The 243,793-nt window shown below is 39.9% G+C and overlaps 5 protein-coding genes across 14 annotated transcripts in view; 2 read left to right on the top strand and 3 right to left on the bottom strand.

Annotated features, from left to right (window-relative positions):
- Positions 1-775: 775 nt before the first annotated feature.
- LOC309446570 (uncharacterized protein) lies at positions 776-7,408 on the bottom strand. Its single transcript, XM_082066431.1, has 2 exons — positions 6,686-7,408; positions 776-3,395 (listed from the first exon to the last, which is right to left on the bottom strand). The coding sequence occupies exon 1, from the start codon at positions 7,109-7,111 to the stop codon at positions 6,704-6,706; it is 408 nt and encodes a 135-aa protein (XP_081922557.1). The 5' UTR covers positions 7,112-7,408; the 3' UTR covers positions 776-3,395; positions 6,686-6,703.
- A 316-nt stretch (positions 7,409-7,724) lies between these two features.
- RSBN1L (round spermatid basic protein 1 like) lies at positions 7,725-64,021 on the top strand. Of its 2 annotated transcripts, XM_082043873.1 has the most exons (9): positions 7,725-8,367; positions 20,886-20,999; positions 29,476-29,736; positions 30,055-30,119; positions 42,267-42,404; positions 42,599-42,741; positions 46,415-46,582; positions 55,704-55,812; positions 55,905-64,021. In XM_082043873.1, the coding sequence occupies exons 1-9, from the start codon at positions 7,761-7,763 to the stop codon at positions 56,559-56,561; spliced, it is 2,262 nt and encodes a 753-aa protein (XP_081899999.1). In that variant the 5' UTR covers positions 7,725-7,760; the 3' UTR covers positions 56,562-64,021. The 2 variants fall into 2 exon arrangements, with proteins under 2 accessions (XP_081899999.1, XP_081899998.1); XM_082043872.1 differs by having other exon boundaries at positions 29,476-30,119.
- A 1,729-nt stretch (positions 64,022-65,750) lies between these two features.
- On the bottom strand, positions 65,751-70,271 carry TMEM60 (transmembrane protein 60). The gene is made up of 2 exons (XM_082043969.1): positions 70,097-70,271; positions 65,751-66,419 (listed from the first exon to the last, which is right to left on the bottom strand). The coding sequence occupies exon 2, from the start codon at positions 66,375-66,377 to the stop codon at positions 65,973-65,975; it is 405 nt and encodes a 134-aa protein (XP_081900095.1). The 5' UTR covers positions 66,378-66,419; positions 70,097-70,271; the 3' UTR covers positions 65,751-65,972.
- A 450-nt stretch (positions 70,272-70,721) lies between these two features.
- PHTF2 (putative homeodomain transcription factor 2) lies at positions 70,722-137,712 on the top strand. Of its 5 annotated transcripts, none has more exons than XM_082043914.1 (18): positions 70,722-70,857; positions 84,924-85,000; positions 97,415-97,471; positions 100,942-101,011; positions 103,588-103,746; positions 108,460-108,625; positions 109,300-109,464; positions 114,560-114,761; positions 116,613-116,771; positions 119,135-119,353; positions 121,894-122,022; positions 123,147-123,419; positions 124,461-124,592; positions 126,750-126,836; positions 127,767-127,922; positions 131,589-131,684; positions 135,731-135,856; positions 136,632-137,712. In XM_082043914.1, the coding sequence occupies exons 2-18, from the start codon at positions 84,956-84,958 to the stop codon at positions 136,650-136,652; spliced, it is 2,262 nt and encodes a 753-aa protein (XP_081900040.1). In that variant the 5' UTR covers positions 70,722-70,857; positions 84,924-84,955; the 3' UTR covers positions 136,653-137,712. The 5 variants fall into 5 exon arrangements, with proteins under 5 accessions (XP_081900040.1, XP_081900043.1, XP_081900042.1 ...); XM_082043916.1 differs by lacking the exon at positions 70,722-70,857 and adding an exon at positions 71,265-71,508; XM_082043915.1 differs by lacking the exon at positions 70,722-70,857 and adding an exon at positions 78,766-78,880.
- Positions 137,713-163,962: 26,250 nt separating this feature from the next.
- Positions 163,963-243,793, bottom strand: part of MAGI2 (membrane associated guanylate kinase, WW and PDZ domain containing 2) — a 741,411-nt gene continuing 661,580 nt past the window's right edge. For 2 of the 5 annotated variants that reach the window (XM_082044483.1, XM_082044487.1), the window contains exons 13-22: positions 236,175-236,266; positions 230,429-230,621; positions 229,348-229,434; positions 227,072-227,320; positions 214,320-214,505; positions 211,117-211,306; positions 207,864-208,104; positions 205,947-206,090; positions 188,214-188,352; positions 163,963-167,054 (exon numbers count right to left, since the gene is read on the bottom strand). In XM_082044483.1, the coding sequence (XP_081900609.1) occupies positions 166,258-167,054; positions 188,214-188,352; positions 205,947-206,090; positions 207,864-208,104; positions 211,117-211,306; positions 214,320-214,505; positions 227,072-227,320; positions 229,348-229,434; positions 230,429-230,621; positions 236,175-236,266 (2,318 nt within the window). In that variant the 3' untranslated portion in view covers positions 163,963-166,257. The remainder of the gene's footprint in view (positions 167,055-188,213; positions 188,353-205,946; positions 206,091-207,863; positions 208,105-211,116; positions 211,307-214,319; positions 214,506-227,071; positions 227,321-229,347; positions 229,435-230,428; positions 230,622-236,174; positions 236,267-243,793) is intronic. The other 3 variants (XM_082044484.1, XM_082044485.1, XM_082044486.1) reach the window with 3 other exon arrangements.

Below are 243,793 nucleotides of genomic sequence, written 5' to 3'. Positions count from 1 at the left end.
TTCAAAAGCGAAGCAAGTTGCCTGGATAGAGAACCTCATCCAAAATATGTTCATGAAGTATCGTGGTCTCTGCTTGGCGTGTGGCAAGAAGCGAGTGCAGCAGAGCTGGGAAGAATGGGGAGCACGTAGCTGAGGAGGAGAGAGGTGGGAAGAGCTGAACTGCAACGCCAAGGAGGAAACTGTCTTTGCCTGTGGGTAGTAAAAGGCTGAAGTGAACTTGTTAGGCAGGTTCCCAGTTTAGTAGGAGCCTCAGAAGGGCAGAAGAGGTGTGGCTGGGTAGCAGGAATGCAGCACAAGGAAGACGCTTCTTTAAATGAATTGTTGGAGTTTGAGTTTCTACAAAATGTGTAATTGTGTACCAGCCTTGTTGGTTTTGCTGTATGAGGCCTTGGGAAAAATTACTCCTCGGGGTGGGAGAGAAATTAGTGGTGGACTTAATAAGGATAAACCGATCCTTGAACTGTCCTGGGGGAGTGAGAGAGGTGGAAAACTGAAGAATGACAAGTTTAGAAAGCACCTGTTGTCACATGTAGATTTGGAGACTGCAAAGTGACCCATGAACAGCGGCACTTTATGATATCACTGCCATGTAATGAATACATATTTAACTGTCTGCTGATATGTAATCCACTGATAAGAAGGAAGCAATACAAGTAATTATTTTGGTAATATAAATCAACCTTTATTGTTCTTTATGACTAGTGGGACAAGTAACAGTTCTGAACAGTGTTGCTGAGCAGCGCTTTCCCCTTCTGCGTCCTCAGACGGCAAATGGATACAAGTGAAGTGATGCTGGAAAGAACACTCAAATGGATTTTTTTTTTTAATCCAGCCTTTTTGGAAATAAATTTTCAGACCTTACAAAAATATTTCTACAGAAAAATAAGTTCTTTGCAGTGTGGTGGTCAAGGTTGTCCTGGATTTACCTCTCCATCATTTCTGCCTTTCACTTTTTTAATTTAGAAAAACCGAACTCCCACTCAGGCAGCTCTTCCACAGCGGGGAGGGTGGTCTCAAACGCCTTGATTCATAAGATGGGGTTTCTGTTCTTCTAATTAAAAAAATGAAAGAAGTCAGACCTCTGTTGGACCACAGGCAACTGCCACCTTCCCTGGGTGACAAAGTTGGAATGCAGGGAGCCAAAAAGGTCTCTTTAATAGATCTTTTAGATTAGTCTACAAGATCCAGCTCAGCGCTGCCTCCAGGAGGGGTTTGGCTCCGAGAGGGGCAGCTCTTCTCTTGGGCCGGTCCGCACCGCCGAGATCATGCCGAAAGTATTTTGGAAGGGACCGGCGTTTGTCGCTAAACTGAATCTTTTGATTTGGCAATTCCGGGCTCCTCTCCTCACCACTTCTGGAGCATCTGACATGCTCTAGGGGCTTCCTCATAACTCATAAATGTACAGGAGCTCTTCAGAGCCCCATGTGCCTATCTGATTTTATATTTAAAGCCATGAAGCAAATCCTCACTTTGCTGGATACCAAAATATACATAATGGTAAGATCCAGACAGAGGACACAATGGGATGTGACATTTGTAAACATGCTGCATACTTCAGTTACATGATTCAGAAAGCTGGCTGCAGTAGATTTTTATCTCAGTGGTATTTCTGTAGATGTATCAAGAAAATACTTTTCAATGTCTCTTCTTTCAGTGATTACGACTCATTTTATGTGTGAAGAATTTTTCCATCTGTTTCTCCTTCTCCCTCCCGTCCTCCTCCTCCCTCCCCATTACCTCTGAGCAGCACCAGGGAGCTCACTTGGAGCAGCCTCTGGGCCACAGTCTGTGGGGAGATGACAAATCCTTTCTACACGTTCACTGGAATTTGGGTTATTCATCACGTACGCTTCGCATTCCTGCCTCTAAGCCAGGGCAAGACTGTACAAATACATCTGCAATTTTACGTAAACAGGCTGGGAGGAGACGGGTTATCTGCCTTGTTCAAGACAGTGATCCAAGGCTGATAGTGGTGTGTTAGATTTACATTAACGTTATTAATTCCATCCTGAATGGATCCTGAAGCCCTCAACTGCCATCCAGTACATATACTTAAACATTTTGGGATGACTTATTTAAGGTAAATATGTTCCAATGAGAAGTAGGTACAGCATCTTCCACTTAAACCCAGCCTGCAGTCTCTGTGAGATGCTTTTCTAATCCTGTGGTCTAGAAACTTCAGGTATTAATATAATTACATTGCAGTTACATGGATTCATCTGAGAAAATCCAAGGACGTTACGGCAAATGTGGTTTTACTTGCAGCAGTTTGTCTTGAATTAACTGTTTCCCAGAACCACCAAGGCCACTGATCTGAAGAGCTGCTGCCTCTAATTGGAATAAAAATTGTGAATAGACAGAAAGCTTTTTATTGTGGATTTTTCTATGTAGAAAATGGTTCAAAAGTTTTATGAGAGAGGAAGCAAGGCCTCCTCTCCAGAGAGTTTGGATGTGTGTGATAGAGATGGCAGCTTTATGCTGGAATTCTGGCTTTGTAAGTAAACAAGATAAATTTTTTTTTGGTCTAGACATTTTTAGTATAAAACTTCTGTTTCCTTTTACTTGCTGACAGCTGCTGGCTTGTGCTTTATTCTCCTTGGGGTATACTGACCATATGAAAAGATGTTTCCAAGCTTCATGATAAAGTCTTTCAGATGTCACTTGCTTTTACTTAACACCAACAGAGGCCAAATAAGATAACGATGCAGTTTGCGTTAATCAGGCTATCATTTAAACAGGTTTGCCGGGTGTTGTTTGTAGCCAGACAGCAGTTGGATCAGCTCTGACCTCTTTGTTCATGACACAGTGCACGAAGTGTTGGAGGTTATGTGGAACCCCAGGACCTCAGCTGCTGCAAAGACTCCGGCTTTGAATTTGAGATGAAATATAAGCCAAATACTTCCTCAGAAGGGACATTTGGGAAAAATTCCAATTATTGTACCTGTCATCTTTCAGAGAGATAATTCTCCTTTTGCCCATCCCGACAACAGCAAAGCAAGTTATCTTTTCCACTGCAAGAAGATATAATTTGAAATTGTGTATATCAATACTTTCCCAGTTTGCTCCATTGCTGTAATTATTATTATACTTCAAAAAAGAAATACAGGGATTAAGGCATTTCACGATAAACACAAGTGAGAAAAAAATGTTATAAAGACTGAAGAGCTGTTACAACAGTAAGATGTAGCTATTTGAAAAAAACATTAAACAAGAATCAATTATAGTAGGTTCTCTCTGAAGCATAAACTCCCTTTTGTGTTTTTTGTGGATTCTACAAAGTGTTGGCAAATGAACAGTGTAATAAAAAACATCACTGTCCCCTGTTGTTTGCTCTTCCCCTCTTCCAGATGTCCAAGCCACTACCCCTGAGCGGTCACAAAAGACATCAGCTGCTTCTGTGAACAAAAAAAAAAAAGTGTTTTAGTATAAACCCAGCTGTGTCACCTGCTTAATGGAAGATGCTGGCTGCACATCCCTGTCACTTAGGCATGGGGACACTGTCCCCTGCAGAGGACAATGGGGCTGGAAATTCTTACCCCTGCCACAAGGCTTGTCACACTGTCAGCAGCTCCTGGTTACGCACCAAGTTAGTCCCGACTGTCTCATTTCGTTCAATTGTTTGGGGTGTAATTACAAAAGAACTTGGATACACCACTGGCTGTTCTGAAAACTTTGACTATGGAAAATGAGGCTTTTCTAAAATAAACCACATTTTTACATGATGAAGCTACCTTTGTAAGTGTACTCTGTGCACATAAGAAGGTTGGTTTTCACCTCCATTTCCAAAAGTGAATAAATTTGCTTTTAATAAATTATAAGAAAAAAATGATCAGCATTAACAATTACATTTAGCTAATTTTGCAGACAAAAAACAGTATAAAGATGTCTAAGTGTTATTGAATGTTTTCAATTTACTCTTGGCACAATTATTTCCATGCTTGAATTAGGAACTGAGCAGATGCCAAACCAAGGAAGTAAGTGCATGGAACACAAACTGTTGAAAGTATAAAGAGTTTAAATAACATTTCTGAAAATTGTATTTCTATTTGGAGACCTGAGTAAGGTTCCAGAGCATCACTTTGGTCAGCAGCTAAAAGCATAAAGCCAAAACAACGTAACTCAATCTGTGTACAGCACTTATAGTTTTTTATTTTATACGGGATGACCGAAATTTGACAAAATTTAGGTGACCATATACACTAACTTCTTTAGCTTCCTTAGTTAATGAAACAAGATAGGTATTTGAACAAATATTTTGATTAATAAGCAATTATATCAGCATTTCAATTATTCTAATTGAAATGACAACATGTTTGTAATAAGCAGGCCAATACTCTGGTAAGCTTATCCTTAATGCATGTTGGACACTGGACTGATACAAGCTCGGCATTTTTACTGTTGTGGTTTTGCCTCTTTTGGGTTTTCATGGTCTAGAATATCTTCACAGATTTCCCTAAGTGCATATAAAATTATAGAGAAAAGCACATTGATATCATTTTCATAGCCGGTTTAAAGTCTCCTACAAACCCAGATAAGCTTCTCTGGTCTCTGTGTTTCTGGATGCTATATACTATATGGTACATACTGTGCTGCAGTCACTCCACCACAGACTGATCCCCACAATGGCTGATTTCATAAATCTCCACTGTCACTGTGGGGGGCTGGAGTTGTGACATGAGACGCTACTATATTTCTCTATAATAGTTTTGGGGGCAATGGTTTTGTCAGTGTTTCTCAAGATCGTGTCATTTTACTATAAGCATACTAGTCCGCTCTTTCCAATTAACAGCAGAATAAATTTGTGATTCTAACTTGCATTTTATGCAAGGTATACTCCTTGTATTTATCTCCTTTTTTTCAAAGACACTTTTTATTCCAAAGCATTTTTGGTGTTTCTTGTTTTGCCTGTGTCTTGTTCATAAGCGTCCGTCTGTGGTTCTCACACCAGCATCCAGAGGTTTGATTAAAGTAAAAAGCAATAGAAAGGCAGGCATGATGAAATTTGGCTTGAATATCTTGGAATGCATGCTCACTGTAGGTACAGTGTAGCACTTTAACACATCCATGTGTGTGGTGCCTGTTCCTCCACTTGCACACCGCTGCAGGACAGTGGGACCTGAAACACGGAGCCGGCTTCCGAATTTCAAGTGCCCTATAATTTCCCTTGCTGACAAATGGTTATGAGATGGCAGCAGCAAACCTCTCAAACATTAGTCACGCTGCTTTCCAACAAGCAACAATTATACTTAATAGGTACTCTGTCATCTTGGTCCAGTTGAATTTTCTAAAGAATTCACTAATAAAAACTTGGCTTATGCTTACAAGCACAATATACTACTTCAAAAAGCAAAGGAAACAATAGCTTGACTGAAGTTCAGTAGCATAGACAAAGCTGTCTGTTAAAGTTTGCTGCACATTTATTAGTTTAGATGTCATTTTTTAATTCTAGTTTTGGGCTATTATTCCCCTTCCCACCAGTTTTATCTTTGTATCTATTTTCACATTAATATGTTGCATTATGATGCAATGCATTTTTTTTTTTACATCCAGCATGCCCAGTAAGAAGTTCAGAAATATGAAGATTTGTCTTAATTATTAACTATATTAATGTAAGTGCATTTTTGAAGATATTCAGCTATTTATATAGCTATCTAGCCTAATTAGTGTAATAAATATTGAAAGGCCTGCAGCACAGATAAAAGCGCTGTTGTACTCCCAGGAGACTTTGGCATTTCACAGAGGTTGTGGTCAAGTTTCTTGAACCAAAAGCATGCCCCAGAATTTACTCTAGTTAAAGACCAATGCCCTCAGGAAACACTGTTCTGTTTTTCAAAGCCCCCAAAAGTGAGAGTGTAAAAAAATAATTGTGGCTTATCTGATGTATAAGTTTATTGAGTGAGCTTAATATACTGTTGATTTGGTATCAATACCAGTATAGAAGTAAGATGAACTGGGTTGTAAAGCCTGAGAGGTTGAGACAATGGCATGAGGTGCCTAAATTTTCGAATTCTAAAGGTATTAAAACACCCAGGTTTTTCTCCACCTATTAATACAAGTAATATATTTCTGAGGGAGCTGAAATAACCTTTGAACTCATAGGCCTGTTCTAGCTATACCAGTACATACAGGTAGATTTGTACCTGGATTTCAGCCAGGGATCAGACTGACCACTGCTCCAGTATGTGCTGTGAAATGTTCTTCCTGTGCTTTGACACAGATCACATTTTCCCCTCATGCCCAGAAATACAGTTTGGGGACACATTCTCACAGTAGTGAAACTTGAATCACCTGAGCAAAAATAGTTTAAATGCAGTTGGCTGGATATAGAAAATTTATTCTTTGTGGCTGTTGAGATGAAGATTTAACTGAATTCAGCCTGGTTTAAAATTTGCAAAATATGAAATGGAGGGGGAGACAGACCGCCAAGAGCAAGCCGATTCTGGGGGTGACTGGTTGTGGCTCAAATGAAAAGTGACGGTAAAAAAATCTAATATCAAAAATTTGTCTGTCTGCTAATACGTAACACACAAAACTTCACAGCACGATTTGACTCGGCAGCAGTCTGCCAGATCGAGTTTAACGTGGCAGCTCCTCTGTTCTTCCCGCTGCAACAAGCAGATTTTCAGGTACGACTGAGGGCAGCAGGAGACCAGCAACGCAAACGCTGCAGCAAACACGGGCTCACCTGCTCTTCACCTTCACTTCACTCCTGCGGCCGCTTCCCGCTCACACCAAGTCTTGGGAGAACCAGTCGGCACCCGAAGAGCAGCCAAGGCAGCCGTGGATGCCGCAGGCTCGGCTGGGGGCTCCTGTTCGCGCCCATAAACTCCACCTCACAGCCCCTGGAGGCGGCAGCAGCGCAGCCTCTGCCGGGTGTCGGCGGTGGGACCGACACCGGCTGTTCGCTAGGACGGCGCAGAAACCTCGGCAGCCTCCGGTGCTCTCCCCGCAGGAGCCCCCGGCCCTTCAGCCGCGGAACCCCCGGGCTGGGCCAGAGCCGCCGCTGCCCGCTCAGCCCCGGCCCTGCAGCCCCGGCCCTGCAGCGCCCGCCCGAGCGAAACCCGGCAGCCCCGGGACAAAGCCCGACCCCGGCGGCCTCTGCTCGGCTCATCCCCTCAGGGCCCCTGTCCCCGCACCGCCCGGCAAAGGCGCCATTCCCAGCTTTCGTTTCTGAACAAAAGCCCTTCTCAGGGAACAGCCCGCGGGGCCGCAGGGACCCCGCAGCCGCCCCCGCGGGCCGCAGCGCCAGGCGGCAGCGGGGAAGCCCCAGCCCCGAAGAATTAAAAGAAAAAGCAGCTCCCGGCTCGCTAGCGCCTCCAGGACCCGCCGCAACAAGCCGCAGCCGGACCACCCGGCGCCCGGAGAAGCGGCCCCTCGGGCCAGGGCCTCCCTCTCCGGCTGCGGCGGCCTTACCCCGCCCGCTATCGCTCAGGGTGACTGCTTGCCCTGCCCCCGCTCCCTGCCACACCCGCCGAGCCCCAGCCCAGCCTAGCACCGCCTCCCCGCCCCAAGCGGCTGCGCCCGCCCGGACAGCAGCGCCCACTCCTCTCGCTCTCGCCCCCGCTCTCCGACTACGCACTCAGCCGAGCCTGCCGCCCCCAATCCCCTGAGAACCCGCCCCTTATTCGCCCTGCGATTGGTCGATCCTGCTGTCTCTCCGGTGTCTCCCTTGCCCATTGGGCGAGGCGGGGGCGCCACCCCGCCCCTCCCGGTTCGGTCGGTTGAGGCGAGCCGAGAGTAAATAGAAGCAGGAGCCCAAAATGGCGGAGCTGTCGAGCTCGGTTCGTGGCGCGGCGTCGCCCGAGCAGGAGCCGTTCGGCACCAGGCCGGCCCCGGACGCGAAGGCTTCCCGTGGGTCCCAGCCAGCCGCCAAGAAGATGAAGGGAGCTGACGAGAGGAGCCTGAAGGGCACTAAGCGCGTTAACGGTGAAGGGGGCGGCGGTGGCGGGAGCGGCAAGCAGTCGCTGCCGATGCCAGCGGTCGTGCCGACCTACAGCAGCCCCGCGGCGTGGGGCTTCCCCGCGCTCCCCTCCGGCAGCACCGGCGGCTTCGCCTTCCCTGCTCAGCTGTCCCGGAAGCTGCTGTCGCCCGCCGTTTTGCTGCCGTCGGCCGCCTCCCCCTCCTCCTCCTTCCAGCAGCACCAGCACCGCCACCACCGGCACCGCCTGGCTCTGGCGGTCGAGGCGGCCGGCGGCGGGGCGGCCGGCGGCGGGAGCGCCAAGCCGAAGAGGCCCAAGGAGAAGCGGGACAAGGAGAGGAGGAAGCACGGGGCGCTGCCCGTGGTGGCGGCAGTGGGAGATGGCGGCGGGGGCCTGAGCGCGGCAGGCCGGGAGGAGAACGGGGAGGTGAAGCTGCTGCTGCCGAAAGGTGAGGGCGGGCGCTGGGGCCGAGCTCGGTGCCCGCGGGCCGAGGGGAGGCGGGAGGAGGTCTGGAGGAGGCAGCTGCGCGGTGCTGTGCGGGAAGGTGCTCGGAGCTGCCGTGAGGGAGCAGGAAATGGTCGAGCCGTTAGAATGGCCGCCGGCCCCGGGTCACCGCCGTTCACGGGGGTCCCACCTGCTGCCCCCGCCGCCCGCTCGGCCCGGCCCGCCGGACCCTGCCCGGAGGCCGCTGGCGCTGCGGGCGTTGGTGCAGAAGGCAGCGGCCGCTTGGCGTGCCGTCAATCCTGTCAAAAAAGGGGGTGTGGAGTTGACGGTGGCGTCAGCTCGAAGCTGCCAGAGGCCTTAGGTTTTCTTACCTATTAGGGAAATATGGGTGCTTAGTAATTTACTAGAGATCTGCGAACACAACTGAATTTCTGTCGTTGCTATTAGTTTTTACAAGCGAAGTCATGGAGTACTAGAGAGCATGCAGTTCAAATTTAGGTACTTAGACTTTCGACATCTCATTTAGTTGTTGCTTCAGGTTTGCTTTATTTCCCGAAGATAACTAGGCTAAAATATTCCAAGAAATGTTCGAGGCCTTCAGGATAAAGGGAGGAGTTCTGGGCTGGTTTATTGGTGGGGCTGGACAAAAATGGCCATACCAGGTAAAACAAGATATTAGGCTAGACTCTTGTTCAGATTCTTGCTGACTGTGATCAACAGTAGATGCTTGGGAAGTAAAAGACAATGTAAGAATATATGAAGACAATACAAGAATACATGCTTTTATTTCTGGTGTAGGCTTTGCCAGTCTGCAGTGACCTTAAAACAGATGTTGATGCTTTTGCATCTACATTGAAGTATGAAGAACTTAAAACATTCACTACATTTTCTTTCTTTCAAAGGAAAGATAAATTATAGTTGTTGTGTAGGCTTAGGTAACTTTAATTGTGATCTATATCTGTATTTATGAAATGAGCCAAGCTTTTAGAGAACAGTTATTAATATCAGTATGCCTTTTTGTCTATTGATTATGTTGTCTGGCTGCCTTATTTCCTTTTCCGCTACTATCTTAGTCTCTGATTCGCTTACCTTTATTTTTTTTTTTTTTTTTTTAAATGACTTGTTCTTTTTGGTCAGCATGTTGCATGCATCTTTTTGTTTTTGGAATCTCAATAGCTGGTGTACAAGTGGACTTCAAGTATGCCATTTCAGTGCTTTCAGGTATTTCATACTAGGGTCTTTTTTCTTTTTCCTGTCCAAAAGATGACTTAGGAGAAGTCTTCAGAAGTAATACTCAGTACATGTTACGTACTGGCGAAGCCTTCTTGTTTTCAAGGATAGCTGCTAAGAAACTCCTCCAAAGTCTTTCGAGCAAAGCTATGGAAATAATAACCCTATTCACTCAGGTTGTCATAGTGTCCTACCAGTGTTACACAATAATGTCAATAAATCTCAGAGAACAGTATTATGATAACAGGATGAAATGGTTTTTGTACATTGGTAAAAGAAATGTTGACAGGGATGGTGTCAACTGAACAATTGCTAATTGAACCCTCCTGGAAGCAGTGATTTGTTTTTTAAAGAGGAGATTCTGCACCTCGTATCTGGAGAGGATATTTTCTCAGAATTTATATGCTGGCAGGCACAGGTACTTGACATTTTCGTTGTTGTTTGCTCAGAACAGATCTTTTAACCTTTCTTTCATTTATTTCTTGAAAACCTAAGTACAGGCAACAAATAATGTTTTCCAAGGTAAATGGTACCTGTATGGCATCTGAGTCTCCAGATTTCTGTTTAGAGGAAGTGGTTTCTGTAAGTAAAATTTTGTGGCGTAGTTTCCCATATAAATGAAAAACTTCATGTTTGTTAAACTGTATGTTTTTGCAGAGAAGCCTGTGAGAAAGTGAGGGATGCTCTGAGTCTTCCACTGAGAGCAGTCAGCCTTTTAAAAGTGGTTCTGTATTTGACTGTAGATTAAAGGACATTTTTGTGCTGTTAATCCTGTGAATAATTTACTTTTCAGAGAGGAAAGGAGGAAAGCAGTTATGATGCAGGGAGAAAAGAATGTCGGGGGGGCATGCAGAATCTTAAGTACAGAGGAAAACTAAGAATGATATATTGGGGTGGGAGGGTGGAAGAGGCAGAACTTGTGCATTGGGATTGCTGGGCAATGGCATAGACTAGAAATAGATGCTGTAGGGATTCTGCTTGCAGCAGTGAATATGGAATGAGTGAATTGGAGATACTGACATGAAGCAGGGAGGAAATAGCATGCAAAAGCTGTGTCAAAGGCAGGTGATTCTGATCTTGTTTGGGGACAAAAAACATGTAGGTGCTGAAAAAAAGAGCAAGGAAGGTTAGAGGAAGGGTAAGATAGAAGGGGACTGAAAAATTTGAGCAGCCTACAAATACGACATCAGAGTGAATTCAGAGAGTTTTATATAATAAAAAAAACCCAGAGGCTTGCACATGCAGAATATATGGGGGGAAAGCAGGAATAAAATGTGCCTGTAGGTGTGATGAGATGAGTTCATAGAAGCTGTCATATGTGCAGCTGGTAGTACTTTCTAAAAATCAACCTGATGCAGACAAATGCAGTCTCCTTTTCCTGGAGTCTGCAGTTAGGCAAGGATTTTGGTTTTGATGCTATAGAAAATGAACAGCAACATTGAATTGACAATATTGCTTGTTTTTCTTTCATAGCAATCAGAACTGATACATATATCAGTATTTATTGCACCTTCCAGAAAGAAATTTGTGCAGATAAGGAGACTAGAGGTGCAGAAGTCTCTCAAAGAGGCAAAATATAAAAAGATAAGCAGGTGGGTCAGGTGAGATTTCCCTGTTTTGTTTTGTTTTTTTTTGATGCTCTGAAGATGGAAAAACTCCATCCTTCTCTTGGCAGCTGAAGTAGAGATGCATTGCATGTGGGTACATGGAATGGAGTGGAATTCCCGATTGAACTTCGTACTGATAAGGGTTCCAGTGACTGTGAACTGGGAGGAGTCACATTTCTAATTAGTGAGCTGTGCATAACTCTGCTGCATACAGCAGTTGTGATGCTAGGAGAGAAAGCTTTAACCCGTGAGGGAGAGAGGGAGGAAAGAAGGGCCTGTGCAGACCTTAGTACGGGAGAAACTGAGGAATGCAGCAGCTAGAGGGGCTGGGAGAAAAATGGCAAGATTTGTCTCACGGGATTGCTAGGATTGCAGTGAATCGGAGTGTGCAGTGGTGCAGAGTGAATGACTGAGATCTGGACTTGGAAAACTGTCGTCATAGGACTTTGAATACTACTAATACCATTTACCTAATTCTAGTTTAATTACTGTGATGATAATAAGAGATGTTGACACTGAGGAGGAAATGGTGAGAATTTTTTTCACTTACCATTCAGAAGAGCTGATTATAGGAGCTGATGTGTGTCCTTTGCTTGCAATACTGATTTGCCTGGTTTTGAGGCACCTTTCTTTCCTAAGTTATAGGAATATGTTAAGCTTGGTTATAGCCAAGATGGGTGATGTGTTTAATGCCCTTTAAAATTTTTGTATTTTCTTCCTTGTACAAGACTTCATTTACATATTTCTCTGGTCTTTTAATTCATCGGGAAGACCTTTAACTTGCAGAGTCATAACCAGGCCTTACAGCATGTGTTTCAATTAAATGAATGCAGTTGTAGCATGCAGAGAACCTGGAAGACCATTTTGCTGTATGCATGATTTATCCTGCAGATCCAAGGTTTAGGCTGTTTAAAATAAGCTTAAATTTCACTTGTCAAGTACATTCTGATTGTAGAACTACAAGTTGTGTAACTATTTGTGTTTTAAAACATGGTGTGAATCTGACGGAAACGATTACTGTTCCAGGTTGTGACCGTACTGATTCAGTTAGACTTTTAACTGATACTCTGCTCTAGCACTTCATAGTTGAAATTGTTTTCTCAGCAGTGCAAAGCTCAGCTCAGCCACTCCCTACTCTATCAGATGACGCCTGCCCGAAGTTTTTGTTTTGGTCCGTAGACTTGCTGCAAGGTGTGATCCAGATGCATGAATCATCTTTTTTTTTTTTTCTTTTTTTTTTTTTTTTAATTTCTGTGTACAATTTCCCTTTCCCTCCATTTTTTTCAGTGATCTGTTTTCTGATAAGATCACCTTAGTGTGCAAGCAACTACAAAATGGGAATGGTATTTTTAACGTGCAGATGGGAGTTCCCCGTATGAGCAAGAAAGCTGAATATGGTACTACTGTAGATCTTGTTTTTACTTCTAGTCTATATTTTTGGGCTTTGCTATTTTTTTCCCCTTTCTTTCTCCTGCTGTCTTTGAAGGGTAGATTAGATTTCAGGTGGGCATTTATCAGTGATTGTTCTGCTAACTTTGTTGCTTTGAGTTGCATGACACTTCTGGGTTTTAAGGTTTTAAGTAATTGCACTTCATGGCTTTGGTTTGCATCTGGTGGGATGCTCATTCTGTAGTCTGATGTGCTGAAGTAGGTTGGAGGAAGTTTTGGATGTTTTTTTCCCCTTCTTTAGAGCTGGGAACACATCTTGCTAGTGAGGTTGTCTTTTTTTTCTGCTAAACATTTCATTCTTCTGCTTACTTCTATTTACCTTTTTTTTTTTTTTTTACTGTGTAGCTTGACTCACTTCCTACTCCCCCCTGCCAAACTCCTTAAATTTGGCTGTTGTTTTCATGCTTGTGAGACCTCTTGATCACTGTCTTCTGAATAGCGTAATATATTTCTGTTTAGATAGCCCACTGTAACCAGCAATGTCTGGAGTGTGTTTGGAGTTTTAATTGTGCTGTACAAGAGCAATAGGGACTTCTCATTTCTTGTTGGAGATTTATATGCAATTTAGTTTTGAGAGCCGATAGTGACATTAAAGTGAGTGTCCAATGTTGAGATGAATTTGGAGGAGTGTACCTTTCTTCTGTGAGACCCTGTTCCCTTCTAATTTATACGAAATAATTGTGAAGCTTTGCTAGACAGAACAAAATATTTCATTTTTTTGAGCTGGAGAATAAACAAAGCCCCTCTTGTACCTTACACACAGAGCTAGACTCTAATTTACACAGCAGAAACTTACTCTGGTTGTAGAATAATAAATAATTTTCCTTAGTTGAAACAAGATCAGTAGGCTGGAACATCAGATCTGAAACCTCTTGTAGAGGCCATGTTTGCAGCTGTCACGGTCTCCACTGCCGATTGCTGATGCAACTCCTCAGTGCTTGAGTTTAAACTTGGCTCACTCAGTTCTGCGTGTAGAAGGTCATCTTTAGAAATGCAAAGATTAGATCTAAATTTCTTGGAAACGTTTAGATTCCGAAAGGGATCTGTCTTCTTCCCAGTCGCTGGAGGGCTTGGGGAAATGTTCTTGATTGGTAAGGGGATTTCTTCAGTCTTATGTTGATTTTTAAACTTTAATTACTGAAACAGATGTCAGCCAAATATTCCTGGTTATTGGAAGGAGAAAGCTACTGTGTGTGGTAGTGGTTGTGTTTTGGGTTTGTTTTTTTTTGTGTCAGAAATACTGTATTTTTTTTTTTTTTTTAATGTTCATTAATTCAGGAAGCCTGCTCTCCAGCGTACCTTGTATGACTTAATAAAAATGCAGGTGTCAAAACCGTTAACATGGTGGTGGTAAACGTACTTCACGTATCTGCATAACCAGATAAACGTGGCTTCTTGAGGTTTTATTTTTATAGGTGTTTGTATAAAAAGAGGAGAGTGCTGAAGGAAGGTACAGTGACTGATGTTGTTGTCCTCCCCTCCTCCTCCCCCTTCCCTTCAGTTACAATTCTGTTGGTGTTAACCATATTGATGGTGTCCGTTAGCAGTAGTTTGTAAATATTTTGCCTGATGTGCAGTGACAACCCTTAAGTCAAAAGGAGGAGAGAGGGGCAGAATACTTCGAACATAATCCATGACTGACTACTAATGTGGGTTACCATCTGGAAAACCGATGCAAAGCAGCTGCAGCTTTTGGCATCTGACAAAGCTGTAAAGCTTGGCTCTTTCTCTGCTGAAATAAGTTTGCTTGAGCTCCTGCATCAGCTTCAAGGTGCCAATTTCACAATGTGACAGTGACCACATTGCACATAATCCACTACAGAGCATTTCCCACTTGTTCTCTATGCACTCAATTTCCCTTTTTGTCTTTAGAAAGCTTGCAGTAGAGGCAGAGATCTGGTTACATTTCTGAAATCTGAATGGTGGGGTCTCTGAATTTGTATTCTTTTATATACTACTTATGAAATCACTTCAATAGTTATGAGAAGTTATCTACGGAATTAGGAAATGGAGAACTTTTTCTATAGCCTGTAGTTGTAAATGGCTGTTTACCTTACGCATACACTACCTATTCCATTTATTTTATTTATATATTTGACCCAACATCCAGATAAAGCAGGATAGAATCATAGAATCATTTTGGTTGGAAGACACCCTCAAAATCATAGAGTCCAACCATAACCTAACTCTGTCACTAAACGATGTCCCAAAGAACCTCATCTACATGTCTTTTAAACACCTCCAGGGATGGTGACTCCACCACTTCCCTGGGCAGCCTGTTCCAATGCCTGACAACTCTTTCCGTGAAGAATTTTTTCTTAATATCCAATATGCACCTTCCCTGGCGCAACTTGAGGCCATTTCCTCTTACCCTATCACTTCTTACTTGGGAGAAGAGACCAACCGACTCCATGCTACAACCCCCTTTCATGTAGTTGTAGAGAACAAGGAGGTCTCCCCTGATTTTGGGTTTGAGGAGGAAGTATGCATATCACTCTGAATAATACAGTTGATCATGTGGATGCATGGTAAAGTGAAAACGTTCCTCAGGTGCTATTTAGGAAATTGGAACACTTCTTCCTGATGGAATTCTTCCTGTCTGTACATAGCAGTTTAAAAAATAAACTTTGTTGCTACATTCTGTTCATGAGTGGCCTGTTTCTATGACATTAAAATCAAATAACATGGATTTTATAGTGACACTCATTTTGTGAGCTTGAATGAGACATCTAGAAATCTCTTTATTCCTTGGGTGTTGTATTTCCTCCAAACAGGGATAATTATTCCTACAGAACTCTGTATTTTGAAAAGTTTACACATGGCATTTCCTTAGTTAGTAGAGTAAAAAATAGCTCTATAACAATGGAGACTCCTCTTCAGGCAGTAGAGCTTGAAAGCTGAGAAGCAAGGCTAACGCTTACTTGCACCTTCTGTATCTGATCCCACTCTTTCTGGATTTTTAAATCCTAGTAGGAAGAATTTACAAGCTCTATTTTGTCTGTGACCAGTTATTTCCTGAGTAGTGTGTTTCTCTGTCAAAAGTATATAAAACAAAAGTGCATTTTGATAGGGGAAAAACTTCATGGAAAGATCCAGGGTTCTTCTGTCTTTACTCTGGGATAGAAATTACTTCAAACTTTTGGCTTTTAATTGTAGTGTACTTAGAGGTATGTAGATGAATAAGAAGATGGTGTGTGTGCAGGAAGAGCACATAGTACAATGAGTAATGATGTGAGAAGACTCTAAGGGTTACTATGCTACAATAATATTTGAATGTATGAAAAGTTTGTCTGTAATGATTACTACATTTTAGTCATAATTGTCCCTAATGTAGGATAAAAAAAAAGAAAAAAAAAAAAGGATTAATGTGGAGACACCTGAATATATCATCTGCTCTTTGGAGCTAGTTGCTAAAATTCATCAAATGAACAATAAGATAATATTTTGAGGACCAGTGACTTAGTGTTGAATTTCACAAGGCAGTTGTTGCAGCAGCAGCGTTGCACTGAGGAAAAGCGGCTGTCAGCTGCTTCAGTATAGTGCGGTGATGAGTGGAAATAGAGACATCAGCCACCCAGCTGTGTTCTGGCCAAGGTGTTAATTTAAACCTCTAGTACAGGAACTGGTATTTTCACAGAGATATTTGTTTCGTTGCACTTTGTTAGTATCTTGTATGGCTATTAAGTATCTTTCCTATCTTTTCAGTTGTGGGTCATGGCATCATGATAGACTTCATCCCACTGGAAGAATCAGGATACCAGCTTTTAAGATTTGCTAGACCACACATAAGAGGATATTTTTTGTGTCTGTTTTGATCCAATAATAGAAATAAAAAAGCTACCCACAAAAAACCCCCACAAAACAGCAAACAGGTAAAACGTTAGATAAATCCTAATATTCAGTACCTGGCTAGTCTTTTGATTATCCTTTACCAGAACAACTTTGTTAAAAGGGAGAGAGCAAATAACTGAGCCTGAACTGAAGTTTATATTGCTGGAATGCTATTTTAAAATATCTGCTAAAATGGAAAAATAGTTATTGAAATGTAAATATGCCTAGGTAGCTTCACTTAAAAATATAGTATAATGTTGCTGAATTTTGAGAGAGGTATTGTAAATGTTTTCATGATTTCCTGCAGAACATATGCTGCGCCTATTGCTTTTTTATTTTTTAAGTTAACCTTTTATTTAGACTAGAACTTTTAAAAAAATTCCCCACCCAACCTACCACCAACCAAACAGTCACACACCAAAACAAAATACCCACACCCTTGTGGAAAAAGTTCCAATAGTTGACCACAACTATTTGGTAAATTGTTCCTGCTACTAACATGTGCCTTTGTTTACCAAACAATCAAACAAACCAACCCCGCCTGTAATGTGATAATTTATGGGCTACGTATGTCAGACTTTAGCTTCTAGTCACTGGTACATCCGTATATGCTGTTTGTTTTAGAATGAAGACCTTTTTTATTAAAACTTGTCTTCCCTGGTTGAGTCAAATTACCCCTTCACCTTACTTTGAACTCAAATTATCTTCTCATTAGCATATGAAAATTAAATTTGTTAATTGCTTTTCTGAAGCTTCAGTTTTTTGTCATTGAGAAAACCAAAACTATTCCAGTGGCAATTGCAATGCTGTGACACACAGAGGTAATAGCTCTTGGTACGTGGTGCTCATGTCCTGACCGTTTGGGTTACATTATTTCCCTGGCGATTTATTTAATTCTCTTCCCTGTTCCAGCTCAAGCTACTTTTTTTTTTTCCTCCTTAATTTGCTAGAAGTAGTATTGGTGAAAGCTAATTGCAGAATAATCTGTGGACATGGAAAATTAATATAAACATCTCTCTACCTTTTACTGCTTTGAGATGCTGTTGCCCTACAAATGCAGTGGAAAACTAAGGTTTTGGATCAGTAGTAGCTGCCACTGGTAAACTTCAAAAAAAGCTATACAAGAGGGTTCCAAGTTTTCTTAACGTATTCAACAGAGCAAGTTCTGCCTTTTTTTCCCTTGCCAGCCTCACTTACTGGTTGTTTATTCTGCAACATGTAGATTTTAAATTGCATAATGTTGGAGGCATTTGTTTTAAAGCAGGATTTCTGTGAAAAATTTTCATGTTTCTTGGTTGAGAAAGTGAGATTTGGACTGAAATTATGTATGGCTGGAGGGGATTGATACCTTATATTAGAGAAGACACTTGGAGAGATACTGGTCTCTGGCATTTTGGAAAATCCCCAAGAGGTCTTGCTTGTATTGAACTGTATCAGCCTTATGGGGCAGCGTCATATGGTGGCAGCAGTTAATATGGAGACTGTACTTGGAGAATTGCACTTGCCTTTTCTTGTTAGGTGTCTGTGCCATAGGCATATTTTAATCACTTTTATTGACTATAATGACTATTTGATGCTTCTAAATGTACTGACGTTGCAGAGCCAGCATAGCTAAGTTGCAATAGATTTTTTGTGGTAAACTCAATCTTAAAATAATTTGCTTGTTTTTTATCTCTCCATGGCACCGAAAGCTGTGAAATGGAGTATCTATGACTGAGGAGAACAACTTGCAGAATTTGGTTTGAAAACTGAGTTCTGCCAGCCAGACTAGAAAATACTTATTTTTACTCATAAACTGAAGACATTTGAGCTGAGAATGAAGACCAAGTGTTAATCCATGGAATTACGCTACTAAAATAAAAACAAAACATTCTATCATTTAAAAAAAAAAAGTCAAAATTATTTATTTATGCTTTTTTTAAGGAGAATGCTACCATCTGCTTATTTATTCTGTGGGCTTTGAGGGAGGAAGCTTGAGAATGTGTACATTTAAATTGGGATTCATACCTGTTCTCTATTTGCCTCTGGCTGTACACTGGTTATGTTATTGTACTGTGATTTCTACAAGGGAAATAGTTTAATTTATTTCAAACCTTCCTCAGCTGCATTTACATTTTATTTGCAATCCCTTCAGGTATGATTTGCGTGTGGCTGTTGCTGGAGGAGGTCCCAGGATGCTTCCATTGTTTCTTTTGTCTGGAAGGTCTTACCATTGACTCTGCCAGTTGCTTTCTAGATGTGAAATAAACTCGAGGCTCTTTAGAAGGTTTCAGTTTGTTCTCTGTCCTTATGTGTTGCTTCTGACAGAACTGGAGGATTCATTGGCTATTCATAAACCTGCAATAAAGGACTCTTTCAGTCGTGCTCTCGTCCTCTTTCAACAAGGCTCAGCATTTGTATATGCTGTTCAGTCTTTCTTTGATTCGTAAGTGATAGCAAAAGTCAAGTGTGCTTCTTAACAGTATGCAAATGTCGAGATAAGATCTAGGTTTTCCCATTATAATTACAATCCTGGCTGAGTTGAACATTCAGTGCAGGTTACAAGTCAAGCCTAACGTTACTGCCTGCTTGCCGAGTGAGTGTCTGCTTTCAGAGTGTTACTTAAAACTCCTGTTGTATAATTTATTTCCTACTCCAAACTCTTAAGTTGCAGGGAACTTACAATTGGTGGGTTTCTTTTGGGGGAGAAGCAGGCTGGAGAGGAGGATTCATGTCTGCTTAACCTCTTCCTGGAAAGTACAGGTTTGTGTTGCCTAGGAAAACTTGCTTGGATTCCATGGTCTGCTGCACAGATGAATCTGCTTTGTCATCCCTTGTCACTGAACCCTTAGAGGGCCGTTCTTAAATGGGACTGCGCCCAATGGTAGGAACTAAAACTTCCAGACAGTGTTAAGCACACCTACCTTATTCCTTACTGGTTTTTGCCAGCATAGTTTCTGTTCTCTCCCCACTGCTTATCTGGATCTCTGGATAGAAAACAGATGTATCTCAATTGCCATCTCTTTTGGTTTTTATTTTCTTTCCTAGGCTCTTCCCAAAATACATTCTTTACCCTAACAACTACTAGGGTTCAAATTCTGTAGCCTTACTAGAAAACTCCTACAAGGAAAAATGTGAATATTCTGGAGTCATTGTTACAGTATTAATCTATGTGGATTACTGTTAACCCTTTGTACCTTTTGTTTAACTATTAACATGCTTCATAAATAGTCAATTATGGTACACTCTATATTGGCTTCTAGAATTGACGGCTTTCTTTGGTTTGATTCAGATGAGTATTTTTATTTGTTAGTAGTGAAGATACATGCTGCGTCTATTTTATGTGAATGCTTGAGGAAAAGTAATTGGATTTCTTGTTGCTTCCGTGTGGGGTTTCTAATGCAAGTACCATAAATAAAACATCAGGATTGTCTTTCAGCTGTATTATTGAGATAGCATTCTGAAGCACAACGTTATATAGAAGCTTGAAATCAGATTTCCTATTTCCCTGTGGAGGTTAAAGAGCTCAGTAAACTCTTGGAGCAGGTACTTGGCTTCAGGCCAAGAAACTGGGTATGAAATGCTGGCTGCGCTGTGTCTAAGCCTGGTTACATCTGACTTCTCTAAATGCCTGGCCTCAAGAGTAAATCTAAACTCAGCTTGGGAAGATAATTTCTTGAAATAACAAATTCCTCTGGGTCTCGTATTTTACATGTAGAAAGCATACCTAAAGACTCTGCTTTTGTATACAAAACAATGATTTAAAAACCTGGAGTGACTTGACAAGAAAGTAAATGCATAATGAGACTGCTCAGGTCAGCTGTTGCTGATTGTAGGTAAGCAAGGGAAGTGCCAGTGCATCTGCTGTGCAAACACAGCACATTTCCTGTGTCTCTATTAATTACATCTGACTGCTATTAATGCATTAGTGCAGCCTGTGAACTTCATGTAAAAGATTTTCCGGCTGTCAAATTAAGTCACCATTCCAAGCTACCTGTAAAAACCTTGAAGTTATGTGAGCTTTTCAGTGTGTGTATGCACCCAGGAAAATACAAGCCCTACTCTTTTTCCCTATTTCTTCTCTAATGCCTGTAATTAGAATTTCAAGAAATAAAAGCTGATTTCAGATGAAAAATAAGAGCAGAGGGTAGTAGGAGTAAGCAGAAATTGTTAATCGTATGTAGTTAACATGCTGAGTCATTGCACGCAGTTCTAACATAATAGAAACAAAACTTGTCTGAGTTCAATAAGGTTATGCTGGATTATGCAAGAGATAAATATTAGCATGAAAAGCATATTATAAGTACTGGGATTTCCTTGTAACTCCTTTTATCCTCTTAATAGAGCTTACAGAAGAGTAATATGAAACGTGCATGCAACAGTTTGTTTTCCATTCCTACTTAATTGTAAAATATTTGCATTTCAGCTCAAATCAAAGACAAAATTAAAGAAAGGGAAAAGAAGCAAAAAGAGAAGAAGAAGCACAAAATAATGAATGAAATCAAGAAAGAAAATGGAGAGGTTAAATTACTGCAGAAAGGTAGGTTCAAACTATATAGTAGTATTTCATTCTAGTGCTTTAAAGTCTTTGTGATTGGATTGGTTGCTGAGTTTTAATACTGTGGTTTTAATTTAATTTAAATGCTTTTTTTTCCCTGATTAGTTGGTATGAGGATTGTAAATTTAAAATTAACTATAAATGTTATTTTTTGGTCAACCGTGTTATGTACCGGATATTAAAAATATAGCTATTCTCAGAATGCTGAGTATATAGTAGTAAAGAGTAGTACTTCAAGGAATAATATGGGTGATACCTACACCATTTCTGCAGTTACTGAAGAAGGTTATAATTTTATATATTGTGGAGAAGAAAAATGAATCCACGTCAAATTTTATATCTAACATTACATGCACAAAACTGAATAAATAAGGAGTTATAAATCAGGATTTTTGTTAAATACTAAAAAATTATGTGCAAGAGGCAGTCTTAATTTTGGTTGATTTCTTCAACTTCATTTACTGTAATGCAAAGTAATTAAGATCATTTTCTCACACTTGCTTGTGCATGCATTGAACCTTAGAACTGTACACTAGTTGAGGTTGGAAGGGACCTAGTGTGATGCTGCTGCTCAAAGTAAGGTCAACTAGAGCTGGTTGCCCATGACTATCAGACGCTGTGTATTTCCAGTGGTGGACACTCCACAATCTCTCTGGAGACCACTAATACTATTTCACAGAATCACAGAATGTCAGGGATTGGAAGGGACCTCGAAAGATCATCCAGTCCAATCCCCCTGCCAGAGCAGGAACAGCCAGATGAGGTTACACAGGAAGGTGTCCAGGTGGGTTTTGAATGTCTCCAGAGTAGAAGACTCCACAACCTCCCTGGGCAGCCTGTTCCAGCGTTCTGTCACCCTCACTGAGAAGAAGTTTCTTCTCAAATTTAAGTGGAACCTCTTGACCACTCTTGCAGTAAGAAAGTGTTGTCTTATGTTTAAAAGGAATTTCTTTTATTTCAATTTGTACCCTTTACCTCCTGTTCTGTCAGTGAATGTCTCTGAGAGTAATCCTGCATTTGGGGAGAATAACCCCAACCACTGGTCCATACCAGGGCTGACCAGCTAGAAAGCAGCTTTGCTGAGAAGGACCCTGGGATTCTGGCAAACAAGAAGCTGGCTGTGAGCCAGCAATGCAGCCTCATGGCGAAAAAAAGGCCAACAGTGTCCTGGGCTGTACCAGGAAGAGCATCACCAGCAGGTTGAGGGAGGTGGTCCTTCTCCTCAGCACTACTGACACTGTGTCTGGAGTACTGTGTCTGGTTCTGGGCTCCCCAGTACAAGAAGGGTTCACTGGAGTGAATCCATCACACAGCCAAAGATCATGAAAGGACTGGAGTGTCTCCTGTGTGCAAAGGCTGAGAAAGCTGAGACTGGTCATCCTGGAGAAGAGGAAGGTCTAGGGGTATCTCACCAATGTGTATGAACATCTGATAGAAGGGAATGAAGAAGATAGAGCCAGACTCTTCTCAGCAGGGATGAGACAGGAGGGAATGGACACAAATTAAAACTTGGGAAATTCTGTCAGAATGTAACAAAAAAACTTTTTTACTGTGCGGGTGGCTGAGTACTGGCACAGGTTGTCTACAGGCAACCAGTATACAATCCTGGACAGGTTGCTCTAGGTGACTGTGCTTGAGCAGGGGGATTGGACTAAATGATACCACAGAGTCCTTTCCAGCCTCAGTGCTTCTGTGAGTGTGGCTACATCTTTACGCCCTCTCATCAGGTATTTGTACACACTGATAAAATTCTTCTTCCTCCCTTCCTTCCCCCCCCAACTCTTTTTTTCTCCAGGGTGAACAATTTGATGTTCTCAGACTCTCCTGTGAGTGATGTTCTGCTCCCTTGATCATTTTTGGGGTCCTTTGCTGGGCTTGCTCCAGTATGCCCATGTCTGTCTTGTACTGGTGAACCCAGAACTGGACATGATACTCAGATGTGTTTCACCCGTGATAAGCAGAGGGGAGGAACCACCTCTCAACCTGCTGGCATTGCCCTTCCTCATCCAGTCCAGGAGGCTGCTGCCTTACTTTGCCACAAAGCCACACTGGTGGCTTATGGTCAACATGTCATCCACCAGGACCTTGTCCTTCTCTGTCAGGCTGCTCTCCAGCCTGTTGGTCCCCAGCCTGTGCTGGTGCACGGGGTTATTCCTCTCAGGTGCAGGACTTCGCACATCCCAGTGTTTAACCTTGTGAGACCACAGGGTTGGCCCATTCCTACAACCACTCAATGCCACTCTCACAGTCAGCAAAACCCTGTGGTGCATCAACCACTCCTCCCAGTTTTGTATCACCGACAAACTTGCTGCAGGTGTGCTCTGTCCCACAGTGTCAGCCACTGATTAAGACGTTGAACAGTATTGGCAATAGGTATCAATATTTGAGTTACTCCAGTAGCAACTGTCCTCCAGCTGGACTTTGTGCTGATCCCAACCCTTTGAGCACAGCAGTTAAGCCAGTTCTTGATCGATCTCGCTCTTCACTTATCTAGGTCATGCTGTATCCATTTTTCTGTGAGGATATTGCTTATTTAAGTAGACCAAATATTTTTTCATTTATTATTTTTTGAACTGGGATTTTTGCGTTGACTATTTAAAGACTCAGCCTGAAGAGCTGTAGCAGAGCTGAGTCATCATGAATTTCTAATATGTCAGCTTTAGTTTGAATTACTGTGAGAATGCTAGAAAATACTTGAGCTGTCTGCCTGGCCATGTGGGACTACGGGAAGAAAGTGAAGATCATTAATTGGAGGCTACTTCTGTCCCCTTACTGGAGAGCACTAGGCACGACATCTCATAGTACTGCAGTAGGCGACAGTTGGTACAGGACCAAGCCAGACTTAAATAACATTTTATAGCTGGTGACAGGAATAGCCAGGCTGCTCTCTTGCTGCAGAACAAGTAGCACACCTGCAGCTGGTTGATGTTGTTGTGACTTTTCATCTGCCATAGAATGAGGAGCAAGATGCTATGTTCTAGTTCTGTCCAGCTGGAAAATCTAGGAGATATGGTCCCTGTTTAGGCTTCTCTGCATTGATATTCTTTCCTCTGGGCTCCCCACCAACTGTTCCTCAGCTCTATTAAATGTTGGTGACTGAGTTCTCCTAAAGCAGGGAAGTGAAAACTAGCTTTAATTACTGGCTACAGAGTAAAATGTTTATCCCTTCCTGTTACTAGCTGTCAGCTAGAAAACAACCGTTTAAATTACAAATATGTATGATTTAGTAATAACAGATTTGGATTATTTGCATAAAATTTGAACTGTTCTGAATCTTAGTCCTTAGTAATAGGTCCTGCCCTGTGAGTGACAGCGATATTGTGACACCACAATAAATAAATTTAATGAGTTACCTGGAAAGATCTGTCCTGTACATGTATGTGGTGGCAAAAGTTTTTGTGGTACATAAGGCTTGGCTTGCCTAGAAGATGGTTAAAAGCTGTTTAGAGGTAGTTCTGTTATTGCTGAGTATGTGCATGCATGAACAGAATAAACAGATTTCCGTTGTTCTAATTTCTTTAAAAATACAGTGCAAGTTTTGTAACTTCATCCGTGTGCAGATATTGCTAGCCAAATAAGAGCAGAAGCAAAGTTAAAATTTTGTGGGTTTTTTTTGGTCTTTTACACTCCAGTAAAGTGTGAGCTTAATCTGCTTTTAAAGTTGGATCAAAGGGAAAGGTCCTGTAAATGTCTATGGGTGCTGAGGGTTTTTCTCCCCATCCCCTGCACCTGTTTTTCCTCATTCCTGGAGTCCCAAAGCAGTTCTCTGACTCACCTTAACTAGAAGACTTTTTTTAATACAAGTGAAAGTTCTTTCTTGTGTCTTGTGTTTCTGAATCATGCAGTGGAAGAAGTGTTTCATTTTGTTTCTGGGTGTTTCAGTAGCTGTGCTTGTTTGAATCCATCCCAGAACACGGAGGCAGAAGATACCATACACTTCAAACTGGCTACTGCCTTGGCTGGAATGAGATTCCAGAAGTTGTACGTATATGTGTGTATGTGACACACCTTTGTTGTGATTGCTGGGGAAGACTCTGAAACACCCGTCTTGAAGGTTTTGAGTTGTGTGTACCTCAATAGTAACAACTTGGGAGGGGAAATAAGTTGGCTTGCGTCAAGCACTGCACTGCTGCTGCCAAGTCTTGCCTAACGCAAAGCAAGTTTGGATATCTCAGTCGTACAGCGTTTGGATCTTTATGTAGCCTTTTGGATTGCTTGCTGCCTCTTTCACCAAATTCTGTATGTCTGTCTGCTGTGAGGCAAGTTAATGATTGCCCTGGGGAGACCCTGAAGGCACCTATTCTTTTGAGGTGTACATTAGCCAAGTATTAAAGCAGCGTTATTGATTTTGGAAGAAGCAGCACATTTTGCTTTAAAGTATTTTGATCTATCCAGCAGAGAAGTGACTGAATGAGCATCTCTGCTCCTTTCTACAGCTAATGCAAAAGAAAAATAAGATGAAAGCACTTTATTGGGCACTGCTGATAGCAATCCCAGTATTTTAGCAAACTAATTCCTTTTGCTAGTGAATTCTGCAACTTCTGAGCATCTTTAAATGCCTACTTCAGAGTGGATCTTTGAAATCCAGCAAAACAGAAGCCTTAAGCTAGAAATGTGCCTCCTCCTTGTTATGTGCAATTCTATTCAATCTTTGCTGGGAAATTCTACTTCTAGAATTAGTTTTTCATATTGCATTTGTATTCCTCGGGAAAACTTGGGCTGTATGCTAAAATAATTGAACACAAATATTCTAATGTTGGGTGTACTTGTCAAAGCAGAATTAGGAACAGGCGTGCTGTACAGCAAGTGTGTGTGGGTAGTAAATGACAGAGGAAAGAAATTGTAGTCTGATCCATACTACAGTTAAATGTACTAGAATGTTTCCTTTAAAAAAGTAGGCTGAGAAATTGTATAACTTTAATGTTAAATGTAGAAGTTCAAGATTTTGGGTTAGGAAACTTACTATTTGGGTTTGCTAGGAACTTGACCCTATCTCATATATGTATTAAGGTAATATGTGTATGGGGAGGGATTTTTTTTTTCCCCTTAAAAATTCAGGCTTGTTCATGTGGGCAGGTGAAGGTGTGGTGGGCGGCATAGCTGAGCAGATCGAGTGGTTTGCCACTGAGGGGTGGGTTCTGCTGCTCCTCATTGCCTGCTCCTGATGGTCTCCACGCTCTAGTTCTGTTCAGTTTTCTAGCAGCAAAGTGAATAGTTTTCTGCTGAGCCGTTAAGTCAATTCAGATGAGCATCAGTCAGTAGGAGGAAGGGTGGAGGAGTGTGTGCCACGAGCGGGGGAGTTAGACTCTACCCGTCTGTGGCAGTGAGACCTTAGATTGCTCAGCTCTATCCTATATCCACATTTGCAGGCCAAACAAATGATTATGAATTTGACATTTTTTCCAGTCTTCCAGTATTCAGTTTAACATTATAATATAAATACAATTTCCTCTGTGAAATACAGTGTCCAAAGTATCTAAAAATAACTTTTGCTAAGTACATCATTTGCTGCCAGCATGAAAATGAAGTAGAGTTCTTGACAGGATTTGTCTTGTGTGTGCAGTAGCATAAGCTTGTGTGAATTTGGAAAAGACTCAAAGTAACTAATCAGTTTAAGTCATGTTGGCTTTGAATTTCTGCTTGAAGTGCTTTTAGAGACCTAAGTTTTACTCTTGTTGGTATGTAATTGTTTTTAAGTCTCCGATCTCAGTAATGTTTTGAAAAAATCCCATCTGGAATCCCCGTTCTCTTCTGACTTCTGTGTTTATAGGCTTTTTTCCTCTTTAGTGGCATTAGTAACTCAGACCCTCTGTGCTTAGAGACAAAAGGCTGCCAGCAAATATTTATTTGGTTCCAAATTGCATGCACCATTTTTGCAACTTCTTATGATCTGGGAAAGTGTATACTGATGAAATTCAATACTTGATGTATGCGTAAATGCCATAACGCTTGTAGTCTGTGATCAAAAGTAAAATGAGTCTATATTATTAAAATATTTGCATTTAAAGCTGAACAGGAAGTTTCTTTTCAAGCTGTAAGGAGGACTCTGTTGGATACCAGAAGAAGAATTATTTGCATTCTGTGGTTAAGAGCTTTTTTTCCCTTCCAAAGGTTTCATGGAAATGGTGTGAAAACAAATAGGGAATGATAAATGTTCTTCATTTTAAAAATGTCTTGGTGTAATCCCTCTTAAGAAGGTTTTGAGCACTTGTGTAGGTGTATAACAAGTTAACTAAAACGTGGTCTTACAACTGGTTTTGAGTGCAAGCCTTTTTGGGTGTACTTACGTGAACTTTGAATAAGTTGACACTGATGTACATTCTGCCTGCCTGATTTTAATAGTGTATGTTACATTTGTTGTTGTTTCTCTCTTAAAAGCATTGCTGCTTTTGAGACCATGGCTTTGCTCTTTTTGAGTGCTATTTACTGGCTATTAGAACAGAGTATTTCAGTTGGAAGGGACCTCCAGTGATCATCTAGTCCAACTGCCTGGTGACTTCAGACCTGACCAAAAGTTAAACCATGTTAGTAAGGGCATTGTCCAAATGTCTCTTAAACACTGACAAGCCTGGGGCCTCGACCACCTTTCTGGGAAGCCTGTTTTGTAGTTTAGTAGTTCTGTAACTTTAGAAGTGTGATTTTTCTCCATACCTGCATCTGTGAAATATATTGATAGATTTAAAAAAGCCAGCCACTGCATACTACATGAGGAGTTGAATGAAATTGATTGTTAATCAGTAAAACTTCTGAGAAGATGTAATCGAAGGCAGGGAATAGGACAGACTGAGACAGGAAATCACATAATCTTCCTTCTCATACTACAGGAACAGAAGTCAACAATTTCTGAGGTAGTTATGCACAGATGCAGGTTCGTACCCATAGTTTATGTAAGTTCTTTACATTTCAGCTGGTGATAATGGAATGTAATGTAGTAGCTGGATGTTCAGCAAGGATCTATAGACACTGATCTTCAGTCGTAAGGTTTTCTTTGGTGATTATAGACATGCTAAAGTACGAGAGCGCAATATAGCTGTTGCCATAGCAAATAACTTATTGCTTTAAACTTAGAAGTTGTTGTATTTTGTTGCCAGTTTTATTACTGCTGATTGTTGCCCAGTGAATATAAATTTCCATCCTTTCCCTGCTATGCATGAAGTCCCAGGTCTGAGTGGCCAGTCCCCACAAAAATCTGAGCTCCGTTTGAGAATAAATGAAGTGGGTTGACGGGTAATCCCCTCTTCCCCTGCCTCACCTTGCTGCAGCATTCAGTGCTGGAATGTTGTATATTATATATTAGTCTAATATACTGTCTGGAGTTGTTTGACTTCTTTATGATATACATCAGTGTAATGACGAATTTTCATGTTTGGAGTGAAAAAAATTTAAAATAGTAAGTTAAGCATTTTTAAGAGCTTGAAATACCAGTAGACTCCTGGATACTCTCTAATTGTGTATTCCTGCAGTCAGGAGGAGGGAAATATTGGCTATTCTGTAGTCCATATTTTGAGGTTTGGATTGAGATTTCTGAGCCTATAATACAGAACTTCCCACTGTCATAAATAATTTATTTGTTTTTATTTCCAAATGGAACTGGTGCGGTAATGACACCCCAGAATGTGAGCAGTAGGTGGTTTTTGTCAGGTGATGACATTTCACCCAAGTACCTTGGCACCCTCAATGAACTATTTTCAGGACTCCTCTTAGGTTGAGGTTGTTGGTTGTTTACATTTGGCATCACTTGAATGTGTTACCCCCAAATGAGAACTTTTGGCTTTAGGCCATTACAGTTTGTTTTCAGTTCAAGTTCCATACTGTATAGACATAAAACTAATTTCTGTTTTGTGAGGATTTGGTTTTTGGTGATTGTTTGGTGTGTGGTGTTTTTGTTTTGTTATTTTTAAGAAGTATGGAGTCCGTTTTCAGATGTTTCCGCATGTATTTCAACTAAGTTTATTTGCTTCTGGAAGAATGACTCTGTAAAGCCATTTGCTAAGGAGGGTTCTGGCAGTGGCATCTTGTGAACAGCTTGTTGATGGTGGTTGATAATCATTGACTGTTTGTAAACCCTTTGTTTGGCAACGTTTGTTGACAGCTGTTGTATAATGTTTCTGAACTTTCTGGAATAGTAATTGCTGATGACCAGTTAAAGGGTATGATTAAGGATTGTGACTCATCATGAAAGCAGCCTTGGGAAACTTGTTTTTCTTGTGATTTTTTTTTTTTTTTCTTCTTCTTCTTCCCTCCCCTCTTCCACCCCCTTCTTATTTTTTAGTCAGAATGTGAACATGGCAGGTGTCTCTTACTACTCATTTTGAGTAAGGTACACATTGTGACCCTCCGTATTGATCTCTGGTCTTTGTAGGCCATAATGAGAGTTTTGGTAACTTCAAATCCTGATCTTTAAATACATATTTTTGTATATGAATATACTTAAGAGATCTTCTTTTCCTCTCAACAGGTGGGAAGGAGAAACCAAAAACCAATGCGGAAGAGCTACAGATTAAAAAAGTGAAGAAGAAAAAGAAAAAGAAACATAAAGAGAATGAGAAGAGGAAGCGTCCAAAAATGTACAGCAAATCCATTCAGACCATCTGCTCAGGATTGGTTTCTGATATTGAGGATCAGGAAACCAAAGGCATCATAGATGGTCATCTTAAGGATTTCAATGGGAAAAATATGGATCCCAAGAAGGACTGTGAGTCCAAGATACCAGAGAACAGTGAGTTTCCATTTGTCTCGTTAAAGGAGCCACGGGTTCAAAATAAACTCAAAAGGTTGGACACATTGGAGTTCAAACAGCTGATTCATATTGAGCACCAGCCTAACGGAGGTGCATCAGTTATCCATGCCTACAGTAATGAACTCTCCCACTTATCTCCTGTGGAGATGGAGAGATTTGCAGAAGAGTTTGTGGGTCTGGTTTTTAGTGAAAATGAAAACTGTGCAGCTTACTATGTAATGGGTATTGTTCATGGGGCAGCTACTTATTTACCTGACTTTTTAGACTACTTTTCATTTAATTTTCCCAATTCACCAGTGAAAATGGAGATTTTGGGAAAGAAAGATATAGAGACAACGACTATGTCAAATTTTCATGCTCAGGTAAGAGGTTATACATTTTACTTTCTAAAGTCATATAATGGTTTCAAACAACTGTGAATGGGTTTTTTAGTTACTATTAGCTGTGCTGTGTGGATGATGGAGAAGACTAGAAGCAAGGGAATTCTTTAAGTTAGCTCTGCAATATTAAATATAAGGAGTCTAATAACTGAGACAAAGTTGGATTTTTATGGGGAATTATTTGCATGTGAATGTATGTAGGTTTCTTTGGATTTTTTTCAGTAGCTGAAGCTTAACCGTGAGTTTTGGGGTGTTCAATGATTTAGCTGCGGCTGTCTGGGTGTCTGAGCTGTAGCTTATCTGTATGAGCTTCTTCATAAAACTGAAATGCTTGAATACCTTAGAACAATGTTATACGTAAAACCTCTTATAGGGCACAGTTAATTAGTTTCATTTGTAGTTTGATGCTTCTAAACCCATTCTTAAAGGAGAACTTAATGGTGGTTAACATACTTACTAATTTGATCCTTACCCCTTCGCATTTCACCCCAGTTGTATTCTCTTAAAAGCTGTTAAGTTACGTGGCAAAATGTCAGGTATCTTTTGCATATCTCTCTTTTTGATGTTTGTTTTCCATAGAAAACTCTTAACAGGTACTGATTAAACATCACCTCTGCTATTTATTAACTTGCTGTAGAAGATACATTACTGTTGCATATAAATTATTTATATTTCAGGTCTTTTAAAGTTTTTTTGTGGGAAAAAAAAAATCTAACTTAGATTGTCATCTTGGTGATGAGGGCATTATGTAAAGTCTGTACAGATATTCTGAAACTATGAAGAAACTCAATCCTGGTTTTCATTTTATCAACTTCAACTCACAATTGCCTGTTTAACTCCCTGTTTGTGAACTTAGATGTTGCATGGAACACCTTTAAAATATTTTAGTCTTCAGGTTTTAGACAATAACGAGGAGTTCAAGTGTAAGTTATACTGTCAGCATTTGATGAAAAACATGCTTCTGTTTGGCTACACGAACATTTGCATGGAATTCTCTTGCCTTTATAGACAAATTTCAGGTGCGTGCTATTCACAAGGATGTACAGAACTGAAGTATTGCTGCAGGAGAGCACTTGCATTGCTGGTTAAGAAAATATGCACTGCCATTGAATATGAATATTCTATGAAATATATTCACTTCTTTTTTTTCAGTATGTAAACTGAGTTACGAATAGTAAAAGTCACAGAATATATTATGGGCAGCTTCTCTGTCCTATGTCCTTTTATATAAGGAAAGCTGGATCTGTCCTTGTAAGTGTGTTCCTTAAGCTCAGCCTGTTATCTTGGGCAGCATTAATAGAAGCACAGGTGTGTGCTTGTATCTGCCCTAAAGAAATAGTTAAGACCAAATTTTATTTTTTGTGAATTAAAACGGTATTATTTCACTGAAAGGATGGATTAACTTGGTATTGCAATGGTATCATCAGTACCTGTAGTTAAGTTGATCCTGTGGTCATTGGTTTTGAGATCATAATTTTCCATTCTTCTGTAAGTGAAGCAGGAACAGAGAGACAATGTAGTAGATGAAAGAAGCCAAGCTGTGTTTGATGGCATTCCAATGGTCAGCTTCATAATCTGACTTTTTAGCTATATTTTACTTGACTGGAGGTTCAGTTCTGGTATCTTTTTTACCTTTGTTTTCTCTCAGTTTTTCGGTTGTTTTATGTATCACTTGTCAGAGTTTCATTGCTTGATAGAAAGTGATTGGCTCCTTTTATTTTTGCTAACATCACGGGCATAGTGCACATAAATAATGTATAGAGGCATACGCCAGACTTACTTATACAGTCTTCTGTGCAGCATTGCTGCTTCCTGGAACATTTAAGTCAGTATCTTGTTTGCCTGGCTACTGATTGTATTTTTCCTTATTATTTCATTATTTTTGTCTTATTCTGGCTGCTGCTTTTGTCTTACTCAGGTGATCTGTTACAGTTGCAAGGTTTTGTTGGTATTGTCCCTTCTGACTGGGATTTCTAGGAAGGAATATGAGAATCTCATCATCATAGTGCTCCTGTGTGAGAATGCTCATCCTCCAGGGATGTGACAGGAGCTTTCTGAGTCTGAGAGTTGTGAATTTTGTGATTTTAACCTTCAACTGTATTTTTGTGTGTGTGTGTAAATTTGGTTCTAGATTTGATTCATCAGTACCAGTTAACCTCTCTCTGTTTTCTGCCTCTACCTAACTTTATAAAAAGTACTAAGCGATTGCATAACTTGTTACATTTTGTGCAGATTGATGACATTTTTCTGTCTCACCGAGTTCTTTGTGAAACTTAAAAGGTGTTTTAATGTGCTGTTTCATTATATTTCAGTGAAATTTTCAATGTAGTTTTCTGTTCCTACATTGCAAAAGCTTTGTGCTGCTGTGTTCTCTGTTGTCCTGAGCAATGTTTTGCAGTTGTTGTAGAGTCCCAATTGAGAGGTGAGTTGTTTTCTGATGTCTTAAGTAGGAATTTAGTTTTATCAAGTCTGCTTTGACTATCTCAACCTTCTTTAGCCTTAAACTTGGGTATTGCATTGCTAATTTTCACTAAAACACTGAAAAGAGGCTCACTTCAGGATATAAGGTTCTTTGGTTGTTTTTGAGCATTGTAGCACTTGCCATCAGTCTGACAAATCTAAGTATTTGAAAAGATCTTAGAAAGTATTAAAACAACAACAAAAACAACAGACCAAACAAACCAACCCCAAGTAAAAAGGACACATGAGCTATACCTTAAATTGAAAGTATTACAGAGTATTTTATAAAAGTTTTCCTCAAGTTGATTCTTCCAGTACTAATCAATAGTCTTCCACCTCCTGTTTAGCAGCAGATGAGTTTTAAGTAATGCATATTTTCAAGTCACTGAGTTATGTGGTAAGAGGGGATTCCACAATAAGTTCTTTTGCTGAGATCAAAACTGTTTGAGTCCTCCTAAGTCTTCCTGGTGAGTCTGCATCTCTCGAGTAATTTACTTAGATTTCACAATTGTGGAGTTGAAGATGAACTCCTCTCAGCTTCTCAATATACCTGTGTCAGACCGAAGTAATACAGTCTTGCTTGTTAGGAGATTAGAAATGGGCAGAAGCTTGTAAGAATAGTTAGAGCAGATACAGGAGACAGGAACTTGTGTTGTAACTGATTCTGTCCCATCAGAATAAGCTTTTAAATTTTGAAAAGAGAAGGACTGGGGAGATTTTCATCACATAGACTGGGCCAATGTTTAAGTACTTCTTGATTCTCTTTTTTTTTTTTAGGTTAGTGGAACAGCTCAGTTTCTGGCAACTCTCTGTAAGGCTTAGTCAAGTGTTTCTATAATTGAGCAAATTGGATTTGTTTGGGTATCCTTGTAGCTGTTAAGTCAGTCTTTCAGGTGGTGGAAAACTGTCCACTGTAGGTGCCTCCCTGGGCTCCATCACTTGTTTAGATGGCAACAGCTGCATTGGTTACCCGATAGCTGTGAATCTTACTTGTCAGGCTCTTACGAGGATTTCAAAGAACGTAAATAATCGGCTTTTGCCACCTACTTGGGGCTTACATCACTTCAGTTAAGCTATTTAGTGCTGTTGAGGCAAATGCCTCTAATATTTTGAACCCATTACTGTGCCCTTATGCTGGGCAAACATGAATTTGTATTGCTGAAACCCCAAAGCACACACTTCATGTTTAACCATAATAATGCTCAGTGGATCCATTTTACTGTGCTTCAGTCTTGTCCCAGAGGCAGCTTCTTAGTACAGTGAAGTAAAATGCTGAAAAATTCCTGTGCATCAGGACAAGATTGACTATTTTTTAAGCATTCTGTGACAAATGCTTATCTGATGTGTTTGCTGGAGATCTCTATTTGATTCCAGACTTTCCAAAGAAATCTGTTGAACAATATCTTTTTCTTGTTTGTCTTCTTATCTTAATCACCCTGCCAGTCCTTTTCACAGAATCACAGAATGTCAGGGATTGGAAGTGACCTCAAAAGATCATCCAGTCCAATCCCCCTGCCGGAGCAGGAACACCCAGATGAGGTTACTCAGGAAGGTGTCCAGGCGGGTTTGAATGTCTCCAGAGTAGGAGACTCCACAACCTTCCTGGGCAGCCTGTTCCAGTGTCTGTTACCCTCACTGAGAAGAAGTTTCTTCTCAAATTTAAGTGGAACCTCTTGTGTTCCAGTTTGAACCCATTGCCCCTTGTCCTATCATTGGTTGTCACTGAGACGAGCCTGGCTCCATCCTTGTGACACTCACCCTTTATTTATTTGTAAACATTAATGAAGTCACCCCTCAGTCTCCTCTTCTCCAAGCTAAAGAGCCCCAGCTCCCTCAGCCTTTCCTCATAAGGGAGATGTTCCGCTGCATTAATCATCTTTGTTGCCCTGCACTGGACTCTCTCCAGCAGTTCCCTGTCCTGGAACTGAGGGGCCCAGAACTGGACACAGTATTCCAGATGTGGTCTCACTAGGGCAGAGTAGAGGGAAAGGAGAACCTTTGTCAACCTGCTAACCACCCCTCCTTTTATTTTTTGATCTTTAGTGAACAAGGCAGACAGTTTATCCTTTCCTTTCAGTGTTCTCTGTATTTGAAGATTGCTTAACAGCTCCTTTTATTCCCCTCCCTAGATGAAGTAATTTGAGTAATTTCAGTCTACCATTACACATTCTACCCTTATTGGTCTTACTGCTCCCCCCATATGCTCTCTACAGTTATCATTATTTTTTTTAACTACTGTACTGAAAATGGACAGTGTCTGCCTGGTGTATTGTGTCAAGTAGTATGAGAAGATTGCTTCAAGTGTCCTGCCAAGTATTGCCCTTGTTATCCGCTCCTGCCCTTTGCAGAGCAGTTTGTGATCTGCTGTAGCTGCAGCTCCTGCTGAGTCACTCCCCTCTTCGTATTTATGCAGTTAATTATATATAAATGAGTGTAGTTCTTTGCGTTTATTCAAATTGAATTATATCCTGTGTATTCAAATCTGTTACCAAAGACCTTGTTAGTTTTGATCCTTCCCTGCAGTAGGCTTGCAGCTCTGTGTTACCTGCAGGTTTAAGCAGCATACATTCTGTTCAAAGGAAAGATCCTTGCTTTGTGCCACAAAATTGGTCCTTTCATATTGATAGTTATGTGAACACCGACAAATGAAAACTGCCCACCATTTGCTCTTATTAGACCATGTTTCTGTAGTAGCTTTGAGAACATAATGCAAATGTCAAGTGTGTACTGGTCCTCTGAAAAAGCCAATCCTGTCGTAGAAAGAAAGGCTAGTTTGGCTTGATTGTATGTTGGGGTTTTTTTTTGGTGTGTGGGTTTTTTTAACATGTCCATATTTATTAACTTTTACCATCTTATATACCAGGCAGTTAATACAGGAGTATCTAGCTAACTTTTTTTTCTGGAAATTGAAGCTAGGTTAAATGGTCTCTAACTCTTCTCTGCCTTGCTTCTCTTGACATTTCTTTAAGATGGGATATTTATTCTCTTCCAGCGTTCAAAAATCTGTTTTGTGTTTTGAGTTCTCATTGATGTATTCAAGCTTTGTTTCTTTTTAGCTTACTGCCTTCATGTTTCAGGGTGTGTGAGGATACACATCATTAAGCCCATTCAATTTAGGAACAGTCACTTGTATTTTACACCACTCAGTGTGCAGTTAGACAAATTGCAGGAGCCCATCCAGCACCTGTTGCTGCTAAAAGTGAGCATCCTTTTTCCTTTTTTCCTTTCCCCGTTTCCTTTTTTCCTTTCCCCGTTTCCTTTTTTCCTTTCCCCGTTTCCTTTTTTCCTTTCCCCGTTTCCTTTTTTCCTTTCCCCGTTTCCTTTTTTCCTTTCCCCGTTTCCTTTTTTCCTTTCCCCGTTTCCTTTTTTCCTTTCCCCGTTTCCTTTTTTCCTCCTAATCTGAAGTGACTTATGCTGTGTTGCTGTGTTAACAGTGATGGACACTGGATGTTCAGATAAGTGTTAAGAATAACAGAAGTATTTTAGATGAAGCAATACAGTAGTAATGATAGTTCATGTTTGTGTTATGACTATTCAGATGAGTGATTGTCCTCACTTCTTAAAGTTCTGGACACAGAGTTCTGCATTCCAGTTCTTTTTTAGGCCCTTTTAATATAATCTTGTCTTTGCCTTGTGTAGCTCGTTTATCTTTTGCAAAGAGTTTTTTGCCATTTACCCCTTTCCTAATTTGTGGAATCCTGCTTGCTTGAAAAATATTCATTTTTTTTAGTATTTGAGGGGAAGTACTGAAAATATTTTTCTTTAAAGGAAATCTGAAATAATTTGTTAGTGCTTAGTTTTCTTATAATCAAAGATTTGTACAGTGTCTTATTTCCATATATTGTTTAATTTTTCTGTGTTCTGGAAAGAATTCTTTATACTGGAACTATGTGTCTCATCATTTGTGTTCCAGTGGCTTTCAGTAGAATGTTCTTTTCAATAGAGTCTGCTCCTTTTAAGCTCTTTGAATCTTGGTTAGTTATTAAAATAGGTTTTAATGATTCTTAGCAACTGTTACACAGGTTCCCCAGAGTATAGCCTCTTCTTTTTTTTTCCCTTTTCGATGATGAAAAAAATTGAATTTTAGCTTTGTTAAAGCATGTATGTTGGCCTCCCCCCCTTTTTTTAAAAAAAAAAAAATCAAATAATCCATAAGGCTATGTGTAAGAGACTTCTTTGATGGATGATGGCAAAAAAATCACTTACTGAAGAGTATTGAACAAAGAACTGGTTCACGTGGAATGACATTACAAACCTGTAACCTATGCTTATTTTTTTTCCAGTTAGGAAACAATTACCTTTCCAGATTGCTTCTTGACAGTTTCAGCCAATAAATATGAAATGGCGTTATGCGTTGCTCTTGTTGGTCACTTATTCTGTATTAAGAAAAAGCAAACCTAATTACAACCCTAGAGGTTTGTACTGGCAGCGTGGACAGGATCTGAGTCTGAACCTTGTCACAAATCTTCCTGAGTTATGAGAGCTTAGTAGCTGCTTTGCTTTTACAGTATCTTTGTCCATGAAGATATCTAATTGATGCTATTCTTAAATTATTTTTTTAAAATTCTTTATTAACTGCTTCACTGGTTTTGTGTCACTGGAATTCAGAGTAACAGGTCATCTTGCTTTCAAAAATGTCTGTCCATGCATTGTGTTATTTGAGGAATCCAGCTGCAGAATGAAACATGTGAAGTAATACAGAAACAGCAGGGGTAAGAGGACACTGGTGGAACTCTAATGCAGTAAAAATACTTGGGGTTGCATTTCCAGAAACTTCCAATTGGGAAACAGTATATTTATTAGGATTAAAGCTTTAATGGTAATGGATTACATTTGAATAATGCTAGAACTGTCAGGGCATCTTATTCTGATACCAAAACCCTGACTTGAGAAAAATAAGTAGTATGAAGTACTTGTGGTTTAAAATCGCAAAGTAGCCAAGTAGTATGTATTCTTAAGCTCAGAGTAAGTTTGAATATTTGTTCAGTAAAATTTTAATGCTTCTGTATTAGTTCCCGTTTGGAACTGAAAATACACATAAGCTTTTAAGGATTTCAAAAGAGCTGGCAAGGAGCGGAAAGCCTTTTGGGCACTTTGTCAAAATGTGCCGAATAAGAATGAATGCCACATGTCCTGTTCATGACTGTAGCATTTGAGATAACAGATTAGAGCAATAACAGCGAATGTGAAGCTAAGATACAAATGTGTTCATGCATTGCTTGTGCACTTGTGTGGTGACATGGAAGCCCACTATTCCGTCTGATCTCCCAGCATATTTTGTTGGTTATTAATGTTTTTGTTGGTCTTTGAGTCTTTCTTTTGTGGGTTTCTTGAAATTGGTTCAGTGAGTTTGGATTTTTTTTCTTTTATTCTGCGAGGGCTGCTTTTCCAGACTTCCTTGGTTCAAAGCTCAAAAACCGAAAGAAATCTAAACCTTTAAAATTATTGTAGAAAAATGTTAGAATGTCACTGAAAAAAAACCCTCGTGCTATTAAAAATAGAAATTCAGTTGTGACTTGCCCCAGTTTACATTTTGAAAATTAATCTCTTTCTCTGTGCTGTTCCTTCCAGTTTGTGTCTTTTTCAAACAGAAAATGGAAATGTTTAAAATAGCTTCTAAAATCTTTCCTATTTGTAGGATGTTGATGCTCGTGTGTCTTATTGTTAGTATTACATATGTATTCAGGTTTAGTCCTCTTATAGACACTAAGACATTTATGCTGAAATATGTGCTTTTTAGAACTCCTTAATTAAAACTGAGCAAGTTACACTAAAAAAAAATAAAATCAATTGATGCTATACTAACCACAGAAGCAGATAACTCTCAAATTTTACTAATTCTGAATTCAGTGGTGGTTTTACTGTCATAATTTTCCATTGCCTTTATGTAAGAGAATGACATAGGCTCCTTTTGTGTATTTTTTTAGGTGGCATACTTCATATTTAATCTACATGAGAACAATGAAATTAGGCTATGTTGTATTTATTCAGTTATGTTTATATCTATTGTACCTGTCCATTGTATTATACTGCATTTAATTGGTGATTTGTTTTGGTGTGTGTGTATTGACTCCGATCATGTTGTCCCCATGGTAGAAGAACTGCATGTCATTGATTCGTCCTTTTATTCTGGATTTAGGTTATTCCAGCTATTTATTTGAGCAAATGTAACATTCTAAAAACATAATCAGACTGTAACCTGTAAAATTATGTTCAGGAAAATTACCTTATAAAAGGTGTATAATATTTGATTTGTGATCAGCGCATAATTTAACGTATAGAATTTGATGAAGTAGTTCTAGATGTAGTACATCAGCATTGGTTTTGAGAGTTTAGAAATATTAAGAGGAATATTTTCCTATTAAAAAAAAAAAAACAACAAAAAAACAACAGCCAAAAGATACTGACAGTAAAAGGAAAGGAATATGTTGCTGTTATCTCACATGCCATAGCATATATTTATTTTGTTGTTGTCTTTAAGAGGATTAATTTTAGTTGTCACTGGTCAAACATTACTGGCAGGTTTTTGTATTTTCACACTGTTACTCAGTAGCAGTCTAATTTTGGGGTGAGTGAAAATTAACTTTGCTTGCTAGCTAGTTCTTCCCTCTAGGAATGACCTCACCTTTTTATATGTGTTTTTCTAAGATAGTGTCATTTACATAGCAACCCTTGATCTGAATTGAGGATTTAGGCTGCTGTAACTCAGTCCGTGGGCGAGATGAGACAGGAGTCCCTCTTCACTGCCAACTGCCTCCCCTTCCAGGCTCCCTCTTGTTCTTTCTGGCGAAGCATTAGTCTTTATGACCTATGCCAATTCAATTCTTACTTATCTAAATTACGTGAATAATTTTCTTTTTTAATTTGTGGATTAAAATCAGACCAGTTCCATAAACTGGCTCCCTGTCCACTTTCAGAAGACCTCATACTAGCAGGAAAGAAGAGCATGGATTCAAATCACCAGCATGGATTTATTTTCTTTTTATACTGGGGCTGGATGGGTAAGAGTTAATTTTCTTCATGGCAGCTGATTATGGGGCTGTGTTTTGGATTTATGACTAAAACTGTTGATACCACACTGGTGTTTTGGCTCTTGCTGAGCAGCCGTTGCCCAGTGTCAGGGTTTCTCTTTTCCCCGTTCTGGAGCCCTGGCGAGTAGGCTGGGGTGGGAGGGGACATGGCTGGGACAGTGGACCCAAGTTGACCGTAGGGATGTTCCATGTGATATAACATCATGCTTGGCAATAAAAAGTTGAGGGGGCTGGAGGGGGTGGTTTAGGTCTGGAAAGTAGCTATTGCTCAGAGAATGGCTGGGCATCCACTTGATGTTTTTCCCTCTTTTCTTCACTTATTAGACTTTGTCTCGGCCCGTGTGTTTCCTTGCTTCTCCTGTTCTTTCCAATGTCTCTCACTGTTGGGGGGGTGAGTGAGAAAGGGGCTGTGAGGTATTCAGCTGCTGCCTGGGGTTAACCCCCCACAGAGTTCTTAAACGCTCACACATCTCGTTCTGTAAGTTTCCAGTGATGTGACTCTGAATATGGTCCTAGAAGAAACCACTCATCATGTTTAACTTTGATATTATCTTAGCATTATTTTTGATATTTCCCTTCTCCCCAAACAGGATCCTGAAAATGAATCTGTTCTACCTGGTGAATGAGGGGAACAGAATTGATCAGGAGGGGGAGGACTGAATTGGGATGGACAAATAGTATTGAAAAAAGTTGCATTGATTTTTCAGTTTTAACTTTCAGTGACATGGTCTTTTTGGGAATATATAAGAAATTCTTAATTGAGCCACCTTAATCAAGGATTAATTATATTGCACTGAAACAGTTTGCTGTATGCTTCGCTACCAATGTCAAGTGACACATGATAAGCCAGATGGGCAAGTAGATCAGCTGAAAGCTTCACAGCCTCTCCTGTCTTCACTTCAGCCAGTATTTTTAGGGGAAGTTGTAGAGTTGGAGCAGTTCCACAACTAGTTTATCACATGCTATGTGAACAATAGTGGTAGCAGAAGGAAGCAAGGGAAAAGGCAGAAAAACGGTTCCCTTTTAGTCAGGGGTGTGGATAAAAACAGTGACTTAACATACTGGCCTGGAATGGTGGAATACTAAGCTACTTATGCCAGTGGAAGAACATCCTTTTGCATGGTAGGTTTGTCAGTAAACTGTGAGTAACAGATTTATGACTATCTGTAGCTTCAGAAAGTGGCTTTAGGGTATTTTGGAGTTGGTCTACCCAGTGAGCCAGTAATGACGAGTGTTCCTTCCTTGTCCTGGTGCTTTAGTTGTCTGAGCTACTGATGCTTTGTGCCAATGCAGATACGGCTGAGGACCAAGCTGGCACAGATTCAGCAGAAATGAATGTTTTCTGATGATTTTTACAAAATTACTGGCTGTCAGTGCAAAAAAAGGTACAGAAATGAATACTACTGTCCAGCCGTACAGCTCTTTTCAGTATGGCTGTGATGGCTTGCCCTACCACATTAGCTCAGACACTTTGTAAAATCCTACTTGTAGTCAGTCCTGCGTTTCTCGGGTGTGTATGATGACTGAGATGATCTGAAGAAGAGTATTTGGTTCTGCATTTCAGGAATGCATCTGGTTACATCAGTCTCTCTTCTCAGAAGGGCACAGCATTGTTCCATGTTGAATGATTTAGTTCTGTTTTCAGGAACTGCTGCGAATTCTTGTCTGCGCTGCATCACTACTAGGAATTGTAATGGTCTGTTTGGGTGAGGACCATCGCTCAGCATACTTCATTTACTGTTTTCCTCTAGACATTCTGCATCCAAAGCAAGAAAAGAATAGAAAAAAAGTATGCAAGAGCCTTATGTGGCTTGTGCAGTAATCTATCTGCTCTCCCCTCTGTTCTGATCTGGTCATGTCTCATCTACTAATACCACTACGTCTTTCAGCCTGTTAAATAGGAGATCCAAAGTGATCATTGTTAATTCTCATGCTTAAGTATTTTGTTGATGTAACATGATAGATCAAGTTATTGAAAAACACTTATAACTATATGTATTTCTGTTCAATTAAAAAAAATCATGAGAGTTGAGTGTCACAGTCCTTAAAACGTTAAGGCAGCACAAAATGTGTTAGCACAGCACAGCAAAAATGGAGTAACTGTCATTCTCTCTCCCTCTACTCTTTGAGCCTCATCATCACTGTCACAATTAGCTCCAGTTAATGTGCTCCCATAGAGGCCATAGTGGAGGGGATGATTAGCAGAGGAAATACATAGAGTTTAATCAATTGTAACTCAGGGCTCTGCCTGTTACAGGAAAAAGGTAAAAATTCAGCTATACTTGAGTAATCCAGGTAAGAATCCTTATTTACTAGTTGTTGAGCAGAACGTGTGTTAATAGCTTATCACACTTCATACTTCAGAGTATTGTTTTCTTGAAAGGCAAAAAAGAGTTTATCTTACCTTCAGACTTCAAAACTAAAAATACAAGGTTTTTTGTATTTTCAGTTAGAACTTCTGTCTTTGGTGATGAGTTCATAATAATTTACTTCATAATAATCTTAAGGATACTGAAGACTGTAGGACGAATATCATTTGGAAAACATAAGCATAGAAGTTAAAGGTGCTTACTGAATGTAGATTTGGAGCCGTAGTGGACTCCTCGGGATAACTTTTGCTGTCATATTCTACTTGTAGGTAAAAAGAACATACTCTCACGGTACGTATAGAGCTGGCCCAATGAGACAGATCAGCCTGGTTGGAGCAGTTGATGAGGAAGTGGGGGATTACTTCCCTGAATTCCTTGATATGTTGGAAGAATCACCCTTCTTAAAAGTAAGGACAGAAGGGAATGGGTTGGGAGAAGGGGGGCAATTTACTGTCTAGTACTGTTATAATAAAGTGAGAGTATGTGATACTTGCTTAGGTAACTGAGTGGTCTAATACTTTCCTTATGACAGATAAAGGCTGATTTTAAAAAAAATATTTAAATAACTCACTTCAAAATTGTGGCTTGTATTTCCCATTAGTGTACACTGCCATGGGGAACGCTTTCTAGTTTAAAATTAGAGAGTCGTAAAGACAGTGATGATGGTCCCATTATGTGGGTACGTCCAGGAGAACAGATGATCCCTGTGGCTGACATGCCAAAGTCACCTTTCAAAAGGAAGAGGTATGTTGAATTATGTTGCTTGATGAATGTCTGTTCTTTCTCTACAAGTTCACTTTATCCCAAACCTTTTACTGGTTGATTCTGTATCTTAGTATAAATTTTTGTATATCTTCATCTCATAATATAATTCTAAGTTGCTTTGTGGATGTGGATTTTTTTTGTTTGTTTTTTATCTGGCCAAGTAAGGTGCTGGTTCTTTTTGGAGCTTTAGTAGGAATTTAAGGTGAAAACTGAAGGGAAATGTGAACAGGCATACAATTACTGGTGTATGTCAGGAGACTGGAATTAATACCCCTGTTCTTAAACGTGCATGGATGTTTAAAGACATCAAGGGACAAGGCTTTGTCTCTCATCTGGAAGGTAACACCTCCAACATCGAATGACTGCTTTAAGCTTTGCTGTGGGTACTGGGTGTAAGTACCAGCTTAAGAGTAGAGATGTCCTCTGCAGAAATTGAACATTATGTATCATGGAAAATCAGGTCTATTTGGAGTTCTTGTTCAAAATTCAAACATAAAAAGGGAGCTTACAAGAAGTGGAAGCAGGGTCAGGTTCCTCAGAAGGAGAGTAGAGATGCTATTCAGCCATGAAGGGGATGCAGTTAAAGCCGAAGACCATCTGGAGCTGAATTTGGCATGTGAAGGGCAGCAAGAAGGACTTCTACAGGCATATGGACAACAAAAGAAAGACTAGGGAAAAGGTAAGCCACCTGTTCAATGGGCAAAGGGCCTGGAGACAAAGGACAAGCAAAAGGGCAAGATACTCAGTGCTTTCTTTGCTTTTGTGTTTGTTGGTGAGATTTACCTTCAGGAATGCAAGGTCCTGGAGGCAGTAGGAATGTCTGGAGCAAGGGCTACCTAACCTGATCCTTCTCCACTGAAGGTAAGGAATAGATTAGACATACAGATTGGACAGACAGAAGCCCATGGGACTTGATGGGGTGTACCCACAAGTGCTGTGGGAGTGGCCAGTATCATTGCAAGGCCACTCCTGATTGTCTTTGAAAAGTTGTGGCAATTGGCAAAGGTTCCTGAGAACTGGATGAAAGCAGATGTCACTCCAGTCATTTAGAAGGACAGGAAGCAGGACCCAGTGAACTGCAGACCAGTCAGCTGTACCTTCATCGTGGGAAGGAAGCCATTTCAAACATGAGGGACAAGATCATAGAATCATTGTAGTTGGAAGAAACCCTCAAAATCAGATTCCAGCCGTTAATGTAACTCTGGCACTAAACCATGCCCCTAAGAACCTCATCTATGTGTATTTTAAACACCTCCAGGAATGGTCACTCGACTACTTCCCTGGGCAGCCTGTTCCAATGCTTCACAACCCTTTCTGTGAAGAATTTTTTCCTAACATCCAATATAAACCTCCCCTGGCACAACTCGAGGCCATCCTGTTACTTGCTACTTGGGAGAAGGGACCAACCCCCCCTCCATGATACAACCTTCTTTCAGGTAGCTGTAGACAGTCTCCACTCAGCCTCCTTTTCTTAAGGCTGAACAGCCCCAGTTCCCTCAGCTGCTCCTCATCAGACTTGTGCTCCAGACCCTTCACCAGCTTCATTGTCCTTCTCTGAACTCTGTCCAGTACATCGTTGGGAGTAGCTTGTATTGATTTGCAAAAATGAAATCATACCTTATCCACCTAATACCATTCTGCAACCAAATGGCTGTTACACAGGATGAGGGGAGTGCCAGGGGTGATGTTTATCTTGACTTTAGCAAGCCTTTCCACACTGGACACCTGTCTCCTGTAAGATCTTGATGAACAAATTAATGAAGGACAAACTAGACTGATGAACAGTGAAGTAGTTCAAGAACTGGCTTAACTGCTATGCTCAAAGGGTTGTGATCAGCACAAAGTCCAGCTGGAGGACAGTTGCTACTGGAGTAACTCAAATATTGATACCTATTGCCAATGCTGTTCAACACCTTGATTAATGGCTGGCATTGTGGGACAGAGCACACCTGCAGCAAGTTTGTTGGTGATACAAAACTGGGAGGAGTGGCTGATGTACCACAGGGTTTTCCTGACTGTGGGAGTGGCATCGAGTGGTTGTAGGAATGGGCCAACTCAGTGGTCTCACAAGATTAAACACTGGGATGTGCGAAGTCCTGCGCCTGAGAGGAATAACCCTGTGCACCAGCACAGGCTCGGTACCAACAGGCTGGAGAGCAGCCTGACAGAGAAGGACGAAGTCCTGGTAGATGACAGGTTGACCATAAGCCCCCAGTGTGGCTTTGTGGCAAAGTAAGGCAGCAGCCTCCTGGACTGGCTGAGGAAGAGCAATGCCAGCAGGTTGAGAGGTGGTTCCTCCCCTCTGCTCATCACGGGTGAGACACATCTGAGTATCATGTCCAGTTCTGGGTTCACCAGTACAAGACAAACACGGGCATACTGGAGCAGGACTGATGATACAAAATGTGGGCATGGGACAACTGGGATTTACTCTTGAGAAAAGAAGGTTCAGTGGGACCATATCAATGTCTACAAGCAGCTGATAGGAGGCTACAAGAAGGACTTTTCTCAAGTGATCAGTGATTTTCCGCCCCCCCTTACAAGAAGGGGGAAAAAATGCTTCCTGTATGGATGGACAGGTTACTCAAGAGCCCATGAAGTCTCTGTGTTTGGAGTTGCTCAAAACTTGACTGGACACAGTCCTGAGCAACCTGTTCCAGTTGAGTGGAGGAAGTTGGACCACACAGTCTCCAGATATCCCTTTCAACCTTGGCTACCCTATGATTATAAGCAGTTCTTGGAAAAATGTGATGCAGTATGTCGGCTCCAGGTGGCCGAGAAAATTGTCTCGTGGCTCTGCTCCTGCTCTGCAGTGTTTCCCTCACCTTCATTAAACCCTGAAGAAATAATCTTTTGATGCTTCACTTTCCCAGTTCTACAACATGGGACTAAATATACAAACACACTTCCCAGCAGTTTGGTAGAGACAGGAATGGTGAAGAACAACTTCAGGGACAACTGAAGCCTATATCTAACAGTTGGGAACAGCACAGACCAGCAGTTCCCTGCCAGGGGCTGATCAGGGTAGGGCCCAGTCTCACAATGCCTGGGCTTTGGGGACCAGATTCAGCCTGGACTGCAGCGCATCAGGCATGTGTGTGGTGATGGGGCAGGTGCAAGGTCCAGCTGGGAGATCAGTCTGCCAGTGAGGAGCAGGTCCAGGGATTGCCAGGCAGGTCCATCGTGGCAAAGCAGTCCTGAGGTTCAAGCTGGGAAGCAAGTCTGTGGCCCAGCACACCTCTGACTGAGGTGAAGACCAGTGCTCCTGCAGCATGGCTCAGGCCAGGAATGAAGGCTCAGGCTGAGCTTAAATAGAGCTCCTGTGCTCTTTGCGTTTGACGGTGGAGACTGCAGGTGAGGCTGCTCAGTCATTAGGGCCTCTTGGTGAACTCAGGGCCCTGACATGGGGATGTGATGTGTTTTGCTGGTGTTTTGTTTTGTGGGGTTTTTTTTTGTCTTTTTATTCTTTTAAATTTATTCCATAGGTGTTCTGATTTTTTTGTATAGCTAACTGCATTTTTAATTTGTCTTAAGCATTACTTTCTCATTTTACTATATGTTCTCCCTGAAGGGAGAAAAACAATGCTGTTCTCTATGGTGGATATCAGGTAATTACAGAAATTTCTGTATCATTAATATTTTTCTTTTACAGAACTACCAATGAAATAAAAAACTTGCAGTACCTACCTCGAACCAGTGAACCACGTGAAATGCTATTTGAAGACCGGACACGAGCCCATGCGGATCACATCGGACAAGGTTTTGAACGACAGACCACAGCTGCTGTGGGAGTATTGAAGGCTGTGCGCTGTGGAGAGTGGTATGTGTTGAGGGACTTATTCACCTAGGTGTTTGAAAAATATTTGCCTACATTTTTGACTGTAATTGGTAGAAGGAGTGTGGAATAGGTTAATCTAGTGTTAGGGATTCAATGACGACTTAATAGATAGTGGATTTTTTTTCCCTTCTGTCTCTCTGCATTAGATGTTTGTCCTCTGCTACATACTGCATACACTTGCTGTGTGGCTGAAACTAGAAAGGTGCCTTACAATAGCAGTTCAATGGCTATACTTGAGTTGCCGTAACCGAGTTAAAATTAGATGTAAAAACACTTCATGCACTTCATTTTGCTTTAAATAGCGCGTATGGATTGAGGTGACTTTCTGCCTCAGAGGTGCACATGAAGACCTTTCAGCAATTCTTCATTTTATCTGAATATAAGCAGAATTTTTATGCTTCTGCTTTGAAGTCATGGCAGTTACAACCCTGATTTATTTGTGGTAGATCACCTGGGAAGAATCCTGTTGGAGGTTGTGTGATATTGTGTGGCGTTTGTCTTTGAAATTCCCATATGAGATTCAAGAAACGAATATATCTCATTTGAAGTGGCTCACGTTTTAGCGAAACAGCCCATGATCATATAGGCTTCCTGGCCCAGATCTAGGGAGCATTTTTCAGGATCTTCTGACTTTGGTTTGGGAGAATGACCTTAGTTTTGGAGGTTACCTTTGCATACGTAAGCACTAAAGCTACTTTTTGCTCTTTGTCTAGAAATTAGAAGAGTGAACTCCCTTTGGATGAAATGATGTGAATTTGTGTTACAGTGCATGAGTTTAAGATAGAGAATGGAACAATTGATAGTAATTTAAATGTCTGTGGGACCATCCCATTCTCATCCTATACCTTCATAAAAAGATTTTCCTCCCTTGAAAATCATTACATATTCATTTACATTCTAAAAATAAGTTTTCTTGCTTTTCAGATCTAAGCCATGATCTTTTCTCATATGTTGGAACTTGTGGAAAGCGTGTCTATTCAATTTCCATTAAAACACCTATTAAACTTGAAAAATGAATGGAATTAGTCAAAATAGAAATTGTGTATATTAAAAAGTGATCTGAAAATAGGCACTAGGGAAAACTGCCCAAGGAACTTGAAAGTACTTCAGTTTGGGGAAAAAAAAAGTAACAGTATTTTGCTTCAGTGTAAGGACTGAAAATGCAGTTTTTAATGCAGATTAAAAAAATTTGAGACTGACATGCAGAGGAGGAAAATGTGTAACATAATCAACACAACAAAAATTACATATTTCAAACTTGACCTCAATGATAATTGCATCTTCTGCTTTCCACATTTTTGTATAATTTTGACAAGCCACTTCACTGTACTTACATGAAGAGAACTAATCAGGGCTTAATTAATGATGCTTCATTATCATAATGTAACACATTAAAATAATTTCAGGTATTAGCTTTACCATAATTTGTGAGTTGTGGGAACTGAAAGTTGGAGATGTTCCAGGGGTGAGTAGGGCACTATGGCAGCAATAATGCACATGTTTTCATGATGAGATACCATATAGAAAATTCATGTTTTCTGTGAGGAGAAAATAAAGCAATTCCTAGACTTGCTGAACTGAGCTATTAGTCTGTGGTTAGTATAAAAATGAATTGAATTTGCCAAAACAAAAAAAGCTTTGTAATCAGGAAGTTGCTGTAGACTTAGTGAGATGTATTTAGTAGTTGATAGGCATGAATGTTAGTGTTAAGACAACTGGTGTCTTTCAGAAAAGACGGGAACAGAACAGTTGAAAGGCAACAAACAGCTCTTGGGGATAGAGGACAGAACTGGAAACTAAATATAATACTTGGAAGAACACAAAAATAATATTTGCTTTCCGAATTATGACAGGCGCTTGATTTGAGATGTTTTGTAAAATTACTGGCTTAGGATCTGTTATTATTTCTGTGAATATTTACAAATTGTAACAGAGCTCTGGCTATTGCTAGCAACCGTTTTATAGACTGCACTGCATTGACGCCTGATGAACGGTACTGTGGTCATACTGATTGCTCAATGCCATTCCAGTAGGTGATACCAAGTGTGCCAGCGACATTTTAAATTATGGAAACTTGCCAGATTTTTATGTGGGAAAGCTGAGTGGGTTTTTACAGGGCCAGCAAAAGGCGCTTCATGGCATTGTTGTTGGCCAAATAAACTCCTGTCCTCTGCTTCAGTGAGCGGCTTTCAAGTTTGTGTTTCAGAGCATGAAGTTGTTAATGCTTCTCTGTCTGATGGCAGGAATTTGTTATATACTGCTGTATTTGTTGCATTTGGTCAGAAATATTCACGGTAAAACCTGTAATCTTAGATCTATTTTGAAAAGTTATAGAAAAATAGAAAAAACAACCCTTTTGAAAAATGAGGTTAAGGAAAAAAAAATGCTGAAAATAGTTCTAGGAGAGAGTTAAATGGATTTTTTTCTGAAGTCTTACAGTTCGGTTTGGATTCAACCTTTTTTTAGACATCTAACTAAATTCTTCTGCTAACCTTTTGCTTTGGAGGGAGGGACACCCCCTAAGCTTCAGGTTTTACAAAATATAATCTCAAAGCTGTGCTAAATATCAAATCTGCAAATGCAGAATTAAATATTATCTGGCAATAATTTTTCTCAGTGTTTGCAAAAGGAGTGTCATGTTCTGGGTTAGAATTGCAGCATGGGGTTGGTGAGGCATGCTGTTGTGCATATATATATACACACGCGCGCGCACACATATATATACACACGCGCGCGCACACACACACATATATATATATAGGAACTGAGAAAAGGAATTATTTTAAAGACATCATTATCTATACTTTGTCCTGTACAATGCATAAAACAGAGTAGGCAGTGCTGTGAAAACATTGCTTTGCACTGAAGTTCTTTTAGTATGCACATATTATTTCTATTTAATTTTTTATTTAAAATATTGTAAACTCCATATGCATATTAAAAAAACCCAAACCGACAACATATCTGCATTATAAAAAGTAGACTAATGTAGCTAATATTTTTTTATGCTGCTGAATAGCTTCTAGAGAAGCTTTTTGCGTTCAGGAGTATATAGACCAAAATAATAGAGTCATTTTAATGTCTGTAAAATGGTCTGAAAAATCTCCTTTACATACTTTCAGTAGTTGATCTGGAATTATTTTTTTTCCCTGAAAACAGCCTCAAACTGTTTTGTTTTGGTTTATTATGGGATCACAGTATCACAGTATCACAGTATGTTTGGGATTGGAAGGGACCTCAAAAGATCATCTAGTCCAATCCCCCTGCTGGAGCAGGAACACCTAGGTGAGGTCGCACAGGAACATGTCCAGGCGGGTTTTGAACGTCTCCAGAGAAGGAGACTCCACAACCTCCCTGGGCAGCCTGTTCCAGTGCTCTGTCACCCTCACTGAGAAGAAGTTTCTTCTCAAATTTAAGTGGAACCTCTTGTGTTCCAGCTTGATCCCATTACCCCTTGTCTTATCATTGTTTGCCACTGAGAAGAGTCTGGCTCCATCCTCATGGCACTCACCCTTTATATATTTATAAACATTAATAAGGTCCCCCCTTAGTCTCCTCTTCTCCAAACTAAAGAGACCCAGCTCCCTCAGCCTTTCTTCATAAGGGAGGTGCTCCACTCCCTTAATCATCTTCGTTGCCCTACGCTGGACCCTCTCCAGCAGTTCCCTGTCCTTCTTGAACTGAGGGGCCCAGAACTGGACACAATATTCCAGATGTGGTCTCACCAGGGCAGAGTAGAGGGGAAGGAGGACCTCTCTCGATCTACTAACCACCCCCCTTCTAATACACCCCAGGATGCCATTGGCCTTCCTGGCCACAAGGGCACAGTGCTGGCTCATGGTCATCCTGTTGTCCACCAGGACCCCCAGGTCCCTTTCCCCTACACTGCTCTCTAATATGTAATCTCCCAACCTATACTGGAACCTGGGGTTGTTCCTGCCCAGATGCAGGACTCTACACTTGTCCTTGTTAAATTTCATCAGGTTATTCCCTGCCCAGCTCTCCAGCCTGTCCAGGTCCCGCTGGATGGCAGCACAGCCCTCCGGCGTGTCAGCCACTCCTCCTAGCTTGGTGTCATCAGCAAACTTGCTGATAGTACACTCAATTCCCTCGTCCAAGTCGTTAATGAATATATTGAATAATATTGGCCCCAGCACTGACCCTTGGGGCACTCCACTAGATACTGGCCTCCAACTAGACTCCGCACCATTGACTACCACTCTCTGGCTTCTCTCCCTAAGCCAGTTTGCAACCCACCTCACTACTCTATTGTCTAGACCACACCTCCTCAACTTAGCTGTGAGGATGCTGTGGGAGACTGTGTCAAAGGCTTTACTGAAGTCAAGGTAGACAACATCCACCGCTCTTCCACCATCCATCCACCTTGTTACATTCTCATAAAAGGCTATGAGGTTGGTCAAGCATGACCTACCCTTGGTAAAGCCATGCTGACTGCCCCTAATAACCCTCTTATCCTTGATATGCCTTGAGATGGCACCAAGGACAAGCTGTTCCATTACTTTCCCAGGGACAGAGGTGAGGCTGACCGGTCTATAATTACCCGGGTCCTCCTTCTTGCCCTTTTTGAAGACTGGAGTGACATTTGCTTTCCTCCAATCCTCGGGCACCTCTCCCGTTTCCCAAGACTTGGCAAAGATGATGGAGAGCGGTCCAGCAATGACTTCAGCCAGCTCCCTCAGCACCCGCGGATGCATCCCATCTGGACCCATGGATTTATGAATGTCCAGACTATTTAATTGCTCCCTAACCCAGTCCTCATCGACTAAAGCAAACTCCTCCATTGACCTGGCTTCATCCGGGGTCTCAGGGGTACAGGGCTCCCCAGGACAGCCTCCGGCAGAGTAGACAGAGACAAAGAAGGCATTCAGTAATTCTGCCTTCTCTGTATCTTCTGCCACCAGGGCACCCACCCCATTCATCAGTGGGCCTACATTGCCTCTGGTGTTAGTTTTATCTGCTATGTATTTGAAAAAGTTCTTTTTGCTGTCCTTGACCCCTCTCGCCAGCTGTAATTCTAAGGAGGCCTTGGCTATCCTAGCTGCCTTCCTATATCCTCTAACAGCAGCCTTATATTCCTCCCAAGTGGCCAGCCCCTGCTTCCATGACCTGTAAACTCTCCTCTTCTGCTTGAGCATACCCAACAGCTCCCTATTCAACCACGCAGGCCTCCTGGCTCCCTTCCTTGACTTCCTACGTGTGGGGATGCTCTGATCCTGAGCGTGGAAGAAGCAATCTCTGAATGCCACCCAGCTATCTTGGGCCCCTTTTCCTTCAAGCAGTCTTGCCCATGGGATTTCCCCCAGCAATTGCTTGAAAAGGCCAAAGTTAGCCCTGCTGAAGTCCAGGGTTGCAATTCTACTTGCTATTCTGTTCCTGCCACATGAGATGCTGAACTCCACCATCTCGTGGTCACTGCAACCCAGGCAGCCCTCAACCTTTACTGCTTCGACCAGACCCTCCTTGTTAGTGAGGATGAGATCCAGCAGTGCACCTCTCCTAGTCGGCTCCTCCACCATCTGCATGAGGAAGTTATCATCAATGCACTGGAGGAACCTCCTGGCCTGTGGCTGGCTGGCTGAATGGTCCTTCCAGCAAACATCAGGGAAGTTAAAATCACCCACAACAACCATGGCCTGTGACTGTGAGGCCACTCTCAGCTGCCCATAGAAGGCCTCATCAACTTCCTCAGCCTGATCTGGCGGCCTGTAGCAGACGCCCACAACAGTGTCAGCCCTGCCAGCCTGCCCCTTGATCCTGATCCATACACTCTCAACTCGCTCGTCATCCGCTCCTGGGCAGAATTTAGTACATTGTAGTTGCTGTCTCACATAGAGAGCAACTCCACCACCACGCCTGGCTGGCCTGTCTTTCCTGAAAAGGGCATAGCCATCCATGACCACATTCCAGTCATGTGAACTGTCCCACCATGTTTCTGTAATTGCCACCAGATCATAATCTCCCGACCGAACATAGGATTCTAGCTCCTCCTGCTTATTCCCCATGCTGCGCGCATTGGTATACAGGCATTTCAGGGAGCGAGCAGAGCACACCAGTTTCTCCCTAGGGGCATAGGAGGCCACCCGGTCCTCATCAGTTTTAGATTGCAGCCCCACTGGGACAAGCCCAGCTACAACCCCATCCCCCTTCGAGCCTAGTTTAAAGCTCTCCAAATGAGCCCAGCTAATTCCTGCCCCAGCATCCTTTTGCCCCTACGAGATAAACCTTTCCCACGTGACAGTGTCCGGACTGGTGTCTTATAAAACCAACCATTATCAAAAAATCCAAAGCCCTGCCTGTAGCACCAGTCTTGGAGCCAACCATTTAGAGAGTGAATTTTCCTATTCCATCCCACATCATCACTTGAAGATGGAAGGAGTGAAGAGAAGATCACTTGAGCCCCTGAGTCTTTCACCATCCTTCCCAAGACCTTGAAATCATTCTTCATCCCCCTCAGACTACGGGAAGCAGCTTCCTCCCCATCTGTCTGGAAGACCAGCAGCGGGTAGTAGTCCGTCGGGTGCACCAGTTTGGGGAGCTCTCTAGCGATGTCCTTGATCCGGGCTCCAGGGAGACTACAAACTTCCCTAAGATGAGGGTCAACTCTGCATATTGGGCCCTCTGTTCCTTTCAGAAGGGAGTTTCCTATTACAATCACCCTTCTTTCTTTCTTATCAGAGGCAGTCTTAAGTTGTGAGGTCGACTGCCTCTTCCTACGTGATCTTGTAGGCTTGTTGGCTTGTAGGCTTGGCACCACCTCCTCACCTACCTCTTCTTCAAGATCCAGGGCCTCAAACCTATTACGGAGGGGCACCTGGGGAGGCAAAGCAGGCAGGGAGGGGGGCTGCCCGCGACGCCGAACCGGAATACGCTTCCAACCCTTGTCGTCCTTTCGGTCCCCTACCTCTGCCCGAGAGCAACAAGGGTGGGGCTGTCTCAGGACTTCTGCCTCTGTCCGAGATGGCAGGAGGTCCATCTCCTTTTGGGAGGTACCTCCCTGTGACCTTTCCGACTGGCACGTCAGGGTGTTACTCCACCAGTCGATCTCCCTTTCACACTCCCTGATGGTCCTCAGCGTCTCAACCTCCTCCTTAAGTTTGACGACCATGTCGAGCAGATCTTGCACCTGCTCACACCTGACACAGGTGGAGTGCTGGCCTCCCTGCCCCGGCAGCAGCAGGCTCTGGCACTCTCTGCAGCCGGAGACCTGAACAGCCACCGTTCGGGACAGAGCCTCAGTCTGTGTAGCCACAGTCTGTTTGAGGCAAGCTCTCCTTCTGGAGGCGACCATGGTTGTCAGCAGTCTGGGGCGCTGGCAGTAAGCTAGAAGGGCTGACAAGCAACAAGTGCTCTCTGCACCCTGCTGCACGAGCTACCACACCCGCTGCTGCAGCACAGTGTGGGTGGGACTCACCCGCTACACAAGCTGGTTGCTCCTCCCTACACCAGGTGGGCAGCGACTAGTCGCTGCCCTCCCAAAGGCTTTTTCAAGGTAAGGGGAAGGGGTGTGGTCGCCGTCACCGTGGGAACGCCCCCCGCCACGTCAGCCGCTCTCTCGCAATGGCTGCCGGGGCTTTGGCGATCGGGACCCGCCGGGAATCAGGCTGTCCCTGTACGTTTCCCTCTGAGCTTCCTAATCTCGGCTGAACCTCGTGGTCTGCTGAACCCCGCCGGCTCCGGCTCTCGCTGGGCTGGCTCCGATCAGCTGACTGAATGCTAGTATCGAGTTTCAGCCGCTTTTAAACCTCCCGCCGTCACCGTGGGAACGCCCCCCGCCACGTCAGCCGCTCTCTCGCAATGGCTGCCGGGGCTTTGGCGATCGGGACCCGCCGGGAATCAGGCTGTCCCTGTACGTTTCCCTCTGAGCTTCCTAATCTCGGCTGAACCTCGTGGTCTGCTGATAACCTATATAAAATAAACATGTCTCCTCAGTTTAAAAAAAACTGATAAACTGTACATCTGTACATCGTTGCCTACTTCTCAGAATGTTGGTAACAAAATATACATCTCGCTTTTAAAGAGTGCGTGAATATGGTTAAATAAACTCTGAAATGTACTGGGCCCTGGTACATCGGAGCTGGTGGCAGCAGGAGGGGGATCCCGGGGGTCCCGGCGGGAACTGGGGGGGCCAGTGGTGGGATGAGGAGGGCGGCGGGGAAGGAAGAAACTCATCAACCAGGCTCATTCTGGCTGATCGATTTTTTCCTTGCCAAACCACTCCCATGTGAGCTTTATCCTATGTCAATGAAATCTTTATATCACCATGTTTTGAAATAAACCTTTTAAAAACCAAACATCCTGCAAAAGCAAACACATGGAGCTTGGTTTCATATGTTTCCCTTGAAGAACTGAGTTTGGCTTTCAGATCAGGAAGTGATAAGGATTGTAGCTGGTTTAGCATTTTGTTAGCTGATTCTGGATAATGACTCTAAAGGAATTACAGAAAGGGTGTGCATTTCTTCGGAGGAGATACTGTGGGTTGAGAGGTGAATTCTCCTAACAGTTTGAATACAGAGATGAACCTTAATTCAGATTTTGCCCTTCTGTAGCTCACTAGGGAGCACAGATAGGAATGCATTTTTAAGGAATGTTTTGTGGAGGATGTCAGCATTTGCTCCTTATTAGCACTGTGTCAGCTTCATGTAGGTTCAGCTTTACTACTAAGATACTCTGCAATGTTTCCCATAATACTAGTCAGACTGCTGCGTGCTTTGAGGTACTTGATGGGTGTATCATGTTAGTGTTGACAGAGTAAGCCCAGTGGATCTGGGGCATCTGTCTTTCAGCATCAAGGCAGACAGAGGTCAATTAAAAATAAAAATTAAAAATACTGACTTTCGTTGACCTTTCATTGTTGCTTTTACTGTCACTGTAAAGAAATTGTGGTTAATTCATTTAACCAGTTTAATGAGGTTGTGTTTGAGAATTAACCATTTTAATCAACCTTTTTTTCTTAATGTAGGTTATACTAGAGTGGATGAGGTTTTTTAATCATTAGCTTTATCCTTGCTTGCAGATTGTCTTTATTATTCTCCGTAGCATGTTAGTTTCAGGCTCTGACTCTGCAATCCTTATTCTTCTGTAGGTCTGAGCAGCCTCGTATAACCAAAGATGTAATTTGTTTTCATGCTGAAGACTTCTTAGAGGTAGTTCAGCGAATGCAATTGGATTTGCATGAGCCTCCACTCTCACAGGTAAGCGTGCTATGAACTGTTGATCAGGTGTATTCTAGGTCCTAAATCAGAGTTTTCACCCCCCCTTTTGTTTTTTTCCTTTTTTCCTCCAGTGTGTCCAGTGGGTTGACGATGCAAAACTTAATCAGCTGCGAAGGGAAGGCATTCGATATGCCAGAATTCAGTTATTCGATAATGACATTTATTTTATCCCAAGGAATGTTGTGCACCAGTTCAAAACAGTTTCGGCTGTGTGCAGTTTGGCTTGGCACATCCGGCTCAAGCTGTATCATTCAGAGGAAGAACTTTCTCAAAATACAAGTACTGTTGAAGCAGGGACCTCTGCAGACCCCAAGTCTTCGGTTATTGGACTTCAGACTGACAGCAGAATTTGTACAATAAGCAAAAATACCTCCGAAGACACCAAATTTTCAGATGCTCTGCAGACAAAGTATCTGCAGCAGGAATTTATGCCGATAAAACATGAACCTATTGCACCTCACCGAATAAAAGAAGAACCCATGAATGTTGATCTTGCTGAAAAGACAGTGGCACCTAATGACGTCGGGGGCCAGAATGTTCAGACTAGATTGGATCACGTGGAATTAACGGCGTTTAAGTTGGAAATGGATTCTAAATTTGAACCTGGCAACAAGGACTTACAAGGCAAGTTATGTCCTGGGGGTCACGTACATCCAGATGATACAAGACAACATAGTTCGTCATACCCCAAACTGCATGGACAAAGAGAGGATGATTTTTTGTGCTGAATTTGTATATATGGTTTTAAATTCCTTTTTAAACTTAATGATGTAATAATGTAAAGATTCATAAACTCTGTGAGGTAAGTTTGTGACTTGCCTTCGCATCTGTTACAGAAAATAGTTATGTAGCTTTGTAACATTCCTCAGTGCCTGTCCATAACTGTGAAGTATCAAAGCACTTAGGGCCAGATGCACTGTAAACACTGCAGGTTTAACATAAAGAAGTCTTTAAATAATTTTGAGTTGTAGGTTTTAGAGTAGAGCTGACATTTAACATATATATTTTTTGTAAGATGAGCCAGAATTCTTTTTGACAATTCCAGGCTTTTCCATAGAGCTTATTTATACCAATTTTTTCATTTTAAATGTGTCAGCACTGTAGTGTAAATATCTTTTTTAAAAATCTTTTTAGTGTGATTTATACTGAAATGTGAGCCACTTAATAAAGGTTCATAATAACAGATTGGTTTTATTTTTGGGTCTGCAAAAAATAATTCAGTTAAACTGCCTCTCTACATGGTTCTGTTTCTACCTGCACTAAGGCATAGGATGCCCTTACGCCGTCATGGGGCGAGATGTAGCAACGTGAGGTAGAGCTGAGGCATTCTTTGTAAATGGAGATCAGTCAGTGCAAAATCAGTCCTCCCTTGACAGGATCCCTCACAGCTGCTCGCTACAGGCGCTTCCCAAACTGCTGTGGTCAGATGCTGGGGTGGAACCGAGCGGCAGCCCTGGTCCTCCTGTGGGGCACAGCGGTGGAGCTGGGGCGACCTCTGCCCCTGCTCAAACCACAGCTGGAACAGCTCCATTTCACAGCAGAAAGAACCACCCCCCTCAACTTAAATCAGGTATCTGACTAAAATTAAAGAATGTTTAAACCTTTACTTATCGACCTGTAAAGGCCTCAGGTTTAGCAGTGGCCTGTGATGCCCAGGAATTGCTCCCTGCGCTGATAGCGCCAGGCAATAAAGATACTTGCCAGTATGTCTAGTAGGAAGATTCCTCCTCAGTTCAGTTTGTAAATGAGAATTGTTTCGTTACAATAATAACAGTGGTGTCCAAGTTAACTGCTCTCTCTTCCCACCTATGGAACGCTTGAGTTCTCTTAAGCCATGCTCTGAGGGAAGAGGATTTCAAGGCTAGCTAGCATCTCATGTGGTCATGGCAAAAACTCCAGCATTTAACTTATTTGATTCTTTGTGTAACATATTACTGTATAGTTCAAACACATCTGAATGATACTTCTTTTTCAGGTAGCTACAACTTGCAGTAAACTGTCCTACAGCCTGTCTTTCAACTAAATATTTAAAACTTAAGAACCTTAGGCCTATTGTTACTTCCAAAGCCCTATCTATCTACGATTTTTGTTTTATTTTTCCGTATAACTTTCTGAAAGTATGTTCCTAGTGTGTACCCAGTTTATAACCTTTGATGCGCTTAACTGATCACTTTGGCTTCATTTGTAGCAATAGAACAATATGATTTCCAGGTGATGTCCAGTTCAACTAGCTGAGGCCCTTTTGTTGCAAATGGTTTTTGCTTATAGGTAGTTAAAATTCAAAATGTTACTGCGTACTTATGCCTGGCACTCAAATCTGCCATTTAACAGATGAGTGCTCTGATTTGTTTAAATCTAAAATAGGTCTGGCAAGGAATTATTAATTAAATCAATATTTGAATTGCTAAACATTACTCCTACATAGCCATAATTACGTATTGGAGAAGCAATAGAAACATGAATCTTTTGGATGTGGCTAATATGTCTGTAAGTCTAACTGGTGGATTCTTGGATGCTGGCTAAGAGGTTAGAACCAGTTTTGCAGCCTCAGGGATCATGCTTTCCCCTCACACCAGGAGCAGATGATTAATGTGTGACATGATTATTCCTCTAGCAGATTCTGATTTGAAAAACTAATTGGTTTGTGTAACAATTTGAGCCTTTCTGATAAAAATGTGGTCTCAGCTCCCTTTGTGTTTTCTGAATTATCTGGAAACTTCCACCTGTAATCTCTGACTTTCTGAGCATCCATACACAATTATGGAGCCTTCTGTCCATGTTCTCTGTGCCTGCCATTGGAGAGCAGTGGAAGAGAAGAAAGAGCAGAGCTGCATGTTGTAATTTGCTCTATGCATGCAGCTTTCCAAGGGGGTTAGCAGAAGGCTCCAGCTTTATCAAAACCAGCCTTGCCAGATACTGGTTTTTAAAAAAAGATTCTATACTACTCATCCATATGCTGATTGTTCATTGGAGTTGTTTGTGGGGGTTTTTTTGGTGGGTTTTTTTGTTGTTTTTTCCACTTGGTCAGATTTTAGTGAAGTGTATGCATACATCCCCTTGGCAGCCAACATCTTCCTGCATCACAGGCCCTGTCTCAACTGAAAAAAGAAATCTTTGAAAATGATTTAGCAAAATCATAACTTTATACTTAAGAGCAGAACTTCATTTCCCTTTGAAGACCTGCTCAGTGCCATTATGGCCTCAAACTTCTGCTCAGGTTATGTCGTGGTTCTGAAATTGTGTTTCTAAACTGCCTACAACTTCAATCCTTTTTTTTCTTTTTTTTTTTTTTTAATCACTTTCAGAATTTTAGGAACTTAAAAGTGGCAGGTTTTGCGGTTTTTGTGTATCTGTTATTTTGATTTTTGAGACAGACTAGATTCTCATTTTGGGGCAGAATTCCTTGCAGGCACGATCTGAACAATACAGGGATTACCAATGGCTCTCAGAGCTCCTGTTGCATTCAAAGGTGTGAACGGTCTGGGTTGACTGGCTATATTAGTGTATATTCTTACTTTGCTTTAAAAAGAAAAAAGATTCTTTGTCCTGTACCTGTGCTGTACTCATTTTGATGCGGTTGCTCTTGAAGAGGGGAGTACGTTTTCTGAGAATTTCAGCTCCCAAATTGTTCATTAATCTGACAAAGGTCTTGCTTTGGTTTCCAGTGGTCCTATGCTATAACCTTTATTCCTGCTGCATACAACTTTATATTCAGACTTTTGCTTCAGCAATAAATCTTTCATGTCTTCTGATGTACTGAAACCAGTCTTTGCTTATTGCTTTTCCCCTCTCCCTGGATTTCAGTTGTATGTAAATATTTCTGTTATTTGGGCTGAAATCTCTGGTGTTTTGTTGTCTCTCTTGGCCCTTGTTCTTCTGCAGATTGGAAAACCTGCTTAAGGCCTCTTGCCTGTGCTGCAATGGTGTTGACATCTGTGCGTTTGCAGTGGTGTTCCAGTTAATGACATGATGTGCAGAAATTCAAACATGTTTTCCTAGATATTGGTACCGTATTTGTGGATAGCAAAGAATTGCATTGTTGCTGTCACTACCAATCGCTTTCAAGATGGTAGCTACTTTTTCCTTTTTTTTAATTACTGGATCTTTTGCATTTCACTGGCAACTGACTTCACGTGTTACGTACAAGTGTTACTCAGTGTTGTGTCATCCCCCAGCCCTTCAAATGCCTGCAAATTGACTCTGAAACAGCATTTTCATTACAGGTACTGCTGGCATGCAGATTTTCCCTTCCTTGTTACTATAGTGAATATTTCAATACTACTTTAACTGAAATATTAATTCTATCTAGTATTAGAAATAAAGTATTATTTGAGAGGGTGATGATTTAAGTATTCATCTGTGAAAGAATTCCTTGGTGATAAATAAAATTGATTTTTAAGCAGAAATACACGTGCACATTGGCATTGCAACTGATGTAGAAAATGGAAACGTGAAATAGGAGAAGGCTGTGAAACAGACCCGAACGTTACAGATTGGGAAAATTGAGTAAGTCTTCCAAAAAACACAGAACAGGTATTCATTGATCAAAATGACTGTTTTCTAATATCTGCATGTGAATAGGATGCTGAATTGATTGAAATAAATGCATTTTTTCTCCATGCTTCTTGGCAAAATAAACTATTGAAAGATGGCAGACCTGACGCTACTAGGATGAAAGCTGTACTAATTCTGATCAAAAGATAAAAGAACTTTTCAGGCTTCTCGTGTAATTTTCTTCAGTTTTTTTCTAGTGGTCAGATATTTAGAGAACATTTCCTATAGGCAGACCAGCACCTTTTATCTTACTGTGAATGTGTACAAGTTGGAAACGGAAAACACACATTTTCTGTGATCTGTGCTTTGCTGTGAATGATGCTGTTGAGAAGGTTCTCTTTGATTGTCAGTCACTGTGTTCAACTGGTATTTTAGTAATTTCTCAAATGGATGAAATGCACTTTAAGACCTGTATAATAGGCAATACTGAGATTTCATGCAGATTCCACTGCATTTGCAGCATACGTGGCAAACCCTGGGGAACTTTGATTCCCATCAGTCACTCACTTCATTTTTCTTAGAAATACAAACTGTGTTCTGTTCAGAAGCCGTGATTTAACTTAACAATATCTAGGTTGCTGTTTCTATTAGAATCATCAGGGACACTGACTTTGCAAATTTAGTGTATTATATTCTAACCACTGTTTTTCTTGATATTTCCTCTGCTCTGGAGCTGGGAGGTACCCGAATGCCAGCTAAACATTCATCTTTTCACATTCTGGTCGTGCTGGTAGATGAGCGTCCTGACGAGGCCATCAGTCCTAAGTAGTCCTATGCTGTTTGGTGTATGGTTATGATAATCTGATACAAACATTGATTAAAACAGCAGTTTAAACTTCTAATTTTATCAGGTTTTATTTTTCAGTTAGTATTTTGATATTACGCTGCCTTTTACCAATTAATTTCCATCCCACCTGAATGAAAAGTGCAGTGTTTGGTAGAGCGTAGGGGTGTGTGTTTAAGGTTTTTAATCTGGTTGTATTGGACAAAATAGGGCAGTTACCTGAGAAAGCTATTCTGTAAGTGTCTCAAGAAGAAAATCTTGAGAATTAGACCTGTCTGTGGAAAACTAACGGAAAATAAGTCAGGATTGCTAAAGCTGTATCCTAAACATGCAATAGCCCTCTAGTCCTTGTCCGTCTAATCAATGTAGTTGAGAGCCTTTAATCTCAGAAATCAAACTCTTAAGCATCTTTTAGCAGTGATTTCTTTATAAACTTCAAAAAGAACACTGAGGTTAAAGCTAACACAGATAAACTAAGCTTGAGTGCTCATGTCTTCCCTGTTTCTTGCTATTGCACTATCATTCTGCACTGTATTAAGACTTTTCTTACTTTTGCCTGCTTGTGATGTTGGTTTTGTCAGAAAAAGCAGATGGAAGGAAATAGCATTATTGAGTTTTCTGCTCTTTATCCAACTTCAGTACAAGGAGAAGATGTTGAATTAATAGTACTGTAGTGGTCCCACTTGCAGTGATTCCTTTGTGGCCTTAGGCCACAGAGCCTGATGCTTTCCCAATTCAGCAGCCAGTTGATACAGGGCTGTGCTCATATGGGAAGTTAAATCCACCCAAACCTTAATAACGGTACAACAAAGAGGTACAAACACCCATTCTCCAATTTGGTGTAGTTATTTTTACCTCAATTAAAAAAGAAAAAAAAGTGTGGTATGTTATGCAGTAGTGCTGTGCTTCCCATGATAATTAATTTAATACATTCAAAGAACTTATATCTGAGGATGCAGTTATTCAGGAGCTTTATTACTGAAAAGCAATGTTACATGTTCCCAAAATATAGTGGTGTTAAAACAGATAACACCTAATGTTGTTACAATGCGAGTCTCATCAATTTCACTTTTGTCAATACCTTTATGTCTCCCAACTTTTGAACTGGGCAAATGTGAAAATTTCTATTAGGTTACTCTTAAGATTTTGTTTCTGTACCACTATGGATATACACCAGAAAATAATACTGCTTTCATCTCTTAAACTGTTGTGTAACTGAGACCCTGTTTTTAACATTGTCACCCATGCGTAGCAATGCATTTTGGATGTGTTTACACATGTTCTTAAGAGTACTTAAAGTCTTTTGAGGGTGTGGATGTGTATGTCATGCAATTGTATTTTTCAAGTATAAAAAGAAAACTGGATACTGGTCTAAAATGGTGACAAGTCAGGAAAATCAGTATGAATAGGAAAATTGGAAATTATCGTTTCATGGCCTTTCACACATATACATTGAGAATTTTCCTTAATCAGAGAAAAGTAGATACTCGCCTGCAATGCATGCTGAAGTGTTCAAGCTTGTATAAATGATTTGAAGAGAAATAAATGTAGAATATGTATCTCCATATATCTCTATATATTATGTACATAATATATATTATCAACAGTTTAGTTTCGGAACAGCAATCTTTGAAATGCCTTGGAAAACAAAGCTGTTGGAGGCAGAGTCCTCCCCTGCTGTCCCCACCGCGCTGGGGACTTGGATCCACTTTCCCCTCTGCCCATTTCTCACAAATCAGCGTGAGCTGTCTCAGCACCAGCTTCACCAAATCTGCTTTTCACTCATTCTGTTCCATTTAACCAAGATCAGTTGACCAGGCTGTAAATTTCAGAAAAGGTGTGAGTGGAGCTCATTCCATGTTGAAGCTGCCAGCAGCACCTTTGAGAACTGGGTAGTTCCTGCAACAGCTCCTGGGAAGGTCATGGTGGGCTGCAGTGTACTTTGTGTCATGAATCCTTTTGAATGAAGTTCTGATATCACAAAAAAGCCCGAGTGTGTGTACCAAAGTGTCAGTATGGTTTAGGTCTGTTAAATCTGATATAAAATATTGTCAAAAGGGATATTTCTCTTATCGAAATAGCTTTGCAAACAAAGCTGAGCCACTTGCATGTGTTTGTGTCCTTAAAAACACCTTGTTCAAAAGGAAATTAATTTGTGTGTGGCTCTGTAGGGCGCCAGAAAGCAACATCTGCTTCAGCTTTCAAAACCATTGTCATTTAATTCAAGGTTTATAAACCTTAAAAAAACACCACCACAAAGAAGGAAACCCAAGCAAAATCCCCCCAAACCCCAAACCAACCTGAAATACCAAACCAAATAACAAACAAGCCAAACCCACAAGCAAAACACTGCAATTGTTGGTATTTTTCTCCTGAATTAGAGGCAGCAATTACAAGGAGATTTGGAACAACTGTGTTCAATTCCAGTTAATTAGAGATGCCAAACTTTCAGATAATTGTTACATCTGTGAAATAGAAGGAGTTTGTTAAGGGGGCAGATTTCACCATTCGTTGCCCATCTTGCTAATAATATACCAGGTCCTAATGAGGGTAGTTCTTATTCTCTCATCATTTGTTGTGATAAGTTATAATGATCTGCTAAAATCATCAGCTTGACTGAGGAAAGCTGCTCTGCTCTTCTGAGCAGTGTGTGGGGTTTTGGCATCATGTGAACAGGGCCTTTTTGTGTTTTATTCTGTGACAATCATCAGATGTGGGAAGACTGTGGGTACTTGGTTCCATAACATACCAGAGATATGTGTGTGTGTGTATATTTGTCTTAAGTGCTTAAATGCTTGTTATGTATTTGCAGGAATGTTAAGTGCTTCATAAAAGTTTACCTTAACTGGAGTAACTATTTAGATGCTTCCTTCTCCATAAATTCTTAAAGCATCCAATAAAACTACACCTGAGGTGTAGCTTGCCTGCCAGGGGCTGTACCTGGACTGTCACATCCTTGGCAGCTCAGTGACCGCAGTTTCCATTTGACAGTGCTGATGAAGTGCTGAAGGGGGCGAAACGGGACATAGAGATTAAGCATATTCTCTATACTGTATATATACACACATACACTTACATATAGCATATAAATGTGTGTGCTCACTCTCACATTTTCCATATTCAGCAGGCCCAAGACCAGTTTGTCCCAGGAATCCTGTGTGAGTGGGCACGTCTCTCCAACACAGAGCAAGGTCCTTGTTCAGACCTAAGCAGGGCGGAGATACACACCTCCCAAAGAGCTGTTCCTCATAGGCACGGAAGGGAAAAGGGCTTTTTCAGCCATGGTTTCAGCTTCCTACAAATTATGTGATGTTTATAAACCGGGGCTGAGTACATGGATTTGCTCAGAAAAAGCCGACATGTTTTTGTTATAATAAAGGGGATGTAAATATTTTGAATTTTTTAAACAGCTAATGATTAGAAATTTTTTTGGTCATTCCTTGGTTTCTCCTTTAGCAAGGTGGGACAGTTAGCTGCTCTGAGGCAGACATGATTTTAATTCTTTTTAAAGCTCATTTATTACCTGATGTTATGAATTGGGATCTATTGCCTTAGAAGGGAACAGGCTGGTTTCTTAAATAAAGCCCTTTAGCAGTTTCCACCACTATGCTTCCCATGTATTTATGGCCACATCTGTGTTGCTGAAGAGCAAACAGAAAATTCAAACACTGTAGGAAGATTTTTTTTTTTTAAGACAAGTACAGTTGAATGCACATAATTAAAATTTTATTTGTGAGATACTTTGATCTCATTACCTCCTGTTACCTTAGGGTGTTTTTTCTGGGCTCTTTTCATTCACTAGACATTTTTTTGTACCTAAGACAATTTAAATGCTTCAGTATTTTCAGCATGCATGTTAATTATGTCCTAGACAACTTTCACATTTGAATTTGGTGTTACTGTAGCTCCTGGAAGTGCACTGTCAGTCCATAAAATATGCTTATGTTTCCAGCTCTACCCAGAAGTCCCATTCATTGCATTTGTTACTTGAAATTTCAAGTTCATTTACTCACATCTGAGCTTGCCAGTATTCCATAAAACAAAGACTTCACTCCTAGAGATTTAATATACTAGGGCATTAAAATACATCTTCCTAAGGCACCACTTCAGCAAGTATAAAGCCATCACAGAGCTCACCCTGTAGCTTCAGTCTTTAACAGCTCTGGTGATTCTCACTTGGAAATGTCATCACCATTGTCTCTCTCTTCTCTGCAGCTACAGTTCTCCCTGGGTAAACATACTGCTTGTCTTAGCAGCTTAAAAAGTGCTTATTTTTAGTCTTCCAGACTCAAAAGTGGAGTCTCACTGTCAGAAAGGCCAAGTAATTTTATTATTTTTTTGCTCTTACTTGGCAGCTATGAGTTGTTATTGATTCAGCACATTATACTGTTAACTGGTTATTTCTTGAGTGACAGCATCAAGTAGCAGAAGACTTAAGTCCTTGTTTCAAGGATTACCCTGTGTGCTGAATGGTCTGGGATAGAACACTTGTGGTTCCTTTGGAAAGACCTTCTCCCTGGATGTGAAGAGCCAGTATGTTATTCTGTGTAACAACAGTAATAATCATATTAGAACATCTTTTATTGGACAAATACTTTTATTTACAAGAGCATCTATGATAGTTTTAAAATTTAAAAAAAATGGAACAAGTTTACTTCTGGTCTCCAGCCTGGTTTAGGTGAAGTCTCCAGCCTGATTGATTTCTTATTTGGTGTTCTAGTTTGGAGATCAAGTTTGTGGCAAAACTGTAATAATCCAGTAATTGGTACCAATCTCGGTGTTGAAAACCACATAGTATAGCTTAGTCTCTTCGTACATAGAAGATATTATATCCAAGTTCGATCATACCCCCAATAAGCAAGGCCCACAAGGGGATAAATACATAGGCCAGCTTCATTGTTGTAAACCGTTGCAGTTTAGCACAGAGGGCAAGGCAGAAAGCCAATTTAAGTAGCATTGCAACGAGATACCAGGTTTTTTTCTTGATGTTTTGGGAGCCATTGCGAGGGTCGAAGCCAGACTTGCAACGTCCAGCCATTTTTACAATCAACATAACTAGAAGAATAGTATCAAATATCCAGACTGGAATAAAAATGAGGAACCAGTTCCATGGCGCTTTCTCATCCAACTTTAGCACCAGCATGATGAGGAAGAGTAACGTAAAGAGCCATGTCAGTAGTACTCTCTGCGCCAGGGACATTCTCATTTAAACAGCTTTCAGAGGAAGTCTTTCACTGTCAGCAACAACCTAACAAAACAAAAGAGGAGGGGGAAGCCATCAAAAGATGCCACTACACAACCATTAGGTATATTCCTAAAAGGAGGCTCATTTCTTGTTCTTGCTTTCCCACCTACACACCTAGTGTTTCTTTGGTAACCACCACCCTCAGCGAAGCACTCTTCTGGCCCTGTCCACCATTCCATTTAAGAGCCTTAAGTCAGCTATGGAACCTACCTTAATGTAAATTTGTTCTGTGAAACAAATGATGCTTTCATCCTGAACTAGCTCCTTTAGGGATTTTTGTGTGCTAAGAATACGTTTAGATCCATTTTCCTCCAGCACTGAGGTGCTCATAATTAGCACTTGAAAATAAACCTAACAATTCTCTCTCTATAATCAATAATCATAGTAAAATATAAACCAACTAACAAGCACAAGTAACCAACCATCTGAAAGATCCTGCAGCTGAAATGCCCCAGGCTGAAGCTGAGCCAGGCAGCACTGCTGCTTGAGGTCAAGCAGCAAACTCCTAAAAGCTACAGATAATGTTGGCATTTTGGCAAGTATGCAGACAGGAACACTACTGAGGTTTATTGGCTTGCTAGTGTATTTATATTTCTATGTAGTCATGGCAAAAGAAAAACGAGGATATCTGGCACTACAGTCATGAAACGTAGTGTTGATATTCCTAACTGAAAGGCTTTCGCTACTGCATCTGCCAAAAGCCTTTCACTGCAAGCGTAAAGAGCAGAGGTGAGAACAACTATGATCTTAAGACTTCACGCTACAAATACATGGATCATCTATATCAGTGAAATGGTGCTGAAATAGGTTTAACTATTTAAAAAAATTGCCAATTCCCTTTGGAACGCTGATATTCTTTAATTTGAAAGAAGAAACTGAGCTTTGATTTGTTCCAGATTACAAAAATCCTTAAATAACTGAAAGTGAGACAATGTGTTCTGAAGCATCTAACCCTCTCTGCCAGAAACCGTGAGGGAAGGACAAGAGCTGCTCCTCCCTTCTCCTCGGTGCTCACAAGCTACTGCTGCTTCCCATGTTCTTACTGATGCTCACAAGATCACCCCATTAAGCCTATTAAACTCACTGAACAAGCAGAAATCTATTAGTACCTTTTTATTTTTAACTGGGTTAGTTTTTTTTTGCCAGATTATCAAGTTGAACCAGCTTTGTACTCAGATTAGCATTGGAACCAGAAGGGAAGTAAAAGCTGCTGGCTTAACTGGTTAGGAGATGACATTAAAGCTAAGGGATAACTATTTTGTATACCACTAAAATTATCCTACAATTTCAATCTGGGTCTTCAGACAGTTCAGCAGACCTACTTTTTTGTTCAGTCTGGGCTTGAAGGTTCAATGGATTTGACCTGGTGGATAGTAGTGGGATTTCTCTCAAGGAAAAGATCCAGTTTAGCCTAAAATAATCTAAATTGGAGTTACTGTCAGTGCATCTCTTCCCTTGTGTTAGGGCTGACGCTTGTGTGACCCAGAGCAGGCCAGTTCCTTGAGCAGAACCAGCAAAAGAAAAAAGTTTAAAATAGGATTTTCGTAGTTTGCTTCTTGCTGTCTCAGTTCTGCTCAGATCCAAGGGTCTGGTGACAGCCAGTTACTGGCCAGGTGGAACAGAGATCCCCTCCTTAGGGAAGGGGTGAAGGTGAGTATGGACACTAATGCAAGAGTTAATTGCTAAGCAGACAAATCACTGTGGGAGGTTTAGACAGCATTGCTCTTTTCTTGTTACAGAAACACACCTAAAGCAGCTGGCAGGTGCAGAAGATTATGGAACAATTACTGTGACCTGCCTGAAGTACTTCCAGTATTTTGACAATATTCCCAATAATTTCAAGTGCCAGACTGCAGCTGAAGTGAAACAGGTAGCAATCTGAAACAAAGTTTGGACATTCCTTTAATGAGAAACTTTTTGATAACTAGTTGTAGAAATCAATGCTACAGATACTACAATAAGGAGACTCTCCTGTTAGCAAACTGGGGAAAGTGGAAACCAAAGAAACAGAATGGAAACTTGGGCCTGAAAGGAAAAAAGGAATTCAACACTGTGATAAAGTATCCAGTTATCAGATACTTAAAGAAGGTGCTATCAACTGTCTCAGAAAGAAACAGAAAGCTATTAAAGATACAGTAGTTGAGGCTACTGAATTTGAAGGTTGATCACTCGATCAAAAGATTCACAGCTTTCCTGAGCATTCAGAACCACTTTATAACAATTTTCTAAAAACCACAGGCAGAAAACTCAGCACGGGACATTATACTGCCTTTCTTTGACCTAACTGAAGAGATGTAACCACAAGATTGGACAGGACTGCAAGACTCCATTCAACATTAGCAGCTATTTTTGATGAAAACTCAAGAAAATCCACATGTCCTACAGTCCAAGTAAAGGAAGCTTTGAAATTCTGAAGACTAAGAGCTGGGGATACAGCCGACATAACGATGAAGACTTTCATTACATGGAGCACTTGGTCATCTCTATTAGGAAAGAGAGGGGATTCTCAGCAGGTTCTTAGCTACAGGCCAGCTATCACAAGATGCTTAATGCTGGAGAAAGGATGCAAATACGGTACAAGTCTAAACCAGCTCTTCTGTGTAAACGCTGAAGAAATGTCAGAGCATAAAAATAAAAAAAAAGCTCTGGACTCCTTGTAGGACTCACATAATTAATAGTAAGTGAAACATTTCACTAATGAGAAACACCATGACTGACCTTGGCAAGAAGATCTGCATAATTAGAATGCTATGATAGCTAATTATATCCTATTTAGAAGGAAAAAAAAACAAAGAGGGAAACTTACACATAACATTCAACTCAATATTAATGATAACATAGATCTATAGATTTAAATTTAAACCTTAACCGTTGCCTAATAAAGGTCAGAAAGTGATATTATACTGAAAACAAATGAAATAGAACTCTAGGTTGATTAAGCGATATTTTAAAGACAATTCCAGTAGGTATGAGTAATAACACCTAGAGAGAAATATTCTGGTAGCCCCATTTTAAAACCACACTAAACTAGTCTGATAGGAATACAGGTCAGGTATTCACAAGTTGTCCTTGCAGTTGGTTCCTTCTTAGTTCTGGGAGTCTGTGTAGATTTGAAAGCGTAAACAAAGTAAAACTACAACATCCCCTTAACTGGAGAGAAACTGTAATTTAAGAGCTTTTGTGACTCCCGGGTGCTGAATTTGACTGAAAAAGAAAAAATTCAGAACCTATTCCGAGAAAAAGGATGAGGAAACCGGCGAACCAGCCAAGGGCTTCTAGCCCAGCCGCGGCAGCGCTGGAACCGCCCGCGGTGCCTCGGGCACCGGTCGCTGGCCCGGCCGGGACCGCCCACAGCCCGCTGGCCCGGGCGGCGGCAGCGGCTCGGGGAGCCCGGGCCGAACCCCGCGGGGCTGCGGCTCCGGCAGCTCCCGGACCGGCAGGGCCGACCCCGGAGCCCCTCGGGCCGGGGAACCGCCCGTCTGTCCCGCCCCCGCTCGCTAACGGAGGCGCGGACCGGCTGACCCCCCTGCTCCAGCTTTCCCCACCGGCTCCCGCCCCGCGCAGCTGCCCCGGCAGAGCCGCTCCCCCAGCCGCAGCGGGGCCCTGCCCGCCTGCAGGAGCACGGGCCCAACGCGGGACCCTGAGCTGGAAGCCCTCACCCTCCCTCCTGTGCCACCTACCGCACGGGCCCGGGCCGCCCTGCGCCGCCGCCGCCCTCACACAGACCCGCCGCCGCCGCCACCCTCGCAGGGTCCCGGCGCATCCCCCTCCCGCCCGGCTACCCGAGGCCGGACGCGCAGCTGAGGGGCAGCCAGGCTCTGCCGGCCCGTTCCGCCACAGGAAACCCACCGCCTTCCTCTGTCCCCGCCCCGGGCCTGGCTATTGGGCAGCGGGGACGCACGTGCTACTGCGCCCCGCTGTCACTGGGCAGCGATGAGGTCGCTCAAGTTAAATCCCGCCTCCCCCTCAGCTACTCGGTCGTGGCGATGCCCATCAAGGTCCGCCCGCCCCTCACAGCCGGCGGCAGTTCAGCCTTGAGCCCACCTCCTTCCATTCTCTTTGCCGTCCATTCGTGCAGAAGGCTGTCTGTCACACCGGCCCCGCCTACACCCTTCGGAGATATCCGTCAATAACCGCCCCACCTCCCTCGCGCTCTCATTGGGCAGCGCCACCGCCAGTCATATCTGGGGGCAGGGGAGGGGGCGGGGTTAGTTGCCGACCCGCTCCTGGCCCCGCCCCCGGCTCGGCGGCGCGCGCGGTCTCGGGTGGCGCGCTGTTGCTGCCGCCGCTGCCTCCCGGGCGCGCGCGCCTCCTCATCCTCCTTCCCCCGCCGCCCCGGCTGCCGCCTCGCGCGCGCCGCCGCCTCCCCGCCGTCTCGCGCTCCCCTCGCTGCTGTTGTCTGCGGCGCGCGCTGGCCCGCTCCGCGCGGCACTGGCGGCCGGTAAGGGTGGGACCCCCGGTCAGCGGGGCGGGGGGGGCTGGCGGGGAGGTGTCCCCACCCCGGCGGGAAGGGGCGGCAAGTTCCCCACGCGGCGGGGGAAGGGGCCGGCTCGGCGGGGGCGGGGGGAGGCGGCCGGAGCGGCTCCGGCTGAGGAGCCGGGGCGAGGCGGGGGTGCCCGCTCGGTGAGGGGCGAGAGGCGGGGGGGCGCTCGGCCGCGCGGGGCGGTTCGCGCATCCCCACTTGCCGCGGCTCCCCTCACCCGTGGCCGGGCGGCGAGAGCGGCTCCGCTGCCGGCCCGCCGGGGGCCTCCCGCCCGGGGCAGCCCGGCCGAGGGGCGGGCGGGAGGCCCGTGGCCTCCGCGGCGCGAGGTCTCTCCGGCGGGGCTGCGCGGGTGTCCGCGCCCCCCGGGCCCGTCCCGCCGGGCGGGGGGTCCAGCGCGGCTGCTGAGGGGCCCTTCCCGCTCCACCGGCGGGGGGGCTGCGCCGTCCTGGGGAGCCCTCGGCAGCCGGGCTCGTTGGCCTCCGGTAGCTCGGCTCGTTGCGGGTGGTAGACGGTCAGTTACGCGTTAAAGCCTTGAGCCTCTGACCGTTTCCGTTCGTGTTACTGCTGCTGGCTAAGTCTGACTTGTGCTGTTAACACACCTTTTCCTTGGTAAGTTGCTGTAATGCATCGTGAGCTGCTTTAGTGCCTGTGCCAGGTGATGGGACTTTTTTTCTCCTTTTCTTTAAAGGTCCTAAATTTCAGCATCTTTGCCTTCATGCCTGACCTCATCTACTTTTGTGTTCTCTTATTTTATACGCTCTACTCTTCCTTTGGTGCTTGCTTTCTATTCCTTACCGCTTTTCTCCCCTTTTCACCCTAACCCAATGACAACCTGTCTACACCTTGTACGCTGTCCTTGGCTCTCAATTTGGGAAACTAAATGTCAGGCTACTTCCTGTGAGTTAAAATTTCTTTTGACAAATCTGTTTTCCTGGTAAGTGCTGTATTTGCTGTCTTTTCTATCAGAAGCCAGGCGACCAGTGGGGAAAAATGATCATGCAGTAGTAGAACGGTCCAGGTGTCGTCTTCTTTACTTTTGTTTTCACACATACTCCCTGGGTACATGTGACTTGGGTGTATCAGATTCACTGGCAGTTTTAGTCCATGTTCTCATGCTCTGTGCTTGGTATTTTGTCTCTTACTGCTTTTATATGTTATTGGTCACTTGAAAGGTAATGCTGCTGAGTCTTGCATTTTGTTCCAAATTTGCCAATGTCTTAACCATCTGTCATATAATTAACTGGAAAAAGTAATTAATTGGAAAACCTGACTTGTTGAAAGTACTTTAATTAACGCTCTGAAATTCTTTGTGATGAAAGATTCCTACAGAAAGTACAGCTGGTTTTACAATTTTGACACATGAGTTCTCTAATAGTAATGAGACTAAATATAGTGTGTCATCAGTAATTTGCCCACTTCTATCTTCCTGTTGATGCTGTTAAATAGATGGTGCTATCTGTTTTGTCAGGGAGAAGTGCATCACTTGAAATAGCCTCTTAATCCTAGGAAGTGAGTCCTAGTATCTTCAGCTGCATGTAGGGTAGTCACTAAGCGTCAGGATATATTTCTGTTATATACATTAGCACTTGGCATGAGATGTTTTTGTTTTCCTGGAGTTAGGGGCTAAAAGCATTCTGTGAATAAATCTCTGAGTTATAAATAGCTGTATGTATTTGGCTATTTCTGTAGCTCTGAAGGTTTTGATGATCACCTTTGATTTGCTTCTTTATTTGTGACTCCCTGGAAAGGATAATCCTTTTCTCAGAAGTCTTATTTTTGTTTCAGTAAGGTGTTTATGAGCTGATGTATGTACACACACCATACTTCTGTCAGTTTTGACTTTTTTTCTTTTTTTTTTTCCTTTCCCCAGAGCTCTACTTTACAGTATTTACAAACAGTTTTCATTTCTGAAGGTGAAGGTTGAGAGCAATACTTGGAACTGGTGTGCTTAAGATCCTGATCCCCATTTGAAGTGGAATGTTTGGACCGTTGAGTTTTCTGTTGCTATGTTTTGCTGCCAGTGTATGTTTTTATTCTGGATATAAATATTATAAAGGATAAAACATGAGCCTGAGTCATCTGAAAAAGAATTTGGAAACCTAGTTGATTTAGTTCAGTGTTTGTAGTAGAATTTTTTTCCTCTTGTACGGTGTGGAATGTGACAAACAAATAAATGATTGGTAATTGCTGGGAACTCCATGGAGCATTTCAAGTGTTCTGGTGGTACTGGATATCTCCCAAAGCAGAGTTAGCTCGGCTCGGCTCAGAAAGTTGTATCCATATTTGCTGAATGTTGGTGTGAGTTTTGCGCAAACTCAGAATCCTGTAGGCTTTGAAACAGGGACACAGGGTACTGGTGTTGTGTTGGAAGGGAGGCATAGGTGCGTTAAAAAGCCTTTGGTCAGCTTTGCTTGAGGCGGTTAACCAGGCAGCCAAGGGTGGAGCGGCTCTTGGAGGTGAATAATGCTGTTCCTGTCGCAGCTGGCAGGGGTCACTGGAAAGCAATGGACATTATTTTTTTCCTCAGTTCTCCAAAGTTACATATACTGGATTCCCAGGCTTTTTCTAAATATCATATTTTCTACTTGTTTATGGTAGAATTTTTGTTAAAGAAATAAAAACATCCATTATTTTACTTTTCTCAGGACCACTGTGAGTGAGAGTGGTAACAGTCAGAGGGTTTATTTTTGTCTGTAAGGAAGTTCTTTTCATAATAAACAGCATGCTCTATGGATTCATCACCGACCAGTTTGTGTGAATTTTTAGCTAGGCTTACGAAGGGCAGAAAGCTTATACAATTACTTTCTTTGTCCGTCTTCTCCTGTTTGAGAACTTCTTTAGTCAGTCAGATGGCGAAACCAAATTTAATGGCAGCTGAAAGACATTAAATACCTACACAGTAACAGATTTTTATAAAACTTTTGACAGCTAGTGACTCAATATTTCCATCTGAAGAAAGGCAGTTATAACTGAGTCACTTCTTTCCTCAGATCAACTGCTGGCCAGTCTCTGTGCTGAGTTCTGAGCCATTGTGGTGCCCACTGCTGCTGGCCCAGCCAAACAGTTGGGGCAGCTGGTCATATAGGTGTGGGGCAGGAAAAAATTGTTGAGTGAGGTGGAGAAGGGCAATAGGGAGCCACAGGACACTGGTAAATGCAGGCAAACTTAATTGCTTCTGCCCACGGAACAAGGCAGGTCTGTTTTTATTGTGATTTTGTTGTTGGTTTTCCGTGTGGGCTTTTTTTTTGTTTTGGTTTAGTTTTTTTGTTTTGTTTTATGAAACAAAACAGAAATCTTTTAGGATACCTCTACCAGAGGTAGTGCTCATTCTGACCATTCAAGGACTTTAAGATATGTACTTTACATACTACTTTGAGATATGTAGTGACATGAAAAGCAAAAGACTTCAAAAGCTTTAAATACCATGTGTTCTCCCTGGAGTTTATTGTGCTGTTATTCATGAAAGTCCTTGCTGGTCACAGAGGAAGCAGTTAACTACTTGAAGAAATTATATTCAAATTTTTGAGAATACAAAGAGATTAATAAATTGCCTATAGGCAAAAATAAGAGTTAATAGTAGTTAGGGATATAATGTATTACTGTGTAATGTTTGGGCATGCTCTACATGTAATCATAGAATAATTTAGGTCAAAAGGGCTCACTGGAAGCCATCTTTCTGGTCCAACCCCATCTCAAAGCGGGATCAGCTTCAAAGTTAGAGCAAACACGTGCATATATAGAGACCCATTATGTCATCAAGAAATGTGGAAATACGGCTTATATTTGTGGGGTTTTTTTCTGTTGAGGGCAGGATATCAGAGAGTTCACAGAGCTATTCTCTTGGTTCTTAATTTGCATGTGTAAAGAGGATTTTTTTCCAAATTCTCTTCTGCTGGGAATACTCTTTAAGCGAGACATGTAGTGTTCAGTATTTAATTCTTTGTTCATTTGAGGTGGTCTTGGTAGACGCACTCCAGAGAGACTAGATGGCTTCCTGGAATGACTCCAAGCATTGGATTGAACTCCTGTTTGCAAATACATTTGTGGTTCTTGTTCTTAAAAATTAAAATACAATTGGAAAGTGGGAGAAGAAATTAAAGCGGTGTAGCATCAAATGTGAAGTCATGCAAGCCGTGCATTTTGGAACCTGGCCAGCGCCAGATGCTTTTGGGGGTTAGGTGGTTGGCAGATGCCAGCGTGGCGGCTAAACACTCTTCGTGTTCAGCTGTCTTAAGGGACAGTTTGTTCTTAGCTTGCTGTGTTGCTTGTACCCTTTGTTGGTATTAGCTACTGGCCATTGGGGGTTTGGGCTAGGCAGAGTATTTGTGTGGCCAAATCAGCCCAGTGATGTCTGTGGATGTTTTCTTGCATCCTGGGTCACAAAGCTTGAGATTCCCTCAGCTGTGGGTTTTATTTTTTTTTTTCTTCTTATTGTGTGTTTAAATAGCTGCTTTCTTTTTGACTCTGAGTAAAATCTTGGCTTCAGTGACTTCCTGTGGTACTGAGTTTAACAGTCCATTTATGTGTTGTGATATAATATTTCACTGTTAAAAGCTTGGCTTTGCTATGCTTTAAGCTCAATTAATGAATGAAGTTCCCTTTATTGTTGGAAGCTGTTGTTTTCTTGACTATATTTTCTTTGTATTTCTTGAAGTCTCATTTAATTTATAATTCCTTATTTTTCTGTTCGGACTTGCCTGTCCCAACAGGAGATTCTTTCGAGCAGTTGATAATTTATAGCCTTTCTCAAAACACCTCCCCCAGTATTTTAATATTCTTCTTCAAATAAAATACATGCATTTCAGGTTAGATCACACAACTGATTTACAGAGCTGTATTGTGGTGTTTTCCTTGTTATTCTTCTTCTCTTCAGGTGTCTCTGTGTTCTTCTGACTGTAGTATATTGAATAGAAGAGCTCCCTGAACCGCCAAATTCCCTTTCTGGATTTGAGATATCTGATTTTAAAGTCTTGTGTGGTGTACATAGTTCATGCCCCTCCTCCCCACCTTATAGATAATAATTTGCATTCTTGATACTGAATTCTGGTTATGTTGCTTGTTGTTAAAGTTGATCCAGTTCATTGCCAAAGTTGATCCATACTCTTAAGCTTTGCTAATGTTAGATTAATTGTCATGTGGAAGTGTTACTACTTCAGGTTTTCTTCTCTGATGTATAAAATATAAATATAGTGAGTACTGCTGAACCTATTTACAGAAGCTTTAAGTTTGGAATAATAGGGCAGGGCTCAGTTCACACCATGTAAGGACTTAATTTAGGCAATGCTTTGTAAAAACTTTAGGCTACAGGTCTAAACAGGGCAAGGAAGAGAGGGGAAATTGTCTTAATTAGTCCAGATTAACTCTGTTAATGGTACTTCAGAAAGTTTGCAGGTAGAGATCCGGAGTGTTCAAGTTGGCTTCAGTCAGAGCTGCCTTACTATAGGCAGTGCTTCAGTGCTCACCTTATTCCATGGTCCATAGATCTGCAGAGCTAATTCAGATGAAAACTGCTCATTTAATTAGTAATGGCAGTCAATTCCTTGGAGATGTCTCCTGTGCGATGGGCTCTGATGCTGGTAAAAGGGGTGGAAGCTGGTGACTGAGAAAGAGTGTGGTCTGTGGTAATACTGGTTTAGAGTGGTTAAAACAGTTGCGAAGCCTTACCAGGCCACCCTGACCTTCTCCATCACTCTGTGTGGGCCTTACACATCTTTAGTGAGTGATTTCTTCTGCTGAAAGTTCCCTCTTAAGAGAGAACCAGCAGGAATGTGAAGCATCTCTATTTGTAAGCTAGCATTAGCTGTCAGCACCCGATGAAGCAGTGGTGTGATGAGCGTCGGTGCTCATCTTTCTCATAAAAGACTAATGATTAGCGTACTTAGAAAATTGGAAGCTGTGATTTCTGGCTGCTGTGATCCTGAATGGCTTTAACGTGAAACCTCTGGAAGAAGCTTGCTGCCAGGGCATGTGTATATTGAATGAGATCCCAGATGTCTGCATCTGTCACTGCAGGGTGGTCAGGTATGTGGCAGCTAGAGGAACATAAAAAAAAACAGACTAGCAAGATTCAGTCTGAGTTTAGTTTTGGGATCAGGATGCTTCTATGTGAAGCAGAATGGGGTTTTGTGTACACTACTCCTTGGACTGACACTAAATGGTAAAGCTATCAGGCCGGCAGTGTGTGATCCACCTGAGCAGGCAATAAATAGGCTGTTTTATTCAGAGTGGATGTTGCTATTAATCTTTATTATCCAGTTAGCCTATTGTAATGGAGAATGGTGAACTCAAAGTTTTGTTCAGTTTTCTGGCTGGTATTTGATCCATAGCAATGTTTGCTTTTCACAAATAGCAGTCTATTTAGAAGTCTCTGACATCTTTCCAAAGGCTCTTAGAAAGTCCACATATGTTTTATCACTTGCTCTTGTTTATCAGTTAGTTTGACATGTTCAGAAATGCTGATAGACTAAGACATGATCTTCCTTTGCAGAACCTGCTGATTAGACCCTATCAGATAGTCTTTCAGGTATAATGTTGTTCTATTTTTAATGATAGTTTTGAAGATCTTGCCAGATACACATGTAAGGCTTGTTACTCTGCAATTCCTTTTCTGGATCACTCCAGAGACTTTTTAAAAAATATAGGCTCAGCATTCTCTACTATGTTCCTATAGAACAGTGTCTGTTACAAGAGACTGCAGCTTTTTCTGACAGCTCAGCCACTTCGTGCCTCAGCTGCTTCAAGAACTTGCTGGATAACTATTTGTAGAACATGATGCAAACTTGGTTATTTAGGAGTGGTTTTCAGCTTCCTGACTGTACTCATCGAGAAGCCACAACTCTGCTGTGCATTGCCTGGTGACAGATAAACACGTCTTTCTAAATACCAAGTCAGTATTTTCACTGGGCAAGATTTATTGTTGCAGGAAATTGCTGTTGTGTTTAGAATCACAAGGAGGAGAAAAGGAGCATAGCATTTTATTTCAAGGTGGCCACTGTATTTTTTTTTGACTGTTTGTTGAGAAGAGTGTATATATAAATGAAAAAATTATATTTATAGAAATTCTATTCCTTAAAGAAGTTGTTATGGTACTAAGAGCAGATGTATACGTGCAGTATTTCTGGGATTTCTCATTATATGTTTGTAAATATGTTTAATGGGATATGTATTTATGTGTGTAGTATTCAGCATAAAGACCAGCAATTAAAAAGAACAGAACTTGAGGTTGACTATATACTGTGTTTTATTTGTCTTTTTTAAGATGCAGCATTTTCGGAAATGTCTTGGCTTGTAGATCTAGTGTGCTAGCAGCAATTACTGCATTTGGTTTGATGGGAATCAACATCTCTTAGATAAGATGCAAAATTAACTTGATTATAGTCCACTTTTAGGCCTTGAAATTTTTTCACTTCCTTAAACAGTATAATGTATTTAAATATTTGGAGCCTTTTGCTAGTTAGTAACCACTGCAGCAGACTCAGGAGTAAATTGTGACAGGTGTAGAATCCTGGAATTCTCAGTACAGAGTTCTTCCCCACCTGTTTTTACAAGTAAGGTAACTAGGAAACTGTGTGATATCACTTCAAATGGAGCCATGAACAGAAAACAGTTATGGAACAAAATTAGCAAATTTGCACAGACCTTAAAGCTGAGGGCATAGAATCCAGAAATGGCTACAGCAGTTGCAACAACTGCACGCAATGTTCTTTTCCCAGAGCTTGAAATACATCTCAGAAATCCTGATACTCAACATTTTGTTACTATTTCAGACAGTTGTGTAATTGACTGGCAAAACAAGTATTCCTTGGGGACAGTCATTTTTTCTGTGATACTGCCTTGCTAGTTTGTCCTTCAGATATTTGTGTTTTTACTGTGGAAGTGAAGATGGTTAAGTGGAGTCTGCTTCCTATCAGAACTTGAAAACTGATTCTTGCTGCATGCTCAATGCTGCAGCTGTAACTGTGGGAGCTTCCTGCTTGGAATGGTAAGGGATAAATGGCATGAGCTTATAAGGAAGATTGTGTATGCAGTGGCAGAAATGGGATCAGATACGGTGGTTTGTGTGCAAAATACAGAGGCCTGAGAAAGTATCTGTTTTTCAGTAATTGACATCTTAACTGGAGGCACAGGTAGGTATGGACATGCCGCCAGACGTCTGTGTGTGTCATGATACATCCCGTTTGGTATGTCTGTGTATATAAGAACAGGGCTTGATACACAGCAGCCAGCATGAGGTCTGATTCATACTTTATTGTTGGTATTGTTGGCCTGATAATCTCCTTAAACAAACATCAAAACTCCTCGAACAGGTACCTGGGGATGTTCAGTGTTTTTTTCCACCAGTTGTTTGGGGGTGGTTGTTTTCTAGTGTTGTTGTGGGGTTTTTTTGTGGGTTTTTTTTTTTTTTTTTTGAGATGGCGTGAAGAACAGGGTTTGAAAATTCGTTCTCTTTCATGAGCAGTGTCTTAGGAATGGTGATATCCAAATTTAGCAGAGTTGTCAGTGTTCTTTGGGGAAAGCAAGTGTGATAATTCCTTTTTATTTACAGAGTATCATGCTGTTCTTTGGGAAAGCAAGAATGTTAATTCCTCTTTATTTACAAACTATCATGGCCTTGGATTGCAAAGCAACAATCTGGGAGGGCCTTGGCTGGCTGGGCAGCAAGAGTACTTTTCATGCTGGCTACTGGACGTGTTCCCCAGGTTAACAGTGTCTGATATTTTAATTTTATTTTCTTTTTTGGCTTTCCTTTGGCCGCTTCAGATATTCTTAAGGCTAGCTGAAACAAACGCGATAAAACTTTCACTGAAAGGTGTGAACCTGGGAGTGACAAGTTTCTCATTTGCTTGTATACAATTTGCAATTCTGAAATGCTGCTTTGAGAACATCAATGCATAGATAAAGTACTTGAACAGAACACGGAGTGCATAATATAGTGTTTGATGTTCCTTTTTAAAATGAAGTGTAAGTGGTTTATTTGTAATGCACGTAGAAAGAGTGTGTCTTTTGAAACACTGGTTCAAGGATTTGATCCTGTTCTTGGTGGCAGTGGCAGAGCTCCCATGGATTTGAGCACAGGAAGGATGACTCTAAGTTTAGTGGTGTATCTGCATTGTGTTCATACGTATGTTGGTTTGTTTCGTCATGGCAGAAACAGCTTTTCAGTCAACAGCGGATGCCTAATATGACTAAGATGTTTATTGAGCTCATTTAAAGTTAGCTTAAAACATCAAATAATGTCAACAATTTGATGATAATGTTAATTTCTATTTTGATGTTGAACCTGGAAAGTGAGGGGTTTTTTTTCCTCATTAAAGTTATTTTCTAGCTGTATATGAGCAAGTATAATGTTTTACTTTGAAGTGAGTTTGTGTGTGACAAATGTTGCTACAAAAATAGGAGTTCAGGCCATAGGTTTTCTTATTTTGATTCATTGTCTCTTCTTACTCTTCCTTCCAGGAAATATTAGTGAAGTTATAGTGAAACTATAATATGGAGGATCTAACATAATGGTAAAACAGTTCCATTGTGGAAAACAGCTGAAACCAAGTTCTGATAGTCCCATGGCTTTATGCAGTAACATTTTTAAAACTTCCTTTAATTTGCTGCTAAGGAAAATTAAGCTTCTGGAGGTAATAAAAATCAATGGTGTTTTGAAAAACATTTGAGCCAAATGCCATAGCTCTGCAATTTTACTTCTAATGATGTTTAGTGAACATACCAAGTTCATCATTCCGTGATCATAATGAGCTGAGAAGGACATTCAAGCCTTGACTCAGCAGCTGGATGCTATCCTGACCATTCAGGTTAGGATTGTTACAAAGGAAAGGAGGTCCCTTGAAATACTTAGTGATTCACAGTGTTTAGGGGCAAGGAAAGCAACTACTGGCCTATGCTTCCTTGCTTGTGTTGTGTTTTTAATGGTGTCCTTTTGCTAGTTGACACTGCTTAGACTTGTATATTCTTCTAAAAAATGTCTTTTTTTTTTTCCTTTTGTCACTATGAGGACCACAATTTTATTTTGAACTTCTGTCAGAGTTCAGAATAGATTTTATTTTCTGTAGCCTGTCATTTAGAACTGTATGCATTTGTGTCTGACTTGGGTCACCAAATCACTGTGGATATGAATAAAATTTTAAAATATAGTTACTTTGAATTTATTAAAATCCGTGTTGTAGTGTCTAGTCTTGTGTTATACAATAAGTGCTGCATTGCTTGAGTGAGCATTTAACTACCTGAAGACATCTAAGTATAGATTTCTGTGGCTTTTGTGGAGCTGCTCATTTGATTTTGAGGTGTAATGTGTACTTACTTAAAGTGGAATGTGATTATGCTCTGAAATAGAAAAGAAATAGCTAAGAAACCCTGCTTCTAGATAGGGATCATTAAAACCAGGTAGTCATCTATTTTTAGTTTTAAAGAAGTACTGCAGTTTTGATTAAAAACAAATGTTGCTTGTTATTCTTAGTATTAACTGTGAGTTTGATGGAAATGTGATGAACAGCTATGTTGATCACAACAACCCTGTGATATTCAAGCTTTTATATTTGGATGTTCTGTCTAATCTCTGAAGTTGGGAGTGTTTCTTTTATTGCTCTTAAGTCTCCAACTAGTTAAGATTAAGTTAATCTTGCTGTAGTTACTCTGCACAGGACCTCATACAACTGAGTGCAAAAGTCGGTCCCTGTCCCAGATGTTGGTATTTGAGAGAGAACATGAAACAAATGGCTGGATCCGGAGAGGATGGGAGGAGAAAAAGGCAGAGCAAGAGGCCATGCTCTGTGGTGCTCGTGGGTGTGCATCAGCACTTTCGATTTGTTCGCTTTACCCATTTGGTGCTGATGTGTCTTAGAGCCCAGCTTGTACAGTCTGACTTCAGGATCAACATCAGTACAAATTGTCAGCTGAATAACATATTAACTTCTAATGAATATGCAGAGTTCTGAAATTGCTGTGATGCTTAGTCTCCTCTCTAGGTGTTCAGTGAGCTGTGGGCAGCTGCAGAGTCAGCTCCAGGGCTGCAGCTTTAGTGCCTTGAATTGCTACCATCCATTTCTCATCAGATAAGTTACCTTCAGGCCAAGACTATTGAACTCATTATACTGTCTCAAAAAAAAAATTAAATTGACCAAAAAAACAAACCACAGACAGATCCCAGACCCTGTAAGCAGGAACACTGTCTGGAAATAACTAAATGAACCTTTTTACCTTTCAGTTTTGTACTGTCTCAGAAATTGTTTTATATCTTTTGAAGAAAGCATATGATATTTCCTTGTAGAGGTGTTTTTATTTAGCACACCAAACTCTGTTAAAGTCTTTTGAGACATGCATCCCACTATTCTGTCATATTTACTTTTGTAAGCATCATCTTTGCATTTGTGTATGCAAATGTGTATGCAAATTTGCTTTAAACACCACCAAAATAGACTCTGTGAAGGATTTAATGTAGAGGGTTTCTTAAAAATATGAAAACCGTGGGTAATTTAAATATCAGGTATGTTGATAGAAATAAAATAAATTAATAGTAAAAGTACTTCATTATAATTAGTTTATAGTTTTGTGACGTAATTGTTTCTTGAAGCAAAGGGTTTTTGAGTAAATTGGAGAACTACTGCAAAAAAGGTGCAGCCTTTAAAATGACTTGTCCAATTTTAGCCATATTTGACACAGCTGAAAGTCTTGGATTCACAACTTAGTGTTCATTTCCTGAAAAATCATTGTCCTGAGAGAGAGAGAGAGTTCAAGTTAATGTAGCTGTTGAGGGAAAGATTTCTGTGCAGGCTGAATGTTTCGTTCTGTACTGCTGATAATGAGTTTTTCCAACCCTTTTCTCATCCTGTAATTATGGTGGTAGGAAGCAGAGTATGTTGTATATAAGAGGGGATGTTGGTTTAAGAGAAATGCAAAGGAATTAAAGATCCTCCAAGATGAGGTTGGTGTCTCTGTGAGCAGTGGGGCTGCTCTCGCTGTGACTGTGCTATGTAGGTCACGTTATATGCGGAGACTATGTATGGCTAAGGGTTTTACGTGGCTTTGAGTCTGTAGTCTGGTGTAGCAAATGATTTTAAATTTAAGTTCACTTAAACAAGTTTTCAAACAAGAGAACATCCTATTTTAAGCTTTGTATAGATGAGAAAGAAGGGTAGCTGGTCTATGGAATATGCCAAGTTGCATCAAAGTCTCCGTTGGGCTCCATGCTTTATGCGATAGAAATATTTTTTTATTTACTGTGCCAATGAATTCTTAATATCTGGTACTTGCTCTTAGAAAAACTGCCACTATTATCAGAAACCAATGGATCAGAAACAATTACACATGTTGACACAGTCATGGCTGCCAGCTTTAACTGACTTGATGTGACTTACACAATATTATCAACAGTGGAAAAATTGCACTGTTTGTTTACTCAGTTGTACCAAAAGTCAGTGTCCTGATATTTCTGAAATGTGTTAATGACTGTTGAAGCTCTCTCAGAGACATTTCTTTCTATTGTGTTGTAATTTTGTCTGAACATGTGTAGAGGATATTTGAGTTAGAAATCTTAAATATAGCTCCTTTTGGGTATATGATGTCTGTTTTTTGAAAAAGCTTTGTGAAACATGAAAATGTATGGCATTATGTTTCTTAGAAATTCTTGAGATCCAGTGTAAAATGTTTGTACTGTTGAAGGTTTGTACTATAGTCTATATGATACATATCTAAACTTGCTAAATATGGTGTCTTTAAAGGAGTGAACTGTGTAAAATACAAGTACATCCATACATGAGTCATGGAAGGCAATAAATAGGTGTCAGTGCAGAACCGAGTCTTTTGAAGGGTCATCTTCTCTTTCTGAGGAATGCCTTGGAAGATGGTAGTGTTGATAGGGCAGTTTTAGAGGGACTATTTGTGATTTTTGTACAAACAGCTGTTATGATCAGGTCATCCAGTATCTGCTTTTTTTAAAAAAAAGTGAAATTTTTTGTGATCAACAATGTATAATAAAGTGTTACAAGTTCTTCTAGTGTTTATGCATTTTATAAAGACACTTCTAATTTAATGTATTGCACAATTTCAGATTCCATCCCATTTTTTTGGAAAGTGTATTGTTCTTTGCCTTTCTTATCTGTTCAAATGCTGTAAACAGATGTCTTTCCCTTTGTTTTGAAAGACAAGGATCACCTTTAAACTTTCACCATAAAAATTACCGACAGATGAATAATTTTTATTTTCTTCCAATGAAGAAATAGAAGGTGTAATATTGTTGATATTGACAGTGTTATGATAAGTGTGATATTTTTATCAGAAATCATAAAACCATAGAATAGTTTAGGCTGGAAGGGGCCTTCAAAGCTCATCTAGTCCAACGTCCTGCAATGAACAGGGACATCTTCAACTAGATCAGGTTGCTCAGAGCTCTGTCCAGCCTGGCCTTGAATGTCTCCAGGGATGGGGCATCTACCACCTCTCTGGGCAACCTGGGCCAGTGTTTCACCACCCTCACCATAACAAATTTCTTCCTTATATCTAGTCTCAATCTTCCCTCTTTTAGTTTAAAATCATTGCCTCTTGTCCTATTGCTACAGGCCCCACTACAGGACTGATCTAGCACTGTTTTTTGTCTCCTCCAAAAATAAGTAATTGTCTGTATGAAATTTTATTGCATTTTATAATGCAGTTATTCCTGGACTTCAGAATACTGTGCTGTGGTAATAACTATAGGTTGCTTAATTTATTAAAAAAAAAATGCTGCATGTAATTTAACCCTCGTGAGGTTCTTGTGAGACTATTACACATCGTCTCTGTGCCATGTGTGTTTTACTGAGAAGGATGGCCAAAGCTGACACTTCTGATGTCCTGTAGCAGCAGTATCGTTGTTTTTTTGTTTACTTAGAGGAGAAAACCCTATTACTGAAATAGTAATTAGGCATGATGTGAAGTAAGGATAGCTGTTCAGTGCTTTGCAGGTAATGGGAGTGTTTCTACATTCCCTATGTTGGCCTTCATAGAGAAGGTGGAAGTAAAGTTCTGTCTTTTTCTGTTAACAGCCTAAAATGACTGTGTGAATTCAGTGGAATAAATGGCGTCCAAAGTAACTGATGCTATAGTTTGGTACCAGAAGAAGGTAAGCTTTCTATTTGTTTTTATGGTGGCTTAAAAAAAAAAAAAAACAGTTGGCCTGTTGTGTTTTATGTGTAAAGTATAATAAACATAAAATACTATTGCATTATTGGTTAGCGTTGTATGGGAGTGAGTAGCTGGAAACTTTTCTTCCAAAAGTAAATGAATATTTAGTTAATGAAACAGAATAGCTCTGTGGTCTATGTTGAAAACTCCTTACTCCCTTGGCTACTTGTGCTATGGAAAAAAAACAGAAAAGAAAATTTTCACTCTTTAGAATGTTAATTAACATACAGGTGAATGTTTCTATAGCATATAAATGAATCCTTGTATTTAAGTAGAAAGCAAGAATTGAAATGTATTTTCTGTCAGTAACAAGGAACTGTGTAATCCACACCCAAAAGAGATAGGCTAAGGCTTTTTGGAAGTTAATTAGGGAAAAAAATCAGGGGGGAGGAAAAATGTGTCATTTGGAGATACATAGTTACAGTACCACCAGATACTGTATCTTTTGATTCACATTTGCACATAGAAATGTTGATGTCTCTTTCTAATTTAGTATTTTGACAATTTCAAAGCATCATATCCTCTTGATGTTGCTACATTTTGAGGTATGTTTCCTTACCAAGACATAAATAAGGTGTGATGATCTTATTTTCTTGGCCCTCCATGGTTTAGTAAGTTTCTATGAGTTATCATTTTCCTTGAGGCTATGGCCATGTTTCTAAGTGAATGCATCTTGTCCTTAGGAGGATAATGGCAATACTCTTCAAAACAGAAATTCTGGTTAACTTCTAGCTAAGCAACAGTTAATTTCTAGAATTAGACAATATGGGTATGCTTTGAGAGTTTTACAACTGTGAATTAAAGGTATAGTTGGAAAAGCACAAAGATTAATTTTGCTGACTTAATTTATACAAAACATTCAATTACATATTTAAGAAATTGAAAACAATTTAGAATGTAATTAGGTTTTTGTTTGGTTTTGTACTGTGTACTCTTTCCCTTCTCTTATTCAAGCTTTACAAAAAGTATTTTTGTAAAAGTATCAGTGGAATTACAGTGTGGTTTTGAACTATTTCTTGATTGCAGGTCCAGTCACTTTTTTTTAAAGATTGGAAGGATTACTTGTGGAAGATTTAGTGTAAACAAAATCCAGTGCAGGATCTTATGGAAGGGGAAAGTGATGCTGACTTTACCTACTTCGTGCAGATAATACTTAAAAGGACAAAGTTGTGTCCATATTTGGTTTGGCCAGGACCTCTTTTGTGCAATGCAAGAGATGCTGGCTGTCAGATTCTTATCACATCTTTGAGGTTGTTTTATTGATGATGATGAACTAGTCTTTGGACAGATCTTTTATGGTATTCAGCTTTATGTATAAATGGTCCTTTGATGCAAGAGAGAGTCTGAAGTCTCTGTAAATCTTAGGTGAAGTTGATGCTTGTTATCTCTCTATATTTTTTTTTAACTACATGTCTGTTTTCCTGTTGGTGATACAGGAAAAGGAATGCCCTATGTGATATTCACCAGCTTTTCATCCTCCTGATGTTAGGAAGGCAGGATCTGCTGCTGAGTCACTGTGCTCTGACCTTACGGAGGGCAGGCCTTCTGTTTTTCATATGAACAACCCATTCCTCAACTTTACTTTTCCCAGGACACTTCTCCTAACAGAATTGCTTATTATCAGTACAGGTCATTCTTTTAACCCTTGTTCTGTCATTTTTTTCCACTTATTCCACACACGTTTCCATTTATTTCATTCATACCAATAATATTTCTGCTACAAGTCTCTGCAGGCTTTTACAGAGGTCTGCTCAGCCAGAAATTGCATGCTGCCTTTATGGTGAGGAGTTCTGGGGAGGTGACTCTTGTTACTTCATGAAAGACTGGGCTGTCTTCAGGAGGGATAAGATCTTGCGTAAACCAAATGTTGATGTTTTCCATGGCGTGAACAAAATCTAATTGCAGTCCATATGTGGACTGGGCTCTGCCAAATCAGCAGGCTTTTCTTCTTTTGGTATGAGGAAATGGAGTCTGTTTTGGGGGCAAATGGATGCACTGCAGAAATGTTGCATCTCATGAAAATCTTCATGCTAATTTCATTATTTCTTAAGCCCCATTTATTGAAGGTTCTCTTGGATCAGACTGGTATCCCCAAGGGTTTTTTTCACCCATGTCCTTGATTTTGTCTATTTATTTATTTAAATCTCTCCCATGGCACAATATTTTTTCCTCATGGATTTGTTGTTTGCACCAAAGATTTCAAATTGGGGAACAGGAAGAGCTATGGTAGCTGTTACTGGGTACCAGACATTTTTTTGTCCTTTCTGATACATTTCTGTTATGTGATTGCTTATGATGGCAAAATACTGAACTCTGAACTCTGTGAACTTTCAGTTCACGTTGCTTTTGGTTTCACATTTTGATTTCTGAGTTGTCAAGTTGTCCTATTTACCATGCTTTTTTGGATCTGTTTATTCCTCACAGAAGTAACTGAAATTGAAGGTGGGGAGGGATCAAAACTTATCACAATCTGGCAGTAAAACATAGTTTCTGGGACAAGAGAGAACCAGGGTTGCAGTCAGTATTGATCAAATTGATCTAACTTGCCTATAAAGTGACAAAAATAAAGTGTTGTTTTGGGGAGAATTTTCGGATTAATAAATTGATGTATGAATGCCCTAAAAAAACCATGAAGAACTTCTAATGTTTATATTCATACATAAAGAAGAAAAATATATTTGAGTAGGTAGAGGTTGGGTAAGCAGAGAACTTGCTCCTTGTGTTTGTTTTCCATTGTAATGTATTTTTGGATGTATTAATTTTATGTCTCTGTCTACTGAATTTCAAAGGTCTTGTTGTTTCTCAAAAGTAAGGCACAGAGTTAAGCAATTGAGCTCTTCCAACCCTACTTCAGGCAAGTTTACTAAATATTATATTTACTCATGTGACTCATTCTGTTGTCTGAAATTGAGCTCCTCACACGAGGATGATTTAGTAATGCACTTCATCGTTTAAAAGGTCAGACGCCTTATTATGTAAACTTGCAGTTTGTTGTTGCAATAGAGGTACTCTGCTTTTAGTGTATTGGAGCTCTTGATTGCTGTCTTATAAAAATACAGTAATAAATTCTTAGTTATTTTAAGTTTGATTGTAAGATTTCAGATAGTGTATTACACCAGCTTGTTATTGGAGATGTAAGATTGCATGGACAGAGCTTTACAACTTCCAGTGATAGCTTGTGTTTTCCAGATGCTACAAATACTTTTCCAAGGCCTGAAATGTTAACAGGTAAATCCTGCTACACACAGGTTGGGTCTGTAGAAAGCAAAATAAATTAAACCTCTGCTGCATTCCTGGGTGAACTGGGGAGTGCAATGCTGAGATTCATATGTCAGACGCGGTTTGTCTGGCTTGTTTTCAACACTTTCTGCTGCACTGGCTCTTGCAATAAAAGGGTGTGGTGGCGTGTCTGAATTGTTCTCTAGAATGGTTTGTTACATTGGTCCCAGGCAGCTACCAAGCTAATTCTTACATAAATGCACTTTGTTAGTTAATATCCTTAGAATTATGTGTATTTGCCAGAATACTGATCTTGCTTCAGATTTGTAATTGATGGATTTTATGGAAAAAAAATCATAATATTTCCTCTGAAAAAATCTGAGACCCCTCACAATTACTTTAAACAATTTTACTGTCTGATCCCTCACCTCTCTGATACTGATAGTCTATGCATACTTGACATACTGCCTTGGTAACTGACATTAAAAATCAAACATATTGCTTGTAACTTAAGCTTTTGCATTAATTTCTTATAATACTTTCAAGTTTTACAGATAGTAGATGTGCAGTTTTTGGTCTGGCAACTATGTGTAAATTATTTCAATCCTTATAGAAGCTTTGCTGCTAAAATGGGGAACTTTATACAAATTAGTTAATAATATTGCAGGAGAGAATTATGTTGCTATGTCTCTTGGGGATGGTTGTAGGGAAAGGCAGAATGGAACTTAATGAATTGAACCTGAATCCTGCACCTGATTACATATCAGTTAACTTTGCCAGTGCAGCTTTCTGCTGTTTCAGGTGTCCCTTGGGTATGGCTGTTAAAGGGCACAATAAAACAAATGAGATGTTTTCTCTCTCATGGCTATAAAGGGTAAAATTAGAGTTCTAATTTCATTGCTTGAAGATATGCAATATTCAGTGTTTTACAGCTCATTAGACCAAGATTATGCTTGCCAAGTTAATAAAGGAAGAAATAAACAAAAAGTTATATAATATCCTGAAACCACCCAGTTTCCTTCTTGGCACTGAATTTTTGTCATGTGCTGGTGACCCTGGCACCAAAACCCATTTTTGCCAAATGGTTGGGCTGTATGGCTCTGTTACTTAAAACTTTGGATGCTGAAACTGCATCAGTTTGAAAAGGTCTGCCTTCAGGTGCCAAAACCTGACAAGTGTCAGAGCTGGCTACTTGTGAAAGCACTGAGGAAAAAAGATATTTTTAGAAGAGTTTCCTTCCACATAGTGCTGGGATTCGGTACTCGGGTTGTAATCTGACCAAATAGGGGGGATTGCTTTCAGCTCCTTGTTTCGGTGAGACAAAACTCGAGTTTCTGAATCTTGGGTAAAACATCACTCAGAAACTGATGCTGTGGCTGAATAAAGCAAGCTTGCGTTTTGCCTGGCTGTTGGCTCCCCTGCCTGCTGTGCCTTCCCACAGACTTCCATGCACTCATCTGGTGAATTTGGTCAGGGAACTAAGCCAGTTAAAACTTAAGACTGAGAATCTCTAAGCAGCTGAACCTATCTAATGGAGGGATTGAAATCGTTCTGTCAGTTCTTGAAATGTTTCATTATGCCTTGTGAAACTGTAAACTAACATTTTATTTTCCTGAGTGATCTGATTGATCTTTCAGCCACACAGATGAGTGTTCTGGCACCAGGAAAGTGTGCTGTGAGAAGTGGAAATGGTCAGCGGTGTAAGGGCAGTGCAGTTTCAAAAGCCTAGGTGCAATGCTGGTAAAATTGCTGGATTTTCACTGGTCTTCAGGGAGTTACACCGAATAATGGAGCTGTCAGAGTGGTTTTCTTTTCACAGTTATGTCTTGAGGCTGCCTTGTTTTGTGTAAGTACGTAACTGTAAGAAAAATAAAATGTTGCAGAGGTCTTAACTGCTTAAGAGTGGGCGAGTAATTGGGCTATATTAGCAACGGTGTAGGCAGTGGGTCAAGGGAAGGGATTATTCGCCTCTGTTTAACTCATGTGAGACTGCACCTCGGATGCTGTGTCCAGCTTTGGGCAGCGACATTCCTCCAGCGGAGGGCCACCAGTACTGTTATGGAGCTGAACCATGTGATGTACCAAGAGTCTGAGAGATCTTGGTTTGCTCTGTCTGAAGGAGAGAGGGCAAAGGGCAGAGCTTGCTGCCCTCAACTGCTGCTTTGGAAGCTGTGGAGAGGATGGAGCTGGGCCCTTCTCAGAGGTGGGCAGGGATAAGTCCTTGAGCAAGCTGCTGTAACTAGACCTGCTTTGCACAGGAGCTGGGCTAGATGACTGCCAGAGGTTCCAACCTATGCGCTTCTGTGATGGCTTTAGTTTGAAATCTGAAGATGAATAAATGTTGTCCTAAGGGATTGTGATTAATGACAGAGATGGAATCTCAGTTTGTGCTGCTTTTTAGGTGTTGCTCTATAGTCCATGAAGCCAAAGAAATGGTACCTAAATTTACCTCTAGTGTCCAGTTCATGTCACTAGGGAATGGCTTAGAGTAGGTGTTGGTTACTCTTGTAATCTCATTTAGTTTAATATGCAGACTGTTTCTAACTATTCTGATGTATATAATTTTCCCTTATGCTTAATTGTGCAATGAAAAAAGACTTTCTGTGTTTTTAGTAGATATGCTAAAATCTGTAAACCATTACTCAATGCAATAAGTAGGGCTGACTGTAGTTACCAAGAATTAATCTGTAACGAATGATACAGAAAAACTTTTAATATATAGTTGATAAATGTTTAATTATGTATTATTGTACCCTGAAAGGGATGTTATCTTTGAAGTAAGCTTTGGTTAAATTATTGTTCAGTGAAATGGCTGTAAGTCCAGTGCAGAATTTTAGCAGGTCATTAGTCGAAAATTAAAACAGTTAAAAACAAATAAGCCTTAAGGTTTTAAATTGCTTCATTTTACTCTAAATAGCTGGTTTCAGCTCTGCCTCTGGGGCTGAACAGGGAGAACGGACATGAATCCCAGAATCTTTTAGTAATCAGAGGTAACAATTCAGCAATCATAAATCCAGAGCTCTGCACCTTAGGATATACAGTTCTAATCCCTTCATTTTTCTTCTCCATTTGACTAAAAGTTACTAAACTGTTTGCTATTAGCAGACAGGGTACAACTATGACATATAGTGATTTCCATCTGTGGTCTATTAGCCAAGTTTGTCTTAGCTTAGCTTGTCTGGTCCACATAAACCAAACTGAAAAATCCTCACCACCCTTGACATCCACCAAAAAACAGCCTGAAAAATCCGATCCTAAAACTAGAAATCTGCTTCAACAGAGATAATGATACTTCTGAGCTACTAGATTATTGCCTTTGTTGCAATGGGATCAGTTCATGTAAGGAATAAAATGGGGTTTAAAATAACTTTTAATAATCCTGTTTCCAGTTTTGAGAAAATAAGAAATGATTTATCGAATATCTGAAACTCTATACTTAATCATAAACTAATTATTAAGCACTTTGAAAGATATTTTAAAATTAGTAATATTATATGTATAGAAATTATTTCTATGTTATTATCCTAATATTAAAATTGATACATATAATCATATATTATTATAAGAATATGGGACTGTATATGTTAATAAAACATATTAGCTAATATTTTAACACTAAATATTTTAATAAGGTGTTAAACTCTTAACTTCATCAGTAGGCAGTCCAAGGAAGCAATTTTGTTTTTTCTTTACCAAGCTCTGTATCTGGTATCTTTTGGATTTGTAATACTATTGTGATGTTGCTTGTAATAGTGTTTAGAGGTTTTAAAGAGCAAAGCTAAGCATGCAGATTTCATTATTGATAAACATTAAAGTTTTAAGATCCAGCAGGAAATACGATGTATTCTTAGGATTATAATCTTTGCTAGTCTGCTTGGTCATAAATTATAAATGTCTCTTGAAATATTGATTGATTCTATTAGAATCAGAAGGCCTTGTGAGTATTGGGCTACACGTTGATACCATCACTACATTAGCTTAAAGTGAATATCAGTGTCATTCACAAAGCTCAAATTCAATCTTGATGCACGTATGGCTTGTTATGAGAAAGATGTTGGGAAGAAATATTAAGCAGTGCAGAAACCCTTCGCACTGGGCTTTATTTGAAGTAAAAATTGGCTGTATTCTCAACAGCTTAACTTTTGACTTAGGCTAATTGCTGTTAATATTGTAAAACCAAGCTGTTCAGGTGCCAAACAATTTGAGATATATAAAGAAATGTGATCCAATGCTTTCTGAGGTATTTGATTGGGAAGGAATAAGTATAGTTGTTTTAGGTAATTTCAAGAGGTGTACGTATCTCTTAAAACAGAAAAAGTTATGATGAATCTGCACTTAGGATTTCAAATTTATGTAATCTTTCAGGAAATAACTAGCTTTATCAGGTATGTTTAGTTTTTTCAAATGTGTAGTTGCTTAATACTTAATATCCCATGCCAATTCAAATAAAAGTTAATTTTTTGACAATTACTTCTGAGGAAACTTTTTTTTTTTTCCTTAGAAAGTGTATTTGAAAGTTTATTAGGCTCGATTGATTTAGGATGCTAAACCACCACTTTTCCATTGTGAAAGAAGACTGGCAGAATTTTCAGTCTTTGCACATAATCCCTTGTATGCTGAAAATTTTAATAGGTGCTTGAAGAATAGTTGTTGATTCTACAAATACATAAAAGAATAGATTTCCTTTCATCCTCTTGGTGTTTATTGAGGCACAGTGTCTTTAGAACTGAATATTTTAGAGGTAACTGGTTTGGATAGACTGGATAGAATCTTGACGTTGACGAAACCTGGGATGCATGATTTCCACTAAATGTATAAAATAACATCTGGTAATTTATCTAGTTCTGCTACAGGTATGTTATACCATGATTTTTTGTATCTGTGACATATTACTGACAGGTTTTCTACAATGGGGTTGTGTTGCTGTTGATGCTTGGTGATGAAAGTTACACTTAAAAATGATAGGATAGGCTAATTATCTCACTTGAATTAACAAATAATTTGAAAAAGATCAAGAGAGTTGTTTTTTTATGCCAAATTTTAAAAAATAAATGCTGTAGAATACAAATTTCAGGTTGTCTTTGATTAGATATTTTATGAATTAAATTAGAAGACATTTATGTGATAAATCAGATTAAAATTGGGATAATGTGTTGTATAGTTTGCTAAAAAAGTCTGTTGCCAGGTTTAGACTGGACCAATGGATTGAAAATACCAGTGACAAGCTATTATACAAACAGTCTTCCTCTAAGACCTGAACAGATTTTAAAAGCATTACTTATTGTTGTATACTTAAAATTTGGACATTTTTGGACCCTTGTATTTTGTACTCTAAATACTGCAGGACCTGTAGCAACAATGGGTGAGACTCCAGGTAGAGTTGGTGGCTTCAGGAGCTGCTTGAGTTGATGGGAACCTTCACGTTGGCCCAACAGTTCAGGCACAGGGAGCTTGAGAACCTGCGGGGGAGCCCTGGGGACAGGTGTACATTGAGGGAAGGCTGGTTTTGATCAAGTTTTGTGTATATTTAAATTCTTCTGGTTGGAAGCATGAATGGTCTTATCTCTGGAAGTTTATTCCTTCATTTTATTTGCCTTTAAAGCTTAATTTCTTTGGCATTGCTAGATGCTAGACTTCTTTTTAGTGTCCTGCGGGTATGTACAATTTTAAAGCATTGCATGAATAGCCAAGAGCTAGAGCCTACGTGCAAACACTTGACAACTTAATATTTAGATTTAACATGAAACATAATTTAGATGCAAATACTTGTAAATCAAAACTCTTTGAAGGTGGAATTGACTGCTGCTCTCAATAATTTAAAGCTGAGAAGGTTTGGTAGTATTAACTTACATTCTTGAATTCATTTAGGAATTACATTCTTGAATTCATACAGGTGTCCAGCATCTCTGGTAATCATTCTATGTTGTAATTTAGCTTGTTATTAATGTAAAACACTTTTCAATGAAATCTGCAAGATATGTTTCACAAACTGTAAATGTTTTTTTTTCCTGACATAAGGTAGAGAAGAAAAAAAAAATTAATGCCTCTGGGTTTTTTTGTGTTGTTTCAGTAAAAGTAGTTTTATCTATTTTTGTTTACTGTGGGAAATGCAGTGTGCCAGTACACTACTGCATAACGATGTCTTTGTCTGCATGTGTTTCCTTTTGGTACACGTGCAAGAGAAGTATAGAGGGATTCAGGAGGGAAATTGGGTCTAAATTTGATGGGCTGAGCATGTACACCTGCTACCTAAAGTGCTCCTTAAACTTTCTTAAAACACAAAGAGGTGAAATTTGGTAGGTTAAAAAAATTGCAAATTGTGAGAGGTTGTAATGATAATTACTGTCGGTAATTATTCCTTTAACTCTTTTTAGTTTGCAGCAATATGCTTTTACTTAATAGCCTTGTGCTGAGATTTTAATAACTAAAGTTGATCAGAGGTTACTGGCCAGATCCACTAGGCTAATAAAACAGTTGTAAAAGACCATCGCCCTTAAAGTTGTTTTGGCTCTCTCATTTTACCTCCTGCTGGAAGAATTGCTTTATGGGGCAATGTTGAGAGAAAAATGTGAGTGGCAAAATCACTATTTGTCTTCTTTTGTGGAGACTGAAGCTTCTACCTAGCCTTGAGGGAGAAGAAATGTTTGTAGGAAAATATAACAAAGTCACATTTTAAATCAGTCAACTTCCTTGCCTCAGATATCTTCTGGGATCTGTTTCCCAGAATTCCTTTAACAAGCGGTCTGCTCTTCGTCTGGAAGAAGAATGCTCGTCTAAAGACTCTTTCAACTTTAAACCAGTCTCAGCTATGAATGGAATTAGGAATACAGTTTGCTTTCACAGCTTTATTGGCACAAGGGCTTCCGCATTTCTTTCTTGCATAATCAAGAAGGAGACAGACTTGCATCCCCTTTTCTGTCTCTGTAGAAAGAAATCTTTTTTGGAAGTCAGAAGGGGAGGGCACAATATTATGCAGCACAAAACTTCACTTGGGGCTCTTATAAGTAAATTTTATGAAAAACAGGAAGACCTGAAATTTCATTTAAACCGTATTTAGAGAAAAAGCCAGAACAATTGGATAGAAATGTCTGGGTGGAGCGGTTATTCAAGATACTGACTTTTTAATTGCTGGCTGTTATCCAGGTGGAGTTAGCTCTTAAACTTCCTTTGGTTTAATTACTTTAATCATAGCAAGTACTTAATTCTGCCCAGTACAGTGCCCAACTCCCTAATTATTTTCCACAGTCCACCTTTTTTTTTTCCAAGTGAGAGGTGCAAAGTGTATATTATTATTGCCAAAAAGCCAGTAGATTTTTTTTTTCCAGAGTTTTAAGGTAGCAAAATAAAAATTGTTCGGGTGCTTAGCTCTTGTGAATTGGAAATATTATTTGAATTTGAGAATGGGTAATTTGGTTCACTGTTCTCACTTTCAATTTTAGATATGCTTTGGATTTTACTGCTATAAATTAGAATTTTTTTCGTTTTTCTCCCCCCACCCCATCCCTACCTGCTGGGTCAGGTTTAGAGGCACAGAGGATACCTCTAGGGCTTTTTGTTCTTGTCTCTTTTTATTTATGTTGGATCCTTGGTTAAAAGATCCTTTTTAACCAAGAATAGCCTTTTTTTTTTAATTTATTTTTTTTAAATATGTGACATCTTTTATTTACCACTGCAATAGTAAAAGTCAAATCAAAGCAGTGTTCTGGTTTGAGTCGTATGTGCTTGTGCTTGGGCCTTTGTCTGTTGCAGTTTGTGAAGTGGAAAGGGAACTCATGGCCCTGCAGGAAGGTTGAATTGATGGGGGTTCCTTTTCGTGTCTGGAATAAGCTGCTTGTGTCAGCGCTCTCTGCACAGCCGCTAAAGGACTTTTAATCTTGGAACATGCATCTGTCTCTCCCTCATGACCTAAAAGCAATCTTGCACTTACCTGCTCAGAGTGCACGATCTGAATCAAACTCCAGATACCCATCAGTGTGTGAGCGCAGGCGTGTGTACATCTAGGGAAAACTGCTGGGATGGAAAAGCTTTAAAATCAATGTAATAAAAGAGATGATTACTGAATATCATCTGGAAACACCATCTGTGCAGAGTTCAAAGCCATCTGAAATTTGATAACTTCTTCAAAAACTTGGAAATACTGTCTCATATATTGACTTGTTCTTGTCACTTTATCTTATATGTGGATTTCCTGAAGTTTAAGAATGCCTTTCTTCAAAATATTTGACAGTCATGGAGTGGCGTTCTTTTATAAACAAACACACTGTAATATCTTAAATTAACTTTAGCTACCTGTATTGATAGTTATTTAAAATGTCAGAACTGATCAAAACTGCTCTTAGTGCTAGGATTGTAAGTGCTTGCAGAATCAACCCTTAGTCTTTCTATGGTTTTGCTCTTATAAATACACAAAGTTTTCTACACTGCTGTGGTGAAGCTAGAGCCTAGGAGAAAACAATTCCTTTTTATTGCATTTTTTAAATCAAATACTTGTCAGCAATTAGAGGAGTTTCATGAATAAGTAGACCAGCAGCTTAATGAGAGTGGGCAAATTTTGGAGTAGGTCTACTAGAAACATTATTTCATCAGAGCTTCAGTGGGAAAAGTGCCATTTCCCGATGTTCTTTGAGTTTTCCCTGGCCTGTAATCTGGTTGCTTACAAGCCTGACCATGTATTTTGTTGCTGTGCAATCTTAAGAGATAAAGCTAAAGACAACGTAGATACAGAGATGGTTTAAAAATAATGAATTAAGGTGTGGGTTCAGCGAGATGCGCATGGTGTTTTCTCTGAAGATAACTAACAGCCTGTCAGCGTTGCTGCCGTGGGTCAGTTCTGTGCCAGTGCACAGACTGGAATCCCAGCCTGGGCTGCCCCATCCTCAGAGCTGCACTGGCCGTGCCGTGGGCTGAGGTGTCTGCCCACTCCCTGCTCGCTCTGACACCACTCACAGCTCAGCTACACCCACTCCTGCCCAGACGGAATGGAGAACATAAAGATTTCTTTGTAAATAAGCCTCTCCGAGTAAACAACCTGCCATCTTCATGCTTGTCTTATTGAAGATTGGTTGGTTTTGTTTGATCAAAATGTTTTAAAACTTAACGTAGATTTTTGTGTGTGTGTGTGTTTTCTTTTTAGATTGGAGCATATGATCAACAAATATGGGAAAAATCAGTAGAGCAAAGAGAAATAAAGGTAATAATATAGCAATTCAACTTTTTTTTTTCCAGTGGTGAGCAGTGGTGTCCGTCATTTTGTGTGTTGATGTAATTTACAGTGTATGCGGTGGTATTTAATACTGGTAAAGTAAAACCAGGCTTCTGGAGTGTAACCAAATGTAACCGACATATTATGCTCTATTTATTTTACATAATTAATAACTTTGCAGCTTTTAAAGTGCTGCACCTTTCTGTATCTCAGTACTTTTTTTTCTTTTCAGTTATCTTAAGCCAGGGCTTAGTTGTTGTAATACCTCTGTCTTTCACTTTTCTTTGTGATGAATTCTAATGTCAGTTATCTGAGCTCTCTTTACTTTCAGTTAGTTACCTTATACCTGCAGTTTACTTTTCCTCCTTTATGATGCTGTCATTGTTTTGTACAGTTTATTAGACTGGTAAGTACTTCAGGCTTTGTTTCCCCGAACAAGCAGTTTAACAGCATTCTTTGCATTTTGGTTTAACTAACAGTGCCATCAATGTCTGCCACATTGCTAAATTGTTTTGGAGAAAAAGAAATCAATCCTATGTGTAAGAGTTTTATGGATTGTATATTATATCATGCTATACTCAATTATGTTAATTTAATTAACATTTCCTTGCAATTAACCTTTTTTCTTCAAATATTGCACACAAAAAATATGCTATTACTGCATGAGTTTCAAGGCGTTGCTAATTCCTAACATCAGCGAAGTGTACATGGCTTCCGTTTCCTTGTGGGTGGTTGTTTGTTTGTTTTTCTTTCCTCCCCAGCACTTAAATAATTAAACAAAACGTGCTGAGGGACTTGTTGGCACGATACGGAAACTTACTGATCTGAACTACAGAGTTACTTGATTTCTGTACAAAAATCTACAAATTAACTTCTAAGTGGGAGAGAAGCGCTTCTAAACCCTGTGCCTGGATCTTGGCGGTGCTGCTGGTCCCGGGCCGGCTGATGATACAGGGTGCCCCCCATAGTGCACCCCCTGGGACCCCACCTGACCCCCTGGCAGCGACTTGTCCTGCCCGTGGCTACCAGACCCAGCCAGCTGTGCCAGACAGCTTATTAAAATAATAATTAAAATTATTTAAACAACGTATTGCAAATAATGCCTTGCGCTTATTAAAAATGCATCTCGTTTAGCTCAGTAGTCCAATAACTAACAAATTAATGATGCCCGCTATACGAGTTTCTGCTGATGAATTTAGAGTAATGAACCAGACTACTAGATTCAGGCATTGCATGTTAGCGCTTTAATCTCCAAGCTACTACAGTACTGTTATAAATGAACTTTACTAAAAAAATATCATTTTTTTTAGTAGAAAACCTGTTTCTGATAGTATAAATTTATAGTTTAGTTAGAACTGTAATAGAATCTATTAAGATTAATTTTAAAATGTCTGCAAAATATTTTTACAATAATAGCAACTATTTTTAAGCATTTTATTTAACTTTTTTTTTTGCTATGAGTCAGCTGAAATGTATTCAATGCAGAATAGAAGTTGTATGAACTAACCAGATGGACTTCAACAGTATGAAACAGTATGTTTTTTTTTTAATTAACCCTAGTTTGAAACACTGCTGTTTTCTACATATATTACAGGCATTTGTACATTTCCATGGACACTGAAAGTGTTTGGGATTTGACCAATGGAATTTTTAAAGATTGTGTCACCACTACTTTTCCTGTGAAAGCTGCTTCAGGTCATACTGTTGCAGAATTCTTTCTTTCAATTTAAAACATAATTTTAGCCACAGTGGTAAATTTTTCCTAGGATTGTGCATGTGTTTCCAGGGGGTTATTTTTTCTAAGATACCTCTTTATTTAGACTTTGAGGAAAAATCTTGAGGCCCATAAGCAGTAATACATTTGAAAATTATTGTATCTTTCAGTATTTTATTTTTAAGCTTTAGATCTTTTTATGAAATGGAGTAGCTCACTTACGCAAGATTTCACAAGAATCTGTAGCTGGTTCTACAATTATAATAATTTCCAGTTCTAATTATGGGCTCCTTTTCTCATGCCACATTAAATTACTGCAGCTTTAAGAATGCTGTTCTGTAAAAAATCTTGCACGTTAAGCTCTGTGCAGTGCTTAAGTCTACAGTACATCTGGTTTTCTCTATTCGTCATCCTCAGAGCACATTTTGTCCTCTCCATGTTTCAGTTCTATGTATTAATTTTGTTTAATTTAAAGCAATCTCTCATTTTTCTAAATGACACCTCAAGTGATGACTATATAATGTAGTTCATTGTGAACAGTTTGGTGTCATGGTTTTGTTGTTTTGGTTCTTTTTTATTTCAGCATGAAAAATAAATCCAATTGCATTTAGATGTGAGAAATATTATGAGCTTCACTCTACCTATATGAACAATTTACTTGATATCATTGCTATGAGGATTAACATGACCAGATTTCACTGATATTTCTGTCATTGAGAATAATTTCATTTTTATACTTTCTCCTGAATTTAATGTTTACATTCAAGTAATACATGTTTTTACACATGGATGAAATATGACCATGGTGGAAATCTACAGTTCACCAGTGAATTTAACTGCTTTTGAATGAAAACAGTTAAATCACTTCCATCATAATTCCATTTGTACCTTAACTGTTTTTTTCAAACGTTGTGTTTTCCACGGTATGAATTGTACTCTGTGGAATCGTTATTGGCTGGTGTGACCAAGAGCCTGATCTAAAGGGATCAGAATAAACTCACAGCTGTCTCTGAGGCTTGAGAGTATGGCGTCACATTTTAGCATTAAAAACAACAGTGAAAGGTTTGCAGGTTGTTTGGCTTTTCAGTGAAGAAAGATAACATTTCTAAAAGACAAATAAGCTTGCTTTTTATCCTGCCTTTTTCTGTTATGTGGGCTTTTTTTCCTCTTTTTAATTAACTAATCTATGTTTACTATTAAGAAAATGTCAATGCTGTTCTATAATTTGGATTTCTGACAGTGGAACTTGCCGGTTAGTGGCTCTTGCATTACAACATGATTTGCTGTCTAAGTTTGGAATTAAGGAGTTGCAATGTAAGAATTTTGTGAAGTTTAATTAGACATCTAAGGAGAAAAGAGATCCAGGAGAGTCATTTGTTGCAAAAGTTCTGCAAATGTAATGTAAATGTATTACTAATTCTTGCAAGTGTGTGCATATGTTGTCTGCATAATCCCAAGCCATGGGAGATGAGTGCTCAGTGCTTAACTATGTTTGAAAAATTACCTAATGGGTCAGTAATTGGTTGGGTTTTGTTTAGATTGTAAAGTGTGTAAAAAGCATTTGTTGTGCCTTGTTCCTTGGAATGTTGATTTTATAGTACTTTAAATCTATGAACATGACATATTTGTCTGAATATTCAACAACAGTGTAGGTTAAATACAATTACTGACCACATCAATATTTTTTCGTTTGTAATGTCTGTCATTTGCGTGAATACATTTTGATAGCATTTGCGTATTGCAGGGTTTGAGGAACAAACCAAAGAAAACAGGACATGTGAAACCAGACCTCATAGATGTTGATCTTGTAAGAGGTAGGTCCTGAGTTAGAAAAAGCTGAATTTCTCAGTATAAAGATAACTGTTATCCTGTGTCTTGTAACAAGTGTATTAGTAAGTATTAAAAAAAAAAAACAATGCTACATAATTCCTACCTAAAGAAAATGGGTAAGAAATATTGTTAAGAGATGACCTCTAGATTACACTGAAGGCTTAAAAACTTGATATAAATTTTGTTGTATAGATTTAGAAAAAAAGAAATATGTGACTGTGACGGATTAAAGTTTTAGAGTTATTGGTTCAGAAATCTCTTATTTCCATGTGTTCGGACTTCTTCCAAATCTCCTGACATTTAGAGGAAAGGTTATGTTTAAATTTCTGGAGAGCAAAAATTGCGTAGGCCTGGAATATTTATTGCCTGTTTTAAATAACAAAACAGCAACAGAAGGTCAGATGATAAGAGACTTTTCAGAAAGTCTTCATTTATTTCCAGTTTATTTTATCTTTATTTGATTTCCCTCATGCCTCACGAAGGCTAGGAAAAATGCTTTTATTTTCCATGAGCCCAGCAGCCTGCATGGTCTCCTGATTCTGTTTCAGGCAGTGCTCTTTGAATTCAGATCCCAAATTAACCGAAGCACCCCACTGTCCTCTCGTCCTAGAGATACCCAGGCACCCTCACACCCAGAGCCTGCCCCAGAGACCCGTGCACCCCTTGCTCCCAGCCCCGTCCCCCCCTGTCACCAGCTGGTCTGGCTTTGTCTTTGCTGGCATTCGCAGACTCGTTGGGGCTGCTGGCACCACGGACACGCAGCCCTAACTTGTACTCTGGGGTCTGGCTCCCAGAGCTGGCACTCAGCCCCCCTACGCAGGTGTGCACAGGGAATAGACTCCACCTTACCCAGGAGAGAATTAAAGGAATTCGGTTAGAAGGCAGGACAGACCACACTGATGGTTTAGTGCTAGAGTTAGGTTAGGTTATGGTTGAACTCGATGATCGTGAGGGTCTCTTCCAACTGCAATGATTCTATGATCAGGCACATGGCACAGCCGGATAAGCAACGTACTGACCAGCAGCTGTTAACGTGCAACCGGCCTTTTTTATCCCCTGGCTCCTCAATTGCGCCACACTTGTTCCTTCCCAAATCACCTAAACACCTGCTTCCTCCCACTCTTGCTTCCTTCTTTAAACATCCCATAGCAAGTCCTGTGCAATCTGAGCTCCTTTTCCTTTGCATCCCATGAGTTCCACACCCTTGGACAGCAATCCCCAACCCCCTTTCATCTGAAAGGTGATCTGGGTGGGGAGCTGCTCCAATGGTTCGTGGTGATGGTTTCAACCAGGGCAGCAGGGCTGATGGCTCTGCTGGGACCCCTGGGAAGGGCCTGCTTAAGGTCAAGGTCCTTCCTTGATTTGGAATTCCAGCCTGCCCTTGTGTGTCGTGCTCTGGCCTTGTGGAGATGGGCTTTCAAAGGGCTGATGAGTCTAGAAGAACCCTGGCAGGGTATTATTTGGGCTCCCCCTCCTGCCATTGCCTCTGAGCTCTTCTGTGGGCGTGCAGATGAGCTTTTGTCACATCACCTAACAATATAACTTGTTAAAAATAGGAATGTGAGAGAAAGAAACAAAATCAAATAACATTTGAAGTTTGAAGAAACAGAACTGAAAACTAAAAGTTTGTAGGAATTTAGGAACAGTAGTAGACCACTTCAGTATAGTGGTATACATGAATAGCATTTAAATTACTAATCTGCATGGATCTCTAAGTTGACGTTGAAGTAGTTCGAGTACGGACAGTGTTTTACCTGTGCCAGCAGAGAGCTCGCTAATGCCAGTTCAGCTCGTAAAAAGGTGGAAATGGCAAAGCAGCACACAGTAGTTGCCCTTTCCAAGCAGTAACCTTGGCATGACTTGAGTCACACCCCAGTTAAGTAAATGTTGCACAGTTTTCCAGCTGCCAGAAAAGTGGGAATGTGCAGGAAGAAAAAGAAATGGAAGGATATGAGAGAGAAAGGACATCTGAATGAGTGAAGTGCAAAATGCTGTAGGAGAAACAAAGATAAGTTATGCTTTAGGTGGCTTCCCTGCTCCTGGGGCCAGTCCTCAGTTGGACAGATACTTACTCTATACTTCTCAACCTCATTTCATTTTCCTGAATGACATGGCTGGAGCAATTTACAGATGTTGTTTTAGATCCCTTTGCTGTGTCAGGAAAGGGCTCTGCTGCGCCCACACAGGCGTGTGGAGTTCTCATCTGACTTCCTGTTGCTTCATAGCAAGTTTCTGATACCTCAGTGAAACAGAATAATTTCTAATAATTTATCTTTAAATAATAAGAATTGGCAATGTTTTGTTATTCACGCGTTCCAAAATCTAGGTATTTGTAGAAGTTCCTGATAATGGCAATCAACAGACCACTAACAATTTTCACAGATTTTGGATTGAGGAGATAGTCAAACAATGGAAGTACGAGGTTTATTCAAATAATTATGTTTAACAATTACTATTTTAAATGACTGTCTCAACTATTCTGCTATTGAACAAGTAAGGTTATTTTGAGCTCTAACAATGAAATATATTGAAATTTATTTTCTTTTTGTTTTTTCTAAAGGATCTGCTTTTGCTAAAGCAAAGCCTGAAAGTCCTTGGACATCTCTGACCCGCAAAGGAATTGTGAGAGTTGTTTTCTTTCCGTTCTTCTACAGGTGGTGGCTACAAGTGACATCGAGGCTCATCTTTTTCTGGCTGCTTGTTCTTTACCTTCTTCAAGGTAGAGTTGTATTACAGGCACAGCTTCAACTGAATGTCTTATTTTAACCATATGAAAGCTACTCTATGTTAGTTGGTTTGCTTTATGCTGTTGAGATAAATTCCAGCATTGGAATGACACAGTCCCAAGCAGGTGTCTTTTGGTTGACATTCCTTTTACATATGTAGAGGGGGCATACTGAAAATTTAAGGATTTCCTCACAGGTTTTCCTCAGCATTTAGCACACGTTAGCTTCTCATCTCTGTATATAATGTGGGTTTTCAAGGCTATCTAATTTAATTCAGGACTAAGCAATATCAAAGTAACCTTTGACTTAGGGCGTGTATTTTGTCTTGGGCTTTTCATCTTTCTGGTACTTGTGCAGATCAAGAGCTCTGATCAAGAAGAAAGCACAGCGAAACCTGCCAAGGTGCGTGCAGCTTGTGAGGCCTGGTTGGATGATCTGTTTGACCAGTTTCTCGTTGTCCTTAGGTTTGTTGTTTTGTCACATCAGAGGCAGTGAACATCTAGCTTATATTTTAGTCAGACCTCAGCCATGCTCCTGAATGACTGGCAGATGGGGGGCTTATTGCTCTATGGGCTTCTGCTCTTTTTTCTATTGCAATGGGGAGACTATGCATCTTAATTTTATATTTCTTAGATTATAGAAGGACTTTTGGACAACTGTTAATGAACAGAAGGCAATTTACAGCTTTCAGGATGCTGAATCTTGAGTTCTGGTACTCTGACTTTGTGCTTCTCTTAATTATTTGTACTATATAAGAAGAAAATTAGAAAGGGAAGAATGTAATGTAGTGAGTGAGTATCTAACAGCGTTAAAGTCACCAAAAGAATAAGTGTGTCAGATGCGTGTACAACAGAAATGGAACAGAAGGTTAATGGAAGTTGAGAGCAATTTAAGTACCCTGAGAAGCTAAATGACTGATAAGTTTCCCACTGAAGTCCAATTAAAATGCAGTATTACTTTTTAAATTTAGCCATCTGTCCTTGCAGTTGTGAATCAGTGTATCATTTGAAAATGATATTTAAAACAAGAAACGGAATTAAAATAAAAGATGACAGTGTCTCTTGTGTGATGATGTTAGCAGCTATAAAATGAATTTCATAGTGCCAGTGCCTCAAAACTGGAAATATTGACAAATAGTCATGTGATCTCCTATAAAATTCTCCCTATCCCCGTTTCTGAGATAGGTGCCTAAGAAGTATTGTTCTGTACGTTAGCATTTATGTGTACTGTGGTAAGTGATCCTATAGTGTTAATAATTTTAATCTAATTTGTAGTAATATAGGTAGTAAAATACATAAGTTGTAGTTCATTTGTTAACATGTCATAGGTGGCTTAATCTAAGAAAAACAATTATAGTATTTTTTTGTGTTCCTATTCTTAAATTTATTTTCAAAAATACTTTGTTTGTGGAGCCTTCATAAGATTCTAAAAGCAGCAAAATAGTAAGACAGTGCAGATTCTGAGTGCAAGCAGGCTTTTTGGACATTTAATTACAAGATAGCTCTGTAATTACTTCCCCCCCCCCTTCAGATTTCTTGGGATCTATGATTTACTAAAGTTATGGTTGGACTGCATCATTTCCCTAATCCATATAGTCTGAAATGTGACAAAATATTTTTGATATTTCTGAGGTTGTGAATTAACAAATAGTGGAAAAAATCAGTAGTATTCTATATTACATTATAATCCAACTATTTGAAACACTTGTCATTTAAATTGTGCTGAATTAACTGCAGAGTTTTTGATGCTTTTTTGAATCAATTGAAAGACTTGTAATGTACGTGTAAGTGAAATTAAATTGACAAAATTTTTGACTGGAAACTATTTTAAAAAGCCCTCAACAAGCCCCTCCTTTAAAAGAATACTTGCTAGCGTTTATGTAAGTCAACAGAAAAAAATTATTTCCTTGGCTGTGGATTTAAACTCCAGATTTTATTTGCATTGGTTTCCTTTAGTATAAAGTATGATTAGCAAAATGTATGATAAGAGAACTACAGAGAAATGTTTTCTTGTCCAAGGTCATGGAACAGGCTGATAAATTAAGGCAGAAGTAACACCTTTTTATTCTGACTCCTTATCAGTTTAGTTTATAGCATTACCTCATTTTTACTTTAAAAATGTTTCTATATTCTAATAGGAAAATTTTTAAGTTACAGTATGTCTCTCTATGATGTATTTCTTAAGTGTAAAACAAGAAACTTTAATAGTTATATAACGGTTGTTTATTGTGATACATATATATGTATGTATGCATTTTTAAACTTGATAATACAAATATTTCAAAGCTTTAAATGCTCTAAAAATAAATGCATGCTGGCCTTTGAAATGTACAGTTGTTTTCTTTGATGCAGCTTTTTGCTCTGTGTGAAATGATTTCATTTCTGTCCATTTCACAAAATAAACTGTCGTAATTTAGCAAAGTTCCAGTCCAAATACTAAAAATAAGTACAAAACTAATTAAAAGTGGTGTGAGAAGTTCTGTTCCGTGACCTAGCTGTTGGTAGGAGCAATTCTAGGATAACCTGAACTATAGTGTATTGATACACTGTGCAGAAAGAATTTATTGGATTCCACCCCCCCCAATCCTACTGAAAAGATTGGTAACACTTTCTTAAATTTGTGTGAATTGGTGGGAATCTGCAATCTACAGATTTGTGTCTTCTGGAAGAAGATGATTTCTTCTAGATGACTCTGCTTTGCTAAAGTGTTTTTTTAAGTAGCAGAAGAAATCTTGTAGTGAAGTTTGGAATTATTTAGTGGAGGCCTATTTCTGCAAATGATTTCACATGGATCCGTGGAGCTCCATGTAATCAGAACTATATGCTTATCCAAATTGTATGCTACAAGTCACAATTGGCTACTTTATGTCTTCTGAAGCCTATTATATGTGTGAGAAACTCAGATAAGCTTGTTTAGAAAGAGGGAATATTATCTGTACCTTTTACTGTCTGTACTTTTTAAAATTTATTTTGTAGTAAGTTGGATTTCTGATTGATGCATACTGTCCTTCTGAGATCTCATACAGCAAAAACTTAGTCCACGCATAGTAATAAAAGATCCCCTATGTGTTCTATGTAAGACTGTTGTGCTTTAATTTAGGAAAAAGACCGATGGGAAATTAGTTTACCACAATAAAAATAATTCCATTGTTTTGTACGTTCATTATGTTTCTATTACTGGTTACCTTGCTAAAGATTATTTCATGAAAAACACATCTAATCTCTTTTTAGTGGAAAACATCACAGCCAGATATCTGCTGTGTTAGGTGTGGCTTCATGTGGTATATTTTAGATGTTTGAATATGGCACATAGATTTACATGTGGTTGGATTTTTTTCAGTTAGTTTTAGTAGAGAAGTGGTGAAAGCTGTTGAACTTGTATGGTATATTTCTTGTGCTAGGAGTAGGTCTAAGTTATGGGATTTTTACTTCTTTAGTGGTACAAGGGTAAACCCAAGTTCTCATGGGATATGTGGATGTTAGGAGCAGGGCATTATTCCTCTGTTCTGTTTCTGCCTTGTTTCTTGGAGTTTCTGTTTTTTTCCTTGGCAGCTTCTCTCAGCTCAGTTATGAAACACAGCACTTGAAGCCATGGAGGCAGCTCATCGAGAACATACAATAGCAGAGAAAAGAGAGAGATTGCCTTGTCTGTTTACCCCACTCCTGTTGAATGTGTCCAGACTGACCTGAAGCCTGTAAAGACATTTCTGAGCTGTAGAAGTGGTTGGGCTCTGGGTACAGGAGCAAGGAGAGCTGCATGTGTGTTGGCTATAAATGAAAAGCTGGTTATAGGGTCACAAAATTAGGGGGTCACTATGGAATTGGAAGTTGCTCCTTTTCCAACCATGAGTGCAAGTTGGAGTCCTGGTCACTTCAGCTGGACTGCCTCATAGTTTACGTGGTTTGCCTTTGATCTTAGTATTTCAAGAAAGTATACATACAAGTATATATGAAATGTATTCAGGGTTTCATTTACACATGTCTGTCTATCTGTATGGGCAATTTTGTCTTTTGACTGGAAGGTGGAGAAAATGCTTTATGCTAGAGAGTACAACGAGTTTCTAGTCTCTCGGTGCTTACAGTGTCGAAATAGATGTCTGGTTCCCCAGAGTAGCAGGTTAGTTGAGGTTGGCAAAGACCTCTGGAGATCAAAGCAGGGTCAGCTGGCACAGGGCGCTCAGGGCTGTGTCCAGTCTGGGTTGGAGTATTTCCAAGGATGGAGATACTGACTTGTCTGGACACCCTGCTCCCGGTTTGATGGCTCCTGTGCCCACCAAACTTGTTGGGTTGTGCTGCATCATTTTGAGTGATAGAGAATTAGTTTTATTCGGTCCGCTTTAAGAGTGACATTTGCTTTTTGGTTTTGTCTCTTACAGAAGTTTCACCTTAAATTAAAGTTGTTTCATGACAGAGCTTTCCAAATGCTTTCCCCCCTCTTAATTCTACCACCTTTTTTGAGCAATAGACATAATAACACAAGTGTAAAAGAAGAGATGGATATTAAGACAGTAGGCAACTGTTTAAATCTTATTGCAGCCTATTTCATTGCGATTATAATTCCTTCCTCTCAGAATTACATGGGTTGGTTTAAAATGCAGTTAAAGGACTATGCCTGACTGTTTTTCTTTCTGACAAAAGCCGTATGATGAGCTGGCCATTTCAGACATTTCAGATACTGAACTCAACTTCATTTCCCTTCTTTTCCAGTTGCTGCTGTAGTGTTATTCTATACAGCCCAAAGCCCACATAATATACCTCTGACTGAAGTAATTGGGCCAATATGGCTCATGTTGCTACTTGGAACTGTGCATTGTCAGATTGTTTCAACACGAACTCCTAAGCCACCTCCCAGCACAGGGGGTAAAAGAAGAAGGTATAGTCCATGTTAAAGTACTTATCGTTTAGGATTGTTAAACTATTCTAAACAACGTGCATGAAAAAACGTAGGGGTTTACAGTCTCTGCTCTGTAAGAGAAGAGAAATTGGTGCTCAGTTTTTATCTAAAAGTTTAAAATGAGTACTTAATCGGTGCTCTTTAACTTTTATGCATTGACTAATTATGCATTGTTTTAATTTTAATGCGTTGAATCTGACATTTTGCCTCAAAACAGTTTATATCTGAGTAGTGGTGGAGTAACAGTATTTATGTTACTGCAAATCTAGTTTTATGTGCAATACTGACTAATGATCTCTGTGGGTAACATACATTAAAAGAGATACTATTGGAACCTAAGTCTTCCAGCACTTAAATGAATAAGGTTTGCTACAGTGACTTGTCCCATTAAAATGGGAAAACCTGCAGCAGTGACTTCTTGCATATCTAAGCCTCTGATGATGAGATGGAATACATTTTGGGTTTAAGGGTTATGGTAATGATTGTTATGCTTGATTTTATTAAATGGAGTGTATTAAATTGATGTGATAAGGCTTTAGCAAAATATTTTAAAATCTTGCTTGGTTTTGCATGCTTAAATTGCTGAACGTGTTATAGAACTAGTTGATTGCACTTATAAAGCTACCTTCCAATTTTAATCTCTTCTGATGAAGGAAATTAAGGAAAGCAGCACATTTGGAAGTACATAGGGAAGGAGATGGCTCTAGTACCACAGATAACACACAGGAGGGAACAGTGCAGAGCTACGGTACAAGCACCTCTTGCAGTATTGGCGCTGTCTTCAGAGATATCTGGCATGCTGCTTTCTTTTTACCAGGGTTTGTATTTATTCAAGGCTACATATGTGTTAGAGATGCGCTATCCCTTTTCTAAATAAGTAAACATTGATTAAACTTTGCTTGATCCAGTTATTGGTTTTAATAATAAACTCATCTTCGTATTTGAACATGTACTAATTTGTTGTTTCTTGACTTTTGCAAATGCTGATGCAATTTTGAAAAGATGTGGAATTAACTTTTAGTTAAATTCTATTTTGTAGGAGTATTCTGTGTGGGCTATCAGGAACAAACCAACTCAGTTTCTCAATTTTAATCCAATGAGAAAATGTAACTCTTTAATTTTACTTTATTACATTAGCTGCTTATTACTCAGAGAGTGCTTATTGAACTCTTATCACTTTCTTCAAATCACGCACTTTTTCTGAAGGAGAAGCCTTCAGGATTCAGATTAGCACAGCATTTAGTTTATAAATAAAACATCAAAGATGCTTTTTCTAATAACTGGAAGAAACTTCTAACACTGTTAGATTCCAATGCTGTTTTGCAAACGATCAATCTGTTAATAGAGTGCTCTGGGCAATTAAAAAGTTGTTTGTTTTTTTTTTTTAAATTGTAACAGGTTGTGTTCAAGATATGCTTTGTACACAGTATTGTGAGTGTGCTATATGTGAGCATTTATTAACAGGAGAAAATATGCTCATAAAATAATATGAAATTGAGAAAAGGGATACTGCAAGTTATTACATTGATGTTTCGTTGTGCATGCTGCATTGTTAATATGGCAACACTAACATGTCTGTCATACTTGTGATGCGTGCTCTTAACCACTGGTAAAGCTTACCTTATGTTACGTTCTGGGAATACCTAGTTGAAACTCGAAGTTATAAAAATGTTTAAAAATATTGTAAGAGCAGAGTTCGTTTGACTTTTCTCTCTATAGTTTAATCTATAATAGCTTTGAAAAGCTGTTCTTTGAATCTGTATGCAACCATATCTGATACGGTTGGAGTGTAATCTTGTAAACTTTTTAATATTTCCATTCATTGAAGATACTGATCTGCATTAAGAGGAGGAGTGTGGGAAGATTTGGGGTTTTGTTTGTTTGTTTGGTTTGTTTTTTTTGCTTTGTTTTTTTGTGTGTTTGTTTTGTTTTGTTTTTTGTTTGGTTTGGTTGGGTTGGGTTTTGCATGGTTGGTTTGTTTGGTTGTTTTCCTTCCTTACCTTCCATCATATAGGGCCCTGTGTTTTCAGTTGAGAAAGGCTGTGTGGGACTTTCTCCAAAGGCTTGTTTAAACCATTTAATGAGAGGTAGTGTGTACATATATATAGATGCTAAGCCTCAGTGATGACTACTTAGTATATACAGTATCTTCAAAGGATAAAGAGCTCAGAGTAACTGAGAAACCTGTAAGTAGCCCCTGGTCAGTTGTTACCTCTTTAATTGCGGATTCCCAGTTGTTTGTGTACAAACCACACCAGGAACTCATCCAACTGAAAAATAACCTTTTTTTTTTTTTTTCCCCAGGAGATCACACAGATCAGTTTCTTCATGTAATTTTTTTCATGGCAACATGAACAGTTTTGTCAGCACAGTGGGATGGCAGAGTGGGGCTGGGAATGAGTAAGCAGGAGTGCAGTGGGGGGTACATCGACTGCTTTACTTAGTGATGTTGCTGAAGAAAATTTTATGAAGCCTCAGTGCAAGGAAGCTGTACAGCAACATCTGTCCTGTTTCTTAAAAGATATTTTGAAGCTCTTTAGATAAGCACATTAGAATGTCTCATTAGTGTTTATTTATTTTTTCACATATACTTGAGATACCATTTTCTGGAGCTTTGAAGATAGGTCTTAAACACATGGTTTCAAAATTAACCTGAGAAATGATGTTCTTTGCTTTAGAGCAGGCTCCTGCGTACATAGACCAATTGCCTACACTCAGGTCATTGGTAATCTGAAACTGTGTATTCAATAAATATCCTTCTGAATACCAGAACTCAGTCTCACTAATAAAATAGAAGTCTAAACTTTAATCCAGCACGGGGGGGAATTTGGAAAAGACTATTTATTAGCTTCAGTGGAAGGGAGCACAATATCCAAATAAATAATTTATTCAGAATGTAGTACTGATTAGGGACTTTGCTCTCTGTGTGTCCTTATTCCAGTTTTGGAAAACTGTAACTTTCTTAAGCCTTTTGCAGTGTGGACAGGGAGAAGAGTTTTTTGACCAACACAAATGAAAATACATGGGAATAAAATACTTGACAGTGAAAATCTACAGTCTTCCAGAAACTGGATTTCAATCTTCCTTAATATTTTCTCTAGCTAATGCGTGAATAGGACTAAAAGTAATTCTTGACTCAGTTTTTGCATATGTTCAGACTTATTAAGACCTTCTTGGATTTATTCTTGGTGTTGTCCTGTCTTGTGCTCAAATACTGTTAATTCTAATAGGAAGTTTAGAAGTTGATTAATGATGTGTATATGTAGTAGTTCTAGGAAACTATACATTTCTGTCAGCTAGGGAGTATTGTTCATGTTTGTTATTGTTTTTTCTTTTAACACAGCGTAGTGCATGGAAGCCTAACTTTAAGCCCAAATTTCTGCTTTTCTGGCTTATGATTTACACTGGAATTTAGGTATTCATACAAAAACTAACTTTGGTTTCTACATTGGAAACAAATGGAAGACTTCAGTCAAGTTACCTGTTTTCTCAGAATGAGCTTTAATTGATATCAGACTAGTATTTGTCTTGCGGTTTTAGCACTTACACATTGCATGACTAGCAAAGTCCTATCTGAACAAATTGTGCATACACACATACTTTCTTTTTTACTCTTATCTCTTCCTACTTAACTGTTTGAGGCTACTTCTTCCTAGTAGCTTTCAAGTTTCATGTGAAATGTAGAAGAACTTCTCAAATCACACTTGGAAGAGTTGTCCTGTTACTCCACTCACACAGCTTAGTAAATTTCGGGGCAGATCTGTCTGACTGGACATGTGCATGTGTGTATTTGAGGAGAACTGCATTCCCTTTTACACTGTTAAAAGGAAATGTTTAGAAGTGCCCAAAGTATATTTAATGCATTAAAAATTGGCCTCTCTGGGCTCCTGCTTGTTGCAAATAATTTAATGTAAGTGCTACTTCCTTAGTGCTTACAACTGAGTTTACTGAAACGTATAATTTACAGAGTTGCCACTGCAATGCTGATACTTGCTTTATTCCTGAAACAGAATGGCTGGGTTTTTTTTTTTCCCATTAAATAATAAGCTAAGCTTTCTTCAGTTGTCTTATCTTTGTTTAGTTAAACAACGACATTATTGAATGGCACAGAAATAACCTTCTAGCATGTTTACTGTTGATAGTTTGACCTTTTTGTCCAAAGCTTCAGTCATGTTTTCGATGACCTTCTTAACGGACATAGAAAACTAAAACTGTGTATGTGAGCTAGCACATTGGTAATCTGCAAACAGGAGGAGGTTTACTAACTGCTTCTCCAGCACAAACCACATGCTAAAGCGCCTTGCTGGCTCTTAGTTTGTAAGCTTATAATAAAAATTAATCCGTGCAGATATATAACTACAAAAAAGTTTCTGTTGGTTTTGTACTCATTTAGAAATAGAACTAAGATCAGCGAATAATAGGTGAGTTCTATGGCTTCCTACAAGAGAAGTGGAGCAGCAGTTACTTTAGTTTAAAAAAAACTATAAATGTTGTTAGCATTTTTCCAAGAAGGGGTGAGGGAAGGTAGAGTGAGACTAAAGATGGGAAAGGAGTATGAAACACCTTAGTAACATTGCCTTTTCACTATTTCATCTGCATTCCAACAGATGAATTATTCCTTCTTGGATTTTTCCATTTTATCCAGCTCTCCCTAGATAGTTTTTTGTGTTCAGGTCACCCCTGTATATGTGGAATATCTTACCTTGGGAGGAATGTGAGGTGACTATCCTGATTCATTTGATGTACATATTAAAGAGAAATTGAATCTTCTGCTGTGTAAGCCAAGCTCTCACAGAGTTCCTCACTCCTTAAAGAGAAAGGCAACACACATTCCTTCGCAGAAGCATATGATCAGTTGAACAGATTCTTGATAGTTTTGTGCCAATGTCCAGCCGTTTAACTTTTAATAAAAATTTAAAAGTATGGAAACTTGATTTATAACACTTCTCCCTCCTCCCTCCAAGTGTTCTGGGAATCTAACAAACAATATATAATAAATGTAAGATATTAATTGCTTTTCTGATATTTTCCTTGTCATTTACTTTGAGAATACAGAAGCTTAAGTGAAGACTTAAAGTATCCTCTGTCGATAAGGTTGCAAGCTGCTAGTCCTTTTCATTCCTTCATCGATTGCACTTTCTAATTTGGAAGTGTAATCATCAAAACGTTTGCTTTGAGAAAGCCTTTTTCTGGCATTAGGTATTCTTTCTGCTACATCTTTTGACTAGATAAGGGCCCTGATGTCTAGAAAATGTTTTGGAAGACTATTCATCAGTATCAGTAGCCTTAACAATAATACTGAAGTATAATTCTTGTGATTTGAAAACAAGTTTAATTACTGTGTTTGTAAGATATATTGAAATATATTGCCAGGGCTGTTACTGGATAATATGGAAAAGGGTAAATCACTGTCTGTTTAGTAGAGTTCCAATAAGCAAAGTGTGTTTAAACATCAAAAAATGTCTGTGTACACAGTACTAAACAGAGCATGTTTGTTTGCGGCTTCAGGAAATGGCCACTAGCTTTGAATTAATAACACTTTAAATAAACATTTCTCATACCTATATTTTTCTTAAGATAGAATAGGGAAGTTTGTCATTTAGATTTTAGGCTTGTGGTTTTTCTGTTGCCAAAGTTGCTGGGAGGTTCTAGTTTTAAAACATGGATTACCTTTACTGTTCTCTCAATAGCTAATGATGTAATTTTCTTTCAGACTGACAGATTCTTTTGCACCAATTTGTAACAAGTAGTGTATGAAGTGTTAATATTGTTAGTTTTTGTCATGTTAATATTATTAGTTTGTGTTCATCTTAATAGTAAAATTAAAACATGGGTTGAGAGGGGTGAACACAATTTAGACTGGGAAAAAAATTGAGTTAATTAATTGAATACATATATTTGTTTCAAATATAGATCTAAAAAAGCAAAAAACTCAATAGATAAATCCACCGAGACTGATAATGGCTACGTGTCCCTTGATGGGAAAAAGACAGGTAAAAGCAGTGAAGAATGTGTGCAGGCCCATGAACGTCGATGTGAAGTGATCAAGCCAGAAGAGTCGGGCTGGAGCACAGCGCCAGTGCGAGATGCCTTCACCAACCACAGTCATCACAAAGTAAGTGTGCTTATTGCTTTCAAAGCAGGATTATTCACTTGTCAAATGATATGTGAGGTGTATCTTTATGATGCTTTTCATGCCTTCTTATCTACTTTATCCTTAAAAATGTTTTTAAAATGAAATTGGACTTAAGGCCCTGGGACCAAAAATTATGTTAAGTCTTCTTATTTCATCCTTATATTCCTCACCTTTCCTTTTTTTTGTCGGAAGTTCCTTACCGACATCTAAACATTCTTTGCCATTCTGTATTTCAGTGCACAAATTTGTGTGCTGTGGGTTTTTCCAGACCAGCTGAACACACTGTACCTTTTCCTGCCTCTTTGGTACTCTGGGCACAGGTCTGTCTCCATGCTAAAATGGAACAAAGTTTGGATTACTGACAATTTACAATTTTGAGGTCATTCTGAGCATTCACCTCTGAATCATCTTTTCCTTTTTTTTTTTTTTTTTTTTTTTTTTTAAATTGAGGAGCTGATCTTTGTAGAAGATGAGGAAAGCACAATTTCCCTCTCAGTGAAACAGGCAGGACTCTGTAGAGTAAGGAACAGGGATGAGATGGAAGCATGGGAAGTGTAGAACTTTTAATTTGGCTAAGTCTAATTATCTCCTGGATATCCTGTTTTCATCTATGCAATAACTTTTCCAAGACATTTTTCCTGGCTCGCCTGTCAGTGGCATTTGAACATATATTGACTGTTATTACAGCTTTTACACTTGACTCTGTCTCACTTTATCAGTTCCAAGCATTTTACATTCTGGATGAAATTCAACAAATCAAGGATTTTTAAGAAAAAGTAACTTTAAGAGTTTTGAGTTTCTTTGATAGAATGGATGAGACGTTGCCTGTGTTGAACATACTCAATGAGTACACACCCACATTCAAGAGAAGTTGGCAGAGTCTGGAATAGGCTTCTGTCTTCTCTCCTCCTTCTCTTTTCTTCCCCCAAAGACAATCAATAGATTTTGGTGCCACTGCAAAAGGGGGTAGATAAGACACCCCAGACTGTTCTGTGTGTCCTTTTTCTGTGCAACTCTGCTGTTAAAACAAATGAAATGACCTGACCTTGAAGCATCTCAGAAAACAGCATTCATCATGGAAGAGAGAATGATGTCTGAGCTGCAGAGAGGGGAAAGAATTTGTTGTATTTGTAGAGAAGAGCTTAACGATTTTTTGTCCTTTTAGCATTTCAGTGATGACAGGAAGATTCCAAAGACAACTTTGCAGGATAGTCTCTGGTGATCTCATAATAAATGAGAATACACACACAAAAAAGCTTTTTGACAGCTGAGGGATCTTTCACTGCCCTTTTTTCTTTCTGTTACTGAAAGGGCTACTTTAACTATAGTTCAAAATCAGGAAAATGGAAAGTGGAATAAAATAATGATCTGAGTATTCTACATGTAATCTGTAGCACTTTATCATTGGAACAAGAGGTAAATGTTAACTTTGTTCTGTATGTGTTGATAACTCCACGTTGTAGTGTCTATTATCACAATTTTGTTGAGGTTTGTTGGTTTGTTTTTTCAAATCTTCTGGCTATTGTTGCCTCTAAGCCTTTCTTGGTAGGTTTGCTTTAGACAAAATCGCATTTAAGAGAAGAATGTCATGTTCTTTAGTATAATATGAGCTAGCCCTTCATCATTTGAGGAATGTTTATTTTGATATTACAATTTCTGTTTTATAATTCCTTCTGTACCACTTAATTTTGACAATTGGAAATGTATTAATAGCTAATTTAACTGAGCATAGATAACCATGTTGCAGGAATAAATTTAATTTCAGTAGTAGAGAACAAGACCTAGTAAGCTTAAGTGTATGTCCTAGAAATATTCTATTTCTTGCACTAGGATACTCACAGGACCGTGACAAATTTATCAGATGAAGTTTCTAGTGAGGAAGGGCCTGAAACTGGATATTCTTTACGTCGCAATGTAGAACGTGCTTCTAGTGATTGTACACTGCGAAACAGGAAATCTCACCATTATAAGAAACACTATCCTGTGGAGGTATGTTATTTTCTATTGCTTCTTTTCTGTAAATTGTTAAAACCTCTCGTTTTCTTATTGAATGTGTATATTTTCCTCAAACGTTTTTTCTCCTATATTGGATTTTAGGAGTCTGTTAGTTGGAAGTCATGCTAGTAGGGGACAGGGATTTTTTTTTATTTAATGACGGTTTTAAAATTAAGAGGTTTTTATTTACTTGTTTTTTCATTTTGTTGTAAAAGTATTATTAGATAATCTTCCATTTATTTCTCACAGACGTTGGTTAGAAAGATCCAGAAGGCTAATTGATTTGACTGTTTAATTCCATATGCGTGTTTGGCTTAGGGTAACTGAACAGGTTGATACTTGGAACCATTTGTTTCATATTACAGAAGACACCTCTTGACTGTATACTTGTACAGCTTGTAGTGTTTGACAAGAGGAATCAGAAAGACATGAGTGCAGTCAATTTTTTTTTAATCTTAAATATGTTTTCTCTCGCATCGACTGCTTCAGAGTGAGGGAAGACTGTGTAGGTATGTTCAGAAACTGAAAAGACTAAAGTTGGTGTGTGTAGCTTTGGCAGTAACGCTTTACTCTTGTTCCCCGTTTACTGGTCCGGCTGATGCCCTGAAAGAGGAAGCCTTTCTTTGCTGTTACAAACTCGCCTCCCCCACATGATTACAAAGGAAATGAAACAATAGTTTTCAAATCTGTGAAAGCTTTCTTTGTATTAAAAACAAAATAAAAAATCGTGAAGTCAGTGGATATACTGTCAACTTCTGTCCTACATTTTCTTGATCTTTATGTTTACTTGTCAGCTTAATTGTTGTTTGAGCAAGCTTTTTAGTGTTCTTCATTTATTAACTTTAGGACTCAGTGGTGCCCAGTAGAGACTGCCTTCTATATTTTTTTTTTTAAGAAAACAATTATTTCAGGCTCTTTCTGCATTGATGTTATCTCCCACTTTGTAAAAGAAATAGTTCAGACCAAGTTTTTTCTAAATATTTCTTTACAAAATTGCTTACAGAAAACACATTAAGCATGATTTTCAGGAAGAACAAATTTTCTTCAGATAGTAATGCATTACAAATCATTGAATTAGGATGTCTGCTGAAATATTGCTTAATTATTTTTTTTCAGTGTAAAAATTGTGTTTATTCTCACGAGAAACTAGTAGAAATAAATAAATTTTGTGTTAAGAGGGAACAGAAACTGCCAGAGGATGGTAATGAGTAGGATGGTACTACTTTTAAGACTACCTACATGTCTTGCAGGATATGGATTGTGCTTACTGTAGAAAGTAGTTTAGCGTGCTGCATTCTTGTTCTGAAGACAACATTAGATGGTTTTGTATGTATGCATGGGGAGATTTGAATGCCCCAACCTTAATATTTTGGGGTTTTGTCCAAGATATAGCTAAAATTTGAGCATAATAAGGCATATTTCTCAAGCACAGTTTGTTTAAAATAATTGAGATTTTATGTGTGACTATGTAGATTACACATATACCTAACATTAGCTGTGTATACTTTTGTTTAATTTTCCGCTTTAGACGTGATGCATAACTGTCTTCAAACAAATTCACTCTCTCTTTGCCTTTGAGAAGCTGTGTTAGTAGTAACAATGGGGAAATGTGATTTACAGGGGACTTCGAGAGACAATTCCTCTTTTATTACAGACTCTTACATTTAGTAATGTACTTCTGGAACATACCAAGCTTTCTTTTACAACTAGTTCAGTTGTGTCCACACTGCTTGAAAGGCTGTTTGAGTGCCTCAGGTCTCGGATGACTGGAAATACCTGTCCAATCTTCCTCCGGGGTCTTGCCTTTTCTAGAGAAAGATTTCCGTACCGTATGCAGAAGTTAATAAATAGCTAAAGTACTTCAGCTCAAACAACTAGAGACAGAAAATGAAAATGTCAAATTAATTTAAAATACGTTGTGAATGATACTTTTCTCAGTCACATTTCTGAATTACAATTTCAGTCCAGTGTATATGGCTTTAAGCCTCCCTTGTGTTTTTCACATTTTCACTAAAATAATGAAGCTCTAAAGTGTTTTAGAAGAGGCTTAATCTATAGCTTATGAAATCAGAACTTTGAGACATAATTGGAGTCTATGGCTTCATACTTGCTGTTCAAGTCTAAAAATCTGTAGAATAGCTATTTCCTTTTAATAGTTAATATGATTTGATTCATCATTATGTGATTCCCTCCCCAGCAAAGCAGGATCATGGACTGTCATTTGTACGGTGTCAGTGGGCTGGAACATAAAAACCAGATAAACACACATTCAATAATTACAACTTTATAACTCTTCTGTCAGGAGACAACGTAGAATACAAAAGCTGCATTAATTCCCATGCATATTTTAATTTCAGGATATACCTAAATCAGGTACTAGCTGCAGTTCTCGGTGTTCAAGCTCCAGACAAGATTCTGAGAGTGCGAGACCCGAATCAGAAACGGAGGATGTGCTGTGGGAGGATCTCTTACACTGTGCGGAGTGCCACTCCTCCTGTACCAGTGAGACGGATGTGGAAAGCCCTCAGGTGAACCCGTGTGTGAAGAAAGAATACAGAGATGACCCATTTCATCAGGTTGCTATCCACCCATTTTGATTCTTTTTCCACTGCACACAAGTTCAGTATTATCAGCTATATCGTAGGACTGAAGGCCTGGGAGAAAAAACTCTATATTAAATGAAAGTAACAAAGCCAAAGCAATTTGATAGAATTAACACAAGGAAAATTTGATTTCTGCTATTTGGTCATTAATTTGTCAAATTAAGAGGATACGACAATATACCAAAATAGTCTGCAGAATATTTGAGTGTTTGAATCTTAGTTCTAGTTCAGGTCAAGTACCAATTGATTTAAGTTTCCTCTGTGGTAGATGGTTCTGTGTGGACGTTTTGTTTGTTTGCTTTTCCTTAGTGGAATTACTTTTTTTTTAAACACATATTAGACATCTTTCTGTTTGCTTGTATATAGATGTATATATAAAAAAGCAAACAGCAAGATAACATACATAGTATTTAATGTTTTGTGTGTATATATATATATATATATATATATATATAACAAATATGTTTGATGTTACATGTGTATTGTATGTCTAAATTCTATTTGGGTATATTTTTATTTTTACCTTAAAGCTAATAGTTTTATTTTCCTTATTTAATGCTTTTCTGCAGCAACATATAGGCAGTTGGGTTAATGTCGAACAGAATCCATTGGTAATACTTGACCATTAACAATCAAGTATTTGTCTTTATTTGATAAAATCCATTCGTATGTCACAGTGTCAGTTATATTTTACACTTGTAGTACAAGTCTTATCTTTAAATTGCATGTTAATCACATTGGTAATTTGAACCATTTAAGTAAAGATAAGAGAGAGAATGTGAAACATTTTCCTGGATAAACATGTCCTGTGTTGGTAGCATGTACCTCAGTACTAAGGAATGTCATGCAAGAGATGGTGTTAATAAGGATAAACATTTCAAAAGGCAGGCTTTTCACTCATAACCTTTGAAAATCATGTATCTGTTGATTTTAAAAAACAATCCCCCAACTCCCTCATCCACACCCCACCCCCCCAAAAAAAAAAACAACAAACAAAACCAAAAGAGACAGCAATTTGGATTTCACGCAGTATTTGCTTTTTTGTTTTATTTTTTGTTCTTCTTGCTTCCATTTCATATAAACCCTAAAACTGGAGCCTTTCAATAGGGATTTAAATTGCAGTATTTGCGTTGACTCTGTTCTTCTGCAGTTGAGTGTTTTTCTGTTTGATTGTGGGTTTTGAGCGTCAGCTCCTGGTGTTGATACTCCCTCTAGAGGTAGATCCTGGCAATCTGTGATTAAGAAAATCCTGCAACTAATATTTGCATTGTTTTAATTTTTTTTTCATCCAACAGAAAAGAAAAACAGATAATGGAGTACTTAGCAGAATACAAAGTTGTCAGATAAATACTGTTAAAGCAAGTAATAAAATAAAAAGCTTTACTTTTAGTCAACAGCAAACAAAGCTTTTGAAAATACTGTTACTCTCCCCTTCCCCAGGAGCATCACTTCCAGTAATTTCAGTAATTTGATGCACATAGTGCTAGGTGATCAGGCAGAGTTGAGAGCGATTTTAATAACCTAAATGGAAGTGAGTGAGATTGGACTGAGGGAACTCAAGAAATGGCCACAGCAGAACTTGTTGCCTCAACGTTTTTCCGGATCCTTCACTTCTCACCTGTCTCTGTTCCGAGTAAAAGTGCCTCAGCCACAAGTGCATTCCGTAGATGAGGCTGGGATCGCTTGGCTCTTGGAGCAATGTGTATTGATTAAATCCTGGCTGCTCTGAGTGTTGCCAGATCTGGTTAGCAAAGGGGGGACCTTCAGCCGTGACAGGGATTGGGAAGTAGATAAATATAGAATCAGAGAGTCTTAGAATAGTTTGGGTTGGAAAGGACCTTCAAAGCTCATCTAGTCCAACCTCCTGCCATGAGCAGGGACATCTTCAACTAGATCAGGTTGCTCAGAGCCCTGTCCAGCCTGGCCTTGAATGTCTCTGGGGATGAGGCATCCACCACCTCTCTGGGGAACCTCGGCCAGTGTTTCACCACCCAGGCTGAACAACCAGGCTGAACAACCCTAACTCTCTTATCCTTTTTTAATGGGAGAGGTGTTCCATCTCTCTGATCATTTTTGTAGCCGTATCCTTAGAAGCAAGTTAAAAAAATTTTTAGCTTTAGGCTCAACCTGAGAAGAGTACTTTTCAGAATGTTAAGGGGGGAAAAAAAAATCAGAAAAATAAAATATTCCATTAAACACATGGCAAAGTTAAAGGTGGCTTATAAATAGACCTTTGTTTTCATACCTCTATCTTTGATTTGTTTGAGCAAAAATAGAAGCCAATTAATCCTCAACCACAATAACTCAACGCTATAAGAAAATGAAATATGGGGAAGGAGAGATGTCTGTACTCAAAGCTATTTCTTGAAGAAGAAGTGGATGATTTTGAGGAATGTGGTTAACATTTTGTAGAATAAAATGCTATATAACAATATTTATGTCAGTCTAAAGCAGTTTTTGTCAGCAACCATAGATTTTTATCTCTGATGGAATATATTCCTTGTCTTCCTCAGAGTCATCTGCCTTGGATCCACAGTTTGAATCCAGGACTAGAAAAAATAAGTGCAATTGTATGGGAGGGTAATGACTGCAAGAAAGCAGATATGTCTGTGCTTGAAATCAGTGGTATGATAATGAACAGAGTGAGTATTCTTTTTACTTTATGCAAATGTGTTTACAAGTCTAAGCATTACCAAAATGAAGCTTGTTTTATGGGTTTTGTTTTGGTTAAGTATCTTTTATTGACTTTATTCCATGTCCTACAGTACCGTGATTTACTTGTTACTAACAGATATAAGAGCAACCAAATCTTAAGTGTTGGGACAATAAAATGTATTTGCTTCTTAGGTGCTTACTAAGATAGCCAACCTCTGTTTTATTGTCCTGAAGTGATATATGCTTTGAATATTCTTATTTATCTCCTTGATTCTGATGAACGACTAGTATGTTGGGTTAAGAATAAACAGACCTGAGTATCTGGGTGCTAAAGTTGAGCCTGGAAAGGGAACTTTCCTCTTTAGGAAATAAACATCTAAGAGGATGAGTAGAATGTCTCACTGGTCCTCCCTTCTTTGTCCTAGTACTCCTCTCAGAAAACAGTTGGAACAGCATTTAATTGATGTCGTACTCTCTTTCAGTATAGACATTGTAGGCATTTTGTAGAGTTGAACATGAAATCTTAGCGTAGCTTAAGAAAACTATTGCTAATCCCGAGAAGTTGATACTTACCATCTCCAGCTTGTTAAAAAGCTTTGTATTCACAAACTTAGTTCAGATCTCTGTACCTGACTCAGAGATGATACATTTTTGGGTGTAATCCACAGCAGAAATAAAATTAACAAAGCCACAGCCATCACAATAGAACTCCAGTCCTGTCTGACCTGTGGACACTTTGATTCCTTAAAAAAAACAAATGACCTAAAAGCAAAACACAAATAGGAATAACATACAGGATGTAAGCAACACAACCCAATTGGTGCACTTTGCTAATTCAGCACTTAATTAATTTTTAATACAAGAACGTGCACCGGAGTCCTTTAACGGCAATGTTATGTTGTTGGTTTTTAAATGATTTGTCATATTTGGTTCCAGTGCATTAAGTTCTCTTTGAGGACTTTGTTTTTCTTAACAGTAAATTGTGAAGCTGCTTAGTTGAAGGTTTCATATAGCTTATCAGGTTATAAAGTGTTCTTTGTGATACTAACATTAATAATTTATTGATTTAATTCCAAAATTAAAAACAGACTCTATTTTCTTTTGTTTTTAGGTGAACAGCTATATACCAGGAATTGGTTATCAGATTTTTGGACATATCATATCTTTAATCTTGGGTTTAATGCCATTTGTCTTTCGACTTTCCCAAGCTAAAGATTTGGAACAACTAGCTACACATTCTTTCACTGAACTTTGTATGACTGCTTTTGGATCAAATGGAGACATTCTAGTTATCTCAATGGTTACTATCAGTTTTGTGGTCCGAGTGTCTCTAGTGTGGATTTTCTTTTTTCTGCTGTGTGTAGCAGAGAGGACATATAAACAGGTATGAACAGCAAACCAAAAGGCTTCATACAAAGCAAAACAAGGTTTAGTGTTTGTGGATTTTTTTACTTTGTGGATATTTTAGACTTTTCTTCCGTGCACTGTGATTAATGTACCAATGATGAGAGATACTTCAGTGGGCTTACAGTTTAGGAGGTGACTCAGTTGCAATGGACTGAAGTCTCTGTACAGTCTCTGTTACTTAAACCTTTTTTTCCTGGAGAGCATTTCTGAAGGAAAACTTTTTAATCTTTAATTTCAGATTTTGGGCTCAATGAATTAACCCAGCTTTTAGTCATGTCCCAGTTTGTCTCAATTTTCCCCAAGGAAAAATAATTTCAATAAAAGAACTCTAAAAACCTAGTTCTACCCATGTGTTTAATTCAAAGCCTTCAGTTTAATTCGAAACAGTGCAGTCCAGACCTCAGCCAAGAGCCCTGCCTGCTTTGCTGGTAGATCAGTTCCATGGCTGGAGACCATGAAAGCTGCCATCTGAAATAATACACCTCTTAATTTATTGCTTGTTATTGCAATAAAACTTTTAAGAGAATATCAATATCCCTTAGTAACTGCGGAGTATAGATACTTGCTGGTCTACAGGAAAAAAAATATATACTTTATTTTCTCAAATGATAGCCAAAATGTGTGATTTAATACAGCAGAATAGAATTAACCTACTTCTAATAACAATTTCTGTTGGAAGGAACTTCTGTGATACAGGCAGTTTCTAATGGAAGTGACTGACAGGTTTGATTCTCTCCCAGATTTTAAATAGCATAGCAGATCTGTTGCCTGAATTTCAAGAAAGGAAGTCGAAGTGTAGCTTTATTTTGGTTTTCGTTAGAGTAAGAAGACTTTTAAAACTCTTAAGTGTGTCTCCTCTAATAGGAACTTCCTACTCTTATTTCTGCACTGTTAACATATTTTAATTTACATTGATACATTGTACATTAATTTGATATAGTAAGTGATAGCTTTTTTCCGTTTTCTTTTTAGTGCCCTTGAAAATAAATCAACAGTTACTTTTATTTCTTCTCTGCAGAGGCTACTGTTTGCCAAACTTTTTGGTCATTTAACATCTGCCAGAAGGGCAAGAAAATCAGAGGTTCCTCACTTCCGTTTGAAGAAAGTACAGAATATAAAAATGTGGCTTTCTCTCAGGTCCTATCTAAAGGTAAAATATATTTTTGCTGCCACTTTAATATAAAATAGCTCATATGCTGTTGATGGAAGGTTGCTACTCTAGTCTGAATTTTTCCTTCTGTGCACTTATCCCTTCGTTTTGGAGTCTCTGGGCCAGCAGTGTCTATATGCAGCCAGGTTGTGAGAAAGTAACTGTCTAGTTTTTACCTTGAAGTAAAGTATGAGTGTGTTCAGAGTTGGAGTCTGGTATTACTAATGCTAGCAGAAAAGTCTCTCAGGTTAATATTTCGAGTAAAAATGACCACTTGTAGTATAATACAGACAATACTTTATTATAAGAGCCCTACCAGTTAGTGTCATTAGTGCAGAAGGAATTTATGAAGCAAGACAAGTTTACATGCATATTTGTGCTGTGAGTGGTATGTACCAGGGGAAACTAGAAATTAGCCCAAGCGTTATCTGTAAGACATTCTGATCTCTCTAGTGTAGGTTCAACTCATATTTTAGTAGTCTCCTTATATCTCTCTAATGATCTTTTCAAACCAGAACATTTTGATGATTCTTTGTGAAAAGGATTGTATTATCTAACTCAGGGTTAGTATTTCATTTTGTTTTGTTTTGTTTTCTGCCCTAGTTTTTTTCCATTTTTTCTCTCTGCATTAGGTAATTAAAGTCAGATGAAGCTGGATTTTTTCCCTGTTTGATTTCTATAGAAGCAGGTTTTTTTGGTGAACAGCAACTGACAATCTCATGTTAGTGGTGGTAATCACCTTATTTGCATCTATGCTTTCAAAAGCAATTAAGAAGGGTTAGATGAAATCTGTTATCAATAGTATGTAGAATTAGGTAAAGGATTATGAAAGCATAAAGAAGTTATGGGGTGTAGACTGGAGAGTGTGGAAAGCAGGACCTGAAAGCAGACAAAGTTTTTAATGTAAAGCACAATCTTAAATTTGAAAGAGGCATAACTTTAAGAGAAATAGAGGTGATTGATTTATGATACCCCTTGTATTATGGAAGTATCTGTTGGGGAGGTTTTTAAAAAGAGATGCCCTTTAAACCTTACACTTGAGACACTTGTGTCTTTTTCCTTGTAGTCTGTAATGTGTTGCTGGATGGGAAGAAAGGAGGTTAACATCACTAGGACAATAAAAAGTACTTCTAGTGCTTAAAAGACTATTTGTGATAGCACTGCTGTGGAGTGTCATGCCTTCTTTCCTCACAAACACATCTGTTTTCCTCACAAACACACCTTTTCTTACACCACAAGAAACATTTGTGTAATTATGTGGCAAAGAAAAAAGCAATCAGACAATGGTCAGAGGCAGGTGCACAGGGAACTGACCCAACTGAAAAATCACCAGTCACGAACAGTCATTTTCACCTCCATCTGTTACTTGACTTGCTTCACTGCACAGCTCTGTGATGCCCGTGCTGGCACAAGGAAAGGCAAGGAGAGCAGCAGCTGAGGAACAGGGCTGCCTTGCAGTGGTGCTGCTGGCATATACTGGCATAGCATTTGTCCAAAATACACTTGCATATTACTTGTCTGTTTATCATAGAATCATTTTGGTTGGAAGAGACCCTTCAGATCATCGAGTCCAACCATAACCTAACTAGCACTAAACCATGTCCCTAAGAACATCTTTAAAACACCTCCAGGGATGGTGACTCCATCACTTCCCTGGACAGCCTGTTCCATGTGAGATAATGACATTTTTGCACACTGCAATGGGACAGCGATTTACAGCTACAATTTTTGTTGCCAAAAAGGTACAGGTAATGGAAAATACAAACCATGTGAAATCCTATGTTGATATCTCATTGCGATCTGGTGTCCAAAAATCTTTAGTTAGCACTGGTTTGATACTGGGGGTTAAAGCCTAGTGCTGTATTGAATTTGTTACATCAGGGAATGCTGCCCAAATTGAAGGAGCTGACTGAACAAGTGGTGAATATTTTCTCATAGTTGTGTTTAAATGCTTGCATCTGAATTAATCTCACATGACTTTAAGGGTATGCAAATATAGTGATATCATTAGGTTCAAATATAGTGCTTGGAACTTCAGTTGCTGAATTGTGAGCCAGGATGAAACAGATTCAAGGTGTGAATCTCTCAGGATGTGCTACATATCAGTGCTGGCTGGGTAGCTTTTCACTCACGTATATACTTGTTCCTTATTTTCAGCGTCGAGGTCCTCAACGCTCTGTCGATGTAATAGTTTCATCTGCCTTCCTACTGACTATCTCAGTTGTGTTTATCTGTTGTGCACAGGTGAGGAAATCTTACATGTCTAAAATCAGCCATGACTTAAAATAGTTTTTAAAATAGTTTAGTGCTGTTGCATGGTGATTCCTATTAAGTTAAAAGACCATAGTGAAAAATCAGTAATAGCTGTTAACAGTTTTTCAGAAGAATAAGCTCTATTTACATTGTACATTTTTATGATATTATTCTAAAATTAAAGGAACTTATTGATGGCATAATTCCTAACGTGATATTATTTTTTAGATCTGCGTCCTCTTTCATTTTGCATCATGGATTTTGGAACACTTCTTTTTTTTTCCTAACGTTTTGCATCAAAACACTTGTGCAAAAGCCACTTGAGACTGACCTCGATTGATGGTTTTTGCGTGAGCCAAGGCTGTTGGCTGTATTAGCCTGCCCTCTAGCGGATTGTCTTTTAGTGAGCAAATCTATGTTTAAGGATTATTTTTACTGCTTAAGTGTTTTGAGCTTTTGTTTCAGAATAAAGGGAAGCTTCTGAATGGCTTCTGATTGCATTCTTTTTTTTCCACTTTTCTTACCTAGTTAATATTATGTGTTTTTCTGGTAACTAGGTATAAATATTTTAATAAGATTATAATTTAGCAGTAACTACTTATTTTTCATCGCATGTAGTGTCTTTGCAAGTTTGAATGCGAGTTTAAAATTGTCTTAAAGTGTATATTTTTTATATTGCTTTAGGGATACAAAAAAAAGATGTCTAAATTCTGATTGAGCCTTTCAGAGCCTATCGTTTTCTCAAACATCATATCTTTTAAATTATGGCTAAAAAATCATTTATGCCTAAAACCTATCTATATACTTAATATTGGGAAATTTTTCTTGGAGTTTGAGAGATACAGAATTATTTTCTTATGTTGTAATATAATTATTCCTTTGCATTAATTTTTTTATATTTTTTTCCTCTTTTGTTTTCAGCTGCTTCACATGCATGAGATCTTCCTTGATTGTCACTACAATTGGGAACTTGTCATTTGGTGCATTTCACTGACTCTTTTTCTCTTAAGATTTGTTACTCTTGGATCTGAAACCAGTAAAAAGTACAGCAATACCTCAATTTTACTTACTGAGCAGGTGAGAATTTGTTATGGACCTGTATTTTTATATCTAAACAAGTCATTTATCTGGTAGGGCTCAGGCATGCATTTTAGATGTATTAAAATAGTCTGGATTAGGGAGTTAATTATGATGTAGTGAAACAACACTTTACAACCTGAAGTTCAGTTTCTGTGGGAAGTGTGTGACTCAGTTTAAAAGTCGTATGGAACACTGAGATGGCCGTAGCCCGATTTCTCTTAAGTGCGCGGGCTTAGAGGTGTCAGTATATGCCATTTGATATAATTAAAAGATCTAACAGAATATAAACCTTGAAAGTAACTTTTAAATAGGAAGAAGAAACTTGAACTCTCAAAGTGTTTGATGGGAGAGTAAAAAATTTGAAAACAAACCTATCCTCTGCAGAATGGGTCACTGTTTCCAGTCTGATAATTTTGACTGCTAGGTTATGTGCATTATGTATAGTCTCCTCTAGATTCCTTGGAAACCTTTTATTTCAAGCTTGGCTTTGAGTCTACATACTTCTCAGGAATGTTCTAGTCAGCGTTTGTCCTTTGAACTTCCCTCTCTGCTCTGCCTGGCCCTGCTGATAGTTTTCCAAGCTAAGCAGGTACAGTTAGTGTCAGGTTAGCAGCAATCCCCTTCTGCTTGGAGAATTTTCTTGCTGGTGCAGAACACAGCATTCCGGACAGGTAAATAGGCAATTCAAGAAATCTTCACAGGTTTCCTACAGGAAATGCATTCAAGTTGGAGAATAACATCTTCCAAACTGAGTCTCCCAAAGTCAGGAGGTGAAGCTTTTGACAGATGGCATAAATGACTGCTTACGTATTTGCTCAATGAGAGTTCATTCTGTCTTGACTAAAGATGATGAGGCTAGACCAGCAGTGTCAAACTCCTTTTCACTGGGGGCCACATCAGCCTCATGGATGCCTTCAAAGGGCCGAATGTAATTTTAGGACTGTATAAATGTAGGAGTAGTTACATTTATACAGTCCTATACATTTATACAGTCCTAAAATTACATTCGGCCCTTTGAAGGCGACCGTGAGGCTGATGTGGCCCCCAGTGAAAAGGAGTTTGACACCCCTGGGCTAGACACTGAGAAGTCAGACTGCCTGTTGACTTTGTCCTGAATGCTGTGTTTTGCACCAGTGTGAAACATGTCAGAATTCTGCAGCCTGGAGAGCTTTGCATTGTTTTGTTGATCCTCAGGGTACTGTTAGCCTGATGTCCCAGTGTGGTTCATGTCCTCTATTTCTGGAATGAAAATGAAGTGTTTGGGGTAAGGATTGGAAAAATATTGCAGAGAGCAAGGCGAGAGAGAGACAGAGAATGTCAAACCTTTGTTTTGCTTTCATAGGTTTCTAGACTATGCTTTTCATGAGAGTCAGTGTTTGAACATTTTAAGCCAGCGTGGACATTGGAAGAAGCACTTTCTATGTCCCCAGAACTTAAAAAAACCCCAAACAAACAAAACAAAACAAACAAAAATTCAGAAGATACGATACCGTCAGAGGCTTGGTTTTGTATTTAGTCCAGCTTATCCTGTTTTAAGTAATTTTCCTCAAAAATGCCTGAGAGCTTCATGAAATGAAAACCAAAATAGAATTCACAATTGTTTCTCAGAAAATAACAAGGATACTCATCACCCTGGGTAAAACTTATTTTGGACTGGTTTCACATACCAGCTGGATACCACAGCATATTGACAGTGTTCTTGAGACAGACTCGTTGAAGTGTGATATTTGGCCTTTTGTGAGAGGTAAAGCCTGAGCAATTGACTGACACTTGCTTGATCTAAAGATGCACACCTTGAACTGGTGTTCTTGAAAATCACACACCAGTGTTGTTAGGCTTACTGAGAAGAGAATGCAGCTTTAAAACAAACGAAAAAACCCACAACAACAAACAAAACCAAACCAAACCAACCAAAAAAAAAACCCCTCGAAAGGAAAAACAAACCTCAACCCCCAGATTCAATTTCAATGTTTCACAGATAAGAGGAAATTGCAAATTCTGCTTTCAGTCATCAAAGTTCCAGCCACTTCTGTGTGCTTTATATTCAACTTATGAATTTCATGATTAGGAGTCATGGTGTGAAACTGAAAGATCAATCCGGTTACATCAAGGGATTTTTTGACTGTATGCTGTTTGCCTGTACTTTTTCAAGTCCTTCTGACAGTGTTTTGAATTGGTTTTGTAAATATCTCAGTGGTTCTTTGTTGGGTAAAACACAAGGTATGGTCTGATCAAAGTTGTCGTCTTGCCCAGTTTCAAGTCTCAGAATAGGTAGGGTAGATAGCTGTGTGTATATGCATTTGAACTCTCCTCCTCCAAAGCTTGTTATTAAATGTTGGTTTCTTCATAAGCTAATGACATCACAGTAACATTTTAAAGAGATTTGAACCTTCCTAGGGTTTGTTACCTACCATTTTTTTCCCCACATTGCTAAATAGAGCCTTTATTCTTAGTTTATTCCTGTTTAGAAATACTTGAATTGTTGAAAGTAGTAATTTTACATTTAAAGACTGGATTTTCTTTTCCTCTAGAAGCATAATTTGCTTTAAAATAAAATTGTTAGTCAGGAGCTTCATATGCCTTGTAGTATATTAGGCATAATTTTTATTTTTAACGTAAGAAACTTAACTGATCTTTTTAGGGAGATCTGATAATATTCAGTTACTTTGCTTAGATGTCTGTGGCCCTCATTTCAATAACCACCTCACAACAAGGTGTTTAAATATATCATAGCATCATATAGCATCAGTTCTTTTCTGCAACTTCACTTCTGTAGCTTGGTAAGAGTCTCTGTCATCTGAAGGACTGTCTTGGCATACTGGTAACTTGTTCATTTTTTATTTTGTTGAAGGTCGTCATCCTAAAACAAACAGTTCATGGCTTTTCAAGATAATATTTCCTTTGATTTGCTTCTGTTGGGTGATAAAAAAGAAAAACTAACCTTTGCCTGGTCTAGGATATCAAAGATGGGTCATTCGAGAATGAAGCTGATGTTTCAAAAACATCTAATTTGTACTCTTAACTAAACTTTCTCAGAAACAATGACCTCAAAAAGCCTGGATCTCAGTGTTGAAATGATCAGTATACTGCTCTTCTGCAGCAACAAAGACTTGAATAATTTTTCAAGTATTTGAAGGCACTGGAAAGATTGATTTTCTGCACTCGAGTTGCACATGAAGTACTCAATTATGCTAAAATATGTTAAAAGAAATTACACTTTAGTGGAATTATGTTTTATCATTTCAGTCTATTCAATAGTTTTGGGAGATGTTAAGCCTTGTAAGGTCTGCATACTAGTATAAAACCTTCTGGAAATGAATTGACAAACGTCAGACAATGATCACAGGGAGAAAAAGAAATTATGCAAACCTTACATACGTGGTGGTTTTTTCATGCCTAATTTGTAGTTTACATTAAACTTTAAAATTTTTGCTCTAATAGCGTCAAAAGTATTTTGTTGTATCATAAAACTTTGTATTTTCCTATGATACTGAGTAAATATTAAATATTAAAAGAGAAGAAAAAGAAATTGCTTACTTGCAGAATCACTGCTGTTCTATCATATGGCTGCTGAGTAATCACTTCATTTTATTATTAAATATTTCCAAGAGAATTCCTTTAAATTCTGAATAAGTGCTGATACTTATATTTTATTTAACTCAGATAAACTTGTACTTGAAAATGGAGAAAAAGCCTAATAAGAAGGAGGAACTGACACTAGTGAACAATGTTTTAAAACTTGCTACTAAGTTATTGAAGGTAAGAATTAAATTAGTAATGTCATATTACATATAACAGAAGGAGAATAGATTGCTTAATGAGTCACTTGTGCTACTTCTGCAAGCAGCACAGTGCGCTTTGGTTTAACTCTGCTCTGTGACTGTCACAGCGATGCTACTTGTTCATACACTACAGTCTGTTATGTAGCTATAATTGTGGATTACAAATTATTATTATATGCAGTAAGTTTTATTCTTTAGCAGTATATAAGCAGCGTGAGCAAAGGTACTTAGGGATGGACAGGGAAATAAATGGAAAATGATGCAATTTTGTTGTCTGTTTTAAGTCTTGATAATATGTTTCTAGTAATAAGCTAGTGAAGGATTTGCATTCTTCCAGAAAAATAATTCCCTTAAAAACTGGCAGTGGTCAGTGTTTCAAATCAAAACTATAGTATGCTTGCTGTCGTCTTCACTTACTTTCATAGGAAGAATCCTTTTGGAAGACAGAGAAGTTGTTACATAGATCCGTATAGAAGTGAATTAAAGATATAGAGTTCATGTAATGTAATTCAAATATTTAAGTCAAAGTCAGCTGTGCCCTGGACTTATTTGGCCTTTTTTCTGTATGTGTGTGTGGAGATTTGCTGATTAGTAGAAAAGATTTTTGTTTATGCAATATTATATTATCCTGTTTGCCAACCAACTATGCTAGGTGGGTAGAAGATACTTCTTCACAGTGAGAGAACATGGGTTTTTTAATTACTTCCACTTTCTAGATTTTGCAGAAGAAAAATCCTTTTACTTTCACTCATCTGGACATGCTGAGGGCTATTTTAAACTTGTTGTTATAATTGTTAACAAAGCAGTGGTTGAGGTTCTCAGGAAGAAACATTTAATCCCAAATTGCCTCTGCCAAGTTCTTCTGTTCTTTCAGACTCACAGATCTGTCATAATTTGGGAAGCAAGCTGCTTCATTCTTTCAGTTGTCTGGGAGCTTAATTCTTGCTCCAGAGATGTCTCATTCTCCTTCAAAGTAAACTTTTCCCTAATGCAAAACTTACTTAAGAATTTACCTGAATGCCAAGTAAGAGTGATAAATTTAAGAATTTTAAAACATTTTTTATTTTAGGTTTGACTTTTTTGAACAAATAAGATCAATTAGATCTAGAATTTCTTATGTGGTTTTAGACTAAAATTAGCAGTATATAACTTTTAATTAACAATACTAGTCTTTCATGGCACCAATCCCAAACTCTGGCCATCACTTAGTTACTCTGAGAATGTGCCCAAAAGTGAGATGGGATTTCTAAGCCACCTAGTGTGAGCTCTTTGGGAATTCATAGAATCATAGAATCATTTAGGTTGGAAAACACCTTTAAGATCATCAAGTCCACCGCTAAACCATGTCCCTAAGAACCTCATCTGCACGTCTTTTAAACACCTTCAGGGATGATGACTCAACCACTTCCCTGGGCAGCCTGTTCCAATGCTTCACAACCCTTCCCGTGAAGAAAACTTTCCTAATATCCAATCTGAAACATGTCTGGTGCAACTTGAGGCCTTTTCCTCTTGTCCTATCACTTGCTACTTGGGAGAAGAGACCAACCCCCTCCATGCTACACCCTCTTTTCAGGTAGTTGTAGACAGAGATAAGGTCTCCCCTCAGCCTCCTGTTCTCCAGGCTGAACAGCCCCAGTTTCCTCAACTGCTCCTCATCACACTTGTGCTCCAGGCCCCTCACCAGCCTCATTACCCTTCTCTGCACTCTCTCCAGCACCTCAATGTCTTTCCTGTAGTGAGGGGCCCAAAACTGACCCCAGGATTCCAGGTGGGGCCTCACCAGTGCCCAGTACAGTGGCACAATCACGTTCCTAGTCCTGCTGGCCACACTATTCCTGATACAAGCCAGGATGCTGTTGGCCTTTTCGGCCACCTGGGCACACTGCTGGCTCAAGTTCAGCTGCTGTCAGTCAACAGCCCCAGGTCCTTTTCCCCCAGGCACTTTCCAGCCACTCTTCCCTGAGCCTGTAGCGCTGCCTGGGGTTGTTGTGACCCAAGTGCAGGACCCAGCACTTGGCCTTGTTGAACCTCATACAATTGGCCTCAGCCCAATGATCCAGCCAGTCCAGATCACTCTATATGGCCTTCCAATCCTCCAGCAGATCAACACTGCCACCCAACTTGATGCCATCTGCAAACTTACTGAGGGTGCACTCAATCTCCTCATCCAGATAGCTGATAAATATATTAAAGATAACTGGCCCCAATACCAAGCCCTCTGGAATATCTCTTGTGACTGACCACCAGCTGGATTTGACTCCATTCACCACAACTCTTTGGGCCCAGCCGTCCAACCAGTTTTTTACCCAGGGAAAGTCTGCCTGTCCGAGCCACAAGCAGCCAGTTTCTCCAGGAGAATGTTGTCGGAAACGGTGTCAAAGACTTTATTTACTGAAGTCCAGGTAGACAACCTCCATGGCCTTTCCCTCATCCACTTAGTGGGTCACCTTGTCATATAAAGAGATCAGGTTGGTCAAGCAGGACTTTCTTTTCAAATACTCATTCTGACTGGGTGTGATCGCCTGGTTGTTCTGTACATGCTGTGTGATGGCACTTGAGATGATCTGCTCCATAACCTTCCCTGGCAACAAGGTCAGACTGACAGACCTGTAATTCCCCAGGTCTTCCTTCCAGCCCTTCTTCTAGATGGGTGTCACATTTGTCAAGTTCCAGTCAACTGGGACCTTCCCAGGTAGCCAGGGCTGCTGATAAATGATAGAAAATGGCTTGGAGAGCATCCTCTGCCAGCTCTCTCGGTACCCTTGGCAGGATCCCGTCTGGCCTCATAGACTTGTGTGGTAGTTAGTGAGATTGGTAGTTAGTGATCAATGCAATTATGTATTTTATGCCCAATAGCTAAATGGAGGTGTGGGGTTTGGACTTTATTTGGTTTTGGATACTTTTGATCCTTAAGATTTTACTGAAGACTATATTATGTTGAATTTTCTTGCTGTTTTCTTACTCCCAAAATTGGTAAGATGAATCCAAAAGCTGAAAACTTTTTCCTTAAAGAATTTCTCTGCTGTTCTTCTCAGAGTCATGTCTTTTATATCTTTTGTATTTGCAGCAGAGTTTTATACCACATTACGTCTAAATGAAAAGGTTGTTTATTCTTATTTCACTTCTTTTGAAAGGAGAGTCAGAGCTCTCGAATTCCTCTTTATTAAGAAGGGGTTTATAAGGCCTTGTTCAAGGCCCAGGACATAATGCAGGAGAGGAATGAAGATTAAATTAAAGCTAGAAAATATGAACGACCCAAGCAGTGATAGTTGTTACACTTTTGTATAATCCACATCCACTCTTATATTTTAAAACTCTTTTTTTCTTCCTTTATTTGATATTTCTAGGTCAGAATAGTTTGGGTGACTTTATTCACACACCAAGAATTGAAAATTGGTGAAACAGCCTATTTGTTAAGTTTGTTGAAGATTAATTTTGGCTAAATATTTTATCCTTCCAATTAAAAAAAAGTAAAATACTCTCAGTTAAATGGTTATTTTTTTTTTTTCCTTTATCTTCCTTTTCTGGCTATGTTCACCAGTAATTGTTCTCACAGTTAATGTAAGAGGAGGGGAAATTGCATTTTTTTCATAGTAGTAAGGTAGCCTTCTGTTACTGCAGAAGGTTCTTCTCTTGTTTCTTTGTGGTGCTACTGTCTGTTTAACTCTTTTAACACAGAAAGTGATTTCTGGAAGATTATAAGGAATTCTAAAATGGTGGGAACTTGGTGCGAGGAAAACCAGCACCCTCTTTTCCTGGCTCCGTGAGCAAATCGATAGATGCTCTAGATGGGCAGCCTCCAATTTTCTGAAGGGTTATTTAAAAACCATCAGTCAAAAGTCAGTTAACGTGGTGGTTATTTTCTTGTGCATTGTTTTTATATGCAGAAGAACAGGAGAATGTTTTACTCCACTGTGACGTGAAGACTTCCTTAACTATCTAATGTTGCTCAATATGTATGTGAACAAAACCTCCTTTGTGTGGTTTTTGCTTTTTAATGATGTCATTGTTTTGCATTACTAGGAACTGGACAGTCCCTTTAGGTTGTATGGGCTCACAATGAATCCACTGCTTTATAACATCACCCAGGTTGTCATCCTGTCAGCTGTTTCTGGTGTCATCAGTGACTTGCTTGGATTTAATCTAAAGGTAACTCCTTGCTAAGCATCCTTTTCTTCACCACGTCATTCAGAAGGTTGTGATAGATGGATCGTATATTGCAGCCTAATGAATTGTTAAATGTATTAATTAGAAGATTTATTGTCTGAAAATTGTTATGAAATTTAAGCTATATGAGAAGAATAGTGATGTATTTGTCAAAGCAGCCCTTTTAATATTTCTGCATTGCTGTGGCTTTCTAACTTTGTTTAGGACAGATAATTACTAAGAAATCTTAGAAATAAATACAGAGACATTTGTACACATAAGTACAAGACCTTATTTAATTTTTCTTCATATCTCAGATCTGATTTCTCTCTTGAATTTCTCATTGTTGACTTTAAGGGGTGCTGAGAGCTGCAAGCTATCCTTGTCTTGCACTGCAGGAAAGCGTTGCAGTAGATAAGCCATTACTGTGACCAATCTTACACAGTGTCATTTCATCATGGCTGAAGGACTCTCTTGTTATGTCCTACTCTTGGTGACTTCTGAACTACAAACTCTGGAAACTATTTCAAGGTTCAGGTTGTGAGGCATGTGAGTTTCCACAAGCTTGTAGCACAAAGCCCTGAAGTGGCCATTGAGTTTGCTTACATCTACACTTTTTTTCCTGTTAGAAGTAAATGAATGTAAAATGTATTTTGTGTATCATAGAATATGCAGCAAATACAATAAGAAAGAAAGAAAAGCGTGTTGATATTGCAGTTCTGGTAAACAGAAAACTGAGATGGGAAATAATGTTGATTTACTGCTCTAACTTTTCCAGCTCTGGAAGATCAAATCTTGACAATATATAAAGAAGATGCGATAACACAGTGTTACAGAAAAGCTCATTGATTGACAAAACTGCCTCAAAGCAGCCACTGAACCTGTATTTCAAATGCTACAACCTCTTCAAGGATGTCGTTTGGAAAACTGAAGTGTTTACATCTGACTGTCTTGTGCAATCTTTGTATTTATTTCACATTCTCACTGTTTTATGTTCAATTTAGTAGACATTAATATTTTATTTTCAAACTTACTTGTTTAGTTTTGGAAATGGTCAGATTTGGGAAGCATCAAAAACTGTGTGTCTGAGAACTTGAAATCCTGGAAGTTGATTATGCTAAATTACTACATCTGTTGTTAAAGCTGAAGCCAACGCTGAACATTTTTATTTACAGTAATACTGTATGGAAGTAATTGGATTTTTGTTAGCGTGGTAAAATTGCTTAGGATATTTCATTTGCCTCAGTCATTTATGAAGACAACAAAACATCAATAGATGTTTGGTTGCAATAGAAAAGTGAGATGCATACAAATAATGAAGTACTGACAATACAGTATGACAGGTAGCAGAAATATTTTATATTGCTATTAGAAGCAGGTGGGAATTTTCAATATTTTGAGTAATTCCAGGATCGGATAGGCTGCAGTTTAAGTATCCTGAGATATTAATAAGGTATTATATAAAAAGTCAACAAGTGCTCTTTGATAACACTTTTATTAGAGCAATAATTGTAAATGGTTACCATGCTGTATGATATTTTGATAAAATTAAATATTGTATTTATTTGAAATACTGGGCTGTTCTGCGCAGCTCTGACTGTGCATGCTCAATATGTGCACTTTTTATTGTTACTTTTAATGAGAAACTTTATCTATATACATATAAATGTATATTAATTGGAATATATTATGGTGAACTATGGAGCAGTATATATTATATGTTGAAGTTGCATATTTAAACAAGTGAAAGGTTTACTAGTGGAAGGAATGCTATGAATGACAGAGCATAAGCCAGGTAGATGCTCTCCTCTTGTACACTATAGTATATGCCGTTATACCACATTGAAGTTTAAGAACAGTTAAGAACAGAAAACAAGTTTGTCTGGTAGAGCTCCTGAGCCTGGTGTTGGGAGGTTTGTGTCTCCAGACACCCCTGTCCCACCTCCCTCCCCAGCAGGACGCAGGCCCTGGCCGGGATTCCCCACCGTTCCCGCTGCCCTCCGTACATGGACCATATTGATCCGTGGTTCTTCCATGTGACAAACAGATGTTCAGTCCATGTAAAATTAGGTTACTTGGAACAAATTATATTGGGAGGATTGATATCACCAGGCACAAGTATTCTTATATTTTATGTTTCTAAAATAGTGGCTTCATATTGAAAAATGACAAGAAATTAAGTGGCAAGAGTCTGGACATTGCACTATGTTTGCTAATCTTCAGAATCTTGAAAGATTTGAAGTAATGTCTCTTAAACTTATGTGGTATAAAAATATTTTTATATATAAAGCAACACAAACAAGCATTTTGTATTTTATTTGCCTCTGTACTAATATTTAATAACGACCAAAGTGCATTCTGGTTTTTGAAAGAATGTATTACTGGAGCTTTAAGAACATACTATATTTACTTTCTCATGTGAAAACTTCAGCTGCATCTGATCTGTTTCTTCTTTCTCTGTTGTTTGATGTTGGGATTGTTTTTAAAAATTAAGTACATTTTATACACAGTTTTTTCCAAGTTATGGTACAGACCTACACAGAACTTAATTTTGCACAAAATATATTTTAAGAAAAAAAAGTACAGCAGGAGTTCTATGGGTGATAAAAGATAAGGCTGTTGCTTTTTACAGCCTGTCACTGTTACAAAACCATTCTTTACTCTATAATGAAATTATTTTTAAAAATCTAAAATAGTGAATATAGAGCTTTCATTACCTTTTTTTTTAATTAAAAAAAAAGGAAAGGAGGGAGGGAAAACATTGTGGTTTCAGTTGAAGGTGAAATTAGTTTAACCATGTATACCTCAGCAACTAGCACTGTGCTGGATTGGTACACTAACAAATGCTGGCTTGGGGAAAGTAAAAGATTTGTGAAATGAAATTAAAAATAATAAAAACCTTTATTTGCTACCATTAGGTATATTCATTATGTTAAAAATGGGAGAGGTTTATTCTCCATCCCTCAATATGGAAAATCCAGTATGAGAATAGAGGCAAGTAGAAATATGGCAGATCTTGCGTGTTGACTGTTATTTTTTTTGCCACGTTTTGTAACTGAAAGTGTGATGAGGCTTGGAATAAAGCTTTCTATGGTTGATGGAAAAAAGAAACAAACTAATGCAGTGAGCTATATCTTTTAGTAACATCCAACATATTTCTGAGTCTGCCTGTTTTGATTTAAATCCATATATTTATTTAAAGTAAAGCATATTTGGGAGAGAAATCCTGCACATGGAATGTGAGTGATGGTTGTCAAAATCTCACTTTATTAAAAGAACACAAACTTTCAGGCACTTTTAGTTATGAAAGTAGTTTAATTTTATTGACAGTACTAGACAGCCTTTTGGAATCTGAAGGGATGTGAGACCTTCCAGGAAACCACAGAATTGAGTTCTAAGAGGTTTTACCTGCATGCTGCTTGCTTAATATACAGTTGCAAACCTGCTGTCTCTGGAGCAGTGAGCCATTTTCCTCAGCCTCATATATGCTAGAATAGAACAGCGTAAGTTAAAACAAAGTACAGGTGAAATGCAGAAAGATACTTTAATAGTTTGGTTCATCCTTCACATTATCTTCCTTTGGTAGATATCAAATCTGGTAACTTCCAGAAGCTTCTCTGGATTGCAAGCACATTTAATTCCAGGTAGTGCCTAGGAATATTAGTGGTTCAAATGTCAAAGATCCATCCAGCAGTGTACAATAGAGACTGATTTCTCTGCTTTCCACAGATGGTGGTAGCGGGCTGCTGCTGTCTCCCTGGATGCTTCAAACCCAAAGGCATCCAGCTTGTCTGGTGGAGGGAAAAGGGAGAAAAAGGCTGTTGGTGCTGCTGGTTTGCCCACTGCTGCCTCCTGAGGTAAACTTTGCTTACCAATTGCTCCGAAGTGAATTTGCTGCAGTGTAAGAGAGAAAGAAGGTTGGAGGAGAAGAAATGCGTGATTCTTTTTTCTTAGTCCATAGAGCAATCTGGTTTTCCTTGCATGACTACGCAAAATAGATCTGTGTTGGTACAGGAGGTGGGGAAGCAAACCTTACAGTGATAAATAGCAACCAATAAACTCTATGGGGAAAGCAGTCGTCTTTTCCTCCAATACTGTTATTACAAGGTAGCATAGGAAATAATCTTGAGAAGGAACTCATGTTGTTTGTTTTGTTTAAAAACCAAACAAACAACAAACAACCTACAACAGTCTTCACTTGTACTGTGGCTCCTCTGAAGTGCTGCCTTCTTACCTTGTCAGATCTTAGGAAAACTGATCAGTCCTTGCTGGGCTGTTAAGTTCTGCTTTGCTGACACTTTCTTTTCCTGGAAATCACCATCTTGTCATCTGTGATGGATGGAGCCTGGAGATGCACTTTGAAGTTCCTCTGTGAGGTGTGTTCAGCCAGGGGCCGATTTTGGCAGTTCTGCTGGGCCTTGGGGAGCGTCTGGCCCAGGAGTCAGAAAGAGTGCTGCGAAACATCTGGCAGGGGTCTGTACTGCCAGCGTTCGTGACTTGGCTGATAGAGGTGTTTGCGGTAATACCTGTCAGCTCTGCTCATCGTATCTGCTCATGTGGGCTATTGAGTTGCTAACTGAGCAGATGGACCCCACTGGTGACAGCGATGGAACAATTCAGGGTGGGGGAAGCGACCGAGGCTGCCATGGGCAGTTTGTGACAGCTCAGGAAAGGTAGTGCGATTCCTCTGATATCTGGACCTACTGCACCCTGAACCACTTCTGGTGGCAATTCTACTGTCAGGGCTGAATATCCGCATTATTACATATAAACTGTGAGTCCAGCATTGCCTGGGGCTTGGCAGAAAGAATTTCCTCATTGCCTCAAGCAGTCCATCACTTCTAACCTTGAATCTGGCGTGTGGTGCATGTTCTTTAGACATACAGGCAGCCTGGAGAAGGACCTTCTTGTGCAGCCTGCTCTATTAGGGACTCCAAGATCTTTCCCAGAGTGTGCTTCTAGTTCCCTTGGCTGGGATTGAGACAGAACTTGCAGTGGATGGCGATGGACAATTCAGTGATAGTAACGGAAAACAAGAGAAATCACCGAGGAGGCTGCAGCTGTGAGTCTGATCCCTTGGCACTTGGTCTTGCTGTGGATGCAAGATGGTCATCTTGCAGGCTGGACACTGCTCTTGACCCATGGCTGTACATAGTGTGGCTTACCCAAGTCATCCTGGGGAGGTTAAATCATGTGGAGAGGTTGGTTTTAAACGTAGAAGATCCACATGTCCTGCAACCAGTTTCAAAGCTGCTGGCACCGAGCGTTAGTCCTCTTTGGTCCTTTTGATCCTCACAAATAAGATACCTCATGGACTTCAGTAGGTATGGGCAACCACAACTGTCCTGAGAATGCCGTAGACTATTGCTTAATGGATGTTCGGTGTAGAGGTTGTTCCATGTGGAGGAAAACTTGTCAACTGTCCTCTGGCTGTGTCAGCAGTTGGATCTGCTTCTCCAGCCTGAGAGCAGCCCCATGCAGGGAGCTCCGTGTGGGGCCAGAGCTGGAGCACACCGTGACCACCACCACAGCCTGGACGCTTCACCTCATGCTCTGTGCTTCAGCTGGTACTAGTTCAGGTTTAAGGCAGTTGGGGCTTTCTGGCAACAAAGCGTCAGAAGGTCTTGCTTTAGTGCTGTCATACCAAAGATGCAATGAAGTTTTATCTAAGCGGGTATGTAAAACCATGGAATTTAATTATTGTATATTAATGTCGAAGCTCAGGCCAGAATCCAAGTCCCATTTTGGTTTCACCAGTGAAAATTTGTGGTGTGGCAATGCAAATAAATATGAAATGGCAAAGAAAACCATTTGGTTGATGCCAACCGCATTAACACTCAGGTTGTCAGTTTGGGCTCTTCATTTGAGACCTTTCTGCTGTTACCCTGGTGCACGTCCTTGTGGAATGTCTTAATTACACATGTGTAAGATTTCATATAGAGTTAGTTTAGATGAAACATTGGAGAGTCAATATGTAACCTCGACATGATAAAAATAATTCCCCCAAAGTATTCTTATGAAAAAATATAAAAATGAATTTTAAAATTTGATATTTTTACCTTCTCCACTCTTTAATCATTTTACACTTGAGCTGACACTGGCCATCTTTAAACAAAATTTCAGAAATCTGAAACTGCTGCAGATCGGGTTTCCTGATAGAAAGATCGTTCTCTAGGCTGCAAGGGATGCCACATCTCCTGCATCAGTAATAGGATTCTCTAGAGACAGAAATCAGAGAGATTTTATCTTCCTTTCTAGCTCTTGAGAGATGAAGCTACAACCTTCAGTATGGACATGAGCACCTGGGATAAAATAAGCAGCAGCAGTTGCCCGTTGGATTCAATTTTTCCAGTACAATTTTGTATAAGTTTATTATCTGGAGTAAGACGTAAGGTCACAATGGAGAAAGGTTTGTCCGTCTTGCTTTCTTTGTTTCCTACATTTGATTAATAAATTCAAGCAAAAGAAAGCAAATTAATTTTAGGGACAAGCTTCCAAAATTATTTAATTTGTTACTCATTTCATTTATTACTTCAGTCCTTATATTTAAAATGATTGTACTTTACGTTTAGGCCCACTTGCATTCTTAGATACCCACCCACTCCTCTTTTTGCTTCCAGCCCTTCCTTACACACAGCTCCTTCCCCTTGAGCATCATTGTATTGGTAATGCAATTTATCAAGGATTAGGTGTCTGCCTCCTGACAGCATCACTGTCCAAGCCCCTCTCTGCACACATGGTTGTAAATTAAATGAAATCTTTTGGTTTTGCTCATGTGTGTGAATGGATGGGAAGTGAATTACCTGGATAATTAAAAAATGCAGTTAAACAAATGGACCTAAGTGGTAGATGGCCACCAAAACAGTGTGTTTCTGGCTAAATGTTTTACTTGGGCATACCAAGGAGTGCCCTAATATTTAATTAAACCGTCTCTGCAATAGTGCTGACTGGAATCAAAGTCAAATCAGCCAGGTGAGGGAGAGGAGTCTGACCACGATGAAAGCTCTGCACGCTCTGTTTACCATACCTATAGCTATGGTCATACATTTTGCGTTGTGTTCATTGACCTGAGCATCAGATGTCTAAATGTTAGATGCCGAATTGACCCAAGGCTTCCTTTGCAGTCACTGGAAACACACATTGACCTTCAGAAGGGGATTCGTTGACATGAATTTTAGTGATACTCTGGGGTATTTCTCTCTTGGCTGTAAAAGCAAAATAGTGTGGATGGCATAGAATCAGATACAAAACTTTTAGCCACCTAAAGTAGGGCACGTTAATCCTACTTTGCTGGTTTGTTCTGCAGAGAAGCCTTCGGTGTTTGCAGCTGTGTAATTAGTTCAGCTGCCCCTGGAAGACTTTTTTCTTTTTTCAATTTTATTTTATTGGTTTGCTCTTAGGAAAAAAAGATTTCCAAATGCAAATTCCATCATCCTGCACCAGCGCTCAGAACGTCTCCCCCGGCGCTGCGGTACTGCAGCTGCTGAGCTGCCCACCTCCGTGCCCAAGACAGCACCCAAACCAGGCACAGCCAGCACCAGAATAACTCACAGGTGCACCTGAAGAGATCTGTTTCTTACTAAAACGAGTAACTCGAAGGCCAGGCAAGATCAGCTCTAAACTTGACCTGCTCCTGGGGAAATGCTGCTCCTGTTTGCAGGGAGCTGTAGGGGTGATGCTGCTTTCATTCTTCGCCTGTTACACTGAAAATCCCTTATGGCAGTGCTGCTGCCAGATGTGAAGATGTGATGCCATCGAGCTGTAAAACCCTTCCAGAAACACAGAGCCCTCCCTGCTTGGCCAAAATCCTCTGTGCAGAGCAGACACTGCGATGTGTGTCCTGCCGGCAGCTGCAATCAAGGGTACCCTGTGTTCAAAGGGAGCAGAGGTGACAGACACAAGGCTTTCCATATGTCCGTGATGTTATCTTCAGGCTGTAGTTTTGCAGCTAAGTCAAAGATACTCCCAGCAGGCCTTTATTAGGTGACCAAACAATGTTTGCAGGGCAGATAAAAACAGTACAACAGTTCTTCCTTGCAAAGTGGGGGAACCACTGACATTTTACGCCCATCCTCCATCCATGAATCCTGGTTCCAATCTTTTGTAAACCCATGCCATGAAGATAAGACTCTTTCCAAGTGTATTTGGTAAGTTATTTGTTCATCTGGCCTATGTGGATGGCAGAAGTAGCTCTAGGATGGATGTGGATGGCAGAAGTAGCTCTAGGACGACAAGTGGAGGCTGCACAGGAGCCCTGTTTCTGGAACAGGCTGTGGCTCCCGACACGTGCTGTTATTGTGCAGGCAAACGCAGCAGGAGGGGTGAAGCACAGAATTTAAGCTGCATTTCTCACTTGTCCTTTGTTCATTGCCATTTAACCTAATAGTTCCTGATGGCAGATAACCAGCAGATAATGAGGCGAGCCTGTCCCTGGTCTTATGAATATGAATGTTATCCTGGGACGAGGTCTCTGGTCAGTCTTCCCACTTTTTGGCTGTTGAGGGGTCTGACTGTTCACAGCTCTTGCTTGCTTGTGCTACAGCTCGTTTTCACCGCTTGAGAAGCTGGCTTAAGCAATTCCGTCCTCTCCTGAGTGCAGCTGCATGTTTTGCTGCTGTACTGTCTGCTCCTCCAACCCAGGCGTGGTTTGCTTTTAGCATGATTTATTAATATTTCAGCGCTGTTTATACCATGAGCATCGGTACCGATACAGCACAAGCAATGCACCGTGGTAACGGAGTAGAAACTTGGGGCTGGCTTTTTGTCTGCAAAAAGTGTATTGTGTTGCTACACACAACAGTGATCACCGGCATCAACTTTGAAATAAATGGGAGCCATCGAAGCTATTGAAATGAAATTCCCATTGTCTACAGAGTGGAATTTATACAGTGAATGCGAGTAATGTAGATGGCCAACAATTCTGGCCTCAAGGTGACATAACGCCACAGTTAGAGACAGCCATTATTTCCTATTCTTCTTTCCCACACATATGGGCATGTTGTGCATTTCAATTGCGCCACAAACACTGTTTTCTAGATTAAAAAAAAAACCCAGAAGTTCGAAGTATGCAAAAGAATAATTGTGAAATAATTGTTATAACTTGGAGGAAGCAACAGATGTTTCACTTGTTGCTGGAACTCTCTGAAGGAGAACTAATTTTCCAAGCGTATCGAGTACATGCTAATCAGAAACATTTTTCTCTATGCAGCAGCATAATGGTATTCCTCAAAATGCTCTTTGTGTTAGCTTAATAATAGACAGCTGAAGGATGCACTGCTGGGATTATTGTAGCAGGTTTTGCCACTACCTTTATATTTATTTCTTTCAAATTCTCTTAACTGGGCCAGTAAACTTTCTTGAAATAAAAGACAAAATCAGTTATTAATGCTTAAAAATAACATTAAAAAAAAAATCCAAGGCCCAGTTGTAAAAAAAAAATAAATTAAACAATCTAGTTTTACTGAAGATAAGGTTGGTGCCTTATTGAAGTTACTACTGATAATGCAGATTTAACACCTGAAGCTCACATATGGGGAATATACTGAAAACTGCAATGTTTTTTGCCTCAAATCTGATCTTTTGAACCAGCTCTTTCTATCAACAGCTGTGACTTCTACTCTTCAGCATACCAGCCTGGCTCTGCAAAATTAATATCTGTCATTGAAGTGCAAGAAAATGATGCGGATTAGATAGTTTAGATAGTGGTTGTGGTATCACCAAGATCATTAAAATATCCACTGACCTTAGACGTGGACAGGCTGGGAAGGGTCCAAAGGAGGGCTATGGGGATGATCAAGCCACAATTCGAACCTGCCCTATGAGGAAAGACTGAAGGAGTTTGGTCTTTTCTCCCTGGAGAAGACAAGGCTCAGGAGACCTCACCAGGTATTCCAGTGACGAAAGGGCAGCGCCGAAGAGGATGGAGGCTCGCTCTTCACAGGGAGCCACACAGAGACAACAAGGGACAACAGGTGTGAGTTGCCTGTTTCAGCCGCAGATTTCCTTGCACCCACAGACCTATGTTTAAAAAACGCAAAGACGTTCATTACATCAGAATGCAAAGTAAACCAAGAGATAAAAGGCAACAAAGATCAACGAGCAAGACTGTGGGACTGTTAATTCCCTGTGATGCTCTTTATCAAATGCAATTATTATTTGAGAAAACATTTCCAGAGCCTCTGGGACAGGGCTGTGTGAGCCCAGCCAGCGCGCTCCTCGGGCTGGGGCTGCCCCTGGCTCTGCACAGGGCGAACTCTGCAGAATCATCACCAATGTACCAATGTATTTCGTTTAATACCAGCAGCAGGATTATCTGTTCAACATGCCTGTGATGCTACGGTTTTCAGTTGACATGGCAGAGGGAAAAATCTGAGTATTACATTTAGGTTGGAGTGTTTATAGAAAATTTTCACTGGAATGTACGTTGAAGTCCTGCCTTTTTGGATTTAAGCAGCAGTAAATTACTGAATGTTTGTCTACAGGCAAACACTGTAAGTGTTCCAAAACCTTAGTCGCTGTGATTTTGAAAATGGTTTTAAGCATCACTATAATCAAGCTCAAAGGACCAGAGATAACCCTGTGTGGGGGTGTGCACAGCCTGGTTTAAACCAAGATGCACTGAGGTTCAAGAACCATTAGGTGAATTTTATATCAGACAAAAATAACGGAGGTAGGCATATGAGGTTGTACAGACTATTTAGATGCTCTACTCAATAATATGAGGATTTTTTCAGTATGTTTAAAAATTTTGATATTCCTCATATTCCTTTGAATTAGCCATGATCAGCTGACAGTTTCTTTTAAGATTTGCAGGAGATGTTGGTTTTATGACAGAGCGATGTCTTGTTCATGAACCAGGTGAGAGAAGGAAGAGGAATTGTGATGTGGTGGGGAGGAGCAGACAGATGTGTTGCTGAGACGAGGAGCGAGAGCAGCGTGTGCTGGGTGCATGGGAGGAGAAGAAAGGCTTAGGACAAGACCGAGAATTACTAGCTAGGATCTTGAGGAGAACATATTTTCCCCACAGAAATATGTCATTGCCTCATTAAGGGTGAGTACATGAAAAGTTGGTGTTATTTAGAAAAATGATAGAAACTGGGAGGAGGATTACATGAAAACATAGGTCTGCCCACACTGCATGTAACTCCTGTGTGGTGTAGGGAAGCAGAGAGGTAGGGGAGGAAGCATGTCAAGCTGAATGGAGCACAGGTGTTTTCCTTTGAGTCCTGGTGCCCAGGATTTCCTCCCATGTTTCACGGGGGGTGGGAGAAGAAGGGATGTCTGTCCCTGGGTCTTTTCTCCGTGCGAGGTTGAGGTGGCTGTGGTGCACACCTGGACCTGGATAGTAGGAAATCATAGAGTCATAAAATATCTTAAGTTGGAAGGGACCTGTAACGATCATCAAGTCCAACTCCTTGGTCCTTGCAGGAATACCCCGAACTAAACCAGATGACTAAGAGTGCCCCTTGAACTTGGACAGGGTTGGGGCTGTGAACACATCCCTGGGGAGCCTGTTCCAGTGACCAACCACCCTCTCAGTGAAGAACCTTCTCCTAATGTCCAATCTGAACTTCCCGTGACATGGTTTCACATTCCATTTCCTCATGTCCTGTCGCTGGTCACCAGAGAGAGGAGATCAGCACCTCTCGCTCCACTGCCCCCGTGAGGAAGGTGAAGGCTACGATGAGGTCACACCTCAGTGATGAGGTGATCCCTGAGCCTTCTCTTCTCCAAGCTGAACAAGCCAAGTGACCTCAGCCACTCCTCGCAAGTCTTGCCCACGAGACCTTTCACCATTTTGGTTGCTCTCCTCTGGACATATATTGGGGTGCCCAAAACTGCACACAGTGCTCAAGGTGGGGCCACAGCAGAGTGATGTAGAGCAGGACAATCCCCTGCCTGCCCGGCTGGCAATGCCGTGCCTGATGCACTCAGGACACGGTTGTCCTCTTGGCTGCTAAGGACACTGTTGTCTCATGTTCAACTTGCCATTGACCAGAACCCTCAGATCTCTTTCCCTGGTCCCAGGGCTCTGGGAGTGAGGGAGAGCTCATGTGGCTACAGGCATGGAAGAGGAGAAGATACCTTGCAGAAGGGTGGTATTTGTAAAACAACCCTGGAATGCCCCATGCTCTTGTTAGTGTATCGGAGAGATGCAGGCGGCAGTTCTTGCTTTGTTCTGTTTGCAGAGTTAGCGGCAGTTCATCTCTGGGTACTCATGCCATGTACTAAAACATATGGCAAATTACTTGCCCATATGGGTTCGAAGAGTGATGTGTGTTCGGCAGATTAAACCCCAGAACAATCAGAAGATGAGCTTTGCATTTCGAGCTGGAGAGCATGGCAATCATCTCACATTGTCTAGACTTTCCTCTCTCTGTCATTTTTACATATTTTGCAGTGATTACACTCATTTCCTCTGGCTTCCTTTCTGCCAAGATCCATCTGCAGCTTAGAATCGGTTAAGATAGCTTTTCATGGTATTAGTTACTGTGAGCATATTTGGGGAGAGTACTTCTGATGCTCCCATCAATTTTTGTTATAGTAAATTAATCCCATTCTGCGAGGGTAATGGAAACTGTGGTGTTTGGTTTTTATTTTTTTTTTGTTATCTATGCAAGTATCATAAATAAAATGAAAAAAATCAAGAAGCTGATGTTTCAAAATAATGATTAATCCCATTTTCTTGGAAGATATATTATCAGACAGATATGATATAGAAAACTCATTACCTCGGCCATAAAAATGCATTAATTAAAGGACAGTGTCACCAAAAAAAAAAAGAAGACAAACTTATTACAGAGTAATTTTCATTTGATACTAATGAAAGTGCAGTTCTTGGCTAGCTGGATTAAGGGGCTAATATTCCCCTTTTCAGTTTGCTGATGTTGATGGGATTTTAAATGACTTTTGACAAGTTTGAATAATATTGCATATATTAGCAAGCTGTCTGTCAGCAGGCAAAGGAGAGTGCTCAGATAACGGTGAAATCTCCAAACACAAGGAAGGGCTAGAAGGTGGACTTTAATCAAAACCTCCATACTCCTTATGTTTTCTCAGCTGAAGGGAATGTTCTCTTACCCAAAAGTACTGATTGAGTTGTACTTTCCTTTTGCCGTGGGCTGAAGCTAAAAGCCTTGTTCTCAACCACTGCTTTCCAAAGAAGGAGCAAGAAAAATTTGCCTTTAAGATTTTAGTGCCTAAGGGTTCGGACACCAATTTATCAAGCAGACAAAATTTTTGGTATAGGCGGGAGCTTGATGTTTATGCATGTTTGAGGGAGCAGTGAGGCGCTGTACAGATGCTGTGGAGCTCACAGCTCAACTGTGCGTACCCCCTCCCCAAATTCTTCATGTTTATTGCCCTTCAGCTGGAAATTTGGGAAGACATCTGGTTTACTCACGCAATAGAGATGTACGTTGTTGTCTGAGCAGGTAGTTTGCTGTCTTCTTTCAGTTGTTGTGAAGTTCCAGCGCAGTGTCAGACTGGGGAAGCTGCTGTGGTTTGGGGGGTGGTTTGGGTCAGCTCGGCTGCCCCCCGCTCCAGCTGCCGTGCTCCTGCAGGGCTGGGTGCTGCTCCCCCCGCGTCCCTGCTGCTGCCCCGGAGCGTTATGTGCTGCCACCCACACACCCCTCTGCCTCATGTGCACAAATGCAATATCTGTCTGTGTATAGCTTTTCCCTCCTTAATTTTAAAATCATTGCTTTCTGCTTTTTTACCAAAACAGGTGCAACAGTATGCATGTTGCAAACTTGTACTTAACCCTGAGCCTGACTCTCTGGCAGAACTGCAGAACAACTCCCCATTTACAGCCATGCAAGGAGACCGGACCCCTAAAGTGTTGGCTGGTAGGTGATTAAGTGATGAACGGTAGGTGAGATTTTGTCTGCAGATCACTGCCATGATTTGCACAGCAGGGCTGTTCTTCATCCTGCATTGCAGTGCTGTGGCTCTAACCCACCTCAGCCCAGCACCCCCGACCTCCAGGCCCAGCTCAGCCCAGCTGGGGTGCTGAGCTGCTCTGCTCCATCCTGCCTGCAGATGGGGACTGAAAACTGCATTTTGAAGGCACAGCTACGGCGAGTGCTGCAGCTCACTTCCAGAAGGCAATTACTCATCCCCTGCAAGCCAGGCTCTGCCTCCTCCCGAGACCCACATTTCTTGAAGAGGGGAGCGCGGTGTTTAAAGAGCAGCAGTTCTTCCCCTTGAGCTGACTTCCCAGGCCCTCTGCTGAAAAACAGAAAGAAGCTGAAGGACCAGCAGTAGAGATCATTTATCAGTGCAAACTGCTGTGAGAAATTTTCTCCAACATGTGTAACTGCATACGTATATACACACATGCACATATACGCATTTAGTATGCTTTATTTCATATATATCAAATAGAAAATGCTAGATAAACAAAACCATAGCCAAACTGTCCTTTATGTTGCCTGCGCTGGGGCACAAAGCAGCGGGGAAAGGCAGCTTGGGCATTCTGCATTTGATGTCCTGGGAATGGGTTATTTGGACTGCAGGTGATCCAGCTTGCATTTGTTACACTGATAGGCAGAGGTGACTGCTGTGCATCGTGCTCTTGGCTGAGCTATAGTGTCGTCTGACTGTGCTTATTCATATTCCCAGGACAGCTCAGCTGTGCAGGTGACTTGAAAATGCACGACCAAGGCACCTCGGTAGCTCTGCCTGGAGGTGTCCGGGTCTCACCAGGGCAGGTCCGAGCGATGGTGCCGCACTCAGCACCCCTGCAGTGACCATTGCGCTTTGGATGGAGCAAATCTAGATATCTTTCCAGAATGTGCTGAAATCTTCCATGACATGTATGAATTATTTTTCATTTTGGAGAGAGCCAAAGACAGGGGCTCAGCACGAGGTCTCTGGCTTTTATCTTCCTCATAAAAGGCTTGAAATGCTCAAGTAGCCCGGTACTCAGCTGGGGGTTCTTCTCCCTGTGCTGTAATAAGCTGGGCATAGCAGCCAATTTCCCTTCCAGGTGTTATATGAAATTCTGTCCACCCTGAAATCAGAGGCTTATGTTTGATTTCAGTGGAGCCAAGCTTTCATTTTTATTTCATAGGAAGTTTGCTCTGATTTATATGATTAAGAATTTCATAAAACTTATTCTTGTAAGGATACTTCTTTTTTTCCCCCTTTAGAAGCTTCCTAAGCATGGAGGGGCAGGCATACCCACAAATTATGTCTCTAAGGTGAGGGTGGTTTTGTGACTGTAAGCAGTAAGATCAATAAACAGGGAGAAACCCATGACGGTCTCATGCTGCCTTGCACCCCGCTAGGCAGAGCCTAGAGACTGAATGCATCAATGAGGACGTGCTCAGAAAAGCACAAAACACGAACACCTCCAATTTAGCAGCCCAGTACAACTGCCATGTGGGGATGGAGGTGTGTGAAGCAGATAATGTCACTCTGAATTTTCTTCTCTGCCTTGAATTGGCCCTTATGAGTTTCTTCTCCTAGATTTTCAGATTGAAGGTGTATAAACTCTGCTTGTTTACATTTGCAGATTTTTTGTATAAAGAATTTTTTTTTTTAAATCAAATGCCTACTAGTCTGTGTTCATGTTAAAGAAGACCACGGGATGAGCGACGTTGGACCTTTGCCTCAGCTTCCACAAAATGCTGCTGCAGGACGGCGGCATTAGGATGCTGGTGCTACAGCTGCCCTCTGGTTCCCTAGGGGGACAGAAACCTCACATTTGTCGTTGGTTCTCTAAGGTTTGTGAGTCCCAGCTTTGTGCTACACCGTGTGTGCTTGTGTTGCAGGATGTAGATCTCTGAACTCTGGTGGTGTCAACCATTCTGCTCCCTGGAACGGCCCTGCTGGGACACAGGCTGCCACAGCTCATCCCACACACTTGTGCTTGTGAACATCCATCTTGCAACTCACACGAAGTCTCTTCCTTCCCTTTCCATCTCCTTGGTGTCCCTGAGTTCCCACCTGTGTCACCCATGCTGGCCTTTACAAGCTTTACAATGTCTTTTGTTAAATATTTAAACCTTTTCCATCAGTTTGTTAGGTTTTACAGGTTCCTGAGAGACTGAATTTCCAAAGCATTTTTTGTCAAACAGCCCAAACTTTAAGTCCCAGCTGTCTCTCCAACTTGTACTCTCACTCTGCCAGCAGTTACAGCCTTTGATCATCAAAATTTCTATTAAGCTACTTGATTAAAGGTATTCAGAATTCAAGGTGAGAGCAGAGATAGATTTACATTTCAAGTGATTTATTAACCTGCCATAATTTAAGGTCATGATAGTTTCAGAATATTGTTAGTCCTTAATTTCTGTCTCTCTTTGTGCTATCCAGTAATAGACAACTAACGCTACTTTAATTCAAAGGCTTTTTGCTTCCTTGGAGGAAATATTAGAAGGAAATAAAAATTCTGTAGTTGGTAAAAGGGACTAGGAAAAAAAAAAGTCCTTTTGAATTCCTGTTCTCAAAATCCCCAGGCTACAAACACCACTGATTAAGATATCACATAGGTAAGAAATAAAAAATTACCTCTGGTGCGTCCCAATTTGCATGGTATCCTTTGTGTCACCTACTCAGTAGCAACCAGGTGTCAAACTGAGCTGTGAATGGTGCACATACACTGTAACTACAGGGTTTGCTTGGTAGTGCTACAATCTCCTTATGACATGAAAAATCCTGGATGGGTTAATTCTAGAACAGACAAATGCAGTTCAGCTGAGATGCTCAACATATGACTGTGATATCCTGCTCATCTGCCAATGTCACTCCATCATACAGGGTGGGGATAACAGTTTTAATCACTTTGTGTGTTAACTACCCCCTAACCATCCTTCCAAAAACTGAGGAAGCTAAAGAGTACCTTGGGATTCAGGTACGGCACAGCTGGTGCTCGCTAAGCACTCCCTGTTCTTTGTCTTCATATGATACACCTTTTGTTTCCTTGAGAACAGAATAATAATTTGATATACATAAATACAAGTACATGGTTAACTTAAGAAAATAATGTCAAATGCAAAATTCAGGTTTCATGATAGAAAGCCAAAATGGTCCCAATATGAGAGAGCTTCAGGCCTGAATATACAGAATCACAGAATCACAGAATGTCAGGGGTTGGAAGGGACCTCAAAAGATCATCCAGTCCAATCCCCCTGCCGGAGCAGGAACAGCCAGATGAGGTTACACAGGAAGGTGTCCAGGTGGGTTTTGAATGTCTCCAGAGAAGGAGACTCCACAACCTCCCTGGGCAGCCTGTTCCAGTGTCTGTTACCCTCACTGAGAAGAAGTTTCTTCTCAAATTTAAGTGGAACCTCTTGTGTTCCAGCTTGATCTCATTAGCACTTGTCCTATCATTGGTTGTCACCGAGAAGAGCCTGGCTCCATCCTCGTGACACTCACCCTTTATATATCTGTAAATATTAATGTCACCCCTCAGTCTCCTCCAGGCTAAAGAGACATAGACTTCATTGGAAAACTCTGACTGAGCAGGGCTGCTTGTGTGACTGGCGAGATGTGTTTTTGTGAGTGTGCACGTGTGTGTGTGTGCAGGTGTAGATTCTCTTTGCCATGCTCTGTTTGGGCAGGAAAGTTCTGCTTCATTTTCTGTTCCTCACCAATCACACCACAGGTGCAATGAAACCGAAAAAATGTCTGTGTTTCCAAAGAAAGACGAGAGTATCCACATATTGATTTTCTCCATGTTCCATAAGGATCTGCTTCTATTCCTTTGAGAGACCCAGGCTTAGATTTTTAAAATATGCAGTATTCTTTGAAAATAGAAAAAATATCACAAGGGCAATTTATGGAGGAAAAAAGCAGACCACACAAGTAAAATAACTCAGGAGTTCTGCAAAAAGGAAAGGAAAACAAGTCTGAGGTAGGTAGAGTTGGGATGTTGGGCTGTGTGTCAGGGACAGATGCACTGATGGGTTCTAGGCAAAAGCATCTGAAAGGACGGACCCGTGATGACCCACACAGGAACCACACTCTGAGGGAAACCATGTGTGCAGTCTGTTAGAAACAAGCAGTTTTGTCTCACAGCTGTACACCAAACCCTGAACTGCTGCCTCTAGGCAGCTGAATGCACGTCATGGTGAAAAGCAGCGTCATCTCATTGGGAAGAGGACACAGGTTCTGCCATGCAAATGTGAACTTCAGAAAGAGACACTTTAAGTTACCAACATGACACCTTTTCAAACACATTAGTAGTTATCTGTTAGTTAGATGCAGTGCAAAATATTTGTTCTTATAAACCTGCGACATCCACAGTTATTCACTTTTGTGTTACTTTCTGAGCACTGCACACGTGTTCTGCTTCGAAGGACTCAGGGCAGGAGCAGGGAGGGCAGTAACAGAAGCTGGGAGCTGTGGTTTCAGCAGGACTCCCTGGGTGGGAAGGTCCTGGCTCTCAGGGGATCCTGGCCACCCTTCTGCCCTGTAGTGGTGCTGGCAATCCTCTTGGTTGCCCCACATCATCAGAGCTGGAGCTGAGCTACTCCCTAATTGCTGGACGTCTGAGTGGGGATGTACACAGACAATATAACTAATAGCTCTGACTGAACCCTCAGAGTTTTCCTGCTTATCTCCTTCACACAGCCTGATCCTATAGATACATCTCAAAGGCATTTTGGGAACATTTTAGTAGAGACTTTTCTAACCTGAGTTCAGGAATTGAGACATCAGATGTGACCCAGAGCTAGTAACCCCACATGCACTTTCCAGTGGATAGGAAGATTTAAATGCTTCTGCAGGACAATTAATTTTACCCTAAAGGTGTTGGACAAATCTCTTTCTAAAAGTGTCTGTTGGTCTCCTCTGTAAAAAGCCTAGAATGAGTAACAGTGGTGTAGATTTCTAAACTTGGATGAGATGTATCCTGCTCTGCATTCATATCCCATTAGTCTCTGGAGCAGGGACTGAACTTGGGGCACTAACATTCATCTTCTTAACTGTTGGGCTACTGAATATTCTCAGTTCTGCTTGGTCTATATTGTATAGATGTTTACAGGGAGAGAGGATTTGCCTTGAATCCATAATGACTGGTTGTGCATCTGAGCATTGCAGCAGCACCGTCTCATGGAGGAAAGCCGGAGAAGAAAGCACACGCACACATATTGCTGTTAAAATCCTGGTTTTGTTTACTCAATGGTGTAGTAAAAGATAAACTTATAGAGACGGCTGCTGAGCTGCAGTGGCAGAATGTGGCAAATGGGAAAACCAACAGCAGATGTCTTTCTGGAGGTGATGGGGGAACCACCGCAGATACACAGCAGTGTTGACCACGTGTGGAGTCCTTAACCAAGGGAGAAGGCAATGGAGCAATTCCTTTCTCTCTTTTCCCTTTGATCCCATTCTTGTAGGGTCCATAACTGTCTTTGTACCCTCTTGCTTGTTTGTACTGTCAACCTATGCAGTATATTTCACGTTATGTTGTCTGCAGTGCCCTAAAAACTGGTTCCTCCCAGCTTTTGAGGTCACACTCCTTTTGGGCTCACTAACTGGAAATTTGCGCTTTGTGTTTGTGACCTTGGGACCCAGATGACATCCTGTTCCTCTAATGCATCCTTTGGGGAGTTCCTCTGCTGCCATCCTACGTTCGTGCTTTCAGAGCTCCTTGCTATACAGTATAGACTGAAACATTGATTATCAATTCCTGATATTGATTAAGGCTCTGTGTCCTTCAAGTTCTTGAATGTGACCCACTACAAACCAGTTAACTGTCATGCTGGAAGAAATAGAAAAACTCGAAAAAGTCTTTTTCATACTGGAAAACTAACTAAAAAGTCATTGCATAGTGAACACACAAAGAAGAAATTACAGAACTTCTTGGCTGAAAGATCTTTTTCTTGTGAAGCTGACCCCACTTGGTGTTAGGCTGACCAGATACCAGCCAGATACCAGCCTGGGGAAAGATATTTCATCTTTGCCAAAGACTCAAAGTTTGATATTTTTCTTGTTTGTTTGTTTTGTTTTCTGTTTTTTCACTATTTTCTAATGCTATTTTCATATAATTATGCAGTTGTAGTTTACTGTTTATGGATTACATCCATTGGGTTACTTAGGCTGTAGGTCAGACTGTGTAACTGTGTTGTTGTGATTTGAGTTCTTATGACTTGGTAGTTTCTCCTGTGTCAGTTTTATTCTGTGTTTTCATGCCTTGATTCCATTAGACATCCTAAAATATCTGGTAGTTCCCTAGGCTTACATGCTTACAAGGTAATTTACAATAATTTCTTAAAATGGTGGGATATTAGCTAACTATAGGAATTCTATGACTATGTCTATTATTTATGACTTAAGGGACAAAATTCTTTCCTCTTAAAATATTGTTTTTAACTTTTCTACTGAAAGACCTTAGTAGAAAACGTGATGTTTGCGTTTTCTACTAATGCTTACTGCTAAAGCTCGGAAGATCAGTGCTGGGTCATAGAGTCTATTTTCTCTTGCCTATAAATACTTCTATATACGGAGCAGAAGAGCTTTAGCAGGGTCACGCCTGCACGGCTGGCACCCCCTCCTGCCAGTGGCGCGGTCCCAAGTAAGCCTGCCTTGGGCTGGAGTCGTCATGAAGATCACACGTCCGAGTTGTCCCTTCCCAGCAGCGAGGCTGGGAGGGAGAGTCAGCACCAGCACCAGAGCTGCCTCCTGCTCTGCTGCTGACGTGTGTATGGGCGCCTGCGCCGTGATCAAGGGCACAAAGCAACATCAGCAGCAGCCCATCACATCGAACTGTCCCCCCTTCCCCACAGAGCAGCTCGCACCATTCCTGTATCCTAGAGAAGATGGCCATGGATGGCTTTTTGACATACAAAGGCTGTCTCTAACTGCAAGAAAAGGGAGTAAGAGATGCCATTAAAATGAACAGCTCAATTTATACTTCATATTTCACATGCTACAACTGCCTTTTTGCTTTTTTTAATCTTACTTCAATACAATCTTTTATTAAAAAAAAAAAAAAAGTAATAGTTCCTTAATATCCCTCAGTCTGTGCTGGCTGAGATTCCTACTTAGCTTGACGTGAGAGTAATTGCTAGTGTTGTACAGCAACAGCCTATACCACCCTGCTTTGACTCGTAGGGCCCATTTATTCCATCTGAGCCTCCAATGTTTGCATGACCAGCCCTGGATCAGAGATCTCAAGCACTTTTCTATGTTGGCTGGGTCACCAGGAAGCAATCCAGACCAGGGTGGTAAAAATCAACATCTGGTTCTTCAGGGTAGTTGGCCCCAGCCAGCCTGCTCTTGGGCTGAGGGTGGCAGAGCGATATGCTGCTGTGCCCCTTATTTACTGGGTCCTCCTGGTGTGATGAGGAAAATGTCTGAAATGAATGAGGAAATCGGGGGGGATTTGTCATTAGGCTGGTCCATCATTTACTCCCTTTGGACTTCTGCAGCTGCATAAGCAACGGGGATTGTAAAGCAGAACACGGACACCTCAGTGGGAGGGTCTGACTAAGAGCAGAGAACTCTGGTGGCATCCAGGCCAAGCACACTTGGCACCTTGTCACCTCCAGCCCCACTGCTGCTGTACTTGCTGGCATTTTGCTGTAGCTAATGAAGCTCAGGGATGCTAGTGCTTATAAGTGGGGCTGAAGTATGAATAATTTCTATGTAATGTGCAAAACACATTAACAATCAATCTTAAAACCACCAGATATCAAACCTTCTGAACTTATTTCAAAGTCATTTAGTCTGGGAAGGAGCTGCTAATCAAAGAACGTAATGGACTTAGAAAACTGTGAAGTAAAGACCTACTTGTCAACATCAGGGGACCGAAGGTACGGAGGGGATCAATTCAGGCTGCATTTGCATTTGTATGGCTGCATGGGAAACGTTCCATATAAAGAGAAGATAAGAGGAAAAGAGAGAAGGGAACTGGGCAGAGGCTGCTTGAGGAATCTGCCCACAGGGAGAGAGGATACGGATCCTCCGGACTTGGTTTCTGAGCAGCTGGGGATGGGCTTTTTCAGCTTTGTTAAGTGTGAAGTCTATCTTGTATTTTGGGATGTGAGATCAGGGCAGAAGCATTGCTGAAGCTGCCCTCTCTCAGGAAAACTGCCTCTCTATCAATCAATCTGGCAAATGAATTAGCAGCCAGGTTAATGGGGCTGTATGCCCCAAAACAGGATCACAGGACAAACTGTTGCAGTGAGGGGAAAAGCTTTTTCTCCTTGGCACAAGGCTAGTTTGGGGGCTCGTGCTGTCGGGTACAAGTTGTTTGGGAGGTGTCACAGCACAGGACTTAGTGCCACGTGCCCGGGGACGCAGAGCTGTTTGTGCCGTCCCGTGGCCAGGTTTGTGACCCCTTTTCAACTGGATGCCATCTGGGCCTGCTCTCTGTGCTCCTGGGTGCAGGGGGATGCTGTGGGGCTGGTGTGCAAGTCAGGCAGGAAGGTGCCTCCAAAAAGCTTTGTGACCTGCTGCAGCTGCATGGCATGGTGGCACTCGGGACACGTCTCTATCAGCAACCACCCCGAAAAGCTGCGCTGTGCCAGCGATGTGGGAGACAGGAGTCACTCAAGAGGAGGCACATGCTCTCATTCATCTATCCTGAGATGATATAAAAGGGTAATCAGTTGGTATTGTTTGTGATGTTGGAGGCTTGAGAAGTACTCTGAAATATTCTGTACTAACTCATCACAGTGCTCCATGTTGCCTGCTGGGCTTTATTATTTATAAACCTCTGGAGTGACTGAAGTGCTAATTGGAATATGTGTTTTGTACATGGAGAGCTTTGTGGACGACACAGGAAGGGGTCTGATTTTCTTCCTGAATTAAATAGGTACCTAAATGTAGCTCTTTGTACTTGCTGGTTTAGAGAGAGGACGGACAATTTTCTGGTTTGTGGACTGCAATTCTTTACATACTTTGGTTAAAGCTCTTGGCACAGTTTTTAATCACTCTGGGAGAGTATAAATAGCAAAATTCATTAATTTAATACATATATATGCATAGAAACTTCAGAGCAATGGGCAGCCCTACCACTTGGTGATGGCAGAGGAGCGTGTTTTTGCCTGGTTTGGTTGCCTTCACTACTTACAAGCAAACAGCAATCCAGGAAGTAAAATCTTAATTTTTTTAGAGTGTTAAAAAAGCAGTGTAAAAATTCAGGTGGTTTCAGTGACAGCAAGGGTCAAATTTACTGGGATGGGAGGTCTAGAAGAACACCAGTACCCTGGCCTTATTCCTGCTGGGTCTCCTGTAGCAGTTGTGGTTCTGTGGTTGCTCAGATCAACTGGGGTTGGAAGGAACCTCTGAAGATCATCTAGTCCAACCCACTCGCTAAAGCAGGTTCACCTAGAGAACATTGCACAGAAATGTCTCCAGGTAGGTCTTGAATGTCTCCAGAGAAGGAGACTCCACAGCCTCTCTGGGCAGCCTGTTCCAGGGCTCTGGCACTCTCAAAGTAAAGAAGTTTCTCCTCATGTTCAGATGGAACCTCCTGTGCTTCAGTCTGTGCCCATTGCCCCATATCCTATGATTGGGCACCACTGAAAGGAATCTGGTCCCATCCTCTCAACATCTACCCTTGAGTTATTTATAAGTATTCATAAGATCACCTCTCAGCCTTCTCTTCTCCAGGCTGAACAGACCCAGCTCTATCAGTCTCTCCTCATAAGAAAAATGCTTCAGCCCCCCAATCATTGTAGCCTGCTGCTTGACTCCCTCCAGTAGTGCCTTGTCCTTCTTAAACTGGAGAGCCCAGAACTGGACACAGAACTCCAGATGCAGCCTCACCAGGGCAGAATAGAGGGGGAGGAGAACCTCCCTCCACCTTCTTAATGGACCCCAGGACACCACTGGCCTTGCTGGCTCATGGTGAACCTGTTGTCCACCAGGACTCCAAGGTCTCCCTCTGCACTGCTGCTTTCCAGCAGGTCAGTCCCTAACGTCTACTGGTGCCTGGGGTTATTCCTCCTCAGGTGCAGGACCTTACACTTGCCTTTTTTGAATTTCATTAGGTTCTTCTCTGCCCAGTCCTTCAGCTACAGCACAGCCTTCTGCTGTATCGACCACTTCTCCTGGTTTTGTATCACCAGCAAATTTGCTGAAGGTACACACAGTCTCTTCACACAGGATCCTTTCCTCCAACTTGCAGCTGCACCGGGGCTCTCACCACAGGTCTGGATTTGACCTTCACATTTTTGTTAGTCCCCCCACTACTTCCACATCTACAGCATCTTTGGGTGGGCAACAAGGCTGTCCTTTGGCGGTACGCAGCAGTCCTGGGGCACAGAGGTAAAGAGAAGCGTCACAGGGGTTTGGGTTCTTGACCTTTCTACATTGCAGGGAAATAGTTGCTGCTGCCAGGCTGTCACTGCAGAGCCAGCGCGCTGCTGGGGCGGCTCAACATGCTGGAGAAACGGAGGGACTAGTCTGTGTGGAAGAGCCCATCAGTACCTTGGAGCTGCCCTGGAGGGTAGAGGACAGTGTGTTTCCCTTTCCTCTGGTACCATCCCTCTCCTTGTGTTTAACCAGGCATTTTACTTACTTATTTTTTTTTCTTTTGGAAATGTAATCACTGAATATCTTTTCTTGCCACCACCAAAAGTACCGCAGTGCTTTATTGAAACATTTGTTGTGTTCTATAGGTCATCTTTTTTTCATTTTTAAGCTTGAAGAATTTGAAAATAGAGCAGGTCAGCAACTGGCCACATCACAAAAAGCCCTGTCACTCCTCTTTGTCACCACTCCCTTTCTTTCTTACTTTTTCAGTTTGAATATTTCCTACATTTAAAACACTTATAGCAGTTCATTTGTGGACGACCAATAGCTTTCTCTATCAGTCAGCATTATTATGTGTTTTTTTGTTTTGTTTTGTATGTTTATGTGGGGTTTTTTTGTTTGTTTTGTATTTATTTATTTATTATCTATCTATCTATCTATCTATCTATCTATCTATCTATCTATCTATCTAATCTATCTATGTATTTCCTCAGAAAGACAGGCACCCATATCAGCCACAGACAGTTGGGAAGTTCCTGAGTGGAGATGGGAGGTGGTGCTCCAGGACTCTGTGTGGGTATTTGGGCAGTGGTGTTCCCCCAGCTGTTTAAAAGATATATATTTGTACCTTGTAAGCCAAACTCTCCTTATTGATTAATTGAACTGGCACAGTAACTTACGGCCATACAGGCACTAAAGGCAGGAAAGGACAGAACATCATTTTTATATTGGCTATAATTCAGAGATATTGGTTATGTTACTGTGCCTTGAAGATATATTTTAAAAAAAATTGCTCTAAGCTTAGGAACAAGCTATGGAGATAAATGTGCGGTCACGTCATTTTACCAAGAAAAATATTTGGGGACTGGGAAGACTGGTCTGAGCATGTCTGTGCTGGCTGCGGGAGGGTGAGGGTCTACACAGAGCTTGTGGATACTTATTTGGGCAGCAAGAAGAAGCTGTTGCTCCAGGGGAGGGGCCATTCCTGGGTGCTGAGCAGGTGACCTGCAGGTTGGCCAGCGAGGGGTTTGGGGCATAGGTGACATTTGAGCCCTGGCCCCTCCCGAAGCACAGCTGTTTCTGTCCAGATGGTGCACTGGATTTTCTTTTGGGAGTAGCAGCTAATTAAAAAAGTCTTGCTGTTTTGATGACAGCTGGGAAGGTAAATGTGATGTTCAGCTCTGATGTGATAGATGGAGACACAGCCTTGGGAATCCTTGAGTCTAACAGATGTGGGGGTGGGAGCCCCGCATGACACAGCCAGGGAAACTGTCTCTGAGCCCTCTGTTAGTCATGAGAGCAGGCAGCCTGCCTTGCCTCTGTGGCCTTTTTAGCAACAATTACGGAAAATATCCTAGGCGTCAAGGGGACAAAAGAGGGAAAGGACTCTTTTAGAGACTTACAGAACTGAACTGTGAAGTAAACTTCTAATGAGATCAGTCATCCCAAAGCCTTCTCTAACTTTGAGCTCCATGGCAGTGCACCAAGAAACTTTTCCTTGTCACACCAAAGCTTCCCTTCGAGCAAGGAGAAGCATGGAGGGTGACATCCTCATTAGCTGAGCTGTGCTCTTCTACTTAGGCCTTTGCAGTTCTGGCCTCACGTTTCTGCTGCAGCAGTGGTGTACAAAAAGCATGTGGTGGCTAAGACAGAAATGTGCCCATGGCTTTGCTTGTCCTTGCCTTTGTAAAATGAATTTGGAGATTTCCAGTAGAGATCATAGCATGTTCCAGCCACAAAACCCAGCCTGAATGCTTGGATCATTATCAGTACAGACATTTAGCTATAATAGCACTGAAGAAAAAACATTATTTGTACTTGCAAAGGGAGTTAGTGACTTCATGTAGAATTAGTATGTCTAATCAGTAACCAACCGCTTCTGATTTCTGTGTGCAAGGTAGGTGATTTGCATCGGGCTTCAATACAAGGTGTTGGGTGTGTCTATATGTTTATATGACATGCAGGAGTATGTTAATGACTTGGCCAGTGTCAGTAACTGGTCATGACACCTCTTAACAGAGGTGTCTAAGATGGACCTGCTGAGGTAAGGTGGACTTGCTGAGGTAAGGTAGAGGCTGAGAGCGTAAGGTAAAAATGTAAGGTAGAGGCTGAGAGTGGCAACTGATGTCAGCTGGTGAGAGAGGCCTGGAAGGAAAGAGGAGAAAAGAGGAAGACAAAGTTCTGAGAGATGGAAGAGGAAAATGGAGAATAGAAGAATCAATACACTGGAAGACAGCAGGACTCGGAGATAGGACTAAGAGCATAAGCAGTGGGGAGCTGTGAAAGAGGAGAGATTCAGGATAGATACGGCGATGCTGAGGGCAGCTGGGATGTAGGGAAAGCTAAGCATGAGATGTTCATATTCAGCAGAGATGAAGCAAATCAGGCTGAAGCTGATCTTTGATGGAGATGAGAAATTCTTGGCAATGATGGTCGGCTGCACATTCAGACGGGAAATTAAAAATATCAGACAAGAAACAGATCCGTTCTTGAACTTCTGCATCAATTCCTAGCAGACAGCTGTCCATACTGGTTCTGAATTGTTGGCAGTCTTATCACCGAGGCCACGGAGTAGGTAGATATAGGGATATAGGAGGGTAGATATAGGATATAGGAGGGTAGATATACCTCCTGTTTAGGGGAGGGTAAGTGTAGTGAAACCAGTGCAACCTATGCTCTGTTGCACCTAAATGAAGAGTGCTATCAGTCCAGCACCTTTCTGGAAGAAAGGATGGCATATTTGGCAAGACCTTGTAGGAGTGCAGATACTGTACTACTACGTTTAACAGAGAAAGGATATGTTACGAACAGAAGTTCGACCAGGTGAGGCTATATGGCTTCAGCACCCTTCCCCGTGATACCACACCGTCTGAATCAGGCCCATAGTCAGGTTTCTGACCATGAAAATGATGGCTGTTTAAAGAGCAGCAACTATTTTTGCAGTATTAAAGATGCTTTACCTTTCTTATGTGTTTATTGTAATGAAAAATGATGTTATTAGTTCAGCTGGTTGAAATTTTTATGTGGAACATTAATCTTTTGAAAAACAAGGCTCTGCAGAAACTGACTTAGGGTGTATGAAGTAAAATTAGTATTTTATGAAGAAAATTATATTTTAAGGAAAAAGGAAATATTTATTTAAAATAATGTCACATTCATATGAAAAATAGTGCTAGTTTTGCAGCCAGCACATCTGAGGGTGTCTACAGACTGTAAACTGGTGATTTATTTTGCCTAACTGAAAGGAAGGAGCATTTTTCTGTTCCGTTTGATGGGGGACGCATTAGGCCCAAGAAGAGGCTGTGTGGATACAATTATTTTTACACCCTTAGGATGTATTCTGAGACATTGTTTCTGTAAAGTAAACTGGAAATCAGATTATGCCCCCTTCACTCAGCTCATAAACAAACCTTCCCAAGGCTAGTTAGAGCTGCCAAATTCATTTGTATATATGGTGCATGCCCAGAAGTTGTCTCTCAGTGCTGGGAGTCTGGCCACCCTGGTCCTGTGTCTCCTGGGGCTGGAAGGAGAATAGAGGTCTGGCTTCTCCACCAAGGGAGAGATTTCTCAGCATCTGTGTAACCTCTTAACTTGCCTGTACAGAATTTGTTTGATCACCTACATGTAAATTCATAATTTTTACCCCTTTTCAGAGTAAGAAATTCCATTTTTTATAATGCAGTAGTTATTTAATTCTACTCATATGCTTGTAGAGAGAGTTTCTTGGTGTAACACCGAAACCTGTTGCTCAAAATTAAAAGCTATGTACAATTGAAAAAAAAAAAAAAAGATTTTTGGATATATATTTTATTTGACAGTGGTTTAGAATATCATACAGTAAACAAGATTTCTGTAAAAGTTAATTTATCCATAGTGGTGCGTTTCATAAAAATAGTTGCTCACTTACAGCCTTTCTGTGACTATTAATACATGGAATTATATTTATAGAGATAGAGCTGTACAGGGTAAATTCACAGCTAACACTACACAGAAATATTATTTGGAATGGGGTTTAGATGATGTGCTGTCTTCACAGGTTATCGATTACAGCCGCATAAAGCAATTACTGCACAAGGAGTAGCTGTGAACTGTGCAAATTAGAGTTTATGCAAGCATAATCTCAACTGTTTTTCAGATTTCATTGTTTGCTTTCTTTATACATAAAAATAAGATACTGGGACGTGCATTTACACTACAGAAGCATTGTCCAAAATCAGATTCAATAAATTAATGGCAAATTATATTGGATTCTAGTTCAGGGGATAAAGATTTTTTTTTTTTTTTTCATTAAATAAGAGTTTTATAAACAGCTACATGGACTTGTGCTTTTTTAGAAATTATAAATGGATTTTTGTTCCTAAAAAAATTATTTGAAAGCTGCAAAATCCTTGACTTGAGGCTTTTCGAATAATTGGACAGGAAGAAACATGCCTATAAATTTCTCAGTCCAGTGCAATGTTTGAGACATACAGTAATGTGCTAATTTCTTGGAACAAAGCCAATCTCAATCTAATTTTTCAGCAGAGCATGTGAGGAACTAAGATTGCTAGAGAACAATAGTTTTTAAATATGAATTTTTGACAGTACTTAGCTTTATGATTTATTTTTTTTTAAATCACCAATGCATTATTGCCCAGGATTTTGTTTTAATTTTGACAGACAAATAAGCATATGCACACTTACACAGGCACACACACGTCTTTTTGAAACAAGATAATGACTGATTGACTAAACTCGGAGTTATTTCCTGTGAAGGCAGACTGGAATGTTTACCTGGCACTTAAGGCTTGAAATTCAAAACAGACAAGCGAGAAAGATAAAAACAAAAAGACCACAAAATAATAATAAAAAAATGGAGGTAGGGAAAAAATGATAAAATGGAAATATGTCAAATTAACTGAATGAGGACACTGACAACTGTACTTCAGAAACCAGTCTAGTCATTGTTAATGTGTGCCGTAGAGGCACCTGCTCTGCCAAACTGAGGGGATGAAAGGTGAGAGTGTCCTAACTAAAAGTAGATGGGTATGAAACATAGCACTGTTGATAAGTGAAGCTCTTGTGTTCTGCAGGAGGGAAAGGCCTTTCCTTAAGGAAACTGCAGCTTTTTCTCTGTAGCACTCTTCCTTTCCTTGCAAGGGCTTTGCAGATGTCTGTGTTTTGAGCCTGACCAATTGGTTTGTGTGCTACCTCGCAGGACTTGGGGAACCTGTCGAAAATCACTTTTGAGAATAATTTGCAAATACAACTCCACTCTAACTCCTTTCCAATGTACAGAAACGTGGTTTGTTCACAAAAATGGCAGTAGAAATGGTATCACAGAAACTAATCCACTGGATTCCCCACTCCTCCTGTAGCTCCCAGTGAACTATGCTACAGGGTATCATGTGGACTATCCCAAAGTGTTAACAGTGGAGACGTGTCATGGGTGTACAGTTCCGAACGATGCTTCAAAGAAACCCTTTAACCCCTGTCTAGATATGTCGAGAACAATTTATTTACAACATTTTAGCTCCATGAAAAGATTCTCTCTCGGTTTCAGCTTGCTCCGTGCAGTTTTATTTAAGGCGATGTTCCAGTTTGTGATTGCTCTATCTTGTTCCAGTTTCTTGATACAAAGTTTGAATGAAATCCAAGTCCTTCATGCAGTGGGAAAAAAATGCTAAAGCTACACTGCACTATTCTTCTCTGATGTACTGTCCTTCATAGTGTTTTGGTTTCTTCCATAGCTGCCAAAGTCCCTAAAATGGAACTGGGACTTTAGGGTCGATTTTAAATCTCCGTGTTGACTATATGCTTTTGAACTTATTAGATACTGTGCACATTGTCATGGAATTACACACTAATGTTTTCATCCCTCAATGCTTTGTGTATATGTGTGATAGTTAAAAATAAATTAAAACAAACCAATGTGAGACAAAAACTAAGAAGAATGTTCTGCGTCAGTTTGAGACAGTTAGAGGGCAACAGTCCCTTGCTTATCTGCTCATGGCAGAAGTACCAGACTTCAGGACGCTAGGTAGCTTATCCGAGCCAGGGATTTTCCATGGCCCTGGGGAGACGGTTGCCTTTCGAACTGTGGTGTTGGTGCTGCGAGTGCTGATGGAGGGGAGATGTCCCTTCCTGGGGAACTCGCTGGGTTTCCCATCAGGGTCCCTCTGGCTGTGGTCCATATCACTTCCAGGCGAGCTGCAGCGGTTGCTACTATACGTCTTGGTAACACCTGGATCAAGCTTGACATGGTCGGATGCTGCAGCTGACTTCTCACTGGTATTTGTGGATTTGTGATCTTCTCTTTTGCCAAGAGATCCTCCTCTCTTGCTTTCCGGCTTCCTCAGCCTCCCAAACTGTTCATCACTGGTTCCAGCACACACGTGCTCTCTTGCGCCAGCCTCGATCATAACGCTGTGTCCCACCACTTTGCTTTCTGAGGTGGGCCTGCCACCATCAGTGGTCTTATTTTTGCCTTCTGAATATCCTTTCCAAGAAGCCTCTTCATGCTTTGACCTGTCTACCTTTTTAGGACTTGCTGACCTTTCTCTTTGTTCTCCTAACCTTTTCTTTTTGTGACCGTTCACCGAAAGCTCCTTTGGTTTCCTTACATCGTGTTCCCTCTTGATATCCCATGTTGGCTCTGGGCTTATCTGGTGAGAAGGGTCAGAGGGTGGGGCTATGTGTGATGAAGATAATGGTGAGATTATGTCGTCGAGGGAAAGCGCTACTTCCGGCAGACCTGGGGAGGCGGCAGAGGGAGCACTCCAGGAGTTTGGTTCGTCTGTTGTAACAACAAAGAGAAGGGAGTTAAGGGCATATTCGACAGCACAGGCATATGTATTCTGAGCAACATCAACACCCAAACCACATACCAGACTTAAACTCCTCTGTCTTAGATAAGGCAAAACTCCCAGGGGAGTCAATGGGGAGGAAAGCAAAAATAATATCCCTCCCCCCAAAAAACAAGTTCAGGAGAAGCAAGAACCACAGGGCTAGTGACTTCAAAGGCTGAAAACCTTGATCTTTTTTTCATATAGATTCTACCTTACTCTGTCTATGTTAAGTTATTCTTAAAATAATAAAAGCACACGCTCATGAAATCAAATTGCTTCTTTTGTAGCCTCATAAAGGATTTCTTAGCTGGGCAATATCGGTGCTATCTCTCAGGACAAATGAGAAAGACTTCCTGCCATCTCTTAAACATGTCCTTACAAGTGTATAATAATTGACAAGAATTTGTAGCTAAGATAAGGTTATCATTGAATTCTGTCTCATATTTTTTCTAAACACATGTAATATTACAGTGTTTATAGCCCCACCACTCTTACAGGGTACTTACAAAGCTCTGCCTTTATATCACAGCATCAGCTTCTTAGTGTCTTGCCCATGCATTTTGAATCTCTCCTGGTAACTTAGTCTCAACACAATACGGTTGGATTGTGCAGATCCTGTTTAATTTAGCTAAATAGACATCTCCTTTGCTGAAGCATGTTGATTTTCCTAATCCATTGGTACAAAACAGAATATTCTGAGATGCCTTTCTCTTGCATACGCGATCCTCGTTTCTTTTGATTAACGTTCCCGCAGACAACAAATCCCTCATGACTAATGACAGCATGGCTCCTATTCTTGCCCGTCTACGCGGAGGTTAGAGAAATCACTGAACTCGGCTAATGTCATTCCCTATTTAGCACCATTGCCTGGCATTGAAAGGTATGAGCAATAATCTGTCAGAGATGAAGGACTATCTCAGGGATCCATGGAAACGAGGTGGAACTCATGGCAAGAGCCGCATATTTCATGGGGGGGAGAAAATGTAACCTTCCAGCAGAAAGACAAGCATGGACTTCTGCAGGTCAGGACCAGAATCTCTGAGTGATATCAACTGTCCTTTAAAAGATACATTTATTTTTCTCAGTGCTATGGCTGCCTTCAAATTATCATGAAGATGCACATCATCTCAAAAAATGGAATGGGTTTTAGTGCCCAGCCTGGGATCTGCAGCTTGCTTGACTCAGACGGCACTTTTAAGTTAATAGATTGATTGAGTGATTGCTGTCTTGCAGATAAAAATAGGAGAGACAATAGTGAGGTGGGTGACGTAAAGGGAGAGAGCAGCGTGGTTAGCTGAGGAGCTATTTATTTTCCCAGATGGTGTTTGTCATATGCTTTTGCATAATGAGCATATGTGTAGAGAGGATTAGCATTTGAGAGGGGAGAAAGTACAAGTTCTGTGTAAGACAAATAAACTTTGAGTTGGGAATCTAAATGGGCTGAGGATCTCAATTTTTTTTTATTTTTTTTTAATCACACTTTCTTACCCTCCAGTTAAGGCTGAGTAATGTACCATCTGCTGCCTGCTTGGCACTGGAGCGAGAAAAAATAAAAGGAAGGCTCATGAATGTAGAGTGATCAGCTCTTAGGAGATTGCCTGCAAAAAGCATCTGCTTCGATGGGCTTGTTCTTTAATTCTGGTCTTCATCGCCACCCCCCTGGTGCAGGACTGCAGGCTGTGCCCAACATGGGGGGTGCAGATCCCACCCAGGTTCTTTTAGGATCTGAAATCCAGTGGATCCCCTTTTGGCTAACACTTGAATCAGGGACCGTGCCTGCGGTCCAAGTCGCTTTGCCTGGTTCTCTAAAACTACGCCTGACTTTGCCAAGCAGCAGTAAGCTGCCTGTGTACACCAGCAAGGTACCCGAGCCAGCACTAAACCAGACACTTTGGGTCTTAGAAAATTAAGTTTGTGCTTTTTATGGAATTCTCGCACCTCCCCAGGGTAGAGGTGTTGCCAAGCATTGCCCTGATCAACGTATTTGACTTAACTAGTCTTCTTTTCCAGATGTCCATGGGATTATGTTTTTCACTGAGTAGCAGTGAAGAGCAGTGGGCCATCACCAGATCTTGTGTGAGGCCCTAGGAGCATCTAAAGTTACAGAAGTATCAGCTACATCCCAGTAAAAACACCCCAAGATGCTTTCAGGTAGCAAGACTGCCTCCATGCAAAAGATGCCACTATACCCAAATCAGCTGTTTCTCATCCAGGAGCACAAGCCAGGTGTCCACTATTCAAAACCAGGGTGGCAAACACCTCTCATGGCTCCTTTGAGGCATGAAGGGCAATATTGTACCAGTTATTTGTGGGACACTCTGGCAAGGAGACCCAGGGGTCAGTGGCCTGTTGTTTTATTCCCTGGAGATGACAGAACTAATTTATTAATGGTCTGTCCCCCTAGACAATTTACATTTTTAAAAAAAATTCTCCCTTGGATGGGAGGGAAAAAACCACCAAATTTTGCAGTGAGAAATTGTAGCAGTTTAGAACCTATTTCGACAAAAGTGAATCAACATATTTGTTACATGTAATGATATATAAATATACATATCTGTAAACTTGAATGCGCACTGTTATATATGTTACTGGATTACTGCCTCTCCCTTCAAAAGAAAACTTGGCCAGCTACGCAAGAGGACTTGTAGCCACAGCTTAAAGGGAAGTTTGGCCGTGGGAGAACCCCAGGGGGCCGCTGGCTGCAGTTTGCTTAAAACACTCTGCCTGGTCTTCTTGCCAGGGAGACACCTCCAGAGGCTGTAGTTCTGGTGGCTGGGGGAAAAAACTGCCAGGAAATAAAAGTACCATTCCTATTCTGCGGTAATATTGTACTTGTAAGTAAGAACTCGAAAAATGACTTTCCATAAGGTTTAAGTACCATCAATCTGAGACAGGCAAAACCCAGACTAACCTGCTTTTTCTTCCAAATGAAATGAAATTATGTAGAAAGCCATTCACAGCCTTGGTAGACACTAGTGTCAACAAGCCATTGTTGCCATATGTCACTGGCTAGTGCAGAGAATACTGATGGGAGGGTATTGTAACTGACTTCCCTCTAATGTTTGAACATTATGGGAAAATATCAAAATTACTAGGGTAGAGCAAAGAGCAGTAATGTAAGTAATTTGTTGCTTGAAAGAGAAGCCTTTTAAAGGGCTGTGTTCAAGCCACAAGGGTTCATTTGGACTTGTTCAACCAGCACTAAAGTGATTGCTTTTCCATAACAAATATAAACATGAGAAAAAGGCAAAATTTTATTCTGCAGGGGATCTAAACTAATGATTTCTCTTTATGGTTATTCTGGGGTTATAGCTGCATTTTGGAGAGAGTTATTAATAATTCTGAATATTTTTTCCTATAATTTTTAAGCTTTATATAATACCTATGAACATAACCTACTTTTACTATTATTCCAAAGTAACTCAAAACATTTTGCAAACATAGTAACCAGAGACAGAGCAATGATTTTATTTTTTTCCCCCTTCACCTCTTGTAGGAACTGAAGACAGTATTTGTTTAATAGAGCATGAACTACTAATGCCCAAATAACTTACAAGCAGAAGTGAAGGTTATTGCATTCATTTGAAACCGCAGGAGAAATTTAGAGATGATGTAGTTTTAAATTTGTTTCTGACTTTGTCACTATGGATATCACCCTTACTCTGGGATAAATCGTTTTTCAAAAGCATAGATCTCACTGAAGGCTAATAGATGCCTTCCTCCCTTGTTTGAAGGGAGAAAACCTCCCTTGACCTACTAATGTAGACAAGATAAATGAGCTGGGAGCAGCACTACAATCTGTCACTGTGATGGCATTTGATTTGGGGTAATTTAGTAGGTGTTTTCTGGGTGGCTTTTAGTTTCCACGAGCTACTGACATGCAGGTTGGCGGTACTTCTCCATGGGATGTGTAAGAATGACTCAACCTACGACCTGTTTCGCATAACTCCCAGGCGAGGAGTAAATTGCTAACTGAGTAAGAGACACCACCGACACAAGATCTTGAGTGTGTAGGAGGACAAGTAGGAGATGAACACAGCCACTTTGGAGGATGAGTGACAAGGGGAAAACATCAGGAGCAGAAGTTTTCTGTCTAAAGACTTTTTTGTTTGAGGTAGACCTGCCACATACACGAATTGTTTGCTTTCCTATGTCAGCTTACGTGTACTGGAAATGACGGTACTACTCTCATGATTCTACCTGCTCCTCAACTAAAGGCCAGTCCTCTACTTGGATCCTGTGCTTGCTCATGGCTTACGTCTGAACCCCTACCAAAAGAAACCGGGCTTTATTGCTAACAGAGAAGAGAGGACTGCCTGTCTTACTTTCTGAGCATTGCCCGTGTACTGTCAGAGGAAAGAGTTCAGACTACTGATTAAGTTAATTTAATTTCCTGCAATACTTATGTTTTCTTTACAGGTTCCCATTCTAAGATTCTCTCAAGTCTAGTGTTGCTGTGCTTATCTGCTGCACCAAGATCTCAGGTCCAGAGAGGTTAGTCTCAGATTTGTGACTAGGTACTCCTTTTGCATTAAAATATTTTAAATAATTGCTTGATAGTTTATCAAGAATGTGGGATTTTTCATCAGATAAAATTACAGAATCACAGAATCACAGAATGTCAGGGATTGGAAGGGACCTCAGAAGATCATCCATCCAATCCCCCTGCTGGAGCAGGAACACTCAGATGAGGTTACACAGGAAGGTGTCCAGGCGGGTTTTGAATGTCTCCAGAGAAGGAGACTCCACAACCCCCCTGGGCAGCCTGTTCCAGTGCTCTGTCACCCTCACTGAGAAGAAGTTTCTTCTCAAATTTAAGTGGAACCTCTTGTGTTCCAGTCTTAACTCATTACCCCTTGTCCTACCGTTGGCTGTCACCGAGAAGAGCCTGGCTCCATCCTCGTGACACTCACCCTTTATATATTTGTAAACATTAATAAGGTCACCTCTCAGTCTCCTCTTCTCCAAGCTAAAGAGACCCAGCTCTTATAGATTATAGATTGCAACTGTCCCAAGGAGAGTTGAATTGATGTATCACATTATAGACATGGAAGGGAAGCATGTGAAGTCTGACATAGGGGTACTTTGTTTCAAATATTTATTAGTAGTAACGGTAAGAGTAAAAAATTTTATTACTTAAGTACAATAAAATCTCAATGCCTTTTAAATTTCCAAATTATATGGATAACAAACAATATATTAAAGCTTTGAATGCTTTTGGTAGTGAGAATGAACCATTTCCTGAAATGTCTAAGCAGCTGTTTTTTTATCTTCCCAGAATTATTTTCCTAGGGAATCAAAGAGTTTTTGATTAAAAAAAAAATGGTACTTTATTTTTTCCCCCACTTTTTGTATGAAATTATGTATTACCAGAAGGTGGGAAACAGTTCTTACAGATGCTGCTAATAAAGAAAAATGGGACAAATTGTCCCCTGGTGAGTATCCACTCATGTTGGCAGTGTTACATCAAGAATGCATTTGTCTCTTTCTCATCATAGCTTGACATGTCTGTGATGTTCCTGATTGCATTGGTCTCCAGCAGCTTGTTTTTAACACTCACTAAGGAAGGATATTTCAGAATATTTGAAGAATCTTTAATCTTTCATCCTGGAGCTTCCACAACCCAGACATACAGCACCCTTTGTTTCCTGAAATAAATGATTCTCTGAGGTTTTGATGGTTAGAAAAGCTCTTGGTACCTTCTGTGCAGCTGTCAGCCTCATGAAAACACGACATGACGTGCCACCCCTTCCCCAGCCTCTCCCGGAGACCGAGTGGCAATGGGCTCTGGCCTCACTTCACAGTCTCCCTGTACTTCTGGCTATAAACTTGCACTTCTTGTTAATTATTCAATAGTTCTATGCAAATGTTTTCTCACAAATTTCACTTTTCTTGGCTCCCCTTCCACTGCTCTTATCCATGTTAAAAACACTCAACACTGATAGCTCTGGAAATAAACATCAATGGATTCAGGGCCTTTGTTTGGTCAGTCACCACGGGCACACCCAGGCGAGACAGCCTTGTCATCATTAGCATTGCCCTTACGTGTTTTTTTAATGCTATGATGGCAGTGTGCTATGGGTGCAAAACATTGATCCTCTGTACAAAAATTACATACATGCCATATACATTTGCAAAAATAAATCCAGGTTATACTTAGTTATTTTGATATAGAGCTACTTTGCCTTTCCTATACATGCAGTTAAATAGGTCTGTTTGGTATTGTAAAGTCCTGTTGCTGACGCAATGAAAACCTAATCTAATTTCTTGCTCTCTTAATGTAACCACATTCATTATACTGCTCACCTGTTTATACTCAGTAATGTCATGGTGACTTTGACTGTTTACAGTAGCCTGTAAATGTAACTTTGCTAAAATGAAAATGAACATGCATCTGAGTTCCTGCTTCTTCTACTTCTGAATTTTGTGCTCAGTGTTTTCAGGAAAGAATAATGATTTGTTATGAAAGACTGATGTTTGGAGTACGACACCGTGCCATGCCTAGTGTCTCTGTGACCCGAGTCATCGTGGATTTTTATTTTCATCACTGGTCTAATACTGGAAGCGGGCGGCACTACTACTTCTGCAGGTGTCCACAAGAACTGAAGAGATGTGACTGTAAAGGTAGGGTAGATGAGGAATAGTTTTATCTCCTCTGTAAACTTCAAATGCTTAATTTTACATGCAAAAAAATCTGAAAATTCGGGCATTGACCTATCCCAACACAGGGAAGCATAGCTCTACTCCCTGCTTTACTCCCTGCTTTATTCCCTTCCCAGTGCCATTCACACTCTGAAGCCCTACTTCGTGCTACTAATTGTTATTGACGAGCAACAACTTAGTTCCTTTGGGTTCATTATATCCATCTTCCATTCTATACTTTACCTAGACACTAAATGGGACGTGTTCCAAATATTTTTACAATATGTTCATAAAGTCCTTGCAAGGGCCATCTAATGAGACTTTGAATGATCTCAGCTCAGGTAAAATTCACTTTTGTCACCGTTTCTGTGCTCTGCATGGAGGTTTGTTAGAAAAAGTGCTTTCTGGTTAAGAGATCTAACTGGAGAACTATTGAAACACACATTAGAAAGAGCAGATTGTTTGTTATGCTTGGAAGACCAAATCTGCAGAAGTTCAGGAGATTATATTGCTTGTTTTGGGGGAAATAGGGGAACAGAACGAAAGAGAAAATTTAAATATGGTCAGAGAGGGCAAACCAGCATGTTGCGGGGAAAAAAATTAAAAAAAAACCTTTAGAAAAATGCTGAATGTTTTCTTGAAACAAGAAAGTCACACCCCTTGATTTGTGTTGGCTTTAATCTTTAGAAAGTGCTATAGATAAAAGCACTTTTCAATTTTTTATGTAACCTATTTAAAGATGGTTAGCAAAGAAACATGGGAAGTGATTGATCTGACTTGGAGAGTTTCTGTTCTTATTCTGCATTGTTTCTGATCCTACACTATACTCAGTGCATCCTCAGTAAATCCCTTTCCCTGAGTTAGTTCTTTAATTATGGGAATGCTTCACCAGTGTTTTACTGTTCTAATCACTTGAGATAATAATTTAATTGCCTTGAAGAGTCAGAGAGAGAGAGAGGTGTCTCCATAGACCTCTGGAAAGAGATGTCTGCTCTTCTGTTGAATGTGTACACACTGATGTTGGGGGGCTCCTTCTGGGAAGCCCGTGCAGAGGCTGTGGGTCAAAGCTGAGTGGATGGACATGAAGATCCACACCCCTCACCCCACCTCAGGTCCCTTTTATCAGACATGGGCCACTGCAGGTAAGTGGCCTGAGACCTTTCAGGCTGATACAGGAGATAACTAATGAGTTCAGAAACACTCAGGGTTTCTGCCCTGGATGGACTGGATTGTCTCCAGGACTTGGATGAATTTGGGGCACTGTATCTAATTTTAGCTCTCTCCTGGTTACACTGCAGCTCTTCACTTAAATAAAAATCATATCCATAAGCAATTCACAGTGATTTTGTAAATAATGCCTAAGCACTTCATCATTTGGCTCTCTCCAACATCAGTCACATCTTCCAGCAGGACCAAGGTAATTTTAACACTGCTTTTACAATAGCAAGAATAAAAAATAGTAATGGTTTTATGCAGAAAAAAAATACCTCAAGTGCAGAATGGGAGAGGGAAAAAATAATCAAGAGCCACACTTAGAAACAGGTTATATTTCAGACCTGAAACAGGTAAATAAATTGAGCTAATTTACTCTAATAGTCTCCTGGTGTGAATCTTATGGCCAGATGATTGATTAGGAGTACACAGTTTATCATTCATTCCAAGACCCATTTTAGACTCTTCAACAGATATAGATCTAGTAAACAGTCCTATCCATTAAATATTTAAACCAATGATCATGATCACTAATCTGAGTGAACTTGGTAAATTTGATTTTCCCTTGCATCAAGTTAGTGTATCTGCATAGATGTTACAGGATTACTCACTAATGCTGTGAACAGCTGAAATGAAAAGTTGCAGCCTGTACAGTCCTTTTATCTTCCACAGCAAACTCCTCACCGCTCCATCATCACTAAATCTATGGACAGCCTAAGTGCTAGTCTTGAGTAGTGTGCTCTAACCATTCATTATCATTCACTAGGTCCTTCAGGTGGTCTCGTATCCTTCTTGAAATGCTGAGCATGTCACATAACTATCAGATCAGAGTTACTGAGGCGAAAAGACCACATCCCTCAAGTAAAGAAGGTTCTCTTTTTAATGTGTGGTCAGGCAGTAGAGTAGAAGCTGCAGAAACCTCAGTAGTTCTCTTCCTCAGCCATGTTGAAGCTGAACAATCTACATGGCAAGTTACTGTATAATTAAAAAAGATAATGACTTTTAAATTAGTTTTTATTAATAGAATTAAGCCACATTAAGTCATAAAAGGTGTTCATAAATATGCTAATAGAATGTGTGGTAGTAATGAAAAACATTCTGCAGAGACTGAATAATTTAAGGGTTGGATATTACACAATTAAACTTAAATATTAAAATTATTAATTATCATAGCTAAAATGGATGTTAACAGTAGGCATCACATCCTGTCTGGTCAATAAATAGCTGCCACTATTAAAAGTATGTAAATAGTGTCTAAAATTTATTTAATAAGTGAGGAATTCAGAGAATTTTGACTGTGCATGAAATGCCCCTAGAAAGTTGTTCCTGGCAGGTGCTGAGTGTTGGCAGCTCTCACTTAAGATCTCAGCAGGATCTTAAGCAAAACACATAACTTGGTTTGAACACATCCTTATTTACAAAGCTCATGAATAAGTATTCCTATCCTGCTTAGGGCAGAAGCTGCAGTCTTTCTTTAGCAAACTCTTTTCAGACTTGTGGCCACTGGGCACTGAAGGTGCAGAGCTGGCCCTGGGACCGTGCTCGCTGTCGGGGCTGTTGTGGTATCTGATATCTTTTGGATGCTGAAACAATTTTCTCTGTAAACTCTATAATGAGATGGAAGTGCTTGAATAAATGAATGTCACATTATAATATTCAGCTCCTAATGAGTAAACATGAACTACATGTTGTTAGAAAACCCAGATGTTTAAAATTCTGAGTTGCACGTGTGTTGCTGTAGCTCAACAAAATATAACATGCTCTGTGGTCACGTACATTAATTGTCTCTTGGAGAGCAACAGTTACCTCATAAAGTAAAAAAAAAGTGTTTAATTTTCTCAGTGTTTTTTCCCCAGCTAGGCGTAAGAAGCCGTAAGGAATATGACAGAGGCCAGGAGCTTTTCTAACTTCTCTCTGTTGGTCAGGTCACAAAGCACCAGCCAGGAACTGCACCACGGGATGGCGGAGCAAGAAGAGCCAAGGTAGGACCAGCTGCAGGTCCCCACGTGGGCAAATCTTACCCTGCTCCTCTCTAATGGTTGGAATTACATTTTTTTTTTTTAATGTCGCTCTCTGTGTGATCATTTAGGCTCATCAAATTTCAGATGTCAAAGACTAGAGTCATAAGACGCCCTGTTAGTCTGATTTAGTCCTGGGTAACACAGCATCAGGCTGCTGGCAAGGCTTTTCAGATGCACCTTGATTGCCCCTTCTTGTACTTGTATATAACTTTTGGTACTTACATGGCTGTGCTTTTGTCCCTAAAAGAGCTGATGGCTCTTTTTAAATTCTTCTAAGCAGGCTAAAAAGCCAGATCTTTTACACCTGGATGACCACAGATCAATTAAAAAACTCACGTAAATGAGTTCAAAGCTATTTTGTCCTAACTCAGTTGATATTCCTAGAGCTGGTGCCTGTGTTGGGAGGTACAAAGATAAGATATTCTTGTTTCTGTCAAGTCAGAGGACACAAAACAGTTTCTGGATCCTTCTAAAGAGCATGAAGTTTGGCCCCTTCAGATTACTATTCACTTAAAAATGTAGATGAGTATCTCTGCTCTCCTTTGGGGAAATGCATGCCATTGGAGAAAACTGACTGTGCTGAAGAGATGTGGAACTCCTTTCAGACAGCCTGAAGTCTGGCCATTGAAGCAGTTCCTGCACAACCTTTGTGATGAGAATTATTGGGCCAGGCCACCAGAGCAAAGGTTTGTGCTTTCACACCATCTCCTTCAATGCAGAGCTCTGTATGGGGAGGATACCATCACAGACATGTAGGGAAGCTGACTCTGGTTAAGAACAAGTTGAGGTGATGCAGTCTTGCTATTAACTGGGGGCACATTGCAAATTTGTAAGTGAGAGGAACTGCAAAAGGAACAGCAGGAGAGGGATTTTAGGGGACGCTACCCTGCAAGAGCAGAAGCCTGTACTGAATCCTATGGCAAACTGCAAAGACATAGTGAATGCCACTGAATTCCTGTTTTCCCTATTTCTCTGGATTACACGAAGAAAGGAAAAACTGATGCTGTGGAGTTGGGGGATGACTGTGTTCTTTCAGGCCCTGTATTTCAGGTGCTTATTTTCCAATATTATCAACTGGGTGGAAATACAGGAAGCCACAAAAAATGTTAGAAAAAGATTTGTGGGTGGGACTTTTCCCTTCTTTGGCTGGGAAGTCTGCTTGCCAGTTCATGTGAACAAAACCAGGGATAATGTTTGTTCATCTGTTTTATTCACTGTAGTTTAGCTGTAATCATCTACACTTTACACCATATTAGTAAATCTACTCCAGAATATTACATTATAATAATTAAGCCTTAGTAATAAGAGAACTTGCTCAACAGCCTTATTATTAAATCTTTGCTCAGATGTGGGGGGACACTGCCAATTTTGGTGTGGATTATGTGTGTGGATTAGCGAGGTTCTGCTTTAATAATAATATTGAGTAGTCGACTAGGAATTGTAATCTTTAAAGTGCTTTTCAGGCATTGAACAACTAATCCCCATAACACTCCCATGAGATAGGTAAGTAAATATTACTATTCCGGTTATACAGATGGAGGAAGTGTGGGTTAGAGAATTCAGCTGGACTGGCCAAAGCCACTGGGAATGTAATTGCCAAAGCAATGTTCAGGACTATGGAAGAGACTTAGCATTTTTGCATTTAAAAAGTAGGGAAAAGGTATCTCTTCCCTGGAAGCTCAACATTGCCATAGAACTGAATATGCCTTCCCATGTGTCCCTCTTCCTTTCAAAACCATGTTTTCTATTTCTACATCGAGGGATACCTATGTAAAAGGTCTACATATATTTTAAAATAAAAATTCGCATAATGAGACAGAAATAACTATACACACCCAGATATACATACACAGACACTGTTACTTAACAGAAGGTTGTTCTACTTTCCTACCAGCTGCTATATATTTATTAAATACTAAAGACATGTTCATAAAGCAAATTTTAATATTCAGTTTTGTCCTTGAATAGTTTTTACCCAGAGCAGTAAAACAGCTAGAACCTTTGGGAGTACATATTCAAATTGCCTGATGCTTTTAGACCAATTTTGTTAACCAGTATATTGATTCATTTAGTTAGTACCTTTTTTTTTTTTTTTTTTACACACCACAGGTTCCTGAAATTAAGTTGGTATTGCTAGAAATAAGAAGGTGGTATTAGAAATGCAGCAGGAATATGAATGAATGTTTGCAGTTCCACCAAGGTGGTCACAGATGGAAAGGGCATTTTTCCAAAATGACTATTGATTTTTGCACTCACATCAGATGAATGATATATAGGGTAGTTCAAGTTTCGAATAACACTCAACCTCAGCTCTAGTGATTTCTAAAATGAGCATTAAAAATAGGATGAATTAGATGATCTGATCAGTAAACTGAACAGGTAGGAGTATCTGGCTTGAATGTACAGGCCAAGAGGCTTTAGCCATTTATTAGACAAACATAAAAGTTTCAGACATACTAACAGAATTGAAGAACTAGAAAAATGCACTTTGGAGCTGACTAGAGATTTCGGAGGGAATTAACTGTATTCAAACAATAAAAACACACTACAAGATCCCAATTTTTCATCTGTTTTTTCAAATATAAATGTGTTGTTCACTAGTAAGAGCTAACAAACCTGTGGTGCAAGAAAGCACAGGCACACATCACTTGACATCTGGCACCTGCATCTCTCCTGTGCTAGATCTAACTTCAAGTAAGCCTATGGATCATCTTCCTAAGTGACTATTTATACAAAATGGAACAATTCCAGTGGGAGACATGTGGACTCATAACAGGCCACACTGTGATGTTATGGGAGAGGCCTCTCCTAAGGTGTGCTAGAATGGTTAATATATCTGTTCTACATCAGGAAATTTGAGTTACATCCTTGATCAGGGCTCTTATGAATGGCAGCACAGCCACAATTTTGGTTGGGAAAAGCCCCATTGCAAAACTAGCTCTTTAGGAAAAGCCTTCCCCTCAAAACACCTGAAATGGAAACATTTTATAACACACCTATTTTCATTTGACCTGCTATTACTTTTTTATCAATCAAGTATTTCAGTTTTGGTGTTGATCTAAACTAAATTGCTTTGGATTTTCTGGTTATATTTTACTGGGAAAATAATTCTGTCCTAACGCGTCCTGCCAAACAAATAATCAGAACTATTCACAACTGAGTGACTGTGCAAAACTAACTTTAGCTGCATTTATAAAGGATTTATGTTTCTACTTATTTCAGGAAAAAAAATACTCATTTCCTGTGCCATTTATGCTATAGGAGGAAAAATAAAGATAATGCATAGAAAGCTGTGGTTATAAATAGTTGTAGTGGAACTGCAGTTCACTGAACTTCCTATGCTTGACAACTGGGACTTGTAAAATGGCCCTAATGTCAGCCTGGATTTTTAATCTTGTGACATTGCTGAACTACTTTTGGTGAAAGAACAAAGCAGAAGTGAGGCAGGAATGATTGCAAGGAATGGCACAATTCAGATTTCTACAGAATGCAGAAACTTCTTTGTTGTAAGGAGGTCTCTGATGGTGACATAAATGCTTAAACTACATGGGTACAATTTTCAAATGGCCTCTAGATGTGTCCAGCTCTGCACTAGCAAAGTATAGGGACATGGCTGTGTTCAGAAAATTTTTACTTATAGAAACAAATTGGAAATAACCTGTAACTGGCAAGACATGCAAGCAATCGATTAGGCTACCTGAATTTGCATGCACAAGACTGATACCTTAAGCACTTCTTAGTACCTGGGTGCTGGGGCAGGAATTCTGTGGCTGTCACACTGGAGGAGCTGCTCAAAGCCCAAAGGCTAGGAGAATACCTTTGGGTATAAATCCCTTTCTATTTCCAGTCTACTTCAATAGTGTGATACTGGCCTTCTAATTTTAGGAAATATACAACACTGTGCAAAGTAAACGGCAGACAGACTGAGTGCATCTGAACACTTCTGCATTTCCCATGATGACAGCAATCAATAACCAAATAGGAAAAATAAGTTTTTCTTTTCCTTTGCTTTCCAGGTATCATTTCTGGGCCGTGACTCTGTATTAGAAATTTGCTGTATCTGAACAAGCTGTGCAGTTGGATCTGATTTATTATGAAAATAGCTTGAAATCAAGTGCAAAGTGCTGCGTGTAAATTTAGCATAGCCACTGGGTTTAAAAAATAGGTATTGCCTAACAGCGTGTTCCAAAAAGTCTTCAATTTTGCATTAGTTATTTCTTCAAGATGATGCATACAAATATTGTTTGAGATCAGCATCTAACTTCTACCCTCGCATTACTAATATTTTTGCAAGCCAAATACCATAATAAAGAGGAAAATTTTGGCTTTGGTTCCCAAAAGTTCAAGATTTTCTAACTGAAAAGTCATATCCAGAGTATAAATTTTTGTCATGAGAAAAAAGCAGATACATAGCAGACCTATGGCTGTGTTTCTTGCACTAGAAGCAGTGTAACATGATCAACTAGTTATCTAGGCTATTAAAAGACATTTGTAAAATGCATAGCTGCTTTGATATCTAAGATAATTTATTATGAAAGAAATGTTGAATACTGTAGAGACTAATAAGCAAGCTAGCTTGTAAGACGTTGGAAAAGAGTCTATTAACAGTTGTGAGAAACAAAAGCATATTAGAGAAAGATAATACACATGCAGAGTTTACAAACCGTGTCTTTAGGGTGGCCCAATAAGTAGAAATATGGGGACCCATGCTTGTCACTTTTCATGCACATGGAGAGACTGGAAGGTACCATTCCTAAAGGAAGGGGAGGAACAGCCTAGGACCAATCATTAGAATTAACAGAACCAGTGACATACAGATATTTCACTATTGTTAGAGCAGAGAATTCTTAGTAAGTTTAGAACAACTGAATAAAAGGCTTATATGTAACAGGACAGAAGTATTTCTGAAAAGCTAAGACAAATAAGCATGCTGTAAGTCTAAATATTAGTGGATGACTGGAACTACTGTGCATATATATTCAGGCCATAGATTCGCCTGGACTACAGATCTGGAGTACATCTTGAGGTGCTTTCTGAAGGAAAAAGCAAAGAGCTTAATGCATTTCAGAACTCTGCCAAATTACTTGTATGAAAAATCTTTGTATTGGTACCAACTCTGACATTTTTTGGATTTGTTGGTGGCGTCTTGTTGAATTATGAACTGAGAATTTCTTCAAGGCCCTGACTTACTGCTAAATAACTTGTAGCTTTTATCTGTTAACCAGCAATGATTTTGTGTATACTGAAACTTTACTGTTGCATACAGAACTCTTCCTCCCTTAAACAGCCGAAACTGAATCTAAACTCTAGTTCTGCAAAATCACTTGAATGTCCTGAACCCATGGGATGAATTTTGTACATAATTCAGCATTGTGTGAAGCAACAGAGATTCCAAAAATGCACAGTGAGACCCCAGGACATGTCTTAATTAAATCAAACAAGGCTGGGGACGGAGGGAAAGAACCACCATTGTGTAAATCCATACAGCATCGACCAGCCATGAGGCACAGATTCTGTGTTCAGCAAGTCTCACTGATTCTGGTTCTAGCAGCTCTGTGTGTGTTAGCGTTGTACCATGAGCCAGCACGCTCAGCGCCAGATCCAGATTTCCAAGGCAGGACAATGGAAAACTTTTCCAAAATCTCAGTGTGAATGGGCTGGAGTCTCTAAAACTTTCTGCAGGAGCTCTCAAGCAACTTAAAACTAAGTGAAAAAACTACCAAACTCGATAGAAAGTATGATTTTGAAGTCCTGCTGTGAAAGCAGGAATTAACTTTTTTTCTAGATATTCCTTATGGGTGAAACTCAGTGTTTCTGCTTCCTCTGCAGCGCCAGACAGAAAGTATCTGGGGAAGGAGGTTGTGCCTGGAGTCAACCTGCAAGTGTTAACTGTGCTTCAGCCTCTGCCACCTTCATGCTCTGTTTGCAGTTATTTGGTTATAAGACTCATTGCTTCCACATACTTCTAGGAACTTATATATTTTAATGTAGCTTTGAGTAATGAAAGCTCCAGCTGGGAAATGCCAGAAGAAGTAAACCAGAAGAAGCAAGCTGCCAGGACTACTGGGACTGAGAATGAAACATCCCTGGCTTTCCTAGGCATCGTCTTCCATAGATATTTAGAGAAAACAGTGGTTGTTCTCAGAGAAAACTGTAGCTTCCTGGGGCTGATCTGTCATTAGAATTAACTTGCCTCTTGCTGAGCTCATTGCTGGATGGAAAGGCTATGATTTGTTAGTTTTATTTAATCTTTAATGTTACTATTTTGGGATTTTGTGAACAGTTTTCCCACGTTTTGCCTTTAGGGATGTCTCTTCATTCCAAAGTTTGGCTGCACATTGTACATGTCCTTCTCACAGTGTTTATACAGCTATGGCTAAGGCGTGAAAAATAGGAGAATCTGTAATTAGACTCCCACAGTGTGAGCAGTCTGATCTGTAGAAGCGCTGCACACCCAGTAGCTCCTGCTGAAGTCAATCAGCTCTTAGATAGAGGCCCACGCAGGGAATTAGGCAGCCATTGCAAGAAAAATCTTGATCTGTCATTTTATGCAAATTGTATTCAATGCCAGGGTGAGAAGTGTTCAGTGCTACAGTGATGACCACGAATTTTGTGCCCTGTGACATCTATGAAACCTCAGACTCCCTCCAGCTGGACTCCCCAGGCATTAAGTACCTTTTGAGGTCGGGATTTCTAGCAGTACTTCTAGTCTTTGTTGCGCAGTAATGTGATTTCTTACTATGACTTGGTTCTTCAGAGAACATGGCTGGCAGACTATTTCCTATGAAACATGATGCTGATGTTCTTCGGGTTTGGATGAGCTGTGATAATTCACCTTCAGTGGAAGCTCAGTTCCTCTGGCTATCCTTATCCTCAGCAAACATGTTTTGAGATGCTGGGTGATAAAACATCTGTTTTCTAAGCTTCTTTTCTTGCACCCTGCTGTGAAATCAGCTACCATTTTGGAGCATTAATCACATCTGTGCTCCTTCCCACATAGTCTGATGGTACTGTGCACGCTACAAGGGGATTTCTCCCTCTGAAAAAGGATTGCTGGAATTTGTTTTCAAGCAAAATCAGCAGCTGGAGTTGAAGTAAATGATGCATTTGCAACACACTTTATTTCTTCCCCTAGGTTTAAGTAGTGCTTCAGCTCATCCAGAATTTTCCGAGATGCACTTGTAGGGACAGATTTCCTGGCAGCAAAAAGTGACATAACTCATTCAGGAGATTTACAGCCTCACAGAAGCTTGTTCTTAGTTTCTTTACTGAGTGCTTTCTTCTTTTCAATACACATTCTTTTCTTTCACAGATCATTTTCTTACCATTGATGATTTTTTTCTTAGCACTGCTTTTACTGATGTCAATCACATCATCATTCAAACACTTTGCACTTAAATATGTGAGGTCATATTTTCTACTAGCAGAAACATGACTCTAGAATTATAAAAAGCATTGATTATATTGCACAAGGAAAATCAAAAAGCTGAAGACGGAGAGACAATAATGTGGTGGTATTTGGCCAGTTGGTTGGAGTTGTTCTTGGTAAGCTCTCTTCTTTTTAATGTTGTAAATCTGAATGGCACCGCTGTTGGAAAGGTCTTTGTCCCGGTTTTGTTAAAAACAAGTTTCTCTTTTAGTGAATTTGCCTGTCGGCTAAAGCCTTCATATTAGCTGCATTTTCCTGGAAAACCAGATAGGTGTTTTGGTAAACATAGCAATGGAATGTGAGGTTATTGATAAGGACGGATGCACATCTCGCGAGAGGGGCAACGAGAAACAGGTGACCAAAAAACTGACCAACGAGTATAACATCCCATTCACGTGAATACTTCATATAAAAGTGGGAGATCACGAGGATCTCGCCCCTTTTCGTTATGGCCGACATTAGGAGAGGACCTTGCTAGTCGTCCCTGTGAACTGAGGCCTAGTGACAGACCGAATCCAGTTCCGGTTCGCTGTAGAGTCCAGTCCAGGACTTCGGGTGCTGGCCCCTCATCTACTGGAGCAGTTGCCAGGACTTTCAAGATTGGTTTTGTAAATTTTGTATAATTTTCTCTATTCTTATTAGTAGCATTAGTAAAACATTTTTAACTTTTCCAACTCTCTTCTCTCTGTCCTTCTTTCCCTCTCAATCTCCTGTCCTGAGTGGGAAGGGGGGAGAGGGAGGGATTAAAGGGGGAAGAGGGTGGGGAGGGGGTTAACAATACATCTGCCGTGGTTTTATTGTCGCCCCGCAATCAAAACCTCGACAGTCTTCAAACGCAGACTTGAGAAGACTCTGACCATTTCACTTGTCAGAGACTGAGAATATCCAGGAAAGGACCCTGGTATACTTGCTCTGTTTTTATGTTCCTCCCGAGGCTTCTCCTGCACACCACTGTTGAAATATGGATACCAGCTCAGTCCTCCAGCCCTGCATTGTTGTAATCAGCTAAGTCTTATTTCCAACTGATGGTCTCCAGAGCTGAGCCCTGACGAGAATAAGAACTATTTTTGACAGGTACTTGCTAAGAAAAAAAAAAAAGGCTGATTATTTCAGTAAAAAAAGCTCCACTTAGTTTTGTCACATCTCAACCATGTAATTGTGGTGGGAAGAAGAGGGAACTACTCAATATTGGCTGGTTTATCTACTGTCTTCAGGGCCACTTTGTCCTCGAGCTTACTGTCACAATCTTCTCTGTGTTCAGTCTTCCATTACTTGGAAAGGACATTCTTTTCTTGGAATCCTTGTCATTAATACTCTGGCAGAGATTCTTTGCAGCACAATTACTTCCCCTTGAGATTCTGGCCTCCAGTTTTAATAATTTCTGTTTGTTAATTTCTGTTTTAGCTTCCTAAGCAGGTTGCTGTTGATTTTTATGTGCACCTTCTGTTTGTTCTTAGAGTATTTCTCATTGCTTTGGGAAATGCCCTAGAGACAACTTTAATATTTCAGTTAATTTCAACAGGCTTCTTCTCATTTTGCTTCCATTCTGCCTGCAGACTGGATACAGCACTGATACTTCTCTGCCTATGCAATGCACATATTAAGAACTGCAGACATGTGGATGTTATCCTTTGCTGTGTTGCTTTCTCTAGGTTGTGTGCACATCGCAAAGTAAATCCTGAACACTTTCACTGCTTTTTCAGTGCAGTAGGACAACACAGCTTTCAAGCACACCTACTTAATTCTCCTCCCGTAGAGAGCTGTAGGCTGGGGATGCAGCTACAAAGATGCTCTGATTAGACAGCACTACTTTGCAGCAACTTTTATATCACAGTAATCTGCATTTTTACACAGCCTTTCTGCTGAAAATTCCAAATGCATTTTGAATGGTGAGCATGGCCTTAAACAGTCCTGTGAAGTTGTCTTGTTTCTTTCTGTTATCATTGTAAACTGTGCCCAGATTTGTTGTGGTTTATCACTATTTTCTACTCAGTTTCTTCTGAGGAAGGGAAGGCTCATGAACATTTATACCTTTTGGGAGATTTTTTTCCCCCAAACAATGCTGTTTATGCTGAACTTTTTTTTTACATCTATTTACATTTTCTTATGATTCTGTAATAAAGTACAGATTTAGAAGACTATATAAATATGGACATTTATTTTGAATCTCTTGTTAGCCGAGGTTTAAGTGCCATCCAGAACTGGGATCTTAACAAAGTCAGATTTGAAGTGGGTCTGAACTGCAATCCTTTGCTCACAACAGCCTCCTGTGACCCTTCTTAGACTAAATAATTTGCTGACAAAACAGAGAACTGCTGATATTCTGCTATTCTGCTATTTGAGGATTACTACTGCTGTATCAGTCCCAGAGGCTTGTTTGTTCTTTCATTAAAACTGATGCACCTTTCCCTGCAAAAGAGTTTGGGCTGTGGTCTGAATCTCCAGTGGAGGTTGCCCTGAAAGGATTATACAGTGGTTAAAGTTGATATTAAATGTCCTAATAGCAATTTATCAATAATCCCTGAAAGCAATTTGACTTTGTTCCTACTCACTAAAAGTATAACTCACTAACTTTATTATCAGATGGGTGAGCTATGGCGCATCCTTGCTGTTCTTATTCAGGAGCTCCTGAAAGCTGGAAACAATTCAACAAGCGCTGTCCCAAGCATTGGCCCAGCCACAGAACTGGCTTTAATTTAGAGAAGAAAATGTTGCAATTACCATGTATACTGACAGGTGGCAAAGCACTGACTTTCAGTGGAGTTGACTTTAATGTCTTCAACAGAGGTAATGAGTTTATGTTGCTAACAAAGACTGACCTGAACCCACAGTTAAGCCTAAGCGTTACTTTGATTTTTTTATACGCTACTGCATTTTCTGATTCTCACGGGAAATGATGCTGGAATTTCAAAAGTAACATTAGAGAAGTTTAATAGAGTTTTGGACCTCCTAGCATAAGGAAGTCAAGGAATTAAAAAAAAACCCTTTTCCTGTGAGATTTTAGGCCCAGCTGTGCACATCACAGAACTTATGTAAATATATGACACTGTCACACCACATTCTAGAATAAGCCCTGATTTCAATTCTAAAAAGAGCTTTTTGTCTTTGAATTACCTTTGGATAATTTATTTCTACTTCTTGTCACTTCAGTAGTGAAATAAGGTTTCTAAGTGACTGATACTTTCTGAAATACTTGAAAAAAAAAGTCCTAGAAGTCACCCTGAAAAAAAACATGAGCAGAATGGATCCTGCTTTCTCACCATAATGAGCGAAGTCTCCTTTTTATTTCAGAGTTGGCTTCTACTTGATTATCCGTGTATATTGTCAGAGATAATATAATAAGTGAGGTTGTCAAAGAAGTACATTCTTGTTAATGCTTTGAGTTTAAACCTGAGCCACTGAATTGCATGGTAACAAGATCATCTGTTGTGATTCAAAATGTGCAGAGAAGTACCAATAGAGGAAGAAAGGACAGTTTTTTGGCAAATTGGCAACTCCCAGCACACTCAGAGATGTCCCCTAAAGAGTTCAAAGTGCTTCCTCCAGTGCACATCTTATGGGCCATTGCCTGTGTCAAGAAGGCAGCAGATGACAGTGATGTACACACATATACGGTCTTGAGCCAAGGAAGCACTTAAACACATGAATAAGTCCACCTCTACTCAGGTAAGTACTTAAGCCCATAATTAATGTGCCTCAGGGCATTACAATATAAATATCTGCAACTGCTACTTAACTCAAAAGCAATGTAATTAATTTACATAGGTTCGTGCACATAGAAAAATGTAAAGATGAAAACCCACCATATTCTGGGACCTGGCCCGTTCCACGTTTCAACAACAGTCGCACTCTCCTGCCACCAGACTTGATTAGCTCTATTGCTCTGGCATGTGTCATGTCCCTTGTGCTTTCTCCATTGATTTCAATTATTTGATCTCCTACCTGTCGGGTAAGAAGAATATTGAGTCAGACAGAATTGCAGTAAAATGAGCATTTCAGAAAAAGACATATTCAATGGATCACAGGTTACTTGAATGACAGACAGACACATCAAGGTAAATTTGTTCCTGTCTGTCTGAGGGATATTACTGGCAGATTGAATAACCTCCAAAGTGGATTCTGAATGTGGTATATCAAACGCTGCTCCTCCTCTGCCAAAATCAGTGCAATGAGTTTGCAACTTGCCTCATGTCTTCTACACATAACAGGTTTTTTTTTAAATTGCTTGTATGTTGGAATCACTGGAAATTTTATTTGTGCTATCATTTAATTTGCAGTATTGTATGAGCCCAAGAAAACTGTTGCTGCATTTGACTTGCTGTTTTACAGAGAAAAAAGAGGTTCAAAGTACAAAGATCCATCATTTGAATATAGAAATCTTGGTAGCAAAGTTTCACACCAAATTAAGGATTATTATGAAGCAAACTATTAAACAAAGAAAGGTTAGCGGCTTTGGAGCAGATCACACAGATTTGCTGGAGTTCTTAGGAGAGCATGCTTTGAAATATTTATCCACAGAAGGTTGTTGCTTGGAGTAAGCACAGCCCCTGGCTGAGCCTTCTACTCAGAATAGCTGACTTCAAGGTTACAGATTTCTGCCACCCATCTCCAGGCTGGCTTTCCAATCAGAGTTAGCTTCATTATTATTTTTCCACCTCTGTTTCTACAGCTGTAAAAGGCGGTACTGATGTCTGCATCTCCCATCCACCCTGATCTCCCTCCTGGCTTTGCCTCCCACTGGGATGTTTTGGTTCTGCTCTTCTTTCCATGAGAAAAGATGCAAAGAATTGCAAAGCTAGAAACCTTCTCCATGAGCAGGAGAGCAGACACTTTCTGCCGTGCCTGGTTGACATTGCAGACAGCACACATAGCACACAGCAGCTGTACAGCTTGTTTGGTGCTGCAGTATCACAGCCACCCACTCTTTTTTTTTGTGAGAAAGTTAAACAAACAACAGGTAGTGTTTGTGAGGTAGTGTGTGAGCCTTGTATTAGCAGTATCACAGCCTTTGGAGTTCAAGTTTTGCAGCTGTGTTGCAGAAGCCTCCAGCCCCATCACAAGGTGGCCCAGGTGAAGGCCAGAAGGAGGGCTGATCTCCTGGCACTGGTACAGGTGAGAATCTGGGTGATGGGCAGCCAGGAGGGGTGCGGGAGGGTCTTAGGTGAGTGGGTTCAGCAAACTCGTTTATCAGAGTCAGAGATGCACGTCTGCTCAGGAGGGTCACACCTGCCTCGCTCTGCATCTCCAGCTTCCTCACCGTGCGTGTCCACCGCACTACAATAGCAACACCGCGTGCATCCTAGAGAGGGTTTTAAAGAGACTATACAGATATCAAGATGACAGGCACTTCCTTTTCCTCTTACAAGCTTGTCTTGACAAAACCAGCTCTTTGCTGGCCTTGGACATTGAAATATTTTCTGTTTTGTATGTTTTATTTGCTGTTATTGTATTTCTGCCAACTAAAAGTGTAATCCTTTAGAGGCTTTCCTTCCTTCCTGAGTTTGAGATATAGTATTTACCAAATAAATGTGCAGAATATCAAGTGTCAACAAGACTCCTAACATCAAAGAAAACTGGAAGGGATGTTAAGAAGTTATCTAGTCCCTACTTTTGTTCAGAGAGAGAAAGGATGCTACTAAAATCACTATGACAGTGTTTCTCAATAGGAATTCATACTTTGTCAAAAGGGGTTGTAGCCTATTTTAAGAAGTCTCTCAGGATCCTGTACACAATCTATACCAGTACTTAACTAAAAGCCATTGATCCAAATAAAACCTCTCAGTCTTGCTATCACACATGGTAAATACTGCAGACTGAGCAGTGGGGGAAAATAATCAGGATTATTTTGTGCAAAAAGGCCTTGTTTTTGCAGTGCAAATTTCTTCCTTAGCAGATTTTCTCTGTTAGGTAGAATGCGTTTGGTTGTACCATGCAGTACACACGTTCAGACACTTCTGATGACCTCCAAGCCACAGTGACACACAGTGTAGGTTCTCTCTGGATTTTGGAGAGATCTCCCCCGGGTTTGGCCATGCAGGGCTGTTTGCATCACCCTGACTTTTGGGGTGAGTGGTAGGGTGTAGTTGCTGCACACAGAGCAAAAAATGGAAAACCTCTTTTACCACTTCTGTAACACAGACAGAAGATAAATTTGTAGCATCCCCACAAGGACACTAGTCAGACCAAATACAGACAAAATTCAACTGTTTTGGGAAAACCTGTTTCTAAATGTCGTGAAACAAATTAACCCAGGTACGAATCCTATAAAAGTAAATTCAGATTTTCCAAAGGCTCAAAGACAGCTCTTTTTTGTGTCATGTTGCCTGGATAGACAATGTTTTGCAGAAGGTATTTAAAATGATCTTGTTATCATGCTTTGAGAGAAGAAGTGCCAGATTAGATCAAATGAAGGAGGTGTTTTTAACACTCCTTGATAAATAGCCTTTAAAATGAGTCCTGATGAAAGCTGTGCAGAGCACGTACAGTCCTTCAGATAAAACTCTCTGCACTTCAGAGCGGAAACACATAGATTTTAATACAGTTTAACATGTAAAAAGGTTAAGTTAATGTCACATTTTTCCCTTACTGTTTGTGTTTCTTCTGTTCTCATTGGTCAATATGGAGGAACTATCTTGTATTAATGTAACCTTTACTGTATTTCAGTGGATTCTCTGTAGGCGGCATGTAGCTGATCTGATAGTTCCCACTTTTAATATAAAACTCTACATGCAAATAACCTTGGAAAGCTTAGAAAAGGCCAGCATCTTGCTTATGTGACTGAAGGGGGGGGGGGAGAAACAGACTTGCGAAAATTAGGAACTCTGAATTTTACAGCAGGTATGAGGCCAGAGTTAAAATGAATATTTGCAGGAGCAGAGGGTTAATTATATTCCATGCATTTGTGTCTTGTGGCTGACTGATGTAAAACTGAATTATACCACCTTTGCAGCACAAGACCAGCTCTGATTAGATAAGAAAAACAAAACAGGAAAGTTACCAACACTCTTATGCTGAGAAAAGCTTCAGTTAGACTTTACATTCATATCTGGGGAATTCATTCAAAAGAGAACACATCAACTGAGAAGTGGTTCCTCAAGTCTCTAACAAGGTATAAAATTATATTCTTAATTTTTTCTGCAGTTAAACATTTATAACCTTCTCCTCCCCTTGCCAATGTAGATTCTCTGATGTCTGATATGGGAGGAAACCATGCAGTATGCTTTGTCTCTGTCCAGGCATTCAGACATACTCATTCTCTCATCTTTTCTATTGTGGAAGAGATTTTTAGAAATTGTGGGGCCTTTTTAAAATCCAGTGGTTATCTAAAAGAAGCTTAGATATATCCATATATTGAATATGCATGAAGGTGAGGCCAAAGGTAATGGTAAGCATAGAGACAGGTCTGAAAAGAACCTAGCGCTTTTTATATGGGATCCTCATTGCTCTCTTTTCAGGATCAAAAGTCGATTCCTGCAGTTTTATGCCACACACGACATTTCCCTGTACTTCTCTTCTGGATCCTTCCAAGTCTGTCTGCAGTCTCCTGACTGGAGACAATACTAAGCTGAGGGTGGGCAGAACAGATCAAATGATAACATTCTTCCCATGTGGGAGAAACACTTATTAATAATGTCCCCAGAATTACACCTTTGCCTTTTTGTAACACGCCATATTTGCAACTTGCGAATTTACCATCCCCACAGTACTGTCTAGGCAGTTATCCCCCACTTCACATTGTGCATCTGATTTCTCTGCCCTAAACCAAGCACAGGGCACCTCAGTGACTTCTGTCAAATTGACTGCATTAATATTATTCTTTCATTTTGAAATCTAAGTCAGTTCCTCAAAGTTCTTTTAAACCCTCTGTGAATACTGACATCTTGGAATCAGCAAATTTTATTTTAGTATCTATCAATAGTTCTGCAGTTATTAATGAAATTATTGAATAGAGATAGTTTCATCTCAGACCAATCAGAAGCACACTTGTAACTTCACACTTGGAATTTCTAGGCAGGAGCAAACCATTCAGAGCCTTTGAGAGGGTTTATTCTCAGTAACCACATGACAGTGATTCCACCTAAAGTCCTCCTTCTGTGAATTCCACACAAGCCAGAGTTGAAAGGTCAGAAGAAGATGCCTCATACCTTCTCCTTGTCCCTTTTTCACAAAGGAATTAAAGTGAAAATCAGGAATGAGAAATGAAAATTAGACTGATATTACAAGATTTGCTTTCCACTATTTACATGTCGGTGGATTTTTTTTCAACTTTTTGATAACTTGGCACAGATGATTACTGAGAATGAAAGTTAAAGGAACTTTTCTCATTTATTTGACTTTAAAAGTAGGGAGTAGGTTTTCCTTTCTCTAGTCTGCTACTAACGTTCTTGTCCTCCATTAATTCTTGGACATGCTTTAAGTAGTTTTTAAGTATGCTTTAAGTAGTTTTCTCCTTATACTGATTTATACTAATTTCTCTTTCCTGAAGTTGATGTAGTAAGTTTATGGTCCTGAACATTTCAAAGAGACTGATACAAAGAAAACACTGAATATTTCATTCTCCACATTCTCAGCAAGCAATGGACCTTTTCTTTCCTGTTCTTTGTATTTCTTTTAATATATTTATGTTCCATTTTCTTGTTACCTTTTATACTTTCCTTGGGGGCTGCTTGGATATCATTTTGACACATTTACTCTTCTCTCTGAATCTAGAGGGACACCAGCCACCTAACAATTGTTGCAGCATCAAGCTTTGAGTGTCTAAATCTTTTATTGGATATGGCCCTGTGGCTTTAGCTCCTTTCATGGAAAGTGACACATTTGAATATCAGACCATTATTTTTAAAAGGAATTTCAACAAGCTGCCTGCTGTGGAGTTATAAAGCTTCTCAGATGAAACACCAGAATATTTTAAAAGATAAACTTCAATGGAACAACATTACCTTTTTGCACGGCATTTAGGTCCTCTGTCATTTTACATTTTATGGATTTCATTTTTGTCAAGAAATTAACAGAAAAAACAATTCCCTAAATCTGGAGAGTTAGCCATCACTAAAAATGATACCTTCAGCTCCCATGCCACTGAGGTACAATTTTTGCATGACAGCTTGACAGGACGTATGGATCCAAATCACCGCGTTTTAAATCCACAAATAGCAGGGAAAGAGTTTGAGAGCACATAACTTTAAAACCAGTATTTTAATCTCACAAAGCCACAGACTGCCTTCGGCTCTTTGGAATAAACTTTAATCTGAAGGTGTCGTTACACGGGATGGGTGCGCGGGGCAGTGACGGACGCGTCCCTTTGCAAGGCTGGCGGCTGTCTGGTGGCCAGTCATGCAAAATGAACCGACGGGACCTTTTCTGCTCCCAACAGGCAGGACACCCCCCAAACTGGCATCAGCTCTGATTTGTAACATTCCTGGCAGTCTTCAGCAAAGACTACAAAGCCGGACTGATTGGCCTCCACACCCTCGAGACATTCCCAGCAGCTTCAGGTTGAAGCACATTGGCAAGCCAGCCTGGGAAGCTTGGATGGCTGCTGCCTGACCTGCACTATATTCTGAAGAAACATGCTCTTTGCAGTTATGAATCTAGCAATTTTACACACTTTGATTTTGCATTATGTTCCTTTCTTCTGACAGAATGTGCCCTGGCTGAATTTCTGTGCTGTTTGGGATAAATGCCTGCCCAAACCCACCAGTTCTCCTCCTGACCCGATGGCATTTGCTAAAGAGAATGCTCCTCTATTATGTTCTTACAATGTGCAAGCACAAAGTAAACACCAAATGCCTCACCCATCTTAATGTTTTTAAAGGTGAATATTAATGATTTAAATGTAATTATGAAAGTAATTTCTGTGCATGGGAAACGTCTCTTAAAAATTCTGTTTCAGCTCAAGTTAATTCAGACGCTCCATCCATGTGTAAGATCAACTGAGCTATAAAATTGGGCAGCATGTTTTCTGGCAATAATGAGAAGATAATGTTCCTAAGGAGTGTTTAAGTGACATCACTATTGATAGGTTAATTAGAAAGACTATTGTAAAACTTCTCCGAATCATTAGAATTAAGTGCCTCTAGTAAATGTGAGTGTAGCTGCAGAGTCTTCATTCTGGACATATTTTATAGTAATTATCACCTGTCTTGTTAAAAAAGCCCAGCTATACATATAAGCAGAATTTCAGAAACAGGCTAAATTGGAAGGAAATACATATAGCTTTAATGTAGTAAAAAGGTTTTTCTTTCCTCAAATGTGCTTTTAAACTACTGATGATGCCTTGTGTATGTTTGTCTCTGTCAGCACATGAGGAACGGTCTCTAAGCAGGTGTATAGTTCTCAGTTGCAGGAAATAAAATTAATTGTGTATGAATATTTTCTTTCTATGTTAAATAAGGAAATCTAATGATAAAAGCAGACTCAAATGATTTGTAGAGAGGTTATCACTATCTGTCATTTTATTAATGGATTTTATAATTAAACCTCAGGAAAGGGACTAATTACACTTAATTCCTTTTATATAGGTGTTGTATTTTTATAACTGAAACATTTTTTTGCATATTATTTGTTGTTGTTGTTATTGTTAATGAGTCCAAAAGGCTGAGAGATTGTCTGTATTTGGAGACTGAATAGCAACTCCAGAATATCTATTTTTGTGAATTTCCAAGTACTGTCAAGCCCCGATATCATTGCCTGGAGTCAGGCACAGACTGGATATCTGCTGTGCAAATTTCCTCACAGCAGAGATCTGTAGTGCTTGGAAATCCCAGGTGTAATGTGTGGCCTGAGCAAAGCTACGGGATATTTCTAGCCTTGGACTCACTCCAGTTCATTTTAGGTACGTGAGCTTGGGTGTCTCAGTAAGACACATGGCATTTCTCTTTGCAGGAATTACAATAACGTGTCCCATGCCACTTTCGAAGCAACCACCCATGAGGGTGGTTTCTGTGGCCAACCAGCTCTTTAAGCATCTGAGGCTTCTTAGCCCTGGAGATGCTGGGCTCCTTGTTCCTGCAGAGGGCTGCTCTTGCCTCCTGCCCAAAACGGGGGGCACGCTGCGGGGAAGAGAGGGGCCCCGGGACATGGACTGAGCTGGTGCAGAGCATGACATGGCTTTCACACCACCCCTCTGGAGGTGCTCCAGCGTTTTTCTTTTCACCTTTTCCTGAGAGAGGGAGAAATGTTACAAGTGCTGTTACAGAAAGAGAACTTGGGAAGTGGAAAGTGTGTGTGACCAAGTGTCTGTGGGGAGTGCAGGAGAGAGAAATGAAGTTTGCGGTGGTAGGTGGCTCACGAGACAGCAAAGTGGCCTTCTGGTACTACAGCAGACTGGATGCCTTCTGCATCATTGCTGCAAAATAATACATATATATGTGAATTAAAGATGTCAAAGATAAAAAGATAATTCATTATCTTACTGGAGTTAATCAATATACCATTACTTTTTTAATTTATTTTTTTTAAATAGAGCTAGGATTACTCTGTGTAGCATAATGTAACATTAATAGCACGTACTGCTTATTTCACCAACACAATTGTTGATAGGAACAAGTAAAGACTGTTAAAAAGGAAGAATAAAATTTTCTAGTATCTTCTTGGTGGTATCTTCAGCCAGTTCCCATTAGGCAAAAGCAAAGCAAATTCAAGACTTGACAATTTGTTTTTATAGATCCTACAAAGAAGCCTAGGCATAAGTGTTCATGGACACTGCTTTGCCCAAAGTTGCATCCACACAGAAAAATAGAAGAGAACATAAACTCTGACAAGTTACACATAAAACTGCATGAAGATTTTGAGAGGAAAAATGCTGAAATGTAGGAGCTAAGAATATACTTTCAAACACATCAGAGTTATGGAGGCTGTCAGAGAACCAAGATCTCAAGAGAGAGTTTGGGCACAAGGTGGAAAAGGCCACAGAAAACAGAGAATTCTTTGCCTCAACATTTGCTAAAGAGAAGGGAGGCAAAACTCCTGCAGGGTCTGCTTACCACACGGGTGAGTCTGAGGAACTGACTCCAATGGCAGGGTTGGTGGCAATCATTTTTTAACAAACTGATGAAATGGATAGTAAGCAACCAACAGAAATAGATGGCTTTCCTCCTCAACTCTAATGGAATTTGGATATGAAGCTGCTGAACTAGTAGCTACAGGACATAATATACTGCCTAAATCAGTAAATTGCTGAGTAGCAGAGGAATGGGAAGTGGCAAGTGTGACACCAGCCTGTAAAGATGGTCCTGGAAAGTAACTAAGCGAGTCTCATGTTCAATTGAGCAGGCGGAAGGAAGCAGTAAGGATGGTGAGGGATAGTTGGCACATGGATAATAATGATATAGTGGGGAAGGGTCAGTGTGGCTTTTGTAGAGGGAAGCCATCCCTCACAGATCTATTTCAGGTCACTGGAGCTGTCAATGACTATATAGATAAATGTGATCTGGTTAGTACACTGACATTTTCAGAAAGCTTTTAACGGTAAGGCCTTCAGTAAAGCCTTCATCCTGCTGTGGGATGAGAAAGAACAGAGTCTTCTAGATAAGAGATTAAATTCTAGGAAAAAATGTTTTAAATAAGTGGTCAATTTTCACAATCAAAAGACCTTACCACAGTGATTATTCTGTTCTGCATATTTGTGAAAGGCATGGTGAAGAGGTTGAAGTTGAGAGCTGAGTGGTGATAAGATTTGCAGGCAACACAATACCATGCAGAATTATCAAATCTAAATTTGAAGTTAAAAGCTTTAAAAGGATAGTGCAATACTGCGTGGTAAAGCAGCAAGTGAAATCCAGTGATGCTAAGTGCTAAACACTAAGTACGGTACAGGTGGAAAATTACATACACAATCAGTCTAAATTAACCATTACTCCTGAAGAGGAAAATCTCATAGTCCTTGTGGTTAGCTCGCTGAAAATGTCAGCCCAGTCAAAAAACCAAACAGAATATTAAGCGTTAGGGAAAGATTAGAGAAAAAAAGAGAAACCATCATTATGCTACATAGGAGCACCGATATCTTGAAAACTGCAGATTGTTGTGGTGCTTCCACCTCCAAACGAATGTCATAGACTGAGAATGTTTCACAGGAGGTTGAAGAGTCTGGCCAGGCAAGATGAAATAGACTGGTAAGCTCCAGTGGGAAAAAGGTGGATATAATACAGGTCAATAGAATAAGGACTGATACGGAGAATGAGGAAGCAATCATAAGATTATTATTTTGTTACATATTACATTGCTACAAACAAAAAAAAGAGCTTTTTCAAACAATGCAAGCATTTATCTTTGGAATCCATTGACACAGTGTATTAGGAACGTCAAAAGCATGAGCAAATTCAAATAAATGGTTAAGAGATATTACGTATGAAAATTCTAGCATAAAAAGCCCCTGTAAACTGCTGATTGCCAGTTTCTTGGGTCTTTTTATACTCAGTGAAGAATAATTTCATACTTATCGTACTTATCCTACTTTTCCTAGGCATTCTCTACTTGTCCTTGTTGGAGTGAGGATAATGGCCTGGGTGGGCCATAGGAATGGGTCTAATATCTACTATCCTTTTACCTTCATAGGTGATCTCTCCCAATTTCTACTTGTTGCAGTTTGGGAAAACACAGAAGAGAAGCTACCTCTGTCATTCCTGTTGCTGGACAAAGTGTTTCTGCTATCAGAGTGGCATCGTTTGATGTGTTCATTTTTTTTCTAACACTCCTGATTCTTATTTTCATAGAATCATAGAATGTCCTGAGTTGGAAGGGACTCACAAGGATCATTGAGTCCAACTCCTGGCCCTGCATGTGACAACCCCACAGTTCACACCATGAGTCTGAGGGTGTTGTCCAGTCCCTTCTTGAACACTGTCAGGCTTGGGGCCGTGACACCTCCCTGGGGAGCCTGTTCCAGTGTCCAGCACCCTCTGGGGCAAGAAACTTTTCCTAATGTCCAACCTAAACCTCCCCTGGCACATCTTCCTGCCATTCCCTGGGGTTCTGTCATTGATCACCAGAGAGAAGAGTTGGGCACCTGCCCCTCTTTTTGCCCTTGTGAGAAAGCTGGAGACCTCTTGTCCAGGCTGAACAAACCAAGTGACTTTAGCTGCTCCTCATATGGCTTCCTCATCAAACCCTTCACCAAATTTGTAGCCCTCTGGACACTGTCCAGTAGCTTAATACCTTTTTTATCCTGTGGCACCCAGAACTGCACCCAGTGCTGCAGGTGAGGCCGCACCAGCACAGAGCAGAGCGGGACAATCCCCTCCCTGCCCGGCTGGCAATGCTGTGCTGGATGCACCCAGGACACGTTTGTCCTCTTGGCTGCCAGGGCCACTGTTGGCTTGTGTTCAACTTGCCATTGTCCAGAATTCCCAGATCCCTCTCTGCAGAGCTGCTTTCCAGCATCTCATCCCCCTGTCTGTATGTACAGCCAGGGTTGCTCTGTCCTAGGTGCAAAATCCAGCACTTGCCCTTGTTGTACTTCATGGGGTTGGTGATTACCCAGTTCTCCAGTTTGTCCAGATCCCTCTGCAGGGCCTCTCTGCCCTTGAGAGTGTTGACAGCTCCCCCCCAATTTTGTGTCATCAGCAAATTCACTAAGTAATCCCTCCAGTCCTGAGTCAAAGTCATTTATAAAGACATTGAAGAATGCTGGCCCTAAGATGGATCCCTGTGGAACCCCGCTAGTGACTGGTCACCAGCCTGACATAACCCCATTTACTAGAACTAGAATTTTTTTAAAAGTTATTTTTTAGACCTGAAAACCATTATAAACCTTCCATAGAATACAGATTGAAATATGGTACCTGCTTGCCACCTATTTTAGTCTTAAAATTTCACAGTAAACTATTTTTAGTAAGATTATTAACTAGTTGGTGTTTCTTTTTTTTTCACAGCTGGCTTGAAGGATTTTGATTTTAGGCACAGAGTTACAAGGATGCTTTGAATGTGTGAATTTGAGTACATTTTTGCAAGACTGATGTTAATTACACGTGTGAAAAGAATATTCTCTCTCCTTACCTTTCTGTAAACAAATTCTGAAAAAACACACACATCTTTTTGGAGAAATGCTGAATAATAGTTCACCTACAGTTAATTCATTCTTGATTTATTAAGTATTTACACTGTCAAAATATTCTGGATCTCTGAGGACTTCAGTTTACATTTCTTTGTTGTGCAAACAGAAGGATGTTGATCACCTTTATGTCTGCTTGTCAATATATTCTTTCCTGAGTTCTGCCAATTACACTGACCCAGCACCGAGCTTCTCTTGCCACAGGCTGGCATACAGCTCATATACTCGAGTATCCCAGCTGAGTTCCTGGAGTTCAGATCAATCACATCCACTCTCACCACAAGTGAGGTTGGACAGTGATGTATGTAGTAGAGAATTGGTGTGTGAATGAGATTACCCCAAAGGGACATGCAATTAGGTGGGAAAGCATAGCTAACATCTTCCTGTGCTGTTCAGATGGATCACAAATCACGGATTAAATGGTTGAGACTAGGAATATCTTTTTGTCTTTGTGCTCCATTGTAATGACAGTATTGACATTCACTGAACACTTACTATGCAGGTAAGATTTATATTACAGCATAAAGTAAGCCAGGTATGCCGGAAGTTTTAAGAGTAAATGCTACTTATGTAGAAAAGATTGACCACTTAACCATCAGGAATCACTCAGTATGCATTTGTCTTTCAGATGTGTGCACAAGACCTCAGTCAGAGGCTGGTGGAGAACTGTGTGCTCCTGGAGCATAAATCTGTCCCTTATCTGTGGGCATAATATCAACATTGTATATCTAAATATTAAAAACTTTTTAGTGGGGTTTCTGACAGCCTTCTCAAGCCCGCACTCATGTCAAGTGCTCAGCAGCTGCCTCCCAGTACACCACCCGGGGAAGACCCTTTTGTCTCCTAGAACCTGTCACTGCTTCTTCCACCTTCATGCTTGTTGTGACTCGTGTAAACTTGTAAGAGGCTTTCCAACAACAATAACCACTTCTCTTCAATATTCTGAACATCTAGGAGAGGCTCCATATCAGTGAGGAGCCAGTGCAAATTGTGGGATCTGCATGGCAACTTGCTTTTAAAGATTTCCATTTACTGTAGAGGATTGAAGAAATAGTAGTAATGTGTGGAGAGCAGAATCACAAAGATTAGGGGGAGGTCTCTGTGTGTAAAGCTACAGGAACTGTATGTGATTTTTGGTACAAAATTTGGCTGTGGAATGGGAATCTCATAAAAGAGTATACATGGCAACCCAGCCATTTCTGCTTGGATTTTCTTTTCTCTGAGATGCAAGAAAACAACTACTAAAAATACATTTTAAAAAGAATGACAAAACTTTATACATGATGATATAGGCTTAAAAGAAGTGTCTGTGGAAGCCATATTATGTTAAGGACTCAGACACGGAATGATTCCTGAATTGGTGGAAATGGATGAGTTTGATATTTTAAAAGCCTAGAAATAAAGGTCTGCTAAAAATGGATACAGTGATAAAGTGACTAGATGAACTCCAAATTGAATGTGTACAACAACAAGAAATCAAGAAAGCTGAAATGGAAAAAACCCATAATGAAGACAAAAGAGAAAGACTTCTGCTTTGCGTGGTATAAAAGCTGTTTCAAACATTGCAGGGACATAACAAGCTGTAGCTGCTCTAAACTTTGCCTCCTTTTCAGCTCTGCCTATCTGTCCAGTGAACCCACAATACCTCAAATGAATTCTGGGTGCCTGACTTGGGACATTCAGGAGTGTCCTGCTCTGGGGAGACACTTTTATATTCCTTTGTTAAACTCAACTGCTATACAGTGTTTACAGAGCCCCTACATATTGCCTAGTCCTTTGAGAAGCCTGAAGAGTTAGTCTTGATCCTAATTAATTTCTTCCAGGAGACAGAGTTAGCAAAAGCCATCTATTACACGACAACCTACTGTTCAGAAGCCTAGCCTCCAGGATTTTCGAAGAGGATTCAAAATTATGTCTCCTATGGCTCAAGAGAAGGCTTTAATATCAGGTTATGGGTTTCACATATGCTCTGTCCCTCTTATTGCAAACACAAATGCACAAGTCATGTTGTCAGAAGTTGGCTGACCTCGTATTTAGGACACTTAGAGGGAAATGTCAGTTTTGAATGCTGTTGAATGCTTATACATGGCTTTTGACAGCAGTTCCATGATTTGAAACTTCAGTTCTGTTTCCTTCCAGATATTAATAAGAGACAGGGTTCCTCTTGTCTGCCTGCCTTTCTTGATGCTTGGCTCTTGAATATTGAATTCTCCATTTCTGCTAAGAATAATTCTTGTTGGAGGTGGATAAAGTTTCCTGAACAACCACAAATTAGATTGGTGCAGACTCTATTATCATGGGACAGGATGAAATACACAAACTGCGCAAGTTTGTAGAACGCTGTGAACCTGTCCAGAGCACAGGTTGGTTACTGTTGTGAGTCTCACTGCACTGCTCACTCTGCCAGCTACAACAGACCAAGCAAGGCCACACAGACTCCCATGCAACAACACCACAAAAGCTCAGAATTGACACTGTAGGAACTTCCCGTCCCTTGTGTCTATTAACTCCAATTGTGTACAAATGAAACAAAGAGAGGGGCACAGATCACAGGAAAAACAACAAACAAGAAAAAGTATCGGAGTCCAAGGAGGAAGGCAAAGCATGAAAGATATAAAATGCTGCAGTGCCTGTATTTCAGATGTCTGTTCTGCAAATATATAAGAAAAATCTACAAAGGAATGAGAAAAATCAGGTAGTATTAGGAGATATGAGGAAGCTAGAGATAGGACTAGCTGGTGTACGTGGCCTGAGAAAAAAGAGTTGACAAGGCAATGAAACTAGAAATGTCAGAGTTGAGAAGTATGACTTTTAAGGAAGATGTGGAAAAAAGATTGTAACTTATGAAGAAACAAAATGACACAGATGAACACTGTGTATAAAAAAAGCACATTTCGCCTTCTTTCTTCATGAATTTCACATCACTAAACCCATTTGTGCAAGGTACTCTGTAACTTTACAGCCCTCAGCCACAGGCTCTTTGCTTGATGCTGGTTTCAATAAACATGCTGGCTGCAGGAGATATCATTCAAGGCAATAAGAGATCTGTTGATCATATCTCACACGTCTAGCAAGCACTACAACCATCCTTAACAATTCTCCTGAGAGCAGTGAGTAGTTCCCCTTCTCTAAGGCATGAAGGGATAGAGATCTGCAGGCAGAGCTCTGCGGATCATTGTCCTCAATGTGAGACAAGAATAAAATATGAATTATCATCAGCCTTATCTAAATAGACCTAAAACTGTTGCCAGTAGTGTTTGAATCTTCGAAGGCTGTGTGGACTGTGCTCCACATTGGCTGTGTTGTGTCCTTCATCTCTGATGACTGATTCAACCCAATACTGCGATCACCGACAGTGTGTGTGTGCCATATTTTTGCCCTTCTCTGAGACTAGGCCTTGCTAAATGCTTTACAGGTAACATGCTTCATTATATGATCTGTTATTTTCAACAGCTTAGCTATTTCTTCTTCTTTTCTTGGCTTGTTGAATGGGAATGATGTTGGAGTTATATGCATTATTTTTTCTGTAAGCATGACCTGCACCTCTTGTTATCTGCTTCATGTTTTTCTGTAAGGCTTCAGTTAAGTCAAAGTAGGCTGCTCAAGGAGGAGGAAACAGGAAGCAAAACAATAATGGAGATAAGTAGATCATGAGAACTATTAGCTGGAAAGTGCTCCTGATAAGATCCTACTCCATAAGCACGGTTTACTATCCCCAGTGCTGTAAGCCTAGGATCAGAGAATCTGATCTTTAAAGATGATGGTATATGAAGTGAGAAACCACTAACAGATTTTTGCATATTTTGTGACAGAGATGCATCTGTGAAACAGAGAGATACAGAACTGCAGCAAGCAGGCTGGCAGTCGCAGCCAAGAAATGGGAATGAACGTGCATTTTTGACAGCAGATGTAAACTTAGGAAAGGAGATATGGGTACAGAATTCTGCTTCCTTTGCTCATCTTCCCATATACTCTATTCCTTTCAGCAATTACTTTTTTGTTGTTGTTTTGGTTTGGTTTTCTATTTTTGTTTTGAAAAAGCTCTTTCTTAAGCTTCTGCTGTCCATCAGTTACAGGTCATTGGAGATAAAAGTCTTGCAAGTTCCAAACCCATTTGTGACTGTCAGGTTAAAATGGCTGTTAAACAGGAGGATACAACATAAGATTCAGTGACAAAGCTGGAGGGTAAAACTGATTCCAGAGAAGGATGCTTTTAAGGGGGAGAAAAAATCCAGTTACCGCTCTCTGGCCAGAATGATACTTGGCTGTATATTGTGGCCACATCACCAAAAAGCTTTAAAATAACTTATTTTAGAAAATATATTAACATTTTTCATTATAAGATACAGTATTTTTCCTAATGAAAACACACTTGGTATACTTAGAGTGGATAGTCTAAATTTATTTTCTGGTACTAGTTTATTCAAATTATGCATACATTTTAATAGGTTATTTTTTTGCCTAATGCAGGTTATTATTTGAAATGAACCCTCTCTAAAGGTATTGTTCTATCATCTTAGCCATATGTTTCCAAAAACATGATTCCAGAGCTCATTAAAAGTACAACTTATTCCTCAACTTTAATCACATTATGGTTGATAACATACACCTGGCTTACAGCTTTTCATGAAGAACAACTGATTGTGATAGTGCTACAGTAAAGAATGAAAACACTCACCAGATAAGATATTTTTGGGTTGGAGTTCTAGCTGCAGCATTAATCCACCTTATTTCACACAACAAATATTGTGGGAATAGTTCTCCATTCCCGGTTGCCTTCCTGGCTTCCTGAGCACAGGGACTGTTTATGCCATTGCTCCCCTGTGCAAGCTCCCAGTGCCAGGGTTTTGCACTCCCTGGTACGACTGAGAACTACCTGACTTCTAAAATTCTACAAAGCAGGCAAGTGAAGGGTGATTTGAAGCATACTAAAACTCCTGAGTTATATAGAGGAAGTCTCTGACTATATTTAGACCGATGACAATGCTCTTTCAGCATGAAGTCAAACTTGGTGAGATCATTAGTTACACAAAAAAGAGTCTGTGTAACAACTGTGACATTTTCAAATTCTGCTATTACTACTGTACAGAACACAATTTCCATTGCCCATCTTTATAATTAAATATTGGTTAAACAAGGCTGCACTAATTAGACACAGGAACAATTTTTTTTGTGTTGACTCTAGTACAACTGAACAGATTAAAACAATTTACTTTGATTAGCTTATTTTTCCTAAACAGAACATGTATGTGATAGATCCATTTCCTCCCCACTGCCCAAAAACTGCTCGACCAATAGACCACTGTGGTCATGTATGTGGTCCTTAGTCAACAGACAGGGCCCTTGACCAATGAGATGTCTTGGTTGAGAGAAGTTTCCGGATAACTAGCATAAATGACCACAGCTCAGATTCAACTAGGGTATAAATGGAGCTGATGGAGACCCCCATTGAGTGGGTCTTCCTTGAAGCGGTGGGTCTGCAGTCAAAGACTCTCCTCCTAAGACTGGCCAACTGAGGAACATTCCTTGAGGACCGAGACACCTTGCCAAACTCGTAAGAGATCTTCTGGGTATCTTTGAGAGTCCTCACTTTGTAAACGTAGGAAGATGCACATTTTAAACCATCACTCTAGCGTTCTGGGATCTGATCTTTTGAGTCTGAATCACCTATATAGTAACTGAACTCCTAATCAGTATCTGAACCTGTGTTTTATAATGTTGTCAATGTTTTTAATAATTTTGATAAATCCCATTCCTAGTTGGTTTTCTGTTAAACAGTTCTGGTTGGAATAAAGTCTGTTTGGAGCTTATTGCCTTCATAAATCGACTTTTGGGGTGCCTCCGTGATAATGTGTTTTTTTTTTAAATAATGGAATTTCTTTGGTGAATGCTTTTACATTTAGTATTTGGATGTGGTATTATGATGATTTCTACCAATGGAGGACTCAAACGCACTAAGACCTATGAGACAAATAGTTAAAACTGATCCCTACAAAAAAGATTCAATAACATCAATAAACAAACTTAGCAAACACTATGAAAGCAACTTGATTAAATTAGTAAAATAACACAGACCAAGTCTTAGGTTTTGTAGCTATCCAATAAATGTCATATAGCTACCGCTTCGCTTTTGTGATTACAGACATAACTGTTAATTTAGCTGATATTATCAAAGAAATACCAAAGTCTTTGTCAGAGATTTTTAAGTTGCTTAGATATGAGTGAAAGAATAATGAGAAAAATGTATAAAACAGTAAAAGGTACTAACAACAAGAAGTAATACAATTATTCCACAAAGAAACTACACAGGCTTACTATATGTTTCAAGTAATTTCTTCAGCTCTTCCAGGACAAGTTTATAATATTAAAGGTGTTTAGCATTGGTTCTTTAAAATCTGATCAGAGATTAAAAAGCTGCTTCTCTTTGACCCCATTAGCAAACATATCTGTACAGGCTGAAAAAAATGTTACAATACATTTTACTTACCCTCATCCTTCCATTTCTTATTGCTGGTCCATCTTCTGCTAACCTCAACACATACAAATCCATTTTGTACTCTCTTCCTCCTCGAATACTAAACCCAAAACCTTTGGCTCCTTTCTCCAAATCAACAGTGAAATAATCAAAGTCCTGTATATAGAAATACAAAATGAAAGACAACCATATGAATGCCATGGTATATATTCAAGAAAACTTCAAATACAAGTCTTCAAAATGCATCTATCCAACTGTTCCCAGCAAAAGGACCTTCAAAGTATGCTTCCGCACTGATACTGGCCATTTCTGAAAAGAGACTTTAGTAAAATGTAAATGCTGAAGTCTAAACCACTCTGAGAGGGTGTCATCCAGCAGTTGCCTGGTACCAAAAGCTCTCTAGATGGCTTCCAGATTCACCTTTAATACATTCATGGTACCTAGATGTGTTTATGTCTATGGAAGAAGTGCTGATTTGACAAATGAGGTATCAGGCAGTTCTTGTATAAACACCATCTCAACTAAAAATTAGTATGACAGACATCTAGATGCCTCATCCCTGGAAACATTCAAGGCCAGGCTGGACAGGGCTCTGAGTAACCTGATCTGGTTGGAGATGTCCTTGCTTATTCCAGGGGGAATGGACTAGATGACCTCTGAAGGTCTCTTCCAACCCAAAACTATTCTATGATTCCATCTCCTAAATTTCCAGCATGATCAGCAGGCATGGAGTCACAAAGTACAGTGACTCTCATCACTTCAGTTAAAACGTGTTTGAGGAGGAAGTGGGAAGTAGGAGATCTGAGTTTCACCCTTTCTGTGTCCTGCAGAGCCTCAGATTCATCTTTCCAGTTTTTCCTTGGTGGACCCTAACTACCACCCCATAGAAGACTCTGGGTAGGAACTTGCTTTGTTGCTTCTGATCCATTGGCAGCCAGGAATGCAAGAGCTATGGGAGCATGAGGAAAATGAGAGTAAGCCTGTGGTTAGAGAATTAAACCAGAAATTGTGAGAAACAGGCAATTTGAGCATCTCTGTAGATGCCAAGAAGCATCTTATAGGGTATGTATATGGGGATGGTGATTTGCTATTTAATACTGAAATGCATAACTTTTTCAGACGGTTCTCTGGGGTTCTCTGGGTCCCATTAAAGAATTTGGATATTTTCATTGATATGATTTATGTATCTGGCTTTGAAAATATGGACAGAAAGACCATCTATATACGGTTCTGGCTTATAGTGTCCAGAAGTTTACAATTCCTTATTTAATACATTTTTGGAAAGTCTGAACTTTGGGCTAAAACCTCAGATCTTCTCAGCTGTCAGTAAATATTGGTCACCAGCAGTCTTGTCCAAAACTGTTCATCTAAGCCTTATTTATTCTTTCTTTATTCTTGGAATTTGTAAAGTCATGGCTGATGTCAAATAAACTAGTTGCACGAGCTGGTTTGTCCTCATCCAGACTGCCACCAACAGAAATGTAACTTTCTCAGTTTTGATTAACTTCTATTTATTTCTTTATTAATATTAGATAAAAATCTTCAACAATGCTGTAGAAATGCAGTCTGACCTTAGTACATTCACTGTTTGATGACTGTATTAGTTTCCTAGGAAAAAAATATCTCTGCTGATGCAAGGACAGCTTACTTTAGCACTTCTATTTTAACTCTCCAATACCTTAAAAATAGCATTTGTTTAACATTATAGTTGCACAGTTATAAATACAGTGCAACAGTGACAGATCACATAGTTCTTCACTAATATTAATGGTTTTGAATTCATTTTCTCTACAGAAAGTTACCAGGAGTAAAAACAATAAAGGTGCCTTTTTCTTCTGTAATGTCAGTTTTTTAACCAATATATATGACTGCTCCCAACAAAACCTAAAGCTTTCTGTTTAGGAGTGCTCTAAGTGTTTCAGGTTGTACCTGGGGCTGCCTGTACTCTGACAGAGGGTACTGCCTGGTGTCGGGTGAATGTTGCCTGTAATCCATCAAGGGTGGCTGCCTGTAGTCGAGCGGTGGTGGCTGCTGGTAATCCATCACCGGAGGATGCCTGTAGTCCAGCGGAGGCTGTCGGTAGTCCTGGGAGGACTGCCTGTAGTCTGTAAACGGAGGTTGCCGGATGTCAGGTTTCACATCCTGCCTGGCTTTTACTTCTGACCTATAACTGAGAAAGGCAAAATGACTGAGTTTCAGAAAGCAGCAAAACATTAAAAATACGTATTGCATGCAATATTGAAGAGTGAAAGCCAACTGCCTGAGTGTAAAATTGCATCAAACAATTTTTCACAGAGAAGCAAAACTTCCAAGGGTAAATTGTCGAGGCATCCAAAAACAGTGAGTGCTTTTGAAACATGGACATAAGCAATTTTACCTTAGGTCACACTGTGCAATTTTACAGCTCGTAGCACTGAGATCAGGATTAGGCTCAAAGGGGCAAGAAGAGGAAAAGCATCCTGATTCCCACTTATCTTGCCTGCTTGGAAGATGAAACTGCATGTGAAAACACTCACAATACTCACTACGAAATCATGCACTGAGTTTATAAAGATTTCTGTAGAGTCAATGAGACATCAGTGCAGACATTTATAAACCCTCTTTCATTGACGTAAACTGTTTTTATTGTGAACTTCTGAAGATTAAATAGGGATATATTATTTGTACCAGGGGTTGTCTTTTTGATGTATTCTTTGATACATGCATTGTTCTTATTATTTCTGCACACTCCCTGTAATACTGTCTGGCTACCAGCCCATAGCAGGTCATATCAGCAGTTACACACAGAAGTAACACAAAGTGAAAGGAAAATAAATTTGGCTAATGAGGAATTAATAATGAATAAAATTTTGCTTTAATTGGTAACTGGTTATGGGAAGATGAGTTCTAACATTTCAAAGAAAAGTGACTTTCTGTAGTACAGCAACTAGTTCATTAATTTACTCATGGGAATGAGTGGCTCCCTTACCACACAGAAATCAGTGCATAATGGCCTTTCACACTTCAGGGTGAATTATGGAATATTTCTTACTGCAAACCTCTGTGCCTCAGCTGTGTAACATGCTGAATGGGCACAAAGGAAGTTCTGAACATTTTTAGCAAGGTAACTCTGTAACAGTGGTTTGAGTTAGATTTAACAAAATTTTTCACATAGTGGATGTTTTTACAGCATCCCCTAAGTGATGAAGGAAATATTTTTTTCCTGTACAAGAAATGTAGACTTTGAACTCTGCTTTAGTATTGGTCTGGAAGTTTTCAGTCAACCAAGTGACCATGTATGTACATGTACACATACAGATACATGAACTCATATAAACTATGAAAGGGATTTTTAAATATACTTACTGATTTAAAAAAAAAATTACATCTTGAATAAATGAAAGATTGTTTTTGGTCATGTTAATTTATCTGTGAAAAGATAACCTAAATCATCTAAACATTTCAAAACATTTCAGATATGTTTCACAACTTCATTACTTTATTAGTACAGTTACAGTAACGTTATGGCAAATCTTCCTACACACTAGCTTTAATTACCTAAATGTCTAATCAGACACAAAAATACCAGAACTATTTCCCTTTGGCTTTTCTGAGAAGATGAAAATAGTCTAGTGCCACAAGTTCTTTTAAAACCTGTACATGGCATCTATAATAAGACCCGCATGTATACATGCAATCCTCTTACTTTCTTTACTCAATATTATCATCCTGTATAAAGAAGATGGAGAATGAACAGGATTACAGTGATACTGAATCTTATTATTATTGAAAGTAGAAATTCTAGTTTTTAAACATCTTATTGTATTTTGATTTTGAAAACGAAACAATGTATTTGACTATATAAACAAGCTGTAATCTGACGTATAAAATCTAATGAAAAATGATACTGTATGAACTAGCAATAATGGAGCTTTTTCTGGAATAAGAGTCATCCTTAGGCAGGTTCCCAATATATGTACATTTACAGCTGTATCCCAGAAGATGGTGTTTTTATTTACAGTTGGAGGCACTGTAATTTTTGGTGAATATGTAAATGGTGACATGATCGATTATAACTTATGCTTTTCAGTAAAACTGTCGCAGAATTTCTTTTTGGAACTTTAAATAATAGAATTTAGTGGTCGCCTCTGAAAATTTCAAATTCAACAGACATTTAATACTGACTTACAATTGCACAGAGAGACTTCTGTGAAAGCTTTGCATTGGATTTTGTCATAAACATATGTCTCCCAGGAGATGATCACTTTTGGAAAAAGTACTCAATGAAATATAAGACAAAGAAATTTGCCAAATGTGACTGAGAGAAAATAATTTCAGGCAAGTGAAAGTGCTACATTTGTTAAGCAAGGAGAGTTAGAGGGCAGAGTGCCTAAATCACAACTGAACTCAAGTATCCCCAGAAGCAAAAAGTTCCAGTTCTGTAACCAGCATCTCCTATTTGGGGAAGAGGGTCTTGATGAGGTATGTGGGTTACTGAACATTAGCATAAAGACAGTCAGTGTAATCAGCCTCTTCTAGCATCCCAAAAATTTACCCAAAGACTAAATAGTGTTGATTGAGGATCACAGAAACTTGTATCCTCTCACAGCCGGAGCGTGCTTTTTATATACACAGCTTTCAATACAGCTGGTTACAAAATTTCTAGCTGTCTGCCATTTAATTTCCGTCACAGACAAAATTTGTTAACACATATGCATAAATTACACAAGAGAAATTTACTGGAAAATGATACAACATAGACTAAGCCTGTTATGACAATATCTTCAAATATCTTTCTGAGTCCAGAACTCTAATAGACCAAAAACAAAACAAAAAAGAGACATGCAAGATAATGAAAAAAAAAAAGGACACTTCATGATCAGACACTGAGATACCCATACTTTGTAAGCTGTAGTGACATAAGAAAGCATGTTAGCAATGAAATTATTAGTGAGGAATACTTCAATGTTTATTTCCTTGGCAAACATATAATCCTGATGGACGTTTGAGGAAGTTTAGCTAGACATGTTTCATACCTGAGTAAGACTTTCAGATCATCCTGGTATGCACAATTCGTGCTCTGCGAGGGCAATCACAGGGCTGCGGGGCACCAGAGCCCCACAAGTGATGGCTCACAGCTGCTGGGAACATGATGAAGACCCAGCAGGAGGCTGTCCCGTGGTCCTGGAGGAGCCGCTCTTACCTGTTCTCGTGTCCCTGCAGCTGGAGGGGCTGCGGAGGCGGTGGCTGGGCCACGGGGCTGTGCTGGGCCACGGGGCTCTGCTGGGCCAGGGGGCTCTGCTGGGCCATGGGGCTGTGCTGCTGGGCCATGGGGCTCTGCTTCTCCGAGCCGGGGGCCGAGGCCGGGCTGTTCAGCTCTGCGTATTGGGAAGCTGGAGATTAAAGACCTGTCACAGCGCGGCATTTAATAAAGGGCAAAGGTAGGCAATAATCGTTTTTGGTCACACACTACCTCTGAAAAATTTATGCTTTGTCACTTTTACTTGCTTGGGTTATAATTAGATTTTAAGACATCTGAACCTAATGGGCTCATTTTGATAGTCAGTGGGATCTGAAATCTTGGTCACTTCTATAACTCCCGTTGACACCTCCATTATTTAAAAGCTAATTGAACGAGACAAATGGCTTCCGTGTTCCATGTTTTCTTTTAAAGCCTAGAAATACTGATATTTGAAAACTTTCAGTTTTGAGAGAATGAAAAATTTTATTGCTTTCACCACTGTTGTAGCATGACAGACTGTCCTCACAAAAGCTAAAACTCTGAGGTGTTTGCGTTAGCTCCTGCTGGCTTAGAGCTCAACAAGAGTTTCGTATCTTTTTAAATCTTTGGGGAAGGTGAACAGTAAAACCAATCTCAATAAATTCTGAAAAAACAGATAAACCAATGCTTTATTTCACTATATTATGCCAAATGACCAGGGTTTCACATAGGAACACTGTAGAAAAACAGAATCCTTCTTTCCAAACAACATAAAATCCAAAAAGACAGGCTGAGGTAGGAAATGTGGCCTGTGGCCTTGATGCAAATAAGGAATGTCAATCTTCCTTCAGGCTTCCCGCTGCATTTGGGGGAAGACACATTTAGCACTGAGCTCATATCAAATAAATTTCTCCTGAGACACTAGAACAGTTATGTTGCTCATCATTTACCTATTAAGAAGCATAAATAAGAGAGGCTCCACCCACAGGCAGACAGAGCACTGCAGAAGCAGTTGCTCACGCACTATCAACAGCAAAGGTACACTTCAAATTTCACAGAATCAGACAGAATCACAGAGTGTCGGGGATGGGAAGGGACCTCGAAAGATCATCCAGTCCAATCCCCCTGCTGGAGCAGGAACACCCAGATGAGGTTACACAGGAAGGTGTCCAGGTGGGTTTGAATGTCTCCAGAGAAGGAGACTCCACAACCCTCCTGGGCAGCCTGTTCCAGTGTCTGTCACCCTCACTGAGAAGAAGTTTCTTCTCAAATTTAAGTGGAACCTTTTGTGTTCCAGTTTGAACCCATTACCCCTTGTTCTACCGTTGGTTGTCACCGAGAAGAGCCTGGCTCCATCCTCGTGACACTCACCCTTTATATATCTGTATTTGTTTTATTTCTTCTTGCAACAGAACAAGTGAGGCCAGCGTGACGTGGTGCAAAGTGTCCAGAAAGGGCATGCGTATGGCTGAGTATTCCTAATAGCATCATCCAGGTGTTGCCTAGTTTTATATCTGAATCCAGTTTGAATTTTGAATTATTTTATTTCTTATTTTTAACATGTGATTTTGTCCCCTATGGCTGCACATTTCTGATGGCTCTCTACTTATTTATGCCTGTAATTATTTTAAAAATTTTGTCTACTTTATTAAAAATCTTTTCAATTTAGCCTGAATTGTCAAAAAAGCTTGTATATTTGCACTTAAAACACTCCTCATGCAGACATAAACAATAGTTGTCTGTGTAATTACTACGCTTAAAGCTTTAATTGCCCATTTTGCGTCTGTGAGTCTCTTGTATTGCAAAGTTTCAGAGACGAAGATTGGGAATATTGTTCCTCATTTCTACATTACTCTCATAACTATGGATGAACTAGATAAATCATAAGCTGCTTCTAAAACTGCTTTGCATTTATATGGTATTTTTCACCTGAAAGTGCATTACAGAGGTATTAGATTTTTTCCCAATTTTAGAACTTGGCAAGCTAATATCAGGAGGTAAATGAGTGTCACACACAGAAGCCATGACTTGGACACATAATTTCTCACCATCCAAGAACATCTTGTAGCACTGCATCTCAGATGCACCTCTGCTTTCTTTCTAATTTAAGGTATCCATCTCTAACACTGAAGTATTAGCAATTTGCTATTATGAATTTATCTGGATACCAGGGTGGCCTAAAGAAGCTGCACGGACTGCATGCAGCATCACACTTTTTTGTAGATGCTTGCAAAACTGACCTCAAGTGATTATACAGCAGCTCTTTGGTATGAATTCTGAACTTGTGTATGTTTGTATTTTTCCTTTCACTGAACTCATTTAACAAAGCAGATAACTTCCCCCAGCCACAGTCCATGGTCAGTGTCAGACTGTCTCCTTGTCCCATTCCTGGATGCAGCAGCAGGTGAAGGTCGTCTAACTGGAGCATGGATCATTAAGCAATTACACAACTTGCTGTGTGACATTCCTGGCTCTAATGGTATTTCTGAGATATAAAGCCACAGTCTCATTAACATAGTATAATTCATACACCAGTACGGCACATCACTAAACTAAAAAAAGCCCTGAAATCAACCTGAAACCCATGAAGCCAACATCAAAAGATCTTAACTGATTAGCTGTAGAGTAATGACCAAACTAATGAGTCTGTCCCCTTATCCTCACCTTGCAAATGAGATAATACAGGGTTTAGATCTTTTCTGCTTCATGCATTTATATTGATATATGCGGAAGAAACTACTAAATCTGAACTCTTCCTTCACATAACTTTGTCACATGCAGTTGGTGGATGAAGATGCCTGGTGATGACAATTGCAGTCTCCTGCAAGCCAGACTTGAGTCTGGTTTATAGCAGGATATAAGGGAATGAACTCAAAACCTGGCTCTCTTGTAGGGTGCTTTTCCATGTAGAAAACAATTCTTCCAAAAGACATTAACACTGACTCTTTGGTACTTGGCTCTCGCTCCGGTTTATCCAAGTTTACTTTAGATATCCTTTTCATAACCAGAAACTTTTTCAATAATTCAGTTATTATTCCAGTTAGTTGTAAGGCTGTAATTTTGGTGTGCTGTACATTACAGCTGAGAAAGTGAAACAAAATATATTCTTTCAAGTGGTGACATAATTCAAGGTAATTGGAGACTACTTAAAATTTTCTTCCTCTTTTTAAAGGCTACTGACTTACCCTCCTGAGGAATGATGCGAAGAGTTACACTGAGACCTGCATCTTTAATTAGCTTCACAATATCTGCATGAGGCATGTTGATAATAGACTGGCCATTCACAGCTAAGATCCGGTCTCCAACTTTAAGTTTTGCACAGCGATCTGCAGGACTTCCATCAATTATCCGCCCTATTTTATGGGGTACAGCTAGACAGGGAAAAATAGTCACAGTTAACATATGCTGCAACAAATGGTGATGTCCACAAGCAAAAGAAAATGAGTTCATTTGGAAGAAAGTTCTATATGAATTAAAAAACAGCTTGTGTATAAACACTTAAGACTATAAATTCATATACAACATGATTTGCATTAACACAGTACAGATTTCACTAAGAATTCAGAATCCAGATGTGCATATACATTACATATGAAGTCCAAAATCAGATTATGGTTCAGCTAGTTTGCAAACCTGGCATGTAACAAGATAATAAACAGATCAGGAAAACAATAAGGCTTTTAAACCGTGAAGGGGATAAATTTGCACAATAAGTAGTAGTCATAAATTGCCTCCCACCTCCTAGCTTACAGAATTTCTTTATTTGTATGTTGCAATAGAGGCACTGCAAACATGATTTATTTTATATACAAATAGATGCTATTACTGACAATTCCCAGGGTTCACTACATTGTTCTCCTCCTCCATTCAGATAAGTTACTTGATAAACAGAAATCAGACTGAAGATTTATAGAGATGCGCAGCTTTCTAATTAGATACACACCAGCATGAATTTACACATTTACTACATCAAATAGACATGCACGCACATGCATTCTCAAAACATTAGAGAGAAACTTTTCTTCCCTTTTTGTTCTTCTCTGTGGTTCTCAATCTTTCTGTGTACTCCATCCATTCTCTTAGTTTGTCTTCTCCCTCATTTCCCAATGCATTTTCTAAATATTACTCTTGATCTTTCTCCCAGTACATTTCTATTTTCCTGTGGTTTTTAACTACATGCATATACTAGAGCTGACTCTTCTCTCTACCTAGGCTCCCCAAAGCGCATGCTATTTTCCTTTCGCTCTGCTATTCATAAATACACTTATCCCAGTTAAATTTGGCTATATATTTTATTAGTATCATAATGGTGTTTGAGTATTCCTCACCAATCGCACATTTCAGTCTTGGCAAACTTAGCAAAAAGCTGCTTGGCCTCACTGTCCTCCAACAACTGGTGTTTAAAAACAGTTGGCTTATTTCCCTTCCTCCCCAACCCCCCTTTTTTTTTTTCCTTTGAAATAATATAACCTTTAAAATTCTCACATCTGAAGATAACTCGGAAAAGGTGAAAGAAAAGATTAATCAAACACTTTTTGGGAAATATATAGGCTATCAATGCTTGTATAAAACAAAGCTCTAACAGGAGACATGTTCAGAACACTCCATCACCACAGAACAAATTTCTCAGCCCTCTGATAAACATTCCCTGAAGGTCACGGTGACAAACACAGATTGCACATCTCATGTAAAGCCACAATACACACACCTCAAAGTGACTTTTGTTTCTAATATGGACGCAAGTGTTGTTTACAGTGTTAAAAATTAATTTTCTGAGAACTAAAAAGATGAGTACTCTGAAGTGCAACCCATAATTAAACTGCATGTTTCTTTACCACTATACTTCAGGCAAGAATACAGATTAAATTACAGCTTTAGTGATATGGACACAGCTAGGTATACTTCAGAAATGTCTTGCTGCTTAGGAAATAAACACCTAATTTATGTCACAATGCCTAATCCTTTCTATTTTAAAAAAATATATTAAGTATGAATAGCCACACTTTGTACACAATTTGCATTTCTTTTGACCATGATGCAAATATATAACTGCCACTCATGCATATCAGTAAGAAAACAAGTAAAAGAGGAACTTGACAGTGAAACAGTTTACATTCACACAGAGCCTTTCCCTGAATCTTAAAGCATCACCAAGTATCATTTAAGACTAAAACTTGCCTGTTTCCAGTATACGTAATGCAAGAAATTATCATGCCTATAGTACACATCAGTGGAGATGTGAAAACGAGACTGCCACATTTGAAAGAGCAAGAAATTTAGTAGAAAGAAACAAGTGGATGTATTATGGCCAATATGTCACAGTAAAAATTTGCATGGTTGCCATTTGTAACCTTGAAGAAGATGTGTTTGCTGGCCTAAATAATTGATTAGGAACATACTTTCAGTAGTGAGGTGACGGGGGTGGGAAATTCTATTAATTTTCCAGCACAGTTTTTGTTGGGGCTGACGAGAAGGTGCAGATGCCTGCATGTTTGAGATACCTGCTAACTCAGAGGTGGAGGTGGAGGAGCCATGAGAGTCTGACCCAGCTCCAAATCCTGAGAAAAGGGAAGAGGGGAGAAAGAGGAGGAATGTTTTAGGCCCTTATCTTCCTGATGAAGGCAACTACTCTAAATGTTTTGGTATCACTGCACCCCCTTCCTCCTGCCATGCTATGAAAGGATTAACAGTGTGACCTTCAGAAGAAAACTCATGTGTCAAAGTACCTTTTCCACTGCACTTGTTTTTTTGAGGACTTAATGGTCCTCTTCTGAGGTTGTGTTGATGCAATGTGTTGCTATATGATCTCGTTGCAGAGCGGGTTGTGGAAAGCTTTTGCGGAAGGAACTCTGTCAGAGTCTGCAAAAGAGACCACTGGTATACGATATCAGGTTTTTACTGGCAAATCCAGTGAATTACTAATGAAACTCACAGCAATCCAGCAGAAGTTGGTTTCTCTGCATTTCTAGATGATATGAGGAGAAGTTTACCTCCTGGCTCCTTCTCTCCCAGCAATATCCCAAGGAGCACCTGGTCTCTGCTTGCTCTCCCCAGTGGAGTTCCACCTGAGTCTCCTCCTAAGCCACAACATCCTGGCCACCATGGTCCCTACTGCTCCTTTGGGAGGGGAGGATTTATTCAAGGATTTATTTACAAGCATGAGTGCTTCTAAGGGATGTAGGTTATCTCATATGCAGGTTGTTAATGAAAAAATGAACATGTCAGAATGTGTTAGAAAACTTTTAAGACCCTTTGGTGGTGAAATACTGCGAAAGGACAAGGAGGTACTTTCAGAGGGAATTAATTAGGTAAAAGCTAAGAAGAAAATGTAGAAATGAACTGTGAGTTTTCATAATGGAGAAACTTTCAGAATGGTCACATCTAAAATAGGCACGGAAGAGCTGTAAAACTGTCGGTATTGAGTGGGCTGAGTGAAGTGGCAGACAAGATCTCATGAAAAGAAATGCAAGATGATGCACATGGGGAAAAAATAACCCTGGCTAAGCTTAAGCAGGAATGGGCCCTAAATTAATTAATACCACTTAGGAGATCTCGAAATAAGTTTGCCTACTTCTCTAAAAACATAAACTTAGTAAAACAGTAAAGAGAATTTTAAGATTTAGGAAAGCACTATCAAACAGAACATACCATTGTTAGTTACTGCTCTGCACCTGAGTATTGCTGACAGTTCCATTACCCCCACTCAAAAATCACAGCACTGAGCCAGCAAAGGTTCAGTGAAAGGCAGCATGGTAGTCAGAATAGGACAGCCTCTCTGCAAAGTAGTCCATGAGCTCACCATCTGCAGCTTGGAGAAGGTGGGACAGCCTTCAAGGAATGGTCAGGGTTGGAAGGGATGTCTGGAGATCATCCAGTCCCACCCACCTGCTAAAGCAGGTTCACCCAGAGCAGATCACACAAGAATGTGTCCAGGGGCGTTTGAATGTCTCCAGAGAAGGAGACTCCACAACCTCAGCAGCCTGTTCCAGGGCTCAGGCACCCACAGAGTAGTTTCTCCTCATATTCATATGGAGTCTCCTGTGCTTCAGTCTGTGCCTGTTGCTCCTCATCCTATCACTGGGCACCTCTGAAAGGGGTCTGGTCCCTTCTGAAGGGCCAGAAGAATGCAAGGATTCAAAAAGGAATTAGACAAATTGACAGGGGCGGATCTACTGCCCGTTGTTGTGAAAGCTGAGATGCCTGGGGAAGGTCTCTGTCTGCTGTAGGCAGTGTCATCTGCTCCTGGTCGTGGCCAGGGACAACATGGAGCTCTGCAGCTCTTCCATCTCGCACAGCATCACAGATGTCTCCGCAGGAAGGAACCTCCCATGTTTGTCATTTAATTACGGCTTTGTTAGCACATCGTATTTTTCCTTAAATTGCATCTTTGGTGTTTCATTTTTATCTAACCAGAGCAATTAATAATGGAGCCTTTCAAAGGAAGTCCCAGATCACTTGACGGGTGATAAATGATTCCACTCCCCCTTAAAAATTTTTACTAATCTATTCACACCTCTTTTAAGAATTTGCCACAAGCTGTTCTCTAAACATATGCACATCTTGAAAAGTGGCAGCACGTGCCCAGATTAGACTCTGCAGAGAATTTAATCCACTTATTTCAAAACACAGAGTTACCTAAGCAGCATTTAATATTAGCAGGCTATACAGAAACACTTGGATTTTTTTTTAATTTTTTATTTTTTTCCCTAGGAATCCCTTTATTCACAGTAAGAATGAACACAGAAAACAAACTGTCCCTTTGCAGGACAATTAATTTTTCAGTTCTCTCAGACTACACAAGGGATGAGACTGCAAGGGAAAAATATTTTGGCAAACAGAGATTTACAAAGATTTTTTTAAACTGTTGAAAATATGGGAAATTAGTGAGATACACTTTATATGTGTATGAAACATACAGTCCTTCAAAACATATATATATATAGATTTTTTTCTCTAATACCATCAAGTCATCCAAAATGTGATAGCTAAAAGTGATATATATGGATATCTACCTTCAGAAAAAAAGACCTTCCAAGGCAGAAATCATAATTCTAGATCCAAAAAAACCTAGCCAAGAGCACCAATGCTGCAGAAGCATTTCGTAACAACAGATCTTGTGATGGAATCTAATTTTTCTGCAGTGTGTTTTACTAAACTTTTACTCTACATGGTCCAAATTAACATCCTTCCCACACCTTCTTGTCATAGAAAAGAAAGAGTAAACTCTGTAACTTTACAACTGGGGGTCCATAGCTTGGGTCAGCTGTACACAAAGCCAGAGCAATTGCTGAATACAGATACTACTTCTAACACTGTATATTTCTATAACAGCCTCTTGCTTTTTGGAAATAAAAAAGATTTCTCCTTACTTGGGAGACCGATATGCTGGAAATAACTAAGAAGATGTCACCAACAAATAATGCTTTTCTGGTTTACATCAATAATTTTTTTACATGCATTCAGTTTTTCTAGTCGTAGCTGTTGAGTGTGTATTTTGTAAAAAGTACCTTTCCTGTTTTTTCCCATTTATAGCAGCTGAATGTCAAAAAGGATCAGTTAAGGGGAAAAAAAATCAAACCTCTACTTTATCTATTAAACTCTCTGGCAGATAAATTCTTGCAATCTTTTCTAATGTTAATGGATATAGATAGTAAACCAAGTAAATGAACCTTCCTGAGCCAGCTGTCCTTTTCAATTTTATGCAGCTGATCACATGAATATTTATTATATATTCAACTCTCAAAAGGTGCAAGAGTTTTCATTCAACCAGCAAGCTCCAGCATGACAGATTTTAATTGGGAGAATATATTAAATGTAAACATCTGTAATTTCACTGTTACTGAATAATCTAAGATTTGGGAAGCTTGTGTACAGTGGACTTTCTATCAGGGCTAATACTAGAATCAAGGTAAAACATTTTCCTGAAATTGATGAATTTTTTATGTGACATCCATTTGGAAAATATAAATCTGTGTCATGCTGCATAGTTGCAAATGATAATAATTCCTTTTGTTTATAAGGTTAATGAACCTATGAATGGAAACATCCCGTTGTGTGCCAATACAGAGCATATTTACTTGCAGAGCATGATTTTGTCACAGGCATAAGAAGACAGGTGGGAAGGAATGTGTGTCACTTAGAAATCTAAAGATCTAAGGAAAAAATCAATGAAACTTTGGTACCTTAATTCAGGCTCCTCCTGAAAGCAAAATGGACCCTGTGGAATCATTAGAAAAACTTTGATTCCCTTCCCAGGTTTGTACTAAGAAAACTCTCGGAGCTTGATCTTAGAAAACACAAGAGCAGCCCCACTAGATCCAGACAACCTCTTTGGGAACAAGCTGGAGGACACAAGTCGCCTAGAGAGGGGAGTGATGTGGCTGAGATTCTCCATGCTTTATTCTCCAAAAATATCAAATAGCAGATTGAGTAATTCATGCCTGCAAACTGCAGCAATGTATTTTCAGTGATATAAAAAAATCTCTTTCACTTATTTCATTATTATTAATTTCATATATTGACTTGAAAAACTAATCAGGTAACAATTTCTTTTAGCTCCAAATTATACTATCAGTTAAATAAGCTTAGAAAGTGTATTTTTGTAGCTGAGGAGGCAGGAGAACAGCTCAAACCTGAATATTGAAGCCAAGCAGAAATGAGAAACCAGATCCTCTGCCCACAAGTAGCTGCCACAGGGGATTCATGCTGCAGGTGGGTTTTCACTGCTCTGTTCTAAAGACCTCCATGCTGGGGTAGGTGGACATCCTGATTCCTAAAGCTCTTTTTTTCTTTAGCATTTGCAGATTGGTCACAGAAAATTGTGTCCCCAGGCACCTTCTTACCCAGGAAGGAGCATGGGTGAAATTGCAGCACAAATAACTGTCTCGGATCACACGGTTATCATTGATCAATAAGCTGTTTTTTATCTCTAAACTGCAAGGAGTTCAAAGAACCCTGGGACTGAATGGGACTTATTTCAGAATGCTGTTTTCTGCAGTCAGCAGAGGCTTATCTTGGATTTATGGTTTTTAGTTAAGACTGCATGTTTTGAGAAGTGAGAGAAACTTCTTTCATTAGATTCCGGTTTACTATTTTTTGAAAATCCAGCAGTCACTGACATATGCAGTGTAAGGGCAAATTAAATTTACACCCCTCCTTTTATAAACAGAAGGAAGATCATAACAAGTATGTACAGTATTCTGCCTTTAGTTTTTTAAAAATTTTTTTTTTATTATGCCTGTATTTTCAGTTTGTTTACGCTTTATAACTGTGCTAATTGACAGTATTTGCTACAATAAAATTCACGGAAATATTGTCAATTTTCCAATTTCACTGGAAGCTACTAGTTAATGAGACCTGTTTGCAACACCTTTTTGTTTTTTTCCTACAGAAATTAGGGTGTTAAGAGATTTAAAGGGGACAACATGTTCTCCTAGAGGAAGCTGCATCCCAAACTCACAAAGAAAAAGCAGCAGGAAGAGATGAAGTAGGTAGGGACAAGTGTACTCCATAAAGCTCTGGGACAAATTAATGCAGAAGTCTCCTTTTGGCCATTTCCAGCTGTCTGGAAGCACATTTCCATGGGATGCAGATAGTGAACTTATCTTGATACCCTAAAGTCTCCACAAGAAGGAAGTTTTCCCATGGAGGACACACACTGTTGAGTATTATCCTAAACATAATGCAATGAGTAGTTTAATTAATTCAGTGTTTTAGCTGTAATGTGACACTCAGTATTGTCATGTGAGGCAATGCCACCCCAGGACAGCCGCACCTCCATAGCCTCACGTGTTGCTGCAGGACACTGGGGACTCAGAGGGGACAGTGCCATGAGGAGCCCTTCCTCGCAGAATCACACACACAAGTATTTTTACCAGGGGAATCAAGAAGATATTCCTTGGGACAGGATTTCAGAAGCAGGCTGTAATTTGCTCAGTTTAGCGACTTAACTCTGCCGCTGAACCAGGGCATCTAAAAGATGTTAATAATCTGGGGGGGCAAAGGCAGTTGCCTGGGAAGGTCTCCACTGAGACATGAGGTTAAAGCATTCCAGATCTACTCCAAATAAAAGTGAAAAAATAGAGTTTGTAGCTTCCAATCATTCAGCTGGGAATGTGACACTGAATCCATTTAAAAAATACCACTGGAGATTACAACATGCTGATAATTTATGTGTAGCCCACACAGCAAAAGAAAACATAGAGTAAGGTCAAATTTAGGTGGCCTATCAGGATGAGAGACAAAGCACCTTTAACCTTGGGATGGGGTCTGGTGGAAAGTATGGTAATATGTTTTATGGGTAGTGGAAGTTGATCCTTTCATTAGGAAGAGGTTAGGAGCCTGGTCAGGTGAATTTTCTTTTATTTTAATCTCTTAGTACTCTTAGGTCCTCTAGATTCTGCATTAGCCAAAATGAATTGCTCCTGGATGTACAACTCAAACACTTTTTTTTATTTGTACACTTTATCTTCTTTTACTGATATAATTTTCAAGCATGGCTGATCTTGTCCTACACCCCTGCTTTGCCCTGTGAAATTTCTGCATTCAGACTTTGTCACTCATTTTCCACTCCTGATGTGTGCCACATCAGAACTGTAGTTTGGTCCAAGATAATAATCTGTGCTGGATTATAGAACATCTTGAGCAATGCTTTGACAAGGGGGAGACAAAATTTCTTCCATTATAAAACACAGGAAAAATGTGTCACAAGAATTGAATGTTTAAATGAGTACCAGTAAGTCAAAATTACATCCAGTTCTAAAGGTTGCCTCCTAACTAACTAGTAGTAATTTACTTAAATGACAGCTACTACAGTGATGCCTATAACAAAATGTGAAAAAAGAGTCTATTCCCTGATTATTGCTGTAGTCCGCCCTCACTCTGTGCCTCTTAGTGCTTTGAAAATTTCTGCAAGGCAAAGGCAGGTCTGTAAATCAACAGTGATGATGAATCCATTGCAAAGCATGTCAAGAGAAAAGCTGACGAAGACCACAAGACTTGGAACAAGAAAAACATGCTCTACTCTGGGAGCTCCTGAGTGTTTCATGGCTCCTTGCCAAGTCAGGGGGAGCATGGAGCACCCCTAAGGGGCTACATGGGAGCAGCACAGCAAACACCCCATCACAAAGGGTGGGAAAGGGATAAGAGACTCATCTGGAGCTCTGCTCCTCTGACTTAGTGAGGTGCTCCTACAGCTTCACAGCCACAACTGGTTTTATCTTTGGCAAACACCCACAGGCTGAGCTTTTGTGCAACCCCTTGAGCTTCAGGGCAACTGCGAAGCAGCAAACACATGAACCTGCAGCTCTGAGGCTGGTAGCAACTGTCTTTGAATTACTGCCTCCCTTTTAACAGTGCTTGAAGCACAAGCGCCTACTGACACAAGGTTCATACTTCTGTACTGAGCAAGAGCTGTTGTAATTTGTTGGGTTGTAAAAAACCAGTTTATAAGTATGATTTCAAGAAAAAGGAAAATACTTCCAGTGCACAATTAATTGCCTTCTTAAGAAAAAGTGATGATGATACTTAACTTCCAAATTCTCAAGTCTTTTGCTTTTACAGGAAAGTAGAGGGGGGAATAGAGTTATCAAAATAAACATTCTTAAATCAAAGGAACTCTTCTTCACTTTGCTCTGAGGATGCTCCCAGTGAGCAGACTTCTTAGGTTATGCTATTCTTAGTAGTGTCTGGCACTACAAGATATTATTTTTCCTGACCTCTTTTGCCCATTTTGATTCTTTCAGTGTTGCCTTGCAGTTACTACATCAACATTTAACTGTGTATGTTTATGGTATGTCTGCACAGCATCATTCTGAGCCATGCTGGGATGCATGATCTGGAGATAATCACACTGGTTCTGGAGCCAGAAACACTTGAACACTTGTACAACATTTCACCAAATTAACATACTGCTGCTATGAGAAGTGACTACCAAGGTACTTGGTGCCATGCAGATCCATATTTCTGTATTGATGTAAGCTATATTTTGGACATTACACCTCCTACATCCAGTTGATACTTTCTTCTTGTTGTATGCTTTCTACCCCTTATTGTGCATTTTAATTAAAGGATTTTAGGTTAATTCAAGCTGGAAGGGACCGAAGGGAGTTTTCAGTGGATGCTGCTGAACTTTTCCTTGTCTTTCTTGTATTGAAGGGCCTAAAACTTGGATGATGTATTCTAGATAGGTCCTAATGAATGCTGTCAAAAGGGGGATAATAATTTCCCTGCAATCTACTGTCTATACTCCTGTTAATATAGCCCAAGTACATGTTAAGTGAAGAAAGTGAACTGCCCTCAAACTAAAAATGGCCAAGGATTTTTAGGCTGTTTTTATCACTAATGACAGATTATGTCATTTTCAGCTTATTTTTCCTACTACATTTTTTAAACAGAATTCACATAGAAAGGGTATTTTATTCTCTGTGCTGTCACTGTCTACAGCAAATGTAATTTTTTGGTTCACTGCTGTTCTTCTAAACTTAGGATTTGGGTGCTCTTTGGGATGACTGAAATGCAGTGCAGTTATCATTTGAATAAATTCTCTTGTCACTTCTGCATCAGACTGTCATTTTTCTTTACTACTGGAGGTGTTCAACAGTGGCTCCCTATGAAGTTTCTTGAGGAAGAAGAAAAGTACCACAAGAACACGTTGGAGGGCAGGAGGCAAAGCAGGATCTTGAGCCTGGGTCTGTTCTCCTCAGCAGGATACTCCAGCCACAGAACTTTTGGTTGCTTAGGCATTTTCTCTTTCTGCTTCCTTTCCACTTTCCCTCTACACCTTCCCCAACCACAAAGCCTATCTGTGAAATAATTTTCTTGAAAAATTCATGACTGACTTAACCAATTAATATGTATGTCTCAGTGTCCTCTATGGATTATTCTTTTCCCTGTCTGATCTGCAAAGAACTTCCAGTTGGCTATTATATTCAATAAAGTGAAAACTTAGAGTCCCAAGAGGCTAATTATCCATGGTTTTGTTACAATATTAATTTTGGCAATCATGGAATTTTAAAATTCAGCTGAGCTAATATGAAAAGCAACTCTTTTAATAACTGCATGATCATGAAATACTGCAAAGAGGTTTTCTGAGATCATTTGCTGTTGTGCAGTATGTCTTTCCCAGTACACTCTTAGTTGTTTTCCTGTAATGAATTTAGAAGAATGAAGTTTGGCCCTAAAAGTTGAAACAGTTATTTCCTCAGGAAGCAGTTTTGAAGAAACAACAGTTCCTTCAAAACATGTTTTGAATGCAGGGAAAGGACTGCATCAGGCTGCAATTTACAAAATGACAAACACTATCACGTGTCTTGGTTTTTGAGCTGTGATTACCATTCACAATTTCAGATGGGTGTGGTGGGAGACCACAGAATCACAGAATGTCGGGGATTGGAAGGGACCTCGAAAGATCATCCAGTCCAATCCCCCTGCTGGAGCAGGAACACCCAGATGAGGTTACACAGGAATGTATCCAGGTGGGTTTTGAATGTCTCCAGGGTAAGAGACTCCACAATCCCCTGGGCAGCCTGTTCCAGTGCTCTGTCACCCTCACTGAGAAGAAGTTTCTTCTCAAACTTAAGTGGAACCTCTTGTGTTCCAGTTTGAACCCATTACCCCTTGTTCTACTGCTGGCTGTCACTGAGAAGAGCCTGCCTCCATCCCCCTGACACTCACCCTTTATATATTTGTAAACATTAATAAGGTCACCCCTCAGTCTCCTCCAAACTAAAGAACCCCAGCTCCTTCAGCCTTTCCTCATAAGGGAGATGCTCCACTCCATCATCTTTGTTGCCCTGCGCTGGACTCTCTCCAGAAGTTCCCTGTCCTTCTGGAACTGAGGGCCCAGAACTGGACACAATATTCCAGATGTGGTCTCACAAGGGCAGAGTAGAGGGGAAGGAGAACCTCTCTGACCTACTAACCACCCCCTTTCTAATACACCCCAGGTACCATTGGCCTTCCTGGCCACAAGGGCACAGTGCTGGCTCATGGTCATCCTGCTGTCCACCAGGACCCCCAGGTCCCTTTCCCCTACACTGCTCTCTAATAGGTCATTCCCCAACTTATACTGGAACCTGGGGTTAAGAAGTTGATGTCTCTCAATGTAAAGCCTTCTATGCTTCCTGCTTCTAGCGGGCGCAGCTCTCAGTTAGTTAAATGCCACTTGAAACACCCAAGGGTGCCCCTGTGTCTGCAGCTGCCACTACCAAAGGGTCAGAGTCTCCTGTAGGTCCTGTGTCACATCTGCCTGACTTCTGCCTAGATGTATCTAGAACATCTTTTGAGATGGCACCAGATGCCTGTATTAAAGCAGTGAAATTGAGCCCCAATAAATATTAGTTTTCTGGACATAAACTAGGCTGTAATCATTAAGGGCATATTCTGCCACTACACTTACTATCTCTCTGTACACAGTCATAAATTTTACACTATGTATAGTCCAGGCAGTTAAAAAATCAAGCTCCCTGAATGTCCATGTAACCAGTTTTCCCATTTTTCAGTAGCTTCTGCAGTGCCCAAATTGGACTGCTGCTGTCATGGGGTTTGCTGTGATCTCAGCTTTTATTTCAAGATCCTGAACTTCATATTGATTAAAAAAAAGTGTAATTCAATTGCCTGTGGGGGAATCATTTATTCACACAACCCTGATGGTTACCTGCAGTGTGTCTCCTTGGGATAGAGGAACAGAGCAAATCTACTTTGGGGGTGAATCCTGTGGCAGTCTGACAGCCAAATGAGTGTGTGAAGCACAGAGCCTCAGAGGCCAGAATAACCTGTGTCCAAGGCACAACAGACAAAAAAATGGTGCCCTTGGAAGAAACCTTGAGAGTCCCTTCAGTTTTGATCTCTGCAGCAATTACTAGCTTTTTTTTTTTTTTTTTTTTTTACTTTGGGGTGCACTTGGAAAAATATACTCTGAAAAATGTGGTTTACTTACTTATTGTGGACCCAGATTCGGGCCTGTTCAGGGAACTGATGATAACAAAGCCAAAGCCTTCGTTCTCCTTGCGGTGGATCACAACGTCACTGGTTTGCAGGCTGTGAGCAGTGAAGCCCTCGGGGGGTGTAGCATTGCTACTAGAGACAGCGTGATTACTGTTAGCATAAGTAGTGTAGTCACTTCTTGGAGAACTGTGGTGTGTAGACACTGAGCCTGGGCTTCTGCCATTCTCTGGGCACGGTTCTCCTACAACATAAATCACACCAGTATTACAGTCTGACTAGCTCAGTGGCTCCATGACTTACACTACATTTGCTAATGCAACATGAATACAGTTGACTGCCTATAGCCCAGACTACCGCAAGTATTAAACTAGGAGCTGTAATAGATGCAGAGAGACAGGGATCTACACAATTATGCAAAACATTCAAGGGCAATCAGATAAAGCAAGCATGAACACTCACTGCTAAGCTATCTACGAGAGAGGAAAGGAAAGTAAGAAACAGTGGCTATCTGGATTGCAAAAACATTAGCAAGAACTGTTCCCTTGTCTGCCGGCTGATCTGTCATCAAGAGGAAAATGTGACTGTCTAATCCAATATAAAATTATTTGTGTTTGGATTAGAAGAATTTAAGCAGTCAGCTAACATAGAGTAATTAGGATTAGCTGCATAATGTTCTTCTTACAAGTTGATTAGCATGCTCAAAAGACATTAATGATACAGAGCAGTTATACAATGAAAAATAATCACAAATAGTTTTTCTGTGGGTGTCATGACAGAAGCAGTACTCATTTAAAGGTTTTGAAGATGCTCTTGTGTGGTGAGTTGGAAAGAGCAGAAGTGAAAATGGAGTCCATCCACACTTCACTATTGCTTTGTAGTAACAAGAATGGGGAACAAGTTAAATCCTGTGGGATTACACGCTCTTTTAGTACAAGCATTTTGGCAATTGAAAATAGTAAGGTTACACTTCCAGACAGGAAAAAAGATTTATATTCATCACAAATCTCAGTTGTTTACACAAATTAGTATTTATTGGCAGTTTTAATACAGAACTTTCAGATGAATCTAAGTAATACGTTTTCTGTTCGGAGTGATGAGAGTGGCAGAGTCATTCTACTGAACATGTGAAGAGCTTACGCATACACTCATACATCCCAGGAAGAGAGCCTGCAAATTAGACTTTCAGTACGTATATATTAATAAAATAAACATAATCCAAGGACAAGCTGTTGTTTCCTCAGTCAGGTGTGTCCTTTAATAGTCCTTCTGCAACTATGAAATAAAGTGATTAGAGAGAATAAAGAGGAAGAAAAACAAACAATTATTATACTCCTGCGCCAGAATTGAAAATCTCCAGGAGTTATTGAACCAAATCTGCAACTAAATGCTATAGTCAGTGACAAGAGAAATCTCATTTTCTGGCTGTCATGTTTCAGAAAACTGAATACTGTTTATGTCAGTGTGGCTGCAACAGAAAGGAAATTATCTTACCCTGCAGAATGACCAAGAGCTGGCTTGGCCATAAATGAATGCAACTGAATTCCATTAAGCACAGAAAAAGAAAGATAAAGGAGGAAATGTTTAAATGGCTATTCGGTTGTCAGCTGTGCAACAGATATTCATCACAAAAAATATGTTTTGCTTCTGCCTGTGAAAAAATGGCATTTTAATCCGCATTGTTCTGAATATCACATTTTCCTAATCAAATTGTTTTCCAGAGCTCGCGAATGGTGATTTTCTGTTCCAGATCTGCATAAATATCTGTGCAAAATGGTGATTCCAGGTGAGGGCTAAGATATGTGCATCAGCTGTCAGGCAGGTAAGGAAAACCCCAGATCCCTCTGCTGTATACATTCACACTAGTGAGAAATTCACAGGAAATCAATTGACCTGATGAATTAGTATTGCATTTTTCAGTCATGCCCAGCATCAGTCATTTAATTTTTTTTCCCACAAAGCTTATGTTGTAACACACCAAATTAAAATCCTGTTCAGCTCCTGAAATGCTTAAACATTAATGTGTTACGCACTCTACTCCCTGGTGTGGCACTCTCAAGGCCCAAGAATGACTCCAGGTGTTTTACCAGCTTGCCTCATTTTCTGTGCCAGGAGACCAGAGTGTCTAATAGACCCTTTTATTTAATATTTCACAAGCAGCAGCAAAGGCTGGCATCCACTCTGTGCTACCCCTCGTGCTAATTTTGCCTGCAGCCTGTACAGCCGCCTGACCCGGGAAAGGTGCTAAATCGCAAGCGCTCGGCGGATTACCTTGGTTATTGGCCATTTTCCTAGCGCTGGGGGAGCTGCGAGGGGGCGTCGCGCCGGGCGGAGGGGGACCTTTCTGGCTGGAGGACTCTGGAGTCAGTAACAGAAGAAAGTCAGTCCCGCGAGAGCGCGGCTGGCAGGGAGCTGCGGTGCCGCAGTGGGAGGTTGACTGGGAAGACGAAGGTGAGTGGGAGGGCGGCTTTTTTGGCAGGGGAGAGAAGGAGATCGGCGCAGGCAACGACAGCGGATCTGGGGCGCAGGGAAGCAGAAGACACGACAGGCTGGGGAGGTGGTTTTGCTCATTTCTGGTGCCTCAGTGAAGTGTACTCACCACAAATGTCTCAAAAGTTCTGAAATAAACTCCTTTCCTCATGTAAGCAAAGGTTGCAATGGAAAGGCGGCAGATTCTCCCTTTAAAGCTTTAAGAGACGCTGCCACACATTTTTCCTGGTTCCAGTGTTTTTCAATAATTGAGATTGAGCTAGTCTAAACATTTAATTTACTTCAGATTCTTCATATTGTTTTAGGCTTACTTTCTGACTGTGTCTGTTTGAAGAGAGGATCCGGCCCTGTTCCTAGGAGCTGCTTGTGCCATACAAATGGTTTTCAGGCAGCTGGTATTGCAGTCGGGGGGAAATCTCCAAGTGACATCAGTGAGACCAGAAATGGGCTTTTAACACATATAAGAGTGAAATGAGTTCCTGCCCTAAATGGTCAACAGTCTTTGATCCTTTCTCTCATTGCTTATTGACATGGTCAGCATTAACAACTTAGACTTAGGTGAACGTTTTGTCCCAAAAATGGACAAGAGGAGACAGCACAGACCAAGACAGCATGGAACAAATCCAGGGCACTCATGATCACCACACCGGGGTTGCCAATATTGTTTCCACTTCTAAAGGAAACAACACTCAGCTGCAGTGTTTTTGTCACAGAAACAAGCAATACATCTTTACAATTATTCTTCAAAATGACACAAACATTCAGTTTGACTTTACGTATCTCTATTTTTTAAAGCAGCACGTGTTTGCGCTGCCAGCATTGAGATCTGTTTTCCCTTTCACCTTCCCCAGCCTTCACTTACCCGTGGGTAGCACCTTTCTCCTCACAGTAAGATTCACTTGCCCGTTTCGGGCAGCGTTATGCATAAGATCAATCACATATCGGTGGGTTTTGCCAGCCACTGGAATCCCATCTACATACACCAACTCATCACCAGGATGGAGACGACCATCTCGGTCTGCTGAGCCCATGGCAATCACTGCTCCGATGAGAATCTAGGCAGCAAAGAAACAAAATCCCGTCATATATACACTCCAATTCAGTGCTATGAATGTTGCAGTGATTGTCCCTTTCTTTCGAAATTAAGCTAGTGATTCAGTGCAGGTCAAGATACCTGTGTGTGTGTCTGAAAGCTTTGCTTCTTCTCTGTGGGTATGACTGGAGATGCTTCCTTGCCTTTGGTAAGAAGGTAAGATGTCTCCTACCCACGTAGGAGTGATACACCTGAGAATGGATGATCTACCCGATCTGCCCGAAATCTTCAAATCAAGACTGTCTATTAAGGTGTGTTGAGTTTATACAGACTACATTATGCAGAAGATCTAACAGATTAATTCCATGTACGGATCTTTTTGACTCAAAATTAGTTAGTCTGCATATTTTTTATTCAAGGTTCCTCACTGCTGTGTGATTTAAGCAGCTGGAGTAATTCACTTGAAGTCAGTAGTGGAAGTGATCCCACTACACAGAGTTTGCTTTGGGCTTCTTTAGGGGAAAAGAAGTGCTATATCAAATGCTGTTACTCATAATAAGTAATTGCTCAGCTAGTGGTTGATTAACAAAATGGAAAAAGGGGAAAATGTCAGCTTACTCTGGGCAGATGTTGTTTTCTCAAATTGACATTTTAATGTAATTTGTATGGAACATATAAACTGGAAAAAAATCTGTTCAAAACCTTTTAATGATTTTCTCCACTTTCTATGCACATAACTTCACATAATTTATTAGAAGACGACATATATATTTTCTCTGAGGAATAAGTGATAGAACAGTTGAGATTGATTCAAACAGAACCTGCTTTCTTTGAAAGGATATTAAAGCATTCACAGAGTGTGTTCCAAAGTTTCCTTTTTCTTGTTCAGTGTGAGAGTGAGTATAGAATGATGGATATGACATGCCGTGTGACAATCCACTTTAAATAATAAAAGATAAAAGCTATCAAGTATTGCTTTTCATGATGAACTGCAAAGGCTAGATGAGGTAGTCACACAGGTAGTCTTATGGTTTTTTATGGTCTTAGCAACTATCCCAGCAGTGTGTTTAAATGAAACTCCACATGGAACCTGGAGAATTTTCCCCAGTTTCTAGCCTCCCTTTGGCTCACTTTTCCTGTCAAAACTTAGCAAAGAGAGAACATGATGTGGCACTTTCCTGCTTCCTGGTGTTCCTGGGATCCTGTTAAGCAGTGCCAGGCTGAGTTGCCAGAGACACTCTTTCAGGTTCTCCATTCTGTTCTTCAAAGCTTTGCAAAATACTTTGTGCAAAATCAAACTATGAAATATGTATTTATGCTCCTTTACTAGACAAGAAAAAAAGCTGTCCAAAGCTACATCTATCTAGATCTCCACAAAGCGTTCTCAAAACCTTTACATTTGTGCATATTAAATGAGTAAGAATTTTTTCCTAGTTATCTTGGGAAGAGATAGGTGATAACTCTCTGCAGGTTGAAAGACTGTAGGTAATGACTTCCTCCTTTGGTTTTACTGATAATTTGCAGTTTCTTTATAATTGGCTGCCAAAGGATTGAACATTTTGTGCATTTTTACCATTTGGGGAAACAGAAATGCAGCTCATAGCAAGGTAGGTCATCAGTATGTCCAGCAAAGTGCAAAAACTCTTTCTAGTTTTGACTAATTAAGCAATTGTTGCTGATATTTCACATGTCCACAGTGGAATGTAATTGTGTTACTCATCTCAGTGGTGGAACAGACTCCTAACATAAGCATCAGGTTGGTGAGTTTGTCAAGATGATGGCCATGATATCTGTTATGTTATTGGTTATATTTAATAGCAAGAATAGCTTAATTTTCCTTCTCTTTAATTTTCTGTGTCTGAACTTGTTTCTTATCCAGTATCTGCTCTCATTTCATGGTTGAGTAGTTTCCATAATAGTTACAAATTCTATAAGCAAAACACAAATGGAAAAATATTTATCAAGATTGTATTTCTTCTGTAATGCAGCTTCATACTGCCATGAGATTGCTTTGAATGCATGAGGAAAAGGAAGATGACATGTAGGCCATAAAGAGTGTGTTGTAGAGAAAAGGGAAAGTTTCACCTATTGCTTGAAATTAATCATGAGAAATACTGGGATTAGGAAGGCTGTGACAGAGCATAATCTGAAATTGAAGCCTGGGTCTATTAATTCGTACATGTTAATCTGTTGTGATATTGAGTTTCTTTCTGATACTTGGTAATTATCTGACTTCGAGTTTCAGTTTATCTGAATATAATACAGTAAGTTCACAGGCACATAGTAAAATCTAAATAATACACAGAAAATGTATGATTCATCACACCTCATTTTAAATGTCTGTGATGTCTAAATCCAAGCTAATAATCTGAACTCTGTCTAATCACTGCTAAAACTAGGAGCCCTTAAGTAGTGGTCTGCATTACCCTAGTGTTTTACTCTATGGACATCTGTTATGTCTTGGCACTGTCTGTTTCTTGTCACTGATCATAAAAGGAATACAGAAATACATCTTGCAGGCATTTTGGAGAAGAATCCCAAATAATCTGTGTTGAAAAGGTGAAACAGTGTAATTATATATCCCATGATTTTGAGTTTGAGCTGCACAAATGTATCCAAAATACTTCTCCACTTTGCAACAGCAATTTGCAGCTTCAGTAAAATTCCGGTTATGTATATTTGCAACCTTTTAGTGATATTATAAATCACTGTAATAGAGTCAGATTATCTCTAACTCCTCAAGTAACTGGGAGATGTGATAAATACCTGTGGTGGTACAATCTCATGAGATTACAGACATGATCAGAAGTGGCACAACCCACAGTCTTGATATTTGAAATTTCTTACTAAACTTAAATCCTTGGGAAAGTATCTTTATGCTTACAAATACAGAAACTGCAGTAGCCCAGCAGCACTTTCTTCCTCTAAGGTGCGAGGTAGGTGATATAACTAGAAGGAAACTTAAGCTACATTCCCTCTATAGTGTCAGTGTTACCCTTCTAAAAAAAACTTTGCGGATTCTGCTTATTTGAAAAACTTATTGCCTTATTCTGAAGGAATCATACTCCCTTTTAGAAACCAAACCACAAAGACAAAAGGCAAGGAAAGCTCCCTCTTGTTCTGTGTTACTTGACTGCACAGCAGGAGAGCTGAAACAAATATTTCAAAGCATTTCTGTTCTTGTTTCATAGGAAATACAGGGGTTTGGAGGACAGGCAGAAAATTCCTATCCTTTTCTGGGGGCGAAAGAAATGGGAGGCTGCAGGTGGGCTGTCCATGGGGGAGCAGGGAAGCAGTGGAGTAGAGAAAACAGAGTTAAGAAATCTTGTGTTTTGAATACAAAATAGATGGAAACTAAAAAAAGTGGAGTGCACCTATTGTCTTTATTAGTGATGAATCTGAGCGGTGAACACAAGCAGAAGGACAACAACGAGACAGTGAGAACTGAGAGGTTCAGCACTGCGACACCTTGCTTTGAGGTGTCTTTTTGCCTTGTAGGATCCTCAACCTCAAGCTAGGATCTTGTTCATTTTGAGGACCTTGAGACATGGCTTGTGGGGAGACATAGAGCCTGTTAGATTGATACGTCTGGGGAAAAACACTTTTGTATTTGCAAGACCTGAAATAGAGATAGCAACCCTGAGGCTAAGTGCAGGCTGAGAGCAATTGTTCAGCAGGGCAATGAAGCATCTTAGAAGGTGGTTCACAGAAGGCAGAATTTTTGGTCATGCTCTCCAGAAATAGCAAGGTGCTTATCTCCGCACTGGGTATCCAGCTGTGACTCTCTGACTTTGGACAGTAAAGCCAGGTCAGTCCTTTGCTGAAAAGAAACCAGAAAGACCTGCTTCCTCTGTAACAGGTCAGTGCATAATGCATGTAGCTGGGAGGCAAGCGACTCGTTTCCAAATTCCCACTCTACTGTATTGTTGAGCAGAAATGTAAATTCAGGTCTTCCACAACTCCAGCATGTATTCTTAACCACCAGAATATTAGATATTGTAAACCAGTTTTGTCACAGTCCTTTAGGTTGAAATAATTCTGTTTTATATAAATAATCTTCTTTTAGATGAGGCATCTGAGCTGCACTTTTCCCCATGAGAATGTCATAAACCTCCAATCTGCAGAGGTCTGTGACTAGTTAATTATTCATTTATAATTAAAAAAAACACTAGAGAAGACACCAAGACACACATTCCCAGAATACTGAGCATCCCTGTAGCCAGGGACACTTTCCTGGGAGATGGGAAATACCACTAGACACTCCTGTCCAAAGCAAGTAAAAGGATTTTTCTAAATCTTCCACTAGTGCCAGTTCTTTACAGGGTAAAATGTTAAAATGGGACATTTCCTCTAGCTCCTAATAGATTTCCTCTCTGATTTCACTCAGCAGGTGAGCTTTGAGAACCTGTACTGGCTGGGCCATCCAGAAATGACATGAAAAATGCTCAGGTGAAGAATTTGAAGATGATGGCTCAGTGGCCTCATTTTATGTGCGCTGGGATCTGCTCCATGCCAGAGGGGCTTCAGACACACTGCAAGTGTAGATGATGAAACAATGTTGTTTTGAAGTTCATCTCTACAGCTTCACCTTATTTAGCTTTGAAAATCCATTCCAAAACACTTAGTCTAAAATAGAGTCTTCGCATTTAAGCCAGCACTTGAAGCACCTTTGTTAGAATACATTGCATTTGTTTCTTTTTACAGGAGGCATTGGTAAACAATGTTTATCAGTACTTCAAAAGATGTTGACAATGTGTTGGTTAATGTTAATGCTTGAATGACAACTATATTATTCTGTATGAACTTGAATATGGAATAAATAAATCTATCAACTAGTTATACATTATCTCAGAAATGTGGTAACACAGGACTTGGACTATGCATAGGGTTGTGATAATAAAATGTTATCATTATAACTTGGGATTAGCCCTCAATGACAAACCATAATCATAGTTATTTTGAAGGAGTACTAATTCTGCCTGCTCTCTCAAAACTATAGTATTTATACATATCACTAATTTACCAAAATATGTACAAATTTAAAAAATCGTGTATATGTTTTACTTTATATTTTATTTCACCTGCAATGCATCTATGTTGGTTTTGTTACCTGTTATTTGGTTATGGGGATGCCTGCCTCTTAATGGTATAAAGCTACCATTTTTAGGCCGATGCATTATGTGATGTTGTCATCTAACCTAGAACATGGACTACTGTTCCCTGGTGGGGCTTTCTGTGTTTTTGGAAATAAACTGCACTGTCAACAGTACCTTTTAACATTATACATATATATAGTCTGCCTACATTGAACAGAGTTATGCATAGTTTTATATAATCTGGTTTATAAAATTTTCTGCTTAAACTTGGTTTTGGAAAGTAAGGATTAAAAGATGCCAGGTCACACTCTGCAGCAAAGGGCTGAGAGTCCTGTCTTTTTCTATGGATGAATAAAAACCCCATTTTACTCATAGCCTTAATAGGGCGTTCATTTGGGCTCAGCTATGTAGCAATATTCTTCTGAACTTTACACAGCTTATAAAATTATGAAAAGGAAAGTCAGGAAGAAACAACTCACAGGCTGTCCAGGCTCATCTCCTCCCAGGATTCTGAAGCCAAACCCAGACTCCATCCTCCGAAGGTGAACATCCAGCTCCTTGTAATCGGGACCTGGTTTAAAGGGAAATCCCACTGAGCAAAGAATTTTGGCTTTGTCTTGAGAATTTGCACCATCTTCCCTCCCACCTTGTTTCCATTGCACATGACTAATGGCATCCTGGTTAGAACTGGTGGAAACAAATGGGACACAATGTGTTGTACAAAGACAAGGAGGAGACTTGAAAATGTAGCTATCTTGAAGGATGATTATGCTTAGTAGAATATACTAAACCAAGCTAGAACACATTCACAGGAGAACAGTACTGGAAACATCTGTTCAAAATAGAGGTTATAAAGGTGCCTTCTTCCTGCAACTGACTTCACAATATACTGCTGTTCATCCACCTCTGGCATTTAAATTGTTTTCCTTGAAGTTTGTTAAAACCTAAAGAGAATAAACTGAAATGGAAGATAAAGATGAATTGAAAAGTTATTAGTCCAGCTTGGAGAAGGTGAATAATTGTTACAAGTTGCTTTAGTTTCACATACAGACGTAAACCAGTCTTTTTATGTAATGTATCTTTTAAGTACTCCATTTGCAGGTAATACCTTCAATAAGAGTTTTAATGAAAGCTATAATTATAAGCCTTTGACTCCTAGGGTTTAAATTGAAAGCTAACATCATTAACTTGAACTCCTTAATGCTACTCCATTTAAGTCTCAACAGCTTTATGAATCATTAAAATTGTGCTTCCATATGCCTGTGTAACTTGCCTGTAAACATACATTCTGCCCTGGAATATATCTGTTCAGGAATGTACTGCTCTTTAAAAGCCAATTTCTTATAAAAGTGTCTTTAGGTTCATTTGAAAGAGACAGTTGCTTTGGATCTTGATACCCTCAAAATATAAAAGAGACATTTTGAATAAAATTTCAAATCATATAAAGCGAAACAATAAGGAGCTAAAGGACTAAGAAGTGGTCTATTTTGACTATTGCTTTGTCTGCATGTTCAGCGATGCTTTAGACTCATCACCCAAAGCAGGACAGTGATTAACAAGATGACCTTTCGTACAGCTTGCACTCTGGCCTACAAATTGTGACAGCTTTTGGCCAATGTGAGCTAGTTGCTAAACCCAAAAGACAGAACGGAATGAGTAAGTTTACTTCAGCAAACTGTAGTGTCTCCTGTTGTGTCTTCTTTCCTCAGGAGGGAAGGGACTACAGATGGCTTAAACACAGTATTTCAGTGACTGATTTACAGATACCTCCCAGAGCCATCAGTGGACACCTCACAAACTGCAGAGTTGGGCAGATCCCAGGTTTAATCTGGATTAAAGCTGATTCAGTTTTAGTCAAGTCTTGCAAAGATAGACACAGAACTACATGCAATGGCAATATACCATGACTATGCAATAAAAATCCTCTCTGGACAGAAGGACAGTGATGCTCTTGTGCTTTAATGCTTCTTGGGTTCCCCCCCTATCTGGGACTAGAAAGTGCATTGTTTCAGCAATGTATATCTGTATAAGTGAGACTGAATCACAAATATTTCAGTTGGAAATAGAAAATTATTACTTTTCCCTTCCAACTTGCTTCTCCTATCTTTAGAAGACAAATGCAAAAAAATTTCTAACAGGTTATTACCCTGACTTTTTTCAAATTATTTGATAAGTGTCCCAACAGTGCATAAAAGAACAAGTTTGTGCACGTACAGTGTGTTAACTTAATGTAAAGATTGTTTCAAAGTTGTGAGAGGCAAAGGAATTTTAAGATGAGAGCGATACTTTATCTTCACATGATCTGCTGTGCCAAGGTATAACAAGGATGGAGCTCAGTACTAGGGAGAGGACTTTGTAGACAGACACAGTGGGATCATCATTTATAGCCCAGGTCTAACACTCAAAGGCGCTGCTTCCAGCAGCGTGTCACAAGCCAAGAACTGCCTTTATTTGCACACACATGAATGAATATACACAGTTGGGAACACATTAAGAAAGTGTGAGAATATCAGGGTGTGAAGAATACATACTCTGGCATACTGAGATGAAAACTTCCCCCATGTACATGCATTGACAAAGCTCATCCAAATCAACATTGGCACCAGACACCAAAATAAGAGGTACCATTTTTTTAAAAAGAGGCTGATTTCTACATGGAATGGAAGAGGTAAGCTCTGTTGACCATGAAAAGGTTTAGGCTAAAAATACTGTATATGAGCATATTTTTTAATCAGTTCTAACACAGTTTGGAAACCTTTGGATAAACCAACCACACCATCGTGCTTGTTCAGAAGCGCCTTCCCTCCCAAAGAGCTGGAAGTCTATGGAATCCATTTTCTGCCAACTCTTATCAGGTCATTGAAAATTATTTTTAAAAAATAATGTTATTTTCCGTTCCACCTAGCAAACAAAACATAGAACTGGAAGGAATCCCTGGGTCATCTAGTCTAGCTCTCTGTTAATGCAAGTCTCTGCAAGCACACAGCACACAGACCTTTCCAGTAAAGACACAGACAAAGAAGACACTGTTTGTCGTCTTTGTCACTAGGTCACCTGCCTCATTCAGAATTTTCACTAATGGACTGCACATCATTATTTACTTACTTTTTGACGGTAATATTGCACTATCGCCAGTGACTGACTAGCACACTTAAAGTATTTCCTCCAGTGCTGTTTCTGTTTGTTTCAGCTTTTGTGCTTGGTATGATACGACACCATTGGCTGCACTGACCAGCTCTCCATTGGTCTGGAGAAAACTATACCATAGAGACCAGAAGTTGTATGTCTAAGTGCAGACCTGATTTCCACCCTTAGATTTTGTGCTTAGGACATTATTGAAAAGCTCTCCATTAATGCTACCCTTTCAGTCCAGAAACTGTTCTTTTGGTAGAATTGCTTATCTTCTTTCTAGCTATTCTTCTTTACATTTTGTGCTAAGCACTGTCTTCTCAAGGGTAGCATGGAAGTCCATCAACTATAACTGGCATTTTGTAAAATGTCAAGTTGAAGTCTAGATTGACTAAACATGCATTGCTTTTTTGGTGCAAAAAATCTGTTATAAGGTTAGTCAATTTTTGGTAGACTTCTTTTGCATTAGGTCTCAGCTTATCTCTATATCACCAGTCTTTAATCAAAAATACGTTTGAAAGTCTCACTGATGATGAAATATCTTTTTTTCCTGTTTCCTAAAGACACACAAGTTGTTCACTACCATGTGTTTTTACTTCAGAACCTCATGCTTGGTAGATATGCTAAAAGTCCCCACTACTATGTGGCAGCAGTTTCAATATTCGTGAATGTACATCAATCAAGTATTCTCATCCATATAAATAATTACATTTCCTCTGATATTTCTTCAGTTCTTGCTTCTCTATGATTCTGATACTTTTTTTTTTGTTAGGTTTGTTAGGTAAACTAAACCTTTTCTTGCAGGAACAGATTTTCCATTGATCATACAAAGAAAATGACCTATACCAACAGGAAAATGACACTCCTGTTCTTTGCAATATACTGCAAACTGTTGGTTAATACAACCTCATCATGAAAAAAAATAAATAAATTATTTTTTCTGTTTGTAAGCTAGATTAGCACCTTGTAGTTCATGCCAGGCATGAAGAAATGAACAGGTTTGCAGACATGGGAGTCAAGCCAAAACTAGAGTTAGTATAGTCTTTTGTACAGTTTGCTCTTCCTTCGAGTCAACTTAATACACCTGAATGTCTCATCTCCTACAAGTTTCATTGAAAGGAGAGTTGCAGCTTAAAGTCAACATTTCTGATCATATAATATGGGTATCCTGTGCAAGAATAACAATGTTCCCTGTTCTCCCTTGCCTACCTGTACATTTATATTAGTAAAAGAATTTTAGATTTGCCTGCTAGTAACTTCATTGTCTTTTTTATAGTTATAGCATTTTGTTTCTTCTTTTTGTGTAAAGGAAAACTTTCTTAACTGATCATTTGGTCTAGAAGAGAAAAAAAAATACAACATTTTGCTATGTTACAAAACCAGCTGGCTCCTCCATGAATTTGGGAATGGTATTGGATAAGTTGTGATTCGCCTATTGTTGCGCAGTGAGGATGGTAAAGAGCATTGGGAAATTCTGTTGTCTGTTTCCTGAACTGTGAGGAATGTGCTTTAAATGTAAAAGTACCAGAATAGATTGTTACTGAACAACAGTGAGATCTCATAGGTAAAGATGTGATTATCAACTCTTAGCTACATTTCTGTATTGCATTCATCTTGATTCCTAGGTGAATTATGCAATGATAAGTGTACATGCAGTTGTTTCTTAAAAGTATGTAGAGAAAATATATCCCTGAAGACGATTAATTAATTTTCTGTATGAGTCAAGTTGCACAAGTGCTATGTGATTTTTATAGTGATAAACCTGGTGTTTGCGGTGATGCTGTATATTCTGATATTTTTTATTATTATTGTTAAATCTGTTCTGTATTGCAATTAAAACAAGGATGAAGAGCTTTGTTGTAGTAATTTTACAGTTTTTCTGGGTGTACTCTACTTTCCTGCTAAAAGTAAAAATTAATTTGGACTTCTTTGCTGAAGATGATGAAGGTTTTTGTTCCATATAAATTATTACTGTGAATTGTGAATTGTGGTTGACATAAATCTACAATAGCTTTTTATCTGAGATTCAGTTGCTCCTGAAAGATGTGAAAAGATTGAAAACAGTGACGGGTCTGCTGCTCTCTGACACGAGTAGCTTTTTAAAAAAACACAGACATTTCCTCTTGGGTGTTTATAGAGAGGGAAAACTGGTAAAGACTTCAGTATAAAAATCAGCAAAGCAAAAAAAAACCCTGAAAAATAGAATTGGTGTGATAACAGAGTTATTCAATATATAAACCCTACTGGGATGTGCAAAACTAGCCCAATATCATATTCAAGTTAGGATGTCTGTCCAACCTGTGTAGGACTAGAAAAAACAGGATTGTCAAACCAGCCTGTTTTAACTGTTCACTTAACATGATCACATTGGGAAATCAGGTACTGCTGGTTTTTAAACAGGTCCATTGCCACTTTACAAGACCAATCTTGATTCAAACACCACAAAAGCTACTATTTTTGAAAGTTTTTGCTTTTAGGTGTTTACAGAACAAGATACAGCTATGGGAGCAAGGAATGGCTTGATCTGCCTAATACATTTATTCTGTTCTTTTACAAATAAAGACCAAAGTAACTTCAGTTTTACACAAAATACTGCTTAAGCTTAAATTTAGGTATGAAGTATAGATCTATTTTTATGTTAAAAAACTGAACACTAAAGTATGAAAGCACACATGAAACATCGTAAAACATACACAAAGACTGCCTGAAGAAAAATACTTTTCCTTGCTCAAAATGATTTACCTTGCTCAAAAAAGATTTATAGTTATCATTCTATACCCCACAAAGTTCATACAAAAATAAAATGGTGACCGAGCTGTCATGACTGGCAATTATCTAGAAAAATGATTAAATAAAGAAGAATAACTAAAACATAAAATGGAGGACAATTGGTTTACAGAACAATGAAGGCTGAAGAATACTTGCCAGAGGAATCCGCTCGAAAACCAGTCCTGGGCAGCACTTGTTCTGAATAGGAAAATGGGGAATTAAAGATGAAATACATTTCTCAAGTTATTTAAAGATGCAGCATCAATTTCTCTGCTGTGTTTTGAATTACTGAAGTGCAATTTCTACTTTTTATTGCCTTCTTTCTTGTTTTTTTACTCCTCCCCTCCTTCCTCACTTCCTCGGTGTATGTGTTCTGCCTAGACATATACCTGCCTGTCCATTTCTATGTGGAGGGAAACAGATGGTGAGATGGTAATGTTCCTTTAACATAACATAGGTTATGATGAAGTTAAAACCGTTAATGTGTTTAAAATTGTGTAAGTTAAATATAATGTTTGTTCTTATTGAAGTACAGCAATAAAAGGGAAAATTTAATGGCTGTGTTTAGATGACTGCTTTTATTCATCTAAATTGCAAAATGTCTTTTATTATCAAGAAGAGCAAGATTTTGCTGGAGGGATGTATGTTGCCAATAACAACAACTGCTTGTAAGTTAAGGCAAATGCAGGTAAACCCATTTAACCTACTTTTCACCTGCTGTGTTAGGAGTTGTGTCATGCGGGCTATGGTGTTTTACTTTGTAGGTGGCTGCACATCTTTGCTTTGGTGGTTAAAAGAGGTAATTTCTTCACACACTTCAGATTTTGTAAAGCGATTTGTGATCCTTCAGGATGAGAGGTGATACCTAAATGTAAATTATTCCACCAGCACAACTCTTGAAAGCCAGAGCCTTTGAAACTGATGCTGCTCCACTGGAAACTTGGAGAAATGATTTTTTTACTCACATCCCTTCAAGATTTTAGTGGGATTCTTAAAAGAGACAGAGCTATTTTAATGTATAGAAAGCTATTTCATTTTTATAGTCTCGATTAGCTTTTATTTTTGAAAGGACCCAAGCCTTTTCTGTTGGTCATCTAGCTGGAATTACTCTTTTGAGCTGCTGTAAGATTGGTTCATTCTGTGCTCCGATTTCTGCTTGCATTCACAGAATCACAGCATCACGGAATTTTTGTGGTTGGAATGCACCTCTGGAGATCATCTAGTCCAACCCACCTGCTAAAGCAGGTTCACCAGAGCAGATCACACAGGAATGTGTCCAGGCGGGTTTGAATGTCTCCAGAGAAGGAGATTTCACAACCTCTCTGGGCAGCCTGTTCCAGGGCTCTGGCACCCTCAAAGTAAAGAAGTTTCTCCTCATATTCAGATGTAACCTCCTGTGCTTCAGTCTGTGCTCATTGGCCCTCACTCTAATATCCCTCAAGCAGCAAAATGGCCTCAAGCAGCAAAATGAAAGAAGCACAAATGTCCTCAAACTGTGACAGATTGGGGAACAACTTGCTGTGTTAAGATAGTCACGTATCTTAAGTGAGTTAGCAGTATCTTTCTTGTAAACTGTTTTTTGTGGTCAAGCAGAAGTGCCTGTCAAAGCTAATCTTATTAAGCTTGATCTGGCTTTTGTTCTTGGAGAGATGTCTTTTATTTGCCTTGCAGAACTTCATGTAGTGTCTCATGGTGTTAATTATCAACTCATAATCAACCATTATGAAATCTACCATTTTTTTTTATTGCAGTTTAGAAATTCACACATATGGAGCTTGGAACTTTGCTGTGCTGAAGATGTTGAATCAAGCCTTAAAGTTCTTAAACACAAAACCTAAGTGCAGACCTGTATTTTTGACAAATACAGCAAAGCAATGTTCATTTTAGGAAGAATCTACTATCAGCAGTCTGGTTCTGTGTGCAGTACCTGATATTTGTAATTATGTCACTGGCACTTTAAAAAACAGAATATAATCTTTAAATTGCTGGCTCATTTAATAGGCAACTGTAAGCAGCTAGTCAAAAACTTCAGAAGTGGAAAGATCTGTGAAGAACATTTAACATACAAGAAGGGGCTTTATTAGCAATGTATTCCTATATGAAATACTGAAATATAGGTAGTTATTTTCAAAACTGATATAGTTCTGGGCTCAAAGACCCTATGGAACAGCAACTTCTAAGTGAAGAGGAAGGACCCCTT

The sequence above is a fragment of the Streptopelia decaocto genome (genome assembly GCF_964273445.1).
Source record: "Streptopelia decaocto genome assembly, chromosome: 1".
NCBI classification, from domain to species: Eukaryota; Metazoa; Chordata; class Aves; order Columbiformes; family Columbidae; genus Streptopelia; species Streptopelia decaocto.
This window is presented reverse-complemented; position numbering and strand designations above follow the sequence as displayed.

What these genes read in the sequence shown, in the direction of transcription:
- TMEM60 (XM_082043969.1), bottom strand. Translation starts at nt 66,377, where the DNA reads ATGAGAATGTCCCTGGCGCAGAGAGTACTACTGACATGGCTCTTTACG.
- RSBN1L (XM_082043872.1), top strand. Translation starts at nt 7,761, where the DNA reads ATGGCGGAGCTGTCGAGCTCGGTTCGTGGCGCGGCGTCGCCCGAGCAG. An exon ending in TGTCAAATTTTCATGCTCAG is followed by an intron (nt 30,120 to 42,266) that starts GTAAGAGGTTAT and finishes TTCTACTTGTAG; the next exon opens with GTAAAAAGAACATACTCTCA. An exon ending in TCACCTTTCAAAAGGAAGAG is followed by an intron (nt 42,742 to 46,414) that starts GTATGTTGAATT and finishes TTTCTTTTACAG; the next exon opens with AACTACCAATGAAATAAAAA.
- LOC309446570 (XM_082066431.1), bottom strand. Translation starts at nt 7,111, where the DNA reads ATGAGCCGAGCAGAGGCCGCCGGGGTCGGGCTTTGTCCCGGGGCTGCC.
- PHTF2 (XM_082043914.1), top strand. Translation starts at nt 84,956, where the DNA reads ATGGCGTCCAAAGTAACTGATGCTATAGTTTGGTACCAGAAGAAG. An exon ending in AGATGTTGATCTTGTAAGAG is followed by an intron (nt 101,012 to 103,587) that starts GTAGGTCCTGAG and finishes TTTTTTCTAAAG; the next exon opens with GATCTGCTTTTGCTAAAGCA. An exon ending in GAGATGACCCATTTCATCAG is followed by an intron (nt 119,354 to 121,893) that starts GTTGCTATCCAC and finishes TGTCTTCCTCAG; the next exon opens with AGTCATCTGCCTTGGATCCA.